Source organism: Anopheles ziemanni, chromosome 3, assembly GCF_943734765.1.
Source record: "Anopheles ziemanni chromosome 3, idAnoZiCoDA_A2_x.2, whole genome shotgun sequence".
NCBI lineage: Eukaryota > Metazoa > Arthropoda > Insecta > Diptera > Culicidae > Anopheles > Anopheles ziemanni.
In genome coordinates this window covers 83841871-84130228 of record NC_080706.1, presented here as the reverse complement: position 1 = coordinate 84130228, position 288358 = coordinate 83841871, and the positions used below count along the sequence as shown (strand labels likewise).

General features: G+C 42.7%; 18 protein-coding genes across 19 annotated transcripts; 7 read left to right on the top strand and 11 right to left on the bottom strand.

Annotated features, from left to right (window-relative positions):
• Nucleotides 1-5989: 5989 nt before the first annotated feature.
• Nucleotides 5990-7060, bottom strand: LOC131285664 (ficolin-3-like). The gene has a single exon (XM_058314521.1). It carries the CDS (start codon nt 7058-7060, stop codon nt 5990-5992), a length of 1071 nt encoding a protein of 356 aa, XP_058170504.1.
• A 717-nt stretch (nt 7061-7777) lies between these two features.
• LOC131285663 (ficolin-2-like) lies at nt 7778-8860 on the bottom strand. Its single transcript, XM_058314520.1, has one exon. It carries the CDS (start codon nt 8858-8860, stop codon nt 7778-7780), a length of 1083 nt encoding a protein of 360 aa, XP_058170503.1.
• A 4864-nt stretch (nt 8861-13724) lies between these two features.
• LOC131285662 (fibrinogen-like protein A) lies at nt 13725-14702 on the bottom strand. The gene has a single exon (XM_058314519.1). The coding sequence runs from the start codon at nt 14700-14702 to the stop codon at nt 13725-13727; it is 978 nt and encodes a 325-aa protein (XP_058170502.1).
• A 1581-nt stretch (nt 14703-16283) lies between these two features.
• Nucleotides 16284-19666, top strand: LOC131285660 (uncharacterized). The gene is made up of 2 exons (XM_058314518.1): nt 16284-19313; nt 19505-19666. Exons 1-2 carry the CDS (start codon nt 16284-16286, stop codon nt 19664-19666), a joined length of 3192 nt encoding a protein of 1063 aa, XP_058170501.1.
• A 33729-nt stretch (nt 19667-53395) lies between these two features.
• On the top strand, nt 53396-62305 carry LOC131289063 (uncharacterized). The gene is made up of 4 exons (XM_058318261.1): nt 53396-54275; nt 54550-58774; nt 58844-59039; nt 60443-62305. The coding sequence occupies exons 1-4, from the start codon at nt 53963-53965 to the stop codon at nt 61199-61201; spliced, it is 5493 nt and encodes a 1830-aa protein (XP_058174244.1). The 5' UTR covers nt 53396-53962; the 3' UTR covers nt 61202-62305.
• Nucleotides 62306-67414: 5109 nt separating this feature from the next.
• On the bottom strand, nt 67415-98487 carry LOC131289792 (E3 ubiquitin-protein ligase Smurf1). The gene is made up of 14 exons (XM_058319103.1): nt 98463-98487; nt 96722-96829; nt 96086-96620; nt 95273-95311; nt 75025-75261; nt 71653-72562; nt 70493-71151; nt 69574-70028; nt 69266-69495; nt 68995-69191; nt 68727-68916; nt 68029-68228; nt 67785-67948; nt 67415-67716 (listed from the first exon to the last, which is right to left on the bottom strand). The coding sequence occupies exons 3-14, from the start codon at nt 96138-96140 to the stop codon at nt 67432-67434; spliced, it is 3621 nt and encodes a 1206-aa protein (XP_058175086.1). The 5' UTR covers nt 96141-96620; nt 96722-96829; nt 98463-98487; the 3' UTR covers nt 67415-67431.
• An 874-nt stretch (nt 98488-99361) lies between these two features.
• LOC131289146 (ribonuclease H2 subunit C) lies at nt 99362-100030 on the top strand. Its single transcript, XM_058318352.1, has 2 exons — nt 99362-99617; nt 99675-100030. Exons 1-2 carry the CDS (start codon nt 99464-99466, stop codon nt 99998-100000), a joined length of 480 nt encoding a protein of 159 aa, XP_058174335.1. The 5' UTR covers nt 99362-99463; the 3' UTR covers nt 100001-100030.
• On the bottom strand, nt 99995-101886 carry LOC131289145 (rRNA 2'-O-methyltransferase fibrillarin). The gene is made up of 3 exons (XM_058318351.1): nt 101695-101886; nt 101079-101467; nt 99995-100813 (listed from the first exon to the last, which is right to left on the bottom strand). The coding sequence occupies exons 1-3, from the start codon at nt 101705-101707 to the stop codon at nt 100226-100228; spliced, it is 990 nt and encodes a 329-aa protein (XP_058174334.1). The 5' UTR covers nt 101708-101886; the 3' UTR covers nt 99995-100225.
• Nucleotides 101887-102262: 376 nt separating this feature from the next.
• Nucleotides 102263-103448, top strand: LOC131287641 (methylosome subunit pICln). Its single transcript, XM_058316706.1, has 3 exons — nt 102263-102516; nt 102589-103010; nt 103084-103448. Exons 1-3 carry the CDS (start codon nt 102395-102397, stop codon nt 103113-103115), a joined length of 576 nt encoding a protein of 191 aa, XP_058172689.1. The 5' UTR covers nt 102263-102394; the 3' UTR covers nt 103116-103448.
• Nucleotides 103449-103951: 503 nt separating this feature from the next.
• Nucleotides 103952-104975, top strand: LOC131287515 (origin recognition complex subunit 6). The gene is made up of 2 exons (XM_058316574.1): nt 103952-104097; nt 104155-104975. Exons 1-2 carry the CDS (start codon nt 104021-104023, stop codon nt 104840-104842), a joined length of 765 nt encoding a protein of 254 aa, XP_058172557.1. The 5' UTR covers nt 103952-104020; the 3' UTR covers nt 104843-104975.
• An 832-nt stretch (nt 104976-105807) lies between these two features.
• Nucleotides 105808-107603, bottom strand: LOC131284023 (longitudinals lacking protein-like). The gene is made up of 3 exons (XM_058312876.1): nt 107494-107603; nt 107323-107409; nt 105808-107247 (listed from the first exon to the last, which is right to left on the bottom strand). The coding sequence occupies exons 1-3, from the start codon at nt 107590-107592 to the stop codon at nt 107053-107055; spliced, it is 381 nt and encodes a 126-aa protein (XP_058168859.1). The 5' UTR covers nt 107593-107603; the 3' UTR covers nt 105808-107052.
• A 3713-nt stretch (nt 107604-111316) lies between these two features.
• Nucleotides 111317-114259, top strand: LOC131286422 (protein FAM98B). Its single transcript, XM_058315369.1, has 4 exons — nt 111317-111501; nt 111573-112572; nt 113427-113694; nt 113768-114259. Exons 1-4 carry the CDS (start codon nt 111455-111457, stop codon nt 114073-114075), a joined length of 1623 nt encoding a protein of 540 aa, XP_058171352.1. The 5' UTR covers nt 111317-111454; the 3' UTR covers nt 114076-114259.
• Nucleotides 114260-114481: 222 nt separating this feature from the next.
• On the top strand, nt 114482-117032 carry LOC131286393 (BUD13 homolog). Its single transcript, XM_058315340.1, has 3 exons — nt 114482-114623; nt 114707-116524; nt 116596-117032. The coding sequence occupies exons 1-3, from the start codon at nt 114517-114519 to the stop codon at nt 116957-116959; spliced, it is 2289 nt and encodes a 762-aa protein (XP_058171323.1). The 5' UTR covers nt 114482-114516; the 3' UTR covers nt 116960-117032.
• A 634-nt stretch (nt 117033-117666) lies between these two features.
• LOC131285526 (neuromodulin) lies at nt 117667-175884 on the bottom strand. The gene is made up of 4 exons (XM_058314383.1): nt 175782-175884; nt 136823-136999; nt 118620-118741; nt 117667-118548 (listed from the first exon to the last, which is right to left on the bottom strand). The coding sequence occupies exons 1-4, from the start codon at nt 175882-175884 to the stop codon at nt 118426-118428; spliced, it is 525 nt and encodes a 174-aa protein (XP_058170366.1). The 3' UTR covers nt 117667-118425.
• Nucleotides 169547-170201, bottom strand: LOC131285527 (ubiquitin-like protein 5). Its single transcript, XM_058314385.1, has one exon. The coding sequence runs from the start codon at nt 170095-170097 to the stop codon at nt 169876-169878; it is 222 nt and encodes a 73-aa protein (XP_058170368.1). The 5' UTR covers nt 170098-170201; the 3' UTR covers nt 169547-169875.
• Nucleotides 175885-177555: 1671 nt separating the features above from the next.
• LOC131287022 (Golgi pH regulator) lies at nt 177556-179711 on the bottom strand. Its single transcript, XM_058316036.1, has 5 exons — nt 179484-179711; nt 179145-179415; nt 178659-179060; nt 178412-178593; nt 177556-178338 (listed from the first exon to the last, which is right to left on the bottom strand). The coding sequence occupies exons 1-5, from the start codon at nt 179529-179531 to the stop codon at nt 177883-177885; spliced, it is 1359 nt and encodes a 452-aa protein (XP_058172019.1). The 5' UTR covers nt 179532-179711; the 3' UTR covers nt 177556-177882.
• A 578-nt stretch (nt 179712-180289) lies between these two features.
• Nucleotides 180290-186971, bottom strand: LOC131285659 (homeobox protein vnd-like). The gene is made up of 3 exons (XM_058314517.1): nt 186802-186971; nt 181188-181678; nt 180290-181116 (listed from the first exon to the last, which is right to left on the bottom strand). Exons 1-3 carry the CDS (start codon nt 186969-186971, stop codon nt 180290-180292), a joined length of 1488 nt encoding a protein of 495 aa, XP_058170500.1.
• Nucleotides 186972-193102: 6131 nt separating this feature from the next.
• LOC131286002 (ADP-ribosylation factor-like protein 5B) lies at nt 193103-200867 on the bottom strand. 2 transcript variants are annotated; one of them, XM_058314859.1, is made up of 7 exons: nt 200247-200867; nt 199931-200189; nt 195404-195519; nt 194942-195034; nt 194556-194681; nt 193264-193373; nt 193103-193175 (listed from the first exon to the last, which is right to left on the bottom strand). In XM_058314859.1, the coding sequence occupies exons 2-7, from the start codon at nt 199974-199976 to the stop codon at nt 193127-193129; spliced, it is 540 nt and encodes a 179-aa protein (XP_058170842.1). In that variant the 5' UTR covers nt 199977-200189; nt 200247-200867; the 3' UTR covers nt 193103-193126. The 2 variants fall into 2 exon arrangements, with proteins under 2 accessions (XP_058170842.1, XP_058170841.1); XM_058314858.1 differs by having other exon boundaries at nt 199931-200867.
• Nucleotides 200868-288358: the final 87491 nt, after the last annotated feature.

Below are 288358 nucleotides of genomic sequence, written 5' to 3'. Positions count from 1 at the left end.
TCCCCTCCCAAGCCGCTTCCGGTAGGTTTTTGCATTGGAAAACATTATGGCATTACTGCGAGACCGCTCCCGTCGACGTCGATGGCCCATTTCAGTTTATCATTCTGCGCTGCACAGGAAAATTGTTTTATGACTTTTTATTACCTGCTTACGTGTTGTCATTTTGGAATAATTAGCACCAATCGTGGAGGATGGCGCCGTTTCCGGTGGGGAGGATAAACTGCCCTTCCCGGAATTCTGTCACAATGCTTTTATTTCATTCCAGCCTTCCCTGGCGCTACCGATTATGCATGTGCGGGATGTATATTACGATAGTGATGAAGCGCTATAATTAGTAGTTTTAAAATTAACTCCCGAACAACATCCTGTAAAGTGAAATAAATGATCAGAGCTCGCCAATTGTTCCCCTGAAGCCTATGATGCTCCATTTTGCTACTGCTACACATGAATGCCGTCTATTGAGTATAACTCTTTTGTTTCTCAAAAGTTTCATTCTGTTGTTCAAGTTTTGGTTGTGCCCCGAGATGAACATACTGTAAAAAAAATGAAACGCTAATAGGTAATTTGTTAAACGTTCATTAATAATGTCATTTAACCAATGATGTCAATTAACTTGTCGTTTGATTATGAAAAGCGCATGAGCTAAGCAGCAAATTCCGTAAGAACGATGTTAAGTTTTTTGAACAAAGCACATAACTTAAGGAACATTAAAAACATCTGTCAAATTAAAAAAATAGTAAAACAATAAGAAACTCATATAGGAATTTCTAAACGAAACGAAATAACAATCTTCAAACGAAAAAAAAAAACAAATTAAAAAGTTCAAATAAAAAAACGCAGATAAGAGTCCAGCCATAGCTGCCTTGTGCAGCATCTATAAAATTTAAAAAAATACCAAAATTAAATCTGACCAAAATACATGAAAATAACAGAAGAAACACTTACTGTTGTAGAAAATATGTCATTAAAAGGAACTTAAAACTTTTCTGCATACTTCTCTAACATCTGTGGTGATTCCAGTTGATGTGAACTTTTTTGCTTTTATTAAATTGTTGTATTGAGTTTAAGTATGACTTTAAAGGCAAAACGATGGACACCAAGAGCAAATTGTGCAGAGATAATGAACTCTCATTTGGCAGAAGCCGTTGCATTTAGGCCTGAGGCCATTCTCTCGGTTATCTTTCAACGCCGCGAATACTTTGGCCGCGGAGTATCTCCCATCGGATTATCTCGACCACTGCCTAAGACAATCAGTCTTCCTAAGTTATTAGCCCTCCAGTTTGACCGCTGCGGTGCGAGCACACGCAGACCGCAAACATTATACGCAATTGATAAACTGTCCACCGCCTGTCCGAACGAACGCAGACGAGTCAGCGGACAGTCATTTAGTCGAACATTTAGCTTCACTACATAAATCATGAAATGACGAGAAAATTCAATTATCCCTCCGCCACCCCTAGAGCCACCGTAACGACCACCGCAGCTCTTAAGAACCGTCAGTGCTTCACACCCCCTTGGAACAGTGGTCAGAGACGGGACGAAGGTTCGCAGGGAAACGAGTGATCTAATGCTGGAACGAGAGAGGGGCAAAGTGAAAGCGAGGAGGAACACATCCAAAAACAAAACAACTCAATTTATCGTAAATAATTGATGATTTATTCGCTTACTCTTTGTCGAATCGGGTGGAAAAGGGCTGATGGGGCGTGGAAAAGCGGTCGTCTTGTGGAGCATTCCACTTGGCCGAATCTACCAGCCTGCGGGAAGTTTGTCCTATGCTTTCCCAGCCTACCGTCCCGATGAACCAGATCGATCCGGGACCGCTGATGGTGTTTCCCGACGGCTACCGGCTGCCACCATCGAGCGGTGCGTTTGGCGTGGATGATTTAACAATAAATTGAAATTAATTTATCTCAATAAGACATTCCCTGGCGTTGGACAGCTTCCGCATGGGGACACTTAGCACCGATGCGTGCGCTCCATCGTTTCCTACTTCGACACATTTCCGACAGCTTTTGTAGAAACATGTTCATCTGAAAATCATAGTAAATTTTCCGGTTGTTAGAAGCGTGTTATTTAGTAACATTTCAAATTCAAATTCCTACTAAAAAGTTTTAAAAGAGCTGGAAAAATGTGTTTTGCCTAATAAGAAGAATATTGAAAGAGGAAAACACGCTGTATGAAAGTAGATTTGAAGACAAGAAAGCAGAACAAATACTGTGTAATGCTTATTACGAACGCGATAATAACCTCCAGCAAAAATGTAGATGCAAGTTCAGATCAATATTACTTATAAATCATACGAAAAAACACAACTGAGCCATGTTTTTATACGCAATTACGCTTACATGTTATGTAATACAGCACTCCTTTTCACGTAGATGAACGAGCCGGATGAAGCGAATCCGACTTGCCACTATTACCATAATGCTTATCGTTCTCATCAGCGTTTATGATTTCTACACGCCGTCGATGCTGCCTGTTTAAACTTAAATATTTTATTCAAACGCACCACAAACAACCTTCAACACCAACGAATCCTTGGCCTTCATCTTCTTCCACATTTGCTACCAATGCACACGTACAGGTTTTGCTTTTGCCAGAAGACTGGAAAAGCGGAAGTTTTCCTTCCTTTTCTGGGTATCCCTTTCTGTCCTTAGGTTCAGTGTTTAGTTTCCTAATATGAAAAGAGATGGCACAAAGTCAAAATTCTCTTGTACACATCACGACTAACAGAATGAGTTTCGTTTCCACACCGTCCCTCTCTATCTATGGATGGGTAGCAGTTAAATGAGCATCTCTTGTTATTTCTATTACACTTTTTCACAACGCTGCTTCACTACATCCCCTCGTGCAACCGCAGGATTCAGGCCAAGACCGAAGTGTTCCCGAACCTTCCGGAAAGTAATGAGTACCCACCCGTGCCAAAGTAATCACGGTCTAGGTTACTTTCTTTGTCTATCGAGACGCGGCTGACAAAGGCGAGTAGCAAATCTGTATGCAAATGGAAGCAATAATCATAAAAAAATTACTTAACAAAACGCTCCAAAGGCATCCACAAGTCGGAACTGTGTCTTGTTTTCACTCGGTGTTGGATCAACATGGCAAGGAAAAACGCACGGTCATGATAAATTTAAGCCAAATTAAACAAGTAATGTCGAATTGAAAGCACGGAACACGACACGACTACCGGACATGGCGGGCTGCTTGCAAACTATATTAGAAAAAGTAAAAACTTTCCCGAGCGTTACCGTCTAAAAATCAACCGGCACAAAAACATCCACCTTCCATTGAGTTTAAGAGGTGAGCATGCATAATTTAGCATGATGTTTCAATATTTAAGGTGTGCGATAGACACGATCGTTTTATGTCTGCCAAGTTGCTTCCTACATGAGCTTCTAACGTTTAAACAATGCCAAGACAACACGACACCATTTAACACAGTCAAAACTTCTCGATCGTGAAGTAACCATTTCAAAGACAAAAAAACCAAACAAATTCGTATATGTTAGATAGCGAAGAGTTTTCCCTCATTGTATTCAATGTAATAAGAAGAAATAATATGAATTCTTTTTTTAAATTTTCTCACATTAAAAACTCTGTGTATTCAATTTTTAAATTTTAAATAAATAATTATTTTTTATTTTAAACATTTTTAAATAATGCCCATAATATTTTAATCTGGCACTTGGTACGTTTATCATACGGTACGTCGTACATACGTTTATGTTAACCTTTTTGTTTGATCGTGTAATTTTAATTTCAAGTTCCATATTTCCCTCTAACAAATCGCATCGGGAAACACTTGTTCATGGATCATGTAAACCGAATGTTTTAAGAACCGGATCTCATTACCTTCCGTCCTAACAAGCAACACCATTGACGGTCGTTACTCAAAGCACCCTGCTATTATCACTTGTAACTCACTAACCGCTCCCTCTCTCCATCGGATTCCGCACGTGACTGCAAAATGGAAGATAAATTGTCCAGTAAAATGAAAAAAGTAACATTTTCTTCATTGTTTCCACGCTGATCGCACGGAGTGAAGGAAACAACTGTTTCCCCGAGCACAGTCCACCTACAGCCAGTCATAAAATCGCCCACCAAGAGCGAATGGTACGAAAGTAGATAAATTAAAATTGTAGAACACTTCGCTAACCATTGTAAGGGGGCTGCTCTGGCCAAGCAAAAGTATCTCTTTTGGTGCTAGACTCAAAGTTTTCCAGATTAGCATCTTGTCGGCCAGCAAGCCAGAACAAAATTCATCCAGGTTTGAATATTCTCTTCGATCCATCCACCGCTGGGTGGCCATCGCAAGCAGCAGGAACCAAGATTAGTGTTGGTGGCCAAGTGGAAAACACTCCCAAGCAGAGGCTATACTTTTTAACTTGCTCGGTCAGGACGGGATTCGCTGAAGCGCCGAGCGAACTGTAACCGGTGGCAGTTATTCACGAACTACAATCATCCGCCGTTCAAGAAAGGCGCGGAGTGCGAAAAGAGAGTACAGCGCGTAAATTTTATCTACGGCCGCAATTTATTCGCATAATTTCTACTCACTTTAACGACGCGGCCCCCGGTTGGCCGAATTGACTGGATAAGTTATAGCGATCGAGGTGGCAAAGGAAGAAGATTGGAACTAAAACGACAATCATGCGAAAGAAATGTCCAACTTTACAACTAGGACCGATGTAATCCAACATGAACCAAACGCCGGGTCGAACGAGGTGCTGAAATTTATTGCCCCGAAAACGAGATTAAGTTAGCGATGGAATGCTTCCCTGCACGCTTCGGTCGTTTTTAGAAGATAATGAGGATTTATTTCGAGCGAACATTCAATGCTGGCATTAATTGATCGAAATAATTTCGTATAATTTTTGCATGACCTTAAGCTCCGGAACATAACATCATTCAAAAAAAGAAAAGCAGGTGCGAAAATGTGCAAGGTGTTACGAAACTCATTAGCCTGTGTATTTGACGTGCCATGTTTAAAAAATTAAATCATCAAATAATTGTTGATCAAAACATGATTTATTATTGAATTTTTCGTTTATTGGTTTGCGTATAAACATTTTAAATCATCTCATACATGGAAGCACGGCAACCCTTGGAATTTAGTTACAGGGTTTCCTCAACATCGGTGAAAACAGAGAGCGAAGGATACCGTTTAAAGAGCCAAAAACCATGGGAATATTTTTTACAGTATGTTTTAATTGTTTTTACCTATCATGAGCGGCTTGAGATGTTTGTGTAACACACAAAATTTCGCATATTTCACTTACTAAATAAGTAATTGAGGCGTTGGATGAACAGATGAGGAGCACTTTCAGCAATACTCGGTATGTTATTCTATGACACTATCCACGAGGTCATGTGACACAACTGAAACCCTGTGATCCAGAACTTCCTGTTACCAATTTCGTGTAAGAGATTCTTGTGACGATCTCTTACTTATTGCAATAATGTTTTTGAACACTTTTCAAACTAACCGTCAAAATAATGGCGGCGAATTGGAGAGCTTCTATTATTTTTCTCAGATTAACATTGGATTTATACAATTGTATTAGTTCCCTATCGATCATTTAATTATCATTTAATTGGATTACCCATGGCCATGCCTTAGTCAAACCTTTGATCTACGTAAATTATTAAAAACTATTATCAAATTATTAAAAATAATAATTAGTTATTGAAAATATATTGCTATAAATGGTACAACACATGTAACAGTTTACTCTCCTTCATCACCTGACACTAGAGATCGGGAAGATGAATCGGTTAACTATTACAACTAGATCGTCAAAGAAAACGGACACAAATAAAGCAGGAACCACCAGACTACACATTATTATAGATAACAAATCGATTAAAAACATTTTACACTACCAGAATTTCTCGTAAAAAATATTATTTTTAACTTCTTTTACCTTTTTTTTCTTTAGTTATTCTTTTTTAAACAAAATAATCTCACACAATTGCATTTATACTTCTACTATTATATTTCCCTGATCATCATTCTCGAGTAAGCCAATCCTTGTCTATTATTTTTGTAATGGTACCAACAAATGGCGTGCGTATCATCCTTATTCATATATTTTCCATTCAAGTGAGCATGATGACAGCTTTTATACCACCAAGCTCCTTCATACGATACGGCACAATTTGATCCAATGTCATCGTTATCACGGTCTTTCGTTGAAAACTTCATACCAGCATGGTACGTAAGAGAATCTCCCGCAGTTCCATCGTAGGCTCCGAGCTTCTTCAAAGGGTATTGTTCCATTTCGCTGCCGATCTCGAATTTCGTATAGTGAGCATACCTATAGTTCCCATCAAAGTCTTTGATCTCAACCATGAGCTCATAGGTGCTCTGCGAAGTCAGCTGATGGAGCCACTCCAATCCGATCCAGAACTCCTGATACACATTTCCAAACCCATTCCGGTACTCTGTCCAGTTTCGGTAAAAGTCCAGCGATCCATCGAAGCGATACTGTATCACTAGCCAACCTCCTCCGAAACTGTTCTGCTCACAAAACGCTTTTAAGAGTTCCTTGTTACCGCCCACTTTAATGGAATAAACTCCGGATTCTTTTACTGGCACATCCATACAAGACTGAAATGATCTCTTGCTGTTATAACCTTGCAATGCCAGCAATGATTGTACATTTTTAGACACACCGTCCTTTGGTGCAATCTGTTCTATTTCCTTCCGCATCTGTTCGTGGCTAGCACATGCACTTTGCTGGGCGAGGATCTTCCATGAGTCGGTCTGCAGAGCTGTAAGGTTCGTTCCAATCGCCTGTTCAAGCCGGTGAAGTGATCCCAGCATATTGCTGAGCACTTTTTCGAACTGAACTTGCTTCTCAGCTAACTCCTCATCGCGCTCCTTTATTCCGAGCTCCATTTCAAGCAGTTTGTATTGAAGGAAGTCCAACTTTGTACTCAACATTTCGTAACAATACCCTGCGATCGGTTGATTCGCATTATGGCCAGTGGTAGAGTTTCCTCGTACATTAGACAGGTACAAACAAATCGCGAAACACAAACGCAAAACGACTGTAAGCATGTTTGAATCACTAGAAATATCCGCAACACTCTACCAACTGCAAGACATTGCTCAAGAAACTTATAATGAGCTATTTGTCGTCGCTTTTATACTACCCATGATGTAAAACCATATAAAGTAATGGACGAGATAAGACTATAGCAATCAATTTTTGAGGTAGCCGTAGAGGCTCGCGTGTTTGTTTTGGCTAGGGGAAGCTGATGACATCAGTTAATGTGTATGCGTGCATATTGCATGAATTGCCAATGTTCGTGTATGATAACATTAAAATGAATTACAAACAAAAAATTACCACCAGCTCTACAGCTCATCACAACATTGATAACAGTTATCTCTTAGAGTAGACTGATTCCCTTAAACCAAAACATGCTTTTGTTGTATGAAGATTGCTATAAATGTTTACAAATAATACTAGACAAGTAGCAAATTGAAAAGACATTTCTTCATTGAAATATGTAGCATGCTACTAATGGACTGTTTTATTTATTTAATAAATTTCATTTTCACAGTATCATTAAATTTATTTAAAATCATTTTTCATTATACATCTTGCATATCATTTTAGATTCGACGAAACAAAACAAACTTTCATTACATCAATCATACACATTTCTGTGTTTTTTGCTAGTACAACATTCTTGTCTCATTAAAACGCCATTCAAGTGAAGCCTTCTTAACAATATCAACCTACTTCATTCGCTGTCTTCTGACAAAGTTTTATTCACTACGACTGATCTTGCGGATCATCATTCTCGAGTAAGCCAATCCTTGATGGGAATTTTTGTAGTAGTACCATGATATCGATTTCGGGTCATCTTTGTTCAAGTATCTTCCATTAAAGTGTGAATAATGACACTCGTTGTACCACCAAGCTCCTTCATATGTTACGGCACAATTTGAAGTAGATTTATCGTTATCTCGTTCTTTCGTTGAAAATTTCATACCGGCATGGTACGTAAGAGAATCTCCCGCTGTGCCACTGTACGTTCCTAGTTTCTTCAAAGGATATTGTTCCGTTTCACTGCCGATCTCGAACTCCGTGTAGTGAGCATACCTATAGTTCCCATCAAAGTCTTTGATCTCAACCATGAGCTCATAGGTGCTCTGCGAAGTCAGCTGATGGAGCCACTCCAATCCGATCCAGAACTCCTGATACACATTTCCAAACCCATTCCGGTACTCTGTCCAGTTTCGGTAAAAGTCCAGCGATCCATCGAAGCGATACTGTATCACTAGCCAACCTCCTCCGAAACTGTTCTGCTCACAAAACGCTTTTAAGAGTTCCTTTTTATCGCCTACTTTAATGGAATAAACTCCGGACTCTTTTACAGGTGCATCCATACAAGACTGAAATGGTCCCTTGCTGTAATAACCTTGCAATGCCAGCAATGATTGTACATGTTTAGACACACCGTCCTTTGGTGCAATCTGTTCTATTTCCTTCCGCATCTGTTCGTGGCTAGCACATGCACTTTGCTGGGCGAGGATCTTCCATGAGTCGGTCTGCAGAGCTGTAAGGTTCGTTCCAACCGCCTGTTCAAGCCGGTGAAGTGATCCCAGCATATTGCTGAGCACTTTTTCGAACTGAACTTGCTTCTCAGCTAACTCCTCATCGCGCTCCTTTATTCCGAGCTCCATTTCAAGCAGTTTGTATTGAAGGAAGTCCATCTTCGCACTTAACGTTTCGTAGCCATAACCTGCGATCGGCTGATCCGCAATATTGCTAGCAGTAGAATTTGCTCGAACGGTAGACAAGCACATACAAATCACGAAACACCAACGCAAAAGTACCGAAGACATTTTTGAATAAAAGAAGCGACCACTATACGCGACCCACGCTACACAATGGTCAAGAAACTTGTTATGCTAAACTTACAAATTGGTCCCGCTTATATACGCCAGGAAACCAAAAAACCGGTTTCTTGGAGCACAAAGAAGTCAATTCTTAGTCAATGTCTTAAAGAGTTGTCTGGCTGTGAAGCCCTAAGAGGTGTTTTTCATGTGCAGAGGTGATTACAAATGATAAATTGACGATTGAAATTATAAGGCGAGATTTGCTATCAAGAAATTGGTCGTTTTGTAACGTAAAAAACTATATTCATTCAATTAAATTCTTATTTTTACCAAACAATTTTAAACAAATTACTTTGATCTTCTCGTAGAAAGGAAACGTAACCTAAATCCGTAATTTGTTACGGATGTGTGTAGCTGTCAGAGCGTCTTCTCTTATGCATCGAAAGCAAATCCAACAGTGTGGCTAATTATGCCTCATTAGCATACAGTTATCTCTCAGAATAGACTAACGCTAGCATCTAATACACATGAGAGAATAAAACTTGGCACACAAAAACATCTTCCAGCTAATTAGAGAAGTTTTTCAGAATTCCAAACCAGATCGAACTTTAAACGTCGTCAGCTGTGCTGTGTTGAATCATTACGACAATCTTTGAAATATAACCCTTTGATACCGTAAATAATAACTGGGACTGTCGTTTGTCCATCGTAAGCAGCCAAAATGCGCCTAGAGCAATAGAAACTATAACGAGTAACCAGTGGCTGTGATTAAAAGATAGTATACTTGCCTGAGAGCGGAGATAGTGGAGTAATTTCCATCAAAATTCCCCCATTCAGCTCTCAATGTGATTAACGGCGCATGTAAAAAATCATCACCAAGCGATCAGAATGAAATCAAAATACAATAAAACACAAACCGAGTGAAGCATGCGACTCGATTTATCAACAATGTTCCACTTCGCACTGGTTGGAATCGCGTCAGTGGCACAAAACTGGCTGCAAATCTTTTGATGCACCGTCTGCTTCCACAAGGCCATCGCTTGTCATGCGACTTGTTATCTCTGCCATTTCCTCGGAAAAGAACGCAGCAAAAATGTTTCGCACTGGCTCGATTTCGTTTTTTTAGTTATTCTTGCCTGCTTTCTCCGACGACACTTTGAAGCTCCACCGTCCACGAGCAAAGAACAGCTTCCTCTGCTGTCACCAGTGATTTTGACATCTCGGATACCGATACGGCACGATACACGACATCGAACAGTTTCCCATTCCCAAGCGATACCGTTGATTCTGGTTGTTCCGTTAAGAAATCGCTTCTCGCTTCGCTCCACGTGGGCGAACTGTTCGCCGGAAACGATACATTCACGCAACGCACACTGTCGAGGTTCGGTGCAGTATGCGCACGATATATGCGATAACAAAAAATACCACGAGAAGCAACTAGCGAACGCTACCTCTTCAACATTTCCCATTGAGCAACACTGAAAGATCGTCCGTTCTGCGCCGGCAGGAGATAAACTGGAACCGATATCGGCCGGCAGCATCGCTGGAGCATCGTGTGTAGCGTGCACCGGCGATGACAGAGCGTGTGTGGGCCGTAGCTGCAAACGGCCCGCCGTTCGTTCGACTAGAAGACGTGCGCTTAATCCCACACCCAGACGGTGCACTTCAATCTGCAATCGTTCCCTTGTCCAGGCGATCGCACCGAACGCTGACACTTGTCAACACGCTTATCGGCGTCTCGCAATCTTTCCACCTCCCTCTACGGCAGCTAGCGAGTGCGGCCTTGAAGAGGTTCTCGTCAAATGGAAGGGGAGCTGGGGATCGACAGCCCCCAAAGAATAACTAAGAAGGGGATTCAATGTCGTATCTTAATCCCACTAGCAGCTTTCGGTTAAGTTTTATTTTTTCAATTTCATCTTCTAATTCCTTTACGTCTACTTAAGAAAAGAGGGTTGCCGATAGTTTGTACAAATTTGTCAACCATTAGAGCAAAATCGTTACAAATCGAGGTTAAGAAAATACACTAAGGTATTTTTAAAAAAAGTCATTCAATTATTGAACTAAACACTTCTACACTCCGCGTGATTCAATCATAAAATAAAAATTAAATAAATTAAATAAAAAATTTAATATTTTTTTATACTTCATATAGACAGTTATGCTCCTACACTTTAAAAAATTCACTAGAGTTATGATTGAAACATTTATAATTGAAGATTGACGAAAAACTGCACTCCGCGTGGATTAAATCATAAACTTTACATAATAAAGTAATACAAATTGAAAGAATAAAAGTTTAAGAACCACAGTAAGTTTAAAAAAAATCAATGTAAGTCATAATAAATACGATTTTCAAATGTACTATAAACTTGGTTTGTACTATCAAACTCTAGGGCGTCATAAGCCTAGGAGAGTATGGAACAAAATCACTGATATTTGGTCCAATATTTTAAGCAATGATATTTCTCCAGTGAGGTTCAAAACACATCAAAAGATCAAAAAGATGCGAAACAGTTCAACAAAATGATTGGTAGCTTACAGGACAAAACAAAGGCCAAAATACATCATTGAAATAGCTTTGCATGCAATCCTGGGTGGATTATAATTTTCGCTTTGATCATACCGCTAAGCTGCAGTTTGCGAAAATAACAGAAAGCCACATTTTTCAACTCATCCTAACACCGTTTTCAATTATATTTCAGTCGTAAGTATCGGCTTACCACATGTCATAAGAACGAGTTCCGTTTGATGATGATGATGAAGGTGTGGACGCTCTCAAGCTTGCTCTCGGCTTGAAGATGATGAGAAGTATATACCCATGCATCACTTATTCATTACTCACTTGCCAAGCGAGCGCACGTGGGCGCCCTTGTTGGCGTTCTGCGGGTTCAAATGTTCACACCGTCGCAAAACCTTCTCTCCTCAACGGCGACATCCCTTCTTTAGGAAGATTTCGCTGCAAATTAAATGACTGCTTCAATGCGCCCGCCAACACCTTCTGCACGCCGAGCTTATGGTTGGCTTAAGACGCCCGCAACCAGCCGGCCAGCTTCTTTCGGGCGGCCTCGGTCGAATTGGAGAACCCTTTCATTAAGGATTTCCGTTTCCCATTTTCGGTGCTTGACTACTGATTACACTCTCCAGCCCGAGGGCGCCACACGGGTCAAGTGAGCCATTTGGTTAGTGGGGCCTAGACGGTAGACGAGAGAAAGGGATAGAGATTTAATTCCAAGGCATGCATCTTCACCACCCTTCGGTTCGCCCGAACCGGACATCGTTGCTCTTCGTTAATCCGACTTTCCCTCGGAGCGCCCAAGAGATCCTTTACCCGAGAGCTTTACGAAGGGTATAAAGAAAATATAGCCCATCCAACCCGCAAACCACCGCATAGGAGTGGGTGGAAATGGTCGAAAAGGAAAGATAATTTTCTCTTTAAGATTTCTATTATTTTCCGAAAACCCTCTCCTTAATCGACTCTCTAGAGCCTACCGACCGGCTTGGCGGCTTAAAGAAACAACATCCCCCAGGCGAAGGAAAGTGGCCCACGCGCTTACGACCAAAATATCGCCCAACCCTGGAGCATATGGTTAGTGTGGATAGTGTTAGTTACGTCTGTCCACCCCAAGCTTCCCCATACTATGGCCGAACATGCTGCGGACACGACAGGAATTTAATCCGATTTGGTTCGATTCCAATCGTATCAAAAGCCCTGGAATGGGTGAAAATTTCCCAATCCTCGAACCTCGTAAAAGAAAAGATTCCTCGTAGTTTTCATCGGAGGAGTTGAAACAATAAGGAAGGGACGATGAAATGTGCACAATTTAATTTACTCGGTTACATGGAACACACAACCGGACAATGGAGAGTAATGAGAGTTCATTGGGAGTTAATTATTTTGGCGAAAGAATAAATCTGCAAAGTCTGGTGTATTTTAACTTACTTCTCTAAAAAAGCCATTTAGTATAGTCGAATTTTTTTTTTTTTACTGTGAACGAGCAAACTTCTTTTTCAATGCGAGAGAAATCACGTTCACACGAGCTGTCATCGCTACTTTTTATACAGTCTAACCCTTTTTCCTAAATATTCAAATATTCGGTGTTCTGGAAAAATAGTTCTTATTAGGAAACTTGAGGCTTAAACAATTTAAACAACCATTATATTCCATATACACTACATATATTATGCAACAAACATTATATTCCATTTATAACTTTAAACACCAGCTTCAGTTGACTTGTAACGGTAATAAATGGTTCATGTTTCCATCACCGTCAGTTCTCACCATCATTTACGAACACGACAAAAAGGAATACACCTTGTAGACCGCAAAGCATCGAGAGCGATATTACATTGTCCAATCAAACAAGCATTTCGCCAATCTCTGCTACCTGCGGCAGCCACTTAAATGAAGTATCTACCTAGAGCGTTTGCCAGCAAAGAACAGATGCACAGAGCATAATGACGCTGTACCACCCGAGATGATGATAGGTCGAATTTATGCTGATGTCTGAAACAGATGTCTGCGATACATGTTACTAGAACATGTCCAGATTCTAGCATGCATTGCATTATAATATGCTTCATAACTTCCTCCAGACTAACATCTTCAATGCGTAAAACGCTTCAATATGTAAAAATTAAAAAAAATCAATAAAGTATGAAAGTCCCTTATTACTTTATTTTATTCACATTTTCTTACTATTTCACAACGACAATTAACGATTACGATTGGGTATTTGCAAAAAAACACAGAGCTTTTGTTCAAACTTGGAAGCAAAAACAAAACCGTGACTCTCATAGAACAGATCGGAGAAAATTATGTTCTGTATATTGTTTTAATATTTTCTATGCAACGTACATTATTATTTGTTTAAATTTTGCGAATCATCAATTTTGAAAATGCCCACCCTTGGATGTTTGTTCGACCTTTTGACCAGAACATTGATTTGCTATCGTCTGTGTTCTTGTATTTTCCATTCAAGTTTGAATCACTGCCACTGCTATACCACCAGGCACCTTCGTATTGAACAGCAGTATTTGATCCAGATTCATTATTTCGGTCTTTCGTAGTAAATTTCTTCCCAGCATGCCGGATCAAAGCGTCGGATGCCGTACCACTGTAAGTTCCTAATTTCTTCAGAGGATATTGCTCCGATTCGCTCCCGATCTGAAATTCATCATAATGAGCATATCTATAACTACCATTGAAAGCCTTCAGTTCAACCAACAGCTCGTACGACCCTTGCGATGTAAGTTGATACAATCTCTCCAATCCGATCCAAAACTCCTTGCTGGTATTTCCAAAGCCTTGTTGATATTCTGTCCAGTTCCGGTAGAAGTCCAGGGATCCATCATAGCGGTACTGAATAACCAGCCATCCGCCACCAAAAGTATTTTGTTCACAAAACGCTTCAAATGTGAATGAATTTCCACTCAATTGGATCCAATAGACTCCAGAAACATTTGCAGGAGCTTCTTTACACGATTTAAACGATCCTCGCAGACGAGAGGGCACTGATGAATAGGTGGAATTGACGCTGAAAGCTCGAGTTGACAGCATAGAGTAGGAACCAATAGATAAGTTTAATTTTTGGGTCAACTGTGAGATTTCCATCCGCATCTTTTCATGATTGGCACACGCTATTTGTTGAGCAAGGATCTTCCGGGAGTGGGCCTGGAGTGCGGTTAGGTTGTGTCCAGCATCCTGATCGTGGCGAGTGATGGCCCACTGAATGTTTTCGATCGAGCCTTCAAATTTGGTAAATTTCTCGGCAAACTCTTCATCGCGTTCCTTCTGCCCCAGCTCCATTTCGTGTAGCTTGTATTGCAGGTAGTCCAGCTTGGCCATCATCACTTCGAATCCGTACCCAGCGATCGAGTTGTCGGTAGAATTTGATTCAGAAGAACAAGAGACACTTCCAAGGAATGTCCAGAATAGCACAAAATGATAACAAACGACTCTTATGTTGGAACACATGTTTGAGAAGGATTTTTCGCGCCGACACGACACTCAACACTAAACTCGTCCTCTTGGATCGCCTTCATTTTGAGCCGCTTGATGGAGCGTTTTTATATGGAACAATGCTGGGGTTGGCAACGTCTGTTGTTCAGTTGTGTGTTCCAGATGTTGTGAAATTGAAACTAAATGAAATTTTAATCGTTAATAACAAATTTACAGATAATATTTTTCGTTATGCTATTAGTAATGCATTATTACTTTTGAACGTAATATATGTCCTTCTGAATTAAAAGATTATAGTTGGCTATTTTATATTAATGAACCTGTATCATAGCTGATTTCATACATTTTTTTACTTTTGAAATTAATTTCAATTCCTCCGAACCACATTTATTAATTTTTGAAATCAATTTAGCGCTTTAGTAAGTTGTTCACCCCTGCATTGTCGTCCGAAACCGTTTGCGGATGCGAGAAACGATAACGATACTGGCATCCGCGCAGCTGGGCTTGTTTTGGTCGCCATGAAGTAAAAATAACTTAAGAGAACCTGATAAACAAATTTCTAGCAGCAGTGCTGGTTCATGTTGATACATAAGAAGAACAATTTGGTAAACAAACTGCATTACTTGAAGAAAATGAACTGAAAGAAGAAGAACACATTTAACAAGTAAGGTATCGCAAGCAAAACTTTGCTGGCAATGGCTTTTCAATCTATGATTGTTTGTTGTTATGTTGACATGTGTGGGAAATTAAAGTCAAGTATGTTGCCTACATTCTGGCGGATATCATTGGCATAGAAAAAAGGATTAACGAAAAGGATTAATGAAAAGGGAAATAGGAACTAAGTCAAATGAATTATAAGGTAACGCGAATGAACTATATTTGACAGATTAATAAACAGTAGCAAACTGGAGCTCAAAGTGTAAGGTTTAATTGCACAGCACGAAGACCATCCGAAAATTCATACATTTGGTCCTTCGAACCGGATTTTTCGTGTTGAGTGAAAGTTTTACTCAGTAATTGTTTTACGAACAATTATCTCGGTTTACGTCTACGACGTACGCAGTGTCTTACGGACAATTGTTTTCTTCGACGTTCACGACGTCAAGACCGCGAAGCAAGTGTTAGGAGAACATTCGACGAGTTCCTCGTCAATTGTGAACACTGATTTGCACAACGAGTGCAACGCAAAGGATTTGCACAACGAGTGCAACGCAAGGGATTTGCACAACGGGTGCAACGCAAACAACAGTGCAGTGAGAAAGAGTGCACACAATACGAAGTTAGTGAGAGTCGCCTACGCATCTCACCGCATCTCGATAGTGCTGCATCATCTAACCGCCATCACGTTTTGCGCGCCATCAAAGTTTGAGAGAGTTCGCGCGCATTTGATCTTCCAGCGCGTCACCGGTTAACCCTTGGGGGACAGCGAAAAAAGGCCACAGTGAAAACAAAAAACTTTTAAGAGAAATGGAGAAAAAACTCAAAGCGGCTCAGCATAAAAAGAAGGTTGCGTTGGAGAATATCAAATCGCTTGAAAGATTTGTGACCACGTTCTCCAAGGATGAAGTGGGTCAGCTTCCAGGTGCATTGGAGAGGCTTCAGCAGCAAAAGGAGGATTTCTTCGCAGCGATGGCGAAATTAGAAGAACTCGATGATAGCAGTGAAGCGTTGGAATCGTGTATCAGCGATAGGATTGACATGGAGGAGCGTTGCCAACGTTTGAAGGCATTCTTGCGGACGAATCTTCCGAAGGAGACACCAGATTCTTCGATGCTGGCAAACTCAACAATGGCATTTGGACGGCCAACTGCAACCAATCTTCGGCTTCCAAAAATCGAATTGCCTACGTTTGACGGTGACTCTACAAAATGGCTCTCGTTTCGCGACCGTTTTGTATCGATGATCGATGATTCGGCAGAATTGTCATCGATTGCTAAACTGCAGTATCTACTGTCATCTTTAAAGGGCGACGCTGCATTACCCTTCGAGCACACACCGTTAACAAACGAAAACTACGCGGTCACTTGGAAGGCGCTGTTGAAAAGATACGACAATACACGTAGCCTTATTCGTGAGTATTGGCGGAAACTTCATTTTCTTCCGGTGGTAAAATCAGAGAGCGTCGAAGATCTAACTAATTTAGTGGATGAATTCACACGGCATTTGAATGGTTTGGCCAAGCTGAAAGAACCTGTGGAGGCATGGGATACTCCTTTGTCCAACATGCTGCTGATGAAGTTCGACAGCGAGACCATTCTTGCGTGGGAGAAGCATTCCGTCCACTTCGAGCGGGACAAATATCAGGAACTGATGAAATTTGTCGAAGATCGGATCCAGATCCTCAAATCCACTAAAAGCCTTACCATTGTAGAGGATTCGACGATTAAGGTGGCCGGAAACGCACGGCAAAATACCTCACGGAGAGCCATTACAAACACCGCAGCCATTCACAAATCCTCGGGGCAACCACGGTGTTTATTGGAGTGCGCTGAAAATCACTCGCTACGCATGTGTCCAATATTCAACGGCAAGGATGTGCAGCAGCGACGCGACATCGTGGCAAAGAAGCGCTGTTGCTGGAATTGCCTAAGCAATACGCATCTAGCGAAGGACTGCAAGTCGGATCGATCCTGTCGCACGTGTGGGGAGCGTCATCATTCACTGCTACACATTTCTTCGACGATATCGATGGGAGTGAACTCGGAAGACGAAACGGTGTTCCTTGAGACGGCGGTGCTACATCTCGTCGATGACTACGGAACAAGGCACGAGGCGAGAGCGCTTCTCGATTCCGGATCGATGTCTAACTTCATCTCGGAAGCGTTCGCTCGGAAATTAATGGCCTCTCGGTCTAAGGTCAACGTTTCCATCTCTGGCATCGGTATGGCGTCGCAGTTGGTGAACGGGTCGATTGTGGCAACCGTCCAGTCGAAGATACAACCATTCGCGACTCAAATGGAATTCCTGATCCTGAATAACCCATCGGCGGACATCCCAACGACTCCCACTGACGTGTCTTCCTGGAGGATGCCGGTAGATGCAGTTTTGGCGGATCCATCGTTCTACATCCCAGGCAGAATTGACATCGTCATCGGGGGAGATGCGTTCTGGGAGATTCATTCCGGAAGGAAACGGTCGCTTGGCAAGGGACGTCCGTGGCTGGTCGAGACTCCCTTCGGTTGGGTCGTCGCGGGTAACACTGCCCAAGCTGCAAAGGAGGCTCCACGAATTTGCCATGTGGCTACGTCAAACACCCCACTGGAAGTGATCCTGAACCGGTTCTGGGAATGCGAAACTCTTCCCAACGAAGCAACGTTTTCGGCCGAGGAGGACCTCTGCGAGAAACATTACGTTTCTACGACGACTCGGGACGCTGCGGGAAGGTATGTGGTTAGTTTACCGTTTAACTCGAATGCCAATACAATTTTAGGAGCTTCCAAGGAGATCGCCGATCGCCGGTGGGCGGGAATGGAACGTCGGCTGAATTCCAACCCGCAAATGAAAGAGGCATACATCAAGTTTATGAAGGACTACGAGCGTTTGGGGCACATGAAGAAACTTAGCGAACCCGTTGATGATTCAGTTCCGCATTACTATCTGCCGCATCATGCAGTAGTAAAGGAGACCAGTACGACCACTAAGGTTAGGGTTGTCTTTGATGCATCCTGCAAGACAACTTCCGGGTTTTCACTAAACGACACTTTGCTCATCGGTCCGGTAGTACAGCAAGATCTGCTTTCGATTGTCATGCGTTTTCGGGCTCATGCGATAGCAATTACTGCAGACGTGGAGAAAATGTATCGTCAATTCCTTCATCACGCCCAAGACAAGAATTTTCTTCGCATTCGGTACAGAGAAAATTCCGCAGAACCCATAAGCACCTACGAACTACAAACGGTTACCTACGGCACGGCATCGGCACCATTCTTAGCTACACGAACTCTGAAGCAGATTGCAAACGATCATGGGGAGCAATATCCACGCGCAGTTAGCCCTGTCCTGTACGATTTCTACGTGGATGACCTACTAACCGGTGCTGACGATCAAACAGATGCAATCGAAATAGTGAGCCAAGTTACAGAAATGCTGCAGTCAGCTGGTTTATCGCTAAAAAAGTGGGCATCGAACATACCTGAAGTGCTCTCTCGCATTCCACCAGAAGACGTAGCGATCTTACCAACATACGAATTACGAGACGCGCAATGTGTATCCACTCTCGGGCTTGTATGGGAGCCAGCCCTCGACTTGCTTCGGTTCCGGATCGATCTTCCATCTACAGCACCAATATGGACACGAAGGATAACAATGTCTTACATTGCAAAGATATTTGATCCACTCGGATTGTTGGGACCAGCCATAACAGTAGCCAAGCTATTCATGCAACAGCTTTGGTTGCTAAAGCAAGACGGGAAAGCTTGGGACTGGGACGTTGAGCTGCCATCACAGGTCCAAAAGGAATGGCACAAGTTTTATTCTACATTACATCTTCTTCGGGAAGTACGCATCCCGCGTTACATATCAAGCCGGGAACCCACGAGCATACAACTACACATCTTTGCAGATGCATCCCAAGCTGCATTTGGAGCATGCTGCTACCTTCGAACTGTAAATCGAGACGGGATTTCTGTTCAACTCGTGGCAGCCAAATCCAAAATCGTTCCATTAGATAACCCGCATTCTATCGCTAGATTGGAACTATGTGCGGCTCGACTGGCAACACACTTATACCGGAAGGTCAGCCAATCCTTAAACATTACTATACAATCCACGGTATGCTGGACCGATTCCATGACCGTGATACATTGGTTGAATTCCTCACCTCGACGTTGGAAACCATATGTGGCAAATAGGGTGGCTCTCATACAGAAGGAGTCCAGCATTACGTGCTGGAAGCATGTTCCGGGCACAGATAATCCTGCAGATGACATCTCGCGCGGTCTTCATGCAGATAAACTATTGGAATGCGATCGGTGGTTCCATGGCCCGCACTGGTTGTCTTACAACGAAGAAAGCTGGCCTGTGCACAACCCATCTACAGAGGAAGGAGATTGTGTATCGGAGGAAAGAGCAGTGACGCCACGTGTGGTTGCTGTATCAACGACGGCAGATTTCAGCAACAAACTCTTTGCATCATTCTCGGCATACCATCGCCTTCGCAGATCTATGGCGTTTTGTCTGCGTTTTATTCATTGCCTGACAGGACGCGGCGCATTCAGAACCACGGAAGACGGAAATTCACCGGAACAGCTGTCACTGGTTGAGAGAGTGCCACCATTAACACGGGAAGAACTTCTCCAGGCTGAAATCCAGTTGTGCCGGTTGTCGCAGGAGGATAGCTTTGCAGAGGAACTGCATACCGCAAAGCATGGCAAGGAGATTCCGAAAACGTCGAAGCTGCGGTGGCTATCGCCCTTTGTTGACTCAAAGGGATTACTGCGAGTCGGTGGTCGGCTTCACAATGCGCAGATTCAGGACGCGACCAAACACCCGATTCTGCTCTCCAGTAATCATTCATTGGCCAAGTTATTGACAGTCGCGTATCACTTGAAATTATTGCACGCCGGACCTCAGTTATTATTAGCCACACTACGTCAACGATTTTGGATAATTGGCGGGCGCAGTCTCGCTAAGTCTGTTTACCACCATTGCCAACAATGTTTCAAGGCGAAGCCAACATTGGTGAAGCAAAGCATCGCGGACCTCCCAATTTCACGGGTAACACCTACGAGACCGTTTGCTGTCAGTGGAATTGACTACTGCGGACCAGTCTTACTAAAGTCAACGATTCGGAACCGCAGCCCGACGAAGGCGTACATAGTACGGCGTACGACCAGGGCGGTACACATTGAATTAGTGGGTGATCTCACGACGACGTCCTTTCTGGCAGCACTTCGGCGTTTTGTTGCAACAAGAGGGAATATCTCAGAACTTCACTCCGATAATGCAACGACATTCAAGGGCGCCGCGCATGAGCTTCATCGCCTCTATAAGATGCTCAAATGCATTCAACAAGAGCGGGACGAGATTTTCAACTGGTGTGCGAACAACGAAATTAAATGGAAATTCATTCCACCACGTGCTCCGCATTTTGGCGGTCTTTGGGAGGCAGCGGTACGTTCCGTAAAACAACACATTGTTCGCACAGTAGGAAGTACGAGCTTAACTTATGAGGCAATGGTAACTCTGTTAGCCCAAGTCGGACAATGTTTAAATTCACGACCGCTAGTGCCATTGTCTAACGAACCCACAGATACAGAGCCACTAACACCAGGGCATTTTCTAGTAGGCTCCAATATGTGTGCATTACCACAAATTGATAGGTCGCAGGAACCATCAAATAGGTTGAAGGAATTTGAGCTAGTACAGAAACATTTACAAGCCATCTGGGCGCGCTGGTATCCGGAATACCTTCAACAATTACAAGCGCGTGCTAAAAACTGTTCAAATAACCCTGTAGAGCTAGAAAAGGGACAACTCGTCTTGATCAAAGAAGATAACGTACCTCCAACTATGTGGCCCATGGGGCGAATAACAGCAGTGCATCCAGGGAAGGATAGCATAGTTAGAGTTGCTACAATTCGAACTGCATCAGGGAAGGAAATTGTACGAGCAGCAGCGAGACTCGCTCTCATTCCTAATCCCCAAGTGTAAAACCCATAGGCGTAGGATAAAAAAAAAAAAACACTCACGCAACAGTTAAAAAAGGGATACCCTTTTTTGGTGGCCGGAATGTGGGAAATTAAAGTCAAGTATGTTGCCTACATTCTGGCGGATATCATTGGCATAGAAAAAAGGATTAACGAAAAGGATTAATGAAAAGGGAAATAGGAACTAAGTCAAATGAATTATAAGGTAACGCGAATGAACTATATTTGACAGATTAATAAACAGTAGCAAACTGGAGCTCAAAGTGTAAGGTTTAATTGCACAGCACGAAGACCATCCGAAAATTCATACAACATGTTTAATCTTTTTGTTCCCATGTAGCAACCTACATTGAATGTTACATCACTCCAATTTGCTAATTATACAAAACAATTAGGTTTATTAGTTGTTAAGGCCACGAAGATAAACGTAATATAATCAAATCGTTGCAGCCGTCATGTAACATTGATTTGAAACTGCTAACATTGCATTACGTTTACGTGGGATTTATCATTTATAGTTATCGTTTATTCTTCTTCTTCTTCTTGGCGTAACGACCTCTTGGTCATGCCTGCCCGTTAAGGGCTTACGAGACTTATTTCCCTGTTGCACGTGGATAGTCAGTCCTCTCGTACAGGGGAGGGTCCGGTCTCGGTTGGGATTCGAACCCACGCCGTCGAGGTGGTGAGCCCTGGCGCTCATGGGCCGATTTTCTAACCGGTGCTACCGCTCGGCTGTCGCGGACTCCCGAATCGCTTATTATAATCGGAATCGTTTATTATATTCATTATTGTCAAGGCCTTGTCAGGAACTTATAGAAGACAGATAAACAGGAGAAAACAATTTAGGAGGTCTTTTATGTGGCACGCGCGTCAGTTATGGCAGCACTTTATAAGTCCAAATTGATTAGTAATTTTTAATTTTTAATTTAAAACAATTTGTGGAGTTCTAATGAATAGATTATCACAATTCAATAAATTCTTTATGATCGTAACTAGCCCGAAACGCCGGAGTAACTTAATTAACAAGGAAATTTATTTGTTTATTTATTTATTTATTTATTTATTTATTTATTTATTTATTTATTTCCTTATAAAGTGTGTGGCCAACATCACGGCCACACTGAGGATGCACACTGAGCCTGGAGCCTGAGAAATCATTTATCTCTAACTCTAGACAAATATATTGAAAAAAGTTTTTAGACAACTCGCTTTACGGAAAAAAATCAATTAAAGATGTTATGTTTGCACTTTCGTAACTTAAAAGTTTTCGTGGAAAACAATACACCTTCACTAAACAAACCAAACCAAGCTGGCTTTATCATTCATTGCTTTTCCAGTGGAAAAATGAACGAAGAAACTTTCATCAGGGCACGCAGCACGTTACAAGAATAAAAAAAAGTCCACCTTCCGTAGCGATCTTTTTTCTTAGCCTTGGAACGAATGCCTAACTGTATTGATTCGCAAGCTACATCGTGTTTTCCACTTCCATTTTTCCAAACCCACCTTAGGCCGCGTCGGGACGAGCATCCTTCGCTGTGCTGGTGGTGTTGATAAGTGAAAGTTGACGACTATTTTCCACCCCGTATGCGACTAACCTAGCCTCTTCTGGGAAACTCTGGCCAGATGTCTCCCGGGCGGTCTCACGACACTATGTCACGACCCGCCGTCGGCTGGTATCGATTGGGGAAAGTTTTCCAACTGGAAAAATAGATCGCATCGACTCCCGACCACCCTCGACCTCGAGGTGGAACTGAGCACACTGGTTCGAATCCCATGTGCGATATTCGATCCATTGGTTTAGTTTCAGTTTTCCGACCAACCCCCCAAAAATTCGCCTCCAAAGTTTACCCCGAGGGGAGATCACAATATGGAGAAATTGGAAGGTGAAAAGTTTGATAATGGAGTCACTTTGATGCGGTACAAACATTGGTAAAAATATAGGTAACAAACGCCGCCAACGGGACCCAAACGTCTGTCCGGAAACACTCGATTCTGAACGACAGTGCTATGCGGAAAAATGGAAACTTATCTTTCGTCACAAAAACCGGTATTGGATAGAGAGGTCACTTAAAGGTTGTTTTGAAGTCGAAATATTATTCCTGAAAATTCTGTTTTGGAGCAAGGACGAGCTGGGTAAGATTTTTCCTTGAGCAAGTGAACAACAAGCAAACGACCCACATGAGAAACACAGCTCCACGTTTCCAACAACTTCACACTGTTAGTAATGTAATTATACATGTTAATTGATGGTGGTAAACAAATTGGCGGAACGTTTAATAAGTTTGACATAATCAGGTTTTGGGCTAGGTTTTTGGGTGCTTTTGTAGGCGAAACCCTGATTTGTTTTCTCCAGTATAAGGATGGCGGATGGCTTCAAAATTAAGTTCACATGCCTACGTTCAAAATGCCACTGTGAGTTCTTGTAAGCTCTGGTGTTTATTTAGGTACCTCAACTCTAGGGAGCCCTTCGTAATGGACAATCTGGTAGTAAAATAAACACACGCGGCAAACTATAACGAAGCACTATGCAAAGTTTGATGAGGATGTGGTCAACAAGAGAGCATTACCATACCTGGAAGAACTAGCAACAAAAGGACTAGCGAACTTTAAATCATAATCGGTCTGGTAACATGCTGCACAATGGTTTCACGGAAATTTTCTGTGCTGTAAACTGGTATATTTAATTTTAATTAAAATATGATAATTTTACTGTTGTCATATTGTTAGATGTGCGTTTCATTTAATTTTTCATTCATGCAAATACGACATTACTTTCCTCAATATGTTTTGCATTTCAGATAGCTTTATATGGTGTTTCATCATTCATACCGGTTGGTAACAACGAATATTATTATCACTCACAATATTCAAATATGTCCTAACCCAACGTCTCGCTTCGTCTCTAATTAATTTGATCGTAAGGCGCACAACAATATCAGGAAGAGTAACATTTGTCGGCCATCGAAAACGCTTACGCGTAATCACTGCAATCACTGCACCTGGAAGACCTCAAACCAAACCTATGGCTCCTAGTAAGTGAGAAGTCATTGCAGTTCCGACATCGCTGATGATAAACACTAACCAAAACAACCAGTTTGTGTTTCAGCTGCATTCCACGGGTGACGTCTGGTCTTCCCGTGAAGAGAAGCACGTTCGAATGGGGAAGGATTATTGCATACAAATCCTCCCCGGCAGCAGCCGATATTGCGCGATGCAGTGAACGCCAAACGGAACCAGCCCAGACTGCCCGATACATTTGGCCCGATCGTCGAACATTGTCATCGTTTAGCGCCTCGATGAATAATACCCGAACGAACACCCTGTGTGCATTGTACGGTGGGTGTTTTGGGGAGGGCAGCTGTCCGGAGGAAGGATCTTTAGCTCGGCCTGGTATCCTTTCAACGGCACTTACGTTCCGCATCAAAGAGCTTTGTAGCTCCCGGGGACGGATGAGAACCGACTCTCTCCGACCACGGAACTTGACGCCCGTTGGTTATAATTAATTGCGGTCTCACTTGGTCTGCAGTAATTTATCAACCCTCCCACGTCAGCTCGGTGACCCCACTCCGGGCACGCTATTCCCCGCTGGTCCACAACCATTATTATCCTTCGGCGCTACTCTGAGCTTCGATTCGGTCCACCGCCGCCGGGCTATCCTTGGGCTGCATCATTCCGATTCGCTGCATCCTTTTGACAAATGTGCAAAATCTCTTCCGTTTCCGGGGAGTCCGTGTGGGTCCGTCGAGGAAACCCTTCCCCAGGCCATCCCCGCTTCAAAGCATGCCTAGCGGGCCACCAAAGGCCATTGTTTCTGCAGGCCAAACATTCGCCCGGCGGTGCCAGATTGCGGGAGTGTGCCTGCCGCTGGAGAAACCCGAATTCAACAGGGGGCCTTCGGAATGATTCACCACAAGTTCTACGCTCCGTGATCGGTGGACCTTTGCCGAGGCCAAACTCACCGCCGCTTCGTCATTCATTCCACCCCGCATGCCCTCTGCTTTCCCTTCCGAAGCCTTCTGACAACGCTGAACTGCCATAAATTAAAATCTTATCACAACCGATGACACCAACCGGACCGGTTTGACCGCTGTTAAGCGACGGCCAACTGAAAGGATAATAGAAACAGTGAAAGTGTGTGAGCGCAAGCGAGCGCACAGGAGAAAGCGAAGTGTGCGAGCAGGGTGTCAACAACGCCACCACACACCGCAGTTTGTTAGATCACTTCCGGCACTGCTTTTTTGTTTTGCTCAGGAAGTGTCCACCCGCTTCCAATCTCCCCGAAAAATACGGTTTCGTTTCGATGAAATGCCAGGCCGCGCCGGATCTAATTATGTTTACCGAAGACCTTAAAGCGGGATTTTTCAACCGCATCATAAATTATGCCACCTTTGTGATGAATGGATGACACACCGCCCGTGAAACGGGGGATGTTGCATTGTTGCCGGATTCATCTATGAAAGCAGTAAAGGTGATCGACGAAAATAGTGATAAACGGTTGTTTTTTTCTACCATGGCACCTTTACTGCGATTTCAAACGAATTAGGCACTCGTCAAGACATTAAATGCAAATTCTGAATAGGTTTGATATGACACTTTACTTTTCTTAGCGTACATTATATTTATGTATTTCAGATATCGACTTAGTACTATGAATACTAGGAACATACTGAAAGCGCCTAAAAGTATGCAATGTGCGTGCAAAACAAAAGTGTGCAGAGTAGATTTTATTCTGCTATAAGTTTATTGTGCTGTAGTTTCAAACTTAACATTCGAAATAATCATCTGCAACCTACAAATACCTTTGCCTCAGTACATAGGTCAATTTTTCTTAGAACAAATTCTTCTGCATCTTCCTGTTCTGATAAACTCAAGTGTCTACGAAAGTGCTGAGTCGAATCGATTACACACCAACCGCAAACTAGAGAATGGCCTGTTTAGCTAAAGCCACACAGCCACAGCGAGCCATTCTACCTGACCTAACTTCGAACTGGTCCTACCTTCCAGTAGCAATTACGTGAGTAAACAATAAAAGGGAATACTAGGCACTCATTCGGTGACTTACTCTGAACAGACGATAAAATTAATTTGCAGCATCCTTAGCCCGGCAGCACCTGGTGATTATACTGTTCGATGAAGTGTGAAATCTTTCAGCAATCCACACGTCCTGTAGGGGTTTGGTAGAATTTGCAAAGGAATTATCCCCCTCGAAGTTGAATGGTGCGGTTTAGGCTTCTCCCACTGTACCAGTTTACTAGCCATCACAGTTATGGGGCACCACGTAGGGATCAATTGACATTCTATTGCTCATTTTCAAAGTTCTACCTAGTTGAGGGGAGGTTCGTGGGGAAGATGCTTTTACAGTCTCCACGCAGTCGGGCGTCCGTTCATGCCTGGGCTGCGTATTCTGTGGCATTGGTATTGTCTAAAATCACACCAACAGCAGAACGATGCGCTGGAGCAACCGCTTGGCAGCTTTTCCAGGAATGAATGAGTGCCTTTAATTGAAATAACGGCTCGCAATTAGTAAAATACCAAGGCGATTGTGAAAATTCGTATAATTATGTATGCACGAGATGCGAGAGGGTTTTGCCCCTGGTTTGGGGCAGCTGAACGAACGAAGGTTGTCGTCCAATAATTACTGTCCAAAGCGCCTGCCATGGTGAAACTGGTTTGACGCAGTGGAAAACTTTCCAGACGATCGCTGGAAAACCGCAACTCATCAACGGCAACGCGTCTGAGGCAAGTTGGTAGAGAAAAAGAAACCGTTTCATTAAAATCGAGCATCATTTCGTTTTGCCTCACTCGAAGTGGGTAAAAAATTAAATAAAATAACACTGGCTGTGTGATCTCCTGCAAAATAAACCATTCTGAACCCTTCGACAGGCTCCTTTTACGAGTATAAAATGCTCAACCCTAGGTACTTTTTTCTGTTTTGCTACATTTACTTTTTTTAAATTATCTGTTGATCTCTTTCTTGCGTTGGACAATTCACTCCATAGAAACAGACCACCGAATTTCGTCCCCAAATGTTGAGCATATTTAATTCAAGGACTCGTCACAATCCGCCTGAAGGTATGCAATCCATGTCGATACTTCGTACAATTTCTATCGAAAGATCTTGTCTCATCAATCGATACCGTTTTTCTTTATTGATGTTCCCTTTTTGCCAGCGCATTCAAGTTGCTGGCAAACCTAAAGCGAGCACATCCCCCAGAGGATCGATTTGAGACCACGATGACTTGGCCAAGGGTTGGCCAATTGTTTGCACGGTCGCAAATTAAACAAAAGGCCACCCCACGGGGAGCAGCAAATCATTTAACTTTCTTTCGCCACTTCAATCCTTTTATTTTGTTTTGTGAAGCATTGCCTTTTCCTCCTTGCCTTCTGCAATAATTTTGACCATTCGGGTTTTGGGCCCCCGTTCGTGCGATGAACTGTTTTCAATTTCATTTTAGAGTTTTCCGTTCGGTAGAAAAGATTTTCTCTTTATTTGCGATTGTCACTGTTTCACCCTGAACGAACGGAATTTTGTCTTTCCACGAAGGATGCTGTTGAAACGTAGACATTTTATTTGATTTTCGCTTTTGTCTTTTGACGAAACGTAAAAATATTTGATTCAGAAAGTTGTTGGGTAGAAGAATGCTTAGCTGAACATAAAAGGTTTTATGGCTGCGAGCAGCGCTTTATTGATGATGGAAGCCATAGTTTTATCTTCAAGTTATGAGTTTGCACTCTTTGTTTTATTTAATTATTTCTTGATGAATGTTTATACATTTTTTCTTAAAGTTTTACTTGTATTGCAATTTGAATTCAATTATGTACTTTCTACATAAGTGTTATTTAGATAATGATATGAATTTTGTTAAGTTTCTTGGAAATTTGATTCATTTGTTTATTTTGGGGATGGTAAGCAAACATGTCAGTTCGCAAACTCCCTTGAAGCATTTACAAAGTCCACCATCAATGTCTATGTTGCATTGTTGAATCCTATTACAGTGTATATAATCCGCTTTGAAAATGAACGCAAAAAAGCAATTGACTTATTTTTAAGACCTCTCATTCCAATGCACTTTTTTGCCTAATGCAACTTTCAACAATTGTCATACGAAGCAAGCACATATAAATTCTTCTTAATGGAGATTTCACCTCCTATTTAACAGTCTCTCCTAGCCTTCCATCCCGTTTTACCCGGTGGCTGCCAAAGTTTGACTGCGAGAAAATATTTACACACTGCTGATACGTAATGTACCATGCAAATCGGTCCATCATTGCACTACCACCGGAAGCGGAATACTACTTATTTTCTACTTACGACTATCATCCGACTTCCGAGGAAAAACAAAGTCCCATCCCTTCAGTGCAAACGTCCCACAAAATACTCAAAGAATATGTTTGTCTTGGCAGCGAAACTGTACGCAGCTTCCTTCCCGTTCCCGAGCGCACTGAAAGTGCATTTTCCTTCGACACTTTCAGCCGCTTCCTTTTTTCCATCACCACCAGCGATGCATCCTTGAAGAAAAAGCGGTGTTTGCTGCACCATCTATCTATTTTGCTGCACCTGTGACCAATCCCGGGGGCCCCGGGACACGATTCGCCTTTTGTGTGCTGCACTGCCAAGACGCAACCAGCAGTCAACAGTCACACGGATGCTGGCAGAAACACGCAAGGACGAAGACAAGGTCGAAGACGCGCTTCGACTGATACTGCAGAGCCGAGTGAGTGACGGACAGCTGAAAGTGGAATAAAAACGACTTGACTCAATTTACCAAAACCCCACTTAAATCTCCCCTTCTGATCACACAAACTCATACACATACATACACAAACATAGCAGGAGATCAGATTGCATTTTCAGTTTTAGTTTTGGAGTAGGTTTTAGTTTTTCCCCAGGATTTACTTTTTTTTCCTTTCTTCCATCGACATCTTTGCACTTATTTCGTGTACTTTTCTGCCACTCCATTTTTCACTTATCATCCACTCTCTGTGCCCACCCTTTTCCAGCCAACCTCACTTGACAGTCCTGACCAGCGTTGGTGAGTTTTCTGCATTTTATTTCGTGTCGCTTTTCCAGCACCAGCTGTACTTGCTCGGGTTCCAACATAGTTTTGCTGTTGGTTAGACGACGTTTTCACGGATTGGAGAAGAGCTTTGGGAATGATAGAAAACAATGGGGGCATTGTAAATGAAGATACCATTGTTTTTCTTTTAGTAACTATGTCTGATATTGCATAAGAGGTTGTTTGAAACGAGTTTTTTCCTTTTAATATACAACATTTACATAGGAATATTTTTTTCGATTTTTTTTCGAGCTAATTTTTCACAAAAACGAATAATATGGTAATTGTGATTAATAATACTGTAAATTGGTATCCATTATCTATATTAACAAACTATATTAAGTTGATCGGTTTGCATCATACATCTAAAACGATTACAGTAACAAACGTAGCACCAAGAATACGAAAAAGAAATTGTAGATATCAGATTCCTATAGAAAGCTCAACTTTTTCAAACATTTCTTCCGTAATGAATTGCTACCTGAAACAAGTTGAAAAGTTTCCTTATAATTTATTGAAACAATAGAAAGGTTCCATCATGGCCTTCTGGCGTCCAACAGTCTTTTTAAAAGAGAATTTTAAATTGAACAAAACTTCAAACAGTTGAGGAAAAAAGAGTTCGCCATTTCTCCCATCCATCCATCAGACTACTTCCTCCATTCACTTGGACTAACGTGGATGGCTCACAAAAGATTTAAATCTGTCTTGCTTGGTAAAGAGCTGACCAGCACTTAGGAGAGGAAAAGGAAGCAACCCCTTTGGTACAAGTTTATCGGCAAACATCAACAGAGAACTGAAAGAAACACATTCGTCGATCTCGCTTCGTTAGTCGCTGGCGGTGGAACAAAGACATGTTGGATACATCCACCTTCTCACAACCGTGTCGGGTTGGCAAATGTACGAGGCAAAGGACACATATCACCATCATCTTAAGCGCATCTCGAGGATCACCTTTGGTGCGACAACTCGGTTTCTTCTCTCGTGCGGATATCTGCCCCTTTCCGTAGCCGGTTCAACTGAGAAATGCATTTCGCCAGTCACATGATGCTGTGGAGAGGCACGTTTATCCCCCCCACTCACCACAAGAACTGTATCCCATAAAGTAGTTACTTTTTTATATCAACGAAAGAAAAGAATCCTTTTTTCGAAAAGAAAAGAAAAATACAATTTTCCCTAACAGGGTGGGAAAACTTTTATTCACCTTTCATGGTTCCCTAAGGCGTTGCATTGCTTGTGGAATGCAAGAAGGGCATGGAAGAAAGAGAGAGAGAGACCGAAAGCTTACTGCACCAGACTTTTACCGACACTGCACCATCCATCAAACCTGCTCGGAGTGGCTTACAGAAGAAAGCTTACAGTTCTAGCGATTCTAGCACCGAACCCTTCCGTCCGAATCCGATAAACGTCTCCACTCCAACTGCAATCTTGATACCCTTCCTGAGGTGGGTATCGTGCGGTTCGTTAAGGGGTTGCAACCGGGCTGCATAAAGTTTTCTGCATTTGCGCCAACTGTGGTCATGGTTATTATACATGATACGTGTTTTGGCAGCGCCGCAAGAGGGTCGAAAGGGGAAGGGCGTGTGAAGTGTGTAACGTCGATAAATCAAATTTGTCGAAAAACTTTGCGTCGTTGGGCTCCGGGGCTTGAATGGCCCAATTCAATTAGAGTTCATCGGTGGCTCGGAAAGTATCGGCAAGTCGTGAAACAAATCTTCACCTCTGGAAAGTGTGTTAATAGACTTGCCTACAAGTGTCGAGGTAAAGAAAGGAAACGAGAAAGTCAAACTTATAAAGTTAATCTATCATGAATATTCTTAAAGAATTTACATCAAATGCAAACAATTTTTTAAACGTATTTAATGTTTGCATTGTATTGAACTGTAGCTTCATAACTGTTTGAATAAAGATAGCTTAATGTAATGTTAGTTTATTAGTTTTCTAGTTGATTACAATGTTAGTTAGATGTTAGTTTCCTACTAATAGTTGATTAGATGTTAGTTTACTTCGATTATATAACCGAAATTTCACAAAACTTGGTTCGCAAATTTCACAATATCAATGATTCGTTGCATCATTAAAAAGTTTTATCTTTTAATAGATTTTTACAAATACGTGAGATTTTTACACATATTTTATAAATATAAAAAATAAAACTTAGCAAGAAATTGTTTGCCATGCATTCACAACTTTAAAATTCAAACACAAGATAAATAAGAATTTTATTTCCTTTCAATGGCTAGAGTCAGTTTCCAATAAATCACATACCTAATATGTAAATCATGCCTCGATATTACGCATCCTCTTAAGCCCATAGAAGAGGACTAAATAATTCATAAAACCTGCCAATCAAAGATACCCTAGTTGGAAGTATCTCCATCCGTCTTCCGTTCGCTCATGCATTATTTTGGGGCGCTAAAGATCTAAGAAAACTGCATCCCAGTCCGGCAGAGCTGTCCCGGAGCAAGAAGCTTCCCTCTTTGTTTCCGGAATCCTTCGTGATCGGCCCACCCATTCAACCGTGCGCAAATAAGCTCGCTGACCCGTTCGGAAACAAGCGAACCGGTGAAGTCTCTCGACACGGCAAACATCGATAGAGTGAAGCAGAAAGGAAGGGTAGGGAAGGCCCATAAAATCAATTCCATTCCTTGGGAAGAATCTCAAACAATCCGACACACTCCATCAACAAGGACACACCACTGTGGGATCCTTACGTGGAGTGCGCTAACACACATGCACCGCTTGTTGTCGCCGTCCAGCTGCAGAAGCTTAAGCTTCGTCGTGCTCTCCGGGCAACCTCGTCGTGCCACCTTCTGCAAAGAAGCAAATATCAAGCAACTAAAAGGGCGCCATACCCAGCAGATTCGGTAAAAGAAATCACCTTTGTCCTTTCCTCTGTTCAAATAGCTTCACCTGCTACTGTCTCTCTTTCCCAGTGGTTTCCTTCTGAAATTCCTCAATTTCTACTCCCCATGCGTTGGATCATTACCGGTGTTTCAGCATTGTTCTGTTTGCACAGTGTATCCCTTTTTCCTTATATTTGACATTCGATTTCATTTTTCCCGTTTCCTTTGTCTCTTGCCGCCTTCCGCCGGCAGCGACGATTTCTTTCGTTGAGCTTTCACGTGCAGTGAAAGCGCATTTGTTCTCGAAGACGTTCTTTCCACTCGAAAGGTGTGCTGAAGGCGTTCGCCGGTCCCTTTTGCAGTTTGATCCAATTCTTCATGAAGCTTCCGCTATTGTGTTGGTTTTTTGTTTTTGCGCTGGCCGTGTTTGGCCAACAGACTTGCCTCGCTCCAACCGGATGGTTGCTACCATCAAGGGTCCATTTCGGGCTTTTATTTATCTGGGTTTTTTTCTTCATCTTCTTCCTTTTTTTCTTCTTGAGTAGATAGCTTTTGGTTGGACTCTTGCCTACAAACCTTTGACCGTGGCTCAGCACCCCGTGACCGTTGGGTCACATTTTCAGCGCAGGTTCGTCGTGTGAAATGTTTCTCCTTGCAAAAAGGATGGCCCCAAATGTACCCCTGGTTCGGAGTGGATTCCATAGTATGGAAGCTAGTTTTATTTTTCCTTTCCATACGAAAAGTGCACATAAAATCACCCGTTACGGTGCACGGAGCTTTGAAGGAGCTTCCCCGAGTGGCAGCGCTTTGCTGTTGAACACACGTACACACTTTTCTGGCTCCGGTACAATTACTTCCTGTCATGGAGAAAACCCAAGAAGTGTCTGTCTATTGGGTTATCCAAAAAGTATAGATGGAGAGTAGTATTTCGGCCTAACACATACCATTAGATTGCCAAAAATGAACGAATTTTGTACCATTTATGAAATCTTACCGCATGTTGGCCACGTCTAGCTAACACAACTAAAAGCCCTGAATCGGTTCTTCATTATTGTGGTCAAGTTTTCAATCCGCAGACACCTTCACAACAAACCCAATTTCTGCTCCGGTTAGTTTTCTTCTACTCAAGCCCACAGTAATCCATCCACTTCCAGCACCACCCAAAGTTGTGGTCATCCATTATGGGTGGGGAACTCTTACGTCGACACAGAAGCGAGCTTCCACAGAACCTTGCCAATCCAATCGCTGCCGTCTGGCTGCGGTCTGTTTAACACCGTTTGACCTCCGGCTAACCAACATAAGAGATACCATTGCATTCGATGAATCGGTTTAATGGCGAAACCCTTAGCTGTCAAAAAAGGGGCAAAGTGCGGAAATGGATAGTGAAAATAAAACCCTTTCTCAGGAAGGGATACACTATATTGGATCAGTGCTGCGAAATAAACTGCACGAAAAGGAACCCCGTGACAGAGGGATGGCCTTATTGCTCAATGGTGATCAGAGTGGCGCAAGGGTTAGTTTAATTTCAACGTATATTGTTGTCACCGAGGTTTTGATCGATTCCGGATTTTTATTGTTTTTCCTTGTCTCAGTTTCCTCCTTTCGCTTCGCCGGAAAACCGAAAGGGCTACTGGATGCAAATGGTGTGATGGTGAAAATGTACACACCAGAAACAACGATGATCCTTTAACTCCGGTCCCCCCCTTTTTCCTCCCTTCAAAACCCAACCTGTCAACAATTGAAACTTGTCGGACCGCTTGATTGAAAAATGTGTGCAGTGAATTTTTAAGTACGCCACCAACACAACACTGCCCCGTTAGTACCTGTCTCGTTAGAGTTGGGGTAGAAAAAGGAAAGAAACGAAAGGGTGCCGAAGGAAAATTTATCACCCACCCAATGATTCCCCCCAGCTCCATTTTATCCGCCCTGACCGCTGCGGCGTGGTCATTCCAATTGATGGCACCATAATTGCGGTCCTTTTCGGCTTGTCGCACACGGCTGGAATACCAATGAATCAATGATCGGTAGTTGCTGCCTCAACTTGCCTAACGTCTTGCACTTCGTTTAAGTACCCTTCCACTAACAGGATAAGTACATGTTTCCTCCGGTTGATTTCCGTCTTTTAAGAATTAACTGAGGCAATCCGAAGTAGTTATTTTCTGCCATTATAATTGTTTACTACTAGCAAACTGAAATTTTCTTTTGAAACAGCTAGACGTTGGTAAAATTTGTTTAGGCTAGTTAACAATTTATTTCGCAACGCTTAAATAATAAAAACAAAGTACCTGTTCTTGGAAGACGTTAGAAATACACACAACAACTTTTTTTGCAATCAAATACTTGATGTCTTGTCTTTGCTTGACAAACTAACCAAATAACGACCCAAATACGACCCTACTTATAATGTAAGACTTAAAGTTAAAATCACAAAAGATTATTTCAGAGTAAACGATGTTTTCCTTATATTGCTGTCTGGATGAAAAGGTAACATTCTTACGGTAACACAATCATGTGTGAAAGCATCTCATACAGAGAAGACACAGTCGTAAATTTAACCCGAAAAAAATTAAATTCAAATTAAACCTTCTGAAACCCTTTTCCAACCATACGGCCGGCGGGAGCCACATGCACGATGGTACAATTTAAAATCTTCATAAAACGATTATCACAAACGGCCAAAAGATTTATGGTGAACTTGTCCTCGGAGGGCGAGCATACCAAACGAGCCCACCGGTTCGTCCACATCCGACCACCACCTCCATGTGGTCCTAACAGTGCTGCGCGCCATCATGGAAAGGAAAATGTGTGTCCTCGGAAATGGCGAAATCGTCGCCGCTTAGCGTAAGCGGACAATTGGTGGCCCGCTAGCGTGATCGGGATTTCATTCTTGCGGCTGCGGTCCACCGGTCGACGATGGTCGTAAGTGAAAGTTACAATTTATCGCCATCGTAACCCACCAGTTGGATCGGCGGTGGCACTTTAAACTTTAACCGTGTGCCCGCCAGCAATATTTTGCGGGCAAACGAGTTTTTAAAAAGGGCCACTAGTGGCAACCAATGATGTAGTGCACCGAGTGACCGTAGGATACTTATTGGCCAAGGAGTATTGAAGGACCACAAACAGGTAAAGCAATTTATAAAAATAGTAAATAGACTAAAATATGGAAGATGGACATTGACAATAAAACAAAAGTGGCGTGCCTCAAATGGTAAGCAGGACATTCAAGAATAGAACAGCATGATTTAATATCTAAAGATATCAGTAAAAAGAGGGACATTCAAACGAAACAGTCGGAAACTATTTTTAAAAAACAAAAAAGAGTGAAAAAATTAGAATTATTAGGAAAGAAGAAAATTAAAATACGTGTCGTAAATCAAACAACGGTACAATTTCAAATTTCAAGTTAAAAAAATGCATTTTCAAGTTCAAATTTAATTGAAACTAACGAAAGTCAACATACTCTAACAATAAACAACCAACCAATAGTATGCAACACACCAAAAGTTAATTAAAACAGAACAACGGAACAAACGAGGTACATTATATCAACATGTATCAACGCCACCGGGCAATGCTTGTACATAGTAACAAATGAATCAATCAAAATTCATGTCACCCCCAACTATTCCCTAGGAACCACCCGAAAAACATCATCAAAGTTGTGCAATTTGATTAGCAATATAAACTAAAATGAGCTCCATCGAAGCGCGAACGAAACACAACCGGACGAAAACACAAACCCCCCAAACGATTGATCAAGCGTTGTATTTCCGACGGACCTCCCGGAAACTAACGGCCACACCGTCCGAAGTTCTCCACGTCGGGCAAAAACGGGGCACGCCGCTTGGTACCGAAAACTATTCCAATCATTTTCTGCGCTCAGCCCGGGGGCAGCAGAAAAGCTCCGGTGCTGACTCAGCGCGACCGCTTCCGTGCGAAATACGCTGCGTGTCGTGCCGGCGAGCACCGGCACCGGTCTTCGTCTTTCAATATTGAATTAAACACATAAAACCATTTTTCAATTTCAACCGGAAACCTCAATTTATCTTGGCATCCGGGGCGAAAAGCATCGGGCGACAGGACGACACAGAGGCAGGCCGGCACGAAACGGTACCAGGTGCAACGAATCTGTTCCGGATCGGACTGGTCCAAGGCGAATCCGCACTGCAGGGCACTACACGGGCTGTGGATCTTCCGGTACTACATCGAAAGCATTCCTCTTTTTTCGCATATTATTTACTCCAGCAGAGGACGGTTTCAGCAACCGGCGTTCGTAATTTATCGTACTAGGCAAATCTCGAGAATGAAACGGGGATTGTAGTGGATTGTTTAACAATGCCTTACATATGATCTAATATATAAAAGTCACCGTTGTCTGTATATATATATAGTTACGTTACACTCAACCAGTCTAGACAGAAAGCATCACGCTAGACACAACATCCGATAGATGACATTGTTGCAGTCTTCACAACAACGGCACGTAGAAAGCATCACGCTAGACATAACATCCGATAGATGACATTGTTGCAGTCTTCACAACAACGGCAAGTTCTGGCTGACGCAATATCTTCAAGGCGACAGATCATCAACGATAAAGCATGATCATGCATGTTCCCTGGCTACGGAAGTGCAGCAGACATTCAAGGCGACATTCCACGACGGCCTGGAAGCAAAACAAATCATCAGGAACATCACCCCCTATCGGCATTCTCACGAGCGCTACTATAAAAGCAGGGCAGCAAGTAGGGACCAGTTCAGTTCTATTTCTACTTTTGTAAGAGTTAGATCTCAAACTTGTGCGTTGAGCTTGTAATTTATAAAGAATAAATATTTTTTTTATGAGTTATTAAGCAGCAACCACATAATTGGCGCAGCCGGGTAGGCGTTTGAGGAAGTGATCTAGTAGAAAAACAGTGGAAATCTTTTGGAATATAAACCAAAAGAAAGTGATTCCGCAAAGTGTGCGAAATCTAAAAGTGACTTTGTGTATAACAGAAGTACGAACATCACAAGTGAAATCGTCCCGCAAGGAGTGCGAACATTGCTAGTGAAACTGTGCTTCAAAGTGCACAAACATTTTAGAGAGATCGCCCATAAGCATCCGCAAGCAACACAGACCCTGTAACCAGAGTCGCTGAGGAGTTGAGGATCCCCCGCTACTGGACATGTGGAGTACCACCAACGTTCTTCACGCCCACGCCCAAACACGACTAAGCAACAAAGTGAGTCATTTCATGTTTTTGTAATTCTGAGGGAGTACTACCAGATAGGGCCCACGTTTTATCGAATGTGAAAGTGAACTCATTAATGACGGTAAACTAAAAGTGTTACTTTCATTTCGTGAGGAGTACTACCAGATAGGGCCCACGAACCAAATCGCGAGTAAAGATTATTTTCGTGAACACGTACGCGCACTACGAGATAGACGTGACGCCTAACTGAAGTAATTTTTTCTTGTGTCCTCAAAAAACACTACTAGATAGATTTTTTGGGTAGGGAAATATCATACTACTAGATAGGTGATAGATCCAAATCAAAGGAGTACTACGAGATAGGGCCTTTGAGAAAAAACAAAAACCCCCAAGAAGAGTTTGTCCTGGATGAAGGGTTCCAAAAAGAAGACCGCGTTGAAAAAGGTCAGAGAACTCCTTACACGCACAGACAGCCCAAACTCAGATTCAGATAGTTCGAGTTCACAACAATCAGAAGAGTATTCACACGTACCGCTGAGAACCGAAAATTTAACTCTTGAATCATTGAGCCTACAACACCACGAAATGGATGTTGAAACTCTAAAAAACCAAGTTGCAGCCTTGCAACAGATGGTAGAACATCTACAAATACAACAACAACAAGGACCAAATTTGTCATCAGGGAACCATGTAGGAAATTCTTACGAAGCCTTATGCAAAATCCCTGATCCAATCAAGTCAATTCCAAAATTTGACGGAAACAGAAAACAACTAACATCATGGCTAAACACAGCCGAAGGCACATTACGAATATTCCAAGGAATCGTATCTGAACAACAGATGCGAATTTTCACAACCGCAGTAGTCAATAAAATTGAAGGAAAGGCTAAAGACATACTTTGCTTAGCTGGAAACCCTACAACCTTCGAAGAAGTCAAGCTTATCCTGATTAACGCGTTAGGCGATAGGCAGGAATTGACATACTATAAGAGCCAGTTGTGGCAAACGAAAATGGCGGATGGAATGTCAATCCATAAGTATTATAACAAATGTAAGGAAATCATCCAAAATATAAAAACATTGGCAAAACAAAAAGAGAAATATCTCAATCATTGGGATGCAATAAATGCTTTTATTGAGGAAGACGCCCTAGCAGCATTTTTAGCAGGATTGCGAGAACCGTACTTCGGATATGCCCAAGCCGCTTGTCCAGAAGATATGGAAGCTGCATACGCTTTTGTATGTAAATTCCAGTCACGGGAAGTGACCGCGACAAATATGGAAATTAATAGAAAACCCCAGGAGAAAAGATTCCCACCAAAGAAAGAAGACTTCAGGTCTTACAGGGAAGACAACAGACACCATAAGGAAGAATATAGGAAATCGGAGGGTTACAACAAAACCCAAAACAACCAAATAAAAACTAATAATAATAACCTTCCACAACCCATGGAAGTAGGATCTGTGCGCAGTAAACTAACCCTGAACAGGAAACAGATCAATAACAATGAAATTTCAGACGACGAACCATGCGAAGACGTCGATCTAAATTTTTGTTGGACGCAGACTCACGAAGAAAAGACGTAAATTATCTTCCATACATCATCAGCACTAACTATGTTACTAAAAAAACAATAAGGATTCTGATAGATACCGGAGCTAATAAAAACATAATTAAACCTGACGTACTTACTAACGTTAAAGATGTACCCGAAGTTAACATAAAAAATATTTCTGGAACCCAGAAAATAAAGCAAAGAGCAATTGCAAATCTTATAGGAAAAAATGTGCCCGCACAAACCTATTATGTGTTCAAATTCCATAATTTTTTTGATGGAATACTAGGATCAGAATACCTAGCAAAGACTAAAGCTAATGTTAGCTACAAAGATGAAAATATTATTATCGGAAAAACTATAATCCCATTTTATAAATACTACCCGAAAACCAAAACGTACTCACATAATATTGAATTGGATTCTAACAAAGATGGTGACTGGTTTGTCCCAACTTATCAAAAACTACAAGATGGATCTTTTATCGAACCCGGATTATATCGGTCGATAAACAAGAAAACCACTGTACGCATAATCACAAACCGTCAAAAACCACCAGTTTTTGAAAACAGAAAACTTTCCTTGAATGTTAACAATTTCGAAACGTTAACTCCAATACCAATCAATGCAAAATTCTTAAACAAAGAAGACATTACGAAGCTAATAGCTATGAATCATCTAACAAGCATTGAAAAAGAACAGTTGATTAAAATTTTAATTGATAACCAGCAAGTGTTATTGAAACCAAATGAAAAACTATCGTCCACTACAGTAATCAAACATCAAATTGTTACTAACGACGAACTACCCACGTACTCTAAATCCTACAGGTATCCCCATCACTTCAAAAAGGATGTGGAAGACCAAATCGAGGAAATGTTAGAAACAGGAATAATTAAGCATTCCACAAGTCCATACTCTTCACCAATTTGGGTCGTACCCAAGAAGATGGATGCCTCAGGGAAAAAGAAAATAAGAGTTGTCATTGATTATCGAAAGTTGAACGAAAAAACCATCGATGATAAATTTCCTATTCCACAAATAGAAGATATTCTCGACAGCCTAGGAAAATCGGAATATTTTACTACTCTAGATCTCAAATCAGGATTTCATCAAATAGAAATGGATCCTATTGACAGTCAAAAAACAGCCTTCTCAACAGATAGAGGACATTTCGAATTTACTCGAATGCCTTTTGGATTGAAAAATGCACCAGCAACATTTCAACGTGCAATGAACAGCATTCTTCAAGAATTCATTGGAAGAATTTGCTACGTTTATTTAGATGACATAATCATAATTGGACACAATTTAAGAAAACATTTAGAAAATGTGTCAACAATACTTAAAAGACTTTCTGAATTTAATTTAAAAATTCAGCTAGACAAATGTCAATTTTTGAAAAAGGAAACCGAATTTTTGGGACATGTCATAACACCAGAAGGAATAAAACCGGATCCCTCGAAAATAGAAAAAATAGGAAACTGGAGTTTACCCAAAACGCAAAAGCAAATAAAACAATTTCTCGGATTAACCGGATATTACAGACGTTTTATCAAAGATTACGCCAAACTAACAAAACCTCTTACGAAATATTTAAAAAAGGATCAAACCGTGAATCAAAAGGATGAACAATTCATTAAAGCCTTTGACACGCTTAGAAACATTTTGACGTCCGATCAAATATTATCGTATCCTGACTTTAATGTACCATTTATATTGACCACTGACGCTAGCAATTTTGCTTTAGGTGCAGTATTATCTCAAATACAAAATGGAATTGAAAGACCCATAGCTTTCGCTAGTCGTACATTAAACAAAGCCGAAATAAATTACTCAACAACAGAAAAGGAAGCCTTAGCAATTATCTGGGCAGTAAACAAATATTACCCCTATCTTTATGGCCACAAATTCACACTTTTAACTGACCATAAACCACTAACCTTTATTAAAACATCGACAAAGAATTCTAAAATCCTAAGATGGAGGTTGGAACTAGAAAATTTCGATTACGAAATTAAATATAAAGAAGGAAAAACTAACGTAGTGGCAGACGCCCTAAGTCGTAAAGATCCTGAAAATATTAATCAAAATTGTCTTTTTTCAGAGAAGCAAGAAAATCCAAAGGAAAAACAATGCACAATGGATATCAACGTTAACGAAAATCTTTCTATTTCAGATTCTCAAATAAATAATCCCCCGGAATCCCGAATGGATGACCCATTGATATCTGAGAACACTTCTGATGATGATACAGTACACTCTGCAGACACATCAGATAATTATTTTATCCACTTTTCAGAAAGACCAATCAACTATTATCGGAATCAGATAATCTTCAAGTTGGCAAATTTCTCAACTGAACTAAGAGAAACCCCATTCACCAACTATCAAAGAGTCACAATTTGCAACAAAGAATATACGGAAAGCATTATAAAGGATTGCCTACTACGATACCACAACAATAAACAAACAGCAATAATGGCCCCTGAAAGCATAATCCCTATAATTCAAAATGTTTACAAAAATCTTTTTAGTGACCATGGCCATTTCGTTCTTACGCAAAACATTGTGGAAGATGTGACAAATGAGCAAAGACAAGACGCGATCGTTACAAAAGAACATGAGCGTGCTCATCGAGGCATAACCGAAATGGAATCCCAAATAAGAAGAAGTTTTTTCTTTCCAAAAATGGTATCAAAAATTAAAATAGCTTGCAACTCATGTAGGATCTGCAACATACACAAATATGAGAGAAAACCATATAACATTAAACTTTCACCTCGACCAATAACTTCAAAACCTTTTGAACGTGTTCATATGGATATCTTTCAAATTGATAATAACAATTTCTTGTCACTGGTAGATTCATTCTCAAAACATGCACAATTTGTTAAAATGGAGACAAAAAATCTTACGGACGTAAAAAATGCATTAGCCCAATACTTTGCATCATTTAATATACCGTCACAAATCGTTACAGATCACGAAACAACCTTTAGATCGGTACAATTGAAAAATTATTTAGCAAACCTCAATGTTGAATTACTCTATGCATCCTCGTCAGAATCTAATGGGCAGGTAGAAAAAACACATTCAACAATAATCGAAATATTCAACACAAATAAACATAAATTCTCAGATACAGATACAGTAACAAAAGTTGCGATAGCAGTTTCCCTGTACAACAATTCAGTTCACTCGTCAATTAAATACGCACCAAATGAAATCATTTTTAACCAAACGAACAATTTCCTGAACACAGAGGAACTATTCAATAAAATAAAAACTAACTTGGAAAAAGCTAGGATTACTCAAATTAAAAGAAACGATAAACGAGAAACCCCTCCAGAACTTAAACAAAATGATGAAGTTTTTGTTTTACCAAACGTTAGGAAGAAACTAGATTCTAGAGCCAAACCATTTAAAGTACACAGCTCAAGGGATAAAACGTTTAAAAATATTAAGAATATTAAGAGACATAAATCAAAAATTAAACGCATTAAAAAGTAACCATTACATTACTCATTACAGATGTACTTAATCACGATGATTATAATCGCATGTGGTTCGAATACCCTCGGAGGAACCCTTCAAATACGAAACCTAAATCAAGACCCGATCTTATTACTGGAAAAACAAGATTGCAAAATTCAGACAGGAAACCTAAAAATTGTCCACCCAATTAACCTCACTAATATAGGAGATAATGTTATGAGATTTCAAATAATAGCTAGTAAGATTGATAAAAGCTTGCCTATATCGAACCTCATAGCAGAACGCAGTAGGGAAATAAGAAGCAGGTTAGGACAACTAACACCAAGTAAACGTGTTAAACGTTGGGATGCCATAGGCACCGCATGGAAATGGATTGCAGGATCACCAGATGCCGTAGACCTTGGTATAATCAACAAAACATTGAACGATCTTATAAGCGAAAACAACGCGCAAATCAGCATCAACAACGTAGTTAATTCAAAGATAGCCGAAATGACAGAAACTATCAATGAACTCATTGAAAAACACGCAAACAAAGATAAAATTCTACTACAAGAATTAGATGCGATCACACTACTAGTCTACATGGACGCCACCAATCGAATCCTCGAAGACATAGAAGATACTGTACTTCGAACACGTATCCAATTGACAAATAGTAAATTGTTGTCATTAAACGAGATACTCGCAGTCGAAAAAATTATCAACGATCAAGGAATAAGTACAGATTTTCCCGAGCAAGCATTAAACTTCGCTATACCAAAAATAGCACTGAATGGGAAAACACTTCTCTACATACTACAAGTTCCAAAACTGAAAGCTACATGCAAAATCTTTCAGATTGAACCGCTACCAATCAACGATACAACAATAACAAACATCCCGATGTACGTTGTACAAAGCGAAGAAGAATTATACGAGACTATCAAACCATTCGATACCATACAATTGGGAGAATACATCAGACCATTTGAAGATAGTTGTCTCAAACCCATGTTAAAGGGAAAAGAAAGCAGCTGTATGGCAGTTACAGATAAAAACACGAAAGTTACCCTCATTGGCAATAACAAGATTTTGATCAGAAACAGCGCCGATTTAGAAGTTAAATCAGATTGCGGACCGGATGACCGAACACTACAAGGCAACTTCATCCTTAACTTCTATAATTGTACGGTGACAATTAATAACCAAACGTTCGAAGCGGAAGAAATAACGAACAATGCGAAGGAAATACAAGGTGCCTATCCCAATCTCAAACTAAATTGGAACGTCATACACCTACCAAACATAACAATCATGCAGAATGAAACAAAGCTGCATCGAAAACAGCTTGAGCACATAGCATTAAAGCAATATTCCCATATGAAAATGACATTTTCATTATTCGGTGGAACTTCGATTGCATTTATACTCTTGATAATTGTAGTAATTGTTTGCCAGAAAAAGAAACAATCCGTGAAAATCATAACACCACAAACTACGAAGATCGAGAAACGACGGAAAAAGGCTAAAGATAACCAGAAGTTCGAGGACGTACTTTAGTCTACCCCCGGAGGAGTTACGTTACACTCAACCAGTCTAGACAGAAAGCATCACGCTAGACACAACATCCGATAGATGACATTGTTGCAGTCTTCACAACAACGGCACGTAGAAAGCATCACGCTAGACATAACATCCGATAGATGACATTGTTGCAGTCTTCACAACAACGGCAAGTTCTGGCTGACGCAATATCTTCAAGGCGACAGATCATCAACGATAAAGCATGATCATGCATGTTCCCTGGCTACGGAAGTGCAGCAGACATTCAAGGCGACATTCCACGACGGCCTGGAAGCAAAACAAATCATCAGGAACATCACCCCCTATCGGCATTCTCACGAGCGCTACTATAAAAGCAGGGCAGCAAGTAGGGACCAGTTCAGTTCTATTTCTACTTTTGTAAGAGTTAGATCTCAAACTTGTGCGTTGAGCTTGTAATTTATAAAGAATAAATATTTTTTTTATGAGTTATTAAGCAGCAACCACATAATTATATATATGTATGTATGTGATCGCATCACGCAAAATCTACCGGGCCGATTTCCACTAAACTTGACAGGAGGGTAGCTAATTTTCCAAGGTTGAATGATCTGAACTTCGTTTGTTGATATCTCCAATCCTCCCTACCCCTCCCGAATACCTACCCTCTAAAATTAATGAAAAACAATTATAGCTCAACCATTACTGATTGGATTTTCATAAAAATTGATACACATGCTGCTTACGTAACGACATAGCCTGGGTTAAAATTTCATGTTTCTAGGGGAAGGGGAAAGGGGGGCTCTCATACTATCCCCTACCCCAAAAGTGGTAAAAATGCAATATGGGTATCAATTTTGAGTTATTTATGGTCTCAAAATCGAATGGCCTCACTCTTAATGTTCAATCTTACTTCAGACTTCCTCTACCCTCCTCCTCTTCAGTAAAACAATAGCAATGCTCAAAACGAAAAGCGTTAATCCTTATCCCATGTATGCAACGCAAAATCTACTAAGTTTATCTGTACCAAACTTGGTTAGTGTAGCTAATTTTTTATCCTGTCCAATGTCTTCCTTCCCTTTTCCCCTTCCTAACACCTATCCCTTGAAATTTATTTATTAAATGATGATTAAATTCAATGATGAAAAATAATAATAATTCAACAATTTTGGAATGGCGTTTTACAAAATTTGGTACACCTACTATTTAAGCATGTAGCTATCAGTTGATATAATTTCATCCATCTAGAGGAAGGGGTGAGGGGAGCTCTCATCCTAGCCCCTAGCTCAAAAATGGATAAAATACCTGGATGAACTTTGGATATGGATAAATAGTGTTCTTAAACAACATGCAATTTCAATATTGGTAAAAGTACTTAGTGAGTATCAATTGCGTAGCATTTATGGTCTCTAAATCGAATGCCCTCACTCCCAATATGCAATCCCTTTAGTTTTTCCTCCTTTTCCTCTTCTACAAATAAATAATGTTGGCTTGACTCAAAAAGCGCGATTTTTGATGACATACATACAATTGTATCTCGCAAAAATGTTTTGGTTTTTTTGTGCACGAAACTAGATTTAAAGGCAGTAAATTTTGTTTTGTGAACTTAATTTTGCTGATGTGATCACATTTCTTTACCTCTATCGAAAACATTCACGAAACATTATAAGCGATCAAGCAACAGAGATTAATTAAACTTTAAACCGTGCTTAAAAACGTGATACATAAATTCTGCAACTCTCATAATTGCTTCATGGATTGGATTATCATTTGTTAATACAGCCGGATGTCGATAGTGTATTGTCCTGGTCCAACTGAAGTTTAGGCACAGTTTTTCTCATACTTGCTTCAATGGATTAATTTTAAATGGTTGCACTAAGATGGAAGCACAGTTGAATAATGAATGCAAAATGTATATTAACATGGTTTCATTGACTACAACTACTACTAAAAATAGCATTTGTAGCAAATAGCAAAATTGAAGATAGTAAAACTGAATGAAAACAATATTTCGTTTGAAATTTCTTTCTACCCGGATGAAATCGGGTTAATCAGCTAGTATGATCATAAAGTTTCAGTGGAACAGTAGATAAAATGTGTTCGTTGAGACATGGTGTCTCACGGGTTAACAATCGGATAAAATCTTGAACATTAAACTTTATCCCAAAAATCAAACCATATATCGTAAAGTACTGACAAAATATTAATTGTTAGATTTAGTTTTTTATGTTACTTGCTATGATATTTGCTCACTAATGCGTTTTGATGTATACGAGAAAATGTTTTTATTAACAATTTTGATAATGGTATGTTATGTTTTGCACCAGGTACTGCTTTAATTTATTCTTTTCAAACAATTCCCAAAATTACAACAAATACACATTTTGAAGAAATTTCTATCCAAAACTTCAGAATTTCTCTAGTTTTGCAATTTTCACTGTATTACAAAAAGTGTATTTAATGAAAACCTTCAAACGTTTACATAATTTAATCATTTCCAAAATATGTCTGAATTTTGTTTGATTAATTTCATTCTATTGAATAGATTAAAGACGATAAAAAAAAAGATGCAAGTTCCACCACATGCTAATCAACATTCTTGAAGAAAAGCAGTGAAAAATAAAACTAACTGATCCGTCCAAAGAATGCCAGTTCGTACCGATAGTCAACCGTAAAGCGTGAACAACTTTTTTCAACCAAGTGTTCAAAACTAGAAAACTGCAAGTGACAAGAATAACCTCTTCGTACCGTATGTGTTTTTGGGAAAACCTTACGATGGCTTTACTTTTGGCAACGATTCAATACAGCTCCGTACCGTAAAAGCAGCAGGTGTTAACCGCGTTTGGTCCAGCGTTTTCCAGCGACAAGATTAGAAAAAGCTCCCCCGAGCAACGACAGGCGACCTCCGATGTTGAGTGGAATATCCTTCCTTCGCATGCTCTGTCGATTCCGTAGGGCAAACGACCGAAACCGAATGTGATTTTCAGCTTTTTGTTTCCTTGTACGTTCTTCGGGATGCCAAAGTCCCCAGGCAGAATTCGATTAGTCGAGCTAAAGTATTGAAAAGTTAGTTTCCGCCATGTAGAGCGTTAGTTTTCGTGCCAGAAAAGAAAGAAAGCAGAAAATCTGCTGTACTCTTCGAAGGCGAAAGATTTTCTCATTGAGGTGGCTGGCTGAGCAACGCTGGCACCCACCTGAAATGGAGTCCGGCTTTTCCCACCTAATTTTCCGACCAATTTGTTCCGTCCCGTCCACTGCGTATGCTAGCCGCTGGAAATCTCCGATCCCTTCCCCTGTGCATATCCTAAACCGACAACGGACATCCCGAAACTGGTTCGATTCAATTATCAAAACCGCAATCGAAAATAAAGTATCTTAATTTAGTGTTTCCAATCTTTTGTCGTCCAACAAACATCGGCGCAGTGGTCAACCGGATCTGCCTCCACACCGACCGACTGGGTATTCGGAAACGACCGCTATGTCAACCTTTGGGAGCTTTGGGGACACCGAAAAGGTTGTTTTGGCACCAAAAAGGATACAATCCGGCGCGCCCGGCACGTAATGGGCAAGCTGTCATTCGTGCGATGGAATCAATGAACTGTTAACATCCTGTTTGAAGGGATGGGAAGGGTTGTTCTCATCTGTCCGTAATTGCTACTATCAACCAGCAGTGCCGAAAGCGTATTAGTTGCAGCCATTTCCGTTCCAAAACATATGGCTAAATAATAGTTCGTACAACCGGTATTCCTGGGCGAATTCATTGAATTCCTACCAAAATATATTAGGCAGACTAAATACATTTCCTTTCCTCCAAATAAATAAATTCTTCAAAGTATTCTGTTATATTATTCTGTTATGAAGTATATATCGATTTCCAAATATTCTATAAATTCATGATGAGGTAGGGTAACTGTACCAATAGTGGTGCACTTAGTCCCTGTAAATACCAAATAGGTGTAATTTATGAGTGTTAAGAACACAATATTCTACATATTTAAATCAATTATGGTCGAAACACGACTTTTCTTCTGAAAACCATCTATTTTCACCGTAAACCATACAAAATACACGAAAAAAAGCGTATTTTTCTTCCTAGTCGATTGCTCCTATTATGGTGGTATGGTTCCTATAGTTGTGGTATCGTGTTCCTATAGTGGTGGTAGTACGAAAAACTTGAATATATTTTGACTATAACTTATTTTTGAAGCATATTTCAAACAGAACGGTAAAATACTCCTTGACCAATGCGTTGTCATTGAAAAGACTGTATTGTTTTACCGAAATATGTCCAATTTTAATTCATAAAAAATGCTCTGAATATTGCAGCTAAAACTATAGTATGTGCTTTATAGCGTATCCATCGCCCGCTTTCTTCTTTCTTTCCTCTGCTTCTTCTGCTGAGCCTTCTCTCCAGTTCAGCTTTGTTTAGTTTGTAGAAACAGAATAAAATCACTAAATTTTTTTTTTTTTTTTATGTGGCACGACATCCCCTAGTGGGACAAGGCCTCTCTCCGAAGAGAGTTTGTGTGACCGAAAGACGGTATATTATAGATCGGTGGTCAGCCGTTCGTAATACCGGAGGGTGCCAGACTCCAGATTCGATCCCACACCTGTGGTGTGGTGTTTCCTCGCGCTACCGCTGCGCCATGGGCACCCCCAATCACTAAATTTACCTGATTATATTGACCAAAACCGGAATAAAACTAAAATATACTTGTAAAAAAATCTATGGCTACTATAGGAACAACTTGGGTTTTTGTGCCTATAGTGGCACTATAGTAAAAACTATGAAAATATAATAAAATTATGCTAAAATGAACTAAGTTCGTATAAATCAATTATATTGGAGTATGTAAGTAGCGAAATCATATGGTTTTAATGATTTTGTAGTGATTTATAGCCTTAAGGAAATCATGACATTCGTTATAGATTCTTAAGGAATGCAGCATGTTGGTACAACCTGTTTAGAAACTATGAATTTTGGAGCTTATATATTACGGAATGAGATGGTTCATCTTTTTAACACTCCGCAGAAGATCAAAGAACATTTCATAGAAGAACAAATAACTCCATTGTATATATATCTGCGTAGAGCTAGGGTTTTATTCTACTACAACCACTATTGGTACTAGCTCCACTATGGGTGCACTTACCCTAGGTTATTCACATTTCATTTTAAACTATTTGCATGTTATTGTATTTAGTTTTAAAATTATGACATATTCACTTCACCAATCTATACAATTAACTATTTCCCTGCTGGTTATTATGGTTTTTAAATCCAAACCCGAAACAGGCATGATTGCATGATGTTTGTAATGAAAACTACTCTGTTTAATACTTTCCTCCAATAATTTCATTCTTTTTTACTTCGTTTAACAAATTAAATTCTACAATAGATGTTAATGTTTTACGTAACGTGCAAATTGTTTCTGCATTTGAAGCCACTCTGTACTTATTAAAATTTTGTAAATAATTTGCATGAGTAACGACATACACGAATGCACTTTGAGTAAAATAGAAAATTAGACTGAAACGAAAACGAAAATATATTTTACGCTGTCTAGCTGAATGCCCTTTGTCGCCATAAAAACATAACTGAAAAATAAAAAAGCGAGATATATAAGAGATAAATAATGTCGGTGGTTTCTTTTACGATCTTAGGTTTTCAACCCGGGGCTCACTGCGGCCCATGCGCTCATAATTAGATCCGGATCTTAGATTAGGTTTCACAATGCATTACAACGACGGTATTATAGTTTTATTTTGAGTAATTTTCAAAAGGTCTGGTAACACAAAAAACTATTATTTTTTTAAATAACGACATACTATCGAAAAACTGTAATTCATTGTTATGAAATACTTGTGTAAGTTATAATAAAAATTATCAGCTTTCAATTTTACTTTGAATCCAAATCCTATACAATTTAATTTGTGGAATGTGAAACTTACGGTTCGAAGACTCTCCATCACCACATCAGAAACAACAAGTGCACCTGCATTTATGTTCACTGCTTTATAATAATTCTGTCCGTCCCGTAGGTGCACTCTACTGTTTCTTCATAACTTCCCCTAAAACGATCAATAAAATGAAACTATTTAGTTTCATAGCCGAACCAATGGACCGACCATTGCTACCTTCGTTTAAAAGACCTTACTAGCTATGAAACTTCAATTTAAGGTTTATGCAAGAAATTTAAGCAAGAAATTTATAAATTTTGGTCTAAGAAAACTAAATTCCGGACCTTGCTGTGGAATCCGGTGCATTTTTTCTTATATTGTTCGGTGAATTAAACGATTTTGAAATGATTTGTTCTTTCCATTTTTATAATGAACGATAATAATAAATGGTCTTGTTGATAATTCATTTCATTCTAAGATACATATTTTTTAAATTTTTCGGGCAATTGCGGAGCAATATTGTTTCATTTTTATTATAAAAAACAGGTTTATGTATCTCATTTTGATGTGCATAAGGGCAAACATTTCGTTTCGAACACGATGAATCCATCCGTAAACGAAACCGCGCTCTACATCTGTACTCAAGTCACATAATTCCTCAATTCTTTCACTATTTATGGGAATGAAAGCTCATGTTGATGCCGAAGATTGCAAGCACTGCCGAACACTGTCCAGTGACCATAAAACTGCTGCCAAACCTTGTGTTCCAATCGAATGACGTTTTGAAAAATTGAATAAATTGTAACGGCAGCACGTGGTTGCGACTCACCTGCCGAATGTCACTGCACATTTTCCACATCGATGCACCAACAAAGCAGGTAAAAAGGGTCTTATTTGAATAAAATTTATAAGTTTCGCTAGTCTGTTGGTTTTTCAGTTGAAATTGGTACGGACAGAAGTAATCGGTACCACTGTAGCAGTGTACCGTTTGGAAATGCTGGTCAATTTCCAAGAAATGATACAAAAATAAAGAATTTTCTTTTCTTCACCAGGAACATGACTTTGACACATTTTGCCCTTTTGTGAAAACTACTCAAGCTCGTGCCAAACCTTATCTAATTGATCCTCGTCTCATCCAGTATTCCCCTTTCCCGTGCGCCTTTTCTGCATTCTTCTTTGAGCAGGAAAACTTAAGTCGGTCAATGCAAAGTTGGCAGCAGGTTTTTCCTCTGCCTTCCGAAAAAAGTCGCAGCGCCATATTAATCATTTCAGGTAATTAGAGACCCCACCGTTCACTCGTTGCCTCCCGTACTTTTCGTGGTGTGGTTTTAATTTTTATTTCTTGTCTCCAACAGCTGATTCTTCCGGTCTCGTTTACTCGCATACGCTCACTCGGTCGTGAAAGGGACCAACCGGTAGTGACGGCTTCCGATCCTGGCACAAGTTGCACCAGGATTCGCTTCGAAAAACTCATTTCAATATTTTAATTAGTATTTCATTCATCTTTGCTGTACGAGAGATGCCTAGGTGACGGCTGAGATAATGAATATTATCTTCCTTTATTTTAATGTGACTAACTTGGATCTGAGCTCGAGTGAAAAGAAAGTTACTTCAACTAATGACAATTTCGACAAGTAATTTGTACTCTCTCAATGCGAGGAAATGAATATCATTCAAAATTCTGCTAGAAAATAAGTAACACAGCAATCAACTTTTTATACATTATTTTACTGAACTGGTCTGCCAAAATAAAACACCGTCTATTATAAGGGAAGATTTTGATTGGAATTCGAACCGTCTTCCGCAGCGTAGCGTTTGTTTACCAGTGTCTTTAAAAACAAACACATGGGTGGAAAGTTAACATAAAATAAAATAAAAACTTTAAAGTCATTTCACAGATGTCATTTTTTTACTTGGCACGGCATCCCCTAATGAGACAATACCTCTCTCCGAAGAGAGTTTCTGCGACCAAAAGACGGTATATTATAGATCGGTGGTCAGCCGTTCGTAAGGATGGCAGACTCGATATTCGATCCCACACCAGTGACATCGAACCATGGGTTCCGCGACAGCCAAGCGGTTGCGCCGGTTAGAAAATCGGCCCATGAGCGCCGAGGCTCACCACCTCGACGTGGGTTCGCATCCCAACCGAGACCGGACCCTCCCCTGTACGAGAGGACTGACTATCCACGTACACATAGGGTAAAAAGTCTCGTAAGCCCTCAAAGGGGCAGGCATGACCAACAAGGTCGGATCCTCCATGGGCACCCCTCGCCATGGACACCCCTAATTTTGTTTCAGCCGGCCTCGGTCTGAGGAGTTTTGAGGGAAACTGTCAAAAAATATCTAGCGGGGGAAGGTTTTTGTTGGTGTTAAGGAGTTTTTGAGGGAACCCGCGGGACTCTGCATTCTCTTGACTGCCGTTCTTTCAGCGAACCGACGATTGTAATTCGAAATATTTCATTTTCCACCCAGGTGCTTCTACCAAAGCTAAATTCACGCAATTAGCTTAGCTATAGTAACCGTGGGCTTGCTCGCTGTCAGCTTCGTACTAGCGATGGAAAATCGATTACGCACAAGGACTCAAATCCTTAAATCCGACTCCTTAGCGGCAAACAATCGCGAGGCGCTGTAAACAAATCAATTGAGGGTATCGCAATTTCTAGACGGTACTTGTCAGTTTTCTCGTCGCTGTTTTATACAAAAGGAAAACAACACTTTGGAAAAAATCGAAAAAATGGCTAGCCACGTCGTTTCGTTTCCGTGCATCGTTTCGACGCGTTAGCGGCGTCGTTTTGGATCGTCGAGAAGTAAGTTTGTAAGTATAGTTTATAGAGGCTTTGGGCCGTGTGGTTTCTTTCGCCTCTTTAAGGATCGTCGAAAAGATCTTGATACGGCCAGCCATTTTTTCGTTTTTTTGTTTTATTAAGTGATGTTTATCTTTTGTATGGGACAGCGAGAAAACGGAAAAGTATATGCAAATCTGAATCCCTACCAAATTACAATCGGTAAATCGTTTTTCCCCACGTAAAACAAATCTCCAAATCATTAATTCAGCGTTCGATTCGAGTGAACGAAAATCAATTACATTGCCTCCACATCGTCTCGTTGCGTAACTTATTCGGCTCACCTCGTGTGTGACTTGAGTATCTTCAAATTCAAATAGATTCGGATTAAGTCAGAATCGAATCAAATCGAGTACCAAACAAATCGAATCTGATTAGAATCCCTAGTCTGATCCGAATCCATCAAATGGAGTCCAATCCTTTAGAATCCGTCAAGGGATCGAATCTTCGAATCTTCCGAATCCCGATTCTGCCAACACTAGAACTCTTGTCACTACCATAAACACCAAAAGAGGGGTTGACGGATTTTGAGGCACGGGCGGCAATTTAGCGAGTTCATAAGCTTTATCCGTCGAGCCTCTGCGCGAAAAAAAGGTTGATCTTTGCAGACTCAAAGTGGGTTGACGACGATTTCCCGTGCCGTATACCGACCGTACGGTAGGCCAAATGAGCCCGCTCGTGAGTGTAATTATTTGCAGGTGCAGCTGGTGAAAGGTGATGAAAGCAGATAGCAACGAAACTTCATCCGCAACCGCATTGATTCTGCTGGTGCTTGCGCTGGCCGTGCCGTGCCGACTCATCGTCGGCCACAAACGCTGCTCGTAGCCTAGTCATCGAGCGGAATAGTGTCCGACCATTCGGTACCAGCAACGCCGCATTTGCAGCAAAGGCAGAGTCTGCATAGAGTTTACCTGGGAGCAGAACAAATTGACAGAAAGCCAGCCGTCTTCATGGAATCGTAGCCGTAACTAGACAAGCAAATTTCCTCTGCTCAAGATACTTGGGCGCAGCTAGCTCGAGTGCTTGGAGTGAGTCTTTTAGATCATAGCATCTCCCAACAAACGCTCGGAGCAAAAACAATGGATGCCGAACGGGAAGCTTCCTGCACACCACCGCTTCCGTTGGCAGATGATTTACTACCCGAGCAGCTCAGCAAGTTCCATTCGCCGCTGATGGCCGGAAGTGAGCATGAGGAACGCCAAATGTCACCGCCAGCGGTGGCGAAACCAGCACTTGCAGATACGTCAAGCAACACTGGGCCGGCAGATGTTCGCAGCAAAGACAAGGAAAAAAGTGTGCGAAAATCCAAGGATGAAGGGGGTAAAAGGGGAAAGAAATCAGATGATTCAACAGCTCATCGTCAGTCGTCAAAGGAGTTATCGTCGAACGAAAGTGAGTACAAAAAATGCATGATCCGACGAAACGGGAAAAGAGTAAACGAAACCCGTCTTAAGAGTGCCAGCGTCCATACTGTGTTGAAACGCCATGTTTGAGGCCTTGATATACACTGCAAAAAAAGCAACACAAGTGCGAATGAGGAGTGAACCATTTCCTAGCGAAATGGTCGCTTTATGTGTAATGGCATATGAAGAATTCTAGTCAACCTTTAAACATTTACATTTATTATTACACCATTTTGGTTTGTCTTTCCTTTCGTATATTTCAGAACCCAATAAATCGGATACAGAACCTAAGGGGTCTTCGAAGAACAGTGAAAAGAAAAGAACCTCTTCCCAGGATCGGGACAACGGGAAGGAACGTCATCACCGTAATCGAAGTAATCATCGGCGAAAATCGCGCAGTCGCTCCAAAGAGTCTACATCGGTGGGTAAAACTTCTCCCGCACGGTCAAAGCAACCCACGGAAGACGGCGCGAGCAAGAACCCCCACAAGGAAAGCAAACGTAGGAGCGATGGAGCCAAGAAGAAAAAGTCGAAAAGTAGGCGATCTCACTCGAAAGAAGAGATCAACGACGAAGAGCGTGACGTGCCACAAAATCGCGAACGCGATTCTCGCTCCAACAGCCGTAGCCGCAGTAGGCGGCAGGAAAGTGTGCGACGAGACCGTCGCAGCAGCAGTAGTCCGGCGCGTGATTCGTATCCCCGGCGAGCGGGTTCCCGAGAGTGGCCGGTGCATCCGGGACCGCCACATTTTACGCGCGGTTTCAACTTTCCTGGCCGTCGCGGTTACCATCAGTATCAGCGGGGACGCTTTCAGGACTTCCACCAGTCCCGCCGTGGTTCACCGTTTTGGAAGAAGGCGGGTCCCGTGCGCAAACCCGGTGGAACACTCTCTTCGATGCGATACACCAAGACACTGCCAACGATCAGCTGGCGTGATTGGACCGAACCGAGCGAACGGGAGCACAGTGTGGAACGATCACCGGTAAAAAAGGTACGGCCCATTACGCCGGCCATTGCGGCCATGCAGGAGTACGATGGCAGTGACGGGGAACACTCATCGGACGTGAACAGTGATGTTGAACGGAAGTCTGACGATACTACGGAGCGTTCGCAGACAACTCCAGATAGGAAGCAAGTGAACAACGCCAAAATGGAAGGAACACCACCGATGCGGGAATGTGAAGAGGAAGAGTTGCTCGTGCGACATATAAAACTGGAGAAAGTGGACGAGCGCGATTGTCCGGAGGAGAAGACGATTCTCGGTGAGGTGAAAATAGATTGCAGCATCGTTAAAAAAGAACCTCTGACGGAGGAGGACGAGGAGCAGGCGCCACTAGAACACGACAAACCCATAGTGGTAAAGAAGGAAGCGGCATGTCGACCTGCGATTAAACCGAAATTTAGCTGCTCCTTCCTGGACGATCTTTCTAGCGGTCAGATGATGCTGGACCCCGAACTGCTCGCTTCACCCGAACAACCGGAGTCGTGCGAAGAGGACGAGGAAGATGAGGAGGTCCCGGAAGAGGTTGCCCGTTCCGGGCGAGACGGAAGCGAGTCCCCTGACACGGACGATTACGCGGCAAACTGGGAAACGGAAGGGAACGAGGAAACGCTAAGCACTAGCCCGCCCAAGCAAACCCTTGACGGTCCATCACCAGTAGTGGAAGGTGTGGGAACTCCGAAGGCGAACCACAAACCCGATACACCTCCTCCTGAAAACGTCCCGAACGGGGGGGCACCAGTTCCTGTGCTAAGTGGCGAGGACAAACGGGCCCACCTAAAGCCGCGCAGCATGCACGAGGAGATCATTCCGTTGGACGACCTGCTGAATGTACAGAACCAGCTCAAATCGTTCAAGTCGAAGCTAGACGAAGCGGAAAAGCTGAAGCGAACCGACCGAAATGCCCCTTCCGTGCAACAAGGAGGCCGAGGTGGAGGGGGAGGAGCTCTGTTTACGGAGAAGTTGGCGGACGAGTATAAAAGCTTCATGCAGTCACTTGCACAAACTTCCGCGGGCGATGCAACCGAGCGAGACCGTGCGTCCAGTCGAGCTAAGGGAAAAAAGAAACGCTCCAGTTCGTCCAGCAGTTCTAGCTCGTCCTCTTCCGACTCGAGCTCGGACTCATCGAGCTCGTCCGGTTCGTCTAGCTCTTCAAGTTCGAGTTCTTCGGATTCGGAAGATCAAAGCAGCACGGAAGAGTCCGAGGATGAGCAGCCGAAGCAAAACCGTAAAAGCGCCGCTGCGGGAGCAGATCACGATAACTCCGAAGCGAAGGAGCCAGCAACTCCACCGCACCGTCCAACGTTGGTCATACCGGAGTACTTGCTGCCGAAGGTACCCACACCGCCCTCGGGTAGCGTCCCACCGACTCAGCAAACTCCCACCAAGATCTACAGCATACGCGACGATTCTGTGGCTAGCGAAAGTACTGAATCGTTGGCCTCCTCCATCAAACCGCTCGAGCTGGATCGGGAAACACCGATCAAACTGAAGCTTCCTTCGAAAACCAGGATGTTACCGGGCGGTGGAGCATCGGCGTTGCTCGGACAGGACGAGGAAGAAGGCACCGTTCCACCAGCCGAGGGAACTGAGCGTCCGCCAAGCGAGCAGGATCAAAAGTCAACTAAAGACCGATCCCGCTCGACCGACGGTAAGTCCAGCCGCCAGAGGCAAAAGCGTTCCCGCGACCGTCAGGATCGCAAGCGATCGGAGTCGCACAACCGACGATCGGGTGATCATCACTCATCGGGAGCGAGCAGTCCGAAGCGGAGGTCGCGTGATCGTGAAAAGCGATCCTCGCGGAAAGACCGATCTTCGCCAGATAAGCGCAAGGAACGATCCGCTCAGCGGCGCGGTTCCCGTAGTCCACATCGTCGAACCCGTAGCCCTCGCAACCGAACGCGACGGTCCACGTCGAAGTCGCGGTCGAGGTCACGCTCGCGCTACCACAGCCTTAGCCCACCGCAGCGTCGTCCTCCGAGTCCGCGAGGCGGTGATAATCGGCGGACTGCGGCGAGTCGTTCCCGTCGTCGTTACTCGGTCGATCGCGAATGGTCGGCGCGCGGCCGATCGCGCTCTCCATATGGTGGCCGTCGTCCACCCTCGCCCAAGGACGCACCACCCATGACGCTCCATGGGGAGAATCAGATCGACATCATCACGAGCACGGGTGCCTCACCGAACGTCCACTCGCCCGTCACCGGGTACAAGAAGAGTCTGGCCGACTCGACGATCAGCGATGCGGAACTGGAGAGTCAGAAGCGTAAGCTCGCCGGGTACGGTGCTACCGGCTACTACGGACCGCATCCCACTGAACACTTGGATCCGACCACCGTCTCTGGAGGGGCGGCGACCGCCGGGTCCGAGGGAGGAGGCGAAGAGTCCTCCCCGAAACGTATCTCGCTGGACGATCGGATCAATATCGTGCTCGGTATGAATGGAACGGTGGATGGTGGTGGCAAGTCGAGCGGAAAGCATCATCATGGGCATGGGCAACATATGCAGCAACACCATCACCACCACCACCAACATGCACCGTACGGCGAGTATCCTCCCTCCCATGACATGTACCTCCAGCGTGGCCATCATCCGGTCAACTATCCGCCGGCCGGTTACACGGCAAGTCAGGAGCAGTACGGTGGCTCGCCGTACGGTTCGTATGGTGCCCGAGGTTTACCACCGAACTCCAACGCCGCCACATCCCCTTACTATCCGGGCAGTGGCCGTGGCCCTCCACCATCGTGGGCTCCCCGAAGTCATCCGTACCAGGGCTACCCGATGGCATTCGTCACGCATAATCGACCACCTCTTCCGGGAGAGATGTATCGTTTCCCGTACGCCCCACCAAACTCAGTCCCATTGACCACCGGCACCGGGGCCGATGGGGCTAACTCCAAGTCGCAAGTGAAGCAGGTTGGCAATGTGCTAGAAATCGTACCCTCAAACGCACCGCTAGCTGCGTCGGGTGGCGACGGTGCACCCGGTTCGACTAACCTCACCTCATCCACCAACTCCATGGATGGTTCCGTCAACGGCACAAGCACCGCAAGTCCGGCCGAAGCGGCAGCGATCGGCATTGCGATGCAAAACTCAACCACATCGTCTGCACTCGTGACCCCGAAAATTCTCACCGCCGAGGAGCTTCAGCAACGGCACGACCGACGGCTGGAGCTAAAGAAAAAGATTCGTGCCGAGCGGGAAAAGAAACGGTTGGACAAGCGGCAACGGAAGGAACGGCTGCAGTTGGAGATGAAGCGATTGCTGAACTCCAAAACGGTCACCTCTTCGGGCGGGACGGTCGATGCGCTCGGTGGAGGTGTAGGTAGCGGTGGTAGCGTTGGGGGAAGCAGTGGTGGTGGAGGTGGTGGTAGTGCTTCGTCGGACGAAGAGTTCGAGACGATCAAGCAGGCGGATCTGCTCGCGTCGCTCGGACGCTCGTACGAGAAGAGTATTCTCAAAGGCGCCAAACAACTAAACGCTGTGGGAAGGTAAGTAAATAGGGAAACCACACCGATTTGAAAACACTACATCATACGCCTTTTATCGTGCCATTCCAGTGCAAATGCGGTCAAGAAAACAGTCCTCTTCGCCGACGGTAAGGCACCGGGCGACGTTTCGTCCAGCTCCGCCGATGAGGCGAAGGAGAAATCACCCAACAAGCAGCAGGCCGTGAAGCAGCGGAAAAAGTTGCGCCGCCAACGCACGCTCAAGATTTCGGGCAAAAAACGTCTGATAGACCGACTGAAGCTGCCGGTAAGTGGGAATTCTAAGTGTTATACTACGGGTCGAATAGGATTACCGTCATGCAGTCGGAAAATTGAATAGTATTATTAATTTATTTTTGGCAAATCAAATCACATCGTGCAGTCCTAGCAGTGTCCATCTAGTGCCGTACGTGTGATGAATGGAACGGTTAGATTAAACGCATGTATAATCTGGTCAAAACGCAAACAAACGAGCCAATAGTTCATTCGATCGTGCTTTAATTGAATTTTTTTTAAATGCTGTAGTTATTTATTTTTTAGAAAATGCTGCAACTTTTAAAGTATTTTGGTTATGAAACACCATGAAAAACATATTACGCTTCCGCTCGAATATCGATGGTACACGGGAGACCAGTATAATTCACTATTACACTAGCGATTACGCTTCGTTTGCCGTACTGTGAATAACGAAATGCAATGGTCGATAAATTATGCTGATCAGATGTTTCAAGACATTCGAAAATGTGAAGCCATGGATGAGACTGGAGATCTTGTCTTACACAGTTCATAATGAATGATAGTATCTTTGATCGAACATATAACATATTTACGTTTACCAAACACTGTACGAAATGTTATTTTAAATTCGCTAACCATACTGTATACTAAACAGTTCACAACGATGTTTCTTTATAAATGGCACAAAGTAGCATAGCCTGTAATGATTCGCTTAAAATCAACTTTAAAGTACTAAACAAATTCAAGCATCATAAGGCAACTTTTCTTCAAGTAAGATAGGAAGATAGAAGATCAACACAGTTAATTTATACGACCAACTGAATTACCACGAAATCACCTCGATTGCTTTGTAGAGCTTGCGGAACTTAAAGTTACAGAGAAACTTTTCTCTTGCGGTTGAGCCGAATATTCCATCGGCCCGAGCTTTAGATGATTGTTAAAGTTCGTCAGGGACATTTTACATGTAAAACATAACAAGCATAAAAATTACGATGAGAATTTTTATCAGGAAAAGCCTATCGTCGATATAGGTTGACCACATCAATTGGCCAACTACATAGTATTACGTATTTCTAATGCCACCAGAGAGTTCATTATCTTTTATGAATTAGTTTAAAATATGTTTCTATAACATACGTTAGTACAAATCTAGTTTAAACATTTATATCATCATCTATAGTTAGTATAGAATTTCTAAATCAAGATGATGATGGAATCATTTATAAATTTGCAAAGAAAGAAGCGAGAAGAAAATTTGAAAATCCGGCTTGAGATTCAACGAGCGTTTGACAGTTAGCGTGAGGTGAAAGTATTTATTGTTTAAACATTATTCCAGAAGCAAAAATGGAATTGGAATGTGGAAGATATTTTGTTAAAGAGCTTAATACGATCACTTTTCTAAACATTTGTTTTATGCTCTTATCTCTTCCCCAGGAGCTCGAGCAAGAGGCTGAAGAGCTGGATCCAGAGGTTGCGAATTTACCAGCGCCCCCTCCACCACCCGGTTCACCGCCCCCAGAGCTGCAACAACCACGTTGCCTCAACCCTCCCGTGGTGAGAATGATCGACTTCCGGGAAGGATTCCACGGCATCGCTCTGCCGCTGCCCCTTCCACCAGGCTCGATGGGTGGTCCCCCACCACCGATGCATCTCGTTGGCGCGAATACGATGGGTCCGGCCGGGGCCTCTTCCATACCACTGCCAGTTCCTCCCGTCTCGATGTCGGTCCCGCCCGGCCCCGTCCCGACGCCGCTGCCCGGCTATCGAAATCCTCCGACGATGCCACAACCCCACCACCACCTGCTGCCTACCCATCTCGCCACGCAACGGCCAACGTCACCCCACGGCGTCCTCCCACCGCTGCACCATCCCCATCCGCCACCGCATCTCTTCACCCATCATCCGCCGAACATTGGACACGGGGGTCCGTCCCTCCATACACCGCCACCGTCGCACCATGCCTACCATCAACACCACCACCACACCCAACATCCACCTCCACAGACACCACCCTCCGTTTCAACCGCTCTCATCACCATTGGCAGTAAGAAGCGTGTCAACGGCAACGGCGGTGGCGGCGTAAACCCGATAGAATCGATCGTCTCCACGGCAGCCACCACCGGAACGGTTGCACCTTCCACCGTCCTCAGCACGGGCGTCGCTACGTACGTCGATGGTACGCCACCGGTTTGATCCCATTCGCCCCGACCGCACGAACCATAGCTGCCTTTCATCAAGCGAACCGAGCAAACGGAGCAATTAACGGAACTGTCGAGCAGAGAGAACCAACAACCAGGCAATTGGCTGCGCGTAGGGCAAGAGAAACGCGGCAGCACCAAGGCAATATGCGGAGGCAATAATGCCGTCGCCAAGTGTTTGACTCAAATGTACCGATGGCTCATTCTAGGGTATAGCATTAGTTTTTAATTAATTTTACCATCTTTTCTTTGATATCGAACACAGTTTTTTAATTCAAACACAATCTCCAACCGCGGCGTAACCAAAAGTCGTATTACGTCACGCTGTGCATATCCGTACTCCTTTTTTCTTTGCTCATGTACACAGCAATGGGAGACAAATTAATCCAGCTTAGTTAACGACGTTATGTTAGAACATATGTGAAAGCTCTTTCCTCCGAAAGGGAAGAATTATAATGAATGCTAATAAGAAACTAAGAAGGATTTTTGTTCTTGACTTTTTGGTAACTGTCCCCTATAATAGTATGCTGAAGGTGGCTATATCAAATTCAAAACTCATTGCCGAAGGATGGCTGCGGTCCTACCTTGGTACAGCGCTGCGCCAGCAACTTTCACTCGTCGATGTATTAAATGTGTTAATGTAGTGTAATATTTAATCGAATCGAACAACTGCAATCGAAAAAAAAAACAGATTAAGGAGAAACGTGTATAAGCAGATAACGTATGAGGGATACAGAGAGAAAGAGAGAGAGAGAGAGAGAGAGAGAGAGAGAGAGAAGTGAAAGCAATCGAAGAAAAAAGTTAGAATAAATAAAAAAGCGCGTTAGTAGATCCATAAGCTTGGCAGTAAAAAAAACAACCAGAAGTGGGAATGTCTCATCTGAGAGTGCGTAGGACAGAACTTTCCGCCTGCGGACAAATCCTGCAAAACCGTACTTTTTATTTTTTACAAAGGTATCGATGTATCGAACCCACCACCCACCCCCTCCATTAATCCCGCGACCTACAAATTCTATCAGCCCAGCAGGTTTGCATTGCTGAGCATTACGGAACTTACGATATAGTTAAACACTTACAAATGTAGTCTCAACGAATGAAATATAAGTAAAGCTGAATTGAATATTAGCGAACGCTGTCTGCATATGAGTGTTTATTTCCATGTGTTTTTGAATATTTGCCCCAAAAATGTTTCTCTTGTAATTCAAAGTATTACTCTTGCTCTAGGTTGTTTAAGGTTCTTCTTCTTCTTGGCGTAACGACCCCTTGGTCATGCCTACCCGTTAAGGGCTTACGAGACTTGTTTCCCTGTTGTACGTGGATAGTCAGTCCTCTCGTACAGGGGAGGGTCCGGTCTCGGTTGGGATTCGAACCCACGCCGTTGTTTTAAGTACGAACTTCAAAAGTATGTTAATACGTTTGGCGCTATGCGCAAATTGCACTGCTTTCCGTTCTGCCAGCGATTCGTCAAAACGCCGTCTACCTAACGGGCACTGTCAGTCCGAGCAGACCGACGCCGGCTTACGGGAAAGAACACTGTCTGACCCACAGGACCGACGTAGCGCTTAGTGTGTTAACACTAGAATGCTTTGCTCTGGAATCTTATCTTTTTGCCTGCTCTTTTACAAATTCATTTTTATGATGAAAAATGCCGCCACAAATAATCATAAAAGTTGTGGATTTTTTAATTTTCCATAGTTGAAGCCAATTTATGGCGTCATTTTTCGTTAAGTTTATACAATTTTTTTAACATATTTACATATATCGTATTTGCCTTCTAGCGCACTCTATTTTGTAGTTTAATTGTTTTCTTTGGAAAATATAAAAGATGAAAACGTTTCTGACCCGAGCTAGCAGAGTGGTGAAGGGATACATAGAAAACCCCAAAAATGCCAAAGGGGAGTGTCGTAACCGCCGAAATTACGAGCCATGATTCCAATATACAATATGTACTTTTATTTTTGACACACAATCCGTTCCTCTTAACGTTCGTCCAAAAACTGACTCCTGACCAGTCCTTCTGCCCGATCGTGCCGTTCTTGGTCCGATCCTTGCTCTCTCGATCTCTTACTGTATGCGTGTCGCAGTTCTCCCGATTTCGTATGTTTTCTCCTTTTCGTGTATCAGCTACTCACTACAAGGACATGCCGCAGTTCTCTCACCTATGTTTGCTCTCTATTTATGATCCAACGCTCTCTGGATACCCTTCCCATAATATATGTATTTGATGAAGTGTGATTACTTATTAATTCCTACTTACGCTTTGATCCATATCTATTCTATTCTCTACAGGGAGATATGCTAAAAAGCGCTGTTTGCGGATCAGAAGAATCTTCACGTCAGAAAAAATGACGAAGTCTAGAGCGTTCGGGCGTATTCAAATGGATTACCGGAACTGGTCGAACAGAAAACTAATCGGATTTTCTCCTAGGAGCTTTGGGTTTTTATAAGACTTTTTTTTCGAATATTTACCCGTTTCGAGATATTAAAAACGGAAATTGCCTAGAGGTCAAAATTACCGCCTTATGGGGTGTCTAGAGTTTATACACGGAAACTCTTCAAAAGTTCATCGATTCTCAATTTCAAGATAATTATTGGAATTTTCTTTCACACGAAATACATAACAACTATCACGCATCGTTAAATGAAATGAAGTTGAACAAATTTTATTATACAAATAATACATCCCTCACCCTGCCGCCCCGCCGTGACCCCCACGCTATTGTCATGTTTCTTAATCTGACACGGTCCCTAAGACTTTGATTGAGGTCACTCTTTTCCCCATCTGAATTTCTTCAAGTTACACAAATGATATGATCTTATCCCCTCTCTCGGGAAAGTATTGTTGGGTTTGGACCATCAAATGCCGGCCTTTCTAAACACATACACAGCATAATAATCTCTTCCTACCCTGGTTGAGATGAACACCGTTGCGCCAGGAAGCAACCGTTCCGCCACAATTTGCGGGGCGTTTCCAAATCCTAACCTATCTAAAACCACGTAGCATGGCCCTTGGTTCTACATTTGATTAACTATATTATACTTTCCATTAATTAGGTAAAGGTTTCCTACACAACTGCCCAAACTGCGTTGTGTTTCGCGTTTGCTTCCTAGGTAAAGGTCGGTCCGCAGCCAAAAGTTTCACTGAACAGCATTGGGAATTCGACGGATTTTGACTCATTGAACAGACTTTTTCTTCGTGCCAATCGTACTATTATCTAAACAATTTTCTTATTCCGGTCTACCGAATTTTGTATTTATTTTCCGCCTGGAAGTAATTAATATAAACGGGATCAACAATGCCCCTACCAAGTGGCCCAAATACGAAGTTTTATTAACACTTTCGGTGTACTACCGATTATTTTTCTATGATCAGGAGACTTTGTGAAATACAACACTATCTATTTGACGGTTATCTTCTGTTTGGCTTGTTTTGCTATTTTTTTTGCCGTTTGCTACTTTTGATTACCGAGCTTCAGAATTCGAAAGACTATTGACACTAGGATAGTAACAAAAAGGCGTTTTGGGACGTTTAGAAAAACATTCTACATTCAACGTTAGCGTTAGAAATTGCTCCGTAGGCATTCGACGTTCGTTTGTTGATTAAATTCTTTGATTTGTCTATTATTCTCAGCACTAAACGGGCTGACCGAATCGTCCACTACTTCCGAGTCAATTGATTCGCCTAAAAACGCTCCTTTACTTTAAATGCGAAGTACGCGATCCGATTACAGTACTTTCTACGAGTGGTCTGCAGGTGGAGGGGGTGATCTGATAATGTTTCTTTAAAGCACTCGAATTAATAAATAACATACCGTACGCTAACTAATAAGACCCTGACTATATATATATTACAGCATGTACCCCACGAGTAGTATATTTTCTCTACAGTCAAACTAGCATAACGAGAGACTCGAAGCGACCGATACTGTTGTCTCTAGTATGCAGGATTCGTCCTAAATCCACGAACCAAAAACCAAAACTTATACGCGGTTTTCTACCCTAGCCGAGTACACATTATCAAATGGTTCGTCTACATTTTTATATCTTTATACACAGGAACGCGCTCTTGGAAACGAAATGCAAACGAACTGCAAAGCGCAAGACAATTGGTGCCAATTTTCTAACCGCTCCGTTTATATTTCCTCGGCCTCTATTGTGCATTTCTTTAGTGTCGGCTTTATTGTTGTCTATTTTATCAACAGTTCAAACATCGTTGCACGATCATTCTACTATTGCGTTTTAACATATTATATATATTACAGGTATTCCATTGCTATAAGTTTTGTTGGAGTTTCGCTTTTCGTTTCCACTGTATTTTGATTTGTTGTTAAACTTCTAATCTCTTTTTTTTTCGTTTTGTTTGTATTATGCTCCCTCGTCGTCGCTACGGATGGGCCATTTTCACTGTGTTCCTCGCTTACGCAAATCAAAAACCAAATTTACAACACGCTTATCGGTACGGTAAAAGCGCAATTGATGATAACACGATATGTTTGTATGCATCTTCATGCATTTGATATCCGGAAGGAGTAACTTTATGTTCGCAGGCCGTAACGCGGGTCTGTTCCGTTATATTGTCGTTGAAAAACAAAACTAAAAACCATGGCTGGCCCAATGGCTACCGACCCGCGCAATGTGTTAGATCGAGAAAATTCTCCTCCATTTTGGCTAGTGGATAATTGGACAACATTTCGCAACGCGTTCGTGTTCCTTTTCTTTATTTTCTTTCATATTAAGCCCATGCCAATCCCTCTCTCTCTCTTATTGCTTTCTCGGCCTGGCCAAATCATCACTCGGTCGATTTCAATACCATTTTATTTTCCACCTTATTTCTTTGACCAAAGGGTTTGCTGTAAAAAACGACGTTTATATCTGTTTTGTTTTCCTTTTTTTATTCCTATACATAGAGCATTCTGTCGCTAAATTTCGATTTTATATATTTTCTATACACTTAACACTAGTATTTATGCAGTATATTTAATGTTTATATCACTCGTTATATTATCGATTGAAAAAAAAATCTCCCCCTAACCGAACGTTAGGTTTTTCGTTGATTTCTGTTTTTCCTTCTCCTGTTTCACAATCTCCTCCGTAAGCTTCCTGCATATGCAACATTTTGGTTTGCTGGTTTAGCAACAAGTTTAGTTCGCGATGAATTACTAGCTGATGTTTAGTTCCGATTTTTTTTATTCTCTTTTATCAGTTCATAGTCCGCAACAAATAGATTGTATTTTCTGGATTTTTTTTTTGTGTTTTGTATTTTTAAATAAAACCCGATCCAACGCGAAACATCCCGCAAAAACGCAGAGCAAACCTAAAAGACAGGCAACTCCTGGGCAACTCGATGAAGACAGTAATGTCGAGTCCAAAAGATATGAAAAGAAAATAGTCCACGTTTGTTTGAATTTGTGGGATCAAAATGAATACTTAGACAAAACAAACCTGGTTGCATTATTGAAAGCATCGCTTGGCTTAGCATCAAATAGCAACTTTAAAAAACTGTCTTTAGCCTCGACGAGGGCGGAAAAAGAATAATCCAAGCTTCGCCAACCCAGTGGTTGTTCCCAGCTGTCCAATAGCTAAGCTAGTTTAACAGATATGGGAGGCACAACCTGCACGGTAAATTAATTTTCCTTTCTTTAGATACGAACCGAGAGATATCGATTTGCTATTTTCCCCGCGCTTGTTGCCGAAAGGAAAACAATTCAATCCGTTTCGTTCGATCTGGGATGCGCCATACCACACACGCTGCATTCATTTCATTGAAAGATAAATTGGAGACATATAACTCTTCGGGGTGCTCGTAGTGAAAAGCAAAACTCATCCCCATCTCTCCCCCCAGACAGTTGATGCCATGTGTTTATCCATGCGATTCGATCGATGGAATAAACAGACACATTTTATAAAGGAAACCATTCACAAGAACTAACCCGTATCAAGTGAAAGCTTTCTGGCTTTTCTGCATCGATTCTCCCCAGAAAACCAAATTGATCTTTTATCGCTCCTTGCGTTCTTACAAATTCTTAGTTCTTACTTTTTCCTTTAGTTCTTATTCAAAATTTCCTTTTTCCCACTTTTTAAATTCAACTACGAGGAGATCCACCAGCATAAAACGATTGACACGTTTCGCGAAGGATGGATTCCCTCGTGATGGCGGGGTGCAATGGAAAAAAATCCATGAACCAAAAAACTGCCCTCAACGCACCGCACCGGTGTTGTCAAACTCTACTCTACGGCGAATCCGCACGTCTCCTCGACGGCCTGCGTCAACTTGTCGTACATTAGCTGGTAGGAGTCATACATCGGTAGGTCAAGCCGGTTGAAGCAGGTATGCGCCTTCGGTAGGTTCTGTATCGGAACATCCGCCGTCAGATGGATGGTGAAAAGGCGCGGTCCAACCGCCCCCGTCGAACCCTGGAGGGCGCGGAAACCTTGCAATGGCACCCGGCACGATCCGGTCACGAACTGTAGTAGCTGAGCGCGCATCTCCGGCGAGTAGGACTCAACGATCTGCAGGTAGATTGAAAAACGTATATTAATCACACGAGCTGACAAGAAATTCCAATACCGATACCAACCTGCCAGAACCATACGATCTGCGGTGTGTCGGCGGTGCATTGTTTCAACCGCGTGTTTGCCTTCCAATCGGTCACATCGATCTGACTGATGCCACTGATCACCAGCTCTAGCTCTCGCTCGTCGAACGGACGGAGCAGATGGCTGAGGATCAATTCGCCGAAACCTTGAACGATAAGATAAGCAACGGAAACGCATGTTAACAACTTAAACTTCACGAATCCTCCCACACCACCTTTTACATACCTTTCGAGAGAGCTAAAAACTGTTGTTCGATGCCGCGCATAAACCGATAGTTTACGTACAGCTTCACGTACTCCCGCTTGTTATCCTCGGTCACCGAGATAGAGGCACCGTTCGGTTTCAGTTCGTGCACCTTCAGCACGCCGAAGCTGTTGTTTTCCACACTGAACGTCGAGTCGATCACTCCCGATATGTTGTTCTCACTATAAGATGCGAGTAAACGAAGTTTTTCATTATGAATGTAAGGTTAAATCAAGGGCATAGATTACATTTACTGTGCTTTGTTGTCATTGTTTCTAAAACATGTTATATACATCAACGAATTCGATACATTAGACAACAAACAATGAAAAGAAACCATTAAACGTACAATATTTGAATAATTTTGCAAATTAATGAAGAAATAACATTCTATGGAAACAACATTCTAATTAAATGGGTTTCAAGCAATTCTATTTTCCTTTTTATTGTTCTGTACTTTAATATCTAATATCGAGGTGAGTATTGTCAATTTCATTGAACTGTAAATCAAGGCGCAGATTTTTCAATATTGTTAACAAAAAACATTACACAAAAATTGCATAAAATGTAGTGTACGAAAACATTAGTCCTTTTCTATTATTTTAATTTAAAAAAAGCGACGATAACGTATGTAAGCCTAATAAAATGTTTGTCATAGGATGTTAGGAAATACTACTTACAGAATCCACGTCAAACTACGGTGCAACTCCGGATCGACGTCTTCGATATCGGACAGTGTGATTGGTTTGTTCAGCAGCTGCTTGTAGAACGGTAGCGTGAAGCCACCGTCCAACACGTGATTGTGAAACACTGCGATGCCCAGGATGCGGCCAACAAAGTGAAAGTACGACAGGTGCTCCGGATTGACGCCTGCAAGGGGAAGGAAACAATTGGATTAACATTTCCGTCTTTCATCGTTTATGAACGGTAATTGTGCGATGGCCATACCAGAATCGGGGTTGATTTGCAAAAAGTAATGGTCATCCCGGCTGTACTGGAACAGACCGTACTGTGGGTTGAGCATTTCACGTGACAACAGATGCAACCACTCGCGGGCCACACCACCATAGTCCAGCCCTTCCTCGCCCTTGAACTTCACCATCAACCGTTTGCGCATATCTTTGGGACGCATCTTCATGATCAGTCTATCGGAGGATGTGGAAAGAATGATTAGTTGAGCAGGTTTTAAATGAACACTGTTGCACTTTTCACGTCATACCTATAGCTCTCTTCGAATATTTCATTTCGAGACACCTCCAATCGACAGTGGCCGGACTGGGGCTGCAGTAGCTGCAACTCTGCCCGCAAGGCCCTTATTTTACCAACCAGATCGCGCCGATACTTCGGTAGAAGGTCGGCACTATCCATCAGGCCCTGCGGTAGATCGGGAATGTTGTTAACCACAGTCGTTGCGCCACCCCTCGGTGAATGAGTGACCGCGGTGGTGTCCTGCACAAGATGGGGAGAAAGAAGAGAGCTGTTAGTAGCGGTACAAGAAGAAATCAACAATCAACTGACGCTACGTACTCCATTGGAAATAGCACTGAGAGCGGTGTCCGTACCGACTCCCATCACGATTTGCCGGCTCGAAACGGCCGAAGAACCATTTGGTACTTGCGGTCCCGCCCCGGATAGGGCAGCCATCGAACAGCCCCGACCGGCGGCGTTGTTGACGGGTGTGTTGTTGTTGTTGTTGGTGACCGAGGGCGACACACCGGCACTGTTCTGCCGCCGGAGCATCTGCAGCACGTGCATGTTTAGGCGCGGGTCCGTGAACTGGGTCGTGCGGTTGTTGTGATCGACGAAGTACACCCGCCCGGATGCAGTTCGCCGCTGCTCCCAACCGTGTGGCAGTGGGCCGAGCGTTTCCGTCGTAAGGTTTTGCGTGTCGAAGTCGCGCGGTATCCGTGGGTCGTGCCAGGTGGACTGCTTCGTTGGTATGTGGTAGAAATAGACCTGGCCCTGTTGTGTCGTTCGAATTTCTGTAACCAAAACGAAAGGATGTCATTAGTATTGATCATTGCCTATCCAGAGGTACAGTATTGACGCGTGTTATTGCTTAATGAGAGCGGTAATTTTTTGTCATTATCAAATGCCATTGGACAAAGTCACTTCATCAAATGGAACGTACTGAAGATGGTTGACCAAAGACCGAAGAAGACAATTGTAATTTATTGATTTCAAAAAGTTAAATGTTTCGAAAAATAACCAAAATATTCGAACAATTGCAACAAACGAAAAAAATTTAACTAAGAAACAGAACATAACTATAAAAGGGTGAAGGAAATACGTCATATGCTAAGACATTCAAGGGTTAAAGCCAGCATTCTTCTTTGATAAAATGTTTAAAGAAAAGAATGTGGTGAATTCACAATTACAAGTTGAATTCGCAAAAGATGTTTTGTACAAAGTACAAAACTACCGGTACGGTAACAATTTTCCTTACCATAGCCATGTGGAAGATCGACTGCCGGACGTACGAAGGGTACACCTGGACGGATCTGGTTGTGATGTCCCGGCATACCACCCATCGCTGGCCGCGGAGGCCTATCCCTGGACGGTCTACGCCGGGACGGTTCTTCACCGTGCCTTGCCGATCGGGTCCGATTACGGGATGCTGACGATTCTCGATGGCCACCGGTCTCACTTGCCGGCGTGCCATGATGCGACCGACTCCCACCTCCACCTCCACCACCACCGCCACCTCCCCCTCCTCCGCCAACAGTATCCGGTGCGGCAGCATGATTACTTCCACCATTGTGCACGCTGTTACCACCATTGACGTTGCTGTTGCCCCCACCGTTGTTGTTGCTGCTGCTGCTGGTGCTGTTGTTGTTACTCGCCGCCAGCGGCAAATACGAAGGCACTGTCGGCTTTGATTGGTGCGATTGTCCTCCGCCGGAAGCGTTATTATGTTCGCCGCTTCGTTGCTGCTGGTGGTTCGGGCTGCCATACCCGCCGGAACCATTCACATGTCCGTTGGGTGTGTTTCCACCCGCTCCGATGCCGTTCACTCCGGGCGGCGAGCGCACGGAGACGGGTGAGTCGATCGATAGGGATCCGATGGCATTCGTCATGCCGGAGACTGGTGGATTGGTTGATTCCCTGCGTGATGAGAAAGAATCGAATATTAGCACGTGATATGATTAATTACTCGCACAAACCATTGCGCGGCTAACTAATTATCCGTCAAACGATACCCTTCTGTCGGAATCGCGATTGGTTTGTTTAATTTCCCATTTCATTTAGTATATCTACTTTATTGTTATGCAAACAAATTCAACTGTTTCGCATGATGATTGAACTTTACTGAGTTGGAATAGGGGATGTCGAACTAGCAGAGAATTGTTCAACCCAGATTATTCAATTTTATTTTTTTACCTGCACTCTTTCTGAAACCCCATTGTTTTAAGTAGCTTGGAAAAATTAATTTCACTTTGGAAAAAAAAGGATACAATTCTGTACCAAACCATGTTACTATTGAAATAGTTAATAGGTAAATAGGGCTATTCGAAATTCATTTAAATTAGCTGGTAGATCACTTTGCTTAAATTTAAAGTTTACACACAGTCGTTTCCTCTTGTGATGTTATCGAAATCACCATACCTTCCACCGTTTCCCGTACGGGGCGAGATGTCCTGTTGTTGCTGCTTGGACGACGCTATCGGACTGTTGATTTCACTCAGCGGGCTTGCATTGGACGAGCCGGGTGTTATCAGGATCGACTCGTCCTGAATTCGCACTGGGCTTTTCGCATCGTTTCGCTGCTGTTTGTGCGCGACGGCGGTCGGGGTAACACCACCGGGACCGCCACTACCCCCACTGCCATTTATCAATGGACCACCACCACCACCACCAACTCCCCCACCGCTTTCGATGTCCTTCCCGGGCCGCTCCTTCCCATGGTTATTACAATTTTCCTTGTTGTTCGAGCTGAGCAATATTTCCGTCGAGTGCCGCCGACTGCCGGAGTCGTTCGATTGTATGCTGTTGATACTGTTGCTGGTGGCCGACTTGGACGGGCCTGGTGGTATCGTGGTGGGACCACCATCGGCACTCCCATTGGTCACACTGGTCGGACTACCGCCAGTTACATTCACGATACCGTTGGTCTGCGTTGTAACCACTCCATTCGGTGACTGCTGCTGTGGGCCGGCCGGCTCCGTCGGCCGTAGCCACTGTGTGGTTTTGGTGTAGTGGTTCACGTAGTACGACCGACCGTTCGACGCCGAACGCTCCTCCCAGCCCTGGGGTAAAGGTTGCTGCTGCTGCGGTTGCGGTTGCGGTTGCTGCTGTGGCTGGTGATGATGATGGTGATGATGCTGATGCTGTGGATCATCGATCAGCGCATCGGCCGAATCGTCATCATCCGGTACGCGAACATCCCCGGCCGGCCCGACGATGGCCAGTGGCGTACCGCCGGTAACGCTGTCGCGTGACATCAGCGACACGATAATTTGACCCTTGACCGGATCCGGATCATCCTGGGAACGTTTCACCAGCTCCAACCGTTGGTCTGCGAGATGAAAAGGAACGTGAAACAATGATGCATTAATTATGGAAGGCAACGAAGCAAAAACATCGTGCCGTAAGGCACTATAAACCCGATCCTCAACTACAAAAAAAAAAAACGTTGCTTTGGAAGTGAAAAACCCTTAGGGTCAAGAAGTACGAAGCGGAGAAAGAAAGAAACACCCTAAATCGTCGACTACCCCCAATTAGTGAAGCTGGATGCCTGCGCTAATGAGTAGTAAATAGTGCATTGTGCGAAAACGGTCGCTTCCAGGCCGACGGCCAGATGGTCGGAGGGCAACTTGCTCGTTCGGGGAGTTTTATTTTTCCTCTTCGGCCCTACCTCGAGAGCTGACGGAATGCTCCAAAGGGCAGATGCACAACACTCTTTCAAAGGTACCATTTCACCAAGATGATTATGATGATGATGATGCCCATCATAATAATCTCGGCCCGTCAGAAAAGCGGAGCAGAATTAATTAATTTATAGCACCTAGTTTCTCCACCAGTTTCTGACAAAAGAAAAGAAGCGCCAGCCGTCGGCGTTGGAGAGAAATTAGCCAACCAGACGACCCGGGACCCGAAACGGGTCGTCATTTTAACGAAGGTTACCACTCAGCGATGCACAAGAGGCAGCTTAAACGGAAAATGAATTCGCCATTGACAAATTACTTCACAGGGTTACAACAAGAAGCTGCGCACTCTCGGGCGCTCTAACGGCATGTCAAACAGTTTCACCCTGGGAAGTTCTCGTGGCACGTTCCCTCAACTGTTCTCCAGCCGTCGCTCCACGTCCACATAGGATCTTGTAATCGTCTCGCCAACTCTTGCCAATGCATGATGTGCAGGACATTCAAGTGGCGTTTAGCAGTGCGGGAAAATATTTAACCATCGCCAGACAAGGCATTCCTCTCGTGTGGGGCCAGATTTGGCCCACTTTCCAACGCACGGCATCAAAATCGACACGTCGTCAGGGGTGCAGCAAGATGGTGCAGTGCAATCAACGTGCGCACATGCCTTGCATTCAAGGTCGACTTGTTGGAATATTTACTGCGAAAGGGATGTGTGATTTCTGCCTCCACCCTTAGAGAGCACATGCACAGTGAGACTCGAGGTGACGTACCAGTGGACAAGAGGCAAATTCCAATTGACACAAATGGATTTAAATGAAACGAAAGAGGGAGCTCTGGCGAGTAAGAGATAAAATTTAGCAAAAATATTTTTTCAAAGTAAGGTTTATCTTTTACTTATCTTCGTACTTATCAATTGTACAACAATACATTTCTTCTTCTTCTTTAAAGCGCCCATTTTAAAATTCATGTTTAGCATAAAATATGTTACACTCATTGCACTTATTACATTTGTTTCTTTTTGAAACATTAAATGGAGTCGCATACAGATTCGTTTATTTAACCGTCATTTAATCTGTCCGTCTTTAATCAACAATTTTCTGTTAACCCTTTTTCTTTGCGTTCATTGGGTTCATATGTTTAGCGAAATTTTAGACTTCATTCGTATTTTGCCAGAAAATGTCCTAATTATTTATACCTTCGACCCGGTGGAAAATCTCAGGGGTCATCGCTTCTTGGATTCCGGCGACCAGTCAGCTCATCGCTAAAGTTCCCCTTTTTGGCTTTTACGTTATCGATCTGGCTCTTCTCTTCTCTCTTTTCTGTGCTAACAGGATTCATTTATCATTCGTTCGCTTAAAAATAAACGATCGTTAATATTACAACAAGAGATCGTTACGCACCCAGGCCAATCGCGATGCCCCAGGTCAATGGAAATTGGTGATCAATTTTTTATAACCATCGTTAAAATTAAACAATTCCTCATGCCATTCCATCTATTATTAGGCCTATGACTAACAGATTTAATACCATTGGATATGAGCCAATAATTAAATGTCGATATGATTTTGGTAAACTATTCTATTCACTTAATTGATAAGCACGTTGAACTAAGTAGCATTTCTCATTCGATTTTCTTTTTTCAATTTTAATATAACAAGCAATTTTTCAAAAGTTCCACAGTGCATCCTCTTTGGTGCGTGCAGATGTCACCATGTGCACTGCTGGTGTACAGCTTGCTTTAACACTCCAGGAGACACTCTTTTCCCAAGAGGTAAGGTAGAGAACATGCTTTCGCATAGCACCTTTCTTTTCGCATAAAGCATGCACCAAGTGCCATTCGGGGGGAAAAAAAAACAAAAGATGATGCTCTCGGGCTCTGTTGAATGAAAAAGCGTTTTAAGGAAAGCAACGCGTTTCAATACGCGTCCCGGTTGGCAAAGGCTACGCAGGTGTAATTAAAATAAACTGAATTTTCACTTCTGCTTTCATCACCAAAACACCTGCTAACCTTCCCCGAACCCCGAAGAGTGGCGGTATTGTGTCTTGTGCGAAACAACCTCCTCTTCAGTGAACAATGCTTTCCCCTGGTTTCTTCCCATGATCCCGCACTTACAGCCCGTGTCACGCAACAGCTGGATGCTGGAGGCTACTATCCGCACGCAACCCAGAAAGCCTTGACGCTTGTGCATCTTCCGCTGGTTGTAGATGGAGATGATGATGTTGTCGTTCTTGCCGAGGAACAGATCGTAGTGCGAGTTCCATAGTGGATCGAGCGATGCCTTGCAGATCTCGGTCGTGTACTCCTGGCGCGTTCCTTCCACGGTGATCTTCGCAAATGGATCTGGTAGTCCTGCAAGAAATAAACATGTTGGGAAATTAGATAAAAATTTGTTAAAGCTGCAATCATACAACTAACATAAATGGGTTAGAAGACAGAGATAACGAGAAAGGCATTTAGTTTTAGAAACAACAAACCTATTACATGCCGCATTATCTACGGAAATTATTGTCATTGAATGTGGCCTAAAACATCACACTAACAGCCATAAACATGTCATTAAAGAAACGAGCCCTGCCCACCAACAAGTGTGCCTTCTTTTTCAGGAAAGAATCGACGGAAATGTTACAGATTCCAACAAAACCGTCGGTCGTCCACGATGCGTGACAATAAGCGACAATAAAATAATCAAACATTCAGACTGGTGGGCTTCAAAGGGAAGTAATACGCTCAACGAGACCTATGCATCCATACGTGACTTTCTTGATGAACAGAATCGACTGACCGACCACGGTAACGGTTCCGCCGGGTGGTGCATCGCACAGCCGTTGCTTTGGTCCCCGAATGAATCGAGGAATCCATTGAAAGGCCACCATTTACAAGCACGTACGACGAAGGCAAGACTTCCTCCTCCGCGGGTATGCTCCGCTACTTCAGTTGATTCGATGAGTTAACTTTATTCCGTCGGTTGACATAATGCGTACACCATTATGGTTAATGTCGCGTGTTACGTCAGACATAACGCGGAAGATGCCATGGGCAAACGCACATTTATACGAATGTATACTCTTTTTAACTTTGGTCAAATAGTTTGATTACAACTTTGTTTGTGTTACATTTATATCTATCCAAATTTGATGCCAACTTTAATAAGGGAAAAAGATAAGCCGTGGGATGCTTGGAATGGATTAAAATTTCTAGTCTTTTCTAACCAAATATTCATCAATAATAAAGTTCAATAACACCAAACAGGAAAGTGTAAATAAAACTCATAACAAAAATTAAAGCTTAATACGAATACAACGAAAAATGAAACAAGAAACTCTTCTTAACAAAATTATTAAAAGAATCAATAAAACAATCAAATGTATCGTATAGAATATTTCAAAAAGAATATTTTCCATCTCATTGGCCCACAAATTGAACCTACAAAAGGGTGAAATAACCTCTTGAATGAACAGACATGTGCGTGAAGTTTACACACAGCCGACAAAGCAATTGCAAGCATCGTTAGTACTCTGACTCATACGACTTTCTGCTTCACATTGCATAGCCATTCATTTCAGACCAAAACGTTTCATCTTGCTTGATTCGCGCATGTTTGCCTTAAATGCCCTCCAGAGTTTGCTCGCACAAAAGAAGCATAATCAAACTTTCAAAATCTCTCATACTTCTGTGCGTCTGTGTATGTGTTTGCTCCGTCAAATAAACCACACTCCGACAAAGGGCTATTAATTTGGCGCAAGAATTGGAGAGCAGTGCTCTTGCCCACAGAAGCCAAGATGTTAATTTAGCTCTCGAGTTGAACCGGGCATTCCAGTTCCAGACGGCCCTGATGAGTCTCCAGATACACCGTCCCGATGTGGACGGTTGGGTGTACCGCACCGCCCCATGGCATGGCACAGTTTAGTCCAGGCACAAGAGCACCAAGAAGAAGCACGGCAAACAGAAGGGATAAAGAAAAAAAGAACCTGTGCCCGAGAAAACTATGTCGCAAGACACATCTGGAGTACACCGCAATCACCATTATTGCAGCGCGTCGAAATTGAAAAGAATCCCGGGAAGAGCAAGTCCTCTGAGCAAACATGCATGCAAACACACCATCAGGGGGTTTCAGGGCCGCCTACATAATTCCACCAGGCTCCCCGTACCGTAGCGGGTTGATGTCCTCTCGTCTGAGGGTGGAGTGTTTAGTGTCGTTTCCAATACGAACAATGCATGATGGAGGGGAATACCCGAATCCGGCCAGCGGAGTTGATACGTCCGTCCGTCCGTCGGTGCAGAATCTGGGCCAGACGCTTTACAATTTCATCCAACCGTGCAGAATCCCCTGCACCTTACCCCGCCGGAGAGTCGTGGAGCACCCGAGGGATAAGAATAATGTCAAACGGTCGCCAGTTCCCCTCCACGAGGGTGATGTTTCTCTTAGTAAAATTTATCTATGGTCCAGCACCTCCGAATCACTCTGGAGTGTGGTGGTACGGTGTGTGTGTGTTTGAGTCTGATTCAGGTTCAGACATCCAGAGTAGCCAAGCTGCAGTGCGTCACGGATGTCATGACCATATCGTGGAATCGGTCGCTCGCCAACGGTACCGAGTCGTTCTGATACGGTTCGTTAATTCTCCGCCCCACCGACCGGCCCCAATGCCAACCAGCTCAACCCTAACCTCACCTCACCTCACACCCTTGTTGGCGGAAAACTTTCCAATCTCCCTCACCCAAACGACCAACAACACACTGGCTGCATGTCTGACCTACTGCTGGTGGCAACACGCCTGATCCGTCCGTATCGTGCATCGTGGCACCGGGTGCCACTACCACCGGTAGAGATTGCTGCGAAAAGCGATTCCAGGTGCAGAATAATATATACATAAACATATCCCTCCTCCTTCTGCCCGGCCGCCTTAGCGGGATCCCAGCGGTTGCGTTGCCTTCGCCTTAGCTCAACCATTTTCCAAACTTTTCCCGTCCGATTTGATTACGTCCCCACACGGTCAGTTGATGAACTGAAATGAGTTTTCAACAAACTATCGACGAGAGTTTTGAATGTAAAATGAGCTGAGTTCGGTAGAGAGTTCGTACGTAAAGTTGGCTTATTACAAGCGGTGAAAAACATTTTATCCAAAAAAAAAAACGTTCAAAACCCAAATTGAAATCATTTAACGTAATAAAATCGTTCCAAATAATATTTTTAAAAATCAAATAAAATCATCACAAATTAGCCGCATGAGTAGGACAAAAAACATACAGTATTAATATTGCATTCAATAGCCACAAAAATTACCCCTAACTTGTACTTCGTTACTCCATTTCAGTCTATTTTTGTTCTGATTTTAAATCTAATCCTCACCACGTGGAAATTTCCTTTCCAGAAAAAAATTTGTATAACTGCTCTTTCAATTATTCAAAATTTCTGACAAACTACATTGCATTTTCAATCTCCAAAAGTCGACCATCTAGATAAGAGTTAGGTATGCATTTTTAGGTGTTTCAAATAGCGCAGGAGTCGGCGAAGTGCGCCCCGTTAGAAAATTTTCGTGCATCATACAAAACATTCAAATGAGATGAATTTGCCGAATTTGTTCATGAAGTCAGGTTTGATTTGTAATCGTTGAATGAGATATTCTTGTTAAAATTTAAAAAAAACGAAAATATGTTGTCTTTTAACACTTCTATAACTTTACTATTTAGAAAGCTAATACTCCATTCAAAAGTGTACTAATTTTAAAATATATTATCATCGTTTAGGGCATCCGGCCCGCGCTTTCAGTTACGTTTTAATCATCTGGCCCTTTTAGGAAATGTATGCCGACCCCTGAAATAGCGAAAACACACATGTCAAATGGTTAACACAAATTGTTGTTTATAGAGATATAGAGTTATTGCACGGAATAAAATTAGCAAATATTCGATAAATTAAGAAATTCGATTTAAAAATCGAAAACGACACATAACATTTCTCCATGCATCCATCATTTGTCCGTTATCAGAACCTATCACGTGAGCCGCTGACCTAAAGCACGCTTTGCATTAATAACGGTAATTTCCACCTAATTCCCATACTGCAATAGCGAGACCTTTACTCGGGAAGAATGATTTTTCCTCATAAATTGGCGCAACCACTGCGAAGCGGCAAATCAATAGAACAAATAAACTGGTCAGTTGTAGATTTACATCTTCAACGGCAAATAAATCATTACAGTGCACAGTGTTTCGATCTATCCGGGAGAGGTTGAGGTTCCGCGAGAAAATAGAGAAGGTAAAAAAAAACATCATCCCCCCGCGAACCTAACGGAACGACGCCTATGCTTCCGGGCAGGCATTGGTGTGCCTCAGCATGGTAATCCAAAGCACTGGACCAAGGCAATGTTATTATAGCCGTGGCACAAACATTGGCACAGCTGGCAATGAACCCCCGGGTGCAGGGGTGCCTTTAAAAGCGAGCATTTGTAATATATTGGCAACAATGAACACAATCAAACCCATCGCTGCATGCGATCCGGCACTTTGGACTATGCTCATTTTTAACCCATTGTGTGTGGTTTGATAGATGCTTAGAATGGAAATGAGAGGATTTGAGAAAGTTAGCATTTAAAATCGCTAGTGTATGGTCACCCATATTAACTATCAACCCATGCTGTTGGGTGATCTTTTGCAGTTTAACTTATTTGTTTCTAACCGTTAGATCGCCCAATTTACAAGGCAAATGCTTGAATGAGCTTATGTACATGATTTGTTTCTTTATGAGACTCGGCGAAACTTAACTAAGAAAGATATAATGTGTCATGAATGGAAGCAGGTTCTAAAAGACAGCTTTAAAACAAGGTAAAATAAAAAAAACACCATTTATAATATTTATAAAATACATTCCCGCTAGTATTGTATACACAAAAAACTCAAAATGGATGCAAAAAATTTCTAATAATAATATCTTTAAATCAACTGAATTAGAGTGAAGATAGACAGCAAATAAAGATGTTAGCTACTATTCAATATGTGCATGCATTTTGATTTACGTACATCACTGTTTCTAGATACTTTTCAACTACAGCATGATCTTGCATGATCACCTTGGCCGGTGCGTTGCCCCTACGCAACCCGCTCCCACTTCCAATCCATCCCTTCGCTGATTACCCTTGGAGTGAGAGCATTTCCAGCAAAGGTGTTGCTAATGATAATTTTATTTCCATTTTGTGGTTTAACCAACCACCAGCGTTACTCTCTCACGCACCATTTTCGGCTGCGGCAGGTTGTATTCGTTGTATGATTTCTTCTTCTTCCTCGTTATGCTACTTTTCCTTCACTTTACTATTATTCCGCAGGTTTCACGGCCCAGCATTTTGCAAAAGTGTACCAAACCAAAAGCAAAACTCTGAGGAAAAAATGGAAGCCTTTCGGAAAGGAAAACCGACCGCAGCCCCAACCGGGAGTTGATCAAGGTTGGTTTCACCAAATCCGCATTCCAAAACCAACGAATTTCGAATTGGAGCAGACAGTTGTAAGTTTTCAATTTCCTCCAGCAGCAGGCAGGGTGAGTAAAAGTTCCTTCAAATATCTGGATTTGGTGTTATTGTGTTTCTTTTTATTCTCGTTTGTATAAAATTTTCACGGTTGAACTTATTGCTCGACCTAATGGACCATCAGTCGAGAAAAATCCCCTTTCGGTAGAAAGCACGCTGGCACGAAAGCACAACAGTGGAAAACAGTATCAATGTCAAGTGCTTCGACACGTTCTGCCTAACGAGAGGACAAACAATTCGAAGAAAATCGACGCGAATCTGCTGGAAAGGTTACGCTCGAAGGCGAGAAAAATGATAATAAACAAGTAAAGAAGGTATCGTCATGAAACCGTACAACTGATCTTTTCAATAAAAGTAAATTGAATTCATTCAACAGAACTACACTGATCACATTTAATGTGATGTCTTCTACATCAATTTCGTGGAAACCTTTTTGGACAACTCTGTTTAGTTGCAGTTCTTTTACTTCTTATTATGTTTTCCATTTTCTAACGTTCTGTAAAAAATGTGAAATAAATCTGAAAACGATCTTTTTTTATTTGTTACTCTTAGGGTAAAAAATGGACCCCGTGTGTTGGTAACACCATGTTGACGCGTGTAATTGAGTTGTTGTTTTAATGTTTTCTTTTCATTTGATATCATGCTTTTCAAAGACGACATCGTTCTTTTTCCCTTTGACAGCTAGTACTCGTTGGTGTTAGATTTTTGGCAAGTATCCGATTTCCTGTCACACCTAGAACACTTCCACAGCAGCGAACAAGTAAACAGATAATCGTCTCATAATGATGGATTACGTTTTCGATCGCGTTATTCCTCATAGAACGTGTATGTTCTTGTCCCCATTGGATGATGTTTTGAGGGGTTGCTTTTACGGTTGTTCCCCCCCTTTTTTTTTGTCCCCATTATAGTTATCCACCACTGAACCATCCGGCCGGCTCCACCCCGCCACAAAATGGAACGAGGGCGCGCTTCCGAAAGAAAATAATACCGGCGCCGGCACTTCCGTCCCAAAACGACTAAACGAGTCTGGCGCCGAGCCATTCGCCGGACCACCATGCAGACGGGCGAAAACAATTCGCCATCTTCATGTCCGCCGTTTCGCATGGATTGCGAGTGCACACAACGGAAAGGAAACCCAATGTCTCCGTGTGGCACTGGAAGCGAGCACTACGCCGTGGATTGCTTAAGGCAGGGCCAAACACGACGACGGGATCAAGTGAGATTCTAGTCACTAAAAAGTGATAGAAAATAAATAACAAGTAATAGAAAAGAACAAGGGAGGAATGAGTTTTGTCACCAGCGATAAACAGTAAATAACTACGCGACTGACGGAAAACACTGTTTGGTTTACAGGTACGCCTGTTTCCTACTCTTGCTAGGTGCCTGCTTCAGTCTAGCCACTTTACCTTTAGTTCTTTTTTTGATTTGCAAATAACACATTACGGATTTCATAAGCAACGTGATAAGAGGGCGCTACACCGGTCCATCATCAACACACCTCCCACAACGGCCCATCATCCTCATCAGCGTAATCAACGTGACCTGTCGGAAATGAATTCCAGGCAACGCTCACAACAATCCCCAAAACGCGGCCATTACCTCACCGAAAGGTAATATTAATTGGAACAGGAATAATATTTGGCATAAAATGCAATCTCTTCTTCCATACGGTATTGCACGAACTCGGAACATCCACTTCAGATCGGAAGATGTTACCGAACAATCGGGTTTGTTATCGCTTCTGCAACGTTGATAACCACGTGCTCCTCCTTTATCTCGCATTCGACATTCTTTCAAACGAATATGCACTAAATCAAAGAATTATACCAATACAAGTGAAAAAAACCACCATTAGAGCAAACCATTACCGGGGCCACCCATAGTGTTCTTAACAGCACACCAAACATTGCCGGCGCCATGTCCTCACTACTGTTTCCCTCTCAAAAAAAAAACTCGTACGAAAATAACGTTCATCGATTTTTGCACGACACCCGATCACATTATCGCACAAGCTCTTCCCGCGGTCGTTAATTTTTGTTTTAATTATTTTTCATCGGTCCCTTATCTGTGGTATCCCGATTGAATCATTGCTGTTCAAGTGTCTGGCAATGTCGACGGAAAAGAACCGAGAAGATGAGTCAATGGCAATACACAATATTTCCTCCTCCTTCAGTTGTTGTAATGCACCGAAATAAAAAGGTAAAACCCGTCACAGGTGCTGCATTCACCACCAAGTTTCAATGGGATCTTAGCGAATGTACAGCAACAGTTATTGTAAAGCACAATCTCCAATATTGACAAAGCAATGTAATGGCTTAATCCGGATTATACCCCTATTGTTTCATCCTGCAGACAAACAACATATCGGAGCTGCAGTAATGATACCCCACGAGACAACGAATCAAAAACGAAAAAAAAACCGGAACGTAAAATTCAATGCATAAAAGATTGCTAATTGTACGTTTTGTAATCCCTGAAGCGCCGTTTCTGTTTTCTCGTTCGTCGTCTTTCTATGGTTCGATTCGCTGCATTTTTCTTATGTTTACAAGGTTACGGCAGAGACGCTGCGGGAGGAAGAAAAACGATGCGAAATAAATACCAGCGAAAGGGAAAATCAAACACACTCACACTGCAGGCATGAAAGATTATGAGAAGACGCCAAAGTTAAGACATCATCGAGCGACTGACGTTTTTCTTCGGACCGTACTTCTTCTTTTTCGTTTCGTTGTTTTTTCACCACACGATGTGTGTGGTCCTGGGGGGCGAACTGCAATATATTACATTCATTCCTGTTCCCATCAACGGACTGCAATCCCCATTTGTTGCACACAAAATATTGGATCGACGATACAAAAAACGGCAGCCGTTAGGTGTCGATTGACAAACCAAACATGCTAACATTTCGAATGTTAGACTTAATACTTCTCTGTGTTATCAAATATAATATGATTGGAAAATTACTTATGATTACAAAACAAAATAAAGTCACAAAAAATAAAGTTTAAAATGGATTGAATGGAAAAACTACAGAATTTCAAAGCTATAAGAAAATAACGAGTGTAATTAAAACTTCCTGCAATCGAGATTGCCTCTCCCGAGCCACCTGATGTCCTGATGAATCCACGACATTAATTTACCATCCTATGAATCATCGTCCTCGGATGATTCCGAACAAAGTGGATCTATCAATTCAAATTCTCAAGCAAGAAAAAGATGAGGAAGGTTTGCACGAGCAGGAAATATAACGTTTTTCCGCAACGTAACGCATCGCGGGAATGACTTAATGGCCTGTCCTCCGATGGCACTTCCTTCTTTCCTCCCACCGACACCTTCATGCGGCATTGGTATCGATCATATCTCATCCGGAGTGCGCGCTTTAAATGTTCCAACCCATAATCGAAACTCTCATTTTATCGTTTTTTTATTTCAAGCATGGCGTGTCCGTTACCTCCTGCACCTACACCTGGCAAGCAGTCCATTTTCCACTTTCAGCCCGAGTTTTCCCATGATCGTCTGTGATTTATATCTTTTTGACTATCCATCCATGCGATCAAACGTCGGTCCAGCTTCAGCTCGGCAACAATCTCTAGCCGGCTTCGGAAGCTGCTGCTGGTGGTCGTAAATCGAAGGAATGGAAATTAAACCCAACGCACCCTTCCCAGAACTCCAACACAAATACGAGAATGCCGGAATAAAAAAAACACACCATCTCGCCAAACTCTCACGACAAGGCGCCAAAAGAACGGGGGAACCCAGCAAGTGAGAAGTGGATTTGTTGCTCGATCGTTTAAAGCAGGCTTTTTTTTTGCATGCGTTGGGTGATGGTGTCTGGGGGTCTTGAGATTTTTGTCGAGTGGCAGTGTATGGGTATGATTTTTTTCTTCTGCTTATTCTTTTGAACTCTTGCTCGAAAAATAGGAATTCGTAAACAGGCCACAATCGCTTGCCACGCGGGGGGAGAGATAAGGCGACCGGTGCATGATCATCGACGCCCAAGACGCACAACCGGGTGCTGATAGTAGGCCCAACTGCCAATGCCGAATGCTGGTGGCAAGCATTAAGAGGCGGGAGTCCTCATCACTCGTCGCAGATCGGCACTTTCGGACTGCCGATCGTAAAATAAATCTTTTCCTTAGCGCCACCAGATCTGCGCTCTCAAGTTCTCTTTCCTTATCCTACGAGTGCCATCACGTTTACAACCGAAAGGCTGGTTTAGCAATTTGTTCGCGAGTTTTTTACTTAGTGGTATGCGAACATCGTGTTCAAGCACGCACGCACAGTTGGTAGTAGGTTGCTCACATCATCACTACTACCTACATGATGTAGGATTGTACTACTAGTTGGAGTTAAGGAGAAAAAACATATATAATAATATCTGACACTTGCCGCCGCACCCCTCGAGGAACCTCAAAAGTAAGAGTAAAAAAAACGCTTTGCCCCCTTCGTTCAGCCCGCGGGGGGTTCGTCAAATCGTGTTGTCTTTTAATGGTTTGGTTGTATTGTAAAAAGAAAAAGAAAGCCAAACAGGTTTAGAGCGCACGGGATGATGATGCGAGCGGCACGTACATAATTTGGCGCTGCTTCTAAATTCCACACCGGAAAGCGAACGCTTGCGTGGAGGAAATTGAATAAACGAGAGCTAAACCCGATTCGGAATGGCACTGGAGGGCGACCGACGTGAACGGTAGGTATGGGGAGAAGGAAGGAGGTGAAAGCAAAGGGGAAATAGAAGCAAGCCGCAATCATTGCACGAGAGATCTCGACATTCCGTTCAAATTTGGATCTATTTTATTTTTATTATTTTTATTTTCAAACTACTTAAAACATTTACAAGCCAATTACAAATAGTAACTAAAAACAAAAACGATTTAATAAAATATAGAGCAAACTCTTTAACACGCAACATCACTAACGAAACTGAAAGTAACATTATAAGCAAGCCAAATCTTCAAAGTATTGTAAAATGAATCGCAAGCCAAGAGCATACATAAATTCGAGCATAAAAATGAGGATCTCTCTTAGACGCAAACGCGAACATTTTCAAAAGGTGATTGAGTTGGAAGGGGCATAACTTTTGCCTAAGCAAAAGTTGATTATTTTCAATTTTAGGATCAATCTTCCTGATTCGGCATTTTATTTTTTTACCAGAAAAGCCTAAAATAGATATAGACAAATTGAGGATTTGCCAGCTCGTAGCATTTTTGCCCTTGTATGTTCTCGTTTTAAGTACTTTACAGATGATCTATCTTTTTTATAATGCAGCTTAAATATTATAAATTTTTTAAATTAGAAAGACAAAACAATTTGCTAACTTATTTTTCATAGATTACAAATGTCGAAAAGAGTACAGAGAAATATATTGAAAAGGGGAAATGACATTCATTCCCACTTTTGATTGATATTATTTTTCTTCGTAAATAATTTACCATCATCTAAAATATTTTTCTACATATTACCGACATAACTAATTCATTATTCTGGTAAATATTGTGTTAATGAGATTCTGTACATTTGGAAAAAAATTGCGTGCATTTTTTTGGCAATTATATACAGATTTGTACAATTGATTGTTTACTAAAACGTGGTGTTACCCAAACTCATTAAAGATTAAATGTTAAACTGCCTCAGTGAAATGTTAGTCTAATTATTCATTTTTTCATAGTTCAAACCGACAAAAGTGAGTAATGATCAGCAAATCAGTTACGATTCGACAACATCGATCAGCAATAAACAACAAAAACCGTACTTTCGTTCTTGTCCACCCGCATCTCCAAATAACAAAACAAAAACAACGTAGCAGAAATACACATAGCCCCCATCGTCCCATCCACCCCTAAAGCTGTATGATCACAGCGTGATGAACCGTTAAAATATTATTACCTCATCACGGCATCAATGTCCGCGAAAGACAATATATATTCTCGTTTATTGCAACGTGCAGCCGCGCCGTCGTCCTCTGGCGACTCGTCTATTTAACCCCACAAACGAGATAAAAAAGAGAGGGGGATTCTTACGCCCGATTCCTGCCTCACCCCCGGCCACCCAGACCGCTTGCCTGTACGTTATCTAAGACATTTTTCGAAGAAAGCGCACAACTGTGGACTTTGCCAGTAAACCCTAAGCGCCACCCAGGGCAATAAAAAACTGATCAAGACACAAACACACACACACACACGGACATATGTACATCAAACTGAGGCAGAAAATATCCGTCGCACCCGAGGGCATGGGTGGGAAAAATCGAGCAAGCATCGAAGTCAAAAGAAAACACGACCACGATCGGAGACAAGACACTCGGAGACGGGCGGAATGCGTCGCGTCGCGAGCGCAAAATAAGCAAAACGTCTTCTGGCGACAACGACGACAACGAGAACTCCGGCCCCGGGGTTCACCGTGGCGCGTCGGCCGGGCGGTTTCCGCGCAAGGGCGCTCTTGCAGTTGTGGCCACGACGTCGCGGCGACGAAACGACAGCAAGTGGCGCTTCGCTGGCGCTTAGCGAAATTTATTTTCAATCCCCTTTCGGTCGCCTAGGGATCGCCGCCCGCCGTCCCGGCAGCACCACCGAAAGCCCCCCCTATCCGTGGGTTTGCGCTGAGATCACTTGCGAACGAGGGAGAAGAATTGCATAAAAAATAAAGCACCCGATGCCGTCTTCTGTCCCGAAGCTTACGCCCATGTGTCACGAGCGAGAAAACATTACGGTGCGATGCAAAGGTTACCATAGCCGGTAATAGAAATAATATATTTATCACGTGTTTGATTCGCTTTAAAAATAGTATTATTACTAACAACATGATTGCCAATATCATCGGACCTATAATATTTCTAAGTTTTTTTTCGCAAAACGCATGATTTGTTACTTTCCTAAAATTAGCACGAGTTAGTTTAACTTGGAGTTAAACAAGTTTCATGACGAAATATCAAATCATCTGAAACTATGTATCTTGATTAAATAATGATTTATAATTTATTACAACCCAAAAACAAATACAAACAACTTTACAAAACTCTCAATTTACGGTTAGTTTGAAAAACGGTAGAACGTCATAGAAGAATAGTAATATTTATTCAACATTTAGAAATGATATAGTAAATGCAATGTACGATAAAAATGGCAAATAACTATTCCTTTTTTTTACTTGAACAAAATGTTCCTTTTTTATTTACTTGTTCTTATCTAAGACACATGCATTCATTCAAATAATGATCACATCAATCAACCTTTTGCTTCCTTGCGTTTATGCATTTTGATTCACTTCTCAGTTACAAAACATTTCACTCACTGTATTCGACCCTGTCGCCTCAATATGATGTTTACCGCTAGGCCTTACGTCAGTTTGCAAGTGCGGCAAAAATCATCCCACGAATATATCTCCTCACCCGGACGAAGCCGTTCCCAACCCACCGCCACCAAGAATACGCATACATTTCATCAACTACCCTCAGCCTCCGTCTCCTCACCCGCGCTCGCCACGTGGCGTCTGAAGGGCACGGAACGTACTTCACCAGCTCGCACTTGGCGCCGGCACGATGATGATCATTTGCATTAACGTGGAGGAGGATGAATATCGGTTCGACCTTTTTATGTCAATAGGATGGCGGTTTACACTTTTTCTACCATGAAACGCATTTATCAAAAAGGATGAATGATGTCGGCCGCGGGAGCAATTTCATTGATGAAACCCACTTGCTAGAGATCAGACAAATTCATTCGAATATGAAAATGATGGAGAATGGGGGGGAAAGTTCAAAGTGTGCGGTTTTTAAGATTCTGATTAAATATTTAAACTGTTTTTTTAAGCAACCGGCAGTTCATGGAATATTGCTCAATAATAAATGCATTTGCCCTGGCTCTATACAGTCCCGTTTAAACAAGCTGTAGACTTAAGTAACATTTGCATTAAAAAAAGACAAATTTCAACGACGTTTCATGGGAAAAACGGAAAACGCTACCAACTTTCTTTTTTAATTAAAATAAAGAGTAGCATTTCTTTTAAATTTAGAACAAGTTTGACAACTGTATCAATTAAATTGAATCCGCCGGGGCCAAAACATCAAACCATCTACGTTTGATTGTATGTTAAAACATCCAGCTCGCGAACCAGGTGACCAAAGATTATTTAAAGCCAGACGGCGACAAGTGGTAAAAAACCCTGATGCTTTATGTTGCTTTACGAGCTTGTTAAAATATATTTAAAATGTTTTGGGGTCCCTTAAGTCCCATAGAACGCCATATCGTGGTTGAAAACCAACGAGAAGGATTTGCACAAAGTCGCTGTTCTTCCTGTCAAGGCTTCCGGCATATGGAGAAGTGTTTAGTGTACAGTACCTTCCGAAATCAAGCAAAATTAGAAAACATCATAAAGAGTACGATTCAGTGGTTTTGACATACCTGGCCACAGTAAATCATGCGCAAAGTGAATCAGAACAGTTGAACGGGTCAAATATAATTAATATACCCAGTACTGCTAACCCTCCTTATGCCTCTCAACTACAATCAATCGAAAAAAAAACATTTACAACACTTAAAGGTAGGACCTATTTCAACACTTGAAAGTCCAAATGGAGTAGCATTAGGTCATGAATTCCTCACAACAAATGAAAAACATCTCTACCCGATTGGTTTTGTCGGCTATGGCTAAAGTTTCGACCAAGGACTGTAAAGCCGGCATACTGGGCGTCGGAATATTTTTTGAAAGTACTTAAAAAATGTAACTTTACAATAAAGTTTACTTCATTCAATTAGCTTGGATAACTTTTTTCTTTTCATCGATGAAAAAGTGTCTATTTTTTTTTCAATGCAAACGTTAGTGTAAGTGATTAAGTGATTACTAAAGCTAGTGTGATTATGTTTATTAACATGTTGTTTATGCAAAGACTTTGGAAGTCTGCTACATCGAGTAGCTTAAAAATATGTTTACAATTTCTACTTAAAAAAAATATGTTAACGAAGAGTACCGTGAATAAAAATAATGTTTGGATAAATTCATCCTTTGATGTCACGTCGGGAGAGGTTGTTATTTTTGACGCATCAATAAACTTGTCCGTATTATATGCCTCTCGAAAGTTGACAGAGCACGAGCCTTCGCCCTCCAAACGAAGCACCCACTTTTTGCCTTTGCTCTACCTTTTATGATCTTTGTCCGACGCCAAATGTGTCCTCGTGTCCCTTCGGAATCACATTTAGGCCGTAATGGGGGCTAGGATTTTTCTTTTTTAGTTACGCTTCAAGAACATACGATGACTCCGACAGCATTTGATGTCCTTGCGAGCAGCGCCGACTGTGCAGTATGGGGCCGCGCCAGGCGGCGTCCTTATTTTAACGACCAGCAGGTCTCGACTCGTCCCCCGCCTACCGCTGGCACGGGAAGGGAATGACTCTCGGGGCAACACCGTGCAGACGAGCTATTTTGGAGAGCTCGAACCCTTTTGGAGTCTTCCAAAATTGATAGCGAGCTCGACCGGGGCGTTTTGATGCGTGCATGCGTACCTCACCCCCACATCGTCTCCTCAGCAACCCCCGTTTTGCCCTTCGATCCACCGTCTAGACATACCCACCAAGCGGGCCACCAGCCGCCGGTGCAATCATACACCCTTCCTTTTTTTTGGGTCAATGCGTCACACCACCGACACCGGCGGCAAAGTTATGCCAAACCTAATTCGTTAGCTGCGTACCGCGAAGGGAGGACGGCGGTTTTGACGCCCCATAGAGAATGCTCCGTGAGTCAACGATTGGGCCGGCTCCAACTGCGGATAACCATCGAGGGACCTTGAGGCGGGCGAACAACACACACTCATACCTGGCGGACTTTCATTTGGGGTTCTCATCAGACCTCCAACCCGGCTCCCGATTGTACCCCAACGAATTCCTATCACTTAACCTTGGGTGCAGAGAAGACACATAGCAAAACCTTTACCGATCCACACAAGCGCGGGAAGGCGGGCAGACGCAGGAAGACTTAATTCTCAGATCGCCGCGTCAGCGCTCGGCGATGCTGCATTGTTCCGTCGGCAAGCGAGTCCCGGGTGTGTGTGTGTGTGTGTGTTGTTTTGCTAAGGGATGCTGCTGAGCTCCTTCTACCACGTCGCGAATACTGCTCCACCTTTTCCACCCCCGTTGACAGGCGCTGGCAGGAGGCAACTGAATTTATGGCAACTGGAATGGAATGCCATAACTCTAATTAATTAGACGGATGTGCTCGAGATCCCGCCCGGAACACCATACGGCTTTCGTACACGTATGCAAGGCGAAGTTCGCTCTCGAGCTCTCTGTCAAAAACTAAAACCCGGATAGGATAGCCGATGTGGGTGGGTGTGTTGTCGGGGGTTGGGGGGGAAGAATGAAAATATGCGCCAAAAACTCCAAAAGGCCTGCAGCAACCAGACCGACCGGGCCGCTTTGAGTTTTTGTTCCTATGTTTTAGCATTTGATTGGAACACGGTAAGTTATGCCCGTCCACACCCTGTCGATTGTTATTGTTCCCAGCGAAGGAGAGCTAGAGGTGCCAGACAGTGTTTTTCTTCCGCTAATTTTGTATCAACAAAGACACATGGCCGAGAGAGTTTTGAGGAAAATGTTGTTGCACCAACGCTAATTGCATTCTACGAGTGCAAGTCGCTGTAGCGAGCAAAATGAAATCGCTCGTACGGGAGTGATAAACCTGAGTTCATGGTTGAAATTAAATTCAAACGTGGTATTAAATGAAAATTGTATCTTTCCGGTAGCACCTGCTCACTTCAGTAACAATGAGAAATAGAACCAAATCGGAATAGTAATTCTTTTCGTTCAGGTAAACCTACGGTCGAGTGGGTAAAAACCCCTGTTATGACTATGACGTTCGATTCCCAAGTAGATTTAAAGCATTTTCTGTGTTGTCAGGGGTTTGTTCCGATGAAATGAGTGTAAAAATATACGGTTAAAAAGCGAAGCGTTATTTAGCGAAATTTTTTCTTCAAAAATGACCAACAACATAATAATCGTAGCATCGAAAAGATGCTTTAAATTTGTACCCGATTTCGCATACGGAACACCGACCACAAGTGTCCAGTTATCAAATTGTCAAATGGCATCCAGATTACGATTGGCACAAATATTGACATGATACACCAGAAACAAGCGGAATTTACGATTATATTAGCGTTTACCGTGCTCTTTACATTTCATGGAAAATTTCTTAATAATAAATGCATTCCGGTAGAGACCGGTGGAATTTAATAGTACATTACCGCTTACGCTTCGTTTACCGTGCCATTAACATTTAATTTGACCGTTTGCAAAAAATATTAAAATGCAAATTCAAAGATTGCATAACAAAATTATTAAATTAGTTCATATTCATTTGTCGTTTCGGAAGAGATTTTAAATTGAATAATTGCACGTCAACACATATTCCAAATAAACCGACATTGGTTTAAACGGTTAAACATCCATGTGACTTGAATTCAACGATAATCGATACGAAACTTAAATAAAAATTTAAATGTGTCAACAGAATGTGGTTTGTGCATTGAGAAGAATGAAGTTTTGATCGCTGATCAACTTCCATAATAGCGTAGAATCTAATTTACTCGCCCCATATCTTTGGCAACCCGTGCAATTTTCTATCGAATTAGGCTCCCCGAGGCAGACAGCCCAAAATCAACCCCCTTGGCTCGAGGCGTCGAATGATTGAAATCGAAAAAGTTCCACCAACACCGGCCGGCTCGTGTGGTGCGTCGTCCTTCCGCGGGGTAAAACAAACAAATTAGAAACTAGAGGCCCTTTTCGATCGAGCGGTGACGAAAAATTACACAAAATTGCGTATCGCGCACGCACACCGAGCAGAATTGGGCTGTGAAGAAGTGTACCAGACCAGGCAGGCCCCGTAGAGTAGTGCAACCATTCTGGGCCGCGATAAGAAAATGAAATAAATTGAAATCAACCCCCGCCCGGCTCAGGCGTGCGAATGACTTGACCCACTCCACCACCTCGGGCAGCTGATAAAGAGGATCGGCGCAGGACAGTGTCGCTTCGGATAACAAACCCGAGGATGATAGTCCCCGATAAATACCGTTTCTCAGCCCCTGTCGACCGCGGCCTGCGTTATTGTGTGCAGCAGTAGCAGGTCGAATCGGTTGTTGGACTTCTTTTTTTTTTTGCTTGCTGGCAAACAAGTACGTCCCAAAAGGAGGTAAAACGAGCGATGGGAAAGGAAAAACCACCGGCACAACGACACAGCGTGCCTTACACGATGACGAATGGCGGTGACAAACAATCTTCTCGCCGAAGCTTCTAAAATTAGCCCGGGCGGCAAATAAACACACAGAAACACACAAGCTAGAATCTGGCAACACTTGTGCTCGCTGGCGCCAGGGGAAAGTTCAGTTCGATCGATGGGGTGCGCCATCGGTTCGCGGCATCGCGGGACAACACAGGCGTGCGCTATTTGAACTATTCGCGATCAAAGTCATTGATCTTTTCCCCCCCGGTTGTCGCTGTCATCGTCGTGTTCCCAGAACAAACGAGACGCATACGGTATCACCACCAACGACGACGATTTAGCAGCGATACGATTCGGCGACCTTCACAAGGCCCGAATGGGTAGCCTCCCCACTAGGGTAAGGAAACTAGGGAAAAAAAAGAAACTAGATACAAAAATCAAACATCGACCGTCCAAAGGTTATCACTGTGAGGTGGTGAAAATAAGTAGCGTACTTTCAATAACTGACTCATGCAGCCGATAGATTTTAATGCGAAATCAAGATAACGACCGCTGCAACAAGCGACACACACACACACACACACCCATCATGGACAGATAATTTTATCGATTTCGCAACACTAGCATTCAATTCATCTGACTACTCGGAAAATGATTACAAAAATTAAGTAATCGTAACTTTGCATCATACAAAACATTAGATCTTCATATAGTCCAGTATTATATCATGACATCATTACCATATGTACATTACCCACTATCTTTTATACTACCCAATTATGTTTTCCCAGCTTTGAAGCTCTATTTTCATTTAAAATAAATCAATACTTTGTATTCGTTCTTATGAATCCAACACCAAAGATTTTTTATTAATTCAGTGTGATTCATGAATCTTCTGGGATTCGAATTCAAGAATCCCTCTCATGAATGAATTTAAAAATCGAAGCAAAGAATCATTCAGATGCATGAATATGAATCGGAGTTACACAACTCTAAATCATACAATACGTATCCGTACATATCTACGGCAAGTCAAGGTAAGTATCACGTTGTGCATCGTCATCAAGCAGACTGGCGACCTTCTGCAGAGCTTCAAGAAAAAGCTGAGCTATCTAAAACTTTTAAAGTTAGTCTGTTGGCAGGTGTTGTGTTCCGTTACGCTACGCTAGCATTAAATATTTCATAGACGAAACCCAAAAAAAACAATCTCCTTGTTTTCAATGTGACTGTCATAGCAATCAAGCATAGCAACAAAAATAGTAATGGAATACAACAGTTTTGCACCAGTTTATTCCATGGCTTAACGTAACATTAACGGATCGATCAAAACGTAAAAATCTACTTTTTTTCATTATTCAATTCGTCAAGCATTTGTTGCTATGCAGTTGACGAATTTTGACAAAAAATCATCCAAAGTTGGACTCATTCAAATTGACTTCAGTTTCTTTTGATGAAAATTATATTAAGTTGTAGCACAAAATTTAGTATACGCATAATGCAATGAAACCGTATGCCATCGAAAAATGCTGTTCGAGCAAATTATTCAAATAGCATACTTTGCTAAAACGTTGCGGGTTTTACGAGCGCAAACTCGCAGAGACTTATTGCAGGAATTTTGGGCGGCCATGGCCATGCAGAAACAGTATGAAAATGAAAAACGCATCATAATCAAAAAAGATCCCAATGTGTTCCACTCTGCAAAAAAAACCCCATTGTGCAGCAAACCAGGGCCACGTATGAACAATGAACGCATAGTTTCATATTGGTCGTCGGGTGCACATCGAAGGCCCCAAAATCAGATCTTCGATGCGAAACGCGCAAAATTCCGCACAGATGGCCGTTAATAATGCGAATTTATGCAAAAGATTCATCACGCTTCGGCTAGTTTACTTTTCGTTTTTTTTTTCATTTCAACAAGCCCCTTTTTATTCTCTCAGTGGACAGGATTTCCTCGGATGGTAGGTATCGGCAAGCAGGCAAGCTGAAGGAAAATAAATAAATAAATAAAAAATACGATTGGAGAAAAACACCGTAAGCGAGATCACGGCAAAGTACATTCGCGTTTGTAAAAAGTACGCGAAAAAAGGTTCAAACACCCGTGGCCAAAATAGACCCTTGGCGAATCTACGAATTGGGCTCTTAAAACGGAACCCAAACAACACCGAGAGGCAATATTTAGTAGGTTTCGGTTGTTTTGGTGTTTCTATTTAAAGTTTTCCTAACGAATCCATTTCGTTAGTGCCGGGTCGTTGGACAAAATCTTTTAAACGGTTCGTCGAACGGTTATGTGAACGGGATTTTTGTCGATCGGACAACACGGAGTTTATCGTGGACGGCACTGAATATTCATATTGTTATTGTTAGTGAGAAGTATTTTTTCGAAAAAAATTATGTCAGTACTTATAAGATAAATCTAATTAAAGCAAAATTGAAAACAATATAACATTAGAGGTACTACAATTGTTTATGTTCTTCGTACTTTTACATCAATGCATTGGTTGAAGCGATGGAATGTGTTTTAATAATACAAAAAAAAAATCAAACACATGACTGTACAGATTAATTTTCTTCGAAAACGAGACACACTTGAATGAAATGAAATAAAGTACACTAACCAAGGTGGAACAGTGCTAAGAACTTACGGAATATATCTTTCCGAGCCAGGTTGCGTGCGCAAAAAACTGTGGAAATAGAAGAAAGAAAACATGAAAGTTAAAACGTATTAGTGTTCAAGTAAGATAATTATTTTTTGACTCGTTTAAAATCAAACTACGAACAAGTTTGGCGAAAATAACTTGTTCGAGAAAAGACAAAATAATACATTTTTGAAAGATATGGAATATTCTACAGCAAAACAAGGCGCAATTCGATAAAAGTACATTATTGTTTTTCACTTTTGTAACAATGTTATTTTGTCTAGGCTATTGATGATATTCAAATTTATACTATTGAATAAAGCATCACACAAATTTAGCTTTCACATCGATAAAATGTTCCCGTTTAACGACTGAAACTTTATCCCAAAGAAGAAGCCACTAAAGAACTACATACAGACGAGAATGCAGACGGGCCTGGGGACCTCTAGTAAGGACGAAAAATTCCTCTGCCATGTCCACATCCGTCCATTCATACGATAGCAGGCCACAGTTGGACGGTGTGCGTGACATCGCATGGCGTTTACCTGATCGCCGAATGATACCTGCCTCACCGGTTTGACAACAGGACCGACAGTCCAGGAAGAATCTTGCACCATTCTTCCGCGTACGTAGAAGGCACATACCTGCTGTATGCGTGCTGCTAGTGATCAATGATCGTTCACCGAATGTTGGTCAGGCAAGAAATTCTAAGATCATACGCGATATGCCACTCCCCCATCACAATGCGTTTCTTGTACTTTTGTATCGTCCTTAGTCTATGGAGGCAAAGGAAATTGACGACCGATGGTCGATACTTACTTGTGATCCGTATCTTCTGGGTGCCATTGCGACGGGAGTATTCCAGCTTGTTCATGATGGCCGCGTTATACGCACAATTGCGGGACGAAAACGCTGCCTGCTTCGATCCGAAAATCAGGATGGATGGTTAAACAGCAATCGCCTCACGTCGTCGTGGGGCTACTACGGTATCTATGGCACACACTAGGGCTGCGTCCTAGGACACGATCGCACACCAACGACGCCGTCGACGGCGAAACATTAGTGATCACCTCGGAATGGACTATGACCACTACCGGGAAACACACACAGAAACAGAAGGTGCAATGTTTCGGATTTGACTGCACTCAGGCTGCACCACGCGCAATGAACAATAGGCTAAATAGCTACACTTTTTGCACCCGTTTCACACAACAAAAGCGACTTCCGCTTCTTTATTAAAATTTATGCTGCTTTTTTTTTCTTCTCCACACTGCACAGCGCACACTGGAACAGTTCAGTGTAGGTAACGATGATTTCTTTCTCACTTTACTCACTCACTTTGCTCATCAGCAATCTACAATCATTAATGAATGATAGAATCAGTAAGTAAAAAAACATCAACCCTCTGGTCATACATCATCTTATTATTCTTCTGCTTTCCTGGCGTACACGTACACAAACACACACACTAGACGAGAAAGGCAAATCGCACCGGAATATCAACTACGATGATCGTAGCATGCTTCTCGCGCTGGTCGACCATTTTCCCCCGTTTCTGCCACTCTGCTGAAACGAATATACATAATCATAACACTGCGATCACTGCTGACTTGCGAAAAGCACTTGGCACACCCGTAGCTCCCCACCCCCGGCGTCATAACACGCCCCGCGTACGATTCGCTATGTTTTCGTCGCTATTTTCAACCAGACTCGCTCAGCAATACCTGCTTATACCATAGATGCTGCTGCAACGAACACGACGATGACTACTACTGCAAAGGCTGTTGAATTCCGAGTATATTATGATTGCTGCGTTTCTGCACGGGATGTCACTTATTTTTTTGTTCTGCGAATCGAGTCAAATTCAAACCATAATGGAGGATCATCAATGGACGGATCGGGACAACCTTATATTCATTGATACCTCCTTTCCCTGTTGCTCTTTTTATCAACCAACCCCTCCAGCTTCTTGTATTTCCCGAGAGCTCACTCTCACGGTCTTGCAACATCGTTGAATGATCAATTATTACGCGAACCGTTCCATTCTTTGCCCGCTGACAATATTGGTCGGCGACAAGCAGCGAAAACTCCTTTCAACAGCAGACACGCAAACAAACGCACAACGCAGCAGCAGAAAGCGATCAAATGCCCGTGTGTTGGTTAAGGTATGATTGATCTTATTCGCGAATGAATGCACCTCGATCGTCTTATGCTCGAACCTTTAAACAACAGCGGATCGCCAAAGGTGTACTATGATAGATGGCAACACTGGCTGTCAAGCCATCAGAACCCAAAAGAAATGATCACAAATCGTGATGCGGTCCTGGTTGTTTAATAAAGAATTTACATTGTTTAATAAAGAATTTACATCAACAGCAAGCTGACAGCTTAAGCATTTTACTTCGAATAAAACATGAAGCATGTTGAACGAATTCAACGAATTGCGACAGCACAAATTGGAAGAACGGGGAGATCAATTTCATTGCACCTAGCCGAAATATTCCAAACATTTTTTGGCCACTCTATTGAATGCAAAAAGCGCTGATCGAGACCAATTATCGAAAACCTTGATCAGCACCATCGCCCCTTGTGCATTCTTCCTATATTTCCCGTCTCGCCATCATCGTTGTCGTCGTCGCCGTCGTCTTCGCCGTCGTGTTGTTTACGTGTAGGCGTGACTGTGCGAGAGAACTGGTCCCCGCGTACGCACACTTTGCCGAGACTACGCTTTTCAGCGTTTCTTGTTATTCTTGACTGTTGCTTCGCACCCTTCAAGACGAAGACGAAGACGATGAAGACGACAGCGGCAACGGCGGTCGAGGTGATGCAGACTACGTCAACGACGAGGTTCACGATCAAGCAGAGCTTAAAGTCATCAAAACTAGCTAGCCATACATTTGCTGCTCTGTGCGCTGCAAACGCTAGAACTCCAAGTAGATCTGCTGATTCGCTATCCGCTTTCATAAGCATTGCCACACTAGGGCTGATACAAAACAATTTTCTGGCCCAACACAGGCGACGTACACGAACACCTTTTCTTCAAGCCAGCAAAACCACGTATCGCCGATTCTTCCTTCCTTTCGTTAGGAAAGGGTGTTCGAAGAACCTGAACAGACCACTCTATTATCAACGATGGTACACTGGTTTTCAGTCAAGACAGGAAAGGAAAACGGATAATGAAACCGCACTTTATTACTTTAGAATGGACGGGATTGCAAATTGACCCGAATTATACTCCACACCACACTCACTTCGAAGCGTTCGCAATACGCTGCACCACGCGAATGACCGTCGACAAACGAATGACCGTCGGCACCACCGTTGGTACTAATAAGGTTGACTCATATAAAATTGTTTGACAGATAAACATAACGCCATCTTCGAATTTTTGATATCCAAACCAAGCATTCGTAATAAACGTTTGAATTCAATTTTATAATAAAATGTCAGATGAACCAGGATGCAACACAAATTTATATTTATCAACTGCTACCAACCATATGATTCCTGTATCAGAAAATCTATGTGATTGAAATTTTAAGGAATTCTCCTATTTGTGAATCTATATCAACCGGCTATTCTAACCTCAAAATGGTTCATTTTTGTACTCAGTACCATCAAGACATGAAAAGCTGCGGTGACCCAACCTGTAGTTCCAGTAATCTTTGACAGATGAATGTGCTTATAGCATCAAATCCACTGCTCCAGTTTGAGTTCACTGTAATCAGACTAGTTTCAAATTCCTATTTCATGGATATCCAAACTTTTTTACGTTATTTGTGATCAATAATATTTAAATTCTGTTTCGTGAAGCAAATAAGCAAATCACCAATGCGTTAATCCTAGTTTATTGCTCCCTTCTAAGTTTTTGTATTCTTACTCTCGTTTCCCACACGTTATGATTTGGATTTGGTTTGGTGATCTGCCGTTGCCGATGGGTGATTTTGAATGATCTCGTCGGTATGTTTTAGTGATTTTAGGGGTATTATTATCAATATATATATTTCAGCATTAAACAAATTTAAACATTGGAAACTACTACAAAAACGTGCTTGCTAACTTGTCTACACAATCGTTGGCATACTCTTCCCGGCAACGAAATGTCAGTAAGGTAATGGCAAACATTAGCGCGGGGAAACACATTTTTGGCGTTGTTTTGTGAAATTGTTGTTTATACGATTGTGCTTCTTTTTCGCCATGTCAATAAACTTAAAGTTAACCGCTCAAGATGTAAAAACCAGTATCGAAGATCCGATACAACTACAGTATATTCCGGCAACGATCGAAGGAGATGGACCGGCCAATCTGGAAAAGTTTTTCACGCCTTATACCGACACTCTACCGGATGGAAGTAGGTAGTTACAGTACATTGGAATGGATTCGGTCCTAATGGTGTTTTTATTTACAGCTTTGCAAAACGCACTTCGCGGATACCCGCTGCTTGGCAAACGTAAAACCCTTCCGGAAGGATACACTGGAGTGATTTTGCAGGAAACGAAAAAACCCCTTTCAAGTGATGAAGACCGGACCCTTACGTTTGGCGGTGCTTTTCGGGAGTTTACATACTGGAACTACGATCGCAATCCGTCAAGGAATGACCCATTCGAGAAGGCTCTGAATTGGCTGCAACTGGCCGAGGTGCTACATAGCGATGGACAAGATGAGCTGATGGAGAAGCAGGAAACCAACACCACGGCTGCCGAGAAATCAATTCAAGAAAACAACGGGTTGTAGCTATTTTACTGTAATAAAGGTTTATTTGTTTTTATGTTCGTCGCATTGGTTATACCCAATTGAAGAGTAAAATTAAAAGACACTATTACACAAAGCATTTCTCTGTTCTCTTATGTATTAACATTACATAGTATTTAAAGGGCTTGCAGTCCACCTGCGCTACTTCTTGAAATGTGGAGAAAAAAAACTTATTCCCTAGGTGAAAGCACGACCGAAACGTGGTAGTTACGCTGCAGCTTTTGGTAAAGCGCGGTATGTGCCCACTACAACGGCGTGGTCTCGTTCGTACGGTTCCAGGGTAATCTGTTCTTGTGGTTTCAGTTTTTCCGACTGCAACTTCTTCACCTCTGCAGCAAACACAGCTTCTGGTGCGGCAGTCGAATCGATACAGGAAGCCTTAATCGAAATGACAAAGTGGCCTCCATTCTTGAGGAAGTTGTGTGCATTCAGGGCGACGATACGGGCCTGATCCGGCTGTGCGACGTCGGCGAATATCGTATCGACCAGTCCGACCAGCATCCGATACTTGTGGGGATGACGAGCGTCTTCGATGATTGGAATAATGTTGGTACGTTTCTTGGCAACGTTTAGCAAGTCACGACCGGACCGATGCGAAAACTCCACCGCATACACGAGTCCCTCTGGGCCGACAACGTCTGACACGTGTGACACAGTCGTTCCGGAAGCAGCACCAAGATACAGAACCTTGGAACCAGGTGGCATGTGAATTTTATCGACTCCTCCCAGAACGGCGGCCGCCAACTTGGAACGGAACGGATTCCAGACACGGTACTCCTTCTTGTCCCCATCAGTCTGGAAAAGAAAGTGGAAAAAAGACGAAGGGAATTTTGTTCATCATTCAGTGTTGATTGATTTTTCCTTCCAAAAATACAAGTATGTAAATATAATCAGTAAGCAGTTTCTAGAGAAAACGTACAGGCGGAAAGGTATGCCTCGGGCTCCACTTTCCACAACAAGTACGCTCCCATTGGCCACATTCTCGCCAATTCGATACCCCTGTGCGCTTCATCATAAAAGAGCCGAATGTACAACTAGTGTAAACAAACATTTTACTCACGTCAACGGAGATACGCTTCTCGCCGTAGACTTCAGATCCCGGAACCAGATTTAGCGTAACCAGCGCGTCTTCCTTTCCGCGGGCAATGAAAATACCAGTGTGACGATGAGGCTCAATGATCACGGATTTGCCACCCTTGAAACCTCCGGGTTTTCCTCCTCCACGACTAGCTCCACGGCCACCACGTCCACGCGGGCCTCCACGGCTGCCACCACGGGCACCGAATCCTCCGCGTGAACCACCGCCGCCGCGGCCTCGGCTACCACCATCACCAAAGCCTCCGCGTCCTCGGCCGCCACCTCTGTCACCAAAGCCTCCGCGTCCTCGGCCACCACCGTCACCAGAACCTCCGCGCCCTCGGGGACCGCCACCACCACGGGGAGAGAAACCTTGAAGGCGAAAGATAGGTTATGGTACCCAAATTAAGCAAACAACTGTACAAAGCTGCAACGGGAAGTGTCGACGATTTGGAAAGCCAAAAGTTGCACTTGGCAGATGATATAGCCCACGATGAGCTAAAAACATCAGTTTAATTTAGAAAAGAAAAATGCGATGCCATCGACCGGCTGTGGAAAACGCATGTTGTACCCGATGGCAGCATGGAGTTCTTTATTACCTGGTCTACCCATTATGTGTGTTGAATGTCGTTATAATTTCTGCACACAACACTTGCAAGGCGACTGTTTCTATCTATCGTAGTAGATATACTCCAATCGGGAATTTATTTACTCCAAAATTTCAAGATTATTCACTTTAATGCTGCAAACTTCGCACCGCACTGAAAACACGTGCGTTTAGTAAAGCTGGAGGAATGCCCGTCAAACATAAATGTAGCGTGGTTTGAGCTGTGACATTTAAACGATCAAAACGATCAATTTAATCATGAATTCATCGCATGGATGACAGAAGAAAAACGAACAAACTCGGGGTCATACTCGGGGTCCACACTTCAGCGCGACGTCGCCTGACAGGAGCTGAACTCCATATAAAAAAAACCTTGCGCGATGTCGCACGAATCGCGCTAGATTTTTTTTGCATGGAGTTCAGCGCCTGTCAGGCGACGTCGCGTTACGCGACGGTGCAGTCTGGAAAGCGTGTATCGATATGAATAAGTTTGACAGTAATGACAGTCGAACATAATTATTTGTGGAACACCCTGTGTCGCTGCTTCGTTTTGATGAAATTCTGTTTTGAAAATTGAAAGACCGACCATTGTTTTGATAGCTTTTTAGTGGATCCATTTTCCAAGTTTTCATTTTGGTGCATTTATCATTGCCATTATTCATTTGACCAGTTGCAATTGCAAAAGAATCAACATGGTCACCATAGGAAATGCGTTTACGCCAGTCGATGGGATAGTCTATTCGGCCACGGATATAAAACTGAAGATAGGCACCGATGTCATTCCTTCGTTGGGTACACTGCACCTAACTGAAAGGCACGTTAAAACAACATCATTCGTCGATTTATCGGTATGGTAACACCTAATCAAATCTTTACCACCATATAGTTCGTGCATTTGGAGCTGCGAAGAACGGAACAGTAGCATTTCCATCCCGTGGCCACGGGTGGGAGTGCAAGCCATTTCATCCACACCCGGCGAAGGTATCTTTGTGATGCTGGACATAGATCTCGTTTGGCCGGGATTCTATCAGGGGCGGCCGGAGCACAACGGCAACGCACACCCGGAAGACGACGAGGGTCTGGAAAACGAAGATGACGAGGGTCATGAATCGGATGCATCGGAAGCGGCAATGACAGAAATGTGGTTCCAGCCGAGAAGTTCACAGAACGTTGACGAGATTTTCAGTGCCATGCGAGAATGCCAGAGCCTGAATCCCGGATCGGAAGTTAGTGAGGACGAAGATTACATGGAGGCGGAGGAAGAAGATTTGCAGGAAGTAGGAGAAATGCAAAATCTGCAGCTCGATGGTAGAGAACTTTAAACGGCAACTCTGTTTTCTTGCTTTGGTTTTACTGCTAACGTATGCTGTTCTATTTACAGATGAAGACAAATTCGCTGACGCTGAAGAGTAAGCAAAAGCGTGATCTCATTCATAACTGTACCATGCTGAATCTAAAGGCTTAAAGTCGGAAAAATTAAGATGATGATAATGCTGCTGAAAATGATGGTTTACTAGATTCGAATTTGAGATATAAATATTGTCGGCAAAAATCTTCCGTGGAAAGAAAACTGAAAGCATATTTTCATTTGCATTTGCCATTTGGATCACCGGAAGTCGTTAAAACATACATTCTCATTCAGAGATGCTCTGAACTCATTAGAATACGGATTTGCTAAAAATTGTTGGTAACTAAGTAAAACAAAATAAAGCGTAATAAAATCGTATCCTTGTTGGGTCAATAATATCCAAAGATGTAAGCTTTTTAATGTACCATTAAGCTGCCGTAATGCTGGTGTTTGGTAAAACAGATATAGAACATGGCTTATCCACTCTGGCCCTCTTGTTGTAGGAAACCCGGCGAAGGGATTTGAGTACTTTTAAGCATTTTGAAATCAAATACTAGCGAAAGTTATACTGAAATAGTAATCCCCGTTGAAAAGGGTCGGTCTAATCCGATCGGTTCAAGGATCATGGAGTGGTATTCCCCGAGCATATAGGTTATCAATCTCAATTCCATGGTCCAGATGATTCCGCTCGTTGCGAAAAACTATGTCATTAAACATGCGTTTACACGGGCTTTCATTGAAGAATACAAAACCCCGCCGTTCATCCTAAATGTGCCCGAATATTGAAGTGCCTTTCGTTTTTTGTCGTCCTCAAAACAAACCATCATCCGTCAACATGGCATCCTTTACGCGTGACTGACATTCGAATTCGCGCCAAACTGGCGATCATTATTGACGGCAAACAACGCCGTCGAGTAGAATCAAACATTACTCACAAACAGATCGTCCACACTGAACTGGAGAAAAAAACATGGCAGCCAGCAATAACAAATTACTACAGCAGCTCATTCAGAAACTGGGACTAGCAAGCCATGAAGCAGTCTTACCGTAAGTAAAATGCATCGTTGGCTATAACGCAACTAAACACGCTTGCTCGCTTCGTAGGAAATCTACCGAGCTACAACGACTGCTGGACATTCGTTCGTCGAACGGCATGATGACTAATCTAGGAGACTACGCAAAAGCAACAATTTGCATCGATCTTGCGTCTAGCCTTCTGGCGTTACCGTTCGACGGCGATATGGCTCTGAAGCTGTCTGGGCTAAGAAAAACGGCCTACTACAATGGACGCCGGACATTGGAGAAGATCCTCGACGTTAACAAAACGATCGGCATCAACGAAATCTGTGTTCAGCTGGGATTGAGTCAGGTGCAGAAGGATGCGTGCGGCCTGCTGGAAGCGTACAAGCGGTACGCCGGTGGCAATAGTGACATCGACTTCGCACATCCACAGTACGCTGCGATGGCCGTATTTCAGGCCTGCAAGCGCCAGAAAGTCAAACCACCCAAGACGAAGCTGGTCCCTTTCAGCCATCTCAAACCGGCGCAGTGGACTTTGCTGGAGAAAAACTGGGAGCAGTTTTTGACAAATTCAGAACATACATTGAAGAAAACAGCGGCGCAAGAAAAAGGCAACTCCGAGAAAGAAGAAACGGCTCAGCCGAAGGCAACTTCCTCTGGTAGTTGTGGGAAACACGCTAGTCCGGAAAAGATTGAGCCATATAGTAACTGGAAGAAACGAATGCTTGAAAAGGCGTACCGCGAGCTAGAACTGCTCCGTGGAAGTGGATAACGGCAATTATAGGATAGATTATAAAAGACGTTGGTTTCAGTGATGATGATTTTATGTTAATAAGGCGCCAACTATTTTTTTAAATGTAAATGTTACTATTATTACTACAATAAAGTGCCAAAACAGGTAGGGCTAAAAAAAGATTCATTCCGTTCTCAAAGGAAAGAGTGTTCGCTCGCTTAAAAAGCTGACGTCTTTTTATTAAATTTTTGATTTTTGAACGATAGCTTGGATTTTTTATTCAAATAAATTGTCGTTGAATTCACAGGGATTTCGGAATAGATGTCTGCTAGTAATAAAAAAAGAGATGTCTGCTAGTAATTTAACGAATATTGGTAATTGCTTCCTAGAAAAATGTATTCGCAGTTTAAAAAAATTAAAAAGAAGAAAATCATGCTTACAGGGAATGGGTTCTACAGCAAGGCAATGAAAGGTAAAATAAAGCGAAGTTAAAGTTCTTCCCCATCCTGGGCAGCCGAAACGAAGGACGAAATTCCATTTCTACCGGCGATATCGTGAAGGATGTGTGGACATATGTTCCGAGGTATAAACGAAAAATATTCCTTGCTTTGCATGTATTCGCAAGGGGAAACATGGGTTGGGATTATATAGCTTTTCTAATGTCTAATCTTTCATTCTTTTAATTATCCGTCGTGTAATATCTTCGGCATCAAGGTGTAATATTTTTTCGTTTCTGTTTCCATTCACTATTTACAAGTCACCACCATATCCGTTGATCTTTGTTGCATATCAAACGAAATGAAACTAAACCCCCGCGGATCCGCCATTTGGTCAGTTCGTACTTGGTCTTTCTATTTTATTCATATGCCTCCTGGTGGCAAAACAAAGAAAAATATTAAAGAAGGGTCGCCATTTATCGATCATAACTCACAATAATATAGTTCAAAAACTTAAAGCAAAAAAGCAAATGAATGATTTTACAGAAAATCTGACCTGCTGCCCAGTGTTATGTACGCTGACTTTCGCATTTATTTATACTTCCTGTACGTTTACAAGATATCGTCCCTGCCATCGTTCAACCATCGGCGCAGGAGAAAAGAGCATTAAATCGTGAACTAATCTTTCATGCAGCAATACAGTGGTAGTGTTCATTTGGAATAAATGGTAATTATGTGGTGTACTTTGAGTAATAACACTTAACTCTCTCTTGTCACACGGTCCATGCCGTTCGTGTGGCTGCTTGGAAAAGGAGACCTACAAACGGCGATGATGGAAGGAAGGCAGAGATGGGATACAACAGGCTCATCCACATCGAGTAACCACTAATCTTTGCTAATCATCAATCTATTGCATCGTGCCGAAGATGGTTTCCGCTTTGCTGTTGTATTGGTTATTGTTATTCTTGTAAAAATGTTGTTGCTGTTCTACGCTTTCTGACTGAAAAGCATGTGTCTTTTAGCTTAAGTTGTAACTCAAATTTAATACCTATCAGATACGCAGAATCCCGGCGTGGCAGCGGAATTTCTTCAGCGATGCTAGCAATCCTTAATGTTCTTAATCATCGTTGCTTTCCTATTCCCTTCTTCCATCCCGATTGGTAAGAATCTTAATACATCACCTTTTGCCTGCTTCGTCATATATGCTAGGGGAAAAATCATGTCCTTCAACATTCACGTTGCTGCCATATCATATGCTATCCACCTGCGTCTCCTATATGTAGAAATTGCTGTTGATAATTGATATTTCTAACCATTGCTAACATTCGCAACCTTTACACTTTCACGCCCTGTTCCAAGCGTTCCATACAACCTCAACCGATTTGCTACCTCTTCAACTAATAAATTGCCTTCCGTTAATAACCAACACATTCGGTAAAAATCGTCTCTTTGCGACTGTTGTCCTCCGGTGTAGCCTTCCTCTTTTGCGCACTGTTGTCTATAGCCCGTTCCTCTCGCCACATTGCGCTGATGCAGGGAGAATAAAAGAACACATTGCCACTTAACACGTTGCGTGATCAAAACTCATCTTCCTTTGATCGTGTTTTTTTTACATATACGTAAGGATCTACTTATGCTGCTCTGCTCCTCCGCTCACTTGATTCCTTTTTCAATCGGTTTTTTTCTTCACTAATAATAGCTATGTGTTACTGTAGGTGTATATATATAATCTGTATATATAAAAGATTTCTTTTTCAATTAAAAAGGGGAAGAGACAAAATAGGTGCAACCAATGCGCGCACGGCCACCAGATCAACCTTCCCGCTTGATATTTGACGGCGTTTCCGCCAGGCCCTTCACTTTCAGTCGGTCAGCCGTTTTCAAGAATGTCGGTAGCTGTTCCTGGGACACGTTCACCTCGCCGGCGTACATGAACTCGAGGATGGACTGCAGATGGGTGTAGGACACATCTTTCAGTATAATAATCGGATGCTTGGATGGGTTTTCCTATAACGTGCAAGGAGGATTAGTTTCTATTAGCTGCTTTTGCGAATAGGTGGAAAACGGTCGTCAAATGCTTACCTCGAGCAGTGACTTGAAGTATGGACTACAGGCCGATAGGACCATTTTATGGGCTTTGCACGTTTGCCCTTCGCACGCAAGCGTTACCTAAAACGAAATGAAGCAACAATAAAACCAAAGTAAATACGACTAGTGAACTAACAAAGCCCAACTTTCTCAATGGCAACTCACATCTGTGAAGCTCTTCTCATTTCGCAGGTGGCGGAATGAGGTAACCATGTTCGTCTGGAAGTCATTCCACTTCAGGAAGTATTGCTGTTGGTCACCCATTTTTAAAAGCTTTGGTTAGGCTTGGTAAATGCCTCTCGAGGGATTAACAAAAAGTTAGAAACAAGAAACGAACTGAAAATAACAGTGCGCGGGAATATCTGAAAAAAGAAAGAAACAAACGGAGACGATTAGAGTTTACCAAATTGCATATTTTAAACATTTTTTATCTGTTTTTCGGAGCCATCCGTGGTAAAATGCATCATTATTTGCATGCGAATGATATTCAGTCGATTTTTTATACTGATATCTTTTTAAAGAGAACGTTATTTTTTCCCCCCACACTGACGTTATGCAAGGCATTCTTTCATCAACCTTTCCTCGCTGGCAATGGAAATGTTTCGAACTATTCCCATCCGAACTAGCGAATACGGTACACGCCAATCACTCCGGGGGGGTTTGACCTCGTTTGCCATAAGCGGAACAGGGTGGAGAGAGGGGAGGAATTATGCTATTTCGAGTTATTTCGCGGTCTCTGTTTGTATACGTGTGATTTAGGATTCTGCCTTCCGACAAGCTTTCGATGTGAAATTGAAATAAAAAGCTTAAAACCATCGAGGAAAACGACCGAGTGTGAATTGGCTGAAACGTAGGAGGCATTTAAGATAAATCTAGTATTCATCGGTTGTGTTGAGGAGATGCCTTTTTGTTTTCTTCTATGTACAAGGAGAAGCGACTGCAAAATTGGTTGAATATCAAAAACGTCATCAAACGATGCATACCAGCGCCTTCGGACGATCGTGGAAGAATTAGAAAGGCTAGATTTTTCATTCATCCTCTCCTCGCTTCCTTCCACTAGCAAACAATCGCTAAGATAGCAAAAGGGCAAAGCTTATGAAAGTTTCGTCTCCCTCGCTTGCTTTCATCTGGTTCGTGGTGTTTTTGTTTTGCTTCGTTCTCGTTTTTGAGGGCTGTTTCGCACTGCTCGAAGTACCGTTTTGGAAAACCCATTTTATCTCGCCGTGCGACCCATAGGCTATTTTTAACATGCCGCTGGAGTAGAGGAGGTATTGAGCGGAATCAGTTAGTGTTGAAACTTTAATCGTAGAAGTCCGTTTCGTTTGAAACAAGAAATAACCCTTAATGAACGTTTGCCAAATCGAACAAGATGTCATATGCGGATTGACTCTGTCCATCTCTTGACAATGCAAGAAAAGATGCACCTAAACGATCTGGTAGAAGTATTCAATCGTAAAAAAATACCAATCGACAATTTCCCAACCACACAAAAAATTCGCAGAGCTTGGCAACACTGATGGTGCGAAGGGCAGAGCGAGAAAGCGACAAACCATTGTACGTGCGTATTGCTAGACATTTGTGCATCATCTCGCCGCCGATGGATGCACCATCGATCCGGCACACATGCGGTACGTGCAGGCGAGGAAGGGGATGGCATTGTGTAATTTCTTTGCATTTGTTTCGTTTCAAAGAGAAGCAAAACGGAAAAATAACAACAACATGACGTGCGCAAAAAGGCAAAACGCACCGGGGGCTGGTGGTGTGGTGAATCGAAATCAGCCGTTCAAGGTCCTTCGGATTACATTTCATACTTTCGTACATGTAGAAGGTTTTTTTTATGTTTTGAACACCGACCAAAACGACAATTAGGTTTCGTGTCTTCGAATGTAATGGTGTGGGTTTGGGACCTTCGGAAGCGTGCAGAAAGCCTCGCAGCCGGATGGAGGGGTTAGAAAGTCAAGCTATGAGAAAAAGGCTGACTGACTGACAAGACACCCTTGGTGGTATCGTGGAGTTTATACAAACGAACGTGACCACCTTGCGATATGTGTCTTTAATTATCACATTTTCACCACATTTTTCGATTAAGTGCTTTTCACCATCTACATTTTGCAGGGCGGTAAACGCACGCTTAATTTTTCGAAACACGATTAAATTGAGCAGACTGTCAAAGCAGGCGATGATGACTTCCGTTGCACAAACAAAATGTAAACATCCTCTTTCCCTTCGTATCGAAATCTTCCGCTTCGCGCTTTCCTATCCTCATGTAGACAGGGACACACAACGCATACCATTCCTCGGAAACATGGCAAAAAGGACGAACCGAACATAGATAAAGCAAGAAAAGGAAAACCATCCAAGGCAGACTGGAAGAAAATGAGTCCCCGCGTTGCTAATGGCTCTTGCGACACAAGGAGACAGCGGAGTGACGCCGCGCGATTAGAATGTACGCGTCGTACCGATGTTGATCACACGCCTTTCCCGTTCGTTTGTAGGAGCGTTTCGTTTTTTTTTTGTTGGATCGAAATCGCTTACACAATAGTGCGATAGCAGGAGAAACTGCACCAGGCCCAAAGGGTTTATTATTGGCCGATTTTTAAAACCAATTCACTTCACACAGTCGCTACACATTTCTATACCCACGGTTCTATTTCAGCACGCCGCTTTCTTTCTCTTCCTTAGCCTCTTTCTCTTGCCAATGCTGCTTTTCCACTGGACACCGCGGTTCGCAACGCAAACTGCTACCACGTAGAGACGTTCGCTTCCACTCGAATTTCACTGGAATTGGTTTTCTTCGTACCTTCGCTATGTTGCCTTTTAGTGCTAGCAATACACTGAACACCAACACCGTGCACAAAACATTCGCGAGAATCGCGGGACAGGGGATAAATTTACGGCACCGAAAAGCAGCAAAGGCTTCTTTTCTGCGATGCGCTCTCGTCGATGCCGTCGCGGGGAACTAATTCGGGAAAGCGAAAAGCACTGCCGCACATGGACGGAAGGTGCACCAAAGTTCGTAGAGAAGAGACACCTAGACCTTCCACAACTGCTGCAGCCGTGTACGGCGAGGATACGCGGCGGGGGTGGATCGCGGTAGCTTTTACCTTTTCGTTGCGTCTAATCCTTCCGTCTTGCGATGAAGGCAATACTCATCACACTTCAATCACAGGTAACACGCTGCACTCGAGGGTGTGCAATCGCGTTGCACTTTTCGACAGATATCCAAACGACTACACCAACCTTTGGATGACACGGCCTGCTGCGTCGGGGAACAATTTGCGACGATTTGTTTTGGATACGACGCACGGGGAATCGAACGAATGCAAAATGGAGTACGACTGTCGGTCAAACAGCGCTTTAAGACGCTCTCTTTATCTCTCTCTCTCCTCTTCACCTCTCTTTCTTTCACCCACAGCCGTTAAAACCATGGAGGGGCTGAAATAACCAACTCGCATGCAGGTTTGTAATTTTATGGCTGACTTTTTCCAAAGATCATTCAAATAAAACGTCTCTAAAAGTAACCATTTGCACAAGAAAACGTATTACCATCGATTTAAGTTAAAAAAAACTGTGTATGAAAGAAAGAGAGCACTGTAGTTCGCATCGGAGCTGCATCAACTTTTGACAGTCCGTCATCGTCGTAGACGTCAGTTCAAAATAGTAGTTACTTAGGTGAAACGTCGTCCATATTTTCCCATGTCCATAGTTTTTTATGCAATTTAGGTGTATCAGTTGATGATACAAAGTTATAGTGTTTAACCATGATTCTATTTACGGCTTTTACTGGATTTTTGAATTAATGAATAGATTTCTTCTCAAATCTCCGGGTTCAATCTTATGGGTTCAGTGCATTTCATTCAAGGATCGGATCGAACTCGAAGGTGCGAAATTCCCAACACTATTCGGCGGTGGTAGCAAAATAAGACAAATTCTTGCTGCCGCTACGAAAAATTGTTTCTACAAGCTTTGAAACTATCCATAAGTTGAGAAACCATTGCGACCGTAGCACACGAGTGCCGTCGTCCTGTTCCTTATATTTTCCAACAAAGTTTCGCGTTATTTACCCGTTCGTAGGTGATTTGGGCGTAAACCGGCTAGCTGTACAAGCTCTCTACCTACCAGTGTCATGGAGGCAGGCGAAGCTCAACTATTATTCGAATTACGAAATATTGGGTGAGACATCGGTATAAACGTGGGCATGTTCTAGCATAAATTATTAATGCACGCTCATCTATTGTCCCTAGGTACGATGGTCCGTTCCTGGATCAAAACTATGCATCCACAGCAATCTTAGCCGGCCCACAGAGTGGCGAATTTCAGGATGTCGTCATTTGGTTGACGGAAGAAATACGTGTGCTAGGTAAGCTGGACGAACGTGTCGGCAAAAGTGACGATTGCAGTTCGTTCATTCTTGAGCTGTCCGCCTTCTTGAAGGAGTTGACGTGTCCCTACACTAATCTAACCTCGGGCCATGTGTCGGATCGTTTGCAAACGCTCGAGTCGAAGCTGTTGCTGTTGGATTACCTTATAAATGAGCTGATGGCGTTCAAAATGCTCGAGTCTTTAAAACCGAAGGAAAAGTCTAACGTAATCACGCTGCACGAGTCACCGACCGCAGCGGCGCTGAAGGACATTTGCATTACGCTGGGAATGGGAAAACCGCCCAATAACGTTCCACCGAAGGCACTGTTTGAACGGATAAACACCAGCCTGGACGAGGTGATCCGGAAGGCGGGGGAAAATCGTCTCAGCAAACCCCTGTTTAACCCGAAACAACGGTTGACTGCCGAGCAGTGGGCAAAGCTGGAGCGTATGCAGAAAGACCTCGACGATGAGTATGACCTGCGTCGGAAGATGCTACTGACGCGACTCGACGTGACCATCCAGAGTTTCAAATGGTCGAGCCGCATCAAGGGCAAGGAGAATCTTATTTCTGAGCGTTACGCGGAAAAACGAAAAACTCTCGACACACTCGAGGTGGGCGGTCGTGATACAGATGTGGCCGCACTGCTAGCGGCTAGAGAGACACTTGCCATCATCGAGAAAACGAGTAGCGCCTCGGTGCGAAAGAACACCAAAAGTAAAATACAGCGTCATATTATCGGGCGTGTCCCGGATCGCGGAGGACGTGCCTACGAACACAAAGCACCACCGCTCGAAATGCCCTCCTGGCAAAAGGAACGCAGCACGGGGGGTGGTGGAGGCGGCGGTGGTGGTGGTCGTGGTGGATTTGGCGGTGGCAGGGTAGGTAAAAAGAAATCGAAACACCGATAAGTATGGCGGTATAGTTTTTTGTTTTGTTTTTTATTTTAACTAAAACATACATTTACCAACACGCGATTGGTGGATGCAATTTAGTAGATATTGTAGTTTTTTTTCTTTTATTGTTTGGACAATTAACTTTTGTATGTAAGTTCTTTGAGAAAACCAAAGTAATGAGTATTTTAGAAAATATTCTGGTTGGTATAGTTCATTTAATTCGATCTAACCATGGAGCTTCCCGTAGACAATGAAATGTGCTTTTGAATATTGGAGGCAGGCTTACGATGGGATTATGCTGCTTGCATCTTTTCTTATTCATTTGCTTTTTAATATTACGTCTATCATGGTATGACTTTTAATAGAGGGTACTGTTTTTTACTACAGAATACTAGTATCCATCAGCCATGACAGTTTTGTTATCGCTTATCTATCCCGTTTTTCACTGCATTTCAAGTTGACAATTACAAATGATAAGCGTTGACAACGCCAACGCTCTGAATATCTATGCGTTAACGAGTTTTATTTGAAATACAAAATACCTTTTTTAAATGAATCCGTTAATACATTTTGCATTCTTTTTACCATCATACAGCATGTAACTGTACGTAAAGTATCCGTGATTACAAATAACTCTGTTCCTTATGCTTTACAATTCTTATGTTTTTTTTTATCGGTGGTTCAATATCCGAATATTCTTCTAATGATTTAAATTTTCTATGTGCTTTCCTCAGGATGTTGGTGTATGTAAAAAAGATAGAATGACTAAATTAGTGTACGATATGATAAACTTCCAACGATAATATTCTTTACGTTCTTGCATTATTTTCTAATCCCAGGGAGGTCGTGGCGGAGGCGGAAACGCTGGTGGTGGCGGGGGATACCAACAGCAGCACCAGCATCAGCCACAGCACCAGCAGCAGTCAAACTACTCTAACAAAGGCTTCAATCAAGGTGGTGGTCAGAGCTACCACCAAGGCGGTCGTGGCGGATACAATCAAGGAGGAGCTGGTGGAAATGGCGTTGGCGGTTTCCATGGGGGCGGCGGCAGTCACAATCAAAACCGAGGAAGTCGTGTTCAAGGAGGGTGGTCACAACCGCAGCAAGGTAAAAGTCATTGGCCGGCTTTTGAGTAAGATTTCCGTTGTATTGACATCTCATTTGTTCTGGACATTTTTAGATTACAATCACAGTGGCTACGGGTCGAGCTCGAGCCGCAGCAGCTATAGTGGAAGCGACCAGTATAGCAATAGTTCCGGTGGAAACCGCAGCAACTACGGTGATCACCACCGTGGTAGTGGTGGCGGATACAGTGATCGCGGAGGAAACTATGGTGGTGGAGACCGTGGAGGATACGGTGATCGTGGTGGAGGCTCTGGTTATGGCGACAATCGCAACAACTACGATAACGAGTACAACAATCGCGGGGGTGGTCGCGGCGGTGGTGGTCGCTCAAACTACAATCGGGGTGGCGGTGGCCGACGTTAAAATACCAACTAGCATGTCTTCTAACAACGATTCTCATCTACGTTCCCCGTGCATTTTCGTTTTCCTTTGTAGAGTACGTTAAGTCACGTGCGTAATTTAAAAGTTCCTTTTGAACTGAAACCGTTCACTGATTGAGTAAAGTAGAGATCAGAGATGTCACCTTTTGATTTGCATAAAGCTGCAGTTTGAATCGCAACTTTAGCATTAAATAAAGATGTTACGGTCATGTAATGAAAACTTATTGGCATTTTATTTTATTTCCATCAGTGTTTAACGAGCAACGGTCATTACATAATATCATTTCAAAATGACACTAAAACCGTTTCCACAGGGATAAAACGTCAAAATGAAACAAATGTAAACAATACAGCGTACGGTTTTAGTGGTGTTTGCTGATAAACAAAGCTCTCCGGCGGAATAACTTGTGTGAAAAATAATAAAATGACTACTAAAATCGATCAAAAGGAGTACTTGAAGAAATATCTTTCCAACGACAAAGATAAAAAGAAGAAGAAGAAAAAGGAGAAGAAATCCGTGGGAAAGGCAAAGTAAGTGAGACGCTCGTTGCAGGATGGCATATGCTACATTTCAGGTTTGCGTTGAATTTGTTTCACTCATCTCGTTCTTACAGCGTACGGATCATCGATGATGATTTGGATTTATCAAAACTCCAGAGCATACAAGAAGACGAGGTAGATATGTTCGGCCTTGGGGAAGAGGCACCCCAGGTGGTTGGAATCATAGACGAGCGGCCGCCAGAGATGCGTGCCAAGGAGGACTTTGGCAGCAACAAGTGGAAAGTGATAGCATCAACTGATGGGTTCGATACAACGCTAGAGGTGAAAGATGTTAGCAGACGTCAGGTTGGTCCGGAGATGAGTTTCAACATCGGTGATTCGAAGATCTCGACTAACCCCAGCGGCTCTGGTAGGAGAAACCGGAAAGATTCCGATGAAAGTCCTCCACGTAGGAAGCACGATTCCGATGAAAGTCCTCCTCGAAGAAAGCTGCACGACATCGGACAATCTAGAAAAGGCGTACGGCGGGATGATTCTGATGAAAGTCCTCCCAGAAAATCAAAGCATTCTGCGATGGTTAGCAAAACAAATCGACACAGCAATCGAGACGATTCGGACAACAGTCCGCCGAGAAAACCTCGAAAGCATGATTCGGAAACAAGTTCCTCCAGAAGGCATCGCGCTGAAGAGAAACAGTCTGAACGAAGCAGACTTCGTCAGGATTCAGACGAAAGTCCACCAAGAAGGCAGCGAAATCAGGAAAATAAATCAGAACGAGGTAGACAACGTCAGGATTCAGACGAAAGTCCACCAAGAAGGCAGCGCCATCAGGAAAATAAATCAGAACAAAAGAGACTACGTCAGGATTCAGATGAAAGTCCACCAAGAAGACAGCGTAATGAGGAACGAGGGAGACAGCGCCAGGATTCAGATGAAAGCCCGCCTAGAAGGCAGCGTGCGGAGGGACAAAAGTCGGAACGAAGCAGACATCGTCAAGATTTAGGTAAAAGTCCTCCCAGACAACAGTGGACAGAGGCAACGAAATCGGAACGAAACAAACAGCGTCAGGATTCGGATGAAAGCCCTCCAAGGCGTCACTCCGAGAAAGATTCGGACAAAAGACGACCCAGGAACCCGGATGATGATAAAAAACGAGGGGGAAGATCATCTCCTGTTCGCAATCAGCGAAGCGATTCTGATGAAAACCCTAGACAGAGAAATAGAGGTGACAAACCTTCATCCAGAGGTCCAAGAAATAGGCATTATTCCGACGAAAGCCCACCCCGACGGGGAGAGTCCAAGCAGAAGCCAAGCAATTCACATCGTGAAATCGAAAAAAACGTTCAGCGCAGTCGTGGTGGACGCAGAGATTCAGATGAAAGTCCTCCAAGGCGTAAACGGCGTGAATCACCGGAAGCTCCGACTCGCAAGAGTGCTAAAAACCTTGCCCGTGGAAATTCACCCGGTCCGTCGGTGCGCGTGAGGCAGGAAAATAATCGTTCCGATTCGGATGTCTCTCCACCGAGGCGGCCGACAAGATCTGATCGCCGTGATTCAGCCGAAAGTTCTCCGAGACGAAGACGTGGTACGTCCCGTGTCCATCCACCGGTGCGCATAAAGGAGGAACCATCGAGTGATGATGAATCGGTTCCGCGGGATGGCGCCAACGTAAGGATGACTAAGACACTTGAAGGGAAACAAGCCGGACTGCAGGACGCGAAGACGTTGCGCGAGGAAAACGAAATGCACAGACGTCGGGAGCAGGAAGCGTTCGATCAGCTGCGGGAAGAACACAGCGGACGTTTCGCGGAGACGGTGGTACGACAAAAATCGGGCCGTCGAAAGGACATCGAGAAGGAGCTACGTGAAGAGTTTGAAAAGCGTAAACATGAGGAAAAAAAGAAGGAAATCTACACCCGCTGGGGGAAGGGGTAAGTTTTCTTTTGTTTTCTATTTCGATAACGAGAATGTGAAAGTGCAACTCGTTCTTTTCTGATTTTAGAGTGAAGCAGGTGGAAGAATACAACACACGGTTGCAGGAGGCTGCCCAAGAGATGGATAAACCCTTGGCCCGCTACGCCGACGATAAGGATCTCGATAACCACTTAAAGCAACAGGAGCGCGACGGTGATCCGATGCTGGAATACTTGCGTAGCAAGAGGAAGGAAGAAAATAGGAAGGCAGGGATACCGGAAAAGCCCACGTATCAGGGTGCGTTCCCCGATAATCGTTTCGGCATAAGACCGGGCTACCGGTGGGATGGTGTGGATCGATCGAACGGATTCGAGAAGCGCTGGTTCGAGACGACGAGCAAGAAAAAGGCCACTGAGGAAGAAGCTTACAAGTACAGCGTGGAAGATATGTGAACGGGTTGGCTGGAGGATGATTTTGTTTACAGTGGGACATCAAATAAATGGCACCATCTTTCTTTCAATATGGTTTTATGTACAAAAAATATGTCTTCTGGACGTTTTGGATTTGTTGCAACAAAAATGATACACACATCCATATCTATTGGGATTTAAAGCTCAATGTAGTAATGCATTTATTTTGCCTATTGACAGTATTACATTCATGGCGGTGACGGTGACAATTGTCCTCCACGTCCGTGCACCATCTTACGATCGGATCTGCTCGCAGCTGATTGGATACGGTAGTGTGAGATAAGAAGGGTCATTCCGATATTTGCCTGCATTACTTCTTATTTACTTTTCGGACAGATTCCGGCGCGTGGGTAAAAAGATGGAGAGAAATCCATTGTCTTTCAAACCAGGGTGTTGAAATGGCTGTCGTGCAACCATGGCAACGTACCGACGATTATTTCCTTTCTTCGGAACGGATCGTCATGAACTTTTGAACAAGTTTTTGCGTACAGGATTTTAACCGTTTTAAAATGGTAATGTGCGACCGTCTTAGGAAAATGTCAGAATATCCTTTTCGAGTCCGTTATAGAATAATGCTTTCATTCAAAAAACAACCGAGAGAAGCGGAAAGGTCCGCTCGCCGTTCTGGAGTAAAATGAAAATGATGACACGGACAATGATCGGAGGTGCCGTAACGATGCGGCTACGGAGTTATCGGTTTGATTTTTGAGACTTGGTTTGTTTACGATTATTGTTGAATAGAAATGAGTTCACCGCAGGCGGGATGGCCGTATGGTAGTTTAAATTTTCTTTTTCAAAGTGTTGCAATAGTTAGCTTAAAGATTATTCTATGGGTTCTTTTACTGGTCTTTCTCGTTTTGGTTTTTGTTTTATCTTTTTATTTCTGTCTCGATTGAACCATATCTTTAACCTACCGCTACACGAACGCTCCCTTGCCCGAATGTCGTTTCCGTTTGTGTTGTCATTCTTCCGATATTTTTCTTCCGTTGTTCTATGGAGCGGCCGGCAGGATACTCTAACATGGTCACGCAGTAATTCTTAGCACTCTCGCGCGGTTTCGCACATAAGCATGTGCCACGCAGAAGGAGGAGCTAGTGTTCTATCCATTAGGTTTGATTCTCTATTTTATTATATGTACTCGATTCGATAAAATCGATAAAATTTATAAAATCATAACAAGTGCAGTATTCGCTCGTTCGGGTGGTTGCCGTTTGTTTGCTTTCTGCTAGTTTGCTACTATCGTCAAACGTTCACCAAATATGCGATACTCGGCGTGGCTGCAGCACGGCACTGCAGCTGTTGTGGCGGCATTAGCAGCAGAAGGAGCAAAAGTAGCAACGTCGAATAGGAATGTCGTGGGTGAGGGTGGGGACCTCGAAAAACCAAAGCTCCCTGCCGGTTCCCGGCGTAGGGCAACGGCGCCCATCGAGCTCGCTCTCCGGCAGCGCTTAATTTTCATTCTCCTTCGGAATGTCCTTGCGCACCTTGTGCCCGCGGAACGAGGCCTGAATTTTGCTAGCCGCCTTGTGCAGCTCCGGATCGTCCATGTCGATATCGAGCTCCTCGGCCACCTGGAAGCAAGGGGTACAATAGAATACTAGGTTAAAACTCGTCGTTTCTGCTTCGTGACGGCGTCGCTTACCTTTTTGGTGATCTCATCAATGTCGACTTCCTTCTTCTCGTCCTCGCCTTTAGCTCCACCGGTCTTCCTGGACATGTGGCCACGGAAGCTGGCCTGGATGCGGGTTGCCGCGTGAGTCAGTTCTGCAAGGATACATCAATCATCGACACAAAAAGAGAAAGAGAGATGATCAGAAAAAAATCATGCAAAATTCGATTTAGGGTCGTTTCAAATGGAACAGAATTGATTGCAAGGCATTCGCCAACGGTCCAACGATGGTTCGGGAAATATTTCCATCCCCAGCCCGTCTGGCCAGGCAGTTTTCCCCGCTTAGTGGCCTGTTTTTAGACGCAAACAAAAAAGGAAAATTCACCGAATGAAATATCGTTAAATCAATTTTCATTTCCATTTGATAGATCTCCCGATGGAAATTTCATTACGATCGAACATTACATCGTGTCGACCACGTGCTACTGCTTCTATTTTGAGACCTTCCTGCACTCGCCGGGCGGTGCATTGTTTGATGAACTGCAACTTCAAAACCTGCAATTCAAATCATTTGATAAAAAATCGAAATTCATCATCTGAGCTCGACCGCAATTTTTGTGTGCCATTTTTTTACCATTCTTGATAACTGCAGCTCATGAAGTAATTACATCTAGCTGGTGAAATTGTCATTTTTTAAATTGGGGCAGTAGTATTAGTTGTTAACTTGTTGAAAAATGTAGTGAAATAGATTAGGATAAAATAAAAATAACCGCAAATAAAGCTTGTTTAACTAGTGAATGGTTAGCTTTCTCAAGGATGCATTTATTTAGTAAATTGAGGTCAGAGGAAAGTTTAATATTTTCAAAAGTTGATAAATCAATACACATACAAGAAATATTGAGATCAACAAATTTATGTGGAAGACATATAAATATGGAGTTTTGTTATGAAGTATTAGTTTTCCCTTGAATGAATCATTATTGCAACGCTTTCTTTGAAATCCCTTTGACAAAAGCATTTGCTTCAATGAACGGTTAAAAACGACACTGAGCCAAGGTTTCCTTTTAAAACCCATGTTCCATGGAAACATTGTCTGGCATTTTGTACGTACATGTGCGATGTGCGATGGTACATACCGCCACCGCACAATGGAAGCTGCGACCGAACACTTGTTACCCCACGAGCCGGGTAACGATGGCTCGTTAAGCGTTTCCAATCGCTTCTCCAATTTCCACTTATTGATCACACAAACGACAACATCAAGAACGTCAACTGAAAAGCACACTAACGTACAGACGGGTGCGCCATTTCGAACCTCCCCCACAGACAATCGAATCGGAGCAACCGAAAGCACTTGCCACCGTGTGCGTCAGCTCGTCTTTATGCGTACAATAAGGGGCCGGGATTATTTGAAAAGCGCTTTTAACGGTCGGTCACCGCGCGAAGACGGTTCCAATTTGAGGGGTTCGGTAAGAAACCGAACCGGCTGAAGTGAACATATTTTGCACGATATCAAAACCAACGGTTTCCTCGGTGTAGCTATGGCTAAAGAATGTCGTTAAAAACCGAATGCGGCAGTGTTGGTTTCTTTTTAGTTTATGAAATTTATTGTAAATCAATAGTTTTCCACTTTTCATCCCATTTTGTAGGTGTAGTAAAACTGTTTTATAAATACGTAATTTTATTGAAAGCTATATTACTCCAAAGCCATACAAATTCTAGAGCAAAAAATAAATTTGTTGTGGGTAGTCACCCTTCAACTTCACTTAGTCTTTTTTCAGTTGTTTTTGAAGTTACGTTTGTACTCTTCTTGTGCATATATTTTAATAGACACTTATTCCAAAGTGAAACCGAAAAAAAAATCTATCGTACCCTGCTTTCCTTTCAGTACAAGAAAAAGTACTTGAGCGAAAAAGTCATTATTCAGGTTTATCAACTTTAAACGGAACATTTATTATTCGTAATGCTCTTTGTTTTCCGCACTCTGCTAAGATTCAGCAAAATTTCTATCGATTGTCTGGAGACACATTTAAAAAGTGAGAAAGAGGGAAATAAGGTGAGCAGAACGTACGATGCAACCCTAGGAAATGGTTTGTGTCTTAAAAACTGTTAAATATACGACCAGTGGACAATTTATTCGGTTGGTCAAAAAAGAGAGAGAAGACGATCGCTTTTTATAACAAAAAAGAGTCAAGAAGAATGCTTTCAACCAGACCAGAGTGGTATTGTGCTTTATCATTCACAGTCGTGTTTCAGAAGGTGGTGTCCTTCTGACGCGAAGAAGAAAGCCGTCTTCAAGTCTTTGGTTTGTTTCCTTCCAGCGATTTTTTTCGGTGTGTTGAGCTTGTATCGGTGGGTTTGATTTTTTGTTCGCACTGCCATCGGTTGAATGCTTGACGGTACGGCATGGAAATTAGGTTTTCTACCATCGAGAAAACGTCCCGAAACAGTCCCCTTTCACAACAGCATTCGGTGTCGTTTCTCTTTAAGTGCGCTTTGTCCGGTTGGTGGTACACTTTCTTGTCCACTTGTGGCCACGGTGTGTGTGAGTGATCCGGTGTGTTGCGCAGACGAGAAATTTAGGGCTCCGAAATTCCGCACTTGGGCACGCTAAATCTGCCCTCAAAATGTCACCGCCGAAGTTTCTTGGAAGATGAACTGAGAACAATGTTGGTGCGGGAACCGAATAAAATGTCCCCAGGCCTAAACGTGTTACAAATGTTCGCTTCTAATGGCCCACTTTTTCTACGTCGAAATATTGCATCGGGGCAAGTGTGTGTTTGTGTGTGCACAAGGAATGCGGTAAAAGTCGCCAGCGAACTAACCGAAACCGATTCCCGCAAAACTGGCAACTCAATTGCGGGCTTTACATAAATTTCACTTTGGTGGAAAAGTTTGCTTCTACCGGCTGTTGATTAAAACTTTCAAATACATTAAATGCCATGCGGATCCGCATGGTTGGGTTTTACTCGTCACTGCTGCTAAACGGTTTTCCCTTTTTCTGTTTTATAAAGCGGAAGTCGAACGCGGACTCTAAGAGTAAAGTAAAAATAATTAGATTTTTCCGAATTGAGTGGAAAAAAGTAACGCAATTTATTTATACTAACGAGGAGCTGAAATCGATTTATTGAAAGAGAGATTCGATTTATTTGATGTATCACATAATTTGATCATATAAAATAGTATAACATTGATATTTTCTTTTAAAAAAACTTTTTGCTTCAAGCTTCGTTTTAGAAATAAAATTTAAAATTACAATTGAATTTGAAATAAAATTTAAAATTACAAAACTACAATACGGCCTGGCCGTCCAAATATATATATAAAAAAATACAAATATATATATAAAAAAAATTAAAAAAATTTAAAATAAATGTTAAAGCTTTCCTCACAATGTATTGCTTTAGTGATAGTTTTTCATGAGAACCGTTGATCTAAATTCTTTCAATTACGATAAGATATAATTAACTTTTTGCACAAATAACTGAAATTTTAGATATTTATTCTGATGCTTTATGTCGTCTATAAAAGCCCTCTTACGATAAAATAATATGTGTACAAACCACCAGGCGCCTCCATTAATAGTGGCAAGAGAGTTGGTTATTAAATTTAACGACAAATTATCCAGCGAAAAGGTATAAATCATTGATTGGAATGCTGCGCATTGTCTGTTGGAGCAGTTATGTGAAATTGTTTCGTTTCCTCAAGAGAATTCTCTCGCAGGAAAAACCTGATCCTTGAACCTGATTAATGGTCACGTACGTGATATTTCATTCCGTCATTGCCGTGTACCTTTATCGCACGCCACTTTGGACAGAAATTCGGTAGCAAATGCATACTTTAATATTATATTGTTCTGAAATGCATCAGTTCTTTACGGTTTGATAAAAAAAAAACATCTTTTTTCCAAAATTTTCAACCGTACCCTTCCCCAGCTTCACATAGTTTACGAGGGACTTGAAAAACTAATGATGCCGTACACACTAAAGGCCCAAATTCGATGAAAATTGGTACTGTTAGCTCAAATGATTGGCTCGTAACGTATCGATTGGGGTGCGATAAAAGGCGATGCCGGCGAAACATGAAAAACGTTGAGTGAAGGAGAGAAACATGAACACCTGAAAGTAGCTGCGAAGTTTATCGGCAATGGCGGGATTGCACGTCATTTCCGAATCTTTGCTTGGTTTATGAGGATTAAATTTCCTCGTTGCTGAACGGCATGGTATACTGTTTCCTTTCGAAATCCTTGTCATTGCTTTTCTTTTTTTCGCTCCCCCTCTGCTGACAGTTTCGCTTTTCTTTTCGTGGGCATAGTTGGAGGTACAGGCGTTTGGAAACCACGCGTAGCATTGAATGGTGAAAGCTTTACCATCCAGCGGCACGAACGGCTGGTGCGAAAGGCGAGTGAGTGAATCGAAATTAAATATTTACAATCGAGTGTAGGCACGTTCTGGTTTCCGACTGGTGGAAAGCCTATCCCGGACCGAGGCCGAACCGGGATGAATGTTTTATTTACGGATTCGAATGCGCTTCTTCGTTACTTTGAACAGGGCTAGGCGAGCCGAAGTAAGAATGAGGAGACGAGACCATGGTGATCAAGGATATGGGTGATAGTTTGTTGTGAAAGGATTGTTGGAAATCTGGACGATAACGATGAAGCTATCGGGCAGGAATGGTTTCGCCGGAAAATGGTCTGATGTGTGCGGTTTGTATTTGGTTTGTGATGAGGATATAACGAAAAGTTTTTGTGGAGAATGGGTTGGAAAATGAAATTTAAAAAATGATTTAGAAAAAGTAATATTAATAACAAGGGTATAATGTTAGTTACTTTATTTTATTCAAACTGAACCTTATTCCATACTTTGTTATTTGAGTTATCACTTCAAGTTTTCATTGTGCTTTACTTCCTCTACAATGTTCAATGACTTAGCAATAACTAGCCCTGAAAGGTTATGAGGCAAATATAAATAGTTATCTTGTAGTGTATGGCACAATAAATCAAGCTCCATTGCACTATGCACCCCATCAAAACGGGTGGAAATAATTTGAAGGAAATATTTACCTTCCAATTCATTGCCTACGAATGGCACAATCTATTCATGGCGACCCATAGGGACTCATGTTTATGCAACTATCGTGTTTTTTTGCTGCATCCTAATGACGATGCGATGGATGCGGATATTTCATAAACAACCCTGAAGGCTCCAGAGCGAAGAAAGTACCCAACCAACCGGAATGCGTTGATAATAAGGCCTACAATTGAATTGCGCTACTAACGGCAGGGGAAAATGTTTCTTTTGCACCCTTAAAACCGGCTACTGGTCGTTACGGTGCGCCACGTTGCCACGTCGGTAGGTGGCTAGTTTTCGGCATTCCCCGACCTGGAAGCACTATCGTCTCCGGCATGAAGCTCAAGCATTGTTTGGTAGCCATTTCAGTTCGGTCGGTGGAGGATTTTCAATTAACTGTGTCGCAAGACATCGCCAATCTGTGGGCGGTACCGGGGCAGGTCGGGGAAGGAGGAGGAAAAGTTTTTTAATCTTGTCTGCTCGTCGAGATAAACTTGAAAGTTCACAAGTGCCAAAGCGAAGTTTACTCAGAAGGATGTCGTCTGTTGCGCAAGATGTTGGTAGGGGCGAGGAGGATGAAAGTGGCAATCATTTCCCTATATTCCGATGCTAAGGAATGTTTGCTATGCCATCTAGGGAAAATCTGTATTGATCGTGTTGAGCAAATGAGTTTGATGTACTCTCAGATGATGGGGATTGTAAGAATTATCAGAGTTCCCATTTTTAAAAGATCATTTCCGCCAATTCAAAGTTTAAAATTTTGGGATGATAGTTATAAAATTCAATCCAGAAAAATACCGTTAACAATAGTGTTTGTTTGACCCTCCCACAGTTTTGCCCAACGTTGACTCAGGCAAGCTGTTGGAATTTGTACTGCTTTGTTCGAGCCTGGCTCGGGCAGTATTTTTACCGCACGTTTTGTTTCTATTTTCAATGCGCTTTGTTTATTTTGAGTACACCTGCTTCGAAAGCACGTTCTTATATGTTTGAAAATGTTCATCCATTAATTTTTCACTAATCGATGCAATTAAACCAATGTTTTACCTGTTATTGGCAGTTGATTGCTGATCACAATCACAAATGACACGTATGGTAGAACAAAAATATTAGCATAGCTCCTTGCAGACTGATCATCATTTGATTAGTAAAATCCTAAAATTTTTAAAAACAAATATTTGTTTCTTCTGCTTTAGGCAAAACTTTTTTTCTTTGAGACATTTTGTCGAATTGGCAGGAAGGTGAAACGATTAAACTTTAAACAATTAAAAATGTACAAACCACAAGGCGCCTCCATCAAGGAGGGTACAGTTTTTCTGGCGAAAAATGCTGCTGTAACGCAATATTTTATCAATTACACCAAAGATAGTCAAATCATGTTACAAAAGCTCCAACAGTCAATCGAATTAACTAACCAATCATCAAATAAATCAGGTTAATAAATTTACCGTTCGCTACCGAAGCAAGATCGGTCGGCCTTCAGCAAGTCCGATTCTCCCAACCAATGTAAGCCGACTGGAGAAGGAAACCAAAACCAGTGAGTGCTAAGTTCATCGATTTTGTGCGTGAAATGTGAAAATTTACCACCGAAAAAGGAAACATCGAACGGTTGCTAACCTCAAACTCTAAGCTACGCAAGCTGGTGGGCAATCGCTGGCAGATAGCACACCACAACCCAAACCGGGGCGGGGAAGAACAATAAACAACTAAAAACAATCGGAAAAATAACCAACAGCAACGGAACAATGCGGCCGCTTGCTCCTGGCCGGAAGGCTGGCCGTAATTCCTTTAAGCCCCAAACTTCGGAAATGCGTAGCGCGGATTTATTTATTTATCGGTGTGTTATTCGGTTAGTCCGTTCAGCATTCCAATCCAATGTTGCTCTCGTGCGATCGGAAGGGCGGATTTGTCGGAAATTTTGCAAAGAAACGATGGGAAGTGAGGGAAAAAATAAAAATCATTCCTGCAGGCGTATAAACCGGAACGCCATCCGAACGGAACGCACTCGCCCCGGGGGTGTGTGGTACATGTTACCACCGGTAGGTAGTAGGGTAAATAAATAATTCTAAAATCCAAAATTTAATGATACCGACCCGCGTTGGCATCAGGGAATGGCCGGCGGTGGGCATGGATGGAGCCGATACGGAAGACTACCGAATTACGGGCTTCGGATCGGATCGTAAAGTTTGATTAGTACAATGGTACATTTTACGGTTGGATGGATAAAGTTCTTGTCTTATCGCTTCATTATTTTTCCTTTTTCTTTGTGAGCTTAAACCCGAACACAGCACGGATGAGCCGACCATCCAATTAACGGCTCCAGCATCCGACTCACCCGTACGCGCTTGAAAATTGATTTTCACTTCGTGCCACCATCGAGATCGGTATCGTTTTCTTTCGATTTTCATAAAATAGCTTATTAATCTACCGAGGCAAAACCGTGAACCACTCCACCACGCATTCCTTCCAGCGCGGGACAAGGAGTGTAAAAGCTCTTATTCTTTGCGCCCCTTTAACTTTCATCACGAGTGTTAATTAGAGTGGCGCTGACGTAGCCTCAAAGGAATATCAGATACAATCAGAGGGCTATACTGCGGCACTAGTTGACTTTTCGGAAGGAAGATTAATATTTGGCCCAGTGTGTACGACGTATACAGTGTGCGTCAATATTTATCTTTGGGGGGGATTTGGTTGACGGGAGTATGAAATGCGAGGTTGATGGGCCGTTGTTTATATTGTTGAATGATAATTTATTGAAATTAATTTGATAGGAAATTGATTAGCATATTCTGCATATTCTTCGCGTGAAAACTAATGACTGTGATTTACAAAATAAGATTGATATAAAAAAACTAGCAAATGTCAAGCACATTGAATCGTCAAACTATTTAAACTTATTCATTCCGTAATGAAAATTGTTTTGAAGTAGATTGTTTTGCCTAATAATATTTTTTTATTATTATTGCAATATAGTTGCTAGCAAAGTGTCGCTTTCAGTGCTTGAAAAAAGTCACTTTACCTTTATTATGCACAAGTATTCAATTTCCAACTTTCCATATGACAATTGAAACCCAAGTATTCAATTTCCAACTTTCCATATGACAATTGAAACCCGTATAGAACACAAATACCCGTCTACCCCCCGTATAAACCCGTGTTCAACTTTCACTTCAGAAAAACTAAATTTCAAACATTCCTTAAAACAACATAATTTTTATGCTCATTCTTATCAATCGTCAAACGTTCACAAAATCATTCTAATTGCAAGGAAATATCATAGTAATTTTTTTCCACTTCAATGTTTCACATTGTCTTAAAAACTACCTACCTTCAAAGCGTTTGCTTATAGTGCTTGGATATCATAGCCTAGCGTACTTTCTAAAATAATTGCCAGAGATTTATTTTACATAAAAAAGGCAGCAGTTTTTGGAAAAATAAAATAATAAAATTAAATATAATTATTAAAAATATGAAATTATATGGAGTCACTTTACTATTTTGTTTTCATCGTTTAAGTTCAAAACAAAAAAGTATGAAATAGATTTAGGTTATGAGGTTAGTTTTGTATTCATAAAAATTCGTTTTGTTGAGCCATTCTGGTGAAACAACTCAAAAACAACAACAACAATGCAATTAACATTTCTCAAACATCAGAAGAGTGCTTGCTCATACAACAATTACACCTTCCGACGAACAACACCGAAAGTGTAATCAAATTTTATTTCCTTCCCCAAAAACTTTCACGGGCAACTTTGCGAAAGTTTTCCGAAGAAATCTTACGCTAATTGCAGCACAAGTCTATGGAGAATACTCACGTTTCGATGAGTTTCACGGTCGGTAATCATCCTATCATGGACAAGGCTGTCTCCTTTGTCATTCTGTTTATATCTTTGCTCTTTCCCTTTTCCTCTCTCGCGTCATCAGAGCCCTGCCCTCCCGTTGGTCTTCGTGACAAATGACTTAAGATTTGCTTAATATTTCACTCGCTAGCGTTAACTGTCACTTCCCGCGAATCCAACAAACACTGGCCCCGAGCAACGCAGTGAAAATGCGAAAACAACCCAACACCCAAAACCACTCGAAGGGTCGGTTTCCGCGTGCCGTGGGGAAGGTTGGTTTCTTGGTTCAAGGATTCTCGTTGCCATGATTAAATGATTAAATTTTTAAGAGCTCCCTTCGCGGTCACCCGGGTTTTGCCATCGACCGATGGGCATCCCACTGAAATGGGGAAGATGTCGGAGCTGTCTGAGTTATGTGCTGGTGAAGGTGCATTCGCGCCCCGCGGAGCTCTGAATGTTTTGTGGTGGAGGTTAAGTTTTGTTTGCACTCGAGGGTTCCGTAGTTCGTGTCGATGTTTGTGTGTGTGTGGTCGGCTACCTGGATCTGGTCACGATTGCATATCACATTTAATTAAGGTATAAAGCACTTCTGTGACAGCACAGTCGCTTGTGTACACTTTGAGAGCGACTGGCTGACGGCCGGGAATAAATGGTTATATTGTCTTTGATTAATGTACTCTTGTACTGAGAGAGACACCTGATCTGTAATTTATTTAGCAATAAAAACCCAACTTGGCAAATCTTTATCTGTTTTGTTGTTGGAAATCGTTTAAGTTTTTTAACACCAAACATAAAACCTAGACGCGCAGGTAATCTGCCGTTAGTCTCACTGTGCAGTTCGCGAGCAATGATCGCACTGTTCGACATGGCCCGGTGTCTCTTCCGGGACTTACAGTCCACTGGGTAAACATTTACCTGCAGGTTTCTTGCTACCCGCTTTGCCACGTGCGTAGTACTTGGCGGCCTTTTTAGTGCACGTGCTGTTTATCGTTACCGCTAGCGCGAGTACAGCGAACCCTCTTATATTTGCCGCAGGAGCCTAAAAGCGTCCCACGAGAGTATACTTCCTTCTCGCGATGTGTTTGTGCGGAAGATACTTTCACTTTTTTTTATTTCACCAAACAGCGGAGGCTTCGTGTTTACCAGAGTGTGGCAAAGAGGCGCACAATTAAGATACCAGTACAGTAGAGTCGTTCACGATTATGGGAACAGTGAACTGTTTTTTCCCCGAGAAATGTTTCGGTAATATTAATGGTTCGCATAAAAAAATAAAAGCAATGAAACGGGCGCAAACTTTGCTTTTATTTTGTTTGCCCAGAACAAAAGCTTCTTGGAGCATTGTGTCAGGGCAAACTACCAAGAAATAAACGGAATGGGAAAAATAAAATAAAAATGTGAAAGAAGATTAAAAATGAGGATAAGATAATCGCCAGGATAAATTGGATCAGTTGCACCATCGGAACTTTCCCATGCACTTGTCAAACTTTGTACAACAAATCGTGTTTATCTATTTTTTAATGAAGGATTTCGTTCAACAAAAGCGAAACAACTCGTCCCATAATTTTATACTATTAAGTACGGAAAACTAAGTAGACGAAGAATGAAAAATGGACCGCTCGATGCCAATCGCACCCGGAAGTGTCAGCCTGAAGGACGACTATCATATTTCATCCTAGCGTAGCAATATCAAATTGAAAACTGCTCGCTTGACAGTGCCAGAAAAGCGCGAGCAGAAGTTCAAACGGACATAATGAACTACAAGAGAGTCGGTCCGGCCCAAGCCTTCTGGGCGTAGGTCTTTGGGGGAAAAGCAAAGCACAAAAAAATCCAAACGAATTTCCATCGCGGAGTCGATTCTGGTGAAGGTCGGTGGGAAAAGTTGTCTAGAGCAGAAGTTTTTAATTTTCCACTTTTTTGGACGATTTTGGGGCTCGGTCCACTCGACGGTCATTATCTATTCAGAGGGTTAGCCTGTAAATTGTTTTTGCTCGGTGTTTCATAATTTTATCCCGTGCCATTCGGCTTTGGATGCTGAAATGTTTCTCTTTTTTTTTAGGAAGCAGTTTTCAATTGCTCTACTGATTGGTTAATTGGTGTGAATCTGAAAGTGACTTTCGGAATATTAAACAATACGTTGAAGGTCTTGAACTAAATCTCTTTCAGATATTCTCATTCCAGAACAGCAAAAATGATGCCTGTAGGTATGTATCCAATGTTGTTAAAAATTTCGGTTGATTCAAGATTGATACGGATGTTCAAGAAGATCACACGATTGTCAGAATAAATTTTACCACACCGGTAAATGCAGATTGGGAGCAAAAGTTGATTTATGCAGCTGGCACGCAAACCGATTGCGGCCGATTTGTGGTACCCGAAAACGTAAACATACGGACGCGGTGTGCCTCGCGTTGGCAAGGATCAGTGTCGAAGATGGAATTTGGTTAAATAAACACTTTCCATTCGACACTTTTACGAGGTGGTCTCGCGTGTGCGTGTTGCGGTGCAATGCTTTGCTGTGGTGTGAAATTATATATGGCGAACGGCAATATCCAAAACCCCCAAGGGATGTTGAATATATTATCTGAAACACACACCCAACATGCTCCGTTTTGGTTGGCTGGTGGTTGCATTACGACGATTTGGCATTTCACACACGCCGAAAATCGGTCGAGATTGATAAACGTGACGAGTGTTGATTTTCATCGAAAGCATGTAAATTTTGTGCCACAATTTCGTTGATGGTTTTCATGTAAAAAAAACGGAATTCATATCCGTTTGCGGTGATCAAATGGAAGGAGGAAGGAGCTTTTGTTAAGCACGATTCGTAGTCGTTGAAATATGGAAAACAAATTAAAAGTGTTGTGTAATGTTCATAAATCACGAAACGGTCACGTATTGCATATTGAAAAGAAATAATTCATCAATGTTTGAATCTCTAGGTAATGGCATGTTCATTCCAAATTCGTCTCTCAATACTTTGGATTTAACTTTAAATTACGTTTCTTCGTAATTTTGGTAAAACCAGTTAATATTTACAAATATAGTGTATACAAAATATGAAACAATACACACCGAATGTTTTTGCATGATCTTAGATTCATACTATTAATACTAAAAAAGTAAAATTCACTTTGTTGCATTGGCTGCCATTTGTGGTACTTATTTTTAATTCCACTTGAGATTTAAGCCGGCCGTACTTTTGCACCCCCCAAGAGGTCCTTTATTATTGGTTCCTGTTTTGCTTTAGCCTTTCCAATTTCTAGCGGTACATTTTATAGCAAATATATCATGGACTGTTCAATGAAAAACCAGGAATCCGATTAGTTTCCTATTGAAACGTACTCTTTGCCAAACATTAAGTACAAATATTTCTCGCATTTAACAATATGAAACTTTTGCATCGATCAGAAAACACACAAAAATGTGAAACAGCATTGTAAAAAGAAAAGAAAAGATAAGAAGAAACTCAATTGTGGCTGCAGCTGCAAAAGCTCACGCGTGCAGCGAAAGTAGGCGATTTTCTGCATTCAAATCACCACTTTAGCGCTATTTATATCATTTGCTGAGCTGATTAAAACTGTTTTTACTGGGAAACTTGCACCGCAAACACACAGTGCAACGCTGGCGAAAGGGAAACCTCGGGCGGAGCGAACTGTTTGTACGGTACCGCAAAGCAAAACAGAAAGAAAGGCGCTTTCCACAGATCGCCTAGCGCCCGGGTAGCGTCTGCCATCGGAAAACTTTGTTGCTGGCTGCTCCATACGGAGCGCCATCGTCGTGTCAAGTTGCCACATGTGCCCCCCGTGCACGCGCCCCCAGATGAATAATGAAAGCAAAACAGTACCAAACGGACGGTCAACGCGAAAGTGGTTGGGAAAAGGGGTTTTTCTGAGAAAAGCAGTGCCATGTGTGGTTGGATGCTGTCTTGGTTTTCGACGCGTTTTGCAATGAAGAAAAAAATTAAGAAATAGAAAGGAGGTAATTTTGAGTTTCGCTATTCCTCCAGCCCAAAACAAATACTACTCCACTCTCCCTGTGTTTATTCAGTGTTTGAGTTCTAGTGCACCGGAAAGCTCATTTTTATTTCAAACGCGCCAAGGTATGAGGTACCGTCAGAAATGAAATTTTGTTTGCGCGATGGCGTATCTAGGTCAACTGAAGCCAATGCTAACCCACTAGCAAACCGCATTATTATCATGGTGTTCGTTCGTTCATTTGTTTGTTTGTACGGTTTGAGATGTCGTTTTCAGCAATTATTCTTTCTTTGTGTTTTGCATACAAAACGAATTACTCCTAAAGAAGGTACGACGGTGGTGATTGTGCAGGGAAAGGGAAAGTTTACGATCAGGCTCCGCGAAACGTGACTTTCGTGGGTTTGTGTTTTTCCCTCGGTTTTTGCTTAGTGGCAAATTAGGGAATAAGTTTTTTTTATTGTTTATGTATGATCTTTGTGCTTTTTATTTAACTAGAGAAGTACTGACATTTGCAGCCTAATTATAAATTGGCAAAAGGACCCCAAGCCATCATACTCAGTTGATTTCCGTAGGCTTAAGTTGGGCCTGTTGTTTTCGGATCGTTTGACGATCGTTTGTGGTGTTATTGTATCTTTTGTTGCGTCATGTCATGTCGCACAATAGTTTCCCAGAGTATGCTATTGTCAGTGTTAAACCATCGCAATAGGAAAGCCATAGGTCTGCGACTGCAATGGGCAGATGAGCATTATGCAAAACCGAAGCCAACCGAGATGGAAAACAAATGAAACAAATTGGAAAAGCGGGTACGCGGTGCATTGTTATAACCGGTCGTCTGTTAAACGGGGCAAAGACGATAGCGGGTGCTTTATGCTCTGCATTCGAGTGGTGGAAACGGAATTGCATCGAATCGCATAGCAATAGACACTCCTCTACTACAATGCTTGTGCAGCAGTGTAAAGGTAGCTTTAGGGTTTTGAAATTGTTCCCTCTCGAAAGGATAAAGTTTCATAGGGAGGTGAACAAAAACGCTCTGCTGGAACCGAAACGTACGTACGTACGTATGAACGTGCGGACTGGTTTTGCCAAGTGGGCTGCTGACAAGGCGACGACGAAACCAATTTATTAACGGCGGGTTTTCCAGCGTGCGGTGTGCACTACTTAGTGTGCGCATTCTGCAGATGCCAGCGGGCAAGTTTGCTGCAGAAAGAAGCTTTCACCCGGTGCGGTGGGCGCGGGGGAAGGGGGCTGGATCAGGACGGCTAAGAGATCCGACACCGGTCGTTGAGTGGCTTTCAGGAAACTTTCCAAAAGCGCCGATGAAAACTGCTCGACGATAGTCGATAGCGAGAGTCTTTTGGGGGAAAATTTATCTTTCCCGCACGCAGAAGACTCGCCGCTTCGAGTCAGTTCATTCGCTGGGGAAGCTGTTGATAGAGTATATTTAATAGGGGTCAGTATTTTAAGCAGGTGAAAAGTTGCGGTTGCTACTGCAAGGGGGTGACGACCAGGGGAGTGTGCTCCGGACGTGAATTATTGTTTCTGCACATTATCAGCACATAAGCTAAAGAGATCAGTATCACTTTGTGAGAATAGATAGCTAGAGAAGTGATCAACGTTTAATAAATGACACCGTGTGCAGTTTCTGATGGTCAGGCAAAGATATACCGCCACCTAAATAAATAAGTAAGTTCAAATAGTTTTGAGAAATTGATGTGTATTAATTTCAAAGAACTCAGTATATTACAAGATATTAGAAAGATCTATAAAGAATAAATAAATCTTAGTCGCTTTCCATTATTATCGATTAATCACAATAACGTTTGCCGTAGTTAGTTTTGTCAGCTTTTCAGAGCTACAATATTTTACAGTACAGTGGGGGTTCTATAAAAGAAAGCAAAAGAGCAGTGCTCTTTGGCCTTTAAATAAGTTTAGTTTTTTTCTTTAACCTTTTCAGGACCATAAGTTATTCAAGACTAAAATTGACAATACAACACAATATTTTGGCTATTTGGGGTGTAAAATAAGAGAAAAACCTAGTAGTCTGTGTAGGTTTTTTTTTGTAAATTTCATGGGAAATATTTTTCCCTATGGACCATAACAGTAAATAAATGACGAGTATAGTTATGATATTGGAATTTCTTTTACTTGCTTTCCAAGTACGTTTGGGGGCAATTAAGTTGGATAGTTCTTTTTTGGTTTCTTTCTGAACGAATAATCAGAAAGACATTTGCCGCCTTTGACATAATGTTTCCTTTGATGTTTTGTTTCAAAAGTATCGTTTTCATTATAGTTGAACAAACAGTAACGAGTTTTGGGAAAAATATTTAATATACAGGCTGGCCCCGGTTTTCGTCAGCCTTGGTTTTCGTCGTTTGACAAATCGTTCGAAGCTGGTTTATAGTAGCGTACTTTGTTCTTTACTAATATGATTCAATGCATTTTGTATGACAGAGAATCCGAACATGGACTCATAAACAAGTGGTACAGGTTTTCTGCTTCAGACTACTTTGCTCAATAAAAATATCTTCCAATTGAAGCACTGAATGTATTATTGTTAACCTACACGGTATGGAAACCAAAGAAGTAAAACGGAATATAAAACGGTTGATGGTCATTGATTTGATGATAAAACACACAAACTTAGTTATAGTTTCAAGAACACCTTCATATCAACCACTAAAACTTCAGACGAGAATAATCATCACATCAAACGTTTGTTCTGTGTCAGTCAAGTCTTGAGTAGGTATTATAAACGTGAGAACTGTAGTCCACTAGCCTCGCTTTTCATCGCTGTCAAAGTCCCTTTAGGTGACGAAAACCGGGGCCAGCCTGTATATGAAAGGGTTAAGACTATTTTTATACTTTCAAGTAAAAAAAAACTATAATCCATTCCCAATGCGTTTTTCTGCAACAAAATTCAAAATTTTCATTTTAAAAAACAAAACTTGGTCATTGTTTTTTCAAATGAACATTACACCAAAACTGAACGAATCCTGGCATCTTCTTTATGAGCAAATAATAGCTACAATTTAAAGCCATCCACCATTAAACAAGGCCCTTCTGAGATGAAGCATGCCGATAGAGGAGAAATTAAAACAAGAAAAGTATAAATAGGAAACAATCGAAATAGCCAATTACCCGCGAGCTGATTGGCTATCGTGTGCTGCGCTGTTTTTTTTGTCTCTGCCTTCATTTGTGGGTGGATTACGGAATAAAAATAATCACCTTTCGCGAACGATACACCCAATCGTGTTTCCGTGTCGTTTTGTTTTCATCAGTTGTTTTTTTCCTTCGGTTCTGGAAAGCACGCCGCGCTTGACCGGAACTAATGATCATTCGTTCGTTTATTGTCTTCATCGTCCAGGGCATTCCAACGAAAACAGAAAGAAAAAGAACAGTTTTGCAGAAAAAAAGGAACCGTTCGTGATATCACACGGCAAGTGTTATTCTTGGTACGGAGGGAAAGTTATGAGCCAATTTGACGCTGCTTTGTTGCAACAATTATACACAATGGGGACCCCCATTTTGAGAAGGCATCGTGATTTGAAGTTATACGCGCCCAGTTGTCTGGTGTGTAGGAACAATGGCCTGAAAGCGATCCGTGCTTGCGCCACACCTTGAGGCTTCGGTGTCAGAGAGGCTCCATGGCCAGCGTCGAGGTACCAAACTGCGTACCTTTGGGAAAGTGGTCGAAAACCCCGGACTAAGGTGACTAAGCAGGGCCATAAGTTCTGCCGCTTTTATTATCCTTTATCAAGCCTTGGCCAATGTGTGGGGCATAAAGGAAAAGAAGCAAAAACAAAACACACAAGCGTGAGCGCCATTTCCACCTAAAACCGTAATTTGTTCTCCGTACCTCGAACTCGGACCACTTGTTGTTTTGCACGTCCGAGCGACCGGAATCACGGGGTTCCGGAGGTGGCGAAATATTGTGCTAAATTGGCATCGTGGGCGCAAGGATGTGATAAAAATTCATCTCACCATCTACCTGCTGGCGTTGAGGCGCTTGCGTGGCTTCCACGTGTCTGTGTGTGTATGTGAGCACCATATCGGCACGGTAAGAAAAACAAAACGCGACCCTTGAATATCTCTTCCCCGCTTTTTGTTTGTTTGTTTGTGGTCTAGATTCGGACCGGTCAAAACTGCCGCCATGCGAAGTCCCGTTGCCATCCCCCCTCCCCCCAAACACCCCCTCAATCCCTCCAGCATCCTTCGTTATGGGGAGGTAAAAATGGTACAACCACAATCTCGGCCCAACATGCACGGATCGGCACACAATATGGACGTGTGTAAAAAGTGGACGGAAAGCCGGTGAAGAACTTGGTCCGCAGTGTGTTCTTGGGAAAACTACCATTACGGTCGGTCTTTGGGGTGCGATGGACACCGTTTGGGCCAAAGGAAGCACCGTTTCGGGCTTTCGCGCCAGTTTAGCCCCGGGCAAGACTTGGGATGCGTCGACCTCGTCTTTCACCCAATTATCCTTAATGGAGGATATCAATTTTAATTAATATTCCATGTGGTGATATCGCTCGGACGGAACCGCTCGTTCGTATGCAAACAGACGTCAAGCAACACGCATACAAACATAGACTTACAGGGTCTCTGGTTTTTTTCACTTTAGAAAGAACTCTATGGCAGAATGAAAGCGTGAAAACGAAAAGGACCGTCGGGAGAGTGAGCTGTACGCCACCACTTCGTAATTATGTGGTCGAAAATGGCAGCCCAGTGACCCGCCATTGCTTATGCATGCGTGGCATTACCAAATGGTGCATACACTCATGGGCATGCGGGCAGGTTCTTGATGCTCTTGCACCCCAAATGTCATGTAATTTTCAAGCCGCATTTAACGGGACCATTGTGAACCGTTGCGGTCACTGATGGAAGCTCACTTTAAAGCGAAAATGATTTTTAAAGTGTTGTTCTTCGTCCATACTTGTTGTATTGTTGTTGTATTTTACATTTTGGATGGAACGGTGAAACTTGAACGGTGAACAAAGGTTCTACAAATAAAGTTACATGACAATGTGGAGTTTTTGACTTCGATTAAAGTTAAAAAAGGTCGCTGGAAATTTGATAATATCAATAAAGACGATGAGCCGTTGCTCTAATAAAGAAACGATTTAAAGCAACCCGTGTTGCCGCTTTAAATTTTGATTCCTTCCCAGCGATGGCTTGTTCAACTCGTTATTGGATGTCTACTTTACAACCCTTTGCCTAAACATTCATCGCCCAACAGCTAACATGGTGCACCGTCAATCATAATTCTGAACCAGAAACCCATCGGGTCCCACAATCGCAAAGACTAACCCTAGCCCCGGGCGCCGTTTCGAGGCATTTCGGGCGGGGCGGCGTCTTACCTTCGTCATTCGGGTCGAATTCGGCCTCCAGCTCCTCCTTGGTTGGCTCCCGTTCCGTCTGCTGGTCCTGCTGCTTTTGCTGCCCCTGCGCACCCGTCACACCGTCGCCTTGCTTCATCTCTCTGCGCACTTTGTGCCCACGGAACGCTGCCTGGATCTTAGTTGCGGCTTGTTCGACTGCGGAGATAGAAGGCAAAACAACACAGAAACGAAACGGAAAAGGCAGAAATAAGTAACAAGAACAAGGCAGCACGGCATAATGATTAAATATTATACACATTTATATTCCACCACGGCGGATGGGTAACGCGTTACCATAAAATATCCAGGAAGTGCCGTACTCGGAAGAAACAGTTTCCCTCCTCCGGTGAAGAAATTTCCAGAAAATATGTTGGACGATAAACAATGTGGATGCTTTTAGAACAAAACAATGCTATGAACTTTGGGCAACAATGGTAGCGTTTGTGAATGCAAAGTATTCGCAGTATTATCTGTAAGGGTTTGCTCCAGCTAAAATAAAAGCCCCACGTGTAGCTTGAAACTGACCCAATTACGGGAATTGAGCGATAATAAACTGTTTTAAAATACGTTGGATCCATGAATTTGATGTTTAAATACGAAATAAATTGAATTTAACACTACCATGACTACTTATGTTGCAGGTCCACCAGAAATATTACTCCTACGATGTATTGTAATATGTTTGCAAATGAATTATTCAAACTGTTATGCATATATCGCGACAGCTTTTAAATTTATCTACCTAAGGGTTGAAAGTACGGTTATCAACAACAAATGCATATTTATGATGATTGAACGACAACGTCGAGCATCGAATCTTAATGAGGAATTCTGCCGAATGTTGATGAGATCGCTCGCGTAAATAATTTCTATTAATGGGGTAAGATAAGCCTGAGCGTTAGTCGATTACCACTCCAACTGTTATTTTTTATTTGTTGTGAAGTGATTCAATTGATTGATTGACAATTGACAAAGAGAGTTATTTAAATTAAGATTCAACATTTAACGAATCGTTCTCTTAGAGGTAGGAAAAATCGGAAAACAGGTCAAATTATCTGCTCCTGAACGTAAACCACGCTTTGATAAAACGTTCGTCGACCTTCCTTCTGCGAAAAAATAACATCACAGCAGCCCATGGGAAAACTTTGTCAACAACTTTCTCAAATTGAACGGAAAACTTCAAAGAAGGTCTTGTTTGGACGAAGGCAAGGTACGTAGAGAGAAGGAAAAGTTTTTGACCGACCACTGACGCGCAATAAATCATGCAGATACTCGAATGTTGTTTCAGATACGCCGCTGCCCTGCTGGTGTTTGCTTTGTGTAGTCCTCTTTTTCCAATACATTGAGCTTGGAAATAGATAAATATTGAATGTGTGGCCTTTGACGGGTATCTGTAAGCCCTAGCCATCAGAGGGAGGTTACAAACCAACCATAACACGATCGTAGATCAGTTCGTGCTTCGAAGCTGCTTAGCTAAGCAGCCTGTTTGGTACTTCACCATGTGCGGTTTTTGGTCCCTTTTGAGGTCAAAGCATATTTTTAATTTAATAAAAACACACTTTCACGTGTCGTTTATCTACGGCCATCATTTTCTCAGCGGTTGATGTCTGTCGCCCATCGGAAACATTTCAATAATGCTCACCAAGATGTTTTCAGTGCGGGAAAATGACATTAAATCGCACGTGAAAAACATACACACATCAATAAAGGACCCCGCTGTGAGATAATAAAGGTATTCATCTTCTCCGCACGCCAAGAGTTTTCCCAACGCATCATTCGACATTTGATGTCGTAAAATTTCACGCTCGGAAGTGGCTCCCCAAGGAGCTCGCATGTTACGGTTTGTGACATTCAGTGTTACTACTACGTCGTCGCCGCTGTTTTCCCCGTTACGACTCTTTTTATTCGAAAAGGGTGAGATTTTACCTTTATCACTTTTTTGTTTAATTTCACATGGAAATGAATAGAATTGCTTCATCACAATGGAATCCAAAATTTTGATAATAAAACTTTACGACATTAATTCACTCCCAAGTTTGACAGAAAATATACCTAAATACTATTTAACAAAATGTAAGAACTTTAGTTTATCCCTTAAAATATAAACGAAATTGTCTATAATATTCGTAAATTAGAAATTCAATTGCCAATTATCAGCTTTCAATACAAACAGCAAGATGATTTCGGAACACAAGAACATTCTCAAGTTTGCAATGAAATTACAAACAGCTATTTTAACATTAATTTGAGTGGACCGGGAAATAGGTAGTTCGTGTGTGTCTTAAAACTAATTATGATCGTGTGTATATTGTTGCGACAGTACCATCCATTTTCCATACACCCCGTACGAACAAAAACGTTGTCCAATGCAACGCTCATCGTCAACTACAATTGCGTTAATACATTTATGTATGCTAATGAATGGCGTAGTTTAATATTTTCAATCGAGTAAAAACCGGCCACCTTCGCTGTTTAGTTTCGAACGTTCGCGAACTTGCCGGCGCTGGCGACACACTCGACGCCACCGGTGGAACTCAATCTGTTTTCCAAACTTGGCTCGGGTGCAAATTTGCAAACTACACACAGCTAGTTTGTGAGCTTCATTTGCATTTCAAATATTGCCTCCCCCAAAACGAGAAAAACAGTCTGAAATAAAACACGTACCGTCGAACGTGCAAAAGTGCTGTGTGAAATCATGGCACCGAACACTAATAGACAGCACATCGTCGTATTTCACGACGATTTTGTCGTTTTGCATAGTTTTCCCAGGAGCGCGGAACTGAATGGGACAAAAAGCGAACAACTCAACCGACACCCGTCAGCCAAAGTTGGGATAGAGTTTGATCAGTTAGAATTCTGGGCGAGTAGAGTGAGTATGTGTGTGTTTTTGCGTTGTTCACTTTTCCTTCCTCGTGCAAAACTCAGCCCGGCAGCCCAAACCGGGTCGAAAATTCAATAAGTGGAAAATTTTGAATTTGTTTACCCCGTGGGTTTGTAAGATCATTTTTCGGATCATTCCTCACATTCCTCAGCCATTCCTTCTTTTCCAACCACGGCGTTCTCCGGAGACTTTCTTCTGCCTTCCACCGTTGCCTTCGCAAGACCTTCGTTTCATCTTGCGCACGTGCTTTTTCGAAAAGCAGCATTTTCGGCAGCACTCAGAAGCCCGTAGCATCCATCGGTTTGCTTTTCCGTTACGGCTGGGAAGAGAAAAAACTGTTTACTTCACCCAGGTGCTTCCTCCCATTTTGTCCCGAAGGTACGAGCTTTGCTGCCGTAAATTGATGTGGTAAAAGTTGCTCGTCGAAAAGTTTGCTCACCTTCCCGCTCCTGTGCTGTTGCTTTTCACTTGCCACAAAATGTTACATAAAAACAAGTTGAACAAGGTGTGGTGCTCGGCAGTGTCAAGCAGAGCATTGAAAAACACATATGCCCTTCCACAAAGACCCTCACACATGTAGGGTCAGTGACTGGACCTTCGGATAGGCCGGATGCTGTATCGAAATAATATGCAAATTCATTGCACATGCGAGATTTTCCGGTTGATGTCTACTTCAGGTGATCCATGAAACATGCTGGTACTGGTGTGTGTTTACGGTACCGTAATACCACTACCACCACCATCACCACCACTACCAGCAGTCCTCAAGTCCACGGTCCACACCTGGGTGGACAGTCCAACACGGAAAGAGTGTACAGGGTTTGGACGCATTTCCCGCAAGCTGCCGAAACCATTAGCGCGGAAACCATTTCCGTTTTTCCCCGAACTAAACCCGCCGTATGGTGGTTGTTCGGTTGTTGATGGATTTATTTTTAGGCACCACAATTTTCCGAGTGCTTATGTTACCGGAAAAGTCAGTGTACATATGTGTGTCAGTATGTTTTTTTTTTAATAGTTAAAATATGGTTAGAATGGGAACATGTTTGTTTTGCTACTCGTTGTATGCTCCCTTCTGTCGTCCGCCCGTCTCAACTCAACTACCTGTGGGAAATTCTGGATGACCCATTTCGGTTCCATCGATCGAATCCGCGCATGCTATACCGAATCGGTCGATAATACCGTATGATGGAAAATTCATAAGCCCGCTTAATGCCATCACACGCGACGTGAGTTTTCGGGATTTCGACAGTTTCGAAGGGGCTCTCGTTCAGTACAAAAAATATATCACAAACCCCACCAGAAAGAGAAAACGCCCAACTACGCTCTTTTTCATATATTTCTTTCAACTCCCACTACGGTCGGCTCAAAATCAAGATTAATCGTGAGGTGTTTTTTCCGCAGCGCGCAATACGTAAAACTGCGTCCTCATCCTAGGTACCGTAGGCCGTTCTGCTGACCCTTTTTTCCCCTCCCGCTGTTCGGGCAGTTCAGTTTTCATTCAATTTCTTCCCGCGGAGAGCATAATTTTTCATCAACAAATTTCATTTCGCCACGTCATCAGCGTGCTTTTTGAGGGCCATATTTATTTTCTCCCCCCCACCCTGCTTTTTGTTCGTTGCTGTCTCTCCTCGGAGTGATATTTTTCTTCTGGGTGCGTTCAGGCGGGCCTTTTCAGAAGACATGAGCATAAATCATAATCTCGACCCGTGTGAAGAGATTGGAAAGATTAAAATGAGCTTTCTGGCGAAAGAGCGCAGCGGAACTTTTATAGACTTGTCGCCGGGAGGGTTTTTCGAGCCGGAAGAGTAGAGGGGGAGTATTGTATTTATTATTAATGAAAAATGTTCTCAGTGCCATCGGGGCTGCATTAATAGAATCATAATGATTGGAATGACAGATTAAGATTAGTCTGAAGAGACTTTTATTTTCAATAATCTGCTTAAATTGCAAACTAATTTATTCAACCAACTGAACAAAAAGATCAAATCAAATGGTATTACATTTTTCTTGTGCTTTCGTTAGCGTGTTTCCTAAAGTCACTCATAGCTAACAATAGTTTAACACCCATAGGAAAAGAAAACAATCAGGATCAAGTTATGTGTATGTACCGCTGTGAAATTATTACCTCCACTCATGTCCGCTTCAATTAGATTCGAGCGATTAAAAAGAAAACACATAAAAATAGCTTAATGGCAGCATTCGTGGAACCTATTATGCTGCGCTACCTGGGACTAAATTATAGTCCCCATCCCTGGCACACGGATAACGGTCGAAGGACGCCGATTATGCGCCGTTGATGGTATAAACACCGGTGAACAGCGCCGAAGCCGGCTATTTCTGTCCGCCTCGGCTTATGTGCTCGCTGGCAACGCCCATCCACTTGCGAACCCGATCGATGTCCGGCGGAAGTCGTGTTAGCTATCGAAAATCGTGCACCTGGGCTGGGCACCGGGACCATTTTGATGGACGTAAGTAATCGGGACTGTCAGCTGAATCCGACAGTTTCCTGCCGCCGAACGGTCGAGCCAAGGGTTGCATGCTCGTTTCGGTTTGGCTGACGAAATTGATTCTTACATTGTGCTATTGGCGAGGGTCCGCCTCAAACACGCACGGAAATACTTTACTTCACCATGTGATTGTTCCAACCCTAATGGTGTTCTGTTGTTGCGCTACAGCGTTTAAGCTCATCAATATTGATTTGTTTCAGTGGCTAGAAGAGATCGATCGCATACTTCAAAATGTTGGCGATCGGGACATGTTTTGTTGACGCTAGATCAACGAATAGTTCTTCTGTTTTTTATTTAATTTAAGGGACTTATGACTTTAAAAATTTTGCTAACTGAATAATTGAAACATTGCACAGGCCACATTTATTGATGAGATGTTGTGCAACTGGATAGAAAAACAAATTTAATTTTTGTTATCTGTTCGTTGAAAACCCAAAAATACTTTGTTTTGTTCTTCCAACCGAGTGCGGACCGCTTCTTTTTAAGAGTAAATGCTACGCACTTGTTCTACAATTATTGATTTATTTATGGTTTTGTCATCCACATTGTTTATAATCAATCACAAGATTGAAGACGACTGTTTTTCAGGTCAATATAAATCTAGTTTTCATATCTTTCGACGTCATTCAGGACGCGTGATAAAAACAAAACTTTGACGCGGTAATAAATTCGTGGTTCCAAATTCAAGATATATTGATTTTGCCTTCGCAAAACACAAGAAGAATCATGGGCACCTAAGGAAGGACACGAGTTACATTGATTGCCGCGAAAATGGTAAGCAAAAGCTGTCAAATTATGCAAAACGAAAACTGTCTTCATGCACCACGTCATTTGGTTGGGAAATGAGCAACCGTCTGTCAAAGACACATGGTAGGGATAAAGAAAATAGTGAAGGTGGGCGTTTTAGTTCGTTAAAACACAAATTGCTTCCGATGCATCATTATTCTAGCCGGATTTACCAAATAGGTTCGCTTCGATGGAGGCGCCCGGTGTTTCACTCGGTAATGCATCAATTGCAGTTTTCCTTCCATAGTTCGAAGGAATTTCATAGCGCAAGCAACCACGATAGATGCACGCCGGGCTGGGGGAAATGCAGGAACAAATGCCACTCAAGTGGCGTGCGGCAACAAAGAAGGGAACCTCACGCCGATAAGGATCACCCATTTCCTACCGAGGCGAAACTTCGGCTAGCACACTCGAGGCCCCGCATCCGGCCGATTCGGTTGTGTCGGTCTGGCAAGTAGCAAAATTCTTTGGCCCTCACCCAGCTATCGAAACCGATTCCGGTCGTCTCATAGGCACACACACACACATGGCCAATGCGGAGGACACGCCAGAAAGAGTGGTCTCGCTGCGCGTATTCCGTTAGGCTGCAGATGCCGAACTTTTCACAAACTCCCTCCGGTGGTGGGATGGGTGGTTTGTTTGGGCTGTCTATGATTATCTTTCTTATTTACGATCGTATCGAAGCCATCAAGGCGGCGGCCATCGAAGAGTCGCACAAACACCGAGGCCACCAGATGCGGTGGTAATGCGGCGGAAAATGGACGAGGAGGAAATAGTTTACTTTCTATTAGTGCCTTTCTTTCCCCACCCCAAACGCCATTTTGCCTTTCTTCAGTTCCGCTCGGTTCGGCCAGCGTGACTTATGGTATACCGGCGGTCTCCCGAAAGTGCCGTCTGCCTTCCGTTGCCGATTTGCCATCTTCATTTTGGCCCCGGGCTTGTTTTAGATGTTTTTTTGTTTGCTTTTTCCAATTTGAAAACTATCTTTGTGACAGAGCCGCCGTCCCTTGAGGTCTCTACTGGTTTGGAAAACGGTGCACCCTTAAGTGGTATCTGTTTGGGGATCGAATAAAAGAATGTTTGCTTTCGTTCGTGAGAGTTATGTTCTGCCGTGGTGCCGGATTTCGCTATAAATTCCAGCTGATTGTCGAGTGGATGAAAGGATTCAGTGGAAGTTGTCGGAGCATTTTGAGTTCCTTCCTATTGACGAATCGTCACAATTTATTTTGAAAAGAAGAGATGAAAAATTGTTCGATAGAACCAAAATCAAATGCTCTTGTTAAAATAAATCGTTGTGAATGAAACAAAATGAAAGAATTGTGTTATGGCGTTTCCGGGACGTGGGCCTTCCGTCGGAATACGGTATGGTACATTTTTATTACGGCCTTGCGGCAACCGTTACTACCGAAGCGCCAGGAATTTGGCAGAAAATGGAAAACTTTTTCAGGAGCGCCCCGACAAAAAACCCCAAACACCCGTATGTCATGAGCTGACATATTGTCCGCCGGCCCCGGGACGGATAATGATACTTTGCAAACAATTTACATCCCGACGCTTGATTACAAAACCCCCTGCAGCATCCCCGTACGGATAAGCGCAAAACGGCCCGGACGTGTTACTAATTGAGGGCAATATTTTCACTTACCTAACTTTTGCCACCTATGCGTGCGTGTGTATAAGATGCAGGCAAGTTCAAGCGGGAGTAGAAGAGAAAAATAGGATCCAACTCCCGAGTGGTGAGTACGACATGTTTCGTTCCGTCGTAGCCGTTCCGCTTCGTCGTACGCAAAAGTTTTCCAATTTCGCACGTCCTTGACCCGAAGCGATGCGAAAATGGCTCGGAGCACGGATGATTCTGCTGCGACAAGGACCTCAAACAGCCCACCTCCACCCAATCTCCCTCCTTTTCCTCCCTCTTGTTTACTGGCACAAGGAAAGGTTATCCTTTTTTGCCATCCCTCAACCAAAAAAGAGAACGACGCATCGAGATAGGATTGCTAATGAGAAAGTGACTCGCGTAAGATTGAAACGACGACTATCTTGTACGGTTCGGTGAGCTTTTCCATTGCTCACACACACACGTACACAAAGCTCAAAACACTAATCACAGTGCAGCTCGGGGAAGGATAAGATCATGTCAATCACGATGAGTAATGGAATCAACGAGAGGAAAACCCGTGTACTTCACGGCACGTTCCCTCGGGTGGGGGTACGTTGTCCGACAAACAAGATCACGTCGTGTGCCTTCTCGGAATGGCCGGTGCTGAGCTGTCGTCCGAGCTGTCTCGAATTTGATGTTTCATCATCGCACTGCCCTCCCGTGGTCGGACGATTGCTGAACAAATCGCTTGAACTACCCGCTGCCCGAAAAAAAAAGGAACGACAACACTGTGCGGACAACTTGTGTTCTCATCATGTGATCTACTGCTTTCGGGTTGTTGTTTGTTGTCGCTTTGGCCGTACACAGCAAAGCCAGTCGAGGTTGGTATGCGACCTACTCCGGGCAGGTGCGAAGGCGCAGTTCACCTCTGGGACCGTGCCTGGGACCGTGCGTGAGTGCACATTGGTCGTGCCGCAAAACTTTTCAGTGTGGTGTTGATTTTTCACTTCGAGCTGCATTAGAATAAAGATCGTACGTGAGTGGAAATGAAAGTGCGCGCTCGTTGTCGGACATATTCTAGTGGCTTTATTGTGCCGCTCGGTGAAAATCTGGCAGTGGTTTTTAGCATTTGCCGACGACTTTCAAATGCACTCTTACTATTTGCTACTGGAAGCGGAGTGCAATTATGCTTTATTTACTCTACCGGAACATCGTTATGAAGAGCAGAGGCACTGAAATGAAAATATATGCTACAAATAGTACTTTACGGCGTTTTGAGAACCGTTTTGGAGATTTTTTATTACGAAGTACCGGTTTCCTCTGTTCTCAGAGTTTGTCTCTGCAGATAAATTAAATATGGTGATCTATTTTACTCGAAACTGTTATGCAATTGTCGAAAAAAAGTCAGTCAAATTCATAGGATCGAAAATGACTTTCATATTGTTGACAACGGTTATGAATAAATAAGCATATTTTCTCTACGTTCGGCATGAAAATTTCATTCGGTTTTTCGATTCGGTTCGACACGGGACGCGGGTAAACAAAACGCCTACGAGAGGCCACTCAATTAACGGGCAACCGGGCAATAATTTCCGTACCGCACGTGCACAGCAACAAGCCGTGTGCGGTTCGTGCGGCCCACGGCATTCGCTGTTCAATTTATGCAGATCAAACAGCTGTCCGGTGCTGTCACCTTCCCCTAGATGGAGGAGCTTCACTGCCGGCAATGCATTGAACAACGTGGCACTGGAAAACCGCAATCATTTATTTCATTTGCACAATCAATTGGGCGACACGAGCGTCGGTTAATTACGGGGATGGCCCGAGAAAAGTTTTCCGAAGCACGAGTCTTTTGCGCCTGAGAGTCGTTCCCGAGCCTTGCCATTGACTATTTGAATTATTTACATCCAATTAGCCCGTTGCGAGGAATGATCTCATAATGGTGGCGACTTTTCGTCAGCGGATCCCACCAGAATCGACCGCACGCTGACGAGCGCTCTTCATTGCCTCGACGTTGATGGGAGGATCGTTTCCGGGCCTGTATGTGTGTGTGTGGGTGCGTTTCAGTCCGTGCTCGAGGGGGCTGTTTTCTTTCGTTTGATGTTTCGGCAGACATTGACGGGCAAGGCTGACCCGATTCTGGCTTCGTGCGGTCACACGCACGCCTAGAGTGCTCTCTGCTGTCTAATTAATTCCATTATAGATTCTCCGGACTTGTGCCTGACCGAGGGCTTTTATTCACCCTTGCCGACTGCCACATGTTCAACGTCACAGAAAGCGCACAAATTTCTACAGAAACCGAACAAAAAAAAAACACAAGCGAAGAGGAGAAAAAGTAGGCCGCATGTGAGAAGAGGCTTATTAATCCTTATGGTAGCGTCATTCAGAGATCTATAAATAGTACCATCGCACTGCTATCATCCTGGTGGACAAATGTGGAACGTTCAAACTGAACGATTGGTAAGCTCAGTAATGGGCAAGTGAACAAACGGACATATTAGTGCCGTTCGTGCTGGCGGCGCACTGTTTAAAGGAGCGAATGTACAGCCGAACGAAGGCCGAGAGATTACAAACATGTCACGAGTAGTTTTCTTCACCCTCTCCAGCCCCCTGGAAAGGCAGAAGTCTACTACCCCCGAACCTCTGACGTAGGCTGAATGTGACGCGAAGGTTAAAAGAACATGTCAACGCGCGCTCAAAGTGCCTTTCGAGAACGAACGATAGGCACGTAGAAGCTAGTTTGTGCCGCTGTCTACATCTGGAGTTTTATGTTTACTCTGTGTGAGTGTGTGAGTGTGTGTGTGTGCTTTATGAAAGTGCTTTTTTACGACTAGATGACGCCACCATCCAGCACCACCATGGTTGGGTACCGAAACGGACGAACGAGAACCTGTCTACCGCTACGATAAACGAAGACAGAAGGTCCAGGAAGCCTCCCAGAGCCCAGCTGGAAAACGACGATTTTTTTAGTGACTTCATCATCCATCCCCTGCCCCCCCCCCCCCCGCCCCCTCCTATCACCCTCTCCCACCCAGCAAGGTGAAATCCACCGTCCAGGACAGTACTTTTATTGGGACCCTTATGATCCGAAAGGTGAAAAATTGAATAAAACATAAACAAATAGGACCTTCCGAAAGCGGGTAGCGAGCAAACGTGTGAAAACTCGGCCGACTCCAAGCGCAGCAAATCCTTGTACACATCCACCAACGGTTGGTACCATATTGCGAGGGAAAGAAAACTACCCTGCCCTAAAATGGAAAAGAGCGCCAAACAAATTCCTCGCGGGAGCTATTTGAACTTTTCGGTCAGTTTTATGAATCCTTTCGCTGCGCTGCTGCAGGATGATGCGATTTTTGCGAGCTTCTTTGTTTGCTATTCCGAGGGGTAAAACGGCGACGGGAGTTCGGATTCCGAGCACACGCCAGCAACTGACGCTTCCAATGACAAACGGAGCGTTGTTTCGAGCGGTTTTGGAGTTTCCCTTTCTGTTCCGTTATGCTGGTTGTTGTTGTTGTTTGGAAGCGAAGGTGGTATTTGTCGAAAAAAACGAAACCTGTACCAACGCCGGAGGTAATAAATTTCCACTGGCCAGTTTTCAAATGCACTCCCACGGTACCGATTCGCTTCGCCGAAGGGATCAGAGAGGTATGTTTTTTCCTTTGCCTCGATTGGGTGGGAGGTTATTTTCATGAGCAGCTCGCGTCCTTATCTGGCCTTTAAATTGGCTGGAGTATTTCAAATCACAAGTAGAAATAGTGTAGAAAAAACCTTAAAGGAATCGTGATTGGAGAATAATTTGTCCTTGAATCTTTTAAAATCTCTAGTTTATCCAATCATAATTAAAGTATTTATATAAGAGAGCATATACTTGAATGTGTTTTGATAAGTTTTATTGGATAAACTTTGGTATTTATGCTAACCTCCAAGATAATTTCTTTTAAAGTTATTTTTCATTTTATTCTGTGTAAAAACAACAGGGAAAAAACAAATTGGGCGAAATAAAATGCAATTTAACCCACAGCATTCACGATATGGTAAGCCAATTAGAGAGAAAACTAACTCAATGAGACAAACCTAGATTGCCTTAAATTTCGTTTTCGCGAACAAAATGGAAACGATGAGAATAACAAATTTATAATTTATCCGCCTCGACGCCAATGCTGAACACACTTGTGCAAAGCGTATGACCATCGTCAGGTGAGACTAGAAAGGCAGAGCCCGCGCACCGAGTCCCCGGGCAGATTGTAAAATATTTCTCTCCAAAAGCACACTTATGGCGAGCCATTTATTAGCACACTGTGCCGCTGTTGGAGCGAGAAAAATCCCGGCCCTTGATATCGCAGTGTTGGGGGCTAGAAACAGCAGGCAAAACCAGTCGTTGCTATTCTTACGTCCGAGAAAATAGCTCCGGCTGCCCTCGTTTACGAACATAATTCTTCTCCACGGTGCTATAAAAGCTTCCCCCACAGGCGGTTAGATCTTCACAAACAGTTCGCGGAAAATTCGTGCCATACCCCCTCGAGCTGGGACAGTTTTCGTCAAATTGTTGCCTGGCTCTTCAACTACTGGCTCCGCAAGCCGTGTGTGGAATGACGAAGGCGGTCATTTCCAGCATGCCCATGCAGGTCGCTGCCTAGGGGAGTGGTTATAACGTCCATTTCATTTGCATACCATCCGAGAGTGGTGTTCTGCGGGAAAGCGTCGTCGATTGAAAAGTGTAAAATACTCACGGGAGAACGCTGGCCAAAACACGAAAGAGCCATGCGGAAACCAATTTATCGTTGTCGAATGGTACCATAAATCATTGCTAGTCTAAAACTGTACAGGGGGGAAAATGAATTTCAAACATTAGGAAAAATGAAGGGAGCTTTACAACGTAAATGAAGTATTTAGTGTAGTATATAATATTTTAGCTTTATAGATGCATACCGGCAACACTAGATAGAAGTAACGATCGTTTTATGTTCTATTCATCTTACAAAACTGCATGTTTCACTTATCCAAATTGCATTGCCAGTTATCACGTAGAAAGCTACCATTTATACACGTCACTCACTCACCCGAATGGATTAAATCCAGCCGTCGTTAGCCGACACGGAAGTGGAATTAAAACGTACAACCAAAACGAGCCGTTTACGTGCTGCGAATGATTGCTGGGCTTGTCGTCATTAATTTTCCGTCCCGCCTGTTGATCGTGCGGAGCCGTAAACCATGCGGGATGTGTGTGTTTTTGTTTTCGTTTCGCCTTGCGGGAGTTGGTACCGGTGCCTCGGGTTCTGCCACTGTCACGCACACGGGATGGGTGATTAATTTTTCAACCAGACTTCCCGTGCAGACCGGGTTCTAAGCGGTCACACCACGGCGGTGTTGGGGGGAGGAAGATTTATTGACAAAATTTGTTTGCAAATTTATCAGCCCGCTTTGGAGGAGGAACTCAATTGAAGGTGCGCAGTAGCCAGGGGCAGGTGAAGGATAAGACAACAACTCCGTGGCCACCACCGCGGACGGGTACGATAAGTTATACGTGCTCAAGTAGTTAACAATTATAAACATAATTATCATTCGTGTTTGCGCTCGTTAAGGACGCGAACGGATGGCGATCGTGCCGAAAATGCCCCGTGCGGCCCAATGTTTACCTGGGCACTTGAGTGGGTTTCAATTAAGTAGCGTTTATTTATTTATACTTCCACCTCAAGCGGCACGGGTGACGGTCATTCCGGTCGGTGCTAGCCGGAGGACGTGGGCATGGGAACAATATCAATAGCGAACCGTTGTCATACCAACGGAAACCCATTTCGGTGAACGACCATGCGCCTCCATTCGGTTTCGTTCTCAATGTAGCACAGCGTGGGAGCACTTCACCCACGGACCACATGGAGCACCATGGTGGAGACGGCGGCCATTCTGGCAGTCTAGATGTGTACGTCCTTTGTTCCCGTTGCAATTCACTGGAAACTGTTTGCGTCGGTTACCATTGAGGTTGTACCGAGCACCAGGCGCCTCCATCGATGTTAGCTGAAGCTTGAGCCTGCAGGGGCTCTTAGAAGCCTGTTGGTCCACTTGGAAATGACTAATCTTAATGGTGGAAACGTACCATAACATACCAACAGCAGGTAGGTACTTCCGAGAACTCGCAGATACCGTGCAGTCATGGGATGGAATGGCCAACCAGCATTGAAATTGTTCCAAGCTCGTGTCATCCTGGTGGGTGACAACCAATTGGTTACTGTGGTAACCAAATTCACTTACCGTAATGTCGCAAGTGAAAGCAATGCGAGCGGCTTTCACACCGCTCGAGAACATAATGATTATTTTCCGAAATCGTAAGGAACGGTTCATGAACATCCCTTTCGTTACAAAACTATGGATGAGTGGAACGCGCAAGAGTGAACGACAGTGTTTGCGTTAGAAAATTCCGCATAATGCTAATGCCACAGCCCAGTTCAATACAGCATGGCTATAACATGGGCTCGCACGTTTTTGGCTTCGGCTCGGGTTCAATCATGAGAATCTAATCCTTCTGCGGCATCACTTGATCCCGTTCGTTTGCCTCGGCTCAAGATGGTGGTTCGTTCCGGATGGGTTAGCGGAGGTAGAGGGGGAGTTTAATCAGCGGCAAGCACGGGACGGAGCGGTGTAGGATTCGTTTGCATGCTAATGTGACCTGTCTCGATGATCTGTGGATTCCGTCGGTTCGCTCGCAGCACCACACTGCCGGAGGGTTCCTACGTTGCTTTGAAGTGTCGGGCGTGTGTCTGTTGCCTCTCGGGATGGCACTTTGGCGCAGGCCAATGTGAAAATACGGAAGCGGGCCAACGGCTATCCATGGCTCGACGCCTGCAGCCGTATGTCGACTCGCTTGTGATGTTTCGTTCCGTTTCGAACCATCGCGGTAAGATTTTGGCGTGTCGAGCGAACATGCTGGCAGGATAAATCGGTGTGTCTGGACGGCTGTCACCATCAGGTACGGGTGGCCGTTTGGTGGTGCTGTAATCTTGTAACCCCGAGACCAGCAGGCATGTTGCCGCTGCAGGATTTTCAAGCGACTTGAGTGACAGCGCGACATATGAATGAAACTAGAATTGTCACCACCTTGATGGACAATTCGGGTCGGTTTGGCACAGCTTGGGAAAATTCTTTGACTACATTCGACCCATGCAAAAGGTGCGCTCGGATGTCAAGGAAACTATGTCAAATAGAATTCCTAAGCCTTTGTGAGGTTTTGTTATGGAATATTTCGATGGGGCAGACAACATTCTTAAAGCTCGTTTTGCTGTCTGCTTTGTCAAAACAAACATCGTTTAGTTAAATAATAGCTCCAATCTTTAAATTATCTATTTTCTATCTATTATCTATCTATTAGTTAGCCATAAGACCTTGTTTGTGTAAAATCATATACACTAACCTAAACAAAACGAACGCCATGACGGCGTGGGTTCGAATCCCAAACGAGACCAGCCCCTCTCTTGTACGGGAGGACTGACTATCCACATAAAAAAGGAGCAAAAGTCTCGTAAGCCCTTAACGGGCAGACATGACTGTTGCAAACACTTTCTACGTCGTGGGAATTAAAAGAATTCTTAGAAATTTCTAATGTGGCAAAGAAAAGCCAAAATTTACTCTTTATTCCCGTTGCTTGTGCTTGTAACAGAGTAAGAGTCCTTTTTCCCGTTTTTCCACTTCTTTTATCGGTTTTCTCCCGCTGATATCGTTCCCTTTTCGTCTGACAAGTGCTGTTGGACCGAGTTCGAACTTATGGGTCCGAACTGGTTCCAACAATGACCAAAGGCGATCGTTATTCCAAGAAGAAGAAGAAGAACCTGAACGAAACATGTAACCTACGTAATCAACCCGATACCGCGCATGATCAAGACGAAAAGAACTTTGTTTAGAAGGTAATGTTCAATTCACCAAAACCCAAATTTAAAAAAGCGCCATTCCTTTAAGTTTAATTTCATGAACGTGAATACAACAGAAGTCATATTTATTCGAATCAAGGTTAGATAAGTGATAAACCTCGATAAGCTATATTTTGGTTTGAAAATCTTTTTTTCCGAATGTTTGTTTTGATAAAATGATGTTAAACTTTATTGCTTTTATTACAAGTTGGCTCATGACAAAAATGTTGATGTATCTGAAATAACTTTTAAGCAATAGTATTAGACCTTCAAAAACATTTCCTTTGGTGTTATACACTTAAACAAAGATACTTGGCTTGATCTAAATGGCTCATTACGAAAAGTAAACTACTTCCAACTAGTCATGTCGGAACTGACACGTAGACACATTATCTCCAAAAAACAACATTTCTAATAACAGCACACAACACCAAAGCACATTTGTTCGCTGAAATGCTTTTCGTATGCAATGATGACTCTCTAACCGAACAGAGAATCGTGGTTCGGGGGTAATTGTTTGGTGAAAAGGGGTACTGCTTTCTATCCAAATAGTGGCGCTTTGTTTAGAGACACGCTAGCGACACGTACTCGTAGACCGCAGACCTCAAACACAAAAACCACTTAAGCTGGAAACGTGCAAATTTCAATAGCGACATTGGTTACGGTGTGTACCCTGCCCCGCAACACCCCTTACTCACGCTTGTGATTGGTTTCCATTATGGCGTTAGTGTAATAGCACAAACACAAAAAACAATGGACCAAAAGAACCAGAGATGAATTCATAGGAGAAGTTCACAAAGTCATAAGCATTAAAGTGGCGTTTTTGTCCATCAACTGACAAGAAAAACCAAACTCGTGTTTTTCTTTTCACTCCGAAGCAACATTTTCACCCAGGAAAAATGGAACGGGTAGCAATTTGTTGATGCACAGTTACCCAAGTGAGACGGGTGTTACTTTCGCTGCCGTTGGAAAACTTTCGGGAGAGCGAAACTTTTTACTACAAGTTGCAAAAGAATCATTATCGACCGGCGTTGATACTTTCCAGCAGACATTTGGTGCAATCAATCAACATTTTAACGTTCATTCCCGCAAAATAAACTAACATTTTGAGTTTGCTTGTTTGCTCTCGAGTTTTATGGTATTGGTTTACATCTAGGTTTCTATTATTGTTAGAAAACAATGAAATCGCTAGCTAAAGACTTTCTTATTTTAAACATTATCTTTGAAAGTACGAACAGACTACTAAAGAAAAGCATCATCAAATAAATTTGTGAAGGCGATGTGTAAAAATACTTCCATGCGACAAACATAAATAACCATTGTTAAATTATTTAGCTCAATTTCCTAACCATGAGCTTTTGTTTAAGCCTTTCATCTAAATTTCCCTTGCAATTCCTCTCGGCTGAATGTAATCTCCTGCCGTACCACACTAATTCCTTATTTGCATGATGCCTGGCAAGCCCGGGCCACATTTAACACGAATGGAAAGCTAATAATGCAACGACAACAAGTTGGACAGGCATGAAATAACACGTTCCAACATTTGGCGTTTGCCAGCGCACTAATACCTATGTTTGTCCAACAGCGTACCAGTGCCAGCACCACATCGGCCACATCAGCAGCAAAGCAGCTTATCATGCTGTCCACCGAGATGACGTGCAAAATTGTAACGTAAGAGCGCTTCCCATATCCTCGTGGCCCGGCCCTGGTGAAAAGATTAATTTTCCAACCTTCGTCCACGCCTAGCTGTAGCCGTAAATAGGCAAACAAACATTATCCATCGACCCGAACGCCTGGTAAAACTCCGGCCACTCCGGGCACGTCTCGAGTTCGGACGGAAACTTGGCTGCTAAGGAAGCACACCTACCGGGCCGCACACGATGCTGTCCATGCTGGCACGAAGTGGAAGAAATAATGTTATTTCTTGCTGTGGATCAATTATTCAACTGCTCCATCGAACCAATGGGGTGGATTTTCCCGGCCGTTGTGAAGGAAGATGAAGCAGAAGCAGAGAATCGAATTGCTAATCTTGAAATTGCAGGTCCTGCAAGTCCGGTGTACGTGTGTCGGAGTGTCCTTAAAATTTTACACCCGATGGTAATTGTGTGGTGTAAGTGCCTATCAGCCGGAGGGAATTTTCCACCAGCCTAACTGGTTGGGTTGGTTGGGCTTCTCTTTCGACCTCTTTTCCATTTTACAGGCTTTACGTTCCCGCTTGACCAAAGGCAGTGTGCGGAAAATTTGCCGTACGGTCCCTTCGGCCATTCGTGACCGATGAAAATGGACAGCAAAACCAATGCCGGACGCTACTTTGACCCAGCTGAAACAAAAGCGATACTATAACAACACTACCAAGGGAGCTTTTCTTCCCAAGGGCGACCGCTTTTTTCATGCAGCTTTAGCGGGAAGGGATGGAAGGCAAAAGGGACCACAAGTTTCGCCCGGACGGAACTGAATGATGGGGTCGGAAAATTTCCACCGAAAATTATTCACCAGCACTGGAGCGAAATTTTCTTCTGTGCCTGTGTTCGGAAATTAATTTCATCGACCAAATACGTACACGCGAGGTCTTTCGTTGGTTCATCGTGGATTGGCTTCTCGCCAACGCCTCCATTTTTCCCCTGCTCTTCCTTGTAGCGTAACGTGTTTCGTTGGAGTTGTGAAGTTCGAAAGAAAATCTATCACACGCAACAAAGAGAAAAGAACATCCAGAGCTGGCGTTGAAGATGTAGGAGTTACCGGGAAAAATTAAAGCCTATCTGCCCGGCACCGTTGAGTGCTATGTGTAAGGAATTTACAATCAGCCCTAGACGGGTAAGTGTACGGATGGACAACGGCGAAACCTTGGACACGCTTCTATTTGGGGAAAACTCCTTCAACTCCATTAGAGCACAGCATCGATTTACGGCTAAAAAGTATCCGTTTCGCTTCGGAACAGGAAACGAAACAGGAAAAGAACCGCACCGGAAGCTTAAAGAAACAGCTGCACATTAGAGCGGAAGGCAAGCGGCCGTTACGAGACCCAGAGTGGCTGCCGCCGTAATTGAGTGCGCCTTGGCGGCGAAGCAGTAGTAGTGGCACGGACGGTTAATGGACTGTCGTCCAATAAACGGATCGTTTCAGCTGACATGATAAATTACCGATAGCGAACGATATCGGCAGCATGCAATCGGCTTCACTTTACTTACCGTCATGCCATGCGGTGGTCGGATGTGAATTATTGAAACTTTGTTTGCTCTGTGCCATTGCGGGACGAGCTTATTTATTCGCGTGTCCCTGTTTTGGCTTGGTATGATTTTTGTTTGTTTGTACGATTGCATCCACATCCATCGCGTACTATCACCGATTACCGATTAAGAGCGTGGAGTGGATGAATGTGAAATCGATTAAAGTTCCCCGCCGTTCATTTTAAATTGCTCAAACACTTCAAATTTTAATTGAAACGTTTCAATTGGAGCAAACAGGGCCAAAACAACCATATCGAATCAAACGGTGCGAAACGAGTTGCCGTTCCTGAAAATTGCTCTTCACTGTCTGATAGTTTGGATTTAATGAGATTGTAAATTAAATTAAACTATCAACTCTGAACCAAATCGTACACAAAGTGCAAACTAAACCAGAAAAACCTTTTAAGTATACAGTGTTTGGTTTTCTCTTTATTCCATTAATACATCATATGCACGCTGTTTATTTCTTGTTTCTTGCTGCACAAGTTTTATTCTTTAAACTTTCGCTTTGTAGGGAAGAAAACCAAGAAAAACCACATAGGCTAGGAATAATAACCAATTCCTGATTTTTTTATGTATTGTGTATATGCGTTTTTTTCAGCTGACATTGTAGCATTTTGAAAAGCTTTTCCACATTTTATGTACATTTAACATGCAGAAAACAATATCTGAGAATTAATTACGTACCCTTGCAAACGCGATAGTTTCATCCGACTTTATAAACAGTTGAATGGCGTGTGTTAATTTACGTTAGTTTAAAATCATAAACCCGAAAGAAGTAAGCATAAAAATCGCACTTGTTTTTAACTTGTTTATGATTCATCTCAAACCTACTTATTATTATTTAATTCTCAGATCCACTGTCGTAGAAACATTCTCTCACATAACATTGTATGTAATCGAATGTTTGTTCAGCATGACAGGATTTCGCTGAAATTAAATTAAAATGTACGGTACGTTTAATTTTTCCAAAATACCCGACGCGAAAGATTTTTAATTAATATTACAAATTATCGTGTTACGGCTGCAAACGAGCAGATAAAATAAGACATGCAGAAAATCTTACCCAGCAGCTTTACCCAGAAAGAGAAGACATTCACGCCCTTGATGATGGGTAAACATATCCGGTGGTTTTATAATGACCGTACCATGGCACGAGCGCAAGCAAACTTTTCTCGTTAGTTATCATTAAATTTGTAAAATTTCCCACTCAACCCGTCAGGCGCTCGAGCTTGTTTTTTCTTTGCTCTCGCAGCTGCCGCAGGAAGCATATGGGTGCGTACGTGAAACGATAGGATGAGGTACGCTTCCGCCCTTCCGGCGGAAACATCTGTCTGGTGAGAAAAGCCGTTCTTAAAATATGCCACACAGGCTTTTCTTACTTCAACGTGACAGTTTCTAGAGTATGTGTGCGGGAACTGTGCTGCATGGCGGAAATAAGTTTTTCGGCGAAATGATTGCATAATGCCTTTTTCAAACAGACGCCTTTCAAAATTGAGTGGTTCAAAGATTTTGTCAAAACTCGCTAAAGTTTTGATGAATCATATCTTTGTATAACAGTTTTAGGAACGTGTGGGGGGAATTTGTGAACCAGCAACATTAGAATTTGAACGAAAAGATCATGCTTTTTTCGATAAAGAACATGCAGTACAATGTCATCTCAAACGAAAGATTGATTAATTGAATGTTTAGAAGCGATGTTGACATCTAAATCCGTCCCAAACTTCCCTTCCTCGATTACTATACATACGACTCAAGGGAGAACATATGAGCAAAAATTGTTTTCGCAACTGCACACTCCCCCCTGCAAGGAAAAATCTGTCGTACAGCATAATTTTCTTAGCATCATCATCATCATCATCATCACCACTTCGCACCCTAATCAAGCATAACATTGCGCACTCAATTATGCTACCGTCCGCGACCTAATTGATCGTCCCGGCAAGCATTAACTTTGAGCGGAGTTTGTTTGTGTGCGCCTTTTGAGGCGTGTGTCGACGCATCCCCAATGAGCCGGGGCTGATTTATCTTCCGGGAAAATGATTTATCTCGGCCCAGCTTTGGTTCAAAACTTTTCGCCATCTCGAGGGCACCGCTCGTGGAAGAAAGTAGCCGAAACCCGCATACCTTGCCTTGCCTTAGCCCGATAAAGTCAACCAAAAGAATGAAGTGGTTGTGGTGATCGTGCAGGAAAAGAAGTGCAGGGAGGGAAGAAAAGAAACATGGTCTGTGGTGTACTGTCGTAGCATAACACATGCACGCGCCCCTACCCCATAAGAAGGAAAACCCGTTAATTATGCACGAACTATGTGAAGGACGTGGAAGTGGTCCTTGGACTGGGGTTAGATACAAGGTTGCCGGAATGAGAGGTTTCAAGACGAGGCAATGGGAGGCAAGAGAGGAGTAAGAACATGAACTGAATATTACAACACGATGCCCTTGCGTCCCTCCTCTGACCCAAATAGGACGTCGGCATAAATTGAGGAACCCGTTAAAGGCTTGCGGGGTTGGCCTCGGAGTAAAACTTCCGGCATCGGAAGGCACATCAGCGCGTTCAACCAGAACCACTCCAAAGGGTAGTTATGTGGACGGCATCCGATGGACCCGCTCTGGGGCTTCCCTTTTTTGGCTGAACATCCTCTCTTCGAGCCGAATGGAAAATGTCCACCATTTTACATGTAAAGCTCACAAATACATGTTTTCGGTGATGTTGACTTCGTAACGGATGCCTTCACTCTTCGTCAGCCGGAGTGACTGAATGTGATTCTGTATTTTTTTGTCTCTTCATCACCATCCCTGCTCTCACAAGACTCAGGTGTACATAGTTGTAAAATAGTTGTCACATTCCATGATCCTTTCGCGTTGCCTTTTCCAATACACAATGCAGTCGTACTGATAAATCCATCCTGAGTGAACCACTCGTGCTGTGAAGGCTTGTACCGAAACATGGACCGATCGATGTCACGTGCAAAGCATTTTTTTTAAAGAGGCCTTCATTCCGAGCGCGCAAACAAATACACATCTATTGCCTTTCACATGAACGGTTGCATGTTGTTGATGGGAATAGTTGTAATAACCGGTGCATCACATCGTTTCGTATTGCGTCGTGCATCGGTGCACTAATGTCAAGAGATGCCGCGTTCACGAAGCGTTCAGATTAGATCGCATCGAGAATAATGTTTGATGGTCAAACAACGGGCATACACATTTGTTTTCAAATTGTTTCGGGTTGGAACGAAGAACCATTAAGGTTGAAATAGATTTTAATGAGTTGAAATTTGAATTGGCTTGTAAGTAATTGAGGCGCCATTGTTGCTTACTTGAATAATACCTCATTAACATATTACCTGATTTCAAATACAGTTTGTAAAATGTATTGTGTTACTAATGGTGAATCAAATTAAGAAAATAATAAAACTGGTTTTGAACAAACAGGACAAAAATATAGTCTGTGGTTTGCTAACAGTTTGACATTGCAGACCTTTGATATTGCATTATCTACATGTTTTTTAAAACATTTTATGGTTAAACCATTACGGAGAAATGAAAAAGTAGTCACTGAATGTAAACAACTCACATGTAAACTGTTGAAATATGCTCATCTTTTTAATATGACAAATGTAGTAATGCTCTGTTGTTTTAATGGTCATGTATTTGCATTTTTTGCTATTTTTCTTACGTGAAACGGAAAGAAACTGAATAAATATGGTTGTACTCCTAATTGTATTGTTCTGTTCTCCACTAAATAGTACATATCATGTCAAGGTCGGTAGATTTAATCTTTCTATTCTTTGAGTTTTTTTCATGATGGTCACTCATAAAAGCACAACGACGAATGTTTCACCACAGGAAGACGGGCTGCTTCTTACTTCCCATGTGGGTGGATTTATCTTGCCTTTTATCGAAAAAATATGATTATTTTGATAGTCCGACTGGGGAACCGACCAGACCCGGAACCAGCTCGGTACACATGCCGTGCGAATCTTCATGGTGACCAAATATGGCGGTGATTTCGTTTCCGGACTAAACTCATTCCATTCGCCTAGTCCGCTTCCCACGTGAACTAATCTCACAATCGGCCGGCTTCGCTTTGGACAAACCCAGGGTGCGCCTGTCGGGTACACCTGTGGACTTTTCGATGTCTGACTTTTATCCGCTTATGACGCACGAACCCGGAACGGGCGGTCCCTTTCGGGCTGATAAAACACCCCGCGGGGATATCCGAAAGGATGCGAATCCGGTCGGTCCGCTTGAGGGCGTTTGCGTTTCTCGGAAAGCTTCAGGTTTTTACTTCACGACTGTTTGCTTGCCGGCTCGGCTTCGCTTAACGCCCAATTTTTGACTTACCTTTCTAACGTTCGCAACGTTCTTTTCGGGTTTTGCTTCTTCCAAGGCTTGCTGGAACGACGAAGTCCACGATGACGACGCCCAGAATGGCCATTATTTATGGACACGTCGTTCCGGCTAGGCTAACGAACAGGTTGCCATTACCCTCGCCCAAGGTAAACCACACTATGGTGGTTCCAGTTCCTTCCCGTTTCGTTTAGCGGTTTAGCAAAAGAAGCTATTTACGGGCGACAATTTTTTTTCTATGACGCTTGGCTCGCTCTAAAAAATGAATTCGGTAGAAAAATAGCCGTTTCGATAAATTACACGTTGAAAAATGATTTCCAATGCTTTTTTTTTACTCGTTTCGTTATTATAACGTGGTCTGTGGCGCAATTTCCATTTGTCAAACTGAATTACCGGGAACCGATTCTTTCTGCACTAAAATGTTCTATGGTAAGGAGCAACATTTTTCCACTGCAAGCTACCGGGTTTTGCGGAACAATTCGATTAGTTGTCATGGCCAATAAATCAGTTAGGCTAAATCATTATTAATTCACGTTCGCTAACCACAGGTTTTAACGGCACAATCGCATTTGAGGGCAAAACGATGAATAAATTATGCACAACATACAAACACACAATCCGACCGTTCAGCTCCAAACTAGCTTCCTGGCTAATAATCGACTGTCATGCATAAAATAGGCGTGCAAACGGGATCGTCACAAGTGACGCGTGAATGCAAATCCCTTAGTCTCCATTTCCGGCAACACGGGCGCGGCTCGTTGCATCGTGGGAGAGCTTTCATGCTCGGTGCTTAAGTCATAGCTACCGGGGAGGCGGGACCGACACATTGCGGGCACCAAATGGGCTATTAGTGAGCGTTAAAATGGCAAATGATGCCATTAGCTTCCGCTGGCCAATAATTGTCTCTCGAGTCACCCCTTGCCGCGGGTGCGTCCGGGCTAGGCTTTGGGAAAATCCCTTTCCCGAATGGCTGTGCAATCGATGAAATTTTGCCAGCGCCATTTGATGACGATTGGCCAATTCCAACCCTTAAATGTATTATAAGTAATTTGAAACATCGATATTTATAGCAGTTCTCTGAGCTTCTAACACTTAATTTAATTTTGTTAGTTTTTCCCAGAACATATTGCATCGAGAAGGAAGAATGAAAAAAAAACAATAAGCTATGGAATTTATAATCGCAAAATAACAAAAATCAAGAAATATACATACAAATGATCAGCCTATTTCATCTTCACTCTGAATTTTGCCGATACACAACTTTCTATTTGAACAAGATGGCATTTTTAAGAAAAAAATATAGTACGCACTGGCTACACATATAATCAACAAACAACAAATGTAATTACATATTAAGGGAAATAGTACAAGTTTTTATGTGACGTTTTCCAAACTAAAAAATTAGTTAAAATAAACTCAGATTCAGAAAACAGCATATTATCAAAAAACACTATTTTGGCACATTCAATCAAGTTGTGATTGAATCATTCGTGATTCTTTCTTTAGAAAGTGTTTTTTCACCGTAAAATATATGCTTTACAAATTCAATCTAACTATTTATGGCAAATTTTTACAACCTATTTCTTTCTACTATTCATGTCTTGAATTTGATTATTGTCAAATTGGCCTTCTTACCATAAACAAGGACCATCATAATAATTGATTTTGCTTGTCTTCCATGCTAATGTTTGCGGAATAGGTTAAATGTAACGATGGAACCAATGTCAGTGTCACATTTGCCGCAATACGCCGATCTGTGTCCACTCCAACCAAACGGAACACTCGACTCATAAAAGGGTTGAAATGTCGTTAAGCCGGCCGTTATCGTTATCGGACCCATCGGCAGCACCGAGAACGGTTTGCCGAGGCGGCAAATACCGGCCTGCACATAAAACATTTAACCTTTCGTGCTCTCCGGTGCGGTCACTCAACCTTCGGGCTCTTTTTAATCCAATTTGCACGCCCTGCTGGTGGGCGTCGGCAAAGGACAGACCCGCTTGTGGCATTCCGACTCGCCACTGACCGTACCCGGTGTGGACGAGGTGACAAGGGGCCGGTTTTCCATTTGATTCCGATTTTCAACGATATTTGTGCGTGTGTGGTGTCGGTGGGAAAATAAGTGCAATCAAGAAGTGCAACAGCTGTTTCAACGCCCCAGAGGTCCAGAGAGCCGTGTCTAGGTGTGATGTTCGTTTATTTGTGTGGCTGCGTGTGCCGTATAGGTCGGTGTGAATAAACCCACCTCATTCTACCTGCAGCTCACCCGGCAGCTTGATTGCCGTTCAGTGTCACTGGGGGTTTTCCAGCAGGTGCGGGTGTGCAAGAATCTATCTTAATTATCACGTATCCCCACAACACCAACCGGGTACGATCCTTCCACGGTAGCCATCGCAATCAATACTAATTACACTCAGAGGCTTAATAGCAGTCTTCTGCCCTTTTGAAGGAAGGTAAGGACATTGTGGAAGGCGAACCCGGAGGACTGCTGAAACAATCGGGTGGAACAGGTGTTTTTCCTGTGACACCTCCCGCCGTTTTCTGGCCTCTCGATGCTGGCTGTACGAGAATGCAGAAAGACAGTTTTTTCTTCTCGCCCGAGAGTTGGACCCGCTGGGGAAAACTCTCCCCCACAGTGGACGGATTCTTGTGTACATTTTAATTAAGAGCATTTTCCTGCTGGTTCCACTAATGTTTAATTATTTACGACACAGTTGTGCCAGTTTTCCCTTTTCTTCCGAACGGCGTTACCACTGCGTCGTCGTTCAATGTCGTAATCCGTGACCCATTTGGTTCGAGCAGGAGTTTCCAGGATTTTCCCGGCCGTCTCACCTAGCAACCGACTGCATATTGATTCGTACGCAGAAAAAAGAGCACAAGCGAATCCGAAATGAGTTTTTCCAAGCAATCGATTTCCAATGCGAAACAAGGTATGAAACTGGTGCCCATGGAGGTAAGCGTAACGAAGGAACGCTGCCCTATGGTACGAAAAGTTCGGGATCATCCGGACATCGTGCCGACTCCGGTAGCTCAGAGGAAAAAGAGAAATATCATTCCAGCTAAGGCTGGGAATGTTCCCGGTGCGTTCTGCTGTGCGTCAACCGGGGCAATACCGACAGGTGAACCAGAAGCCTAGAGGAACCACTTCCTTCATGGAAAAGAAAGAAACCAACGAAAGGGCAGCTCGATCGAAATTCCCTACGTCGGATGTAGTGTTGTTGGGAATTTTTCTTTTTTTTCTTCATTTCAACTAATCTAAGCTTGCCGCAGGCTTTACTGACCCCACTTCTCCTTCACCGCGCTGTAAAAGCAATGAAAGCCACCTTCTGGTCCGGATCAACCGGGCTGGACAAAAGCTGGCGTTGGTCCATGCCGGCATATCACTGACCCACACGGTACAACCTGATGACCGGTTCGATTTTCCTGCAACCGGACACTCAGCTCACGGTCCTCACATACAAATGTCCGGGTTTGAAAAGAATATAAAAAAAACTCCATTGGAAAAAGTATTCGTTGAACCACATTATAAACATGGGTAAATACTTTGGAGAGAAAAGGACAAAAAGTCACTACGGTACATTGATTTTCCTATCGGAACGCCTTTGTGGCCAATCGGGTGGAACAACTAATGGTTCATTGGCTCGAAAAAGTACCGACCTTTTATTACACCCTTTTTGCCCCATACAGTGAAAGCAATACATTAAGTGTTTTGCTTCATTGTCCTCCATGTGGGTTGCTTTTAATCACATTCGATTGGAGAAGTGGCGAGATTTGATTCCATGAGAAAGTAATGAAATAAGATCAGTAATATGTAACAGAATGAAACATAAATTACTAGATCGTTCTGAAAAATTGGGAAATTCGAAAAGGAAATCCATGCGGAAAAGGATATACGTACTCAGATAATTTAGTAAAAATGCAGAGAAGTTAGTAGAACATGTACAAAATGCCAAACAAGTGCGAGGCACATGTGTCATATGAATTGTTAAAAAGCAAAATAAAAACAAAGCTGTCTATTATTTTATAAATGTGGTTCTTTGAATACATTTCAATAGTAACTTACGTAATGGGAATCTGTATTAATAAAACATCACATCGCATTGAGTCTCCGGTGTTCCGATTTAATGCACGCAGCCCATAACTTCAGAAAACTCATTTCGTAACACCGAATGAATTATAAATCATTCTCCCCTCTTGTGGCTGGGGCCACTGTTTCCCGGGCACATTTATATGCTAAAAAGTGCTACCTGCAATGCTCGCCACTAGATTGCATTATTGCACCCGAGCTCCTCTTTCGGGCTACAGAAACATTTCCCAGCATGCAAAGGTACGTTCCGTAGTATCACGACCAGAAACCTTTTCTTCGCAACAGGAACCATTCTCTGTGCAGCTCAACGCACACTTCAGATTCAAATTGAATTCCATGACTCGGCGTTCTTTCTTATCGGCACCTCGATGTCGGCACGATCCACCTCGAAGGCAAAGTTTCCCCTGTCCGACCGACTTTCGCTCGCAATCAGATGTGTATTGAAAGTGTCGTGTCGATTGTTTTTATTCCGTCTTCTGCCCGATACGTTTCGTGATGGAATTTCGTTTCCTCGCTTCAGTATCCACTTGAGGCTGGAGGAACTAGGTGAAAAAGCTATAAAAAAGGTTTATCCTTTGTCTGTACTAAGATTGAAAGCAAACACCTCTTGGGCGAAGCGAAAATTTGAATCTAATTAAAACAATCCAATAAAATCAGAGAAATCCGGAGACAGAAATGGGACGAAATGATAGCAAAACTCAACAGGAATTACATTTCAAACAGCGATAGGGTTCGGTTATCTTGGTTACAAAAAGTATTTCACTGGAAACTAGGGTAACACATTGAAGGTTTCAACCCCTGCAGCTGCTCAACATTTTTCTACTCAGCACAAAAAAGGGAATCACTATCATCCCACACGTTGTTGACACCCCGCAGGCTACTGACAAGGATTCAATTAAAACAGGATGAAAACCGGCCTGGAGTTGCGCCTCGGGGGCACTTTCTGTATTTTCGTTCATTTTGTTGGCCGTCGAGGCTGGCATGAAAACCCCAAGCTTTTTTTTCTTTCTCTCCATTTCTTTTGCAAAACAAACAAGCACAAACTAGAAGCCCGGCCAAACTTATAATGGGAAAAACATATACTTCGCTTTTATGTTATTATAAATTCAATAAACCGCATCCCTGGGCCCATCTGCTCTAGTTGTTCTGGTTAGATTGCCTCCGTGTGTACACCTTGCAGGAGGACAGGACGCCCCATGCCCTAGGCACGTACGTTTCGCAAAACATCGTAAAATAGACAAACACTACCATTCCGGTGGCAACAACCCGATCCGCTTGGTATGAGGTGCTTTTTTGGGGGAGCATCCTACGAAAATATTATCCTTTCCATTACTCATACCAGCGACAAAAGATCCTTGATATACTTTGACGTTTCTTCAGGACGCGTGCTGCTAGTGGGGAAGGTAAGAATATCCGAATTTTGTTTTTTTAGACAGCTGATAGAAATCGTAAAAAAATAACTAAATCTCTAGCAATAAACGCAAAAGTCACAGTGTTAACAGACGGATTATACAACAAAATTGCAGCAAAATTTCGAAAATTTGGATGTATCATTGAGCTAATACCAAAGTAAACTTCAGCATATTGTAACATATAAATTACCATCAAAGTTTTGATCCAATAACGAGTCTTATTTACAAAATAATTAAACCACCCACTTTAAGTAGCAAAAATCGCTTCAAAATCAAAAGGTCCAAATTTTATTTTATCATGTTAACTGTTAAGGAGTAAGCCTTATATTCATTGATTTTTTTTTTCATTTTGATCTGACGAAGGCTAACATAAACCTCTAACAATACTCGAACAATAATGAGATCGAACGTAATAAACGATAGCAATAGAGCGACGCATATGCTACAAACATGATTGCCTATGAATCGATAGCAGTTTAGTGTTCCTTTTCGAAGCACGTCATATTGCATCAATTTATTCATTAGGCAAGCTGCCATTTATGCATATACTGAAACATACGTTCTGGAATCGTCCACTCCTCAGTTGCATACAATGTGGTATTTATCCTATCACCACCATGCCAGCCATACGATTGAAAGTACACCGGAAACTAATTAGCAGCACGTGTCACCTCGAATGGACCACCACCACAGTATGGGCACAGTATCAACCGGCTTGTCACTGGCACACAATGTTGGCAGGATTTATTAAAACCACCTATATCGAACAGTCGAGACTGGCAACGTATTTAGTAAAATGATACCACAAGCTCACGTGTGTCGTGGTCGGCCCACGGCCAAGTACGGCACTTGGTGCTTTTGCGGTATTACTTTCATCATTGAGCGCAATCGGACGTGACTGATTGAAATATCCGGCCTCAGCCTCACCTGTCAACGGTCCACGATCGATCGGCCGGTCGGTCGACGTAATGGCTTATCCGGGGAGTCGATCGATTGCGTCACGGGACGCTTGGCACACTTTTTACCCACCCCACCCGTACCATCGTCAATCATCGGTGAAAATTTGCCCAATCACTTCTACGACTTCCTCTGCCGGCCGCAGCCGATAGTACTCCGGCGTTTGCTTTCTCTAGGCCCAGCGCCAATAGAAGTTCTTAAGCTTGCGTTCACGAAACTTTTCCGCCCTCACTCGGGCTCTCTATTTCACTCGTGTTTATGGACTTGAGCATATGTTGTACAAAGTTGTCTGGATAGAAATGGTGCCTTCCTTTCACCACCTAAGTATGGAATTGAGATTGCGGTCGGACTGAATAGCGTAAGCCAACGAATACCGGGAACACTCTAACGACAACACTCCTCCGCCACCAGGCACTAAAAACCCGGTGGTAAGCAACAAGCGACTCTCAACTAGCACCAGACATTTCCATTTGCTGGTAGTTCGAGATTGACAAATCCATCCCATGTTCTGCGTTCGCCAAACTCTCCTTACCCTACACCCGCGAATGGAAAACGAATGTCCCTCGTAGGCCGTCACGAGTTGCAATTACAGTGCGCCATTATATTTGTCGAGCTCCTGTTCGGATATGGATGAAAAATGGTGACTAATACAATCACACGGTAAATGGGCTTCGCCAGAGCGCATGGTATGCCTACCGAGACCGCAAGCGATTTAGCAACGACGAATCCTCCGCACGACCGCGTGCCGGAGGTTGGTGGGCGGAAGACGAGGTAGCAAACCCGGTGCAACGGGAGTGACATATTGGCAAAAAACCCTCTCCCTTAGCCCGGGCCAATATCCTTTCGCGTTTGGAATCGAATCCCATTTTGGACGCGAATCCCTTGGTGCCGTTCCGTCCATGGTGTTCGCCGTTGATTTATCGATTTCAATAAAAAGGATTACTTCGAGCGATCATTGGTGTCGTTGCCTGTGTGTGTGTATGTGTGTATGTATGTTCGTGTGCTACTGCTAGTTGGATGGAATGAGTTGGTAGGAATATGTAGCTTCTATCGTCGGACGGAGAACTGTACAAGAATAACAGAAGTAAAAGAACGCCAAAGGCTAATTGGGAAAAGCACATTTTAAACAAGGGCTTACAAATTCTTGAGCATTGGGACTTAGTCTAATGAGCTGTGTCACTATCGACAAGAAGGTTTTGGTTCCCATTTCACCCTTGTGCATTCGGTTGCATATCATGGCAGGATAGCATGTAATGAGAGGCACTTCAATACGAATGGAAATACTTTGTAACACTCTGTTTTGGTGACAGACTGTGCCTTTGTAAGAATTCTCTTTTAATTATGCTGTTGAAAACTCTGCTGGAATGGTAAGGCTTTTAAAAATACTTTACAATGCATTTCAACAGCGAAAAGATTATAGTATAGAATAAGTCAGTTATGGATCAATGCTTACAAGTATTTATACGAATTGGTTGTATAATAAATTAAATGAAAAAATAAATTTTCAAAACAACAGTTTTTCCTGAAACGTACTAAAAAATAAAAAATAATGTAAGTTACATGACATATGTATTTATGTATCAGTTTTTTGTTTTTGATCATTATTCGCATTGCATCGAGATTGCTCTCAGTTCGATCGCCATCTACGATGCTATGCGAATAATGTCAAAAACAAAAAACTGATACATAAATACATATGTCATGTAACTTACATTATTTTTTATTTTTTAGTACGTTTCAGGAAAAACTGTTGTTTTGAAAATTTAGTTTTTCATTTAATTTATTTTATACTTTTACGTATTACATGAACAGAGATAACAGGATTTATTCTTTTATATGAAAATTGTCATTAAGTTAGTTGAGTCGGAGTGTACGGAAGGAGTAGAAATCCACTTCCTGTTACTGCAGGATCTGGCGCAACTCGTTTTGCTTTGCTGTGAACAGGATCGCGATGTCCGAGTACCAATTATCAAGGAGTAAGAGTAGGACTGCATTCTGTTTTAACGTTTGCTATGAGCACTGAGGAAGTGCTCTCGTTCTTCAGCACTGCTGCGAGTGAACACAACATGCGATCTCTCAATGTCACACAGCGCTCTCCCGGGAGAGCTGCTGAAGGAGACCAGCACGCTATCTGTTCAAGTCGGCCAGAACGGGATCGCCAACGCACAGTCATAATCTGGGAGCGAAATATGCTGGTGTTGCTAGCACACTCTTTCATTACTGATCTCCTGTCTTTTATCTCTGTCCGATTCAATTTTTGCGACATCCGGGAAGGTGAATGCAAGAAAACTGTTTAAAAAGGGAATTTTCTCTTATCCACATTTTTCTGCAAGCTTTCAACACGTCACCTAAACTTGCAATAGAATCCTACCAACGAATTGAATATTTTGCATTAACAATTATTGCGAAATAATTCGCATTCCTGTCACGTTTCCCGGTGGTACGCTTCAGCTCCGCCACTTTTCCTATGTTTCTTCTTCTTGGCGTAACGACCATATAATATTGGCTGGCATGCCTGCCCGTTAAGGGCTTACAAGACCCTTGTGTTATCCATTTATGTACTTGGATAGTCAGCCCTCTCGTACAGGCGAGGACCTAGCCTGGTTTGGGATTCGAAGCCAAGATGTCGAGGTGCTACCGCTCGACTGGCGCGGACCCTCGAATACCTTTACTAGCCTTACAATTACTATTAGTCAAGAGAAAGTCCCAGGGAGAGACAGTTGGGTTGTGGTTCCAGTTGGACCATATGTTCCGCATAACTTCCGACAAATATTCATATCATATAAAGGCGTCTGATGAAACCACATAAGCACAATTTGCTCATTAAACTTTTTCTATCGTACCAGCGTGTTGTAGGAATGCCCCTCTCACGTTATGGAAACGTCTTTGTAAAAGAAGGCTAGCATAAGAATTACATATTTGGCTTCAGAAATGCAATAGGATAGTATAGTTTCCTTCACAGCTATAGTTATTTCAAGAAAGAACCAGTTAATTTGTTAGAAGCAACTTAACATTTTATTTTTTACTCTGATCCTTTTACAATATAATCGTAGACATTTGTTTGGAACTGAAAAAATATGATACCAAACATTACCATATTTTTGCGACAATATAAGTTTTCTTTTGTGTTGAATCTGGACTTTTTTCCAAACGGAAACATCTTTTTTACGCCGTTCCGAATGTTACCACAATGTTTCATACCGTAGCCCAGCCTTTTGCACTTTGTTAGCGTTGTTATGGATACGCGATTGGTGAACCGCGAAAGGAAACCCACACAACAGGAACTTCCTCTGTTTCTCCAATGTAAAGCTGTGCGAGCCTGCTGTTTCACTGGTAGTACAGCTCAATGTTCATTCCATCGTGTATTTCATAGTCCGCTAGTTTGATGTTATCCTTGTAAATTGTGTACCATTTCTTCAGCACTATTTTGTCGTACCGCGTCCCGGTTTGGGCAGCGATCAGCTTTTTCAGGTCACCGATAGTGTCCTCCGGGTTGCACTTGACGCGCACCTTCTTGCCCAAACGATCGTTGCACGTTATTTCCAACATTTTCCCGCAACTTGCAAAGAGAGCAAAACAGAGGTAATCGACAATTATAACGATTTTTCACCGAAAATTCCGCCTTTCGTGTGCACTAGAACTGGACCAAGTGGTACACTGCGAGCGAATGAGGAACATTTGTAAACAAAGGCGCGCAGACGTCAAAATGACAGCCGACAGTGCGCGGTATAAGTTCACGTGCACCATGAGTACAGTAAGTGTAATAAGCTTAGGTACAATAAAAAAAATAGGTTTGCCAATATTACAAACAATAAGCAGAAAAATAATATTCTTTAGTAGATTTCTTTAGTTGCATTAGAGACAATTCACATTTTAAATTGTTAAGGCTAAACGCAAAGAACAATATTGAAGGTTGCGCAAAAGGTTGTATTTCACATTCAATTTTTTTCCTAGCAGACACGACAAGCTATAACGGGTTTCGTCACCAAATGGGACTTTGAAAGCGATCCAAACCGGTATTGGCGCCCAAAAATGTATGTAGAATTTCCATATTTTCTACGCTTTATAATACTCAAGACTTAACTGACACATATGTTACTTATGTCCATTCCAGCTTATCTGTAGATGTGATGGTGTTGTTCAAATATTATCCCATCATGTTCAATGCCAATATCTCTGATTTTAGAATATAAATCTAAAGTCTATCTCATGTTTTGGCGTTGTGTTGATTAGGTATTAAGCTGTCAGCATGCATAGCATTGCATTAAATGGCCAAATGTATTCGAAAATTGTCTACTAATGGGTTGTGTAACAAGTGCTAAACAATATCTTATTATCGCTTAAATTTTGCGTACTACTAGTAACTTTATTTCACCTATTCTCGCTTAATATCACTAACTGTAACTAAATTTACACCATTTTCCACAACCCACCCAGTGCAATTCTCCAAACGCTGATTTGGGGGATTGCGAACACTTCGAAATTTGCTATGGAAATTATTCATGGCCTAACGAGACTTTCATCACAACACGGTTGATAATTTGTTATCAGATCGGTTGGTAGTATATCCTACAGAGCAAACAAACTATGTTTATGTTAACGATAATTTATGCCCGGACGGATAGGTAAAAGGCTGTTTCTTCGGGGGGCTAAAGTGAAGGGTGAATTGCGGTTGTTTACGTGCGCTGATGTGGGGTTCTTTTCTTAGCTGTTCGCCTTTGGTTCTCTAGACATTTAGCAATTGCGAAGGAGAAAACGAAAAGCACTGGCACAGAAAACAGACTACCAAACTATTCATCATAAGAAAGTGCGTGGGATGTTATTTAAGGCGTGGAGCCTCCACAGCCGTGACAGAATAGAATTGCAAAGATGAATGTTGTTCGTTATTCTTGCATCCATCATACGTTCCACTCTTCGAGGGACCAAATAATATTATTCATACGTCCTACTATGCTAATGCCACACATATGACAATAAGACGTACAATCTGGTATTTTCATAACTGAAGTCCCACGCTTTATCAAGAGTTTTTATAACGCTACTATATTCATCCCATCATTTGTTCATGAAATAAATTATCTTGAACAGATAAATTATGTTCCCATAAGAAAAAGCATACTGAATGTTTGAGATTGCAGCAGAACCCTTTGTTTCGCATATTTTTTGCCAATTTCTCTCACGCGCGGCTCTGGTTATCGTACATTTTTCATGAACCTCAAGAATTTTATTTCTCATGGCACTCGCCTCAGCATCTCATCCCCCCTGGTGTCAATCAAATGGGCTCAAGATAGAGATTCTTAGGCAGTAAAAATGAACTTTGCCAGGAGAATATTTCAATTACCCTGCTCCGGGGCTGGAACATTGAAAAGAATCCATCTTACTAAAATGCCCCGCGTGGCCTTTGTTCAACGGTTCAGTGCGATCAATAAACGAAACGATGTACACCAGACTTCAACGTTTCGTTGCTCTTGGTTCACCGATTCTCACCACGCTCGTCGATGATGTTTCGAAATCATGTAAATGACGCCGAATCGTTTAGCTCCTCGGCACAGAAGCGTTTGATGTTAGTCACGACCAGGCGCCTCCATTACCACTCCACACGCGGCAATCCGTACCGTGGTTTCTTTGTGGCACGTAAGATTGAATGCCATCCGAGCAAGTGGCCACTCGAAGGGGCGACAAAAAAAGAAGAGAAAAACGTACAGAAAGTGGGAAAAGTGTCTCTATTTCGCGGGTCGCCAAAGAGCAGCGAGGCGGCGATCGGACGATTGGTGGCAATGTGGCAAAGAGAAATCGTGCCGGGAAAGGTAAAGGAAATTATGGCTCGAAGAAGAAAACCCAGGCTACACGTTCAACGTTACAGCGAAACCGAACTGGGACCACACGGAGGAAAACAAAAAAGAACGCAGGCCCGGGGATGAGTCTTCGAAACCGTACTCTTATGCAATCGCGTCCATGGATGGAATGCGGACCGTGAAGTGAAGTAACTAACGAAATCAAAGCCTTCGGGGCCTGACTCCTCCATCGATCGATCCAGCTTGCGCTGCCAAGGGTAGGGCTGCTGGGATCACACCGTACCACCGTACCAGCGCACGGCCACGGGAAATGCATCAAAAATTGAGAAGGTAGAAATCAATAAGCGACCAAAAAGCTAAGCGGCTTCGAAACGTGCCGCGTGGAATTGGGTTGCCACCCGGGGGTGGAATTGCAGTGTGGTCTGAGGGAGGGCAGGGCTGGCAAAGGGGCAGGAATTCCGGTGCCAACAGCGCAAAGTAAGCACACCCAGATACACACATACACACACACACAGAATACGATCGATTCGCTTTCGGTTCGTCGGTGGGGAAAGTCATGCCGAGGTGCTGCGTTCGAAAAGTGCCCACCATTGAGTCATTTGCCCGTGTTGAAACAGTAACCCCACTCTGGGGGGAGGGTATTTCCACTCGACAGTCCTTGCTTGGTGGCCTTAGCCGTGGTCGATCCGGTGTGCATTATTCATCCGAAGTGGAAGCAGAAAGCGACATTGGATCTGGACAGGGGGAAACTGTGCCCCAGCCGTCGGTTGCGTGTGCTCAAGAGGTTCATGCAGGTGAGCTTGAACCCGAGATTGAGATATGATAAGACGCACAGGGAGGAGAACGGTTTTTCCCACTTCCTGTGAGCCTGCTTCGTGCAGGGATTGGTTTAATAAATCAACTTTCCTCGCAGACGCTCCCCGCTCGTAAGAAGCGGGAAGCGATTTAATATTAATTAAACTAGTAATTTATAATCGCACCATAAAGCTACCAGAACGTGTAGTAAATTTCGATACAAAGCTCCGCAAGAAAACGCACCGACTTTGCGGTGAGGATAAGGATAAAACTTTACCTTTCCGGTTGCTTCGGGCGCCCTTGAAGGAGATAGTTTTTGTGCCTGCGTATGTGTGTGTGTGTGTTTGTGTGTGTTAGTGTGTGTATCACTTCACTCGGGCGATCTAGGGTCGATGGTGACACGCACGGGATGATGATACAGTTACACAATTAGTTGGATGGGATAGTTAGGGAAAAAGAAAGACGGATAAAGAAAGTAAAAACGAGAGGAAAAAGGAGGAAAAGTGATAGAATGGTAAAAACTAGCGCAACTTATCACCGATGGCCAACTAGCGACCTTCGGTGTCCATTTGTTTGTGTAAAGGAAATTGAAAATACAGAAACGGTCACACGCATCAGGCACCGGATAAGATGGCTAATGGGAAAAACAAAAACTCACCCGATTACGCTCGGTTCGTGGAAGCGTGGAACCGTGGTCGATTGCTTTACGCGGGTTTCGCACACCACGGTCGCTTATGCAACTTGTGCGCGTTCAGATGGCGGTTTCAAACGGGCCGAGGATAATCTTCCGCTCAAACCGTACACACGCGCTCGATGTGAACTTCGAACTGAACGCGACGGGGGAAAGAATTTACACGACCGACCACCGAGGCAAGGCAAAATTCCTCCAGGGAAACACGGCCCGCCAATTATCGAACAACCTGCTTAACGCACGAACGAACGAACGTACGGTACCCTGCCGGAATCTTGTTGTCGCTGGCCTGGAAAGGATGGATACGCGCGCGCGATTTTCGTCACGATTTTTGCGTGTGCACCGCTGCGAGTATCACTTCAGAGTGAAAAGCCTTGAAAGCTCGCGCCAGCAGCGACCCCGGCACACGGCGCACGATTATACGTCGACGGCCAGGAGCCAGGCAGCACAGCAAAAAAAGGTACGAAAAGACCGAACACTGGGAAAGGAAGCGGAAACAACAACAACAACGAGGACGACCACGACGACGACAGTGACCAGCTTCGTGCAACGCTCCTCGGCAGTTCGTTACTCGATCGCGCCCGTTCGGATGGCGCGTGTTCGGTTTGGGAAACCCTTATCGTACCATTTTCCAGCCGAACTGGCCGCGTGCCATCGGCGGTTGTGTGTATGTATGACGTAAGAGATTTTCCGCCTTTCGATGAGGCTCGTCGAGCAGTTGCCGTTTGAATGGGGGTGAGCTTTCGAACGGTTGCTAAAGCTTTCGAGCACTTTGCGGATATATCAAAATTCAACAGTCTCGATGCTCTCATTTTGTCAAACCATCAACATAATGTAGATGAACTTTATGTGCCATGAAAAATAGAGAAAGCTAAAAAAAATCTACGAAGCAAAATTCTGATTTATTTTGTTCGCCTGCATGCCTGTTGATATGTTTTGCTGTCATTTGAATGCATGTATGCATACTTTTCTAAAATATTCGGTACAACTTGAACTTATTTTGAGTTGAGTTGAGTTGATAATAATAAATTAATATATAGTGGATTCCTTAATTTTCCATTAGAGCAACAGTAGCTATACCGTCCAACATTTTTTAGCGAAGCCATTGCAGTCTCCAGTAAATAAGATAAGGTTTTAGAGAGCGCACTCTCATCATGGTGCTCTAGTAAAATCCAATCATCTGCTCCCAAAGTGGTCCGAATTATGTTCGTTTCCAATGTAATAGTTACTTTTTTTTTAATAAAAAGAATTATCTCAAACGTTTAAAATAAATGTGAAACTCAAGACTAAAAGAGATATAGAATATAATTGTAAAATTATTGGGTGTAAAAGGTAACATGGTAAAAATCTGATTTTTTTAATCAAAAGAAGGGTTTGAATGTGTCTTCAAAGCACGTATAATTTCCCGGAAATAACTTCAGAATTTGCATGCTTTCCCATTTGTTTTTTTTCTGCTCAATAGGTTTTGTACGTGTAGTCTTAAATTGAAAACAGTCTTGCCCACATAAATATCAAAAACTATTTTTATTTTAAACACAATTTTCACCATGTGTTTTTTGCTAAACAATTCACAATTAAAAGCAGTCAGTAGGCACACATTACACTTACTCAATTATTACAATTATTTGATGAATAGAAGGATGAACGTTTTCGTTTGAATCGTAAAAAAAATCAACTATTTTATATGACACCATACAAAAAAGGGATAAAATTAAATAAAATTCTTATCTGTATAAATTATATTTAGAGAATATCTTTCCATTTGAAGCAGTAAATACGAATAGGTAATCAAATTATTTAATTAGGTTAATTACTGTAGCAATAAGATCACCATTGATCTGTGTCAAAAATTAATCTCAAAATCACCAGGCGTCTCCATCAAGCAATTCTTCAGGCATAAAATAGTTAGCATCGGTTTTGCCAACACTTCTTATTCTTATGCCTGCTCTTACCTTCTTCTATATCACCTTCCAGCAGTTCGCCAAGGGCAGCCGCAGAGTCCGTCGTTTTCTGCCCACTGTAACTCGGTATCTCCTGACTAGTGTTACACCCCATTGTGGTCCACGGCACGCAACTATAATTGGAAGCTACATGGACGTAGACCCCAGCAGCGCGCCACTCGTACACCTTCACACGAGTCAACGTGCTAACGTGCAGCGAGTTGAACTTGCCCTCTAGGGAGCGCTTTCGGTGCGATTAACGTTTCCGGCTCCGGTTCGTTCGATTTGGCAGTACACGGCTAATACCCACTGACCATGGTGAGCGCTGACCGCACCAAGGACTTAGCGTCTAGCATCTACTTCCGTTTCGTTTCCGAGCGTCTACTGCAACCTGTTGTGACTGCATGACGTCCTCCGGGAGCCGTCACGTTTCGCCCGCAAAACGGTAGTACGGCTCGTTTCGATCAAACAACGATTGATTGGTTTTGTTTGCAATTTACAATGGCTGCGGTCTGACCGATGTTATGATAACAGTGTTTAAAAAGAATCCGAGCGCGCGTGTTCCGTTCCGCTGAACGATCGTACCGTGCAGCCAAGATAGTTTTAAGGACGAAAATACTTTGAATAGCACAACTTTACTGAATGGGACTGACCGTCTCCGTGAACCGTGACACTTTGTGGAAATGACTAAAAGAATTTCTCGCTTGGTTGGGAAATTTTTCCACCCAACTGGGAACTACACGTCCGTTCACGAGTGGACTCACCTACGATCTCTTTCATCGAACTCCAGGCAATCTACATTAACACACGAACTATCGATTAATAATGCCCGCTACAAATGAACTGCGGTACCGTTTCACACCCGGCACGGGCACATCGAAGGCACCATGCATGCCCGACCCTCGGTCTCCCAAAGTGCCAACAACACGGGGACAGCACAAACAGTTAACCTTCGGTCGCGAACTCGCATCACCGCAATCACATGTTAGTTCCCGTTCATCCGGAGCATGACGTGTGAACCGTTCCACTGACAACGCGTGTACCACCAGCGCGCACCGAACGAAATAACTGGCCTCCGGCCACCGATGGATGGTAGTGCGGGGCCATGTCGGAGTTCGAGTTGTTTATTCATAAAATGGATCATCGGCATGACAACGGGTTCGAACGAATCGGTCTGCTTGGTTGGTTGGTTGTAGGTTGGTTAGTTGGCGGCGGCGTGTGTTCAGGTTCAGGATGAAGAAAATAAATAAAGTGCCTTCCCTTCCTCGCACGTGGCACGCTCAACCTTTTGCCGCAAGCAAGGGCATTCGTGCCCCAGATGGAACAGGACCAACGTTCGCTTTTTTATCGTATTTTGTTTCCAACGTTGTACAAATTAGTATGTACCCGCGTAGTAGCGCAGTATACGATGATCTTCGACCGGTTCGGATGAGTTACATTCGTGCTCTGTTTGAATATGTTTTTTCGTGGTGGTTAAGGTAAGGTGCTGACTCATTAACTATGGATGACGGGCATCGCCCGGGATACAATGGATATGGAATGGTGGAACAGAAAGTAACGGTGATAAGTTGCTTGCCGCGATTTTGTTATTATTTACCCTTACGACGGGCACTAGAACGAGTAAATGTATGTACCCGAAGGAAATACGTAATTGACGGGTTTGAATTATTGATTAAAGAGTAATATTTGAATGATAGTTTATGTGTTTTCTTCCTTTCAAACAAACTAGACTGTTTTAACAACTTCCAAAATGAAAGTAAATCTTTAATGACGCATTTTAACGGAGGATTTTTTGTTTATTCGTTAAATATATACACCAAGACATATCGCCTGTTGCCTGTTGCTTCGTATTTGTGGAGCGTCGGAATGGATTTAAAAATAAAAGCTGATTTTTGTTTTGCGATAACTTAGAGAATACCCAGCATGTCTGAGCAATTGCCATTGTTTGAAATCACAGACAAGGCCCACCATAATGTAGCAGTAAATTAGTATGGCCACTTTGTGAAGTGACTTTAGTGCAGGAGCTTCGTTTGGTCCATCGGGTTTTCGCCGAAATGGAAAATGGACTTTCAGGCGCAAACCAAAAAGAAAAAGAGACACGCATGGCGAACGTCTACATGCTACTGTCGACATTCGGTGGCTTGTGGAGCAGATAGAGCACAACAATGGTCGCTAGGGCACTCACGAGGAAGATTACGTCGAACCAACGATGGTAGAAGTTAAAGTGCAGGCCACCGAGCACCTCCGTGATGATGACCCGGTACTCGGCCGGCATGTTCATCCGCATCAACAGCACGGACGAGCAGAAGTACATGCCCATGATCTGCGCGAGCACCAGCACTATGATGTTGGACGATTTGCTGGACGAAATTTTGTAGAAAAACTTCGTCAGCGTTAGCAGCAGACCACGGATTGAGGTGACGACGATACAGCCGACGAGCAGGAACGAGACGTGCTGGCTCCAGAATGCTATGTCCATGTCAAAACCGCACCAATGTACGGCTATTTCGATACCGCGCGTAACCGGGTCCTTCTTTCCCACGCGATCGAATATAATGTTGATTGTGCACTGAAACGGTAAGAAATCGTACAATTAACGGAATGATTGAATACCTTGGCAACTCTGCTCAGCGGGTACTAACGATGAAAATCTTCCATAAACAGTATAAACTAAAAAAGTGCCCAAGCACGTTGAAATATTTGCCCTGGAGCGTTGCTGCCCACCGTTCCCGTTCTTGCATGTTTTTCATCGAATGAGCCTCGAGGAAGAGTTGCCGCGAGAGTTCCTCTAATGCTGAAATTTCTAGTCGTAGCTGTCCGATATCTGCAACGGAAAATTGGGTAAAGCTGTATATTTCTTTTAAAAAAACAGTTATGCTATTCACTCACTTTCTGCCCCTGCTGGCCGTTGCGTTACACTGCTTATCATACCCCATATGCTTTGCTTTTGATTGGGCTTGTTTCTCCTCCGGTCGAGAGCGATACGCTTTTTCTTCACCAGAATCATGTCCATCGTTTGCATCAGCCGTCGTTCCAGATTGAGCACATCACTCTGCGAAACTGGGCGTATGAAGTAAGACATGCTTGTGTACGGATAATTAACGGCACCAAACCCGGACAGGACGGCCATCACGGTGACACCAACAACGCCGATACGTGATACTGCCTGCTCGATCGTGAAGATTCCCCGGCTTACGCTTAGCAACGGGAACGGATCACCTATTCGCCAGAACCCGTACAAATAGCACAGCCAGATGAGGGACGTCAACGGTTGTACCCATTTGGCCGGAACTGAATTAAAACATCACATGGTGGTCGAAAAGAAACTCGTTACTTTAGCCATTAAATGTTGTAGATGCACGGGATCGATCTTACCTAGCCGCACATTGCTTATGCAGGAATATGCGATCAAATAAGGTATGACGGCGATCACCATGATCAGCAGTAGTGTTAACCCGAGCCGCCAGTGGAAGTACCGCGACGTCGAGTCAAGAAAACCGATGATTTCGAAAATGATCAGCTCGAACATGGTCAGCGAGAGGGCCAGAGTGGACGAGAATATGAGCTGAACGAGCACATGGCGTATCTCGTAGTTGCGAAAGAGTTGCTTCACAAAAAACAGCCATCCTCCGATGAAGAATATTAGCTGCGAAGGGCACACCAAAAAAGCACAGGTAAACACAGGTGGTTCGGTGATCCGAGCGAACACCTTACCTGGGACACGAGAACGATCAGCGTATCACCTAATAAAGGCAGTTCCATTGGTTACGTTTCCGTCGTAGGCTATTGGCGACTGTGGGCGCTAGAGACTTAGTTAGGTTTTGCACGATGAACCGGGTCTCGCATTGTCGTACTTTCGTTGAAGTTCTTCCTAGAGACGCACCCGAATTTCCCGCACGCAACGGATTTGTTTTACGATGTCAATTTATTTATTTTCGGCATTTTCCTTCGCAGAAGGAGTAGTGTTGGCAGTAGTGTTGGCAGAATCGGGATTCGGAAGATTCGAAGATACGATCCGTAGATGATTCGAATCAGGTAGGATTCATTATGTATATGAATCAGAGTTGATTCGTTTGTTAATGTTTTTATTTCGTTTGTTTGTCATGTTTCTATTACGGAAAACGCGTGATTTGATGAGGATCAAATCAGAATCTGATGTACGATTTTAATACCGGCATTTATTGCGTTTGTATTTGGGATTTGTATTTGGGGGTTCAAGTCCATGGTAGCGATTTGATTTGACCACCACTATTCTGCTGAGCTGTCATCTCTTCAAGCCGTCAAATGGTTTGGGATTATGATTCCATAAGTTTCCACCAGAAGTGCTAGTATCAATGATGATTATTTGAAATTCAACGTAAAACGTTAAATCCTGACCTATTCAAGTTTTCATACTCACCTATTTTGAATGCATTATCAAAAAAAAAGGATAACAATAATTGTTTTTGATATAAACATTAATTGAAATAGATTGCACTTTATTCGATTTAAAAATTCAAAAATATAAACAGCCAAACTATTCACCACATGCGAGGAGAAGAGCTATGCCCTCCAGCGAGCGTTCCTGCACTGGGGGTTTGCAGTACAGAACCGGAAACACTTCCGAATGACGAGTGGTGCACACCACCCGACAGATAGTGAGTTGGATGTTGCTGGTGCGCGTGCGGTTGCTGCTGCATTTGATGCTGTTGCTGATGGTGGTGGTGCTGTTGGAGCACATCTTGGCAGGGCTTTCCATCCCGCACCAGCACCGGCGGATTGATCTTCTTGGGAGGACTCGCACCAAGCACGGTCGGTCCGTAGCCGGAGCTCTTCTCCGTCTGAGCTCGCTTTGTTTTGTACCGATGGTTTTGAAACCAGATTTTCACCTGCGTCGGCGTTAGGTTGATCATGTTCGCCAGGCATTCCCGTTCCGGTGCCGACAGATAGCGCGCCTGCTTGAAGCGACGTTCCAGCTCGAAGGTTTGCGTTTTGGAGAAGAGAATACGTCGTTTGCGTTTCTTGTGTCCACCAACGGACCCGGAAGTTTCGCTTTGTCCTCGATGTCCATTAGAGCGCTGCTGTTGCGCTGGTGGTGAGTCCAGTTCTGGGCCAGTATCATCTGCGCTGGGATTATTGTTGTTCGTGTCGACGGAACATTCTGCATCGAGCGCAGGTCCATCGTGCGAGGAGGAGTGGTGATCGAGGGCGGCCAATCGATCGGACGCCTCGTTGACCACACGCGGTATGTGGTTGTAGTTCGCCAGAGAGTACAGCTCTGGACCAGGAGAGGTGCTGTCTGGACTGAGTTGTTGGCTGTTGCCGTTGGTCGCTTCACTCGTTGTACTATGTTGGATTACCGACGGAACTAAGACGCAGATCATCAAACATAATTCATCATCATACAAATAATTTTGGTACAAAAATCTGTACACTTACCATAATCTAAGTTGGAAGCACCATATGGATAGGGAGTTCTAGCTGACTCCGAGGCCGAACCGGAAGTTGCAAGGGCACTGCTTGACCCTGGAAACAGATGATGGGCATGATGCGAGTAGGAATACGGATACGGGGGTGGATCGTACGGTACAGTGGAAGGATTTAGGACGGGTTGCAGTGGTAAACAAGAAGCTCCCTGGGAAGAAACTGCTCCGTAGGATAGGTGAGGTTGTTCTTCTGGAGCTGCTACGGAATAGCTTCCAGCAGGCGGAACATCGAGTGGAAGATGTTGTGGTGTTTCCAGCTCGGACAGAGTGAACGGATACGGGTGCGTTGACTGATGATGTAGAACGCTTGACGCAAGGCTGGGCACGTTCGGTTGTTCTTTACTTGCAGGTCCCTGTGGCTGCTGGCTGTTCAGTTCTAGGATGTTACTGATGTGAAATCGCTGCGAACGCTGCGATGGAGGAATTCGCATGCTATCGAGAATTCTAGTGATACGAAAGAAATAGATGCAAACTTAATTGAGAGTCTTTATAAATACCGCTGTGTGACAAGTCTAAATGTTCTCCTTATGTTTTTTTACCAAAAAATCAATAGATGACACAAACGACTTGGAACATGTATGAACCATTTTCAAGTGAGGCTTTTCAATAATCATTTTGTTCAAATTCCATTCGAGTTTGATTTAAGAGATTCCAAGAAAATTTTACAGTTTTTAATACATAAATTCGTCTAAGGACTTGAGGATGATCTCTTTTCTCTGAGTTTATTTTAATTCTTATCATTTATCAACTAATGATTAAACTTTATACATATTATTGTTACTATTTAACTGTTTTTTACTGTTTGAAATGACCTTCTATGTATCTATAGTCTATTATCATGCATAGTCTAACGAACTGCTTTTGTAGTTATTTTGCTAGCATAGTTTGATTTATCAAATAACGAAACACTGGATCTAACCAGCAGAAAAATAGCACTTCAATTTCAATTACACTGGCCACGAAGCAACGTTATCAGCACTACCATTGATGAGATTATGACCGATACCTATCTTATCACTTTGCAATCTGACACATACTAGTCGGTCCTTATTTGCGACACATGAATGGCACATTTTATCACGGTTAATCCTAATCTCTACCCTGCGTGTGGGCAAATGGGAAACACTAAAAACCCTGGAAAACCAATCTCAAAAGAAATCCTCACCGGGGCAGCGAAGTATTGAGCACGATCGGGTACAGGGCCGCCCGCAGTAGATTGTGGTTTAGCGTGGCCGCGGGCATGAAAATCGGTGCCCACGACAGAAACGGAGCACATTTTGTGAGCAGTTTCTCCAACCGAGGATTGGAAACCTTTTCCCTCGCCAGTTTGAAAGCTAACTGTTTTGTTACTTATCGTTAAAAAAGATGTTGACTGGTGGAACTAGTCCGTACTACTGAACTGTCGAACGAGTGTGGTTTTGAAACGAGGGTCTGTTATAGAAATATCCTTTGAAGGACCTCTCATGACGTGCTGGTTGGATTATGCGCGGTAGAAACTTTTATGTTGACTCCATTTTCATTGCTATACTTCAGATTAAACATGTTTTTATTTTTTTTTCCTATCCATTTACTAGCCCAGTACATTTAAGAAAACGTCCTTTAAATGTTATGCCCAGTACATTTACGAAAACGTCCTATGAGTTTTAATGTCATTCCCACCGTATGGACTCCATATTTGTTTTCACAACCTACTAGCTTCGCAAGCTGTCGTGAATAAAAAGAGGGCGTGGCCAAGTAGGGAAAAGACAAAAATGCGGTGCTAAGCAATTGCATGAGGCGAAATGGTATCACCATACCTGCTGCTACTTTTACTAATACTAGTCATTAGAAAACGCTAGCTTTCGAACTAGAGAAAATGTTAAATAACAATGTCAATAACAATCAATAAAAAACGCTCAATTTACTAAACACACCGCCACAAAAATGCAACTCTATTTCTAGGGAGAAAGTTATTCTGGATAAATTGTGCCTTGCATCCTTGTCGGCAAGGATAATTATGGAAAAAATGTAACAAAAGAAAAATACTAAGATAAAGGGGTATTATTAACGCTTTCAAACTTTTATAATACACTCATTTCACAAGCATTTTCACAAGAAGAAGTTTAATAAAAAAACTTCAAGCTAAAATGAAATAACTATTATTTCTAATAAGTAATTATTTTGTTGATTATTTCTTTAACAACCACATAAACATATGTTTAGAAGGCGGCCTAAAGACGAAGAGAATAACAAATGATCGATCGATCAAACAGAGTATTTTATTTATAGCAATCAGATTGAAAGGCATAACATACCTGACAAGTGAAAAAGTTTAAAGCCGATCCACCCCCAACTATCAACTGCGAATGTAACCCGTAATGGGTAAAAATATTGATTTTAAATTATGAAACATATTGCCAACACGCAAAACGCGACTTAGCTGGGCCGAAAACTTTAGTCCACGGATGGCGCACTGTTCCCGGGCCGATGAGTGCATCTAATCATGGTTCGATTAAACTCCCATGAAACTCGACAGCATCGTTGAACGCCGCGAGAGGGTTGCTGGTAAAAAACGATAAATCTTCCGTGTGTAAAATCCACCCTAGAGCTTCGCTGGAGTCGGTCATAGCATGTGTGTTTGGCGGAGGTTGTTATACCCTCCGACCGTATTCGCAAGCGCTTCATGCGAAGAGCCTCGACTACTCGACCGGAAAATGCGATCGCTTGCTTTTGCGGCAGAAGTTGGCCCGGAAAATCGTGCCACACTCATGTGTGTGAGAGCACTATCGCGTGCCCGTCCCATTTGCCGAGGCTCTAAGTACACAACATACCGTGTCAAAGGGCCATTCGAAGGCTGTTCTTATCTTAGCATACCGGCGGAAGGGTGGGTGCTAGGTTAACGGGCCGTTTGGAGGGCTCGTGAGGTTGCATTTCAAAGGTGATACACTTGACTCGAACCAGGAACTTTTACGTTGCTTAGAATCGGAGAGAATTGAAACGAAATAGACGCTATAAGGTAAAACTATGCTTTCCATTCGTGAAAGGCAATCGAATCGTAGGGTGAAGCGGGTCCTTTTATCCTGCCCCTAGGCTTGCGATGTAACAACACAAAACAAAAAAGGGAGTCCCCCGTTTCGGGACTCATCAAACAGTATCGCACAAACAATCATAAATAGCTCATAATTACGGATGAGCATGTAAACGATCGTAAAAGCCATCGACTCGCGCGATACGAAATGCGCAATATACGTCACAATCGGGCGCTTTTGTTTTTAAACCTCCGCGGTCTTTATGGCTTACTTTTATTTATGTTTTTTTCTCCTCCGCACCCCGAAAAGGATTGGTCGGTGCTGAAATTACTTTGTTAGGAATGCAACGCGTGTCGCTTCCCACGGCCATCACGTGGCCATCCGGACGGTTAAAAGGGCATGCTTTTCCGCTGCCACGTGGGACGCTGTCTCGGTTACGCTTTCTTTTGCTCGGCTTCGGAATGCTCTTGGACTGACTCACGCAGACGGAAGCGAACGCAAGACAGAAGTTAATTGCTGCATGAAGCCCCCATTTTCGGCACCTGCAGGCACGTAATCAGCGGTAATGTTTTTATTTAACCATTCAACGGCAACTGCACTTTGCATTCGTGCACTGGATGCACTTTACGCGGTAGTAAGGACTTCATCAAACGAAGGACTTTTGCGGTTGATGTTTGTTCATTTGTAGCCCTCTTTTTTCATTGTAACTATTGGAAAAAGGGAAAGACCATTCGACATCAACAACTCGACCTAGTTGGAGTGGGAAGAGGCTTCGTCGTTCGGACGTCGTGGGAACTTTGTAATTGGTTTTTCAAACAACGAATCAAACCTTTTTTTCACTCGATTTTTGGAGCGTCTAGTCGTTTGCCTTTCCGCGTCTAGTTGGTAAGTAGACGGCACTCGTGGTTGAGTTTTGCTTCCGATTCTATCCCTTTAGCGGATGAACTTTTGATTCAGAACGTAGGTGATGCTTAAAGTTACCGGAAAAGACTCTTTTTATAATAGGTTGAATTTGATGAAAATATGAGTATGAGCAAAAAATACTCTAAAAGGAAGTATATGGCTGCTTTAACTTTTTTAAATATTGCAATACAAATAAATAAAAAATACGAAAAAAGTAGCTCGTTTTAGCATTACTGGTTGCACATTTTTTTAAGGCCGTGCATTCCTTTTCCCAAAACCACCAAAATACTTTTTACTGCATATTATTTCTATTATCGTTCATCATCTTTGATGTCCGGAAGGTTTTATTCAAAACCAATATAAAATATTGAGCCAAATAATCAAAATCATTTTTCATGGCATGGGGTTTATCATTTTTTCATGGCAGAGATTTTACATAGTTGTAAAATGAGCACCTCATAAAAATCGTCGTATAAGCACACAAATTTCGTTGGTGGCATGGTTCATATTTTTATGATCCTAAGACACTATTAGATTCTGCATCAATCGGGACCAATCCAGCTCTCCTCCATATCGCCGTCGATTAAATGAACACACGAAACGGCGAATCCAATCGTCATGCTATTTAAAATGGATTCCCCCTGTTAAGCAATGAAGTATGTTTCCGCAACAACTAGGGAACTAGTCCTAGTCCGCGACAAGACTAGGTGAAACAGCTTAAGTTAGCTTTCGATACTTTGTTACACTACGTTCCGCTTGATGATTACCAGCCCCATCCGTGCAATCGAGTTTGTTTGGGAAAACCACAATTATTGATATTGGACTAATTGGATTTACTTTCTCGACACGGCACGCCAACGATTTGTGATGTAGAAAAATCGCCCGTTTGCTGAAGTCGGTGGAGTGTAATTTGACTGTCAATTTCAAATTAGGGTACTGAACGATATGTTTTCTGTTGTACCACGGTGGGCTAACAATGTTGACTGGCTTTTGGGAGAGCAAAAAGACCAAAAATGGCCTTCTAGCGATTTTTCTCTAGACTGAAAATATCTTTTATAATCGACGGTTGGTTTGTAGGTTTACCCCAGAGGAATGCAACGGGATGGCATACATACGCAGATTTGGTTATTTGAATGCGTAATCTGTCATCTGTCGGAAATCAAAGTCTCAAATACATTTATGACCAATCCATGCCCGAAAACACTTGAGAACCAGATAGCTGTTTCGGCCTTTCAAACAAAATGCTGCCCACCAAAAATCAACTCCAAAACTCAAGTGGGTCCATCAGCTGGAAATCCGATCGAACGTTTACAGTAGCTCCACGACAAGCAACGAACACTTTTCCATCCTCGTATTGACAGTGGGATAATCTTGCCAAAATGATAAGATAGCACCGAAAACCACCTTTTAACTAATCGTTGATATGGCAATTGAAAGAGCCCCCCCAGTCCGAAATGGTTTATGACCCCTGTCGATATGCCTCCGTGCTGCAGATCATAAATGTTGTTTGTTTTGGTTTGTTTGCGGTGAATTGATAAAGTGAGTATAGGATGAGTTAATTTTTTTTCTTTCTTTCTAGCGGTCGTACTTGTTCGGTGTTTCGTATCCTTTACTTACTCATCATCATAATCATCATCATCATCATCCGTTACTTACTCGGTCCGGTAGTCACATTCCGGCGCATAGTAATCCGGCGGGAAGATGTGGAAGCTGGCATCGTAACCTACGTCGTCTGCACCGTGCAGGGTAGTGTACGGATAGTACTGGGACGGAGTTGGCTGAACCGAGCCCGGAACACTGTTGGCACCTGGACCCGCACTGCTCATTGTGTACTTCCAAGGTTAGTCTACTTGTTTAATGGCAAATGCTGATTCTTCGGACGTCGCTTAGTATAACAGGTTTAGTTTTATTCCAATTTCGACGCAATAAAATAACACGGTGTTCTTAGAATTCTTTCTTGTCTCTCTACAAGCCAAATATACTACTCTATCTATCCCTATGGCACTCCAAGATATTGATGACAATCACAAAATATTCACTTCTTTGGCACTAACATTTTTTTTGGTTCTTATTTGGCACAAAGTTATGCACACTAGGTTCTTCTTCAACTAACCTATCCGTTCTGGGTTTTGACCGGCCAGCCAGACTCACTCCTGTCTATATCCGGCCCGTTAGGGTTCTGGGCAGCGACTGTCGCGGGGAGTGCAAACCCTGAACCGGCCGGACTCCCCTGGCGAACGGACAGTACGGCGATTGATTGGTCCACATGACGCACCCTGGGTGGTGGTGTATGCCACGCTATCGTATCGCAAGGCTTTATTGAGCCCCGCGCACCTTCGCACCGCAGCGCCGCATGCTGCTCTTATTAATACAGCATTTTACTAATGTTTAATTTCACATTATCACCACGATTGATAAAGATTGTACCTCGTACGAGAAGGAAAAGCGATGAGCGATGGGGGTCGCGGCATGCATGTGCACTCCCCATACGCCAACCGAGTTGCAACTGGCAATCGCCGCTATCTGCTTTATCTCGGCGTCGATGAGCTTTCTCTGGAGGCCTAGACCCCCTCAAAGCCCTTCCTTTCCAGGGGTACGGTTGGAAGGTGGGAAGGAAATAGTTTCCAACGCTAAGCCCCACATTTATGGGCGGGCAGGAAATGGTTGGCAAAATCATTTTAAACCCCCCAACGATTGGATCATGGCAGATAGTTAGATCTGCAAAACGTATTGCAAAACATGTACTAACGAACATGATCAAAAGGTCAAACAATAGTAGCATTTCTTATTCTAGCGCATAAATGCCTTTTTTTTGCAAATCCTACAATATGAAAAAAAAAATACATTGATTGATATAGAAATATAACAGTATGTTTGAAGCAACAGTTACTTTAAAGTTTAAACAAACCCGCGTATGACAACACAACTATGTTTGTGCATTTGAATTGTGAAGGAAATGTGATGTTATACGTGCGAAAATATGGTATTTCTAAATCTCTTTTCTACTACCTTTATTGTTCTATCGAGCTGCCCAAGTAATTTTTAGTAATTAATTGAAATATAACAATATGATTAATACCACTGCATATAATGCTAATACCCCTGGAAATATTGATGATGGAATAAAAAAAAGTACAAACCAACGAACAATGTATCGCGTCATCGTTTTTAGGTATCATAACCAAACAAAATTTAATGAGTAATTCTAGTAATTTAAAAGTTGATAAGCGTTACTCACATTACAGAGCCAACGTTTATGAGAAATCTAGAAACGCAGGCTAAATGTTTTACTAGTTACACTGCAAAGCTGAAAGCTCTTGAGATTGACATTTTTGGCATTTTTTGCGTTATAGATAAGATTTCGTGACGAAAAACAAAAGAATCAATTGGAATGAAACATTTAGTTTTATTTAATTGAAATATTTTCAACTTTTCATTGAAAAACCTTCAGACAATTCCGAGAGTTTCCCGCTTCTGTAATAAATTCTTAAAAGTGATCGTTTTGATACAGGTTAGTGCATTGAATTTTCTCCAAAAAAGGGGAAAAGATTGTAGGATGAATCCATGAATGTATTCTCTGGTTGTTTTTGGTGAATACTGGTATTTTCGCATATACAGGCTTTGCCAGCCAACTTTGCCTCGAAAGCGCGTGATTTTATCTCTAACACACGTTATTTTGAAATAGCTTATACATTGTAACATTGAAGCAGTAAATCCAAAAAGTCATCAAATATTTGATTGTACAAGCAAAAAACCATTTCACAAAATAATCAAAAGAATTCCAATTGGAGCCCACGGACAATAGTAATCAGAAAAGATTGTTTTGCTCAACAACGTATTGCACACCGTCCTTCTGAAAACCATGTTAGACAGTGGCGGGTTTACAAAACGATTGTTTGGCTCAATAAAGTATTTTAATTTAAAACATTCTTCTGAAAAACTTGTAAGACAGTGGGGGGATTACACTTATAGGGGCCCTACGCGAGAAAATGAACGGAGGATACCCCCTATGCAATACCTTAAAAAATTATAAATGTTCGTCTGTTTTAAAAATTTTCAACAAACTCAATGTTACCTATTTTTTTCCTACAAAATAAGTTTCCTCCTGACTTCACGGTGTTTTGATTGATTTTATCAATTTGGTCTATTCTTAATCAATGAATAGAATATTAAAAAATGATGTAGTTATACTTCGGATCCCATAACCGTACCTCGTCTTAAAACGAATAACGTTTTGCATTTGGAATGGTATGCAACGTTACCAAATGTATGCCAACAAAATATGCCAAAAACGCATTGCTAAATATTAGATAGATTAAACTGTTCAAGTTTTGCAGGTTGCTTTACGACTATGATTACATACTATATTAACCTTTCTTTAATTCATCTTAGTCTTAATTTTTATCTTCTTCTTCTTCTTCTTCTTCTTCTTGGCGTAACGACCTTGTTGGTCATGCATGCCTTTATTAAGGACTTACAAGACTTTTCCCTTTGTGTACGTGGATAGTCAAGTTCTCTCGTATGGTCGGGTCTCGGTTGGAATACGAACTCAAGTCGTCGAGGTGGAGAGCTCCGGCGCTTATGGGTCGATTTTTTAACCGGTCGTCGCGGACCCCCATCAATGTTTATAAGATACAATATAATTAAACATTATTGTACGATTAATCCCATTCCATTCTATCGATCATTAAGGAATGTTGATGTATTTTATAGAATATTTGTTTAAGTATAAATCTAACGAACTTGGCCTTTGGAAATTCCGCCTCTCGTGCCCACATAGTGCGCGCACCGTTATATCTATCCCTGTTGTTAGAGTAAGTTACATGTTTTCAAATGTAATAAGCATTATCAAATTAAAACTATACTAAGTGAAGATAAGCTTTAATATTTTTCTATGTTTATTCTAAAAATAATGATTGTTCTAAATGTAGTTACACTTAGTGTGAGTTACTGCTTCTTGCAACTTTGAGACGTCAGAGGCATTGGAATCGACTTAACACCTTGTTTCCAACTCTTCGCCAGTGCAGGTGTATCTTTGCACAAATCAGAACACACATTGCGTTGCTACATCACCTGTCGTCTGTCCCTATCACGCCGAATTTGTCCTTGCCAATCGATGGACGGGTCATCCCCAACGCCTTTCCGGTCGCACCAGATCACCTACCTACCCTACGCGGCCGTACATCTTATCATCGATGCGCCAGCGAAGTGATGCAACAAAAAATAAAATAAAAGTAAACTATAGCTGAGGGGGGAAAAAGAAATTTGTTAACTTTACTGCATACCTGCTTTATGGGGCACATGCGGGGATGCGATACGATACGCGGCTGTGCAACGTGCAAACATTGGAGCCAAGAATTGCGGTGTTTTCGCACCTCTATCCTTCAAGCTGTGCGGCGGCGTAGACACAATTGCACGAACTATCATCGGTTTGCGATAAGCAACTATCGGCTACTGATAAGGCGTGGGTGAAGCCACTACTCGCTCGGGGGGAAAAACACATGCATGGAACGTTCTAACTCCACAGAGAAGACGTTTTCTGACGGCGAAGTATGATTTACAATCAAATGGTGAGAAATGTGAGGCACATTTTATGTTTTGTTGCTGGCTCCCAACCGGTTTTGAGGCAGTCAAGTTGGGGCCGGAAGGGCACCACCAACTGATCGTACCACAAGCTATCCTTAATCAAATAACGACCCACATCTGAAGTATTTTCGGTAGCAGCCAACCGGCACTCGAGCCACTCGGCAGCACGGCAGGATGAGGCAGGTGCTAAATGAAATGCTAATTAATTATATTTACCTTGGCGAAAGTGGCCCGGAGCAATTGAACGAGCGCACGGAGACTTTGTTTGCAAATGAGCCCACTTTATGACGGATGGCAGATTGATATTTGCTGAGAGTGCGGCGCTGCGCTAGGAAAATGGTTGGCCACCTGAAGTAGTACAATCTCCTGCTGCCCAAGCCAGCCAGCATAAGAAGCGTAGCATCGACCGCCTGCCGTCCTTCTCGTAGCAGGTATCGGCGCTGAACGATCACAATGGTACTATGGTGTGTGGTCCGGGCCCCTATTGGAGAACCACCACTTAAACGCCAGAGTACGATCGACACCGTAGTAATTTGATTACCTCTTCGCCCGCGTTGAGAGCGCTCCTTCAGGGGAGCAAAGTGAAATTAATTTTAATACAAACAGACACCAAATACCACTTCTTCTGGCTCTCGAATGAAGCACTGTAGCTTAAGCTAGTATTATTTGCTTATGCACACAATTTGTAGTGTTTAACTTGTTTTAAGGGGCGAGTTTTCGACGATCCAGGATAAAATGGATAGCTTTGGGAACTCTAGGACGAAATATGCAATAAACCAGGTATTGTTGATCTGGGTACAAACAAAAAGTACACAATCCAAACATAAATAAATGGGTTAAATCTTTCTACTTTTCTTTTTAATTCCAAAAAAGAATTCCAATAAAGAAGAGTAATTGTGGAATATTTGACAATATAAAATTGTCTGCCATGCTGCTAACATGCTGACAACAGCGCCATCTGTATCTCAAGCTTATAAGTGATTTCCACTCACCATCAAATTATTCGTAAATGTTGCTATTGCAGTAGTTTCTCAAACATTTAATCAAAGTAAGCACAAAACTTGCTTTCATAGACATCCTTCGTTTTGAGAAATATTTAATATTTATTTAACTAATAATGTAAGTAGTTCTCTGTTTTCCGTGGCATTTACAGTCCCTCGATGAATCTGGTATCGCCCAGCAGCGAAGAATTCCATAACATTCCAACGTGTCCGATTAGCATTGTAACGCAATATTCTTCCTATATCCATAAGTAGTCACACAGTTTTCCCTTCTTTACTCCTTTATAATGTACAAACAATTTCCGTGTAGCTCCCATTTTATGTTGGGGAAAGAATGATTAAAAACAAGATACAGCAGCTTACTTTAGCTCTTATTAACACATGAGGAAAATGTAAAACAAATATTTAAAAAAAACATTGATAACCGAATTCACACGCCCATTCTTTGCTAATATAGTGTTTGCAGACCCCTAAAATGTTACGGTTAATGTTAACAAGTAACTTAGCACGGTATAGCCCTATTACTTACATCGCATCGTACAATACGAAGGTCCGGTTTGTTTGCCCAGTTTATGTAGGTTTTCTGTCTCTTCAGTACGGAATTCTACACGGTTTCGAATTTTTACTTAGGCTTGTCGAAAACATTTCCTTTGCTCTTAACTCTACGGACACTGTACACATAAGGATGGTTTCTTTTTTGTGTTTGGTTTCATATGTTAATCTCATACAAGTTCGGGCATTGAGTGATTCCTTAACCTTGAGTGCAACTTTTTCATCAAAGCAGATTTTCCACTTTACCTTTTCGGTCTGATTGAGAATTACATAGTACTGTTCTTGTGTGGCTGATGTGGCGTTTTGATCACCCTGTTCTCTTGCGAAACTTGTGGACATTTACATCGGTTTGAAATTTGCTATCGTATATTCAGTAACGACAATTACATCCATCCCTACATTCGTGGAGCATGCATACCACTTTCATACAAAGGTGCACTATACATTCTCGAGACGGCTTATCATCTCACGTTTTCCATCCTAGCCTAGGAATAATTTGTTTGATTTAATCTTCTAACCGCGTACTGAGGAATAGCTTGTCCCATGTTGTGGCAAACTTCAGTTTGCCCAGTTGCGCTGTATTTTATGTCCTACGCATATACACATTTGTTTCACATTCGGCCAGAGTTGAGAAGCTATCATTTCCGACCGGATGCCCACCGTTTGCTGTACTGGTTGGCCTCCCAAGGGTTACCATACATAACGTTGCTGACGGGAAGGCCGCAGCCCTAACAACTCCATTAATTCACCAGCACAGCCTCTCCAAACAGAACGAAGGTGAATCTTTCCCTAGCGTTCTGCGCACTCGGCTTGCTCGCTCACTTGCTTTATTCGGGTGGGTGTCATTTCTTCTTAATCCGTTGCGCAATCCATTCTAATCCCTGGTAGAGGCTGAAAAGCAAAAGCGGGAGGGAATGTTACCGGTTAAATAAGCGACCTATTTTTTAATTACTCGAGGTAACAAGGTTGTGCTACATACCCTTCGCCCGTTAGCGCACAGCAGGACTGTATGTGCCACTGGTGATTTTTGATGGATGTTAGATCTAATTGTTTGGAAATTTCAGCTGCACTCATGGAGTCTTTTAGATCCTGGAGAATAAGAAGGAAAGAAATTGTTAAGGTACATACATCGGACAGAGTTGATGAGGCATAGTTGCAAATGGTTTCTGAGGAACGGAAAAGTTACATAACAAGCCCGCGATGGGGTACCGAAAAGGCAATCGTTTCTTAAGACAGGACTCGATCATTTTTCAGATGATTCATGTTGACCAATCAAATTAAATTTATCCAGGTTTAGATACAGTTAAAAGGATTTTAAATATAGTTGTTTTTAAATTAATGCCTTACGGATTTGTAGCAATGATATCATTTTATTTGTATATGCTTTACGCATGAGTTTTTCTGTATTCCATTGGAAATAAAAAAAAAAAATAGCAAGCGAACCAATTTATCTAAACAATTATTACTTCTTTAAATAGAAATTAAATGAATTCTTTCTTCTTCTTCTTGGCGTAACGACCTCTTGGTCATGCCTGCCCGTTAAGGGCTTACGAGACTTGTTTCCCTTTTGTACGTGGATAGTCAGTCCTCTCGTACAGGGGAGGGTCCGGTCTCGGTTGGGATTATTATTAAATGAATTCTTTAAATAAAGCAAAAAACAATCGCATTATCAATTATCAAAAGGAATGCTTCAGATCGTCTAGCTGTTAGGGAATCCTTTTTAAATACATATACATTTATACATTATGAAATGGTCAAGGTATTTATATCACAATAAGATTTATTCAAATACTAGTACAATAACGAATGAAACCATTTTTAGTAAGATTGATAAAAAGAGAGGTCGATGTAAAGCATAATTTAATACAGACTTGCATTAAGCAAGGGTTTCTTCACAATACGATACAGATCGCTAGAAATTCTAGACCTCCGCGTCCCGGTTGAGCCTCATGGCCTTACGAATATTGTTGAACATATAATATCCCGAGCAGTCGAAAGAGTTTCACAGATCGAAGTCAAGGGACATGGATCCTGTTGGTCACCATGATATGCTCGAAATCAAATGCGAGGGTCGTTCTCAACTTTCTTCCAAAACATCAACTCTCCTAGCTGCCCATTAACAGTAAACAAAATTAGAAGTAACTGTAAACAATATTCACATGGTTTCCACAGATTGTTGCATGGTATGCTGTGACTTCTCTTTTTAGGAATCTTGATTCTTAATTTCTTCTTCGAGTTGAACATTGAAATGCTCCTAGTTTATCATCTTACCTGCTTATTGGCGTACACTAATAAACTAGCCTTGGTTAAGTCTTCGTGCTGGAGCATTTTGTACAATTCCTCACGTGTCACCGCTAACCGTTCGCGATCCGTTGAGTCTATTACCATGATGATGAACTGTGGTGTGCCGTATTCGGAGGAATCGACAGGACATAAAAAAGAAGAAATAAAAAGTCAAGTACAGTAAAACTTTGCCCTCGGTTTCTAGTAACGTATCGTTACCGGTTGGGTCAATTCACACATGGCACACATGTTGCTATTTTTACGCAGGATAATAAGTCAGGCGGCAACTCTCCGCTCCTGCGCCAGCAAGCACGTGGCTCATGAGAGCGCCCCCCTCTCCCCTCGAAACGTTGCCTTCCTAGCGGGTTGCTTACCTCGGTGTTTGTGTAGTACGTGCTCCACGCGGCCCGTAAGCTTTGCTGTCCACCCAGGTCCCAGACGAGAAAGTGAATATTTTTCCAAACAATCTGCGTCATCAGAAGAGTTGCGTGAGGGAAGAGAAACGTAGAAGAAGTGAGGTAAACTATAAACGTGTTTGAATGCACTCGTGCTGTCAATACAGTTTTCAGCGATAAGCAGCTTATGAGTTTAGCGGCCGAAGCCGGCCAGTTTTGGAGTAATATTTTTTCCTCTCTAACACCAAACCAAACGCGCACGGTGAGGTTTATGTTTGTTTTAAACGGCAGAAAGATCCATAAACCGCGAACCCATGCTAGTGGTGGGAAGCAAGGGAAGAAAAAGGTTTCCCTTTCGATGGCGCTTTTCCATTGGAATAGGTCATGGGCTGGTGGGATGGTGGATATGGAGATGGGTGGCGGGCCATTCATCCTACTAACCTCTTCCACGTTCGAGCCGATCGTTGGGCTCGTGTGAACGACTTCATTCATCAGAAACTGGTACAGGATGGTCGTCTTGCCCGCGTTGTCTAGGCCGACCATAACGAGTTTGTGTTCTGAAAGCAGGAAGAGAGAAAAGAAAATACAGTGATGAAATGGTGTACATTGTCAAGCCCTTGTCAAGCCTTTAAATTACCCTCAGGTCAAGCAAACAATTAAATCTCCAGGTCAACAACAATACCAAAGGGTTTGATTCTGTGCTTCTTTTATCACAATGGACAGACGATGAATCATTGCGTTGCAAAATCATTCGATGACTATAGTTGCCAGTTTTCATTCAGTAAATCAGTAAATTTAAACCTTATGCTAATGCAAACATTGCTTCAAAATATTTATTGAACTGATTCATTTACTGGTTTCTCAGGGAGTAAAATGAACGGTCAAAAGAGTACAAACTGAAACTTTTAAAAAGGAATCCAGGTGACAACATCTTCAAGGATATGTGAACAAGCGATACACGCCATTACATTACACCCATTTCCATGAATTAATTTTCATTGAAATTTAAAAGTGATTCCATTACCCGCTAATGAATTACATCTTTATCGTCCGTTTAAAATTCAACACCCCCGAGTAAATGGAGTGATTTCAATCGCGTTTTGTACCGTGATGATAAGATTACTACTACTTCTACCACTCCTCGCGGAAAATTGTCGCGTGCAGGGCGAAACAAAACAAATTTGAATTTAAACCACATGCTTCTGTGCTACCACCGGCGACAAACAGTTCACACACCATAAAATGGCCAGCTTTACAATGTGGCAAACAGCGCGTTGAAACATTGTATCACACAATTTACCGGATAGCGCCGGATAGCTACAATACGGTAAGGTTGGAACATAGGGCAGTGGTCTCCCGTTTCAACCGAAAACTAGGTGAAAATAAAGGACCTGAACATGATCTTCATTTTATGCCATCGATCAAACCAACACTGACAGTTATAAAGATGTCTCAAAATGTCTAATGTCACATAAGGACAAGTTGCTAGAAGGAAAGTGATAAAATCTACCTCCCCGAGATAAATTGGCTGACGTAACATATGAAATAAGATGCACTCCTTCAACAAACAACATAAAGTTCTTGCAGATGTTTGCAGATCAATTCTTTACACTCTCTTTTATTGCCAAAAAACAACAATTGTTGTTGAAACTATCAGATTGTTATCAAAGCGAGGCTTTTTGATAGCATGTTTTTCCAGGCTTCATTTTAAATTGTGGGGCAAAATGGCCCAGATAGTTGGGCAGGATGATCTCCGTTCATATATTTGTAAATTAAAGCTATTTGTCATGATTTCATATTTAGTATTATCTGCAATTCTATCACAAGTAAAACATCACAAAAAGTAGAATATGTCAAGAAGTTTAAAGTGCATTCAACTCCATACAACATTTTGTTTTGTGGCAATGAAATTTACAACAAATATTTAAATATGAAATATCTAAAACCAATAATTTGTGAGATTGTGGATACAGAATAGGTACAAATTGAGTTATTTAGTTTAGATGAGACAGTGGCATACTGAATAAGTTTGGCAAAGTAATGGCAAAACAAATGTTTTGCCTAATATTTACGGCAGTTATTCAACCCTATTTAGGATATTTTGATTTGTTTCTCTCGCCTTAACCAGCGGATAAAGATTATGAATAAAATTCTTTTCTGTATTCGTTAAGTAATATATTGAGATACTTTATTTATGAATGTTTGCTTAATTGCAATATTTGGACAATTGCAATATTCTTGTTTTCTCTGTTAAATCTTAATCAAGAGATTTGAAATTCGCATAAGCTGCATAAGAGACGCCAATGAACATATTGTAGTACTTCGTTTTGATTTAAATGCCTTAATTTCGCTTAAAAAGAGCCAAGGCATTTCGAATCATACCAGTGAGATCACGAACAGCTGATCATGCTAAAGGGTTTAGTTCGCTGAAGCTTATGGACGCTGCGTGGACCAGTTTATATACATTTGTCCGCGTCATGCCAGCGCGTAGTTGAACCGAGCGCTCCGGAATACCACAACACCGTCCTTCCTCTCCTCCACCTGCACGTGTCGCTTAACGGTTGATCGACCATAACCATTATCAGATTGCTCCCTTACGCATGCGGTTGCAGCCGTTCAGGAACCGGTGGGGCCAGTCGGTCTCGGGGAATTAAGCGGATGGTTTGAAAATTATCCCACGCATGACCGAGAGCGGGCGGTCGGACACACGATGGCTTAACCGTATGTGCACACAACGACCTCGGGAGGTTTACTTGCGGCATGGTGACCGTTCGAATGCGGGATACTGGTGACTCGGGTCAGGTCATACCCTAATGAAGTGGAGTAAAGCTTCTGCAGTCGGGTGGGGGGTAGCAAGTCGTGCGTTCGGTTGCTCGTGACACAGCGCTGTACAGTGGACAGACAGAGGAACTGTTTCAGCCACTACGGGTAAGATGGATATCTCTGTGGAGCAGGGTTGATCTCAGGGTTTACCATTTTTAATCAAGCCTTTTCCAATTTGTACAATGAGATGGATGCGATTAGTGTGATTGAACTTTCGGAATCTTTCAAAAAGAAGTCACCGCCTAATTAAAGTGATAATTTGAAGATTACGTACGATCGTCTAGTAGCTTTCATTAAGATCAATTCACCACCCAGTTAAATCTTAAACCCCCAACAGAGATCCTATAAAAATAAATCTGGCCCGCGGGTAGAAAAGCTGTTTAAATAGAGCCGTGTATTCCACCTGGACCCAATGACTATGCGAAACACGTAAGCACCTGAATGATGTGTCTTCAACGAGCGAAAGTTATCCGGTGTCGTGTTCCGGGGGGGATAGGTCTCGAATTGCCTCCTCGCGCCACACCTCAGCAAAGCTAGAGGAACCCGCAGTGAAACGCTTGTCTCGTTGCAAGTTATTTTGATTTACATACGGTGACAAGCGAGTGCAAAACCAATGGACGCAATAATAGTTTACGTTCAGCGAACTTCGCCCAGTGAAAGTACTCGCTATAACTTATAACGGATCTCGTCGGGAGGGCTTGATTTGATGGCCTAGTTTGAATTAATATCAATTTGGATTAATGGATTTGATGTCCGAACTAGTATTTATTGCGTGAACTTTTTTTTTTTTTAATTGGGACAGGTGGCTTTTTCTCACTGAAAACGATCAATTATCTACATGTGTATTAAATTAATTGGACAGGCTGTTTACGAAACCGTTTCAAGGTCATTGAATGTTCGAATTAATAATAATTCTTGAACATATGGTGGGTTCAATTTCCAAATTTTCGTTCCACCACATTTTGTGCAGTATTTTCTAACCGGGATCAATTTAGCAACGTGTGGTTGTATAACACCTGGCTCAATTCGTCGAGCTAAACGATACCATCGGGACGCATTAGGAAACAGTGATCCTTTGCAACCACGGCAATATCCATAAAATAAACTCGGAAAACACGCTCCAAGCAAGCTGCTGGGGTGTGCCTTTTTTTAGTTTATCATTCACGTGGAAATGGCAGTTATGGCAGAGAAAAAAATCAATGGTTTACTATATTTTTACTCATAGTCACGACCCACCGTGATAAGGTACAATGTAAAGGATTTAATTTTATACTCATTTCAATGACAAAACAATAATTTATATGTAGTAACAGGACATTTTAAACCAATAATAACAAGCCAACCGGAACGTACGAAAAACATTTGAATGTGTGAGTGTAACGAAAAAAATTGGGCCAGAAAATAATCGTTACCGAAATCGAAGGTTTCACTTTTCAAAGTGACCTTCGGAATTTTTTAAAACTTGATGAGATGCTGACATTTTGAAAGCGAAAAGAGACGAAATGAAACAAACAGAGCAACAAAGGAAAACTGTTTTTGGGATAGCGGGTTTAGATTGCTTGGATGAAAATGTATGATTTTAAAGAAGGTCTCAAAACAAAACAACCTAAAGATTTGTACTTAGAAGAAAGCTGTTTTCGTGTATTGTGTTCGTAACCAACTAAATCGGAATATTTAACATGTCCAAAAACACGGGTGACTTTTAATTACAACTTTATCTAACGCCTTGTAGGTCAGGTAAATGTTCATCATTTTGTAATTCGCCACCATTCCTCGGCATTGTTTACATTCGCCAATCGTTTATGTGCACCAGTCCACAACACGATGATAAGCTTGCCTCTGCTCAAAGTAATGCACGTCTGTTAGTCCGCCAAAGCTTGATAATACAGCACGCGAAGCCAATTCACTCAAAGGAAAACAAGAGGAAGAAATGAGAGCAAATGATTATGGTCGATCCGCCGTGCTAGTGTTCGTCGTAAGATCACGGCCGCGATCAAGACCATAGACCTTTCACTAACTGAACACGAAACGAAACCTTCAGCACAACAGTTACGAAAACAAACCGCGCCTTACATTCCCCCGACGTCAACAACATATGTGGGCTCAATGTACTGTTTTTTTCTCTGCTGTTTTGTAGCCACTTACCTTCGTTGCCGAAAAGGCTCCATATTTTGGCAAAGAGCAATCCCATGGTTGAACACCTTGGAGAACCGAGCAGTAGGCGGAAGATGCGGATCTTTCTTCAACCGGGACGATGACAGGTAAACGTAGTTCGATATGGTGATTCTGACGGGAACGATTCGTCACCCACTGCGTTTAGCACCGATGTGCCGTACACCAGGACTCAACAAGACGACCGGGAATCCTTACAACGGATGCCATTACACACCGATCCGGAGGTAGACTAAAGTGGGTAAACTATTTGCTGACTGTGCACTTGCTTTTTACTTTTCTTGCTTACACACACTGGACGTCGTCGTCGTTGTTTCTTTTCACTCCCTTTCTCCAGCAACTGCTTCACTTATACGCTTTGCACAGCGCACAAAGATATTCCCATTGAAGCCCACCTAGAGCCAATACGTTTGGCACGGCGAGCGAAAGTGGTTCTCTTTGTTGCAGATTGCTTTCGTTTCGTTTTCACTCTAATTGTTGTTTACTCTTGACTGCTTCTGGTGTCGGGAGGGTTATCCAAAGTTGGTTTGCTAATCAAAGATGGATTGCGTCGTACTTCCGACGCGATGCTGGAGAATTTCGACGATAGCTAGCATCAATTTGGCACCGTCGTTAGGACTGACCTTTAATCGAAGTCTGCCAATGTGGACCATACGGACGGGAATACCGCGAAGCAAAAGATAACACGAAACCAATTGGTGTGCTTGTTAAAGATATGAGAAACCAAGCACGGATCACGGGAACGTAACGACGATCTGCCAACGAAGGTTTACTAAACACGTAATAGGAGTCGTACGTGTTTGAATATTCTCTGGACAGCAAAGAGGAGCAAATGTACACGCGAATGTCTAGCTTGAATGATCAAAATAATAGAAATTGGACTACGTTTTGCACGACACGACGATGGTCCTCTATGGTGCACAGTCAAGGTATATATTGCACTGCATAGGCAGTGTGGTAAGGAAGGCTTTTGACATAAGCAAACCAACATAAAAAATACTTTGTGAAAAATAACCAGCATAGTCCGTTTGTAGGAGGCAATAGCACTCTTAAACCCACTAGGCAGCTCAAAATATCGCCCTAAAACCGTCCGAAGCACGAATAAACGTCCTACTTTGTTGTATGGGGATGAAAAAAATGTTAATTAGTTACCAAAACACAACATAACAAAAACTACTAACCTTAAATCGTATGTACACGCCTTGATCCAAACTGTCAACTTTTAACTACAAATCAAGGTCCATGCAGAGCCAGGTTTAGTCATTTAAGGCTTAAGAACTGATTGTCAATTTTTCAACCGGTTTGCCAAAGTCCGGAACTTTTGAGGCAGGAGGTTGCGTAAAACATTTGCCGTTCAACTGTCTACCCGGGTAGTTTTTGGAGTTTTATTTTCAAATAACTTTTTATTGGATTGTTGTATCGGCATGAAACGTTTAGAATGCCTCGGCATGAAACGGTTAGAAATACTAGTTAAATGATTTATTCCATTCATTTACCCAAGGAGAACCTTGCTGCACTTTCCTACCAAAGGTATACATGCCTACCAAAAAGGACCTTGCCAAGTGTATTTTTGGTAGGCATGGACTCCTCATAACCTACCAATAATTTTTCTTTGGGAGGCACCGCAGTGGAAAGAGGTACTGGCTGTCAAACCTTTGTTTGTTTACTGGTTACTGTTTACTGTGCACCAACTAGCAAGCATTCGACCGTGTTTTTACCAGCGTATTCGTTGTTTCATTAGTTGTTAGATTTTTCTTATAGCCGTTGTTATCGGGTGTAACATAGTATCGGTGGCCAGTGTTCGATAGCAGCGCTTGGATCGACCGACTCGGGGAGGTTAACCGGGGCCGGGTTAACTCGCATCAGACAGTAAGTACGTGTGTAAGAACCCACAGCAGCGTTCTTAGTGATGATGATTTTTCCGCGCTTTTCACATATTTCAGTGTCTCAACAAGGAGGAAGAAGCGGCTTCAAGCGAACATCAACGCGTTCTATGTGTTTTCACTGGCCATGACAAAGTGGTGGTGCACATCGTACATCGAAGGAGCTTGCTACGATCCATGGTCGCTGTTTGCCAGCACGAACCAGAGGAGGGGACGGACCATTTCGGGATGTTTCGCCTGATCGCCTTCCGAACCGGACAATAATTTATTATTATTATTATCGATATATCAAAACAATAAAACAATCAAAAATATTTTCCTGCTTGAAAATAATTATTATGGGAAAGAAAAGATATCCTGAACTCAGCTCATATAATATACTACGAATGGGTATACGTTTTTTGCACGTATTACTGGGACTCTTGCTGGAACTACATAGTACCAGCAACAATGTCAATTTCTGTCAACCGGGAATTGACATTGTTGCTGGTACTATGTAGTTCCAGCAAGAGTCCCAGCAATCTGCCATGGAAAAACTTGCTGGTACTACATGACAGCTGAAAAAAATTTGAATTTTTGTCAACCGGGCATATAAAAAAAACCTCGCGCGATGTCGCACGAATCGCGCTAGGTTTTTTTTTGCATGGAGTTCAGCGTCTGTCAGGCGACGTCGCGTCACGCGACGGTGCAGTCTAGAAAGCGTGTTATGTGACTAATTCGACTCAAATCATTGTGAGTCGATTCAAACAGTTTAGGATCAAGTCAGAATCGAATCAAATCGAGTCCCAAACCAATCAAATCTGATTCGAATCCTAATCGATTTTAATCTTTAGAATCCGTCAAATGGGATCCAAATCTTTAGAATCTGTCAGATGGGATTCAAATCTTTAGAATCCGTCTAGGGATCGAATCTTCGAATCTTCCGAATCCAGATTCTGCCAACACTAGATAAAACGTTTGACAGGCAAGTAAAATAACAAAACACAAAGATTCATACCGAAATGGCCGCGGTATTCGTCGTTGTTGGTTGCTTTATGGTGTAAAGTTAGTGGTTTTCATGCTTTTATCTGTATTTGCTTTCAAATCAATGCGTTGATGGAAAGCACTAATCACACTGCATAGTTTAGTGCAGCTAGCTAAGTAGAGAAACGTATGATCGGTCGATTAAAATAAACTTAAAGGACAACAACAGTAACCCCATAAGGAATAATAAATGTCGTTTATCTACATTTGTTCAATGAAAAGTTGATGCAAAACGCGATTAATGTGTTGTACATAAAGAAGATTTTCCCTAAAAGTGCGATAATATGATGTGAATTGGCGAGTAGGCAGTGATACGCAAAAGCAAACACAATTCGTTTTCGGTAATGTACGGCGCTTTGGAACGCATTTCTACATTGCCAGTTTTATTGGGATCGTTGGTGATAATTAATTTTTTGATAAGCGGTCCCAGAAGCAGAAGAACCTAATCTACGTTCGAGAATATTTTAAGGTTACCAGTGTTAACGGGAAGAGATATTTACGTGAAATGAATGACGGGTAAGTTATGTTTATTGTGTTTTATTTGAATTATTATTGAGTCAAATCCCAGCAGCAACTTATTATAACATGTATTATCAACCAGTCCAACGAAGAGTGCCTTTCGTATGTAATTAAACAGATGCGTACTACAGCTATAAGAAACTGCATAAATGCATCCCGACAAGTGCAGTTTGTTTAAATACATTTAATAAATAGACATCCCATTTCCATCTCAACGGACGGCAGGGCATTTCGATGGCAGACTCGCATGAGAAACTCTAAAAAAGTAAAATAGCAAGACCAGCACAGTACATAAAACGAATGGGCGCTGGAGATGTACATTTGTTAACCTCAGAAATAACACTCTCTTTACGTAAATAACTGATGCGCGGGGCCGTCAAGTTAGTATATTTTTCGGAAGAAACTCTTCCAAAACATGCTCATACCCGCAAAACTGCAAACCATAACACGGCAGGTGTATGGACTGAGAATGATCCGGAAACGGGGGGAAAGTGGACTGTTGGGTTTTAAGGTTTCATGAGCAGTGTTTAATTTTTACTAAAGTTTTTCAAGCTAGATATACAAACATTTCTTTCCCTATAATTCAGGTGATTCATCTGCAGCAATAAACTGTCCCTATAAACTGTTGTTTTGTGCAACAGTTTTAATTAATACAACAGGTGTGAGTTTGTACAGTTTCCAAAAGATTTGCACTATTACTTGAACTAAGTTTTTAAATTACCTGAAACTTTTATGCTTTTATTATTTTTTACCATATAAACCCTGCACTACAAAGTCATTTGAATGGCTAATTATGTAGCTTGGAGATCCATCGTCAGAGACGATTTACTTTCGTTATCGAAGCGAAGATATCGCTCGGTTCAAATTCAGTTCAATTACTGCTTATCGACGATCAAATTTGAGATGTTGCAGCAAATAAGAAAAATCATTTTATTAAAAAAAAACAAATTCAAAAAGATAACTTTTTAAAACCATACCATGGCTGATGTTATAAAAATCCTTGCCAATTTTGATTTGATGTCTTGTTGAAATGAAAATACTTCGTACTTATTTGGACATTGTGAGTACTATCAACTACAGAAGGTCTACTCCAACAACTGAATTTTAAGCTGTGAATAATCAGGCACAGTTGGGATAAAATCATACTACTATTACCAACCACCTTACTACTACAAAGCAGTATTCATCCAACTGGCTTAGATATGTAAAAACTTAATATAGTAATGTTTGACTACAGTGTGAATTCAAGCGTTCAATCCTTTATATGAAATCCTTGTATCTCATAATTTTCTTTTCATTACGTAACCGATTAGGGAATGCTTACAAATGAGATGCTTCTATACCAACTAAAATTATCTTCAATTCATCAAATTTCAAAACGCTATAATTTTAATTGAATTTGTATCATGGTCCAATGAATTTAGGTTTGTTTCAGTTGTTGTAATTTGTACCTATCGGTTACATCAATTTATTAAGACCTTCAGGGGTTGCAAACAACCCGAACTGGATTCTTTTGAAGAGTCATAATTCATTGATGCACCCAAAAGTTTAATTAAAAGTTCAATTGATACTGGCAGAGAGCGCACTCGAATGTTTTGAATACCTTTATTCTCCGGTTGCAAGCGGTACTAGCTCTCAACAACCCATGTTTCCTTGTAGTTTTCCACTTGCACTTTGCGCACCCAACCATCAGACTTTTTATCTAATACACTAATCGAAAGGTCACCTGACCGCAGAGTCCGTTCCGCGACAAGGATCAATTTTTAACCTCTTTAGCATACACAAACAAATCAACAAGCGCTCCCGATGGCGCTGATTACATGCTTACCAATGTCGCAAACGTTCAATCGTGACGTCCGTGTGCGCCCTGGACACTCCGCTTCAACTGCCGGGGACTAGATAAAGCATCTTTATAAGCTTGCATAGCTATGCATGAGCCCGGCTGCAAATGCAATTGCAAGCTACAAACACACTCGATGTACCTTCACTCCTTTCTAAGTCCGTCAAGCCCCAGTATCGGTGCTATAAGAAGCGATCGCAACTAGAGGGTTGATCGATAAATTGAAACTCGACGACGATGGCCGAGGTTTTGTACCGGTTTCTCCGGTTCAGTTTGATTCATTCCAACATCATCATTATCATCATCATCATCATCATCATCATCATCATCATCATCATCCCCCCCGTTGAACGTTGTGCACAGGAAATAATTGAAGATCTCCCACTAATGTCTCGTAGAGGGAACGATCGAAGGGTGATTTACAAGATGTTTGGAATGTCGCGTTTCTTCACACGTTGACTCATGACGTTTTGTACTTTATGAGTATTTGCTCCTTTTCGATCGTTTGTATGCATGGTGTGGGCAATAGATGCTGACACGTTTGAAAACGATTTGAAAATACTACCAACGGATAGCAGAAAGCACTAACAAAGCTTCCATTCATTCCATTTATTAGAAGCAGTTCCTTTTTGATATTGATTCCATAGGGATTTTTTGTTGTTCGCAACTTTTTTGCAATTTTATTTACCGGAAATCTCCAACAAAATATGGGCTTGCTTACACCAAAAGCAATAAAGTGACACAAACTTGTAAGATAAGATCGGATGGCACCAACATTTTACCTCGAAATAATACCCGAAACGTCGATATTCAAATGAACTGATTAGCTAACAAAGAACACCATAGAAACCATCCTTTACTCGCTGCTCTACGACGGACATTCCTTCGAGCATTATCATCATGGTCGTCGTCTCACCGTCATCATTTTCATTGGCACATAATTGATTCGCGGTACAAAGGCGCGTTCCAATGAGAAGCTCTTCTCCAATATCCGGTCCACGGTATTGGAGGAAATGCCTACGCTGAAGGTTACTGAAAAGAAAACCGAAATCAATGCACAGCCTCCGGGTGCTGCGCAAACCGCTATAAGGAGCATACAGCAAGTCTGTTACCGCTTGTCCACGAGGACGTTCCCTGCGTGGCGAATGATTAATGCATTAATCATCAGGTCGTTCGAAACCGACCGTTCCAGCCGTTTCACCCCCCCACAAATCCACAATCCCACGGCAATGGGAATTCAATACACTTTCGTCGTGTCCGCGTGCACGGCTCATGCCGAACGGTTCGTGTCGATCGTAGCCTCGGCCGGTTGCTGCTTCTAGTTGTAGTTTGCTGGGTGGATTGCATCCAAAGGTATGGCTTGAGATTACCGTTGGAGTGCACGGACTGTTAGCGGGTGATGCAACACAGCGACCGAGCGGTCTCGGGGGCTCCCGTGTGCGGTATGGATTTTCTGAAGGATACTTGCAACATGATTAATTTTTCGACTAACTTTTAGTACACGATCCTATCGAACGAGAGCGAGTGGAACGATGGAGCGTTTTATTTGCAATCGGCCTTGGAGGGAAATTATGCAAATCAAATTGCTTTAAACTGTTTACTCAATTTTAACTTAATGAACGGCTGAAATCAAACTAATCGAAATCGTGACGATGGAGCTATTCATTTTGACTAAACATCTTTGTAATGCGTCGAATGGAGCTACACGATTAACGACGACAATTGTTCAGTAAAGTTTGCAAAAAACACAAACAAATTGCGAAAACTGGAGCGCTTCAATTGTTTGCTTGAAATTGTCGAAATTGTATATTGCTTGATATTGTCAAAACGGCGTCTAGAATGGGGTTTCAGCATAAATCTTAATGTGAATTACAGAAATATTGTTTGTTCAATAGAGAAAATTTGCTCTATGGTAAAAATTGCAGCAGAGAAATTTGGCTATAGGTCCTCTTCTCGTTTCAATGTGCCACTTCAACCAACTTTTCCTGTTCCAACGTCCGTTCTTTAATTTCCACTACTCTTGCTTTGCTCTAATTTTTGGTTTCTTTCAGTTTCTTCTCGATAGCATCCATTTTGGAACTGTATGATACCTGTCTATAGTCTAGGCTAGGGTTTACTTTATACGTACTTGATGTATGTAATTTAATATTTGGTTTTGCTTAGCTCCAAACAGGCAGATAAAATAAGCTAGTAAAATAATACAATAAAATTTAAAACTTACTGTTTTTGCTAACATTATCTCACATCGTACAAAAAAGTATGTTTCCATCAATACCCCATTTCCCTCTACTAATTATACACAGATAATGATTATTGACGTTTCATGGCATTCTGTTAATCATTTGAAAAACATGATTTCTATTTTACTTCGTTATATTATGGTTTGTATTTGAAAGTGACATGGCACATGTGATATCGCTTTTTTTAGCTCTAATTTAACTAATTTCAGGCAGCCCTGTTATGTTATTGCAGCTTGCGCCCGGGTCTAATGCAACGTTCTGTTTTGTTCGATCCTAGCGGCAACCTAATACCTTTGCGTAAGGTGATGCCCATCAACCTCATCCTAACGTGACGATGCAGTCGGGTACAGTACAGTCAACTCGCAACCGGTGGAGGTATTTTGAGATTTATTTACTCTGCCAACGCGTAAGATGGTTTGCGTCTTGCTCAGGTCATCCGATACAGTGCATCCCGTGGCGGGGGCTTGGAAGCGTAAAGTGAAAACCTTTTCCTCTTGCGAGAATGGTAGAGGCTGGAGTGATTCTGATCCCCACTTGAAAAGGCGTTAGGATACTGCAAACGACCCGAGACGGAAGGCGTGCTATGTAATAGCAAAGGAAGCAGTTTTTGAAAGCCTTTCAGAACGCCCATCTTACGGGAAACAAAAGGGAAATAATTTCCTACCCGTTTTCGACCCCCTGTGCGACCCCAATACACCGTAGACGAAGGTGTGGGCGGCCACAAGCTGGGGTAGGATTTACTAGGTCACGTATCACTTACGCCAGACCGAATAACACCGGGAACCAGACCAATGCACATGCACAAATGTTCCGTCCTAAATGCAGCCTATCAATTGTTGCACTGCAGTAGGACCGGCCGTTCCATCTCCGTCGGTTTTATTCAACTCCCACGGACAGGGATTGTAGAACACCTTGAAAGGAAGGAAGGTGCTACGAGCTTGAAACTTAGAAGCGATGGCAGGCGAAGGACAGGGATTACGTCCGCAGGTGTGAGAAAAATGCGAGGATTGCATCAAAGCACTCATCTATCATTTTTCTGTGGGATTATGGGTCCACTTTTGGGAAGGAGTGCTACCGACGAAACTCTTTACTTTTCGCTTGGAAAGATATTTTTTGCTATTTTCACTCACGATGAAACAAAGTGAAATTTATAGCACGGTTTTTTGCACGTATCCTATTTGGCCGTTGTACAGTCTACTACAACTTATTGTGCATTTCTATTCGGAAAATTGTGGTTTCTGTCCTAGAAATACTATTTGAAATGTGTTTCTTTGCTAACGCCTGTTTGTGTGCAATCGCATGTTTTGTTTTATCTTACAATAGCTATTTTAACTTAAGTGCCTGTTCTTATCCGTTTATCGCCAATTACACATTATCACCCAAGTAAAAGATTGTCAACAAATACTTTTACACCGCTGCCAATGACCCACATAGTTGGTAACAGATAATTCTGATCTTGCCACGAATCTAATATAGAATTGCAATAATATAGAAGTAGGCTATATTAAATGCAAAAATTCATCCTTCTGGAAGCTTAGTTCTATTTTTTATTGGTTTAAGAGTAAGCCTCAGTATTTGTTTTATGTATTTGTTAGCAAATTTCATGAAAAATGATTTTACTAAACAAGTGTTCTAAAAACACTGGGAAGTCAAAGTGTTAACACATTGACTGCCAAACGTTTTTAGTACACTCTTTTTTTTATTAATAGTTTGTTTTTATAATATATAAAAACCGACGGTTTTCTATGGCTAAGCAAAGAGTGTTTTACGCCTACGGTGGTTTGCGTTTCTAAATTTAAAAAAATTTCTAGAGAGTGCTATAAAATGGCTACAATATCGCAGGCACATCCTGCTGGTAGAAGTTTAAGTAAAGTCACCATTTTTTTTGTAGCTACTAAACAACTTGTCAACGGAAAATTGTGCACCGCCTCAATGGCACTTCGGAGCCTATTGCACCACGTTGCTAATGGGTGTCTCTCGTTTTACCATCTTTCAATGGCCGTCTCATTCCCTTTCATCCTTTCCTCATTCTTTATCCTCAATTTCGTCTTTGTTTGCAATGTGCAATGCGGCAACGGGTTCGAATTCGGATACTGTTCATGCAACGGCAACCATTCGACTGGAGACTGAAGGAAGAGGTTGGAAATCAAAGTTGGAAAAAACGGGTAAGAGCGCAACGGTGCATCTTGGCCGACCGATCCTCGTTGCCGTTCACTTTCCTAGTCCGTTCCCTGGTGCCATACGGTGGCCTCTGTTTGTGTACGTGCATCGTGCATCATCATCATCATCATCATCCCTGTCGGTGTCTAGCGTGCGCCGGAGCGTAAAAGACAAAGTAAACGAAATCCAATCGAATCATAATCCGCGAAAAGTTGCCGCTTCCGACGATACGATGCGGATGGTGGTCGTGGTTGCTTCGGTGGGCTAGGTTGTTTGAAATCGACCCTCCCGGCCTAGACGCAAACGCGAGTTCCCCCTGAGGATGGGTAACACCGTGTGATGTGCTGCACAGTCATACTCCCGCAGTTGCGTTTCGTTTGATATGTTAATGCTGTTTTATTAAACACCCTCTTATATGCAAATATGGGATGCGCGGCAGGTCATGGGACCATAGTTCTATGCCACTCGATACTCGATCACAACCATCGTTTAACTTTATCCTTAAAGCTGCGTGGGTGTAAGAATTGGGTTGATATATTTATGGTGAGTTTTGGATCTTGGGTAGTATCATTCTTCGAGCAGAGGACGCACTTCTTATACTTTAAATCCAAACCATGAATTTGTTTTCCACCGCCCATAATTCTTCTACCAACCTAATCCGGATGCACCTTACGGCGATGCGATGGCACAGTGGGATAAAACCATCCAAGGTAGACTATCTGAGCACACATAGGAAAAGCATACTTTCCGCTTTCACACACGTACATACCGAGATGAAGCGAAGTGAAGCTGCACAGATTGAACATTGAAACTCACTAGCCCCAATCAAACCCATCGATTCGACTCTGGCTTTCTGTCTCCCCCATTCCCCCTCCCACCCACCCATCCTCCCTAATCCGATGTTGGAACCTCTCGTCGTATCCTTTCCCCGATGATCAATCCCCGCGCCTGCGAGGCTTTTGTCAAATAAGTTCGCGGTTTCCTTCGCGCTTTCTGTTGTTCCTGTGCTGAGGCGCGCAAGGGTGCGTGTTAAGTTTCCTATACCAACCATTGCTGCCATTGCCGGCCGAGCTCCGTTTCATCCCGGGAAAATGTGAACAAAATCGCACTCCACCCTAGCCTTTGCGTTTCCGCTGGTCCGTAAATATTTCGACAAGGCAGACGTACCGGAGCGCTCGGTCCTGGTGAACCTATTGGTCACGGCATGCCAACCCAACGTTTTGCCTCCGCGGGTTGCTTTCTGCCTCACACTCCATTTTTGCTTAGTTGTTGCCGTACCACCGCTAATGCGCGCGCTTTGCTGCTGCTGCGCCTCGATGCTGGCTCAAAGCGCAATGGGGATTTCATTTTCTTTTCTTTTTAGATACTGCGTTCACTGTTCCGTCCTATGCAGCCGAGCCCCGGCGGCCGCACAACAACAAAGAATTGGAGCCCGCGATGGAAAGGCTGAAGGCAGCAGCAGCATCAGCTGGAACAAAAAGAACACCAACTTGTCTTTCCCATGTATTACTCATATATCACACAATTTGTGGGGATTTGGTTCTTGGGGCTGGTTTGTTTTTCGCTTTGTGTGTTGCAAAAATTGTCCACACCGCCTCGGGTTCTCGGGAGCTTCCTGTCCTGTTGTCGGTGTAAGGTGGAGCTATTCGAGGCGCGATATATTCGAGGAACTGCTGTAAGCCAAACAGTGAAAAATAAAAAAAACAACGCAAAAGTTGCACATGACTCAAATGCAACTGCATGGATGCAAGGTTGGGGAGGGATAGAATTTCGCGATTTCATGCCATGATCCGTTGGCTAGAACGATGCGTTAGTTTAATATACGGTCGGTTCGAAACTGGACTATATGAGCAACAATTTTGTGCCAACGAAGAGCTACTTCGTTTGTAGCTCGTGTTACTTGAGATAGGCTCTGGGTCTTCGGAATGCGCAAACACCACTGTGCTTGATTTCGATTGCAGTGTTTTGAGGTTACAAAGTTACAATAAGCATTTTTAACTGCTCCAGTAAGGTATTAAGTAGAATTATGACTTTGGATGTTTTGACGAGAATTCACCAGGTTGATTAATGAATCTATGCATGAATCTATGCATGCATGAGTTGTACGAAACTTTCATGAATCTTAATAAATCTTTAAAGAAACTTTAATGTATGTTAATGATTCTTTTATGAGTATGGGTTGTGCGACCAAAACAAAAAAAGAGGGTCTACCGTTTTCAATTTAGTGGCTATTTGGGTTCCATTAATCTGTTCTTCACACAATCATGAATCTTTGAGATTGATTTATCACTCATTTAAAGATTCGTGGATCTTAATCACTTTTACTCAACTCTAGTACAGACTGAGCAATGTTAAGCGATAAGTTGCTCTAAAGACTTTCTAAGACTTGTGTACAAACGCGGGAAAGTTAAAATACAAAACTTTTAAACGACTTACAATAATTATTTTAGAAACAAACTTAAAAATTCAAAGTATCATGATCCTTGAATGTGCTACTTTCAGGAATGAATGGAACGATTGGTAGAACGCCCAGTAGTGGTCCAACTTGGGATTGTATTCGTCCACCCATTTCTTTAATTTATAAAAGTTGTTGTCTTCATCAGAGCCATTTATACGTTTATTCGTACTTGTCTCATCAAACTGAGATACATTAAAGTTGAATAGGTTTGACATTTCGTTGAAGAAGATACAAATAGGCTTTAAGGGATCAGTTTGGCTTAAACAGGTTCGAAAATGCCTTAGGTTTAGAAGTCCTTGGATGGCAACTAATTCGCTTGATCAACACTGTTAATGCTTCGAGAACGCCATATTTTTCTCCTTAATAACTCTAACGCGCGTTTTGTCTCAAACATCTTTTTTCGAATGCAAATCAAATCCTGAATTCTGAGGATTGAATAAATTTTCAATTATTTCTTTGGTGATGTAATGCTAACTTATTGTAAAATTTATTCCACCGCACGATTTGTGGCTAATTGGTCAAGTGTTCCCGCCGGCTCCTAACGAGTCCCATCACAGACAAACGCACGCAACTGTGGATCTTCCAAAAAAGGACCCCGGACCAGGTGTTGGTTCTTCATTTGCACCGCTCCCAATCGATCGATTGATCGGGGCGATTCAGCAACTCGCTCCGTTCGCGACTCCCAGTCCACGGACAACGGCGGTTTCGTCATCGTCGAGCCGTTCTCCTCGGCCGCCAGCCAGAGAGCGGTCCGAGCGATCGCACCAGGGAAGCCCGGGCTGTGATGTAAGCGTGTCGTTCGGCAGTATATTTCGTACTTCCAGTACGGATCGAAGCGCCAATTCGCGCTCGAGCCAATCGCCAAATCGTGTCTCGATTATGTTACATTCCTCGGGTCGTTCCTCGTTAGCGTTTGATGAAGAATGGGCTGCGATGCTATTTTACGGTGCTGACCTTTGCACCGCCATCGCCGCGGTCCCATAGAGTCCATGCCGAGACGGGGTCCAATCGAGACATGGTGGTGGACACGGTACGTGGACCTTTTTTGTTTCGACCAGGACAGTTCGTTATGGAGTAGTGTGTGGTTGGTGTACCAGTTGTTTGAAGACTTCGCTTGTCCGTTTGCTCCCCAAAAAGGGATTGCGTCTGTCGTGGGGAACGACTTTAAGCAGAGAGCGAAAGAGAGAGAGAGTGAGCAGAAACTGGATGGATACGGGATCATCCAGGATTGCTCCGGTCCCATACCGCCATCACCACTACCGGGGCCTTTTTCGATGTGAACTATGGCCCGATGGCGTAGCTGAACAACCGCGCGTACAAACGAGCTGGCCTTTCAATCGCCGGCCGGGATATCGCCAGTAACTCTTTCGCCGATGTCGTTGGCGCAGCATTGTCGGGAAATATTTTAGCGTTTCACAACAACAATCTACAGCCGCGTTCCTCGAGCTACGGTTCCAAGGAACCGATCGGCGTCGTCTTTTCGTCGCCCGAGCCGGCGGTCCGCTGAGGTGTCAGGTTTCGCCCGTTTAGCCCTGGGAATGGATCGTCGTTGCGCAACGGCGAGTTGTTTATGATTGTCCATCGCACACCGGACACGCGCATCGGGAGAAGGGAGTACCGGGAACGCAACCCACTGCTGGCGACGCTTTCACGCGCCCGCCTTCGGGGGCCCCTTCGAGGGTAGACTAGTTTTCGATTTCATTATCTAATTTACACGCGGGTAAAGGTTCACCAATCATGCTGGGTTGTACCGTGCGGCGTTTCATTAGCCCTTCGATTTATTTTCGGATGGGATACCTTTCTGCAGGCACAACTTAGTTGCGTTGTTGAGTTTTTGTATATTCTGCGAGGATTGCTGACAGTATGGTGCACGCCAGCTAGCTCCTCTGAATGCAACTAATTTAGACTTTATAAAGCTTATTTTCCTGCATATTTCCGGGTGTTCAGTATGGCATTGCGCATATGGCATCAATACTGAGGCACTCGCTTGATGGAGTTCGAATTCCATCCAATAATATGTAAAGAGCACTGATTTGTATCTTCTCATGATACGGACAAATGTTAGGTGATAAATATTGTCGAAGTTGGATCGACTTTTGATATTTAAAAAAAATACAAATATTAAAACCGACATATTTGCAAAGCATCCACAATCTCCTAAAGTTCACTATCGATATCTCAAAAATGGGGTTATTTGTAAATATTTTTAAATATCTATCACTCTTCAAACAGATCTGACCATTTGTGTAAAGTGATAAACTAGTGCGCATGTTTGCCCCGTATGTTTAATTTGATTAGTTGGCTATAATTTGTTTCCTACAATGAATCTTCGATCAAGTTTTCTAGTGGACTTACAATAATAAATATTTATTGAATATGTCAGACAGGCGATAAAAAAGGTCTGTCATTCCCATAGCTCATCTGCAAAACAGCATTACTCGGCTTCCGATGGATGAAGCTGATGAAACTTTTGTTATACCTATGCTTGATACATACATATTGGTTTGCAGCAAATCAATTGTCGAAAAAAAATGATTCTTTTGTTCAAAAGCAAATGATTCTTTTGTTCAAAATGTTTCGGATTTGCTCTTTGATTCTATTAATTCATGTCCATCGAATCTTGCACGATAGATTAAATATTATTATTCTGAAACTGATTATATACTATCCTTTTATTACGTTGTTATTCGTGGATTACAGGATTCCAATCTTCCCTTAATTCATCGTGTGCGAACCTCTTGAGAAGCAAGCTCTTTATTTTTACTCTTTCATGATTTCCACCAGTACCGTATTCATGTATGTTCTTGTTAAACGGTCTCAAAGTTATTACATCATATGAAAAGCACGGCTCGCTTGTTTGTTTCCTTTTAATTTCCATTTACACTCGGAATTATCCGTGAGTATATATTTTTTTTGCTTTTTCCAAGAAGTTATCCTACAACCGGACCGATGCGTCATCTCAAAAGGCTTTGAGCTTTTCCTAGACAGATTGGTGTTTGTTTGCTGACGTCCCATATGGCAATGGGACCGTTTACGAGCGGGAAAACATAAAATGCTGGTCCATTCCCGTCCGGAATCGATGCGCGGGAAGTGCGGAAAGAAAAAGGCTGCATGAAAAGCTGGCAAAAGTTTGCCTGCTTTTCCCCGTGCAGCGCACGAGCACGTCTAATTGCTGCTCTATTTGCACATCCAGCTAATTACTTTCTATCCAGCCACCCGAGGATGGTGGAGCAGAAGTGGTGCGGTCCGCTGGTGACTTCTGCGAAAGGAAATTGTTTTTCTCCTGCACCCGTCATGGATTTAGCCAACGAAGAGTTATTTCCATTTCCATTCGCCAATGACGTAACGATTTTGTTCCGCGTTTAAAGTGTGTTCTGTGAGGAGGTTGAGAAGGGAATCCATAGACAAACAAAATCTCGCCAAAATACAACGGAACGCCATCGGACTGAAGTGGGGGGGCTGTCGGCATTAAAGGATTTCCCGAGCCTGCTCAGCGCCCGGGACAGCATCCGAACGCTTTTGCATCGTTTAGTGAAAACTTTGCAGCTTCATTAACATAACATCCGGAACGGGTGTTTCGTGCTTTTTTCGCCAATCTTCTTTTTCCCTGTGGCCGGATCCAACTGCGAAGCCGATCGGGCACGGCACATCCTTATTAGATGATGGGATTGTTCTCAGGGCCGGCACTGCAGGGGGCGGCATGGAACGAAAAGCAAATTTGAAGAACACAAAAACAGACTGCCGAGAAGAAACACACCCAGAATGGGCTAATGCTGCCGCTGCTCGGGTGGTACACTTTTATAAATAACCCGCAACGCGGAGAACCCATCACGTTCCAACGGTTTTTCTTCCTCTTGACCTTCGGCAAGGATCTATTGCCGGAACGGCCTGCAGAACGCGCTCGGTTTCGGATCGACGCTGTTGTTTTCGTATTCGCAAGGCGCTAGATTTGACCGCCATAAAACAACTCCGACCGGTTGGGCAAAATGCATCCAAGTGAAATAACGGACGATGTCAGAGCGTCACGTGTTGGTGGTTGTTCGGGTGGTGGTGGGTTGCTGTCAGCATTTGGTCAACATTTTATCGCGCTGTTTTGCAGTGGCCAGATTGACGAAATGAAATATTTCATCCGTACAGTGAAGAAGAAATGTTTTGTCACAAATGCATTTTTAAGGCCAGAACAATATCTACAAAATAAAATAAACATTGTTACATCCATTCAATTCAGTGTGCATAGGTGTAAATTCACACTCATTTTGTATAAGATAGTCGAAACTCCTGTCAAGCTCTCCTATATTCATAAAACATAGGGATTTACTATTTTACGATACTGTGGGAGCTGACTTGCGATTATTGATACTTGTTTATTCCACTAAATACCTATAATTTATATAAACACTGTTCTGGAATTGTTGCATACAGTTTCCATTGACTAGAGCTTTAACAGTATAATTTCATGTTAATGAAATGTTCATAAATAATTTATGTTCATGGGATCGTTCGGCGCATTCATTCCTTTGAAAATATGTCTGAATATTTGTGGTAATTCTTCATACACTGTTATTTGAACAAGCAGTTAAGCAGCGTTCGTTTTATTGAATTGGAGTATTGGAGAATTTCACATAGAACGCAATCTATATTATACACAATCATAATGTATGGTATAAACAGAAAATCTTCACTTATTAATATTTGTTTCATTATAATCACTGTTTATTTCACCATTTTTATTACTTTAGTTTTCGTCTTGTTCGTCAGGAACTTCGCATATTTTTCTCTGTATTGTTCGGCTTATAGAGATATTATCTTTCTTGATCGATCAAGTTTGTTGTTTATTATCTCCAATTGTTTATTAATTTAGTATAATTTTACCAAATAAATTAATAAAAAACTACTAAACATGAGTTATTCTAAATATAGTTGTTCCACAAGCATTGCATGGCTTGGATATTAGAAAAATATATCTGCTTCACGAGCTGCGAATATTTTGTGTAACACTGTCTAAGTCTTAAGCGAATAAATGACCATTTTCACTATCGGAAGTTTGTAAAAAAATCGGGGTTCGTCAGTGCAAACGGAAAATTCCAACCGTTATGTTTTTGAAGTGTGAAGGCAAAGGATCCCATCGTCTTGATGGGCAAATTTTCCTACTTTCCTTATTGTTCTGCCACTTTGTTTTCTCTACGAATCCCGTCGCGAATCGGAAAGGTCCAGTAAGGTGGGTGTAGAGAAGGTCGAAAAGCCCGTCGGAGAAGTACAACCATCGTAATCCATCGTATTTCGGTTTATTCTGCTGCTGGCCAACCGTCGGGGGAAATCGTGGCTAGGTGTTAATGTGTGCAAGCGATGGAAAGAGAAGTTGTGTTCGTGCAAAACATCCTGCCGTCGTTCCGACCCTCAACTGGAAGTGAAACTAAATGACCAGCAACCGCCGCCTGTGAGGACGTGACGTGGCTGCAGTCGGTTCGTGGAGGGCATTAGTAGTTGGCGGTGTGTCGAATCCTCGAGATGCTCGGAAAACACCCCGCACCCGGGGCCCCGAGAAGCGAAGCATCGAGGACGAGCATCCTGACCCATAAATCCGTCAGTTTTGTCTTATATCTCATTTGCAAATGGGTTCCGCCAACCGCGTCACGTCCGCTTCCTCCGTTCCTCGTGGCCCTCCGATTCAGCTTCAGCCTCGAACGGAAGGCCATCCGGATAGTTCTGTCCTCGTCCCTTTTTTTACCGATGCTCGTCGCAAAAGTGCTTCGGCTGGCTTTTCGGGGGATGTTTTCGGCGTTCAGGGGTCCAAAAAGTTCCGGCCTTCAGGCTGCAGGCAGTCAGGCCTCCCTTCTAGTCCTGGACACCCCCGTCGGCCAATGCCGGGGCCTCTCTATTTACGACACTTTGGCTTCCCCGGCTCAAGCGATGGGTGCTGAAAGGTGTCGGTTTGAGTGGGGGACGAGTTGGCCAGAAGCTGAACTTTTTCCGTGCAGATTCGTTCGTCCGTTCGGTGGCGGCGAGTTTTACGATTTATTCGGCAAATCAGCACATTTTGATGGTGGAGCGAAGGCAGGTGGGTTGGAGGGACGAGCCGTAAGTTTGGTGGTTTGGTGCGTGAAAGTAGTGAGAAGCTTTAACGCAGGGGTTGGCAAGTTTTAAATAAAAAAACACGCATTTGCTTAGTAAAAGATGTTTGCATTGGTCATTATCAAAAGGATATGATGTAAAAACCTGAATGTTATGAAGAAATTATTTTGTGACTCAAGATTGTCATATCCATATGCGCTTAGGCTTTGTGGAAAATTGGTTGTATTGTGATTAGTATTGTGCTTAATGAGTCTTTTTGCGAGATTCATTCATATGCATGTTTCACCTAAGATTCATTCGGATGGATTCATGTCTTTAGGGATTCGAATCTTCAAACCTTTATGAATCTTCATGAATCATTCATGGATCTGTCACGAATCTCCACGATTCTTTCATTGGCGTGGATCATGCGACCAAAAAAAGGAGATCCCTCTATTCATTTTTGGCCAGTCACTTTTCATCAGTTGATGTATCTTTGGGATTCATGAATCTTTCAGCTAAAGATTCATGAATCTCTTTCAAACAAAGAATCATTCAGATTCAAGAATCTGAATCTGAAAAACACAACTCTAGTTATTTGTTTATTTGTTGATTTATTTAAGAAACTTGTCGGCCTCCATGAGCTTCACAAGACAGAGTTACATTCATTGTAAAATGGTAAATTATTGGACGTGATATAGCAAGGACTCATCTAGACGCGTATCTTAATTCTTCAAATATCTCTTGAGTGTTTCTGTTGAAATCGAGACTGTGGTACACTCTGTTGAAGCTAGCTATCATCGAGGAAATAGGCTCATTGCTGGCATAATGGTTGTTGTGCCGTGATGTCATCAATAGGGTGTAATGTCTAGCGGTTGATTGTAGGACTTGGATACCGATTTTTTTGCAGCAGGTTCGGAGCGTCGATTTCACCTTTTAACAATTTGAACATAAACATAGCTTTGGCTTGGTTATGATACTTGATGGCTTCAAATCTGTCCACCAAGATCGGTAGAAAAAGTGGTCATAGCATACCATACAACGAGCTAAAAACCGTGAGAATATGTTTGACATATTTGGTGAGCAGCCAGAAAAGATGGATTAAATTATTATATTTCGTGCGCTGAGGGTTCGTCGGTTTATGTTCTGGGAGAAGAAGGCATGGAATATGGAAGACCTGCGAACTTGATTTTGAACGTATCATAGCAACCACCAGGTTCCATGTCCCATGACTTTGCACTGGGGAGCACTTGCGAGTACTCGGGATATTAAATTACGATAATATCCGCATGGGTCGATAGTATAACACTGTGAGCCAGAATTTTCAGTGACCTATATCGTTTAAGATATTATTGCAAAGATCTCCCACATAATGTAAGTATGTTTTTAAACAATTTACGAATAAAATGTCAACAAATGGCGACGCAGGAGATAACTTTTCCTCGATCGATTGATTTGCTATCCGTTTAGTTTGACAGCTATATTGTACAAAGTTTGTCAACAATCTGACCGGTTCCTTCGGGCAGCGCTTTCCGACCCCTGCCATAATGTGTTTTCGTTGCTGGGCGTGTGGAAACTGATACGAAAAAGTGATATTTTATTTTCATTCCGCTCCGCAAAAGTGCACTCCTGGGTGGAAGATTAGTGTTTTCCATCTGCTTCGCTTCTATTTACTGATGTGCGTTCTTGTATGTGTGTGTGCGGAATCTTCGTGCTTAAGAAACACTTCATTTCTGTGATTGCCGTTTTAAGCGCCCGTGGAATAGTATCATGATTTTCCGTCGGTAATGGATTTCATTTGCAAGAGTGATTTTCTCCGAGCAACAGTTCAGTTTAATTATATTTTGGTACGGGTTTTGTGCGCGGTCTAAAGTTGTTGGTAAAGTAGTTTGCCTGTTCGGTTCTAATGGCATTCGTATGGTTTCTTACAGATTTGTGTTGATGCAGTGTAGTTTTTCCGTGTGTCGTTAGAAGACTTGGGTTTTCTTTTGTCTGTGAAAATTATCCTCACTTTTCTAGCGTCGACATATTGATTGCTGGCTGTTCACTTTAACAGAACTTCAACCAAATGGGAACTGTTTAAAGGGCAGTTGTTGTTTCCCTGGAAGCGGGTTTTTTCACATATTTCGCCACCTTGTAGGCGGGGCCATTTTCCAGCACCCCGTCGCTCGGTTGGTCCACCAGCATCACCATCATCACACAATTCTCGCGTCACATGGATTTCGGCGTCCGTAATGCGATGACGGCCGGTGCGGCGAAAAGCACATGAACCCCTTTTCGGGCTCGGTCAACTGTTCAACGGTTTCGCTCTGCCGACGGTCTTCGATGCCACCCGTCGACGTGGTCGGCACACCATGTCGGTTTTTGCATGACCGTATCGGGTGTGGGCCGGAGGAACCGCGACGGGCGATGCGGTTCGGGTGTGTGTCCCGTTTGACCCGGGCCCGGGCTGTTGGATCGTTTTTCGGCGCAGCGCAAAAAGGACAGTCCCAGCTGGAGCTCGCTGGGGCTTGAAGCGGTGTCCGCTTTTGGGTGTCGGTCGGACTGGGGATTTTTTCCTTTCTTGCCGCATCGTTTTTCCTCGGGGCCCCAAAAGAGGATGTCTTTCCCACAATTTTTCTACTCCTAAACTCGTCAGGCAAGGTTGGAATGGTTCGTTGCTTTTTTTTGTGTTTGCATTGCTATCCTCCCATCTGGCGCTGGAGGTGTTTGACGCCAAGTCCAGGGGTTTTTTTTATCCCTTACCCAATCGAAGCGCACGCCCGAGCAGGACGTATTCAACCATAAGCTGCCTTTCTTTCCGTCATCGTCGGGCACGTACCAGCGAGCGCAGGGGCAAGGTCAACTGTAACCGTGAAAATATATTTCATAGATCATTCTCGCCAGTCGTTTTGCTGCCGGTAATGCTTTCCGCCTGCTGCTGCTACTGCTGCTGCTGCTGCTGCTGGTGTCAGGGCTGTTAAGCGATTACGCGGCCGTGCGGCAACCGGAGCGTAAAGAAGCAGCACACGGGCAACGATCGGTCGTTGCGGCCACTCTGGCGTCGTTGACGATTTCCACTTGTCCCCGAGTAAAGTCGGGCACGTCACATCTTCCCCGGAACACCGGCAAAAGCGGGAGCAGCAGCTGATCCGCCAGCTGAGACCACACAGCGAGCCGCGTTTGCGATGTTCCTCCCGTTCGCCCAAGAGGCGCACTATGGGAAGGTGCTTTACTTGTTGAAAAGAATAAAAAACTTATTTTGAAATGTACTAGCTTGAAAAACCGGCCATGTTTGGTTAAAAAGGGAAGGAAAAAAAAGTTTTATGTTTTTTTCTGTTTACTTAAGGATTATTTTTGTACGTTTATTTGAAAGTTATGCTTTCAGCATTTCTAACAAAACTTTACATGAAACACTTTCAGGAAGCACCGGTCTAAATCGAGCTCTGTACACAACTTGCTATTTTATTAAAATTACTAGTTTTTAGAGGTTTGATGTAATAATGACAATTGTGGTATATTTTATCTGATTAATATTTCATTGATTCCCCTCTGCTGTATTAACACCTATACATATGGCGCTGTCATTGACATACAGTACCTGCCAACGATGCATACATACGCGGATTGAGGGTTATTTTTATTATAACCGTGTATGAGTCTAAATTTGGGTTGATCTTAATGTAAGCACCTAAATTTTTATCAATGATTATTGTTTTAGGTAAATGCTTCAGAAATTTGTGATATTCTTTGGTTTGTGGAACACAAGTAACGATTTTGTGATTTTATGTTTTCCTGTCAAGAATTATAGAGTTCGTACATGTTTGTTTTGTTTGTGTTAGTAACATTGAGTTTCAAATGTTAAAGCTAGATGATCTGAAGAACATCTGCAGTGCTTAAACTTAATGTGTGGAAAGTTTCAGAAGTGACGGTTCAGTATTAGCCATGGTTTTAGTGCACACAAAACTCCATTCAAAAAAGCTAAATTATATAGTAGGTAAGAATTTTGGTAACACTTTCAGAAGAAATGAATAAGAAATTTTCAAAAAATGTTATGCTGTAACGATCGTAAAACAAAACATTTAAAATAGGTTGCGTTTGTAACGAGATATAAACTAAAGTTGTGTAACAAAGATAACCTTTCAAGCCAAGGTGGCAAGAGATCTCTATGTTTTTCACTCTGTTTTTTAATCATTTTTTATCTTCTTTTGGAAAAACAGCGATAAGCTGTTTTACTCTTTTGTGTTCAATTGTCTGAAGTAGTAAACAATTTGCTGACAACTGACACATTTGTAAACTGTTTTTGGCACTCAAAATTTAATTAATTTAGATGAAGGAATGAATAAAATTTAGGTTACATTCTATCTCTGATGACAATTAAATGTTCTCTTGTTAACCACTGTGCGCTATCTACCCATCAGGCATGCCTTGGCCCTTCCTTTGGGGAGTGATCTTTCGACTGGCGCGAATGCTGCATTGAGATGGAATTATGATGATAAAAAAAAACTGGTGAGATAAATTGGTCCGACAGAGGAAGCAGAAGATAGAAGGAAAAAGGCGATGGTGAAGGCGAAAACGCGACCCGGCACTGATTCATCGAATTCCCCGGCTCGCAAAAGGGGGAAGAGGATTACCGTACGGCCAAAGGTTTATGGCGTCGCCGTCGTCGTTTGTCCGTGGTTCGCGGGTTGGACAACATTTTGACACAAATCCTGACCATCCATAAAGTACAATATAATCTGTCTCCGGCGGGCGTCGCGAGCGTTGTGCCTGCCTGTGCATGTGGCCACGCACGCTGTACCGAGTTTTGCACCGCTTGACGGGGCCAACGATCGCCTTGTCTCGGTTTTAACCGCGGTGTTAATGGCGCTCGCGATGTGCGGTTCAATGGCGGCGAACGTAAATGGCGAAGGAATGAGTTCTGTTGAGTTTTTTTTCTTCTTCCCCAACACTGTACCTTTGGTTCGATTTCCTTCGACACCAGGCGCAAGGAAGAATATTTACGGTTGAAGATTAAATTTGGCCACGTACGGATCGGAGTCAATCACAAGTGCACGGTGGTGGTGGTGCTTGCGGTGTGCGGCAAACGTAAGAAATGTCCGTGGAAGAGAACGTCGAGTGCTCGACGGAGGCGAATCACAAATCCATCCAGAGCACCATTGGCATCCACAAGTTGGAGCACTTTTGAGGTGGAGTTTAATATTTATTCGAGGCGATGGCGAAATCGTTTCTCCCTCGGTTAATCCGACATTTTGTTCCCTTGTACGGGGCCTCCGGGACGGAAACATGTGTTTGCGATAGCTTACTTTATTCGAGAGCGTTCGTAATGGCGCACGGTTTGGCGGTGGCCCACCAACAACGTTGGCTTAATGCCGCCTCGGCTTGTCACGATGGTGGGATGGTTTATTTGCGGTTCAAGCTTTATTGTTTTGACCGCTGATTGCATCGGTGCATCGCGGTGCATCGGTTAGTTACTTCTCCAACCGATTCCCGCCTTGGCTACTCGCGATCATTTTTAAGTTGTCATAATAAACATCTTTCTTCGGGATGCGCAGAATGAAAAATAAAAGCACTGTCGTTATTCCCATGGTTATGTTCCTTTCATTAACGACTGTTTTTGTCTTTCACCACACATTCAACGGTCCATAGCTGTGGTGCGGGTCAAAAAATGCCCCGTAAGCATGCAAGAAAACGATACGCTCCTCTCAACTACATCTTGAGCCGCAAATCCTTCGTCCACAACAACACGCGCCGCGATAAACGCAATCGGAAGCAATAGCACCGAACCTGCGTACTAATGGGACGCTTGCAAGGACGCTTGCCCTCTTCGCTCGACGAAGCGCACCGAATTATCGAATGCTAAATAGAGCGGACACAAATCGCATTAAATTGATAAATGATCCCGCTCGGATGGTACTTTGGTCGGGCTCGGGCAAACGCAATCGGAGTTCGCCTCGGCGAACCTGTCCGGCGCAGGGCGGTATTGCATATGTATTGCACCGGGTTAAAGTGTATCACTCTGCACTGATTTAATGTTGCCGAGTCGCTTCCATTTTGCAATTGTTCATTTGTAACTTTAAGTTTAAGGAAGGAAATCTAAACGGAACGAAATTTAATTATTTAAAGTACGGATTTCATCTCATTTGCCTAGTTTTGTGTTGGTGTTTTACTCCTCTCAACTTGTTATAATTTGAGTGCATCATTTGAAGCTTTTTACATTATCTTAATCCGGTAAGAAAAACTGTCGATAAATCGTTTTTGTTATTTACTCTTGTAATTTTTGGACGTTTTTCGATGTAAAAGAAAAACAATCGTTTTATTGTGAAGCGTATAGTTTTAAATGTTTGTGCGGTTTATTAAACAGGTAAACAAAAACACAAAAGCATATATGTGAACAGGATAACGTATGGATTCTATCCGTTAAACCGTTTTTCCATCGGCGATTGGAATTTGCTTGCACAAACAATTTCTAAACCAACCAGTATGTGCGTGTTTTAACGTAAGGTTTGTGATTGCAAGTTCAATTAAATCGTTGATGAAAACACTCAAGTTAAATTGAGTATGTTCTTGAAGACTTTGTAGTTGTAGTTGTCTAGAAGCTGTTGATTCTATCTCGTGATAGAACACCACCTAGATTCATCACTTTGTGGAACTATTTATTGTTCAAAACTCCTAAATTTAAAAGGGTATCATGTCGTAAGTCCTTAGAATGAGGTCTGCCAACGAGATAATCAGCTTTCGTTGTTAGTTGTGTTCAGGTATTATTCAGCTTCCTGTATTAGGGTATTAATACTCACAATTTCCTACTGGACCTTCTATGTCTTCATCAGATATAAAGGAATCATGCAGTAGAGTGTGTTTATCTTGAGTCTGGATCTTATAGTTATATTTTTATCTTATAGCTCTATAGTTAAAAAAATAAAATAAATTAAAAAATACTAGCTTGACGCCCCGGTGTTGCTCGGCGAAGAAGAGGTTGAGAAAAGAGTTATGGTTTTATTCAATTTAATTTAATAGTGTGCTGTCATGTAGTTACAGAAAGTTTTTCAATGGCAGATTGCTGGAACTCTTGCTGTAACTACATGATAGCAGCAAAACATTAAATTTCTGTCAACCGGGTACTAAAAAAGCTAAAATATGTAGTACATCAAATACAGTAGTAATGAGTGAATTCAAGGAAAAGGCACTCGTGATAAGTTAGTTTTATTATATATTCTGTAGTTATAATGCATAAATATACATTATGTAAGTGTGTTACAAAATGTATATTCATAAAATTCTTCAAGTTAACTTTGACAATCTAGAACATCTCCAAAGCAGAATCAGTACCAACAGCAGAAAATAAACTTTGTTTAAAAGTATTCTTCATGCAATGTGTTACAAATGTGATGACCCCATTTAGAGACTATTTGAAAGCTCCGATTGCTATTGAACGTTGGCTAATTTGCATATCAGATCGATGCAGGACGACACACCATCCCCATCCGCAGCGGAGCACATTCAGCCTTGGGCAGCTTAGGCCTAATCTCGTTTGTCACCTTTAAAATGGCATGTAAATGGCGAAAGCCATCGCCGGCCCGCAGATGCCGGTTTCCGTTCCGGTGGATCGCAGCAGGTCGTGCGTGAAACACGGGAAGCTGAAGCAGCTTACGCAATCCCTGGCTCACCTGGCGGGTCTGCCTGCCAACTAGGGTGAAATTACGTGGGCCCACCGTGTGCGTCTTTTCGTGCGTCGTGCTACCGAAATGGAGCTTCATCGGCTTTGCGGCCAACCTTTGCCACCGGTGTTTAGCCGGCGACGACGGTAGCGTTTTACGCCAATGGCTGGATTCCCTTGAAGAGGGCAGTGAAGGCTGAAAAAATAGCTCTAGTCGGTAAATCCTAGATCTCTTCATCTACATCACGATAGTTTGGGGGTTGTTTGACGATTCGTTTTCCCCTTCCCTTCACTTTTACGGTATTTCCCAATCGAAGAAGACATCGCAGAACACCAATCACCGCAAAACCACCGGGCGCAAACATAAACTGGCGCTCTTGACGCCACCTACCGCGCCACCGCTGCCGCCTCCATCGGGGCCGTGTGTTTGCCGAACGCTCATTTTCTAATTGAGGTTAGCCAAAATAATATAAAACGCCGAAACGCCAAGCGTCGGCTGTTGTGGAAAGCTGGCTGGATTTGTGGTGTTCGCGAGATGTAATTACGGATTCGCTGCGGTCGGAGATTATTCGATTTCGTTCACGCGCCGCTCCGTAGCCCGATCGGGGGATGGGTTCGGTGCAAGGCTAGCTAGCATTGGCAAGGCTAGATGTGGGTTCTTTTCGAACCCTTTTTGTCACTATGGGCTTGATTGAACTGTTTGGAAGGAAGGGTGGACATGAACAAAATGCTTTTTATTAAATTTACTTTTCGCTTTTTATTGGTTTAATTTTGAATCAAGTCCCAAGCAGGAGGTCGAATTCCAAGAATTAATATAAGAGTCAGTAGTCGCCACAAAGTTCGGATTTAGTAAGAACGAGTCGAATCCTTCACAGGGATTGGAATCCCCAACCAGATGCAAAAATATCATTAACACACTTTCTCTCTAGTTTATTTAATCTTTTAATTACTTTTAGGGGATCCGAGACCCTGTTTGCGACTCGAATCCCTGGTTGAAGATTCGCATTTGTGTAGCGACTAGCAAGTTCTTTGTTGAAAAAGAGTTACAAAAACTATTCGTGAGGATTTAAACCAATCAATTCAGTAGTAAGATTCTACTCACTCACTCATTCTTACTACAGTCGTTGGCACTTATCTTTGCCTTTAACCCACCTATGATTGAAATAGCGCATCAGATTCTGCCTCTAACGCATCTGACTTTGTCTCTAACTCATTAGTTTTTGCCTCGTGTTCGTTTCGTTTTATATCTTGATTTCAATTTGGATTCTAGCTTAAAAAATTTGGTTATTTAAAATGATAGTAAATATGAAGATTATTGTTTGTACTAAACATTATTTTCTAACGCTGCATACACGAATGAGGTAATATGATTAATAAATTAAAAGTTTGATACTAAGCAAAATTGGAATATCGGGCAGCGGTTGTAAACAATCAAAGCAAAAGACGTTTAGCAGTTATGAACATAAGTTTTACCGAATTTACCGCTTCTGTACCATTTTCAAAATGCGCAAAAAATCATAGTAATAGGCACAAGTTAGTTTTAATGGATAAATTAATTGATATTTATTGTTGGTACAGTTTAGTTATCTAGAAAAGCCACAATTGCCTTTTTTTCTTTTTGTGTTTTCGACAAAAGACAACACCTGGTGAGTTAGAGACAAAATCACATGCGTTGGAGATATAATCTGATGAACTATTTCAAAGCTAGGTTGCTCAGAGACAACACCACCTGCTTTCGAGCAGAAAGCTTAGTGGCAACGGCTGTAAGTACTCTCATCACTAGTTCGTACTACGGTATAGTTTGGGCTTAAACATTCAACTGAGTCGGTGCCTTGCTGATGAAAAGAAAAAAAAATCCTTGCACCGAGCGGCGACTAACCCGCGTCGGGAATGAGATTGACCGGTGAGATGGAGATTTATGTGAGACACGGCTGTGCTATCAGATGGCACCGGTTGTACCGTAAAAGTTATGCGGCTCGTGAGATTGGTCTAGCACCCCGCGAGCTGGTTAGATTTGCGTTGCGAGGTGAGATATCCTAATTGGGCGATTTTAGTATGTTGGCCTTCTTATATTTTTTGTTATTTAGCTGCTGTTGATCTCTCACACGCTAATCCGAAAGCTACAAATTGTAGTACACAAATGCACATTTACACACACACACACACATGCAACGCGCCGTGGTCTCCCGGGGGTCGCCCTGTGTGTGTTCTCACGACTGCAAATTATAGGGCTCGCCAGGTTTTCGGTGGGCATCGTCGTGCGGTGGTGAGCGCGAGCTTTGCCTTTCCGTGTCCTTCGCCCCTCGTGCCGAACCGGTGGAGGAAAAGCGCCAGCCCGGTCAGCCCAGCCGGTGCAAAAGCACTAATTTATGCACGATTTCTTTCGCCCGTAGCACAGAAGCAACGAGAAGGATTGTATTTTTCGGTCCCATTGCAGCACCGTTTCGTGCTTGGATGGATGTCGTGGTTCGCCTGCATCCCATGGTTTGCGAGAGCATTTTTCGTTTCTGTATTTCTGCCTGCATGAAACCACATGAATTCATCCCTTTGCTGCTGCTTTCCCCATTCTCCCGGGACTCTCGACAATCCATTAGTGGGTGAGCTAAGAGGTCCTAATTTTAGTGGAAATAACAATGCCAAACAAAAGTGGAAAAAAGTAAAACAAATTGCAGCACCGAAAAGAAAACAGTTACAACCCCTGGATGCAAATTAATCATTTTGCTTTTCTGTAGATCACGACGCTCGGCGACTGCGTGGAGCCCGTGGGGACGCGGCGTTGGTTGCATCCCATGGGGGTGGGCTCCCTTCCACCGGGTGTTTCTATTGGCTTCGGGCTCTTGGCCGTTTTACTAGCGCTTCTAATCGTACCTTTCGGTACGCGTCCGAATCATTCCGACATTTGTGTAATTACCCATAATTAAACCCAACGGTCAGTGACGGTTATTTAATTGCTATGAAAGTGACGTAAAGAGTTAAAACAAATTCCATCCACGGCCAAAAGACGCAGATCGTGAAAACCACACCTTGAACTATGACGTGTTGCGTGTGTGTATGCATTTGTGTTTGAGGTTTGTTTTTGCTTCCCTCCTCTATTTGCAATGGGGAGTCCATTTCTTAGCATTTAGAGCTTTCGAAACGGTTTTCTCGCTCGCCGGCACCGCCTGCAACCATAACGAGATACACATAAATTTCCCGTCTTGGACGCTTGCCCAAGAGCACTCACATCCTAGGGAGCCGAAATGGACGTTCGACTTTGGCCGAAACTAAATGAACGATCCGTGAGAACAGGCAAATGGAGGTCGGTGTCGAATGTTGACTGATTGCGCTCCAAATGTCGCCCAGCGGCCCGGGAGGGTTAAAAGGAGTTTTCCCCTTTTTAGGGGTTCGGTGGGTTTGGCCAACAAACCAAAAACACGAAGAAAAACGTTAACACCACAGTAATAAATACTCCAGCAAATAATGCACAAACATGCATGTGCAAACACTTCACTCACCCCACGTTGCCCTTTTTGTTTGTAGTTCTAATGTGGCGGTCCTTGAATTGAAGGATGCGCGGTGTTTAACCTGCTGCGGATTGCACCCTACCTTCCTAGAAGATCAATAACCGTGCAGGATTCTAACTCTTCGGCCACTCCGTTCCGATGCGTTCTTCTGCCGATCTTTGTTCGGCTTTGCTTTTCTTTCGACCGATCCATTATTGGCTTTGTGTGGCCGAAAGTGTGAAAAAGGAGTGCAAACGCTTAATGCAAACGGACACGGTTGGCTTGTGAATGCCAAGGATGGATGGACGGTTGCCAAAGATCGGTTTGCTTACCACCGCTTACGGTCCGAGGGGGTTTCGAAGAATCTATCCGCTCCGGCATCCATCCAGGAGCTAATAATTATATTTTCATTTAGATATCAATCCAAATTAAAGCCCTCTTCGCACACGGTGGAGAACGGCGTGGTGGCAGCGGTGGAAAGGGGGGGGGGGGGGGGGACTAAGATCTCCTCTGTCTTTCTATCGACCGGAAAAGGGTTTGCGGTTCGAGAATATTAAATTTGGACCAATCTACGAAAATGTGGCTGGCAGATTGATTTGGCTCGACCGAAAGGTTTCAGACGATGATAATCACATTAAAATGCTAATAACTCGCTAGTTGGAGAATGTTCACTCAGACGCACACTCACACACACACACACACTCGCAAACTGAGTCAGATAAATTCTACAGAATGCGAGTTTGGCGAGCTGGGGAGAATTTTACGGATTCCTGTTTCCGATGTGAAACGTTCCGATACCGACCTCGAACCTCCTCGTGTCCATCGCTCGCGACTGCTAGCTTTTTCGATGCTTTCGGGACGCGGGTGTGATCGAGCATGTGGGAGGGTGGAGGGGAGAAGAACGAACGTTGCGAGCGATAGGACGGACAGAAACAGAGCTGGAAATCCTGGCAGCGAGCGACTAAATTTAGACAGCTTTCCGACTGGCGTGACGTGACAGGATTCCGAGATTGGCCCATCCTGGATCGGTCTGTGGCCGCGTCCGGCCGTCAGTCAGCAATTAGAGAGGAAAAGACAGAAGCGTCCGAGCGTATGCAGGCGTAATAATCGCGTTTTCGCTTTTCTTTGCTGTTTCGTTGCAGATGATTTAGTGCCGGTGGGGCCGCGGTAGGCGTGAGTGTAGTGGAGTGGCTGGACGGGGAGGCGCGAAGGACTATGCCGTGCCGGTGAGGTGTTTGAAAACAAGGTGAGTAAAGCCTGTCCAAATCTGTCCGGATCCGTTTCAGGGATGGGGTATTGTCGATTGTGGCGATGGTTTCTGATCTCCTGCAGACGCACAAGCGGTGGAAAGCGGTGACGGGAGTTGCAGGGAAGCTGAATGAAACTGAATAAGCGTTGGTGATGGTTACATAAAACGGATTATTTCTATGTTCATTAAAATTTGTTTTTTGGGATGCAAAATGGGATCATGTTGTTGGATGTATCAAATTCTTTTCAGGTTGTTTTTACTTATCTTATAAAACAACTCAACCAAATATTTCATTATGGATAGCGCAGAACTTAAGGACTTGTTTTTCTAGCCTGTTGGACTACACTCGCAGAACCAAATTAACGTTGACATTGTTTATTGCAAATTATTCCTAACTTTTATAAAAGTATCCAGCTAGTTTGGAGAAACATTATTTAAATTTTCACAGATCAATTTGCTACTTTCTCTTACTACCAAAAACTAATAAAACTACGTTAAAACTCTCAGATTGCCACTATAACGAAGATTTTGAGTGCACTTTTTACTACATAATTTAAAATTGATGGGCAAAATGGTCCAAATAGTTGAGTAGAACACACGCCGTTAGTTATTTAATAAGAGCATTTTTATCGAAAATTGATATTTTCTGAGTATCTTCAATTTCGACACAAGGTAGACTATGTCAAGTAATATTGTTAAATGTACTTCCAACTCCAAATAAAAATATGTTTTGTTACAATGAATTTTACCTCACATATTTCAATATGAAACTTCGATAATTAATCATGTGTGTGTTGTGGATGCGGAATTCGTAAGACCTTGAGTTAATTTAGCTGGTTCATTCTCATACTGAACGAATTTCGATATCATGATAGTTTTGCTTTACATTTCCAGTAGTGCAATCTGTCCTTCGAAAATTGGTGGATATTGTCCCCGTGTGAGAATGTTTTATCTTTGTTCCCAGAATCAATATGTAAACAATATGAATAGAATTCTTTTCAGCAGTCGTTATTTAACATATTTATGTTAACTCTTGTTATAGCTTAAACTATGGTAGGGAATTCTTACATGATTTCAGGCATAATCTTGCCACACTTTCCTCAATTGGAAAAAAATATTTCAATCATTTTGGAATATGATGCATGAAAATTTCCATGTATTTCCAACGATGAATCCTACATACAAAACCTGCTGATAAGCTGATTTAAATAATTAAAACGTCACATGACAAGCAAATTTTTCCTGTGGTAAGAATTCTAATGTATCGCCTCGTATGTTAACATGACTAGAGCTTCATGTCGGGGTATGATACCTTTTTATATGCACAAAAAAAGTTTGCGCAGTTTAACCCCTGAATCTTTCTCTGCTTACCTTTAATAGGAACATTATGCAAACTTTGATTTGTGTTAAAAATTTCGCTGTAGTTTGATTATTTTACATTAATACGTTTCAAATATTTTCGTTTCAAACTTTTTGTTCTACTTCGTTTTTGCTTTTCGTTTACTTTCAAAGTTTCATTTGAAGTTATAAATAGAGGGAACGAACTTTCCAGCACGATCAAATAACCAGCCGAGAGGGCTAGTTGGAATGTTTAAAAAACTGCAGCATTATGTAACGCTGGAAGGTATAAGATAACAAGCGCTCTTGTAATAACCATTTATCAAAAAGTGTCCGTCTGGTTAATATTGACTTCATCGCAACGCCGAACGCAGTATCTGCGTTTATCTGCAAACAAACGCTAGTGCTTGCATTCCTCCCGGCAATTAATTGTCTATTTGAGCGGAGACCGTTCGCCCATCATATCGAGGAAAGCAGAAAGAGAAAAAAAAATCCAAAACCAATACTCATGCCCTGTTCCTCCGACAGATCCTGGGAAAAACGGTATCTTTTGTGTGCTCGTTAGACCAATCGTAACCACAAGAAAGAATAATAAAAAAAGGCTGCAAACAAAGCGGGAATCTATTAATGCCTCCTTAATCCATCAGCCCCGAACGACAATCTCGATAAAGGAGGAGGCGAACCAGGGTTAGTGCAGCCCGAAAGATACATAAATCACTCCCATCGCGGATTCGCAGCTGAGCTGCATAATCGCTTCGGAGCGCGGGCCAACACTCACTTATGAGTTCGCTAAATGTTATTTTAATTTGAGCAAATCCGTCAGATTGCTTGCGGCATGGGTTAGGTTCGCGCTACGTTCGGGGTGTATAAATACACTTTTTGTGCTCCCCGTTCCGTTTTCTCATTTCCTCAAATGTACTGTTTTACTTACGCTATTATTCATCTTTTTTCTGGTTCGCTTGCTACCACTTGCTTGAGTCCATGCCGCCCGCCATGCGAAGGCAAACCTTTGGACCGCTCGGAAGCTGCAGCAATCGAATCGAGCTCAAGAGGAAGAAAACCAAATAAAAACACACATTACGCGGTTCGCGCGACTGACATTGTGTCCCGGAGCTGCAGTTGCAAGGGCACAATAATAATAATGTGCCCGTTCCGAAGGTGCTGAAAGGCACGAACGGAACGAATCGAAATCGGAAAGGTGGATTGCAAGGCAAAAATCTTAAAGCAGTTTACCAAATACCGCAATAAATAGTACCGAAAAAAAAACAACCATAAAACACGGTTGTGGTCGTCGTACGGCGGGTGCAGCACGGGTTATTTTGTGTTTGGTGTCCCTAGCCCTGCGGAACAACGCCGACATCCATTCCCATTGAGCAATAATAACGGTTGCCATTTGTTTCTCTCGCCTCGTTGTTGCCGTTGTTGATGATATAAAATGATTAACCATTTGCCAGCGGAACGCCACCGCAGAAGCCACGATAAATTGTTACCGGGGAATGTTGCCTCTGCTGCCGTCATACACCGTCAGCACCTTCCGGAGCCCACCAAAGCTCTTCCGAGTGGATAACCGTCTACGACCTTCGCTTCTCTCTTCCCCCGGGAGGTGTGTGTTGTAATGATTCCCTCCTTTTCTGTTACACACGTTCTATAAAAGCGGTTCTCAAGTTATGCGACACCAAATTCAAAATAGCCAAGCTAACCAGTACTTCTACTATAACGTCTATCAGTAATCGAGCAAAGCGATATAACTATTGATATCAGTTCACTTGTTCGATAAAAACCATCCACTGTCGCAATGTGCTATCGATTTTATATCAAACATGCAGAATAATTGATACTGAATAGGCTTTGGGAAAGGATCAAAAGATGTTTCTGATTATGTTTTATAGTTTCCTAAATGGCTCTAACATGCTAATTTGAACTTAATATCGCATTAAAAAAACTATGATTAAGCTATTATTTCCGAAATTGAAGGTTCTTGTCTACTTTTTGTCTTCAAATATTTTTATTTATTTCCCGTAGCTCAAGATAACTGCGGTGTTTTTAGGCGTCTTATTTAAAATTTTACAGTCGAATTTTGGGTGTTTATCTTTTTTTGTACAGTTGGTTATTTTTTACACAAGTATATCATATAAAAAGACTGAACCTGAACCATATTATTTAGAAATGCTATTTGGCCAAGTCTTATTATTGTTGTGCCTGAGTAATATTTTTTGCATACGATTTATAATCAGTTTAAAATATATCAAGCACCAAAGGAATTTGCCTAACGCTTAAATATCAAACGCTTATATTCTTTGGTGTACATACTAGAAACAAAGAATACCGGTAAAAGGATAAATGAAAACCCGGTCTGGATCCCCGTCTTCCTACTTCTTACTGTTTGTGTTTGGCATTTAAATTTATCAAATTTTACAGTATGTCCCATAATAAAATGCGAAAATCGATACCTAAGATTCAAATAATTTTTTTCATAGAAAATAATTTAAAAATTATAATTTTAGTTAGGGAATTGTTTTGTAAGCCTTTTATGATTACATTACTCAATAGGTCTGCTATTTTTCTCAATGACGTTCTCCAAACGGGGACGGAATCGAGAGCATACCTTCTCAATGTATGAGTTAGTTCTGGAGATCCATGCCTTGGCAATTCAAGCTGTCAGGGATCCAACAATGGGGAGATTTCCTTTGCGAACATTTTTCTCAACTTTATTAATAAAGAACGCCTCTATTGATGTAATTGTCTCAGAGTTTACTACCAGTTGATTACACACACATCTGACCGCGGTAAAAATAATGTTTAAAGGTACCCAAAAATAAGCATTGAAAACGTTCGTATTTTTCTATTAAGACACTGTTTTTTGCATAATAATATCTTTGAATTTAGAATTACCGAAAAAGGTTGAGAATCACTGTTCAATCGTCTGGAACCACCAACCTGGCATGGCGACCTAACCTGCGAATCGGTCCTCAATGTGTGCTGACCTTTTCCGTTGCGCTATTTGTGTTTGTGTGTGTGTGTACGTATGCTTAGCATGTATTCATTTTTCGCTCACCGAACTGCTAACTACAATGCTATCTTTCCTCGCGTTCTGATCACGCTCCGACTCCCCCGCTACCACAACACCACGCGACACATCGCGTGAAGGTGTGGCCCGGTGGCGATACTGTGTAGGCCGCCCGAGGGCTGCTTCCTCCTTCCTTCCATTTTAGCGAGAATTCCTTCGTCTTCTGAACGTACCTTCCTACTTGCTAGACTTCGCGCCAGCCTCCCCCTCCCGGGTCCAGGTTCTTTTTCCGCCTGGAAAGCGCCCTGGTGCACAATGGATTCTGAGCGGATTTGGCCGCTTGACTTTCGGTCGGTCCCCTAGGCTCGGAAGCTTCGTTTGTTTTATTTGCGCACACAATGGGGGAAAGACAAACAGCAGCAGCGTGAAGTGGGAGAAGGTGCGGAGTGGTTCGGAGCGCGGGGGTCACAGGGACGCAAAGCTAACGTCGAGTTTTCCGCCGGAAACCACCGCCGGATCGCTTGTGGCCAACAGCCGATCTTTGGTGTGGTGGCGCAGCCAAAATTAAGGAACGGCTCAGAAAAGACGCACACACTCCCGGTGATGGCGCGTAGGTTAACGGAAAAGCGGTGCAAGTACTTTAATTTTATTTGTCAACCGATTAGCTAGTAGGAGTTCACGTTTATGATTGTATTGTAGCGCTATATATTTCCGAACATTTTGTGATTATTGCTGGAAATCTGTATATGAGATATTTTGTCTATTTTCCATCACAGTGCCTAAGAAAATGGAAATTCTTTTATGGTTTATTTCATGTTTCCAATCATATGATATGCACTTTACACTTTTCCTTTTTCCTTCGGACCATTTGCGTGTAGAGATCTCCATTTTCACCCCGCGAAACCAAACCAAAATCAGGCAAAACTTATTATTGAATAATTTATGGTTCCCACTTTGCAATCGGCCGACCACAGCAGGGCTTCCTTGACAACCTAATGGAGTTCGCTTTCCGACCCAGTCAAATGGAACGAAATGGTGCACGCCGAAGTCGTCGTCGTTGTCGTCGTCGTCGTCATCGTCGACGTCGTCATTTGGCAAGTGGCGTGCAGAAAAATTGGCAGACCACATACTGGCGGAACCCCGACCGGAAAGGAAAGCAACCGTGGGGTGAGGGGACGGCGCGTGAAAAAGATGAAAAACGCCAACCGGTGTCGCGCTGTGTCGCTTCGAGCAAGAAGCATCCAGCGAGTGGAGTACAAAAGGGACAACAAGGTAGAAAAAAAGCCTCCGCCATCCCGGAGGAAGCTGCCCTGGTGGTGACAAACGATATTTAGGTCTGGAACTAATTTTATTGCATACCCAACAGGCAAGAAAAATCCAATAATTCACCTCATCTCGTCGTGTCACACAACTTTACCGGGAGGAAGGAGCAAGGAGAGAGAGAGAGAGAGAGAAGCACGACCGATTTGTCGCACGAAGGAACAGAAGGACCAGGTTCTTGAGGTGGAACCAGTGGACCTGGTGAGGTGTTAAGTCGTCGGTCTCGAAGTGTTTCACTGCGCGTTCTGGAAGGTATGCAGATGCTGCAGCACAACAGCAAGTACGAGGAATGCAATTGCGAAGCGATGTGTCGAGCGAACAAACCCGCGCTGGCGAGAACGAGCACCGTCTATCCCGAGAGGCAGATGCAGTCGAGTCTATGGAGTCGGTGGCACGTCTCGGTACGGGCCCTGGCGGCGGCAATCGCTCGAGAGCAGGTTGGCGACCGCCTTTCGGTGTTTTGCCCTGGCGAAAATTCATTCTCATCTGCGCTGGCGAACCGTGGGGGGATAATGAATTTGGCATCCGAGGCATCGCATCCACTCCCGAAGGCCGCCCCTACACTGGGCCTTCTCCTTCTCGGGCGAGAAGTGTATGTGTGCACCACGTTCACCCGTCGACTGTCCGCGATGTCGTCCGTTTGCTTGCTCCCTTCCGCTTTGTGCTGATCATCATCATCTCCCCGTATCTCAGTATTTCACGGTTTATTTGTTTGCTGCGTGAAGTAGACGTGCGTCTCGGTGTTGCCGTCAAGTTTTTTTTTTCTGGCCGTTCCCCAGCGGGTTTCCATCCTGCGCGTCTGGCGCTAGCTAGAGAGAAAAAGTTCGCCGAAACTAATCTTTAATTGCATGCACTGACGGGGAAACGATTACCGATGGCCGCTGCGGACGTTCATCTGGGCGCCTTTTTGTGGGACGAATCTCGCAAGGGGTTTTTATTTCAATTCCTCTCCACCAGAAGATTGATTCTCGGTGGCGTAGGTTTTGCTTGCTATCTTTGCCTTCCCGCTCTACCTTGCGCCGAATGGAAGCAAACGATGGCGATGGCAGCTCCTAAAGGGTATTTTAACCTTCGCGGAAGGTTCGAAAACAATCCGTCCATTTCTCCCGGGACGTTTCGGGGCGTTGGTGTATCGGATTTTCGAAGACCAGGGGAGAATGACCGGGCCCGCACGGGCGTACCGGTTTATTCGCCCTGGGAACCGCACACGGACATTAGATGATTGAAGGTGACCGAAATGGTGTGCCCGGCTAATGAACGTCTAATGTTTATAATTATGATCTGTCGCTGGGGTTCGCGCACGCCCGCGATTTGATGGCACGATTTGTGCAGCGCGAAGGAAGGACATTAAAATAGACAAGAAGAACTTGAGACACGAAAAGAAAAACTACATCTTCCAATCCCCCTTTTAAGATGATCTGTTTCTGCTCGCATTTCTTCCACTGCGTTCCCTGTTCCCATGGAAAGCCGTGGCGACGGATAAGCTTTCGTCGGGGATTATGATGTCACCTAATTCGCCCGTGATTGCCTTTCTTTCTCGCCCGCGGCGTAGAGGAGTGAAGGGGACGGGGTTCAGGTGCTAGTTGCTGCAATAATAACGTTGCCGAAGGATGGTATGTGCGCGGAAAGTAGCACACGATCGGTCTTCCACTTAAGGAGACGCGAGGACAACGTCTGGTAACTAATTTCTTTTTAGGTTTCTAAATTATCTGTAATTGCTAAGAGCAATTCAGTTCAGTTTAATATTTAATGGGTTATTTCCTTCGGTGGACTTGCATGCGCGAATTAGCTTCAATGGTACCCAAGGTTTACTTTGGAATTAGAAGTTGTCCTAGGGTCTGATAATCATAAACCTATGTTTGGTATTTGATGTTTTTAAGTGGCTGTTTTATTTTAAAGCTTTCAAGAAATTTATAAACAACGTAACATTTGTTTTGAAAAATATGGATGTTTGACTAATCGTAACTTGATATTAAAGTTACATTAATTTGGTATTTACCAAATTAATCGACATCCTGTCAGCCATACTTGACAAAACTAAGCTTGTTAGTTGATATTGTGGTTCAAATACGTTACAGCATCCGTGAGCGACTTCGTCTTTTTAAGTAAAACATGTTTTCATCAGACCTTCGGACCGATCGATTGTCGCTTCTGTATAACAATGCCTATCTTTTCTAAGTTTTTCTTAACTGTTTGGCCACGTGAAGCAATCTTCTGGTTCAAAGAGTGGAATGATTAGACCATTTTTTCCTTCTCTCTGTCGCTTCAGTTTCTGTTCAACTTTAGTTCCCTCAGCGCGGTCCTTGGGCGGGATCGAGTACGGCTAAAAAAAAGCGTATCAGCTGTGTTCGGCGGAAATGAAGAGTCTCAAAACACTAAACATGTCCATTCCGCGATAAAGTTGGAAGTGGGAACAAATAATCAAACGTAGTTGGTTTACTGGCTACTAGTGTTGTTGGATTCTGCATGAAAATTTTATGAAACTCGCCCATTTTAAAGCCTCTAGTTGCCAAGTTATTGACTCATCAGTCAAAGGTGGTATGTTAATTTCAATAAAAATTCCTGGTCGCCTGTGATTGTGCCTCGTTCAAAGCAGTAATGTATTTTAGCATTCCGCGCCCAGGATTATTTTGATGTATTTGTTTGAGTCGCTCGGCGGTTGGGTGGAACGTAAAAAATCAAAACCATAAAACTAAAACCCTATACCGATCACAGTTCCATTATGCAGAGTCCTACCGAATCTGACCCTGACCATAATTATCATGCAACCCATAAAGCTCGGGCGTACCGGCGCTGGGTCCTTGCCGTCGTTGCCCCCCAGCTTCCCATCATTATCATCGTCATCATCAACAGCAGCAGCAGCAGCAGCAGCTGTATTTGCATGTAGTCGATGACGAATGCGCTTCGGCTGACGCACCACTTTGGCATGAAAGGTTGCCACGTTGTTCTTACATTCTCGGTCGGCTAGAGTCCGTTCTTGGCCATTACAGCTCAACCGTACGGCGGCGAGCGTCCGCTCGGTAAACGCCGAACCGGTGCAGTTCATTTGTTTCATGCGTAGCGGTGCTCAATCAAGTCCTCCAGCTTCCCCGAACCATGGCACACGGTTCTGCCTCGGTCCGGGCGGGCTGACTTCCATCGAAACGAGTCCCGACTTGGCGGTGGGGACGCTGCTCGCAGAACGCGGAGATGCATAATTGTTTGTCCCTTGTGGCGCGGGGTGAGGACGTCGCCGTATGCCGAGCGGAATCCATACAGTTCCATTACGCAAAGCCACGCCGTGTAGCCGCATGCTGTAGATTTGCACTCCATCGAGCCTCCCCCAACCCAACCACCCAACCAGGGTGTGCAAGCATCGAGAGAGCATCGATCTCCTCCACCCGGTTTGCGAGACCGTACTGGCGATGAAAAAGATGCATGCAGCTACAGCATCGAGTCGAGTGGAGTCGAACGGCATCGCACGGAGGATTGCGCTCGGAAATGAGCGGCCCGTCTTGGCCACAGAGCCGCTCCCGGCTGGTCTGGGAGTCTGTTTGTTGGAGCCCCTTTAGGGCAGGGTGTGTGAGACCAAGCGGGAGTGACCAAAGGTGAGGCTACAAGCGGCTTAAAAGCTTAAATATATGCGCTACTTTGCGCCGCCTTGCTAGGCCTCCGCCGTCTTTGTGCCTTAAAACACAGGCGGCTTGGGAAAACGGCAAAGACGGAACGCCTTCCTTCCAGCTGGGGCTCCGAGTGCGGTGAGACACCGAGGCTAAAGATATTCAAATACTGACCACCATCCGCCGGAGACCTCCCCCCCCACCGGCATCCTTTCTGCGGGAAGCGAATACCACTTGAGCCGCCCTGAGTCATGGATGGAATCGCGGTATCACACGATCACCGCACACGCACACACAAAGTGATGGTGAATCGATCGTTTCGCTCACCTTCTCGAACCGATGCTTTGGCGCGAGCACGCTGCCAAGCGCAGCCCAACGGCGCGTCAATTTCAACCTTCGAAGGATGAATGGTCACACCATGATCATCATCACCGTTCATGATGTTGGTTGGCGGGAAAGCGAAAGGTGGCGGGCCATGAAATGCGATAGGCTTGTGGGATTTTCTTGTGTTATTCATTTTTTGAAGCAAGTATGCAGTTTATTCGAAATACATCTTTGATTGGTAATTGCTTGGAATAATACGTGAAAGTTCGTTAATACGTTAATGTTATTTGTTTAGTTTTGCAATGGTAACGTAATCGAATTTTATATTTGAATTCTCATATCACACGATTTTTCGTAGGCTGTAAATAATAAATTGGAATACATTTTACTTCACATATAATTCAATATGAAACTTCGATAATCAAGCATGTTCGTATTGTGAATACGAACACAACTGCATTGTAATGATGACGAAGTTAAGTGCATTATACGATTAGTTACATATTGAATTACTTTATTAATGTCTGTTTGAATGCATTATTTTTTTTAAACTTGTGATAGTCTAAACTATTGTTGTATTCTTTTTCTTAGTTAAATCTTAATGTAGAGCCGGATGTACACATTAGGATGTTGGATACGCCAATTGGCATTTTTAATAACTTTATTTTGTACTAAATCGCTTAAAACAGTTTAAAAAGTTGTGGTACATTTTACCTCACCGGGGCATCGTGCCACACTTTCCTATATTAGTTTTTCATGCTATTGTTTACTGTTAATTCTTCTTCTTCTTCTTCTTCTTGGCGTAACGACGTCTTGGTCATGCCTGCCCGTTAAGCCCTTAACCCAAGACTTGTTTCCCTGTTGTACGTGGATAGTCAGTCCCCTCTCGTACAGGGGAGGGTCCGGTCTCGGTTGGGATTCGAACCCACGCCGTCGAGGTGGTGAGCCTCGACGCTCATAGGACGATTTTCTAACCGGCGCTACCGCTCGGCTGTCGCGGACGCCCGCGCCACTGTTAATTGTAGGTTAAATTAAATTATTTCTATTTACGTATCATAAAATCTCGTGTGTTAAATAATTTTCCTGCATGATAAATCGAAAGAATGTTTGAATTTTTAATTGTACCAAAATTTATTTAAGCTTAAGTGGATTTTACTAAGTAGAAGCCACTTTCTTGTAATTTCGCGTTGTTGCAAATGCCTTAAGCTTGCTTTTTAATACATAAAAATGACAGTTTTATATTCATGGGCTTTGTAATTGTCGGTAAGATAGAGTTTGTTGTTTTGTTGAGTTGACGCTAATTAATGTGATAGTTCTTCTACTTAGAGTAAAAAAGATAATTTATCTCAGTTATGGTTGTCCAGTTAAATGTTTCTACCGTGGAACTGTTTCCTTGTACACGGAACTCTATGGTTATCGTCTATGGTTCTAACCGTCGGAAAAAAGGAACAATTGGATGCTGTGGCAGTCCGCGTCTATCCATTCTTCACTAATAGTGCATGGTGAGTCGTGGTACATCGCGAGTGAATGGGCGAATTAGTGTGTGGCGAGCGAAGTGATGCAAATGGGCGGTTCCGCTTTTCGGGCAAATCGGCTCACATCTCACGGGGCCATTTCGGGGCAATCTCGGACGCGGCCGCGATACTTAATCGGTATTTGATGATTGTTATTATTTCCTTCTTTCCTTCGCCGATGGAAGGTAAGGATTAGGTTTGTGTTTTTTGTTGTTGTTGTTGCTGCTGCTTTCCAGCGTGATCTTCCCGCACGAAGGGCACACTTGAATGTGCCTTTGAGACGTGCCGGACCGCGCGACTGCCACTTGCTGAAGCGTGCTAGTTTTTGTCCATTTCTGTAGGGTGGTTTTGTTTAATTTTTTGCTTCGTCCCTCATCGAACAGGAAGGAGTATTGGAGGGATGGTTTTTGTTCCTTCATGCCTATGCTCTTCCTGCGCCATTTCGCTACCACCCATCACTCACGATGATGGAAGTCCGTTCCATCGGCGGTCCGAGGCCGGAAAATGGTGTGTGATTTCCTTGCCGGCACCGGCAGCATATCTCGATAATCCGTGCGCTCGTAACGTAGCCTTAAAGCCAATCCATTCACCGTGGTGTGTATGTGCGTGGCAATGCTAGACGAAAGCGAAATCTAAATTATGCACCACTCGGAAGCTTCTTCCGATCGATCGTATCTCGATGGCCTTTATGCTGTCACGATGGCAAAGGTATCGTTACCAGCAGAAACCATGTCATTGCGAATCACTCATAGAGCAGGTGGTAGATGTATCGAGCTGTTTTTGTGAATAAAATGGTGCAAAACAGAAAAAACACTTTTTTTTCATCTAAAATATTGGCTTAAGTAAGATAATGTAAAGTTAAACATACACTTATTAAAAAAATATTTTTTAAATTATTTTATATTATTTGATGATTAATGAATTTTGCTCTATCTTTAATAAGTATTCGAATGATAGTTTTCATACTCTATACTGACATGTGTTGTATTCTTGTTTATTTCATTGCTATCCGCTAAAACTAAAAAGAAGGGTACAGAAAAAAATACTTTGAAATTGTTGTTGGTAGATTATTGAACAATTTTCGTTGATTTTGCAGTCAAATATCGTCTACTATAGATGTTATTCTTAGTCTAATTGAATGCCCCTATATATTTTAAAATAACGATTTACTGGTGGAGAAATTTCACACTTCTAATAAATTATGGATAAATTCATCAAATTGAATTATCTTTTTATTTTATATATTCCTGCTTTTCCGATTTCCTGTTGTTTTGCATATTTTTGGATTTTTGTTGTTGTGTGTAATTGATCTTTATTCAGCTTTATTAAGAAGCTAGCAAATCGTTAGTATCTGCGAGAAGCCAAATTGGTTTATTTGGCTTTGATTTGTTTTCCATTTTGCGTGTCGATCAACTTACTGTCAAACCTTTTCCAGGGATGTTTTCGAACGTTACCCTTAGAACCCTTACAACACGACACCACACGTTTTGCACGTTTGGCTTCGTGTTTTCCTCCGGCCCGGAGGGGGCATCGTCCGGGCCCCGGTGTTTGTTCGTTCCGTTCTTCGCCCCAAAAGGGACGACAATGTTTGTGCTCCACGGTGGTATTGATTTGCCGCCCCTCGCGATCTTCCGACCCCCTTCTCTCACTCTATCTCGTTGTTGGTCCTTGCCGGGCGCTCACGTAACATATCGCCCCGGGGACAGCTGCCGCCGTTATCTGGCCCGTTGTATCGAATATCGGAGCTGTCACAGATTGCTGTGCTCCTTTTAATGCGACGGTGATCCGTGACTTTTCTAAAGTCCTGCGACTCCATCCACCCCGAGCTGCTCCCCGTTTGCGATAGGGTGTTGGAGAGTTCTGACTGCCTTTTTTTATGTTACTTCTGGCATCCTTAACCTTGTGCTCCTTCGGTACGTGCTAATGTTTATCGGAGTCAATTTATCAAATCAATCGAACTGCCGTCGCCAGCGCTGTGTGTGACTTCTGCCGTGTGGAAGGGTCTGTTTTTTTTCTCTCCCTCGCACAAGTATGTGTCCACCGCCTGCCACCCCTTAAGTGCCCGTGCTTGAGGTTTTTCCCACCAATCATCCATTACGTTCGATTACGGTGCACAAATTCATTCAGCCCGCGCGCCTTCCCGAGCCTCCACGACGCGGCGTTCCGGTGGAGTGTGTTTTTAAAATGTGTGGCTTTTATTTTTACTGTTTTGTTCGCGTATGCGCCTCGCGCTAAGTCTTAAGTTCGTTCGGTAGTCTTTCGCCGATTTTTCTGTTTTGCTTTTAAAATTCTCCCATTTGCCGCCACACGCGGTTCCGCACTTCCAAGCGGTGATCGAAGATTTTTCAAACCATTTTGCACCGTCAGCGGGGCGCATCCAAATCACTGACGTCATCGGATCTTCGATGCTCTGACCTCGACACAAACTCCAGTTACTTGGTCATGCATCCGACAAAAAAAAAGTGGAGCAAAAACAGTAGCAAACGAAATGGGGGAAAAAAAAGGAAATCAAGAGGGTCAAGAAGGAAGCGAGTAGCATCCACCAGCATCCAAAAGATAGTTTGGCAAAGAGTTTATCTTGGAGCATTTTTCATTTCTTTTTTCATTTTCTTCTCCATTTCATACCGTTTTTGTTCCTGTTTGCCCATTGCGACCGAAGATTAGTTCTATTCTTCTACGCCGCCTCTCCCTATATTATCTCCTCCAGCTAGCATGATCTATTGTTGTTTGAACGCTTTGCGCCGGAGCAAAGTTTTATGGGATTTAAAGCGTTTCACTTGCTCGCCGGAATTTTCCATTATCTTTGTTCGATTTGCTCGTTATCGGACGGGGGGGAGGGGAGGGGTTGAAAAGGGCACTTCAATGGTTTCCAATTGGCCTAGTTTTTGGTGGTTTTGGAAGAAGTGTATGAGCGCCCTGTTGATCCAGTTTTTCCACCCATCTTAGTTACGTCGAACACGAAATCTTTCCCCGAAGTTTCCACAGCCTTTCTGAAAAACGGGTTTTTTTTAAAAGTCCTTCCCCTAAACAGTTGCACCGCCGGAGCTTCCTTGCGCCGTTTGAAACAAAGCGTTCGCGTATGTTCCAGAAAGTTATGCGAGCGAAGATTATTGAAGCCCCATCGGTTACAGGTGCGCTAGAGAAGCACTCCTGTTTCTGTTTCGAAAATACCCCATGTCTGCCATTAAATAATTAATAAAACCCGCTGAATAATTTAACGACATCGAGCGGCGGGCTGTTGGCTCTCCAGTCGGCCGCACGGTTGTTTTCCACGTTCCACCACTTTAATAGCCACGGCGATCGTTTATTGGAACCACATTTAGCATATCCCGGCCCGGAATGGATTAAAACCGAGCCACCGCAGCCTGACACAAAGTTTAGTGGAAATTGTGCTTTTCCTTTTGGTGTGGTTTTTCAATTTTTCGAACTCACAAGCACCGCTGTTTTTGGGGGATAAAGGATGACGTTGGCACACCAGACATGAGAACATGGGTTTGCCCACTCCCCCCTGCCTCACACTGAAAAAGGTCCCGATTGCGGTCGCATTTGTGCAGTTGACTATGGCTTCTTTGTGACTGGTGGTTAAAATGTTGCTGAACGGAATGAAAAAGGGTTGACCCAGGGGTGACCTTCCGCAGGACCAGGTTTTCCGTAGAAGAAAGCGTTCTCGGGTAAAAACCCACCTGCAATATACCTGCCATCCAAAAGCAAAAAGGGGTACGGTAAGACATGGCAAGAGACTTTTGCCGATGACAGGGCCCCGGGTGGCTGGGGGGGTCCTAAGAGGATAACTTTGATGCAGAATCAATTTGTCCAAAGTGCACCAGCCGGGGGTACGATCCACAACATTGTGCTTATTTCGGGAAGCGACTCCGGGCGAATTCTTCGACTCGAGCCAGCTCGAGCAGCTTAAATCATTTATTGTGCAATGAGTGAGCGAGTAGACGACAATGTAGACGAACGAGCCCGTAAGCTTACAGAGACCACCCACCACCGGCTAGACAGAAACGTGCGGGCGTCGTTGCATCACCGGCAATGGAAACCGAGAGCATTTTCCGGGGATGTGGGAAAACGACCAGGATCAACAGCCACACTCAGCATACCCGATCGTAAATACTTTCAGACACACACACGCACACTCACTCCACCCCGCATTGTGGGGGTGGAAAGTTCCGGCCCCGGGGCCGAAGGCCGGAAAACCGATAGGAGGACCCTAACCTGGCGCGGTGCGGCCCTGGGGCGAATTAATTTTCCAAGAATGCAAAAGACCGGAGCTTAATTGGAAAACAATTTCGGTAAGGTAATTTTTGGAAGTTTTTCCCGGTTGCGAGCCGGGGCGGAACTCTGAGGCATGTTGCCGCCCTAGCGCCCCGGATGGAAATCCGACGGTGGGTGGTAGTTTTGGGAGGGAAAATCGGAGGTGGATGGTGGGGAAAGAAAAAAGAAACCGAAACGGTATGCTGCCGCGTGCTTTGGCCCATCATCACCGTTCCGCTTCGGGATGGAAGCTGGACTGGATAGACGGATGGGACGCCGATGGGTTTCGGTTCTCTTTGTTTTAATGAACATACGGCCGGGAGGAAAAGCAACGGTCGCTGCTGGAACTGACGGTATGATTTTTTTTTGTGTGTGCGCCTCTTTGTGTTACTTGCCTTTTCCACTCGCATTTCCAACTATAATTAACTCTGTTCCACTTTCAATAGCTCATACACACATACACACACACACGCACTCTCTCTTTTTCTCTCTCCCGGTGTGGAAATGGGCTGCTGTGTGTTGGGCCGCACACATGTCGAGCTGTGGCTCACAAGTGCGCACCATTAGACGCGCCCCGGAACTGGTCCGATCGGACATGGTCCCGCTATTTAAAGTGTATACGAAAGTCTAGCGGCTTTCCCGGGTCAAGTCGCCCTTCCGCCCACCACAATCCTTCCCTTTCCCTAGCTGTCCCCCCCCGATCCGCATCGGAAAGGTCAAGGGGGAGAATAAATTCAACCGAGCGGTTTGAAGAAGCGTTAGACACCCGAAAACACAAACAGCCCTGCATAAAGAACACAACAACATTATGCATCCGCCCCTCGGTGGCATCTTAATCAGTTTTTACGTGCTGCTGAAGGTTCCTGAAGCTATTAAGTAGCAGTTCTTCGCATTAAATTTTCGACGACGTTGCGCTTCCCCTTACCGCGGCTCCCCGCAAAAGAATCCCCTCGGGAGTCTATGACACGACACTGTTGGTTAATTTACCGTATTGAGACGCTCGCTCCGTCTTAACTCTTCGGTGTTTGTCGAGGTTTTCCGTTGTTTAATGGCCCCCAAAAAAACTGCGTCAATCTTCGCCAAACCTTTGTGGTATGTGGCGATGGTGGTGATGCATTTTGTAAAACCGCATTCGAGCACTCCGATAGCCGGCTTCCACGGATCAACCAACGTTTAGTGGCGGACAAATCCATCAAATTCGAAAGCACTTACCGCACGGGTTTTTCACGGGAAACGGGCCCAACGAAATGTAATAATTGGAAATGGACGTTTGTAACCGCGAAATCCCCCTCGGAATCCTGGAATCTATACTTGCTGGAAACCACCTCGATTGGTTTGAACTAGTGTTGGGTCATATGAATCTTTCGACGAGATTCATTCACATGAATCTTTTACGGAAGATTCATTCAGAATCATTCATGAATCTCTCGGGATTCATGAATCTCTTGGGATTCATGAATCTCTCGGGATTCATGAATCTCTTGGGATTCATGAATCTCTCAGGATTCATGAATCTCTCGGGATTCATGAATCTCTCGGGATTCATGAATCTCTTGGGATTCATGAATCTCTCGGGATTCATGAATCTCTTGGGATTCATGAATCTCTCAGGATTCATGAATCTTCATGAATCTTCATTGAGAGATTCATGAATCTTCATTGATTAATGAATCCTTAGGGATAGGAATCTTAAGGGAACAAACTAAAACAGACAACGACGATGCTTTGCCCCACCGTAGGAGGTACAGTCTGACAAGAAAGTATCCGTACAGTCATCAATTTCAACTTCAAGCCTAGTTATCTCAGCGACTACGTGACCTAGGACAACCATTTAAACGACATATCGTAGATAAACTTCTATTCTATCCAATGAGGTCTTAACATTTCGAAAAAGTTACTTGTAGGTCACTTTGTTCTATAGAAACCCTAAAAAAGGCTCAAAATCGATGACAAAAAAGTATCCGTACATGATGAGTATTGATGATGTGCCATCGGTACCTGATGTGCCAATATGTTACAATCAATGCCACTTGCCTCAATAATGGCCAGCAAGTGCCAAGGCATCATTTCTACAAGTTTTTTTTTTCGAAAGATGCTGGAAATTTGACCCGATTTCTATAATGTTTCTAAAGGGGTCTACTAAGATCAAGATAATGTCCCGTTCATGGTAAATCTAGGCGTCTTTCGACAAATGTTGTACAGAGATCGATTCCGGAGACTTTGGGAGTATCGACAACACTTGTACGGTCTCATAAAGTGGTAATTCTTGGACAATACATGGTCTATTCTTGGGATCGATATTTTACTCAGAGAGCATATTATTGAACATTTAAAGTTTAACCTAGCCATGGCTAGTCCAAGTGACAAAATGGGCGAAGTAGACTATGTCCCACAGATGATTCATATTTAATTCAATATTTCCAGTTCGATTAATGGTCTTAATGGAACACCATAACACAAACTCTCAATTACTGTGTTTTATAGTTGGAACAACGTTGCTCGTAATGATGGTTGAGTTCGACGTCTGGTGTCTATTGTTACTCGTTTTTTGGACAAAATTGCTTAATTTTGTCTGTCGGTATAAAACACTGAGCCTACACGCCAATGGCATCAAAATACAGCGATTTGCAAATCCCCAGTCTTTCTTATTCTTTCCTAGGAAATGAAAAGTTTGCAACTTACAATAATGCAATGTAATTGTTATTTACAAAAAACCTTCTTAAGAGTTGAAATCCAAATCATATGATTGATGCACTAGACACTTCGTTCGTCATGTTTGAGGACTCGAAGTATGGAGAACTTAATAGCTTTTCGAGCAATCACCCTCCCATAGCGATTGAGTAACCACGAAAAGTGTCTGTTTGCAGGGTTTAGTCTAGTTGCATCCTGGTTAATTCGACAAATTATAAAATCCTGAGACTTAGCATGAGATTTTTCACAGGGTTCATAAACTTGCCAAGTTAGGGTCCCTTTACATCACAAGAAAAAGATAGTTCTCTATCGGTTGAAGCTGTTTGCCTAGTTTCACCGGCCATTTCACGTTAAAATATAAAAATAATAGATATAAAATTGTTGCCGCCATACTTTTAGACACTTGATAACTCTAAATAATGACTAGGCTGATATTTTGACTACTAGAACCTCACCCAACCGGTGTTTTGCTTCAAGAAAGGTGGGTGTACAGATACTTTTTTGCCATCGATTTTGAGCCTTTTTTGGGGTTTCTTTAGAACAAAGTGACCTACAAGTAACTTTTTCGAAATGTTAAGACCTCATTGGATAGAATAGAAGTTTATCTACGAGATGTCGTTTAAATGATTGTCCTAGGTCACGTGGTCGCTGAGATAACTAGGCTTGAAGTTGAAATTGATGACTGTACGGATACTTTCTTGTCAGACTGTATATATTTTCCCATCATCTCCTATTTTAATGTAGTGCACCCGGTTGACAAAAATTCAAATTTTTTGCAGCTTTCATGTAGTTACGCTTACCGAAGAACGCACTTGGAACGCATGATCGGTTCGCTTAGCAAGAACGCATACTCGAAACGCATACTCCAGACGTTATATAATAATAATATATATATTTGATAATATATCTTTACTATTAATTATACATATTATTTATTCACATGTTAACCGTTACCCGTTCAACCGCCTACCTGGGTAGTTTTTGGATTTATGTTTTTAATTAACTCTGGATTGGATTGGCGTATCGGCATGAAACTTTTAGAATGCCTAGAAAAACTCACTTTTTATCGTTTTACTAAAGAACAAAAAATTCCAAGGAATTTAAATAATTTTTATTCGAGTTTTTCGGTTGATACCCCTCAAACGTTCAACCGGACTACCCGTGTAGTCCATACATTTTGTATGGGAGATTCCGTTTTCCTGTACTTCAGACCAAATTACTTTTTATCTAGACGTCGGGAAGATTCGAAATTTTAAGTTTGGTAAATTAGCTCGCGAAAAACGCGACGTCGCTTTAGCTCTTGTCAAATGTCAATTCAAAACGTAAACAAACCGACAACTGGACAAAATGTAGACAAACCGAAACACAAACGCGAACAAAACGCGCAATATTCTCCACGAAACATCGGAGTTTTTGTTTTACTACTTATTTCTACTCTTCTGAAATGTAGTTCAGTTATAAAACTCCGTTTTAATTGATATTCTTACCAACGTTTTTTCCGGTGCCGAAACGAAAACAAACTGGCCGGTTGACAAAAATTTAAATTTTTACTGCGGAACTACATGATGTTCCAGCAAGAGTCCCAGCAATCTGCCATGGAAAAACTTGCTGTTACTACATGACAGCTGCAAAAAATTCGAATTTTTGTCAACCGGGTGCACTTCATTAAAATAGGAGATGATGGGAAAATATATACCTCCTACGGTGGGGCAAAACATCGTCGTTGTCTGTTTTAGTTTGTTTTCTCAGTGAATTTCTTTTGCGCCAAACTAACCAAGGTTGAATGAAATACGTAACTAAACAAATATGTCAAAATTCAACAAACTTTTTGGGCCGAATTTGTGCTCAAATGTAATATATATTTCCCAAAACTCCCCTACCTCTATCGCGCTTTGCTGTTCCCTAAAGATTCCTATCCCTAAGGATTCATTAATCATTGAAGATTCATTAGTCAATGAAGATTCATTAATACCGAGAGATTCATGAATCCCGAGAGATTCATGAATCCCGAGAGATTCATGAATCCCGAGAGATTCATGAATCCTGAGAGATTCATGAATCCCGAGAGATTCATGAATCCTGAGAGATTCATGAATCCTGAGAGATTCATGAATCCTGAGAGATTCATGAATCTTCATGAATCCCGAGAGATTCATGAATCTTCATGAATCCCCAAAGATTCATGAATCTTCATGAATCCCCAAAGATTCATGAATCTTTCGTTCAGCGATTCAGATTCATTAATTTTGTTGAAAGATTCATTCAGATTCATGAATCTGAATCTGAAATACACAACTCTAGTTTGAACATGTTTTCCGTTTGAAAATGTTTCGTACCGCAAAGCCTGCCAGGCTTTGTTTTTCCCCAAATTTGACGCCATTTGTTTCCTTTTTTCATCAGGTGGGTGGAAAATCCTTGTCACACTTTGGCTGCGCTTTGAACGTGGATTACATTCGTATTCGTGAAATGTTCGATTCGAAAAAGGTATACACGAAGTTTGTTAGAATTTTAATTACTATAATGGATCCTAAAAGGAGGCGATAGGGATTTTCATTGTTTTCGGGTGTTTATTTTTGCCGTAACATGCCTATCTACCTAATTCCTATTAAGCTGGATAAACAAATGATAGGATTAAAAAAACCATCGTTATAGTGGAGGTGTATATACATATTAATTCTCGTTTTTGGACAAATCAAGTTATACAATTTGGAGAATATTTTCCCTATAATTTGCATTGCTATTTTTCCTATGAAAAGTAAAATTTTACTTCCAGTTTGTTTAAGTACAAAATAATGTAAGAATATTTAATGTGTGATGAATTGGTATTAAACTAGTTTTGGTATTGATACTCCCAACTACCTTAATTGGTCCTCTAAGACAATTTTGGAGTAATGAAGCGTCGGGGAATAGTTTTTAAGCCATAAGACCATTATTTATTTAATACTAGCTTGACACCTTGGCAGTGCTCGGTGAAGAAGGAATTGAGAAACGAATTATGGTTTTAACTCTTTATTTGAAATTTATGTTTCAATTTAAAGGATACAATAACGGCATATTTAAAATGGTTGATATTTCATCGATATCGCCGTGTTGTATAAACCATGTTTTATAACTTTGCTGGATACACCTTGACATATGTGTATTTTGTTTGTGTAAGTAAATCTGAGTTTCGATTGTAAAATTTAGATGATTTTATCAAAAACTAATGATCAAACAAATCTTCAACAACATCTGCAGTGCCTCACTTGAACGGAAAGTTTTAGAATTGACTGTTGTTAGTGTATTGGTCAAGTTGTTAGTGTACTTAAAACTCCATGCTTAAAAAAAGCTAAAATATGTAATAGATGGTTTCTTTAGGGATGGCTTTGTATGAGTTTATTTATTTTTAATTAAAAAAAAAAACACACCTACACCGAAGGGTTTAGAGAATAAGTTAGCAACTAGATCACAGTCACTCGAAGTGGTAGTCGTTTGTCGACTCTCCGTTGTTATGTCGCACGCATCGCTTGTTGTATCGTTTTACGGTCCGCTCGGGCCGGTTTTACTATGTAAAGCTAAGTTTACATACTGAACTTGTCGGAGGCTCGTCGTAACGGATTGCCAACACACCAACCCTCGCGCACCCACTGTTAGCCAAAGTGAGTTCTTGAAGACCTTGGCGCGGGAACGAAGCGGAGGGTCAAATCGACCAAATTACGGCAGAAACGACGACAAACGACGTGCTCCCAAACCAAAACCTTACCCCCCCCCCCCCCTCCCCCTCCACCCCCGTCGGCCTAACAAGGAAAGTTTTCACAACCGGCACAAAACATCAACCAACTCTATTTTCGGTCTCTATAATTCCGAAACTAGGCAGCGTTCCGGCACAGGACGACGAGGACGTTAACGTCTACGGGCGGTCGGGCGTTCGGTTACAGATGAGAAAGCCTCTCGTAAAAATGGAAAACAACGGCTAGCTAGCTCGGCCGCAAGTTTACGGGACGCGGGGTCCCGGGGCAGGGGACTGCCGGAGTCGTTTAGTTGAAATTCAATCCTCTCACAACAGGTTTTAATTTAATGTTCTACTACTGCTTCTGATTTCGAAGTGCACCAACAAACACAAAAAAAGAAAACTCAAAATTGACTGATTCGTACACACACGTACGCACTTTATCCCACATTAACTAGAACGGACGAAGCGGACGAAAGTCGCAAAAAAAAAGAAAATGGTAGGAAGTGGACAGCATAAGCGATGCATACGGTGAACGTCCGGGGGGAAAACTTCGTAGCCATGGTAGAATTTTCCGTTTATTTTTTCATCTTCTGCCCACTAGGGTGGATCCCATTGCCACCCGTTTCCCGCGGCCCTTGTCATTCGACTCCGTCCGATACGAAAATAGACCGAAAGCGAACGGACCGTGCGATATGGCTTTCCTTTTTCCCCGAGTCCTCCTCCCCCCGCCCAGCCTGGGGCGGTCATTGGCGGCCGAGCGAATACCAGCCACATGCATAAATGTACACCAGCATAAGTTATCATCATCGGAAAGTGGCTGCGGTGGCGCTACTGTGGACGCTGCAGATGGCGAACGATGGGTTTGGGGGGCCGGTTTGTCTTTTCATTAATTCATACGTCCAGTTTCCGGTTTCGGCTTTCGGATGTTGGCGATGGGGGTGAATGTTGGCCGTTAAGTTATGTATGGGCAAAGGTTCTGGTGATGAGGCAAAAATGAAATGCCACCCCAAAAATGTGCGCCTCCCACGCGTTGCGATGCACACGTCGCAAGAAGCTGACCACCCGCCATCATCATCACCATCAACGTGCCGAGCAACCGTGGGGCGACCTATGATATGGATTTTTGCTACAATAAAATGTAGATGTTGGGTGCCATTGTGGAAGTCAGTTCTCCTTCTACCTTCCTGCAGGCCCAGTACTTTATTTTTACCAACCGATGGCGACTGCTGGGAAAAGTCACCAGCGCCACCTACTGGGCCGGTTCCGATTTGGAAAATATAAATTAACACACAACTCGACTCTGCTGAAAAATTCATCGTCCCGGCAGATACAACGTGAGGGTGAAAAATTTATCTTACAAAACTGAATAAATGATTTTTTCATCGGGCCTACGGGCGAGCCTTCCCTCCCCCCTGGGGAGGGGACCGCTTCCATCTATGAAACATTTTCATTTATATACATGTCCATATGTACGCCACTTTGCTTCCATCGGGTCGAATAGTTGAGCGGATAGTTTATCGTATACGGTCCGGGGCCAGGTTGCGTAGTGGTTTGCTGCTGTCGCCGGTTCCGTGCGCCCGTCAATCATCAATTCGATGTGGTGGTAATTATGCATTCCATCCAGCAAATTGTTCTTGGTGCGAATTAAGCGGCGGTTAGCGAAAGAAATGGTGCATGAAAACCAAAAAGTCCAGAAGCGTATTTAAATATTGTTGTTTAGTAAGATTTGCTGAATGTTTTAGAATTGATGATGGCAAAATAAATCATACAAAATCAGATACTGATTTAAATTAAACGATGTTGATGGATATGAAAATATAAATGAAAATATACAATCACCATTCAATGCCGTAATAGAGCGATTTTTCAGAAAAATGGCAGTTCATTTGTTTTTCATTTGTTATGTAACAGTTTCACAAATTCCATTTAGATTACAGTAATTTTTTTAAATTCAAGGATATGTACCAGCATTTTATGTTTTGTCCTCTCTTTATTTTAAGTAATCCATAGTGTAAATTGGTGATACTTTTACTTCATTAGGTGGAATCGCATACGGATTTGTTTATTTAACCATGGTTTAATCTGCCGTCTAGCGTTCATTTTGGATGAACCGCGTTCATTTGTCATTCATTTGTGTCAAATTAAACCATGGTTTTAAACTAAACAAACGATTGTCACGCACCCTAGGGTTCTGCGGGTAAAAGTTTCGAGCAGTATAATAAACCATGGTTTCTGGCATCGCATACGCTCTGACTTCAGCGTTGATGATGGTTTATTATATGATGTGTCTAGGGTAGTTGTTTAATAAACAAATCTTCCGCGCAAGATATTTTATTGTAAAATATCAATAAGGAAGTCGATATTTTTGTGGAACTAGGCACAACAATATACATTCTTAACATTGGAATGGATGAAAAAGGTTTAATAAAAAAGTAAAAATACAAATAAATACCGGTTACAAACGAGTGTTTAAAGAACATTCGGCAATTTAACACCTAAGTTACTATGGATAGGACTAGTCAACGTGCATCTTTTTCATATTTATTAGCTAATCGAAAGCACGTGAGTTTTTTTTTTAAACAGAGTTGGTTGGATTATGGGGCTAAACCAAATAGGGTATTCCCAGTCTTCAGCGAACCGAACCATATCCGGTTGTATGAACGAAGGCAAAAAATGGCGTATTCCATCTAATTTTTCTAAAAAAAAGAGGAAACGGAAAATTGAGAGATATGTACGTTATATATTTTAGCATTTTCTTATAATTTGAATGCAGTTTCCAGTTGAGCCAAATGCCTTGCTTCGATACGAATCAGTCGATATAATTTTCTACGATATGGAAATCCACTAGAATAGTTTCTGTGGCATGTATTAGTGGCAGATGATTTATTTTGCATTAATTCCCGTTGTAAAATTTCCCACCACTTGTACACAAACCGAAGCAAATGGCAGAATGGCCAATGTTTATTCGAATTACACAAGGTAAAAGATTTCACAGGTTTGTGTTTTCCATATCGTGTTGTTATTTTTTCATTTGTAGTTAATGAAAATGTACCAATGCCAAGAAAACAACTAGAGAAAATTTTAAACAATAAAGAAAAACAAAGAAGTTGTTTTTTTTATTAAAAATGAATTTGAAAACGTTCAGAATAACATTTTAAATTGTTTGTAATCAAAGCGCAAAGTAGGCTTTATATCAAAATTGCATCCAATGGTTTAACATTTAACCATGGTCAATTGAAACAGTACGCGATACCAAATTCGAGCGGCTAAAATAGACCATCGCTTGATTTAAGCCATGGTTAAAAATTAAACAAAAACGTATGCGATTCCACCTATTGTCATGTTTTCATTTTGCCTTTTTTCTTAAATCCATCATTTTTACATTTCAAAAGTATATCCATGTACATGTTGAATGTATGTTGCATGTTTGTAAATAAGAAGTTCCCATCAAGGGCTGTTTTTAATGCATAATGTACACAAAATTTTAAAACATTGAAGGGAAAATATCCCGCTGTTATAATGCATGACGAAGTTAAAGGCAATGATAATTTTCGGTACGCCGTGTTTTATGCTTCGAAATAATGCGATATGTTGAAAGAAAAATTATGTAATCTGATTCGACGATTAGTGGCCAAAATTGATGTAAAAATATATCTTTACATCGGTAAACTCTCGTACTACACTTTTCTAAAGATTATTGCGTTCGGTTTATCGAATCAACAATTTGGCATTGCATACATGAGATTTAGGTGCCCTCCAAAATATTTTGCTAAGGTTATATGATTTACTTCAATAGAGGTATCGGCTTTATTTCGGTAGGTGTTGTTCGGACGCGATGTAACTAATTTGTGGACATCCATAACGAATGCCACACTTTTGTTTCGTTGGGTCACAGTTCGCCTTTCCCCGGTTGCTTTCCGGTTCGTAATTAGGCATTAGATTAGTCCCGGTGGCACGGACGGTGGCTGAAAAGGAAACCCCCGGGAGTGAGTGTGTACTTACGTTTGTGTCTGTGTGACATGCAAGGGCAATACGTGAAACCGGGACAGGGTCCAGCGCGCGTAAAAGCGTGTTTAACTTCCGTTCCAAAAACAAGTGTCGCGCATGCACGGGCACCGAACCCCGCAACCCCCCGACCGCGCCTGCCTTCCGAGACGAGGAGCAGTTAGAAAAAAAGGCAATGGGAAATTATGTTGTAAAAATAAAACCCGCGCCCGCGCCCGTTCGGTATTGCCACACCCGACAGTGGGAGACGGAACCGGCAGATAGGGCGGGCGGTCCCGAGAGGGGCCTGACGGACAACTGTTGGCCTCCGGCAAAGGGCACAGAAAGAAGAACAAGACAAGACAATCGAACATGGCAAAGGTCGAGGGCAGTTTGTGCGGGTCGCCGCTGGACGTAGTTCCGCTGGACGGAAACCAGAAGGCGACCGTTGCTGATTAGAGCGGCTTCGGTCTGGAGGCGAAAAGAAAAGCGCAAGAGATTGTTATCGTGTCGAACTTGCCAAAGGAATTCTCTTTGGGCCCGGAGCCTATTTCGGGGGTTCCCTCAGGATATGTGTGCGGAAAGTGGCACACGCACTTCATTTGGTGTGCTTGAAAAATGTAGGTGAATCGCATTCCGTGGTGGAAATGTTGTGGAAGCAATATATTTTCTTATTTAAAACACACAAGAGATTGGTAAGTTGAGTGTTCACACGAAATACTAGCACTAGTTCCTTCGAAATGAACAACGGTTTGCGAGTTCCTTCCATTACATAACACCAAGCAAATACATATTTCTTAGCAGGACCCTTACTCATGATACCAACTAATTAAAATTTTACAACCACGCTATTCAAGCAATTCATACAATTGCATAAAAGGTTTTCGCACTATGCTCGCCTCACGCCCGAGCGCGATTACACTTTCCTTGCCGGAGAATCGCATTTAATTATGTCAATTTGTTTTACCATCCGCTGTCTGCTTTCAAAGAACCAAGAGCTAGCGGCACACTAACAGACGCAGGAAAACTGTGCACTATCGCACCAGCAGGACCGTCTCAGACGCGCCGTGGGAGGTGAAGATTCCACCACTAGCGTTAATTTGCTTTTCATCAGCATTATGCAGTCAATCCCGCAAGCGTTTCACTTTAAAAAGCACCTGGATTGTATTCCGGGGAAGAAGCGCAAGCGTTCTTTCCGTTTCATTATTGGACAGAAGTCAGACGTTTCTTTCATAAGTTGCTATAAGGGAACTGTGCTTATAAAATGGGGCATTCGAAGCAGTAATGAAAAATTATAAGCTTCCTTTGGCACGGTTTGTTGCTTAACAGTTTCATTCGTTTTTTTTATCAATAAATTTTGCAGTGTACTAAAAGGAATTGCGACAGAAATGTTTAAAATGATATTTTTTAGAAGCACGTAGAGAAAGTGTTAACAGATGAAAAATGAAATGTTTAAGTATAAAAAATATGTTCTGTAGATTATATCCGGATGAAAATCACTTTTGAAAATTTCAAACTTTTTTAGGAAAAAGTTTAAGAAATGCCACTTGCATCGTACATTTCTTTAAAAATAACCGTATTTGTAAAAAAGGGTTTGAATGGAATATTGTAGTGGTATAGTGACGTTAAAATGTAATCTCTATAATTTCCGGCATACACATGCAGTTTCAAGGAAACCAAGTAATTAACAAATGTAGTCTGTTTTAAAAGATGGTATCCAAACCGTTAATCATACATCGCAATGGTTGTAATTTTAATAAAGCAAAATTTAAATTTGTATTCTATTAATTCATAATTTCCGCTTCAAAATCAAATCCAAACTTAAAACCGGATTTGAATTCCTTAAATTCGGTAAAAATTGGATAACAACTAGTAAAGTAGTGAAAATATTGTTAATCAAGCATAATTTTGAGTGAATTGTAATACACAGAGAATAAGTTGTGAAAATGTTTTGTGTGATCCATGACAAAGTGTATAAGAGATTCACATAAACATTATGCACAGCATTTTCAATAACCTCTCAAAACTGAACGTTTAAGTTGAAGTTATACAATACGTAAAATAAAACCGCCGCAAACCGAAAAGTTTTGCTGAAAAAATAGTGATGTTGTATGTCAATTTACTGAGTTTACTACCACTAAAGCACAGCACAATGAACTGTGTGTGGTATCACAGTACGGCATATAAAAAAATGTTACTTGACGCAACATGTCTACTTAACATTTTAAATTTGTAATAACATTTTTAAATTAATAACATGACATGGAACCATTAAAAATATTAAGATGATTATAGTAATGCTGTTGAATTTCATCTCCTTAAATTTATTTATTCCTACTAGGACTTGGACAAAATTGTAGACACTTTTGTCCATGCCCCTCACCTAGCAACGCTACCAAAGTGTGCCGGCCTTTGTTACATTGTAGTGCCGAGATAGCAGAATCTTTCGCCGAGATGCCGTACATGTTTCCGGTGCTACCAGCATCACAATCGCACTGAACCGAATGGGAAGCCCCCGGATTCGTCCTTGTTGACGGTGATGACGGGCGTTTTATTTACCACCATGTAGCAGCACCCCGAAAACGAAAGGTGATTTTGCGCGTCGTCCTTCGTGGGCGAAACGGGGGGGAGCTTTTCACTACTGTCGTCACTCGGGAGAACTAATTAATTCTACAAACATGACGATGACGACGACGACGACGACGCCGGTGCTGCCGCTCGGCGCATAAACACCCACTTGGGGGCAAGTTTTTGCACGTCCACCGGAGAGGCTAGTTTTATTTTTCCGTCAACACCCCGCTGCTGGCTGTTGTTCGTAGGCAGCTTTTTGATGGAGGCCCGAACGATGAGGTCTGCTGATGGTGGCGAAAATGTTACCTCTAAGGAGTAGTAGTCGTACGCTTTTAGTTCTTCCCCGGCTTGACTGTTATAGTGCCACAATGAGGCGCATCAAAAAGTAGGAACATCCAAGAACGAGGTAAAAACCCGCCTGCTGAACCTTCTTTGGCAGGATCCCTTCGGTGTTTGTTGCCCCCCACCTCTCTCACCATCCACCAGCGCCAACATGTCTAACGAAAGCATTATGATTAATCCTAGCAGTGTGGAAAGGTGTATGTAAGGCCTCTCCACGGTGGAGCCCTTAGATTGAACTAAGCCTGCACAAATTTACATTCACAATTAATTACTCCCTCCTAAAGGATGGCGTCCGTATACTGGCCTGGCACACGTTCAGGCAAAACGCTCCACAAAAGTGCCCCAGAATCCTTCGTGGAAGTGGAGTGTTTTGAACCCACCCAGAATGTAGGTCGTTGGAGGTGCGCGCACCTTTCTTCTGCGTTGGGCGCTCACGCGGCAGTATTTTGGTCGAGCCCGGTACCTGCCAGAAGGTCCTTGTTGTGGTGGCTGGTGGGGGGAGGGAGTGGAGGAGGGTTGCTAAAAAAGGGGCTAAGAGCATTATTATCCCTTTCGGTGTAATTACGATGATGCGTTTTAAGCACCCGGCACTCGGTCCGGGGGGGTCCTAAGCCGGGATGATACAGGTGATTTATTTTGTTTTTACCCCGGGTTCGCAACACTTCGCTGACCGGAAGGGCGAGGAGCTTGAGTGAGCCACTCACGTGGTTAATAAAATTCGACGATGATGGTGATGATGTTGCGTAGTTCCGCGGAAAATAAAAACAGAAACAGGGTTAGTAATATGATTGATCGATCTGGCGCAAAAATGATGAAATTGTGGCCACTTGGCAATCCCCTGTGAATGTGTAGTATGCGATTGAAATTCCTACGCGTTTCCACTACCGTCCACTAGTCCCCTCGTTTCGTGTTCAATCCTATCGGGGGAGATAGCAATTTGAATAAAAGCAGATTGTGATTGCATTTGCGTACTTCCAGACCAAATTACTCCGCTATCAATATGATGGTAACCCTTGATGGTTGAACGGGTGAACAATTGAAGCACCCTGTTATCGAATAGACTGATAAGGCACAGGCCCCAAATAAGAAGAGGGATTCAGAAGGGTTGTAGAGGGCGCCTAGCAGGAGTGGCCCTTGGGACATCATCGTCCGGGTGAGTGATACAATCGTGCCAGATCGTGTGTTTGTGCGTATGCTCGTTTATCTGGCATGGTACATCTGTGCAAATGAACCACTTTCCCAATCAATGCTGACGTATCGATATGCTCATGATTTCCTGTTAAGTTTAGAAACAAGGTTTCGCTTGCAAAACTTCAATGACATCCGCTTACATTCTAAGTTCTATTAGCATATAGATTCTTTTAAAAGCGCTTTATGTTTTTATCGAGGCGTTATAAATGGAAAATAGTTTCGTCAGATCGAAATATTTATGTTGGGCTTTTTTCTGTAAATAAATATAAAATTAAAACCTTGAAAATACGTTCTTGTAATGATGCTGAAAACTCTTTAAAACCCGCAAATGATATTCCTCATCGATATTTCTTCTCCATAATGGAATGGTAGGGTAAACAAAACGTCTATCAAAGGACTAATTCTACCACCTCAAAACAAAACCCCTCACACAAACGTCTCCACAGTCGCGTCTGGCGTTATCTTCGCTGTTTAGGCAAATAAATGATCTTCTATGGCCCCATATGGTCTAATGTGTGTGTCTGATATTGGAAGCAATGTGTATCTAAAATGCCCTCCTCCCCCTGTTTCCTGGCACGCCTAAGCCCGGCCATACGGTAGCATGCGGACCCGGGGGTCGAATGGTGTGGCTTCGGCAATCAATCATCGCCATTTGACGGCGGAAATTGAGTCAATAACCTATAGAGAAAACAGGCAGCGTTCGAACACGCGAAAGTGTTTGCAAATCGTAGGGAAGGGTCTCGCAGAGGCCCGGTGGACGTGTGCACTGATTTGAACGCCGAAAGAAACGCAGGCAAACGGTTTGTGGGTTTGTTTAGCTTGACCCCGGTGAGACCTGCCGAAAGCATATGCGTCAACCGCTTTGTGGTCGCATTTGGGCAAACTGGCGGTGCTGGAATGGTTGTGCGATTGCAAATGGTTTTGGCTTTAAAAAAATTAGAATTGGTATCTTTGAGTGAAATTCACCGGAAAGGATTTCAATTTTGTTCTATAAACGTTAGTGTTGTATCATACAATTTTTATTTTTCAGATGCAAATTAAGGATATAAATGTTTCTAATGTACAAATCTATGCAATGAATTGGATATGATAATTGATATGTGCGTCGTGAATATATTCAATTTGCTCCCTTTCATTTTTATTCCTTTTTTTCTTTTCGCGGATTTTGTTAAAGATGTATAACCTTTTATCATATGGTTTGAAAAACCTGTTTTATGTTTACCATACACCAAATTGCAATTGAGAATTGAGAAATTTGAAGGAATATATCAATAAGACCAACAAAAAAGACTTTAAATAGGTAAGGGATGAGGAAATATTTCGCTTTTTTTTTAAATCATTGCATTGTTTGTTTGTTTATTTTTAAATCAAATTGAAACAGATCAGAACCATAAATTAAATTCAGTACTAAAATAATCATAATATAAATTAAAAGTTATTTAAATATCAAAAAAAAGAATATACATTTTACGTGAAAATTTCTAAACTTGAAGCTTGTCAAATGCGATCCATCTTGATCAAACAAACACTAACGCTTGCACTAACGTTGATGAAAGTAAGGCAGATTGTTTGTTACAATTCGAGCATTACGGTGCTATAAATCTTGCCCAAAAGTATCGAGTATCATTTATCCTCCAACACGCAGTACGCTGCTCAAGCACGAACACTCTCCCTCTCGGAAGTGGTACGGGTCATTTTAAAATTGATTACGACCACTTCGTGCTTCTCGGTGCGCGTCGTATGCCGCGTGATCGCACAAAAGTTGTTCTCCCTTTTCTTTGGCCATTAGAAAATTAAACACAATTTATCCGACTAAACACCAGCAACCACAACGTAGGCAAGTCCCAACCGTTTGGGCGTAAGGAAACATTGTTCATTTTATTGTTGCCCGTTTCATTCTTTTACATTTCCCCGGGAACGTTCTAAGCTTCGAGCGGAAACTCCAAGCGTGGCCTACGAAGAAGCCTTACCACAGCATCCTGCAGCGTGTGTTACGGACACAACGGCAACTGCAAGCGACCATCAACGTCATCATCGTCATCGTTCCTTCGCCCTACTGTCTTCGTCACTGAGATCAGTGAGCCGCGCTGCTGAAGTGGTCCACGTCCGTCATATTGTGGGGGCTCACTTTAAAATTAGACTCCATTCAATCAATCAACCAATTCAAATACGTGCTGACGCACACGCACACACTCACTCACTCTCACAAACGCACAACAACGAAACGCGGAGGTTCTATGTTTCACAAAGCCAACCCGCGACATCATCGGAAACTCCCGAAGCGAAGTTTTGTCATCGCCGCTCCGATGTAGACGGTTTCCGACCGGGTGGACCGTTGGCATGTGGAAGGAAGTGCGCGGGATTGTTTTTATTATTTTTGCCCCTCGTCGCCAGCCACCCCGTTTTCCCCCCACGGCATCGAGAAGTGCCGACCGGAGCATTCGGACGGAAAATGCAGACTCTTTCCGTTCCGCCGCCAGCTGAGCTAGCTAGTCATGCGGCCGGAGTGGTGGGAAATTTCGCCCAGCTCGGTGTTCGGCAGGCTGCGGATCCGGGTGAGATGTTTGGGGAGGGAGTGATGACTTTGAAGTGGGCCTCGAACCGTCAAATGAAGAGAGTACGCAGCTACGCATTCCACCATGACAATAACTTCAGTTCAGAATGCTCAAAAACTGAGTGTGACGGGGTTTTTGGGGATGATGTGATGGGCGCGGGGGAGGCTGGGTGGGCGAGCTGAAACTTCGGAAAACGGGCACTCCAAGCTAAAGCTAAACGTCAAATTGTCGATGTGTCTAGGAGCGGAGCGTAACAGCTTGCCGAACGTGGGTTGAAAAGTTTGTAGAGTAACATGCAAATGCGGATAGAACATCACTGAATGCCATGTTTTCTATTTAAAGCAATGATTTTCTTTATTTTGAATGTGTGTTTGCGTACAAAACTACTTGAACATAGGTTATGTAGAAAAAAAAGTTAATTGTTTATACTTGAAGTGTGCTTGGTTAGTGTATCTCTTTAGAATATTTGTTGATTGTTGAATTTGTCTACAAATATAAATTATTAAGAAAGGGCAGACAAACTTTTAAGTCTTATAGTTCATAGGATTTTGATACTTTTTTGTCTTTACATATCTGCAAAGCTGCTGCAACATTTTGACCTAAAAATTTGACCTAAGAATTTAATTTAGATTTTTGGTCATCTTTGGTTGAAAAAGTGTTCATAATACAACAATACAAGCCAACCTTGGTTTAACTGCAATTGGTTAATCTAAACGATTTGAGAAAAATAGTTTATTACCTTAATTTGATTTCTTTCGGAACCTAATGTTTCGTTAGCATGGTATGCAATATTAAGATTAAATCACTGATAATGCCATCGACATTCGTTGTCCCAACAATGTCGCACTGAGTTCTAACTTTTATTGCTGCTTCCACACAAAGTTATCCTACAAACCTCTCGTTCCACGGCTCTTTCATATTGCTCGACGAACGTGCCCGACGTTGCAGGCACACAAAATCGGACACAAATCAATGCGTACCGATTGTTCCTACTTTCCGTGGTGTGCCTTTTTCCGCAGCGTTCCGAGCTCGGGCCTCTCTCGCAAGGCTTTAGCGATCATGTTTATTTCGTTTTCGAAAATTTTACTGCCGCAGCGAAACATGACATGAACAAATAATGTTCTATGAGTTGACACTCTCGTGATGGGAGGAGAAGGAAGGGGTGGGGGGGGGGGCGCATTGCATCACCTTTCCCCTTCGGTGACATGCTGCCGATGCCGAGTTTATGAAGATCTCCTACAATGCCGGCAGAGATACTTAGAGATGGTGCAGTGTGTTTGATATTTTTTTCCGGCCCTATCTTTTTTTCCTGCATAATATGCTTCCTCGGGTACGACGTATATCCTGCCCGAAAATCGATCGAATCCTACAAAAGTGATTTAAAGCCATGTGCCACCCCGGGTCGCACACGGACGGAGCCTTACAGTTGACCTGCTTTTTATGCGATTTCCTGCAATGGTTCGGTTAATAATCGGCGGATTGGATTTCTAGCAAAACGAGATTGCACCGCATTTTTGGATTTTTGTTTGCCGCTGCTCCGCGGTCATCGATTCCATCACGAACGGCGCAGCTAATAAGGCACACGTCCTTTCGGTGCATCGATATGCCGAATGCGCAATTTTACTTAATGCGCCTGTGTGGCCCCGGGAACCCGGGAAACAACCCGCCCGGAGGATTTTGTGTGCGTATTTCATCACGCTCCAGATGCCAACAACCGTTGACAGATAATTAATTTGTCCTGCGTATGCAAATTGCACGTACGCACGCGTTTCGGCCGCGGCACGGACTGCACGCCAGAAGGCGTCGTCTTCCGTCCCCAGTAGGAAGGGAACGGTGCGCCACGGAACGGGGAGGGGGTGTGGGGATAAAAAATAGGAGAAGTATCTATCACCACCACCATCACCAACACCACCGGGGTCCGTTCGGAATGCTGGCATTCCCCCCGTTTTCCACGATCGGTCCGGTGTCCGTTGGCTCGTTGACGCTGTGGCCATTTGTAGGACACACACAATATGTTAAACCCGCCACCCCTTGCGTGGCCTTCTGCCCCTGTGAGTGGTTTTCGATCAGCGAAAGAGGGATTTTTATGCTTGTCTCGCATGCGACGCACCATTCGCCATATATAGAATGTCCGTTGTGTTCGTTGTGTTCGGTGGTGTTTTCCCGGTCGTGTGTTTGGTCGGGGTTGGCAAACCTTTACGTTCCGTGTTATCAATTTATCGCCGTGAAAGACTGAAGTGCTAATGTACACAACAAAAAGCTAAGGGGGGAAATTAAATACGGAAACTTGCAACATACCAGATTTTCTAACTTCAATAACTGAAAGGCCTCATGGAAAGCCTTTTCATACAAAAGTAAACTTGCTGTGCTTTAAATAAAAATAAAAGGATTTTCGAATAAGTCATCATCAATTCAAGTCATAGTATATTTATTAGTTGCTGAAAAACATGGATACGTATTAACAAATGATCACAATTGATTGTACTAAAAAAAAATAGTATTGGCTGTAACACGTTGGGTGCGAATGACCTACATATTGGCTATTTGGAGCTAGCAACGTACCTCATATAGTATTACACTAATATAGTAGAAGGCTGTAGTAGTTGTAAACAGTTATTCTTAGGGAAGCTTAGTCTATTTGTCATTGGTTTGAAAACAATTTCAATCATTTGTTTTGTTTTTACAAATGTTATCAAAAATGATTGCGCTAAACTAAAAATTACAAAATGTTCAAAAATGTTCTAAAACCGCGTGTCACTCAAAAAGCAACATATTGAATTCTGTGAAACACATAACATAACACTATAATTTCAAAAATCACCATTTCATTGTTAAGGAATGTGTAAAGATGTTTTTCATTTCAACTTGAAAAGATTATGATGATAAGCGAAAAATTAAAAATTTATTTTATCAACATGCGTAAACATCATTTATGTTAACATATTTATTTTTTTAATTAATGGAGTTTTAATAAACATGGTTGAATTTTCGTGTTTTTGTGCCTGACATGAAATAGCTTGACTTCATGGCTTTTTGGCAATGCTAAATAAATACATTTTAAATGACATTTTAAAACTATAATCAATTCCTCTGTTTGGCAATCCCTGGCCAACACAAACGTAGATAGCATCCGCACCATAAGCAACGCCACCGCAGTTTGTTGGTGGTGGTCTGCATCTGCGATTGACTTCATTAGTATGCGCAGTTCATAGAGACGGGACTCGAAGTCGCCCTCTGAAAAGGATGTCCTGCGTAACGCGATGTTGCAGCGGTGGAAGCATCCTTTTTAAAAAATATCCCGCATCAGTCAAGTTGATTTCCGTGTCCTTGTTTCGCATCCGTTCCCTGTTTCCAGGTTCTCCACCGCCGGCTCGTTTCTTTTCTTTCTCCCACGCTTTATCGGTCCCACTGTTCCGGTATCTAGTTCGGATGAAAAGGATATTAAACCGTCCGAAAGTGGTTTCAACAAAATGTTGCACTGTGGTCGGAATTGTGCTGGCCCGCACCGAAGAGCAATTCAAATTAAGTCTTGAATTGTACCGGAGCAGTAGCAGCAGCATCAGCAGCCAGCGCAAGAGCGGGTGCCGTTTTTGTTCGCTCCTACATTGAAGCGATTTTCTTCTCCGGTGCAGGAAAACGCTTCCTCCCTCTCTTTGACGTCAGCCAGCGTGGGCGAATTTAGAGCTCCACTGTAAATCTCCACACTAAGCCCGGTTGGCGTGGGGGTTTTTGCAACATTGTGCAACAACGCACCGCGACTGCAACTGCTCGAGGACAGTTGGGTGTAGTGTTTGGATTCTTGGCTCGGAAAGTTCGTGGCAAACTATTTCCATACCATCGGCAGCCGTAATAATCATAAGTGTTTTCCTCCCGGGAAGCTAATTTGTTTTCCGTCCCGGGGAAAGTTTTAATGAACAAGCTTCGAGTAGAAGGTGGTACACGGTAGAATGTAATATTTGTGGGGTACTTTGAACTTACTTGTGTTCTGGTTTGCTGCTATCGAATTGTCAAGAGATGATCGTGGGTAATTATTTTTAATTAAAATTGTTGAAAAATCTGCGGTTATTTCAACGGTACGGTGGAAAGACGAATGTTGTTTGGAATACAAGTTATACAATCCGATTGGTTTAACAAAACACTGTTACTTTTTTAATAGCACGTAGGAAATCTTTTGTGTGTGACGAAGGGGAAAACGGTCACTACTTTGTTCGAGGGAAACCTCAATAAAATCCATCTTTCCTGGGGGGGGAAAACACGATGTCTCTTCCTCGTTTTAACACAACCGATTGTAGCGCAGCTCGCATTGTTATTGTCGCATAACGATTGCTTACGCGACCATTATGCTTACGTTTGTAATGTGCTTCCTTTTCAAATTCAAATTCATTGCTTCCTTCCCCCCCCGAAAGCATCTCAGGGCTGCGCAATAATTCTTCTGCCGAGGATTGCATTTCGGGTCGGTCGTCGAGATTTAACTGGTGGAAATAATAATGTTGTCATTACTGTGGCTTCCTCCTTGCCCGGCTCCCGGCATATCCGACCTCTGCCATAGTAGTCTGAAATTTTGTCTAGTTTGTCACCCTCGTCCGGCGGTCATTAAATATTCGGGCGGTTGCGTACGACATGTGTTAGCCGCACTGCAGGAGGAGCCGGTTTAGTGCGGATCGGTTGGCTTTTATGGGCCATTGTTAGTCCCTGGTTTAGTGGTTTGAGAAACGAGTGTTGGGTGTTTTTCTTTTGTAGCTTTTTTCATTTGTTAAAACATGATCATCGGTTAGACGTGACATCGTCGAAAAATGAATGGAGATTGTTGTTGGCGTGTTTTGGTTGAGATTAATCGTTATTTTTTATAAATTTCAATTTTGATACGTCCATCAAATTATTCGTTCTTCAATATTTTTAATAATTATTTTTTATGTCTTTAGTTCTTTCCAAAATTGAAACCAATTTCTTTAACAAAGTTTTTATTTTCACTTTTATATCAACAAAAACAACCACAGTTCACTTCAATACAATCAATCATATTGAAATGTGATGTTAATGGTACGAAACTTGATCAGTAAAGTATAATCATTGCTTTTAACTCAATAAGTGGTACCAAAGCCTTACGGAACAAAATCATGTGTGGTAAACATTTAACATGATCAAAAGTAAAGTAAAGTATCAGCACAAACTAAAAAATTGTGTAAAACATAAAAAAGCAAAGAAACATAAACGATTTTTTTTTGTCAAAAATCAAGTAAATGTAAAAATATTCAAGTTTAATAGAATGTTATTAAATATTGTTATTTTTATTTATGTTAGTTACCAAAACAACTATCATGTTTGTTGGATGCCATTTTATTGTCCTTGTTGCTTATTGTGCTGTGCTGCTTATGTTCATTTTATTCTCGGTCCTATGAAGCGAATCTCAGATTGGTTGATAAAGCCATTCCCTAGATACAATGGAATTGACTATTGACCACAAGAACGAATATCGCAGGTGAGCGTGTGATTTTTCCTTCCCGAGTGTTGCTTTCCACTGTGTTGAAAATCCGCCCACAATCGCGAAATGTATTCATTTACGTAACACCGCTCCTTCCTTTGGCTGTGCGCAGGGTGCGATGCCGTGATAAGCGTTTCATTCGCTTCCGATCGGCGAGAAAAGTGGACCGATAAATACGGCCAACCATTTCAGCGCATTCGGAAGGCTTCTTCTTGGCACCTTGGTCGAGGGTTGCCGACAATTCTTTGGCGGAACGCGCGAAACGTATCACGTATCTCTTCGGAAGCTTACGCCATCGTTGCGGACGGGAGACGGCATGGCAGAAGGTCAAACGCTCCGGGATCGGTGAGTGGAATTTCAATGAAATTGTCATCGATTTTCTTCGCCAGACTAGTGCTTCTCGATGAGGCTTCGTACGGGGGAAAATCGTATCACGGATCGTTTTCTTTCTGCTTGTGTGCTTATGTGTGTCTGTCGGTGTGGGTTTGCTCCTCTAAGCTGACATTAGTTTGTGCTGGCATGGCCGAAAACTTTCGATCCGGTACGTGTGTTGCGATTCTGCCAAGAGTAAGGCTCCCGTAGGCTCAAGGGAGCGTAACCTGCACGATCCGCAGCTAAATAAAATAATTCCCGGGTGGAATGCTGAGGTACGAGCGTAAATGAGGTGATGTTTGGTTTCGTGTTTCCTTTTTTCCCTTGTTTTGCTGCTGAGGTACGAGCGTAAATGAGGTGATGTTTGGTTTCGTGTTTCCTTTTTTTCCCTTGTTTTATTGCTAGATTTGGGAGTTGGCGAACGTTTTAGAGTAGTGAGCGGTCGGATGCGTTCAGGGATTATGGGAATTTACATATCGTTGTGCCAAATAGGGTAATGTATTGTTTCGGAAATAGTTTGCCTAGCAAAGTTCTCCATCTAAGCTAGGGCGTATTTATAAGAATTTTCCACATGTTTTTGTTTCGTTTTGTTTTATATAGTAACGCTTTATGTTGATTTATTATTCATGATTATTCGTTAGTTAATTTTGGAAAACTACAATTACCGTTTTTATTTTCATGATTTTGGCAAGAGACAAAAGATGATGAGTTAGAGACAACCTCAGATGCATTATAGACAGATTCTAATGAGCTATTATCAAAGTTGGTGCTTTTGAGACTGCACCACGCTGTTGCTTTCGAGCAACTGATGTATCCAACTCCAGAAAGTCTTATTTTGTAAATCTCTCCTCAAACAAGACGTGTGATAATCCATCAATTTGTTCTGCAATTCGTATTGCATATCATATACAACACATGATGTTGTGCGTTTATACATAAATTAAGATAAACTCGCACTCACAAAGAAATTCACACGCTGGCGCCTGTGAAAGAAATTAAATATTCTCTCTCCTTTGAAGGCAAACGCAAACGGAACCCGCCGGATTAGTCATCGTCAGGTAGAGGTTTTGTGTATCTTTAGCATCTTCCGAGTGGAAAGGATTCATTTTCAATGGAAGATTTCTTACCCAGTCTTCTCCCTCGGGAATCGAAGAGTTTCGTTCCGAGAAGCTCGAGCCGGCGCGGCTAGAACTTGGAATGTTGACAGACACCATATGGTGAGCATATAGGGGCTCCGTTTCAGCTCATCTTGCTCGATGATCAGATTCTTTTCCTTTTGCTTCCTCCTCCTGTATCCCTTGGTGGCAGGTAGGTCCGTATGGGTTCTTTGGTAAAGTCTTAGGTTTTGTTGTTTTTTTAGACATATTTGTTGAAGCTTATTTCAAAGTTCCTTTTTCGTTCTTTTTTTTCTCAAACTGACGCTAAGTGGTGTTGGTGTGGCGAGAATCGAACCATAATTGTTTCGGGTTTCTAGATTCCGGGAATTGGCATCGAACACCGTTGGCCAACCGATCCGATAACGATTTAAATCGAGGACGGAGAAAAAGGATTTCAACGGTAGAAGGAAGAAGAAACGAGGCTCGTGGGTTGGAGTGTAGTTTCCTCTTACCATATTTTAACCGTGGCCACTTTATCGACGTATTGATTGAGGGCATTTTTCTCATTTTCAAATGCTTATTCATTCCGGAGCACCGTCATACCACATCCACGGTCGCACCGAGCGTATTCCTTCCGTGTTCCAGTTGCAGTGTTTCATTTCTCGAATGAAAGAATGGAAAAAAGGACAGGCGGAGCGATAATAAAAGCCGAGAGAAAAATAAAGCACCAGCCGTCCGTCGTGCCTGCCGGGCCTGGGAAATGCAAGCTGGTGTGTGCCCGATGCATTTTTCCCGGTGCACCATGCAATTTACCTTTCCTCATGACAAATCACGATCGCCGGGAATCGGTTTCCTTCCGAAACCGTCCCCGCACCGGCCGGGGCCAAAAGGGTAATCAAGGAGTCGATAATAATTCAGGATCTGAATATGCCATCCTTTTTTCCCCCGCATCTCTCGGACGGTGCCGTTTTTCTTTCGCTCTCCCTGCCCTGTCGAGTTCCCTTTCTCGTTCACACGCGCGCTGGTACCTGTATTTCAATAAATCGAAGAAAATCGAATGTGTCCTATTTGCATGGGCCATCCTGTCCATTTCCGCTACGACTGGACAAACACTCGGTACGGTTTGCTGAGTTTTCGTATGTTGTGTTTAGATTTAAAAGCAGGGATTCTTAATTTTTATTATCGTTAGCGAATGGCGTTTTTTATATCATTATCTTTAGATCGTATTTTAAGATTTTGGCAAGGGACAATATCTTTAAAGTGGTTTCATTTAGTACTTTTTATTAGCTTCTTTCTCTTTGTTATTTTTTGTTGAGTGTTACGAATTGTGAAAGTTTCGTGTTTCGAAATTAAATATTTTATTCGTTTGTTATGACGATGTGAAATGGAGAATTTGCAATTGGGAATCCTTTCAATTGTTATTGCCATTTCTCTGTTTACTGTTTACTCTACATGTTTGCCTATATGAGGTCTTTTACTAGGCCTAGTTTTGCTTGTTTTTTTATCAATTTATTTTTATGAGATTCTTGTTTATGCCGTGTGTTTCTCACCATTTCTTTCGCATATTTGCAAATAATTTATTTCATTCACTTTTTTTTTATTCGGGTCCCTCCCCCAGGCAGCTTTTCCTTTGAGAAGGACTGAGCCAACGGGTTGCTCGGGTTTGGAGCATGTCATGAACGGTGGGGACAAATATGAATCCCTATCGACCGATAGGCAACTGGGGATAAGAACGCTTCCATTGGCAGGGGAAGCGATGCGGATAGATAAAGCGTAAGAAGAGCGGACAGATATCGAACCGGAAGACAGCTGACACAAGTCATTACTTACGGCCGGCCGACCGGGCCGACAGTACCCTAACCGTGTGTCCGATTTTGTGTGCATATGTGTTTGTGAGTGTGTGTGTGTGTGAATGCGATAAATGAGTGGCAATATTGTACCGTGATGATGTGAATCATATTTACGTTTCTTCTACGGTGAAGAATTATCAAAGCCCATCCAACCGGTGGCCGTGCGTCGGCGGTACGAGGGGTGTGTTGGGGGCACAGTTGGACAACAGCATGATAATATTCACATGGGACTCCGTGGTGTCTTTCTTGCTGCCGTTCAGCAGAATGCAGCCGAGTGTTATGTTCTCTATCTCTATGCGGCTCTTGTGAATCGATGGCAGTGTACTACCGGTAGGTTTTTTCCACTCTTGTCTACTACAAGTGGGCCAGCGAAAAAAGGGCCGACCCGAGCCACCCCACACTACATGCCCTGACATCACCACCCATTCCGGGATGGCGGCCGGTCGTTCGATCGATCGCCCGCGAAATGACACATAATCAAAAATGATTGATTTTGTGTCCATCTTGCCGCCGCCCGGACCACCGATCGTGTGCTTCCAAAAGGGAGCAACCGTTTTTACTACCGCACGAAAGGGTGCACGAAACAGAATAAATCGCTTCTGCTCTCCTATCTCGCTTCCGCCTTTTTTACATTAATTTTTATGCTCGCATTCAACAAGGGCGGAAATATACTGGACTTCAGCGCGGACTCGCGCGCCACTGCTAGTCAGATTATTAGCATGCAATTTTAGTCTGACTTTTCTGCTGCCGTTTTTTTCTGTTTTTTTTTATTTCCTTTATTATGGCTTTTGCATCCTGCAATTGCTTCCCGTTCGAGTGGTTTTTGTTCGATCCTGCGTTTAATTGTGCGGCGGGCGCGCCTCGCCGAGTCCGCTGTAGAGCCTTTTTTAAATTGAAACTCGCGCGCTGGGAAATAAATTGAAATGGTAACGTTCGGTTTCGACCCGAAACAAAATGGGAAAAACAAAACACGCGCGGGAAAAGTAAAAACAAATGTACCATTCGCGCTCGAATTGATACGCGGAGTGCGGGCATAAAAAATGCACATTATAGTAGTTTCCATTGCTATTTTCATCGTTTCCTGACCGGCGCCGGACTTGGTTGGCTTGATCGTTGGTGGTTTGTAAATAATTCATTCTAGTGGCTTTTTGTGCAGTCGTTGTTGTTTTTGTTGTTGTCACTTTCGATCTGAAGTGCCACTTGTTTTTATTTTATGTGCCTTTTTTTTCTACTCATATTTCATATGCTACAGGTGTAAACATTCATGTGAAAAATGTCAACACTTTCGACTCGGTTTCGTGTTTTCTCCTGGGTATGTTCAATTTGATACATGTTTGGTTTAACTCGTGCAAATTGTTGTTCCGCCCGTTCCTAGACATCTGCGCTGAATGCTTCGACAGGCGGGTTAATAAGAGAACAGTAAAAAGTACACTCTATTGCGTTAAAACAGCTTTTAGCATTTTAGCTTTAGAAGGACAATATTGTCACAATTTTATTTCTATTTTAGAGAATACAATTCACACATATTTCGTTGTTTTCAAATCGGGAATTTAAATTTTAACTTTCCATCAATCAATTTCTTTTCAACTTCACATTTCTTAAGCTAAAACTGAGCCGTTCTGCTTTCACTTGTTTCTTTTAACAGTTTTATACTTTAGTTACAGAGTGTGGCATTATACTATCTTTGTCGGGGTACTAATGTCTAATTCTCAAATTCCATTTTGAAGGGAATGATCAGAAATCGGAAAGGGAATAAAACAGAGATGAAAAATTTAAGCCATAGATTCCTAATCATCTGCATATTTCTAAGCCTGAAAATGATCTGTTTCGAATACTGTATTCGAATCGACCATTTTATTCCATAATATCTCTGTTTTGTTTATAAATTGCATGCAACGTGTGTTTTAAGCACTAAGCGTAATTCACAAATATGAATAAATCCAAGCAAATGATTTTGTAATGATAATCTTTGGTCATGTTTTTACTGATAATAAATTCTTCAAAATTTAAAAGTAAATTTGATTGAAAAATACCATTGTTATTATATTCTAATGGTAGCTTTCGACTTACGCTTGACCTGTTTCCATGGCGACATTCAATATGTTCAATATGCTAAATCTTTGAGTGTCAATCTGTTGAATAATATCACCGCCAAGAGGTAATTACTCATCTTTTTCCATCAAATAATCTCTGTGGGAAGAGGCTAACGGCTCCATAAAAGTTGGGGTTTCCGCCCAGCAGCACTGGTTATGATCGCCACCGCCAAAACGAACCATTCTTGGATCGTCTCGTCAGAAGTGTTTTACGCAATATTTAGCACCAAACCGATTGCTCATCGCGTCCCGATTGTCCTGCCAGCGCGCCGCGTGGCCCGTCTTCGCGTGTTCGTGTCGTGACGAGAGCCAACCTCCCAAGTTATTGCTTCACGCCTCAGAATCCGCACTCGGCCCGCCGCTCCACCCGGCTGCCATCACCCGAGAGGACTGACCTCTTACGACGAGAGTTGATGGGTCGCACATAAAATCGCTAATGATTTCCGTTTTGAGTAGGGCCGGTAATCAATTTCATGTTGTGTGTGTGTGTGTCTGGGTTTTTTTTCCTACGCTCTTGTCTTTGCCTTTCTCGACTCTCTATTGCCCGCCGCCGGTTCACTATCACGAACAGCGGCAACAACAACGGCCACACCACCACGGGGTCACGAATGGGAGGCGTTCTCTGGGCGCGCACGCTTCCCACCGACGAGCTGGGCAGAAAGTGACATAGTTGGAGTTTTATTAGGTTGTTAGCTTGATCGATGGTTTATTGATGTTGTTGGCGCATATAGCCTGCGTGTGCTAACTTGGATTTAGGTTTTAATTACTGTGCGGTCGTTGTTCGTTTTTTCTTCTACTCTTCTGGCAGAACATTTCCGCCGCGAGGGAGACTTCTTCGTTCATCTCAAAGAAGTGTTTTTTTTTTGTTGATGAAAAAACGAAGATTTCTCTTCAAATTTATTTACTCAGCTTTTTTGTGAAACATATTTTTATTGAACTAATCGTATATGAAGCCATATTTGAAGCATGATTTTGTGGAAATAATCTTTAATTTATTTGAAACTATGAGACTGTTGACATCATGAGACTCATCAGCAATTCAATTCAGCAATACATTCTGAAGCGTATAGAATGATTTGTACATAATTTTCTATCGTGCAAATGTCAGTATAAAAATCTGAAAACAGTATGATGTTATAAACAGTGTGTAACGAAATAGTTCATAACAAATTAAATGATGATAGAAGTAAATTTTTTAACATTTTTTTATGCATTTATTTGTTTTATTTATTTTCACTTATTTTTGAATTGATTTCTGGAATAACTATTTTTGGGGGTTGGAAAAGACTAATATTATAATTGGTTAAATTTGAGACAAAATGAAATTAAACAACCATTACTGCGGAATAGTTAACCCAACCTTTTCTGAATTCACTAATCTGCTTCAGTTCAGGAGTGAGTCATAAAACTATCATAAAGATGAGGTCTTTCTTGGCGCCCTCCATCTAATCCCGATCGTTAGCATTGGTTTGTCAATGTTAAATGAGCCAATTAAATCATCTGTCCTCTGCATCGTTTCTTATTTCACCTGAACGGTCGTGTGCTGCATTTGCCACGCACTGCTGGAACTCGTCGGCCTCGTTCCCGTCGTTCGATGGGATGCAGCAGCCAGCACATCTTCACGTTACATTTCACTTCCAATTCACCGTTCGACAAAAGCCGGCGAGGGGAGGCCGTGGTGAGGTGGCGTGCGAAAATACCTTCCCCCGAGGCGACGGTAATAAATGCGTGATATTTGTTAACTTCAACAGCTCTCCAATTGGGAGCGTTCGCCTTTTACGGCGATGGGTGTGCATTACCGGTCGAGCCAAGCGCCAAAGTGACCTCCAGGAGAAGTGGGAACCCGAAGCGCCGGAAAATGTATGGGGTCGTTTGTGTTTCAAAAAGAGGAAGAAGGAAAGAAAAAAGGGAAAACCACCTCCTCCATACGTTGGCGAGCATCAGCCCGATGTCGAAGATAATCCCGGTAAAGTCACCCATGCGGAGGGGCCGAGGTCATGAACTGGGGCAAAAACCCACATTCGTTCGAGTGCGGGAGAGGACTGGATTGGGGTTTTGGTGTGTGCCGTTGCGCCATTACTCAACCCCGGACGAGCTCTCAACTGGAGCACGGTGGCTCGGGTTGGCCTCCGGTGTCCGGAAGTCAGCACACATGTCCGGGACGGTGCGAGTGAGTGAGTGACGGGCGCCAGCGGATGGTTTCCTTCCGGACTTCCGGCGGGCGGTAAGGTGAGTTTCGGTCCGATTCGCAGAGCACCAGGTGCCTCCGGGGGATTCCTGGTTGTCGTCGTGCATGGTCCACACAGCCATTGATATGGTTGCTTTTCCTCCAGAGTGTTTTACCGGCGGGACTCTCTCATAGCAAGCTTGGGACAAAGGGACACTAACACCCACCACCAGTACCACCACTTCAATCGGCGCAGCTTCGGAAAACCCATCGTGAGAGCTCAGCTCGTTTATAACGATTATCCCGGCCGATGGACCATCGGTAATCCTATCCCCGTATCAATCAAATTAATTCAATTTACGTACGCTGTCGCAGCAGACGTTTGTGGGCGCCTCGGGGGGAGGGGGGCGTCCGGGGGATTCCAATGCGGAAGGATCAGAGAGTCAGGACCGGGCTCGGGGAGTGGAGAATTTATTCTGACTGACTGCAGCCATTCACGCGAACCTCCGCCGAGCTGTGCTGGATGCGAAGCGAATTGGCGATATTCTTGGTTGGCGACTTGGTCCGGTCGGGTCCGGCCGAACTCAAGGCGGCGGCTCAGCATAAAACGCCAGCACGCGAGCAAGCGAACGAACTCAGCGCTCTTAAGCTTACGAGACTAATTCCGTTCTTCATGGTCACAAAGCGGCTGGCCGGGAGTAGCATACGGTTAATGTTTCTGGTTCCGGTGCCATGGTTCCAGGTCGGTTCCGTTTGGTGGATTTGAGCGGCAGAGTGAATGCGTTATGCCACATGCTCGACACCGCCATCGAATGTCTCGTAATTACGGAGCACTCGGAGCTGCTGGCCATACTCACACACACACACCAACACATTATCACTGACAGTCGGCCAACTCTGGAAGTATTAGGAAGACCACCGCCGTAGATGGAGATATCCGCTGGACCTCTGCAGTGCGCTGGACCACCGATTGCCACTCGCTAGCGCTAGCCATTTCGGCGGTGAAGTCACCGACTCCCGCATCGCCCATGCTGGAATGTGCACTCGTCCCCCTTCCCCCCTCCAAAGCCCACTTTCCCGGACGGTACTTCACGGAGGATTAACGAAATATATTCGCATACCGCAACATGACGAGCGGATGGATGATATACCCGATTTTGGGGCGGAGATGGTGGTCACGTGCAAGACGAAGGGAGCATCTCGCATCTGAATTCATTAATTTTATCACTCTTCTCCCCATACCCCAATCACCCTCGGTTGGTGGATTGGAAACCTGCTGCTGCCGCTTGACCGTCACAAGATCGTTCACGGGATTTTGGCTCGCCAACTCCCTCGTTTCTGACCGCCCAACTCAGCCGTCATGCTTCTTCCTGATTCGAACCAGGACGGGTTCACCCATCCGTCCACGCCGGTTCGGTCAATGCGCACCCCTTTTCCCAGCCGACGAAAAAAGGTTTGCCATTCCCGGAAAACTGTCACACTGATGTGTGGCCGATGGCCAAATATTTATTTGTTTGCTTTTCCCCCCCTCCCCTGCCGGTTGCCCCGCACAAATTCCGCGCACCGCGTCGGGGTTTTGGACGTTTCATTTTATTCCTCCGACATTCTAGATCAATGCTAATATTGTGACTGCCTCAGTGTGTGGCCCGGGTCCGTGAGTTTCTTTCGCCATTTTTTTTTTAGTACTGTTTGATTTGCCACCATCGAGCGGCCACGGGTTGGAATCCGCCAAGCAATCGCATCCCTTTTGCGCAACCATCTGGGGAATTATTATTTTTGGACAATGGTTCGCATACACGTGTGACAGAGGGTTGGTCGTAAGGTTTCTAGTGGTCGATTTTTGACTACAAGGCAATTTCGAATCGTTATAAAACTTTCGTTTATCTTCTGAGATCGTTTTGTAAATTACCGGCTAATTTTGAGGTTCCACGTTCCGTACTTATCACGTTGACTGCCGTGTCTTCAACAAAGTATCAACATAATCAATGAAAATCACCAACAAAGTGAATGACACATGCATTCCACATCAATCCTGTGCACTAATATAGTACTGAAATAATATATTAGTATGCTATAGTTATTGCAAACATGTATCATTTGGAAAGGATTAGCCTTAGCTTGATTTTCTAAAAACGTTGGTTTAATCAGTTTTATTACCAAATTTTGTCAAACATCATTATAATAAAACAGCGTGGCAATCAACATTTGACAGGCATGAACATTCAAATGTAGGACTTTGAGTATTAATTTTTTAACTTCTTTTGATTTATCGATTTGTTATTCGACGAATTTTCAAATATTCCTCGAATAGGTAGTTTTTTCAATTCCTTATATTTTCCAATTCATGTAACTCTCTTGTTCCTATATACCCACAGTTTCTAATTTTCAGTTCGACCAAATTATTAGAGTAACAATATTTTTGTCATTTACCTATATAGAAAGTGAACAATTTTTCGAAACACAAAGCGCAGTAGTTATCATAAACTAAGAATACAATTTGAAATATAATTTCTCCTGGAGATATTTACATCCAGACAAACCATTATCATGCAACACTGTCGCAAAACGACTATAATCGATTATTACATAATTAAAGTCGTATATGCTTCCTACTTAATGTAGTTTTTTCATCCGCGGCATAAATGTATAGATCGAGAAGGAAATATACGTGACGAGTCCTTTCAACTATTTATGAAACATAGTTGTTGTTGTTCAAGTCAATTACTTGAGCCATAAAGCACCTCCATGCTGATATGCAATCCACTATCGGTTGGACATTGTTTTTCCACAAATACTTCACTTCGTTGTCTACGCTGATGACGTTCAACCACAACAACAGAACCATTTTTCAACAGATTACTTTTCCAAATAAATTAATTTCAGCAGCAAACCGTTTGAAATTGAAAAGTTCCGAAACGGTTCCGGATAATCGAAAGCGGAACTTGGACGGTGGAAAACCGTGGTAATCGCGTTACTCTCGCGTCCATCGCGCCGGTCGCCGGCCGGAGGAAACTTATCAGCTCACCTTCGACCCCCGTGTCCGACTTCTCGCTGCCTTGCGGCCGAAAACCGAAAACCCACTCGCTAGGCCGCTCGCCGGACCCCTTTCGTGCCGGGAAAAGGTAGACCACCGTTGTGCAACATAGTGTGCAATACCGAAGTTTAATTAGTTTATTAAATTCTTGTTTTCGTTTCTGTGGGGGGAAAAGCATAAATACACGCTCGTTATCAGTGGAATGTTAACCACATATGTACACATACACACACACAACACATACATGTAGCGAAATCGGGCACATACACGTATACATCGCGCCAGGAACGGATTCTGGGCCGCAGTGTTAACGAACCATGTGGCGAGAAAGAGTAGGTACGGCAAAGGGCCGAGCAGGTGGAATTGAGTTTGAGCGCCATCGTGCACTTGTGTGCGCATATTTCCACCGCCTCCCTTTGGCGCCTCCCTTTGGCGCCTCCCATTCCCACCCATTATCAGCACGGCCATCCCCGTGTGCCAACCAGAGTCAACAACTTTTGACAGCTTTTCTTCGGGCCTTGGTTCTCGTTCCTGTTTTCCGCCGGTTCGCCCGGCGGTGGCCTACATCTGATAGCTACAATATTTGTTACCCCCCACCACCCCGAGGGTTGGAGGCTTCGGAGTTCTCGGTGAAGCACGAATTACGAATGGCCGATGTCAGTGCAGTGAAATTCCTCCCACACGTTCTGGATGAACAAAACGTTGGAGGGGAAGAAGAAAAAAAAGATGTGCAATGCACCCGCGTGTGCATGCGCGATAATTACACTTCCGGGATGGATTTGCACGGTATATTTTATTGTATCCTGTTTTTTGTTTTGACGTTTTCTTCGTGCTTGTCTCTGCTCGGATCCTATCTGCACTGCACGGGAGCCGTGAGTAAGAGTTAGCAAAGGACTATAGCCGAAATGCAAATACAACCATACACACAAACACCTCGGAAAAGTCTATTATCGATTGTACGGTAGCAAGCAGCAGATTCCACGCCAGAACGGTGGCGGAGAAAATCTAAATTAATTTATCGCCTCTTCGGGAGTCATCCACCTTCCTTCTCGCTGTCTAATCTAACCTATCTCTTCTCTCGTTCTTTTTCTCGCAGGTAAACGGCCAATCCGAACTTCTGCTTGTGCTAACACCCCACCCTGGATCTCGCGCCATTTCGAAACTTTTTTGCCACGGCAAGGGGAGAATGAAAAGTCAGGGATACGAATGGGAGGGTAATGATATGATATATTTAAGACTTATTAATTCTGCACAGTCAGCACCGATTGGTTGGATTGATAATTATCCGTTTCCTTCGAGGCGAGCGCATTCGTCTCACTAAATTTTCAATTAAGCCACTCGCTTTCATGCCCCGTGTAATCAAAGAAGATAAATGCTATGCTTCTGCTCCGGTGAGTACAATGAAGAGAGATTGCTTGAGTTATATGCTTTAAGGGATTCTTAATTTCTTGGCTATGACATTTTTTTTGTATAAAAGACAAACTATATGATAAACTTTAGATGTATTTTTAATTAATGGAAAAATAACAACATGTTTATGCTATAAAGATTGGAGAATCAGGAGTTCAACGTTGCTTTAGCGGGGATGCTTTATACAAGCATTTGTTTTAAAGAAACTTTCACAATCTGTTTTGAATCAAGGAGTTTTAAAATAAGACATTAGTCAAATACTTTGATCAAATTAACAAGTTATCTAATGACAATAGAAGGTAAAGAAGGAAGAATAGGTAAATTTTGAATATTAAAGTTCAATTTGACAGTAGAAACCGAAGAATCTCAATCTACTTCTAGCTTAAACAGGTCTCCAGTTTCCATGCTGATGATTAACATTGATGAAAATCAAATTAAATTCATTTTAAGATAGTTTCGTTCTATTGTCTTGCTTATTTATTGTTCTTTTCATCTGTTGAAGTTAATGTTATAACTCAATTTCAAATCGCTTTCAATCTTTCATACTTGCTCTGATTATTCCATGACAAAAAGTCTAAAATCGTTTTGATAAATAAAAGTTTCCATTCTTTCCAAGAAAATGACATATGGTACAACATGGTTAGTTTAAATACTGCTTCACTGCGACCATCTTGTTCAATCAGCCGTTTCCTTTTCGAAGGACATTTAGGACTTAAATAGTGCCTCCGGAATCGAGGCAGCAATCGAGGTAGATAATCCCAATCATAAATTTAAATGCGTTTCATCGTTTAAATTAAATATGTTTACATTAGGGTGCGCTCGTGCCGGGGATAGAATGTAAATAAAATATGTTGGACCTGTTGGACGGGCGCGTCGGGAACGGTCCGTATAATCACTTCGGTAGCTGAATCGTACGCTGAAGCTACGGCTCCCAAACCGGTTCGCTGCCGCATTGCCCGAGGCGACGTCGGCTCGATTGCATCCAGCATTATTGGTCGGTTAATGTTATGCTCGAATTGTGTGCTCCCAAATTGAATAATGAGTAATCAGGTGGGACTTATTGAAAATTGTTGCCGCACACGCCAGGCCGCCAGGAAGCGATCGATCAACGTTTTGCACGGTTATCCTGGTTATTTGTATTGCCCATCGAGCCCTCTCAAAACCCTTCCCCTTGCCGTTTCTGTCCTCTCTTTCTCTCTCTCTCTCTCTCTCTCTCTCTCTGTCTTTCTCTATCACTTGATGTCATTTGCAAATTCGTTCCGGTTGACTGGTTGACTGCGTTTCTCATATCGCATTTGTTGTGTCGATAGTTGCTTGCGTGCGTGCGTGCGTGCGTGCATGTGTGTGCCCCGGGGGGAGCAAAAATGATAAGCCTCCCTGGTGCTGTTTGTCTGTCTGTCTGTCTGCATGACGTTCCCGTGTTGTGGCACTGTTCGCCCATCGGCGATTCTGGGGCTGCTCGAGAAATTGTTATAAGCCTCGACGATTGCCCCTGATAACACACTCCGGAACCAATGTACACTCACACTTACGAACATAAAGCCTCCGCGCGTTGTCTATACCGAGAAACACTATGTTGTGTGCAACCGGTGCAACCGGTCCATCTGATAAAAGCAATCAATCTAAGGCATTGTGAAAAGTTCGTTAATTGAAATGACATCCCCCGATGATGGAGAGAGGGGGAGGAAAGATGGTGGGAATTCGGGAAGAGCGATGGTTTGTGCTTGCGGTTTTCCGTGCTCAGCTTGCCACTGCCTCCGGCGGTACTGTCTCCAACTTTGCATATTTGCTTTTAATTTCCAGCTCGAGCTCGATTTATGCCTGACTTCAGCGTCCGAGCTGAGGCGTTTTAATTGATATTGAGTGACAATTCAGCTCCGGTAGATCATGACCGTGCCCAGTGCACGGATGTCTTCATTGAACCGTGGTCACGGAAGAAGCTGTGATACTGGAAGGTCAATCTAAAACAGTTCAGATTTGTAATTCAATATAAACTAGCATAATTTTGATGTAGCTGTTATTGGTATGGTTTTACTCGAAATCAATTTATATTTTCCAGAATTGGTTTGTTATACAGCCGCTACCATCATGTTCCGTCGTTCATGCCATGATCTCCGTCGTCAAATACGAAATCGAAAGAAAACTTCATACTGAAATTTAACAAGGATGGTTTAAGAAGTAGCTTTATAAACTTGTGGTATTGAATATTGCAATATTTTATTCCTCATCAGAATTGATTTATTGTTGGTCATGTTTTACTATTAAAAACGGCACATAAACAAGGTTTCTATTTTTCAAAAGGAAAAGAATCCATGAATAATTGATGCCCTGTAAAGCAATAGTGTTTTTATACGGAGCAGACTAGACAAGATATAAGCTATTAAAAGTAGCTTATACCAAATTATAATAAAGCATTTGTAGAATTTGGATTGAAAGATAAGATTTTTTGGTTTTCTGTTAAATTTTGATGTCGCTTGAAGTCAACTTGTAAGAAATAGCGTATTTTTGACATCGTAAAGCATCATACTATATGTTTGTTGGCGTTTGCATTTTCAAACAAAACAAAAAGTCGTCCCACAATATCTTGAACTTGATGAGTGGCTGATGAAAGTTATTTTAAATGATCGAAAAGTTTATGATAGAAATATCCAAATGGCCCAGAAGTTCTAAGAATACTTAAAGTATTTTCCTCTCTCACCCTTGTCTGATAAATTCCTCAACTAGATGTCATGAGTCTCAAACCATAAACGTTCGGGTACGAACCCTTCCCTCCCTGGCCATGGTGGTTAGCAAACGCCATAAAAGAGCCAATTTCGTGCATAATCGGCTCACCGGCTTCGGTTCGCCCAGAATTAGAAAGCTCGTGCCGCCTTTCTCTCGCGCCATCTTTTTTCGCTAGCGTGACAAGTTGAAATAATAAGCATAGAAGATGAGTGCACGTAGCCGACGGAAATCAGCTAGGTTTTTTTTTCTTCCTCCTTTTGAAGTGAACCTTAACTCTTAAAAATACCACCCAACCGCTGCGGCCCTTCACCAGCGTTGATGCTATCCTGTGACCGTGTGCGCGGCCGGCTCGCAGGAAAAAAGGGATTGATTTTCATTTTATTTTGACGGCTCTCGAAGCGTCGATAGCATTAAACACCGATGAATGGATGATTATACCGATTGGCCTGATTATTTGACTGAAATGGGTTTTGCCTAACGGTACAGACGCCGGGACTGGTGGTAATGATGATGATGATGACGACGACGACGGTGTGCGCGGTGCGGTTCGACATTATTTTCCCTAGCCTTGCTTCGCAAACGGCCCAAACCGAAGATGGTATGTGCAATTTTCCGGCCGATCCTCTCGAAGGAGAATGGCAGACGATGGGACGGCCGATGCAGCATTGAGTGCGCTTCGACAAATTGCGTGTTTGGATGGAGTGGAAAATACAACAAAAAAATAAATCAAAAATAAGGGTTCTATCAGCGAAGGGTGGGACGCACTGAAGCTCCGAAATCGGTTCAGCTTCCTTTTTTTTTCGCATCAACCACGACGATGATCACGCAATTCAATCGCGCCGGTACAGCTTAATTTCAATAAATTGTCTACGATGATTATCGGTCGCCGCCGGTCGGGCTGTTTGTGGAATTTGTTTTTCTCATTGCGGACCGTTGAACTCGTGACTGAACGGTTCGCAGTTGTTTCGTAGGAATATTCAATAATGTAGGAAAGGGAAGCAACTCATGTTGAAAGTTTTCGTTTATTTTCAAAATTGCACGGGTAGCTCTAATTTATTTATTTGCTATTAAAGTTTCTTCTTCTTCTTGGCGTAACGACCTCTTGGACATGCCTGCCCGTTAAGGGCTTACGAGACTTGTTTTCCTGTTGTACGTGGATAGTCAGTCCTCTCGTACAGGGGAGCCGTCGCCGTCGAGGTGGTGAGCCCCGGCGCTCATGGGCCGATTTTCTATTAAATTTTATATTCCTTTTTATTCTTTTATTTATACTTCTTAAAGCGATTTGTATTTTTTTATGATATTAAATTGGACGGCGTTGAAACTGAATCCTTTAGCAAAGCTTTTTTAGATTTAAAATATTGACCATATCCTGTGGATCTAAAACATTTAAACCCTTTACATTTCATTTCTTAGTAGAAGATACCTAACTCATGTCAATCCGTTGCCATTCCTTGCTTTTTGGGACGAGCAAAATTTCCCTGTAAAATTTTGACACTTTATCGACGCAGCACGCACGTACGGCCCATGCTGGTTCGTGCGTTTGTGCGTGGTCGGAAAACTCGAAATCGACCGGCGCAAATTTATCTGCACCCGGGATAAGCGTACCCTCCGCCGCTGGGGGGAGAGGAAGGATGAAAATGTTTAAAGTGAGCAACCTAACCATTTCACTCGCGTTCTCGTTGTTTCGCGGTCCTCCGCAAAACAAACAATGCGTCCGGAGAGAGGTGTTTTTCTTTGTTTCTACCTTGGCTCAAGAGGCCGGTGGAAATGCGCGGGAAAGCAGTGAAAGAATGTACGGAACAAACGAAAATGTTTTAAAAAGAAAAAGAAAACAAACACTAAACATTGGCCTAACAACATCGTTTGAAGCGTAACAAACGTAATGGAGTGAAAAAGACGGTGGAAGATTTGATGGCACAGAAAACGACGAACCGATCCTGCAAACTTCCTGGGCGAAAGGGTAGGTTTTTGGGGGTTGAACGGGGTGGAAACTCCCGACAAACATCAAACCCCCCTTTGTCACACACACACACACACACTGAAGCTCACACCCAACAAAGACGAACCAATTTTGGACGTATCCTCCGGAGGTATCCGGGGATCCGACTCGTCCAAACCGGCGCATAATAATGTTTTTTTTCCCTCCCCCTTAACCTTCCCCCACTTTCAAATGGCCCCTCCAGAGTGTGCTGCACGCTTTTCATTATGCTGCCTCATAAAGATCGATCAGAAAATCGTCGGCCGGGTAGTAGGCGGGAGGAAGCGGATGCGGGTGGTGGTAGGAGAAAGCAAGTGGGCCCCCGAGAACACATCACCGTTGCGCCAGCCAACAAACGCGCCAACGATTTGGTCACGCTTTCACAATCGATATTATGAAAATCAGATAGAAATCATCATTAAGCAAAAATAATGGGCTTTTCCGAGGCGGAGGCTTCCGTGTCAGCAGCAGCATAAAGGAGCTAGCAAAGAGCAAACGGGCTTGCAAACCGAGGGGTGAGCACAAGGAGGCGAGTGTGGGGGGGGGGGGGGGGGGGGGGTTGGAAACATTGCGAAAAAGGATAGAATACTATGCGAAAAGGTCCACAGTTGGAATCGGTTAGGAACAGCAAAACAAAAAACGAAGAAAAACAAACCAGAACTCCAACATACAACACTGGAAAACAACAACATATATAGACCGACGACAGCAAAGGCCCCGAAATGAATTGCAGCAGATAGGGAGACATGAATGGGACCGGGCGGAACTGGAAAGCGAAGGAAAAATATTTGAACAGTTTTTTTTATGTGTTGCTGTTGCCATCCTTTTCCCTCCAGCCGGACGAAATCGCAATTCAGTGCAGTCGAAGCAGGGAACACAGCATAAAGGCCTATGCTGCTACGCTGATGGCTTGGCTGCGAAGGTCGAAGGGCCCCGGATTGAGGCCCGGAGGGAAGGGCCGGAGCATAATTGTGAACTATTGACAATATAACGGCCTTGCAAACATCTGACGGGGAGCTTCTAAAGAATTCAAATGAAGCAGTGAAGGGAACTTGCCTCAAACCGGAGATTGGCAGCACGAGCAAAAGAAAAAAAAACCCGAGAATCGTGAATAAGAGGAAGAAGAAAAAGAAGAAGGAAAACAAAAATCCCGTACGAAAAGGAAACACAAGGTCTGCGCTAAAAAAAGGAACCATTTGCTGCTAGATGTGGAAGCCGATTGGCCTCGATTGGGCGATGAGGAAGAAGTGAGGCTCACGGGAGTGCTGCAGGTAGCCAGCGAGGAAGACATGGCCTCGAGCGTCGGCCACGGCAGAGTGCAACGAAACCGAAATGCAACAAGAATGCAACGGAGACCAGCAACAAGAACAACGGGCTGCGAGTTGCAAATGCACCGCACGACGCATAAACCACACCGGGTTCCGTACTCGAACTCGGCTTCTCGAAACTCCCCAGCGGGAGAGCTGGGACAGAATGTGGTGTGCTCTGGGGGGAGGGGGAAGAAACGGAACGGAATTGCGACCGGTCGGAAATGTTGTTCTTGTTCTACGTTCACTACAGGCTTTTTTATCACCACCGTTGTCGTCGTCGTCGTCGTCTTCGTCATTGGGAACGAGGATTACGGAGTGGAGGTGTATATCTGTGTGTTTGGCTGTGTGTGGGTCAGAGGAGAAGGATGAGGTGAAGATGGTGGTACTGGCAAGGAAGGTAGGAGGCAGGCCAACCGCTCCGGTTTTAAGTGCAGCATTAGGCTTGTTCCTGCTGGCTGGAGATATTTGTACATTTTTCGAATTAAAAGTGATTAGAAACAACGAGGCTACCGACGAACGGTTCAGGGCGTTTGGACTCGAGCATGAGCGGAGGAAGATGGACGGTGGGTGGCGGGGTTGGTCGATTGGAACAACAAGGACATTCCGCCAGCAACGTTTGTGTGTAGGCAGCAATGGGACAGCGAAATTCAGGCAATAAACCAAATCGTGCCACGCTGTCGTTTCGTTGGCAGCCGGTTGGGCTTTGTGGGAAAATGGCTCGTGAAATTCAAGCAACTTAAATTGTGTTGTTAACATTTTCTTTACTTTATTTTCGAGATTTTTCTGTTTTTGTAACACAAGGTTCAATTTTTAGTAAAAAGTGTGTCAAGGAAATTTTTGATAATATTACCTTTGCGTTTTTTTACTAAGTTCAATTTAAATCAATCGCCAGTTTTGAACAATTGTTTCTCCTTAGGTCTGTTAAGGATCAATGTTTAACTTTTATTAGCATAAATGATACCTATATATTTTGATAGCTGTTATGTCACTAAGCTTTAAAAAAAAAAATTATGAATCAGTGTTGGACGAATTTCTATTTTATTTGTGTTTTGGTTGTTTTCTATTAAGTTTTGGGTGCTCATTTTGAAGTACATTAACAATACCTAAATATTTTCACACCTAAATATTTGGTTTGGTAGCTCATTAATTAAATAATATAACTGGTTTTGACATTCTTAATTTTGGTACATGTTTTGGTTTTTACGTTTTTTTATATTTGACTTCTTTTCAATCTGTTACTTGCTCTTAATTTTTTCTCTTATATTTCTTAAGATTCGATTTCATCAGTTGTGTCTTGCGTGTGAGACTCTTTCAATACAAGTTTTAAATGTGTCCCTCAATCATTTCGTGTCAATACTGTTGAAAACAAAAACAAAACTTCCATTCAAATTAAATTTATTTGATTGGATTTTTCCGTTTTGTCCTCCGTACGGATCACTCTGCGACTTCTCTTTGAATTTCCTCGCCGTAAAGAAACACCGATGCAGCAGCCCTTTTACGGTTGCCTTTAACGAGTGCTTCTTGCTGCCGTTGATATATCGCACCGTCGTTGTGGGCCAGATTTTTCGACGACCTCCTACACGGAGGGAAAACGCACGCTCGGGGTTTTTGGGTGCACGATCCGATCCGGCTGTTTGCGTTAACAGTTTTTTCTGTTAATTTTACGGCAATATTATTACCGTGTCGATAGAGATAATTTTGTGCTTTCCAAACCGTCGACCGTACGATGCGCACACTCGTATTGGAGGAGGGGGTGGTAAGGGCTCGCAAAGGGTGATGTAGAGGAGGGTCTTACAAGGGTTCCGGGCCGACGGTCCAGCGATGTTTCGGGCGAAGGATAATGTTCGAACGAGTAACAAATACACCCCACCGAATCGGGACCCATGGCATCGTTCGACAATGTACGAGGCGAGGATACACGAAGGTCACTTGAGGGAA

Excerpts from the sequence above, each read along its gene's own strand:
- LOC131285664 (XM_058314521.1), bottom strand. The coding sequence starts at position 7,060 with ATGCTTACAGTCGTTTTGCGTTTGTGTTTCGCGATTTGTTTGTACCTG.
- LOC131286393 (XM_058315340.1), top strand. The coding sequence starts at position 114,517 with ATGACTACTAAAATCGATCAAAAGGAGTACTTGAAGAAATATCTTTCC. Across the intron at positions 114,624-114,706 it reads AAATCCGTGGGAAAGGCAAA|CGTACGGATCATCGATGATG; the intron begins GTAAGTGAGACG and ends TCGTTCTTACAG. Across the intron at positions 116,525-116,595 it reads TACACCCGCTGGGGGAAGGG|AGTGAAGCAGGTGGAAGAAT; the intron begins GTAAGTTTTCTT and ends TTCTGATTTTAG.
- LOC131285527 (XM_058314385.1), bottom strand. The coding sequence starts at position 170,097 with ATGTTGGAAATAACGTGCAACGATCGTTTGGGCAAGAAGGTGCGCGTC.
- LOC131286002 (XM_058314858.1), bottom strand. The coding sequence starts at position 199,976 with ATGGGATTGCTCTTTGCCAAAATATGGAGCCTTTTCGGCAACGAAG. Across the intron at positions 195,520-199,930 it reads GAGCCTTTTCGGCAACGAAG|AACACAAACTCGTTATGGTC; the intron begins GTAAGTGGCTAC and ends TCCTGCTTTCAG. Across the intron at positions 193,374-194,555 it reads TAGTGTACGCCAATAAGCAG|GATCTAAAAGACTCCATGAG; the intron begins GTAAGATGATAA and ends CTTATTCTCCAG.
- LOC131285526 (XM_058314383.1), bottom strand. The coding sequence starts at position 175,884 with ATGGGGTGTAACACTAGTCAGGAGATACCGAGTTACAGTGGGCAGAAA. Across the intron at positions 137,000-175,781 it reads GGAAGGTGATATAGAAGAAG|TCGAACAAGCCGCAACTAAG; the intron begins GTAAGAGCAGGC and ends CTATCTCCGCAG. Across the intron at positions 118,742-136,822 it reads ATTCGACCCGAATGACGAAG|AACTGACTCACGCGGCAACC; the intron begins GTAAGACGCCGC and ends GTATCCTTGCAG.
- LOC131285659 (XM_058314517.1), bottom strand. The coding sequence starts at position 186,971 with ATGAGCAGTGCGGGTCCAGGTGCCAACAGTGTTCCGGGCTCGGTTCAG. Across the intron at positions 181,679-186,801 it reads GAATGTGACTACCGGACCGA|AATTCTCGATAGCATGCGAA; the intron begins GTAAGTAACGGA and ends TCGTATCACTAG. Across the intron at positions 181,117-181,187 it reads TGCTTCCAACTTAGATTATG|TTCCGTCGGTAATCCAACAT; the intron begins GTAAGTGTACAG and ends TCTGCGTCTTAG.
- LOC131285663 (XM_058314520.1), bottom strand. The coding sequence starts at position 8,860 with ATGTCTTCGGTACTTTTGCGTTGGTGTTTCGTGATTTGTATGTGCTTG.
- LOC131289792 (XM_058319103.1), bottom strand. The coding sequence starts at position 96,140 with ATGAACAAGCTGGAATACTCCCGTCGCAATGGCACCCAGAAGATACGG. Across the intron at positions 95,312-96,085 it reads CCAGAAGATACGGATCACAA|TTTTTTGCGCACGCAACCTG; the intron begins GTAAGTATCGAC and ends CTATTTCCACAG. Across the intron at positions 72,563-75,024 it reads GCTGTTGCGTGACACGGGCT|ACCAACGGTTGGAGCTGGTG; the intron begins GTAAGTGCGGGA and ends TTCATCTCGCAG.
- LOC131289146 (XM_058318352.1), top strand. The coding sequence starts at position 99,464 with ATGTCAATAAACTTAAAGTTAACCGCTCAAGATGTAAAAACCAGTATC. Across the intron at positions 99,618-99,674 it reads CGACACTCTACCGGATGGAA|CTTTGCAAAACGCACTTCGC; the intron begins GTAGGTAGTTAC and ends TTTTATTTACAG.
- LOC131284023 (XM_058312876.1), bottom strand. The coding sequence starts at position 107,592 with ATGGGTGACCAACAGCAATACTTCCTGAAGTGGAATGACTTCCAGACG. Across the intron at positions 107,410-107,493 it reads ATGAGAAGAGCTTCACAGAT|GTAACGCTTGCGTGCGAAGG; the intron begins GTGAGTTGCCAT and ends ATTTCGTTTTAG. Across the intron at positions 107,248-107,322 it reads ACTTCAAGTCACTGCTCGAG|GAAAACCCATCCAAGCATCC; the intron begins GTAAGCATTTGA and ends TGCACGTTATAG.
- LOC131289063 (XM_058318261.1), top strand. The coding sequence starts at position 53,963 with ATGGATGCCGAACGGGAAGCTTCCTGCACACCACCGCTTCCGTTGGCA. Across the intron at positions 58,775-58,843 it reads CAACTAAACGCTGTGGGAAG|TGCAAATGCGGTCAAGAAAA; the intron begins GTAAGTAAATAG and ends GTGCCATTCCAG. Across the intron at positions 59,040-60,442 it reads TAGACCGACTGAAGCTGCCG|GAGCTCGAGCAAGAGGCTGA; the intron begins GTAAGTGGGAAT and ends TCTCTTCCCCAG.
- LOC131289145 (XM_058318351.1), bottom strand. Across the intron at positions 100,814-101,078 it reads AGAAGCGTATCTCCGTTGAC|ACTGATGGGGACAAGAAGGA; the intron begins GTGAGTAAAATG and ends TTTCTTTTCCAG.
- LOC131285660 (XM_058314518.1), top strand. The coding sequence starts at position 16,284 with ATGGAGAAAAAACTCAAAGCGGCTCAGCATAAAAAGAAGGTTGCGTTG. Across the intron at positions 19,314-19,504 it reads CATTACATCTTCTTCGGGAA|ATTGGAACTATGTGCGGCTC; the intron begins GTACGCATCCCG and ends TTCTATCGCTAG.
- LOC131287022 (XM_058316036.1), bottom strand. The coding sequence starts at position 179,531 with ATGGAACTGCCTTTATTAGGTGATACGCTGATCGTTCTCGTGTCCCAG. Across the intron at positions 179,061-179,144 it reads CATAAGCAATGTGCGGCTAG|TTCCGGCCAAATGGGTACAA; the intron begins GTAAGATCGATC and ends GTTTTAATTCAG. Across the intron at positions 178,594-178,658 it reads ACGGCCAGCAGGGGCAGAAA|ATATCGGACAGCTACGACTA; the intron begins GTGAGTGAATAG and ends TTTCCGTTGCAG.
- LOC131287641 (XM_058316706.1), top strand. The coding sequence starts at position 102,395 with ATGGTCACCATAGGAAATGCGTTTACGCCAGTCGATGGGATAGTCTAT. Across the intron at positions 102,517-102,588 it reads ACACTGCACCTAACTGAAAG|TTCGTGCATTTGGAGCTGCG; the intron begins GCACGTTAAAAC and ends ACCACCATATAG. Across the intron at positions 103,011-103,083 it reads GCAAAATCTGCAGCTCGATG|ATGAAGACAAATTCGCTGAC; the intron begins GTAGAGAACTTT and ends TTCTATTTACAG.
- LOC131286422 (XM_058315369.1), top strand. The coding sequence starts at position 111,455 with ATGGAGGCAGGCGAAGCTCAACTATTATTCGAATTACGAAATATTGG. Across the intron at positions 112,573-113,426 it reads GTGGATTTGGCGGTGGCAGG|GGAGGTCGTGGCGGAGGCGG; the intron begins GTAGGTAAAAAG and ends TTCTAATCCCAG. Across the intron at positions 113,695-113,767 it reads GTGGTCACAACCGCAGCAAG|ATTACAATCACAGTGGCTAC; the intron begins GTAAAAGTCATT and ends GGACATTTTTAG.
- LOC131287515 (XM_058316574.1), top strand. The coding sequence starts at position 104,021 with ATGGCAGCCAGCAATAACAAATTACTACAGCAGCTCATTCAGAAACTG. Across the intron at positions 104,098-104,154 it reads AGCCATGAAGCAGTCTTACC|GAAATCTACCGAGCTACAAC; the intron begins GTAAGTAAAATG and ends CTCGCTTCGTAG.
- LOC131285662 (XM_058314519.1), bottom strand. The coding sequence starts at position 14,702 with ATGGCCAAGCTGGACTACCTGCAATACAAGCTACACGAAATGGAGCTG.